Genomic DNA, 288,358 nt, shown 5'->3' with positions numbered 1-288,358 from the left:
GTGAGTGTGTGTGTGAATGGGTGAATGAGACACAGTGTAAAGCGCTTTGGATAAAAGCGCTATAGAAGTACGCCATTTACCATTTACCTGCTGATCTGAAGGCGACTCTACTGCTCCAGTTGCTGATACACCTCTCACATACACATACTCTCTTCACTTGTGTCCCTGGGTCCAACATATACACGGACTGGACACAATGTTGGTGTTACTTTTTCTTGTTAATATGTTCCTATGTTCTATGTTTATGCCCAGAGTATTGGCTGATGGTAATGATTTTGTTAGTGAACAAGGATGGATTGACCCTAATAGTGACCATTTTTCAAATTCTGTACCTATCACACTTAATGCTGATGACTCTGATGCTCCTGACGATCTGCATATTGAACATTTTAACCAGAATGCGTACTACAAATATTCGCTTCTTACTGTAAAACAAATGGAATTGACACAACCCTGTTTTACCTGCGCCCTTATGCCACATAGCACGACCACAACTTTCACCTTCTTCCCTGTTCGGGAGATATATCAGCATGCATGGTGTTCTGTAGCTGCAGGTCTCAGAACCCATCGATACGATGATATTGCTCCACAGCGTTGCCGAGTGTTTTTTACTGATATTCCTTTTAATGTAACCGCAAGTTATAACAAACCATTGCTTGGAGTCAATCCACCTGGCACTCATGGGGTCACCTCCTATTGTAAAGATTTTCCATATGTGTTACGGGACGAGACTGGAGCGGATGCAAGTGCAGGTCAAAGTCTTTATTAATACGCAGATAAACAAACAAACACAGGGAGCGCGGTCTCTACTGATTATGCAAACTCTGGTCCTCTAGCTACGACCGCTAGCATGCTACACATTAGCACATACCGTTATACTTCCTTCACTTGACGAACATAAACCAACTATAATACTGCACGATGTGCGCAGTCATCCGGGGGGTTTAAATAACAAACTTAATTAAACCAAAACATTAAAACCTGGGGCAAATCAGACTTAGATTAATGTCCAAGCAGGAAGTAAGCGAAAACAAAAGAGTCACGTGACCAGTCAGCGGCCGTACCGCAGTGCCCTCTGCTGGCCGTGGCGTAACAGAACCCCCCTCCAAAGGGTGCTCCTCCCGGAGCACCAAGAACCCCCCTCCAATGGGGGGGCCCGGGCCCCTGTGCAAACTGTATCTCGCTGCAACAGAAAGCGAAGCAGCCTCCGTCGGGCAGCAGAGGAGCAGAGCAGCATCCCCACCGGGGTTGAAAGTCAGAGCACCGCCCCCAGCAGCGCTGGAACACTGGGCACCACCCCTGGGATGGTGGGCACCACCCCTGGCGGCTCTGGGACGCTGGGCACCACCCTCGGCGGCACTGGAGGGCTGGGCGGCCTCCTCAGCCATGCAGGGCAGCGGGACGGCCTCCTCGGCTGGGCTGGGCAGCGGGACAGCTACCTCGGCCGTGCAGGGCAGCGGGACGGCCTCCTCGGCTGGGCTGGGCAGCGGGACAGCTTCCTCGGCCGTGCAGGGCAGCGGGACGGCCTCCTCGGCTGGGCTGGGCAGCGGGACAGCTTCCTCGGCCGTGCAGGGCAGCGGGACGGCCTCCTCGGCTGGGCTGGGCAGCGGGACAGCTTCCTCGGCCGTGCAGGGCAGCGGGACGGCCTCCTCGGCTGGGCTGGGCAGCGGGACAGCTTCCTCGGCCGTGCAGGGCAGCGGGACGGCCTCCTCGGCTGGGCTGGGCAGCGGGACAGCTTCCTCGGCCGTGCAGGGCAGCGGGACGGCCTCCTCGGCTGGGCTGGGCAGCGGGACAGCTTCCTCGGCCGTGCAGGGCAGCGGGACGGCCTCCTCGGCTGGGCTGGGCAGCGGGACAGCTTCCTCGGCCGTGCAGGGCAGCGGGACGGCCTCCTGGGCTGGGCTGGGCAGCGGGACAGCTTCCTCGGCCGTGCAGGGCAGCGGGACGGCCTCCTCGGCTGGGCTGGGCAGCGGGACAGCTTCCTCGGCCGTGCAGGGCAGCGGGACGGCCTCCTCGGCTGGGCTGGGCAGCGGGACAGCTTCCTCGGCCGTGCAGGGCAGCAGGACGGCCTCCTCTGCCTGTCCCTCTGAGGTCGCCATGTTAACCTCAGGTGGGAGCTCCACAGCTGAGACCTCCCCATAGGCCTCAGGCTGGAGCTCTGCTGTCCTCATTGCCCCCCCCAAAAAAATTTCTGGGCCAGCCTTCACCTCTGGACTGCGCAGCAAGGTGTACCTCCCCTGCAGTGGAAAGCCCCAGATGCTCAGGTTACTTTGCTGGCTGTGTTGCATGGCGTCGCTCCTTGGGGCGGGGACGGGGTATATGGCGCGATGGACGACGCAGCGCGCAGCTCGGCTTTGCACTGAGAAATGTCCTCCACGAGCTGTTTGCTCAACTCCAGGGACGAACGGAGAAGCGCCCAAATCCTGGCCTCTTTGGCGGCGCTCATAACGACCTGCTGCTTCCGCATTTTTGGCGCAGTATTCTGTTACGGGACGAGACTGGAGCGGATGCAAGTGCAGGTCAAAGTCTTTATTAATACACAGATAAACAAACAAACACAGGGAGCGCGGTCTCTACTGATTATGCAAACTCTGGTCCTCTAGCTACGACCGCTAGCATGCTACACATTAGCACATACCGTTATACTTCCTTCACTTGACGAACGTAAACCAACTATAATACTGCACGATGTGCGCAGTCACCCGGGGGGTTTAAATAACAGACTTAATTAAACCAAAACATTAAAACCTGGGGCAAATCAGACTTAGATTAATGTCCAAGCAGGAAGTAAGTGAAAACAAAAGAGTCACGTGACCAGTCAGCGGCCGTACCGCAGTGCCCTCTGCTGGCCATGGCGTAACAATATGACATCGCTTTACATAACACCAACTGGCCATCTACTTGTCTTGACCCTCTTTACTCATGCCAGGAAGAGGGCAAGTTTAAAATAACCAGGGTCCCATTGGACTTCCATCAATCTGTTCGTAATACTAAGGACATGGTCTTCCCGGTGTGTTTTACTAGATAATATCTCAACATTATGGCTCCCTTTCTTTCAACATTGAAACAGGGGTTAAAAACTCATGTTTACATGGGTTCTATTTCTGAGTATCATTGTAATCATCTGGTCACTGGCCCAAGGTTGAATGTGCCCTGTGCTAAGGTTAATTTCACTGGTGGCTGGGACACGGCTGATTGGACTTGTGAGGGTGATCCTAGCTGCTCGATGGGGTTTCCTGTTTTCGGTGCCAACACTGTGGAAGATCATTATTGGATCTGTGGGTTTAGGGCATACACATCCTTACCTCACGGTTGGTATGGCATATGTTCTTTTGCTCGCTTGACTGATGGCATGTATGTGGTTACCACAGAAGATGTGGTGCATCACATACCTATTAAAACCGTTCATGCCACTGTTAAGCTCCAATCTATTCATGTTCCTAATCGACACAAGAGGGCAGTAGTCCCCAACAAACAAAGCATGCGCTCTATTAAACTTACAGCACTAGATTTATTTGAGGTACCTAGTGTACATCAAGTATCTACAAAGGCTAAACGCTTTTGGACCTCGTTGTTCCCAGTCTTTGGTGTGGCTGAAATGTGGAACTTCGCTGAGGCCACTCATTATCGTCTCGCTATGTTTGTTAACGTGACTACTGACGCCATAACCGCCATTAAAGACGAATAAACTGCTTTACGATTAATGACGACACAAAACCGTCTAGCATTGGACATAATGCTTGCCAAGGAAGGGGGTGTGTGTGCTATGGTTGGTGAACATTGTTGTACTTATATTCCCGCACACGACGCTCCAGGAGGTAATATTTCTGTCGCTCTCACTAAAATGCATAAAGTCACAGAGGACTTGCGACGTGATGAGGAGGGCAAGAATACATGGGGTATTTGGTGGGACCTGTTTGGGCGGTTCTCTCCCTATACCTCTTTCTTGGTTCCCCTGGGTATTGCCGTGATCCTGATCTGTTTGTTCTGCCCATGTATTTGTGCGTGTATCTGCAGAAGAATCTCCTCCATCCAGGACTCTGTCACCACCGCGCTATTCAGTTCCGCACCTGTTTGCAAAATGAACCTTATTTATTATCCGGATACTCCGCATTTCTCTCCTATTTGACATACATAGTCATATTCATGAACCTAATTTGGCCGCTGTGTTCAAGGTGCTCTCCAGGAGTATCAGACTTAGAGTTATTTTCTTTTTATATTGTCCTGCGTTTCACTAGTACAAAAGAGGGCAATGTGGGAAACTCTTTATTCTCTATTCCCTCAGATATGTATAAGTATGTTTAGGTTATAGTTTAATCTCTGTCTTATGAACTTTCCAGACCTGTCTGTGATGTGTACGTGCCAGTAAACATGTCATCATATGAACTTCCTATCATATCGACCTCTGTATATGTATATAAACCTCTGTTATTCTACAATAAATCAGAAGTCTCTCTGAACTGCTCTGGTTGCCAGTGTGTTCATTCAGACTCTCTCCGGGCCCGTATACGCTCTGAGGCAAACCACATCCACGCGGTAAACACTCCACTCTTAACAAAGAATGGCTGAAGGCTGACGACGGAAAGGTGAAGATAAAGATGTTATTTGCTTTATCCTAACAGTTACACTCTGCAAACATACAGTATGCAGCCGCTCACCTTCACTAACTCTAATTCACTTCATTTAAACTCACAGTTGCCAGATATCTCAGAAAAGTCAACTCCAGTTTCCATGTTTTGATTTAATCCACCCAAAACACAATATTATCAGCAGACATGGACACTGTACTGGGGGAACTGATCTAAAACTGATAAACAAACAAAAATAAAACTACTAAAATGAAAATACACAAAATGTGCTTAGTTATAAAAAAAAATCATTTAATTAAAAAAAATAGATATTATAAAAACTTCATTAAATATAAATAAAATGAGAAATGAAATAATGTTTAATTACTATGGGTTGCATTTAATATCAATTTGACATTAAGCTTAGTAAGCTATTTCCTTAGAAAACTATTAGCCTTTTTCCTAATATGGATCATTTTTGTGTTAGTCTACTTTTACTACTACTAAAGCGCTTTGCATCTGACAGGTAAATGAACTTACCCAATCACATCCTATATGAGATTACTCAGATATATACACAATATACACAGAGTGGATCAAGAACTGACTCCAACCCAGAACCATGACAGCGGAAAATGTCTAATAGTGTAGCTTTAAATATATTTAAGAGGAGCAGACTTCAAACACTGAAAATTGATGTTTATTGTATTTGTTTAAAAGGTGGAACAGGTTAACGGTTGTTTTTTGCATACAGTCTGTAAAATTAACTGAAAATATAAAATTTTGTTTATCAGAATGTAAATTAATTTGTCAAGGCTCACACTATGTTCCTATGTTCCGGCCGTTATCTTCTAATCTGCCTTTCTGTCCTAAATAATTACAGATATCATATTGTGCCTGTAGAGGGTGCACATTAATTATTTCCCCCATTCTTTCTTTTCTTTTCTAAATCCGTGTGTAACATTTTAAACCAACTGTGAATTAGCCAGTAACCACTTGCAAAAAATAAGTTTGCCAGCTTTTGCCTGTTTTTAATGCAGTGCCGTCTGAGGGCCCAAAGATCACGGGCATGCAATATTGATTTTCGCCCTTGTCCCATGCGCACAGTGATTTCTCCAGATTCTCAGAATCTTTTGATGATATTATGTACTGTAGATGATGACATATTCATAGTCTTCCAATTTTACATTGAGGAACATTATTCTGAAATTGTTCCACAAATTGTAGATGCATTTTTTTTGCAGATTGGTGAACCTCTGCCCAGCTTTACTTCTGAAAGACTCTGCCTCGCTAAGATACTCTTTTATTACCCAATTACTCTTTCTCTTTCAGATGCATTCCAGTTTATCAAAGGGCCACCATACAGATTCTTGCACAATTCAGTGCCCAGTCAGTCCAGGGACAACTTACCTACATGCTTGGATCACCCGACTGGTTTGTAGATGTAACAGACCTGGTTCATGATTGCCTGAAGATAGAGAACTCTTGTGTCACAGCTCTTCATGAGCAAAATTAAGTATTTGGATTAGAGCCTGGATTTACTTCACTAAATGTTAGTATCTACAAATATAAGTCTAAAAACTGACCATAAAACATACAACAATCTTATGAAATTATTATTACATTTTGTGTAAATTCATTATACTAATTTTACAGAATTATATAAAACTTTCTCCTTCTTTCTCAGCTGATATCTATTCAGTGGGATGGGGTGCTTGGTACTGCTGATGTCATTGTGACCTCTGAATCTGTGGCCCCTGGTGACCTTTCTGTACATTTAGTGGGTAGTCTTGGTCTGTCGGTCAAATCAAGCTCTTCAAATCCTTCTGCATCATAGCAACTGTGACATCTTATAACACACTCTATAACCACGGACAAGTAAGTACTCATAGTTTCAGTTGTTACACTTGTACAAGCAGATTTAAAATATCTAGTAGTAAGTGACGTTTACAAGACTGAACTTGTGTCATAATCTTCAAGTTCAAGTGGTTTTACTGTCATTTGAGCCATATACAGTTGGTACAGTACACAGTGAAACGAATCAACGTTCCTCTAGAACCATGGTGCTACATAAAACAACACACTAGAACTAATTTATCTAACCTTAAATAAAATAAACATTCTTACAATCAGAGTCATGGAGTATGAAATGTACTGATATCTGTAAATAATAATAAATATATTAACATAGTTTTATAATAGCTGTAAAAAAAAATCAATAAAGTATTTTTTTTTTTCGTTTACCACTCATTTCTCAAGTGTCTTTCTTACAACACACTATAAGCATTTCTCATGTGTTTCACATATACTTACAATGTATACTTACAAAGTTTTCTGCACACAAGCAAATACACTCTAGCCAACAGTCTGAACCTGTTAAGTCAGTATAATTAATAATCTTGTTGTTTTAATGCCAAATAATCTGATAAAAGTTGAATCTCAGGGTGCAATTTTGCTGTTAAGATTTCAAAGTTAATTATTACAAGTGATTGCAGAAAGTTGGCCAATTTATTTCATTTACAGGTTAAACTTACAAACTAAAACACCATGAGGACGAAACTGAGTTCAGAGGGGTCTAGATAACCAGTTTCCATTTCCTTTCTACAGCACTTCCTAATTTACCTAAATCTTTGAGAGATTTTGAGAGAGACATATTTTTGGTGTAAAATTAAGATTTTTTACATTAACAAATTAACACTGGTTGCTTTTAATATATTACCATTAAATATGTGATATTACTGTGCATGATCATTTTACAGTGTATTTTATGTTAAATGCTGGCAGCTGTGGTATTGCCGTACCCTATATATCTATCTATATCTCTATCTATATCTCTCTATCTCTCTCTATCTATATCTCTCTATCTCTCTCTCTCTCTATCTCTCTATCTCTCTCTATCTATCTCTCTATCTATATCTCTCTATCTATCTATCTATATCTCTATCTCTCTCTATCTATCTATATCTCTCTATCTATCTCTCTCTATCTATCTCTCTATCTCCCTCTCTATCACTCTCTATCAATCTATCTATCTCTCTATCTCTCTATCTATCTATCTATCTGTATCTCTCTAACACACTCTCTCTCTCTCTCTCTCTCTGGTGCATGCTGGGAGTTTGTGAGCGAGCGTGGCGTGTGAGCGTGGTGTGAGAGCGAATGAACTTTTTTTCTATCTTTATATAGATATATTTATTTATTTACAATCTGGAATTTCAGAGCACAGTCACTGGGTGAGTGTGTGATAGTATTATCAAGGAAGCGGTGTTATTAGTTGTTGTTTTTTTTGCTGCGGGGAGTGTTTGATCTCGTGGCGGGGTGTAGGGATGGCGGCTCACCTGAGCGGTGGAGCCCGGCCTCTCTCACTCCATCACGGGGTGCGGTGTGAGGTGAGCTCCGAGGTCTCGGTGGAGCAGGTGCTAATGGCGGTAGGGGAGCTTATTAAATGTGAAAACATTGTGGCGGCATCGAGAATGAACAAGGCCGTGGTGGTGTTCGTGAAGGAGAGGGAACTCGTGCACCAGCTGACTGAAAACGGAATAAAGGTAAGTGGAGAGCTTTATTCCGTCACTCCGCTGGGGGCTACAAAAATTAAAGTCACGGTTTCGAATATTCCGCCGTTCATCCCTAATGAGGATATCGAGCGGGAGCTGTCTCGCTTCGGTAAAATAGTGAGTGGTGTGAGAACGGTTCCGTTAAACTGTAAATACCCCGCGCTGAAGCACGTCACCTCTTTCAGGTGCACAGTGCTCATGTTTCTGAATGAACCCACGCTGGATATTTCATTCAGAGTATGGCATGAGGGAAAATCATACATGCTGTACGCCAACACTGGGAGCATGAGGTGCTTCGAATGCGGGGACATTGGGCACAAAAAATTTGCGTGTCCACATAAAAAACGTGTGTTTGTGTGTGTTTCTCGCTGGCCTGGGCGGCTGTTTCCGTGGTGTTTTGGGAAACATGGCTGAACCAGGTACCGGGAAATATGATTCCCTCACGCGGCGGCATGCTATTAAAGTAGCCATTACCGCCAGCGTTGAGGAGGTGTGTCTGGCCGTGGGGGAGAGTGTAGGATACGACAACGTTCTGTCTGCGGCCCGGATGAATAGTGCTGTTGTGCTGTTTCTGAAAACGGTGGAGTTGGCAAACGAAATGGTGGACAGTGGAGTTGTGCTTGATGATGTGTTCCACTTAGTGCTTCCTTTGTCAACCCCGTCAAAAAAAATAATCCTGTCGAATGTTCCTCCTTTTATTAAGGATGAGGTTCTGTCCCAAACTCTATCCCGCTATGGTAAACTGGTCTCCCAGATCAAGAGGATCGCAATTACAAGCAAATCCCCTCGTGTAAAACATATCGTGTCTTTTAGACGATTTGTTTACATGGTCCTGAAGGACAATAATGAGCTGGATCTGACGCTCAATGTAAAGGTGGAGGATTTTAATTATGTAATTTATGCCACTACTACTACAATGAAGTGTTTTGGGTGCGGTTTATCTGGTCATCTGGTGAGGGCCTGTCCAGAAAAACGGGTAAATCCCGAAAATAGTGATAATGCTAACGTAGCCGCTGGTAACGAAATTACTGTTGGAGAGGGTGTTGGGGTGGATGGGGCCCACACACCGGGAGAGGGAACAGCAGTACCCTCTCAGGTGGAGGCACCTGAAGCTGGCCCCTCTCACCAGGGTATCAGTGTTCAACCAGGTGAAGAAGAGAAGGCTGAGAATGAGCCAGATTTAGGTGATAAGGGTACACAGGATAGTACGGTGTCACTAGATAGTGTGGATCCGTCCCTTGGTGATGAAGTTGCGGATGATAGCTCTCATATGGAGACGGAAGAAAATGTGTTCAAGGTGCCCCAGAGAAAGAGACGGAGAAATCGTCCTCATGCACAGGCTAAGAGGAAAGATGGCGCAGAGGAGCTGAATTCTGGGGAGGTAGAGAGTGAGAGTGAAGCCTCCGACTGCAGTATAACATGTAGTGTAAATCTAAGTGGCTTTTCGAGCCATGAATATAGCGTGGACGACATCAAGGTTTTTCTGAGAAAGACTAAGCATGCTAGGAATGTGAGGATAGACGAGTTTTTCCCAGATGTGGAACAGTTCATTAGAAAAACACGTGGGTTTATGTCAGAAGGGGGTTTCACCGATCAGGAGGGATACCGTCTAAAAAAAATCCTTACAAAAGTCAATGTAATGTTAGACAGTAATGTTAGACAATAATGATAGTGATAGTCAATCCTAGACATCATGTATGTAAATCTATTAGTTTTCATCATTTTTATGAGTGAGTTTCGAGTTGCTTCGTTGAATTTAAATGGAGCAAGGGAAAGAAATAAAAGATTTTTGTTGTTTGAAACGGTGAAGCAAAAGAAAATTGACGTAATCTTTGCTCAGGAAACCCACACAGACGCTAATAATGCTGCGGACTGGGCCAGGGAGTTTAAAGGGTTATCCGTTTTAAGTCATAAGACATCTACCAGTGGGGGAGTAGCTATTTTATTTTCCAATAATTTTATCCCCTGTTCTTATCAAGTTGATGAAATCATAAAGGGTCGACTGTTAAAGGTTAGAGCTCAATATGAGAATAGGTGGGTCGTTTTTGTTTGTGTTTATGCCCCGACCACGGCCATTGACAGAATGGTATTTTTACGAAACCTAGATAATGTCCTAAAAAATTGTGACTCTGATGATTTTTTGATTCTAGGGGGGGATTTTAACTGTACAGAGCTGGATATGGACAGGAATCATGTAGAGCCCCATATGCCATCACGTAGAAGGTTAGTCGAATTAATGAATTCCTGTGACCTTGTGGACATTTGGAGAAATTTCCACCACATGCAGAAACAATATACCTGGGTGCACTCCTATAATAATATGCTCTCTATGGCCAGATTGGATAAATTTTATGGTTTTAAACACCAGTTAAGTGCTTTTAGAAGTTGTGTAATTATACCGGTAGGATTTACGGACCATTGTATGGTTCGGTCTACTGTGTATTTAAGTAAACTCAAGCATAAGAGTGCGTATTGGCATTTTAACACCAGTTTATTGCAAGACGGTCATTTTAAAGATGTGTTTAAGTATTTTTGGAGTGATTTTAGAACAACAAAGCGTTCTTTTAAATCGGTGCAAGAGTGGTGGGATTTTGCCAAAACGCAAATTAAACAGCTGTGTCAACAGTATACCTCCAGTGTCACAAGAGACACAACTCTACATATGAAATCCTTGGAAGATGAAATAATGGCGCTAATGGAGCCAATGAAAAACACAGGACGGCAGGTATGCATAGAAAATTTAAGAATTTATTGACCAAATTGCTAGACGTTACCGCACAAGGAGCTCTGGTCAGGTCGCGATTTCAGACTGTAGAGTGTATGGATGCACCGTCAAAATTCTTTTTTAATTTGGAAAAAAAGAATGGTCAAAATAAGATGATACATGGCCTGTTTTCTGATGATGGGACACTTTTAGTGGACCATAGAGAAATTAGAAAGAGAGCAGTCGGGTTCTACAAGGAACTGTACATGAGTGAAATCTCCGTTGAGCAGGCCCATGATAATGTCTTCTTGGAAGATCTCCCTCAGGTGTCAGAGGAAGCACATGCAGACCTCGGAGGGGCGTTGACCCTAGAGGAACTGCTACGAGCCCTCCAGGGTATGGAGAGTGGCAAGGCACCAGGGATCGATGGTCTACCGGCTGAATTTTATAAGTCCTTTTGGCCTGAAATGGGCGCAGACCTAATGGAAGTACTGGGTGACAGTTTAGTCACGGGGCGGCTGCCACTCAGTTGTCGCAGAGCAGTATTGACTCTGTTGCCCAAGAAAGGAGATCTACACGACATAAAATCATGGAGACCTGTCTCAGTTCTCTGTGTAGAATACCGACTGCTCTCCAAGGTATTGGCAAACCGACTTAGTAAAGTCATGGAAGAGGTGATCCATCCGGACCAGATCTACTGTGTGCCGGGTCGATTTATTCACGATAACATTTCGTTCATTAGGGATGTTGTAGAGGTCGGAAGGATTTTTAATTTGGAATGTGGTTTGATTTTAATTGACCAGGAAAAGGCTTTCGACAGGGTTGAGCATACCTACTTATGGAACGTTTTGTCTGCTTTTGGTTTTAATTCGGATTTTATCGAAAAAATAAGAGTTCTGTACCGTGACAGTGAAAGCATACTGAAGGTTAATGGTGACTTGTGTGCTCCTTTTAAAGTTCATAGGGGAATAAGACAAGGATGCCCGTTATCAGGCATGTTGTATTCCCTGGCAATTGAACCTCTTTTAGCAAAACTGAGAACAGAACTGCAAGGTATAACAATTCCAAAGTGTGAGGGTGTTTTTAAACTATCAGCATACGCTGACGATCTGGCGATACTTGTTGGCAGCCAGAGGGATGTTGATACGATGCGGAAGATCACTGACGATTTTAGAACTGTTTCTTCTGCCAAGGTAAACTGGGAGAAAAGCGTGGCGTTTTTAATCGGGGGATGGTTAGGCGGCGTCCCAAACCTCCCAGACCGCTTACTATGGTGTAGAGGTGGTTTTAAGTATTTGGGGGTGTTTTTAGGAGATGAAGGGTTTATGGGGAAAAACTTTGAAGGAACTGTCGAGAAGGTAAAGGGTCGGTTGGAGAGGTGGAATTTTTTAGTTAAAAAAGTGTCCTTTAGGGGGCGTGTACTTATAATTAACAACCTGGTAGCATCATCCCTCTGGCATAGGCTTGCGTGCATCGATCCTCCAATACATGTTTTATCTAAAATCCAGTCAATTTTAGTTAATTTTTTCTGGGACAATCTACACTGGGTTCCACAGAGTGTTCTGTTTCTCCCCAAGGATGAAGGGGGACATGGACTGGTACACCTGCAGAGCAGGACTGCAGCCTTTCGGTTACGTTTTGTGCAAAGGCTGCTACATGGACCTGTAAATGCAAACTGGAAGGGTGTAGCATGTGCCATTTTACGGACACTTGAAGGGCTGGATTTACATAAACCTCTTTTCTGGATGGACCCGAAAAAGATGGACATCAGGAAACTTCCTGTTTTTTACCGAAATGTTTTTAAAGTGTGGGGACTTTTAACAGTGCAGAGAGTACAATGCTCAAGTTCTCTCTACTGGCTGCTGCAGGAGCCGATTATAAAGGGTTCCATTTTTGATGTCTCTCAGAGGAAGCCGTTTCCTGCGCTCACGGAGGGGTTCCGCAGGGCTGGAGTCGTCACTCTGGGTGACCTACTGACCATAGCAGGACCGGGTTTTGGGAACGCGGTGGCAGTTGCTGGGCACATAAAGATGAGGTCAGTTCGTGTAGTCACGCAGTTCCTTGTGGAATGGAGGTCCCTGTTGACTGAAGAGGTCTTGAAAATGCTGGAGGAATATTCCGGAGGGCTAATTAGTCCCAATGACCAAGATCCCTTACCAGATTTTAGTGTCTCGGTGAATGTATATGAGTGCTCAGGTGTGTTTTTTAAATCTGAAAAACTAAGTTTTGTGGGTCCCAAGGTACCATCTGGGAAAGAACTGTATAAAATGTGCGTACTATCCCTAAATAAAAAGTTTCTGGACAAAAGAGTCGACACACCTTGGCGGTCTGTTCTACAAATAAAGGAACATGTAAAGCCACAATGGAGGGCCTTGTACAAGTCACCATTAACAAAAAAGTGTGGGGATTTACAGTGGAGGATTTTACACGGTGCAGTGGCTGTTAATTCTTTTATCTGTGTTTTAAACCCTGATGTGAGTTATGAATGTCCTTTCTGTGCCGTGAGAGAATCTGTTTTTCACATGTTTATGCACTGTGTGAGATTGAAGCCTCTTTTTACTGTTTTACAGAGACTGCTTGGCCATTTTAATGAGAGTTTTACAATCGAAACTTTTATTTTTGGTTTTAAATACTCTCAAAAAAAAAGGTTTAAGTGTCAGTTGATAAATTTTATCATAGGGCAGGCAAAGATGGCCATATATGTCAGCAGGAGAAACAGAATTGAATCAAATTCAGGGGACAGCGTTTTAGTGGTTTTTGCGATTCTCTTAAAATCTAGGATACTAATCGATTTTAAGTTTCACCAAGAGATGAAAGACCTTGTAGCATTTGAAAATATCTGGTGTCTGGAAGGGGCATTATGTGTGGTTTTAGAAGAAAAAGTGAGATTTCATCAACTTTTAGAAGACTGTATACATACTGGTTGATACTTGGTTGCTTATTTTATATTCTTCACTCCTTTGGGGGTTTTGAAGGCAACTGGAAGGAGAAGTATTTTAATTATCTATTTATTTATCTTTTTATATATATATTTATATGTATATAAACTTATTTTACTTTTTTTTCTTTTAAGGTCATCTGCAATGACTCTGAGGGACCGAAATAGGTCAATGTAGCTTTTAAAAGCTTGTAAATAAAAGGCCTTTGAAATTCAAATTCTCAAAATTCTCTCTCTCTATCTAATATATATATATCTCTATATCTAATCTCTCTCTCTCTCTCTCTCTCTCTATATATATATATATATATATATATATATATTATATATATATAATATCTCTCTCTCTCTATCTCTCTCTATCTAATATATATATATATATATATATATATATATATATATATATATATATGTGTATATATATATATATATATATATGTGTATATATATATATGTGTGTATATATATATATATATATATATATATATATATATATATATATATATTAGATAGAAAGCGAGTAAGTGTGTGTGTGTCGCGGTGGAGGAGCATGGCGGCTCCAAACACGCGGCTGTGTGAGAGTTTGACTCGCCGGCACGGTGTGAGGCTGGCGCGCAGGGCGAGTGTGGAGGAGTGTGTGTTAGCGGTAGGAGAAGTGGTGGGACATGAGAACATTGTCTCTGCCTCCCGCATGAACAGTGCAATTGTAGTCTTTGTGAATGACGTTGATAGGGCAAACAAGCTAGTCCAGAAAGGAATTGTACTTAATAATGAGCTTATGATGGTCTCTTCCCTAAGTTCCCCATCCAAAAAGGTTATACTGTCTAATGTCCCTCCCTTCATCTCCGATGAGATAATATCCAAAGAACTGTCTAGATACGGGCGGTTGGTCTCCCCATAAAGAAAATCCCCCTTGGCTGTAAGTCCCCACTAGTTAAGCACTTGGTGTCTTTTAGAAGAATGGTTTTTATGATTCTGAAAGATGGTGTAGAGGAATTGAACCTAGTGTTTAAATTCAGTGTAGAAGGCTATGGCTACAGCATTTTTGTATCTACAGACACAGACATAAAATGTTTTAAATGTGGCAAAATAGGACATCTTGTCCAGGCCTGTCCTGAGAGACAGAGTGACCCTGGTGTTTCTGAGCGACCGGGGCAGGAAGTAGCTGGGCCTTCTGGAGCCGTCCCCCCTGCAGCTGCAGCTCAGCCCGCTGCTGAAAGCCCCGGAGTTGCTACTGCACCAGAGCCTAGTGAGAGCGAACCTCAATCTCAGCCTGTAGCCCAGGAACCCGCGAAGGATATACCAACCCCAGAGAAGCCCTGCTTGACTGAAGTGGCTCCAGAGAAGTCCTGCTTGCCTGAACTAGAGAATCCTTGTTTGACCGATAAAGACGCAGTGGATTCTGGTGCAGAGCTGGAGATACCTGCGCTGGCAGAGGCAGGTACAGGGGTGCAGAGCAGTCGCTCAGAAGCACCAGTCACTACGCCGGGGGATGGGGGAGACGTGGAGATGGAGGACGAACCCATGTTTAAAGTACCAAACAAGCGGAAAAAACGAGGTAAGGGACAAGGGAGCAAACAGGCCAAAAGAGACACTAAAATGGACGAAAAAGAAACAGACAGCGATGATTACATGTCAGATTCTGTTTTCAACTTTGGCTCTCAGGAAGAAAAGCGTGAAGTTGTATACCGTGCTGAGAACATTAAGGAGTTCTTACGGAATACTAAATGGCAAAAGAACGTTTTAGTAGAAGAGCACTTCCCAGATCTGAAGCAGTTTATCCATGATGTCAAACATTTTAGAAGAGAAGGAGATTTTATTGACACTGAGATCTATCGTCTGAAGAAATTAATTACTAAAGTCAGCAAAGAAACTTCTGATGATGACTAGTAGAGTGTTTGGTGTGTTTTATATTAAAATGTGTTTTATCATCTGCTTGTTTTATCTACACCTTGTTCTTATGACTGGGATTCGTATTGCAAGTGTAAACGTTAAGAGAACACAAAAAACGTGTAAAACTATATGAGTTACTAAAGCAGAAGCGTATCGATGTAGCGATGTTGCAAGAAACACATAGTAATGTTAACAATGCTACTAGCTGGATGAAGGAGTGGGGTGGGCTGGCAATTTTAAGTCACAATACATCAATTAGTGGTGGGGTTGCCCTACTGTTTGCTCGCAATTTTATTCCCAGTTCTTATACAGTAGTTGAGGTTTTAAATGGGAGGCTTTTAAAAGTAAGAGCTATCTATGAGAATGAGAGCTTTGTTTTTATTTGTGTGTACACTCCCACCAGTGCAGTGGAGAGAATGGTTTTCTTAGATAAACTAGACAATGTCATTGCTGACTGCAACACTGCCGATATTTTAATTCTGGGTGGGGATTTTAACTGCACAACAGATAACTTGGACAGGAACCACACAGAACCTCATGTAGCCTCCCGCAAGCGCCTGTGGGAGATGATGGAGGCTCACGAACTGATTGATATTTGGAGAAATTTAAATAGAAACCAGAGGCAGTACACGTGGGCCCACTCCATAGACAACACACTCTCCCTGGCAAGACTAGATCGCTTTTATGGTTTTAAACATCAGCTGACACTTTTTACTAAATGTTTTATTGTTCCAGTAGGCCTCTCTGATCACAGTATGGTGCAATGTATTGTCAGTAAAGAAAATGTAAAACCAAAAAGTGCTTACTGGCATTTTAATACTGCACTTTTAGAGGACACTCATTTTAGAGAATCTTTTATTTATTTCTGGAATGTTTTTAAATATGAAAAGATGGCTTTTAGTTCTATACAACAGTGGTGGGATGTGGCCAAAGCTCAAATTAAAGCATTTTGTCAACAGTACACTCTTAATGTCACAAGAGACATTGTCAAATCTCTGAAGGCTCTGGAGACTGGAATAGTGGAACTCCAGTGTTTGGAGACCACAGGAGATCGAGGGCAGATTGAAGCCCTCAAATGTAAAAAAAAGCTATAATGAATGACATGTTGGGCATCACAGCACAGGGGGCGCTGGTCCGCTCACGCTTTAAAAGCATGAATGAGATGGATGCTCCATCTAAGTTCTTTTTTGGTCTAGAGCAGAAGAATGGACAGAAAAGATTCATACATGCTGTGCGAACAGAATCAGGAGATCTTCTGTCAGATCCCGCTGAAATTCGCAAGCAGACAGTTAGCTTCTACTCGAAGCTGTACAGCAGTGAGCAGTCAGGGGCACAGACAGTAGAAGAGAGCTTCCTTAAAGACCTGCCAAAACTCCCAGAGCATGTGGCCAGCGATCTGGACATAGAGCTAACTCTAGCAGAGCTCTATGAAGCTCTCCAAGGGATGGAGAATGGAAGGGCGCCAGGCATAGACGGTCTCCCTGTAGAATTCTACAAAGCCTTCTGGACAGTTATAGGGCAGGATGTGCTAGAAGTGTTGCTAGGCAGTGTGAAGGGAGGTGAGCTCCCATTGAGCTGCAGGAGAGCCGTCCTGACCCTCCTGCCCAAAAAGGGAGACCTGACGCATTTGAAGAACTGGCGCCCGGTCTCACTGTTGTGCACTGACTACAAACTGCTCTCAAAAGCGCTAGCTTCAAGATTGACTAAGGTAATAGAGCAAATCACTCACCTTGACCAGACGTACTGTGTACCTGGCAGGTCTATACTTGATAATATACATTTAATTTGTGATATTTTGGACGTCTCCAGGCTATTGGGATTAAAGACTGGCCTTATTTTTCTAGACCAGGAAAAGGCTTTTGACCGGGTTGAACATGATTACTTGTGGAAGGTGCTGGAAACCTTTGGTTTCAACCCAGGTTTCATAGCCATGATCAAGACCTTGTACAGTGAAATTGAGAGTGTACTGAAGGTTAATGGTGGTTTGTGTGCCCCTTTTAGAGTCTACAGAGGTATTAGACAAGGCTGTTCTCTGTCAGGCATGCTGTATACCCTAGCATTTGAACCTCTTTTATGTGGTCTTTTCTACCAGGCTTTTTGATCAATTTTTATAGATTTTTTCTATTGTCTATTGTCTGTTTTTATTTGGTCTAATTCTGTTTCTATTTTACTTTCTGTACTCTGTTCAGCACTTTGGTCAGCATTGCTGTGTGAAACATGCTATACAAATAAATTTTACTTACTTACTTACTCTAAATAGAGGCACTAGCCCAATGTGTCAGCTAACATCAAAGTTAGGTGGACTCACTGATGAGGATGGCCCTGGAGTAGGCTACGGACTGGAGTGCTCTGCATCAACGGAATACAGGGAGGATGCTCTCAGGGAGTTAAGATTCCATGGCAGCAGCACCAGCCTCTGCTGCTTAGCTGCCAGGTCAAGCCATCTCCCTTCAGTGTCCAGCTCTCGCTCCCAAACTCACAGTAGCTGCGTCTGGTACTCTTGCCGCTTGATCTCCAACTCAAGCTCTTTTAGCACTAGTTGCCAACCGGGATCCACTACGCCAACCTCAGGCTGTTTACGACCTGCAACAACCTTATCTTCCAGTTCAGTCACGGCCTCTGCCCTCCCAGTAACCAGAAGAGGCTGGATAGGCTGCACAACGACACCCAGAAGTGCTTCGCACTCAGGAAGGACCTGTTGAGTCACGAGTGCCTCATACAACACCACTTTAACCACCTTTTTGCTAGCCATACAGGGAAGTGGCACATGAAAAAAGTCTGCAATAAGGAGCAGATCATCCTTCCTACACCAAAGTCCTCTAATGAAGGACAACATAAACACAATCAAATCAAAAGCCATAATTACAAAAGGCACAATACACCAACCAAGATGATCTCAAGATGATCTCGAAAATCAAGTTGAGAACTTACACAGGAGAGTGGGTATGGCAGATGTTCATGTAAAATACCAGCAGCAGGTAAGGAAAATGCCACTTGTCATAGTGAAAGGAACAGGACCATGCGTACTAGGCAGAGCCTGACTGGAAGAAATCCAACTGCAATGGAGTGAGAGATGATGACGTTGGAACAGGTGCTATCCAAGCATTAGGAAGTGTTAAAAGTGGAGCTTGGGACGTTAAGGAGAACTACTGCTACTCTTCATGCCACACCAAGGTTTTTTAGATCTGTGCCATATGCCCTGAAAACAAAGGTGGGGGAAGAGATTAATCGACTGCTGCAGGACAAAATCATCTCACCTGTTAAGTATTCAGGGTGGGCAGCTGTTGTTGTTCCTATCTTGAAACCAGACAGCAGTATAAGATTTTGCGGTGACTACAAACTCACGGTCAACATTGGAACAGTATCCAATACCAAGAGTGGAAGATCTTTTTGCTCTATTGGATGGAGGAAAGCAGTTCACAAACTGGACATGAATCATGCATACCAACAAATCATCATGGATGAGAATTCCAAGAAATACTTCACGTAGAATACTCAGAAAGGGTTATTCACATGTAATCGTCTGCCCTTCGGAGTTGCTTCAGCTCCTGAAATCTTCTGGAGAACAATGGAGGGATTGTTGCAGGGTATTCCTGGGGTAGTTGTTTATCTGTATACTGTCTGAAGTGTTACTGAGATTGAAAGAAGCTGGTTTGCAGCTGAAACGGGGGAAATGTGTGTTCATGGCAAATCAGGTGGAATATTTAGGCCACAGAGTAGATGCACAGGGTCTACATCCTATGGGAAATAAAGTGAAGGCCATTGAAGAAGCACCTGAACCAAGGAATGTCACAGAGCTTAAAGTGCACCTGGCGTTGCTGAACTATTATAATAAATTCCTTCCTAATCTGGCAACGCTGCTATTCCCCTACATCTGCTGCTGAGAAAAGATGTTCAGTGGATTTGGAAAGAGCCACAACAAGAAGCTTTTAGGGAATCTAAAGCCTTACTAAGATCGATGTGTGTGCTAGTACATTATTCATCAGATTCAGAACTGGTTCTGGCTTGTGACGGCTCACCCTATGAGGTTGGTGAAATGCTCTCACAGCGCAGGAAGGGAGATAGTGTGGGTTCTGTATTAAACTACCCACCATTAAACTAATGTGATGTGGAATCTATACCTGAACCCTCATATATATCTCCAAAGCTAACCAGGTCAGGAAGAGAGTATTAAGACTATTGTATAAATATGTAAATATGTGCAAAACTGTTTAAGCCAGAACTGGAACCACAAACCAAAGCAACAAGGAAGGAGAAGAAGAAACAGAGGAAGGGGAGGAAGAGGCAACCTCCAAGACCCTCAATTCCGACTTTGAGCCAAGACTCAGAGCCAAAGACCATGGCTGACTTCACTAACATGTGCAGAGCCATATGAGCAACCAACCCAGCAGAAACCAGACCCACTCCAATCTCACGGAATGTGGATGTGTAAGAAAACTCCGCAGGATCTGGCAGGACCTTACTTCTACAGAGAATTGACTGAAGCAAGAATGCACCCGAAAGAGTGTAAAGACACTGAATTTCAACTTTTTAGAATGAGAAAAGACGTAAGCTTTGTGGTTTGCAAGCTAGAGGTAGAGAAAGCTCGCAGAGGGCCTAAGAAGAATGAGCTGACTGACCAAGAAACACAAACAGAAGTCACTAGACATCTGTGTGATCCAGCTGGGACCATGGAAGAATGTGTATGGAACCAGGGTAAGAACTTAGGAAAAATAGAAAGGCTCATGGGGAAAGTAAAGTTAACTGAACATTGTCACGTTTCGTGACGCAACGGAGATAAGGTAGGATGCAAGCGCAGGTTGAACAACAGTTTTATTCAAAGAGAGACAGACAGACAAATCCAAAACGTGATCCAAAAACGTAATCCAGTAACATGCAAGGTTCAGGCCATCGACAAACAGGCATAAACGAGGCAAGGCAGGAATCAAAGTCGTGGTCACGGGATACAGGGTCGATATACCAAACATGAAACATAAACAGCAGCGAGGGACTGGTAGCAGAGAAACCAGCGTGAACTTAACAAACGAAACTAAACATGACATGAACTATGAACTAAGACTAAGACTAAGAAACGAAACATGAAACTATGGACTGTGACTGTGGTTATCTATCATAAGGACTCTAAACTAATCGACTATCTAACTCCTTCAACATTCCGCGCCGTGTGCTGGGAGGCACGCGGTAAATAGTGAGCCTCGTAATGGCTGACGGCTGAGGACGATTCAGGCACACGTGAAACTACAACCAATGACAGAACAGGGAGGAGACATAACAGAAACATAAACAAATGCACGTGTAGAAATGTCTCGATTGTCCACAAGGGAAAAGCAGGTGCTCGCGCACCTGCTCGTGCACTCACGCTCACATGCTCCACAGCGCGCTGCTTAAAGGGGAACTCGTGACAGAACCCCCCACCAAGGACACTCCTCCCGGAGTGCCATGAAACATCCATCTCAATTGGCGGCCCCGGCCCCTTGGGCAGAATGTCCCAAGCAGAGCCTGGAGACCACACGGCGTTCTTGGCGAAACAAAAAAGCAGAGCAACGTACACGGCAGAGCAGGAAAGCAGAGCGACGTCCTCGGCAGAGCATGGAAGCAGAGCGACGTCCTCGGCGGAGCAGGAAAGCAGAGCGACATCCTCGGCTGAACAGGGAAACAGAGCGCTGTACTCAGCGGAGCAGGGAAGCAGGGCGACATCCTCGTCGGAGCATGAAAGCAGAGCGACGTCCCCGGCTGAACTGGAAGGCAGAGCGACGTCCCCGGCTGAACTGGAAGGCAGAGCGACGTCCCCGGCTGAACTGGAAGGCAGAGCGACGTCCCCGGCTGAACTGGAAGGCAGAGCGACGTCCCCGGCTGAACTGGAAGGCAGAGCGACGTCCCCGGCTGAACTGGAAGGCAGAGCGACGTCCCCGGCTGAACTGGAAGGCAGAGCGACGTCCCCTGTGAGGCCAAGGAAGGGAATGTGTGTCTTCGTGCGGCCAGGGAGAGGAGCGTGGGTCTCCGTGCGGGCAGGGAGAGGAGCGTGGGTCTCCGTGCGGCCAGGGAGAGGAGCGTAGCTCTCCTCGAAGCAGGAGGGGGGAACGATGTTCGCCATGGAGCAGGAAGGCTGAGCGACGTCCACGGCTGAACAGGGAGGCTGAGCGACGACCTCAGCTGAACAAGGAGGCTGAGCGATGACCTCGGCTGAACAGGGAGGCTGAGCGATGACTTCGGCTTACCAGGGAAGCTGAGCGACGTCCACGTCTGACCAGGGAGGCTGAGCGACGTCCACGTCTGACCAGGGAGGCTGAGCGACTACCTCAGCTGAACAGGGAGGCTGAGCGATGTCCACAGCTGAACAGGGAGGCTGAGCGAGAACAGGGAGGCTGAGGCTCTGAGGTCACCAGGTGAACCTTGGGCATGGGCGGAGCTTGGGTGGCCGTGTCGGTAGACTCGGGCGTGAGCAGAACTTGGCTGTGCGTGTCAGCAGACTGGGGCGTGAACAGAACTTGGCTGTGCGTGTCAGCAGACTTGGGCGTGAGCAGAACTTGGCTGTGCGTGTCAGCAGACTCGGGCGTGAGCAGAACTTGGCTGTGCGTGTCAGCAGACTCGGGCGTGAGCAGAACTTGGCTGTGCGTGTCAACAGACTCGGGCGTGAGCAGAACTTGGGCAGTCGGGTTGGTAGTCTTGGGTGTGGGCTGAACTTGGGCGACCGGGTCGGTAGACTTGGGCGTGAGCAGAACTTGGTCGGCTGTATCAGTAGACTTGGGTGTGACATCAGGAACTTGAGACTTGACTTGGACATCAGGGACTTGGTTGTCCATGTTAACATCAACTTGGTGGTTCATCCACTCATAATGCATGTGGAATGGAAGATCAGCACTGTTCGCTACATTAACTCCCTTCAACAGCTCATCCAAGTTGTAGCTCTGCCCTGGTTCTCCAAACTCCCTCAGAAACAGGTCCGAGAACTGCCTACTGTCTTCCAGTACCCAGGGTCTCATGGCTGCTACTCGCTGTGCCCACTTGCGAGCTGGGCCAAAAAATCGGGACATCATGAACTTAATCCATTGTTTCTCCCTTGGCTTCGGGTCAAACAGGCTGGAGACGTAACTCTGGCAGTCTATCATAAAATAGTCCAGATAACCAAAGAAGCCATCATACCTATCGGGAAGGTCCATGAAAGTCCATTGCGAAAACTGCATAGAATCCAAGGCAGGGATGATTGGCGTGGACCTCTGGGTTCTGCGTTCTCTCCGTTCTTGTGCTGCATCCATGATGGGCGGAATGTTCTGTCACGTTTCGTGACGCAACAGAGATAAGGTAGGATTCAAGCGCAGGTTGAACAACAGTTTTATTTAAAGAGAGACAGGCAGACAAATCCAAAACGTGATCCAAAAACGTAATCCAGTAACATGCAAGGTTCAGGTGACCGGCAAACAGGCATAAATGAGACAAGGCAGGAATCAAAGTCGTGGTCACGGGATACAGGGTTGATCTACCAAACATGAAACATAAACAGCAGCGTGGGACTGGTAGCGGAGAAACCAGCGTGAACTTAACAAACGAAACTAAACATGACATGAACTAAGACTAAGACTAAGACTATGAAACGAAACATGAAACTATGGACTGTGGTTATCTATCGTAAGGACTCTAAACTAATCGACTATCTAACTCATTCAACATTCTGCGCCGTGTGCTGGGAGGCGCGCGGTATATATTCGGAGATAATCAGCCTAATAATGGCTGATGGCTGAGGACGATTCAGGCACACGTGAAACTACAACCAATGACAGAACGGGGAGGAGACATAACAGAAACATAAACAAATGCACGTGTAGAAATGTCACGATTGTCCACAAGGGAAAAGCAGGTGCTCGTGCACCTGCTCGTGCACGCGCGCTCACATGTTCCACAGCGCACTGCTTAAAGGGGAACTCGTGACAAACATGTCCAAAAAAGGGCATTCGCTTCTGTCAATGAGGAGGAAGCTAGTTAGTGGTTCTCAGTGCGAGGAGTCTACCACGAGAAGTTAAACCACAAGGACAAATCCAATGGTCTTAGCTGAATGAAGCATGACCACAAGGAGAAATCCTGTGGTCTTAGCAGAATGAAGTTAGACCACAAAAAAAATCCTGTGGTCTTTTGCTGAATGATGCATGATCACAAGGACAAATCCTGTGGTCTTAGCTGAATGAAGCATGACCACAAAACTTAGAGCATAGAGTATAAAAGCACCAGAGAAAGAGCATTCAGTCTTCAGAGGTGAAGACATGCGTTCTTTAAGCTGTAATGAAAGCATTGATTTTCTAGAGATGTATAACAATCTTTTGTTGTATTATGGGTAAAGTATAGATTATGATTATACTACTGTAATTGTTTGAGTACGATTAATTGTAAGAACTATTGGAAAACTGGTAACCCTCATGTCCAGAAGTTGTCAATCATTTGTTATTCCTTATTCTGAGTTAATAAACTGAAGCCTGGAAACAGACGATTCGTAAAAACTCAAAGACTTGCAGTCTTCTGAAAATTCTTACTCTTTAGATTAGTAGATATCTACTGGATAGTCATACCTATAAAAATAGTACCTAGTATCTTGGGTAGGTGTGAACCAAACTGCAGTTCACATCAAGAACACTAATTCCTGCGGAGAAGCGTTATACACAGTTGGACAAAGAAGGCTTAGCTAAAACATTTCATAAGTACTTATATGGTCGTGCATTTACAATTTACAGTGATCATAAGCCCTTGATCAATTTGTACAATGAAACGAAGGCAGTTCCTCAAATGGGATCACCCAGAGTGCAAAGGTGGGTTGTGATGTTTCAAGCATATCAGTACAACATTGTGTACAAGCCAGGAAAATACCACCAAAGTGCTGATGCGCTGAGTAGACTCCCAGTGCCAGGTGAGGGAGATCCTGATGACACTAATGATCAAGTGCTACCAATGGAGTTAATGGGTGTCTCAGCTGTAAGTGCAGCACAAATTCAGAAGCGGACATTGCATGACATAACACTTTCCAATGTACATGAGTATATAATAAAGGGTTGGCCTGAGAAAGTAGAGCCACAACTGGAACCGTACTATCACAGGAGAGATGCTCTGAGTGTCAAAGATGGATGTGTGACTTGGGGAGCGAGAATCATCATACCATCACAAGGCTGAGCTGCTGTATGGAAACAGTTACATCAGACCCATTCCGGCATGTCAAGAATGAAGGGATTGGCCCGATCATATATGTGGTGGCCTGGTATGGATCAGGATGTTGAGAGAGTGGTTCAGAAATCTGAGGTGTTTCAAAAAGATTCTTATTTAATTATAGAATCACTCCTCATGCAACAACTGGGTTGTCACCTGCTCAGATGTTAATGTCATGGAAGTTGAGATCCACATATGACTTACTCCTTCCTGATGTGAAGACCAAAGGTGTGAAAAAACAGCAGAAACAAAAAGAAGGCCATGACAAAAGTTGCAAACTCAGAAGTTTTGAAGTTGGAAATTCAGTGTACGTGAGGAACTACAGTGGTGGACCCCAATGTATACCTGCAGTAGTGGAAAGTTGTACAGGACCTCTTTCATACAACACTGCTCTATGGCATGGACAAACTGTGTAAAGTCATGTGGACCAAATAAGAACTCGCAGTACAGACAGGATGCTCGAGACTGTACTGCCCACAGAGAAGGAACAGGATGGTGACACTTCTATATTGCTGAGTATGGATGTTGTCAATGCACCAGCAGAGAAGGAAATGTCTGCCCTTGAGAAAGGACAATCACTAGAATTGACTGTTGTTGAAAAAGAGATGAACCAACCTACAAACCTGAGAAGGTCTGCAAGAGAGAGACGTTCTTCAGCTCACTTGAAAGACTATGTTGCATAAGTCAAGTCAGTAAGAGACCATCAGTGTGATATAATTGATATAGGTGTTGAAGAGTTCTTTCTAAAAAAAAAAAAAAAAATGCTACTCAATAAGACATTAATAATGGGATGTTCATATACAGTGTCATATTCCGTAAGTAATTTTATTGTTATTTGTGTGATTTTTGTTAAGTAATAATAATTTTAAACATAGTAAAGGAAAAGTAAAGAATTAAAGCTGCAAGTAACGATAAACGGGCCCTTGCACCTGGGTGGACGTTGGGACTGCTCTGCCAGGGGAACGCCATTCCATTTATTAGACTTTATATAGTTGTTTTTGATGTACTTTCCTGTTGGTGCTATAACTATAACTGAATATTGGCACATATATGTCCTCAGGTCAGGATTCGAATAAATCATGTGAAGTTTGGTGCAGCTTGAACTAGGGATGTCACGATACCAAAAATCTAGTAGTCGGTACTGATACTAGCAAAAATACACGATAGTCGATACCAAAGTCGATACCATGGTGTGCAAAATAAATAAATAAATAAATAATACTTAACATTAATTCCTTTATTTAAACATTTGAGCATTATAAAAAACAACAATAGTGGCAACAGTCACATAATAAAAAAGCAATTACAAAATAGATATATAATAAATATTTAAACATTTGAACATTTTAAAAACACAACAGTGGCATGTAGCTTTCAAATAAAAAATAAAATGAAACTATTACACAATAGATCAATTGCATGTTCACAAATAATTACAAAAAACATCAACTTTCAACAAAAGTTTAACTTTTTTTAAGCTACAACTTTACCATTCAATACCAGATTCAAACAAAAATGGCATCACTTTTCATGGCTTCTTGAACTTTTCTTGACCAGTTTAAGGTTTCTGGAAAGGAACACCAACATATCTGTTATATTGGGTCAGTCTTGAATGCCTTGGACTGACTATAATCCCTGAAGTACTGAATAGTCTCTCAGAAGCACAGCTTGACACAGCAATTCAGAGATACCTTCTGGCAAACTCCGATAGCAGGGGTAATGTGCTCCCATTGGTTTTCCACCAGGTGAGGGGATCCTCCTCAGCATTATACATTTTGCTGTATACCAGAAACTCTCCATTTAAACGGTCACTTGTGGAAAGCCCCAGATTTGCTGTGGCTTCACTGCCTTTAATTTCTCCTTGGATACTCGAAAGGAGATGTTTCAAATCAGTCTTCGACTTTTTAGATGGCCTGTCTTGGCTTGAAGCCTCTGCTCCTCTTGGCACATGGGCTCCACCTCCGTCATCGGCATCATCCTTTATTTGGTCCAGAAGCATTTGTTTCACATCAGCCTCAAGTGCAACAAAGCTATCTTTAAGCCTAGGGTCCAGGTAGGTGGCAGTGTTCAAAAGTAGCTGTAACTCCTCATCATAACGCTGCTTGAGATTTTCTTTGATTGCACCTTTCATTTCCCTAGCAAGTACAGACTCACTGTCTTCATCATCAAGACAAGACAGTATCTCCCACCTCAGTGGTAAGACAGATGAGAGGGTTGTGTGTTTCTCACCACAGAGTGCATTTGTAAAAGGACTCAGTGGTCCAAGGACTTCTCTTAAAGTCTCTAAAATTGTAATGTCCATATCTTTAGGCATCAGGTGCCATTTCTTTCGGTTCTCTGTCAGCACGGCACATAGTTTGCTGCTGCCCCAAAAACCTTCGACCATATCATACGATGAATTCCAGCTGGTGGGTTCGTCATGTATGAGTTTGTTCTGGGAGTGAGAGGTCTGTCTGTTTTTTGGTGAGTTGGTATGAGAACTTTGGTGATCTAGTAAATGCAGATACTGTTTTGCGAAGCCTTGACAGTGCTGCAGCTACCCTGTCAATGGCAACTGCTTTATTTACAGCAGGGTGTAAATTGTGACTGAAACATGGGCTGCATGTGTAATCATCTTTGAAGGCCTTTTGGTTATTCGATGCATTGTCTGTTGTGATGCCTGCTATTATAGAAATGTTCCATTCTTCAATTTCCATTCTTCCTGTATTTTCTCCTCAAAGGCCTCCTTCAAACTTTCCCCTGTGTGCTCAGTGTTCAGACCACTACAGCCCAAGCACCAGGAGTACATCTCCCAGGACTTGGTTATGTACTGCATGGTAATGGAAATGAATGTGTCTGCAGCTCTGTTTGTCCACAGATCCATTGTGCAGGCTTAAAATGTTTTTTCTTTGAGATGCTCTGAAATGAGGTCTCTGGTTTCGGTGTATAGTTTTGTAATCTCTGTGTACATGAAGTAATTTCCGCTTGATAACTGGTACAGTGCATCCGGAAAGTATTCAGAGCGCTTAACTTTTTCCACATTTTGTTATGTTACAGCCTTATTCCAAAATGGATTAAATTCATCATTTTCCTCAAAATTCTACAAACAATACCCCATAAAGACAACATGAAAAAAGTTTGTTTGAAATCTTTGCAAATTTATTAAAAATAAAAAAGCACATGTACATAAGTATTCACAGCCTTTGCTCAATACTTTGTTGAAGCACCTTTGTGTCATGTCTCGAGATGTAAGGGAGATTAGGACAGATGCAAATGCAGTTTAATAGTTTTATTTAAGAGACACAGGCAGATAAATCCAAATGGTAATCCAAAAACGTAATCCAAAAACATGCAAAGGTCAGGCGATTGGCAAACAGGCATAAACGGGGCAAAGCAGGAATCAAGGTCGTGGTCACGGAAAACAGGGTCAAGATACAAAACAAGAAACATAGAACTGGGAGCGGAAAAACCAGCGTGGACTAAATCTAAAGTTTAACATAACTAACTCTAACAAGGAACCTAACATGGATTATAACTAAGACTATGACTATGACTATCTTTCGTACTGAATCTAAACTAATACTCCGCGCCATGTGCTGGGAGGCGAGCGGTATATAAGCAGACATAATCAGCCCATTAAGTGCTGACGGCTGACACCAATCTAGACACACGCTCAAACAACAGCCAATGACAGAACAGGGAGAAGATATAAAAGAAACATAACAAATGCACGTGTCCATAGTAAACAATGTCACGGTTGTCAACATTTGCAGAGCAGGCGCTCGCGCACCTTGCTCGTGCGCGTGCACCCTCATGCTTTCCAGCACGCTGCCTACAGGGGAAACCGTGACACTGTGGCACCAATTACAGCCTCAAGTCTTTTTGAGTAAGATACTACAAGCTTGGCACACCTATTTCTGGGCAGTTTCTCCAATTCTTCTTTGCAGGACCTAATAAGCTGCATCAGGTTGGATGGGGAGTGTCGGTGCACATCACATGCCTCCACCATGCTTCACTGTAGGGATTGTATTGGCCAGGTGATGAGTGGTGCCTGGTTTCCTACAGACATGACGCTTGCCATTCAGGCCAAAGAGTTCAATCTTTGTTTCATCATGGTCTTAGAGTCCTTCAGGTGCCTTTTGGCAAACTACATGTGGGCTGTCATGTGCATTTTACTGAGGAGTGGCTTCCATCTGGCCACTTTACCATACAGGCCTGATTGGTGGAGTGCTGCAGAGATGGTTGGTCTTCTGGAAGTTTCTCCTCTCTCCACAGAGACATGCTGGAGCTCTGTCAGAGTGACCATCTGGTTTTTGCTCACCTCCCGATCGGTCAGTTTGACCGGGCAGCCAGCTCTAGGAAGAGTCCTGCTGGTTCCAAACTTCTTCCATTTACGGATGATGGAGGCCACTGTGCTCATTGGGACCTTCAATGGTGCAGAAATGTTTCTGTGCCCTTCCCCAGATTTGTGCCTCGATACAATCCTGTCTCGGAGGTCTACAGACAGTTCCTTGGACTTCATGTCTTGATTTGTGCTCTGACATGCATTGTTAACTGTGGGACCTTATATAGACAGGTGTGTGCCTTTTCAAATCATGTCCAATCAACTGAATTTACCACAGGTGGACTCCAATCAAGTTGTAGAAACATCTCAAGGATGATCAGTGAAAACAGGATGCACCTGAGCTCAATTTTGAGTGTCATGGCAAAGGCTGTGAATACTTATGTACATGTTCTTTTTTGTTTTTTATTTTTAATAAATTTGCCACGATTTCAAACAAACTTCTTTCACGTTGTCATTATGGGGTATTTTTTGTTGAATTTTGAGGAGAATAATGAATTTAATCCATATTGGATAAGGCTGTAACATAACATAATGTGGAAAAAATGAAGCGCTGTGAATACTTTCCGGATGCACTGTATCTGGCGTTGAACTGGTGAAGCATTTGCTGGAATTCATGCTTTTGTTCAGTGTAGACAGGAAATTGATCCATGCATATGAATTCAGCAACTGCCCTATCCAATTTCCTTGCTTTGTTTGAGTTTTTGTCATATTTTCTGTACCTTTGAAGAGCTTCTGTTAAGGTTGGCTGTGTTAATGTCTCCTGACTCTCTTGGTGGACATCCTCCTCTGGCTGATACTGGCAAGAGAGAGAGAGAGATGGAGATTTTAGTTATCAAACATACTGTCTGACAATGACTAAAACAGTGGAGTCTACAGGTGCTAAGGTGCACTCATAAACACGTGTACACACATGCACGCACACACACCTTATATTCTGAATGCAAGCATTACTTTAAATTTACTGACAGTCTCAGTCCAAAAAGATTTATTAAAACCATTAACATTAAAATAATTATTTAATCTAGTTACTTTAGGCTACATTTTGCTGACAGGACAGAGGCTGAATGGCGATGCATGGTGGCCCGTTAGGAGGTAGTATATAACGTTGCAATGCGATTGTATTGTTAACAAATAACTGGCTATCACAAACATTACATGGAGCATAAAATTAGCTGGTTTCAACGCAACAATACCAGCTGCCTCAAACAAACATAATATATGGCCTGTGTTTCAGGATAAGGATTAGAAGTTTTTCAGTTTGTATGATGTTAATATGACTTGAAACTCATTCACCTTGAATTCTTTGAAGAGATCAGGGTGTCTGTCTTTCAGGTGCTTTGCCAAATTCGAGGTGTTTCCTCCCTTTGTTTGAAGTGAACGATGGCATCGTTTGCACACCGGCTTCACAGCATCAATTATATGTCCATTGTCATCCACCTCGAATGCGAAGTATTTCCATATTCAACTCTTATCACCTTTCTTCTCAACAGGTCGGGGCAGAGCTAAACTTGTTGCCATTTTCTGTAGTTTTTCCTAGTGTTCTTGTAAGCGTTGTGACGGAAATTATTAATTTTTACTTTGTAATAGTTTTGTTCTTGGTCGGTTAATTCTCATCACAGGATAATGCCTAAGAAGGCCATATCATGTCACTTGGATCAGTACAGAATGTTTATCTGCTTAGTTTCGTCTGTACATCTTCTAAGACCCTGAAACAAAGCTTGTTGGAACTGCATCAAACTGCTTCTTATCAGTACACAAAAGTGTGTCATATTCTGCGTTTCATATATATAGTAGTGGTTCAGCACAAGCGCTTCAGAGCACTCTCATTATTCTATCCTGCTTTATTCTATCCTGTATTAACCATCTTTCTGTTATAAACGGTTTTTTATCTCAGAGGATGAGTCTGAAAGTTTTGTCTAATTTCCATGCCATTTGGCATCCTTGGGTGGGCTGCGTGACTCTTTCAGCTTTTCTGGACAACAAGCAAACTGGAGGATGCTTATGGAAAAGTTTCACTCCGAAGTCCGGGTTGACACGCAGGCGGTTTGTCCTTTATTTCGCAGCGCGAAAGACCGATGCAACTTTACCACTGACTGGTAGGAATCATCAAGAAACAGCCTTAAGGTAAATTAGAAAGTCATTGTCTATTGCTGTTTGTATGGAAGGGAGTCAATGCTATAAGAAATGCGTGTACATTGAACGATTTCTTATAAGAATTTCCAGGAACTTTGCCTCTGCGACTGCAGAGATATTGGTGTTTCTTAGATCACAGTTTCAAAACTAAAATATATACCGACGGGTACATATATATAGATAGAGAGAGAGATAATAAAGGTAAAGATATTCGCTAACGGAAAGAGTCCGTTTCGAGCAATGAATAACTAATTGAATAACTGCACGAGCTTCATAAATAACCTCGCAGAAACATCAATTAGATTTGGATCACCATCAGATCCCATAGAACTTGATCAGACGACTGAAAGCTTGGAGTCAACACTTCGCTACACGCTAGATAGAGTGGCTCCACTCAAACGAAAAATAATTAGAGAGAAAAAATTAGCACCCTGGTATAACGATCAAACACGAACCTTAAAACAGACATCTCGACAATTAGAATGTAAATGGCGTCAAACCAAACTGGTGATATTTCAAACAGCATGGAAGGAGAGCATACTGAAATATAGGAAATCTCTTGGCGATGCTAGAAAAAACTATTTCTCCACCTTAATAGGAGATAACAAAAACAATTCTAGATTCCTTTTCAACATGGTAGCAAAATTAACTAGAAATAAAAACCACTACAGAGAGAAACACTCAATCATTACATAGCAGTGAAGATTTCATGAAATTTTTCATTGATAAGGTTGAAAATATTAGACATGATATACAGGCCATTAAATTAAAACCGGACAGTACTGTAACAAACCCATTACATGACAATGTAGCAATATCAGATCAATGTTTAGAGTGTTTTGCTCCGCTTAGCGAGACCGAACTAGCTACATTAATCTCTTCAGCCAATTCATCAACTTCCATACTAGATCCCGTACCTGCATGTTTGTTTAAACAGATTTGTCCAGGAGTAATTGAACCACTTTTAAATATAATCAATTCTTCCCTAAGCACTGGCTATGTACCTAAATCAGTTAAATTAGCAGTTATTAAACCCTTGATTAAAAAACCTGACCTTGACCCGTCTCAGTTGTCCAGCTATAGACCAATATCAAATCTCCCCTTCATCTCTAAGATTTTAGAAAAGGTTGTAGCAAAGCAGTTATGCTCGTACTTAGATAGGAATAACATTCATGAAATGTATCAGTCAGGATTTAGACCTCATCATAGCACAGAGACAGCGTTAGTTAAAGTAATAAATTACCTTCTACTGACCTCTGACCAGGGTTGTGTCTCGCTGCTTGTGTTACTCGACCTTAGTGCAGCTTTTGATACTATAGATCACACTATTCTCCTTGATAGTTTAGTAAATGTTTTTAAGGGAATCATTAAGGGAACAGTCCTCTCCTGGCTCAGGTCTTACCTGACCGATCGTTATCAGTTCGTAGATGTAAATGGTGATTTCTCCATGCGTACTGAGGTTACTTTTGGAGTTCCACAGGGTTCTGTTTTAGGCCCACTGCTCTTTACTTTATATATGCTACCCCTAGGTCAATTTATTCGTAAACATGGAATTAGCTTCCACTGTTATGCTGATGATACACAGTTGTATGTTTCAGCAAAGCCAGAGGACAGACAGAAGCTTAGTAAAGTTGAGGATTGTGTAAAGGACATTAGACGTTGGATGTTAACTAACTTCCTTTTACTTAATTCTGATAAAACAGAAATACTTTTATTAGGCCCATGTGTAGCTAGAAGTAATCTTTCTGATCACATGGTTATTCTGGATGGTCTTTCTGTTTCATCATGTACAGCAGTTAAAGACCTTGGAGTGATTATTGACTCCAGCCTATCATTTGATGCTCATGTAGATAATATTACTAGGATAGCTTTCTTTCATCTCAGAAATATTTCTAAGATAAGAAACATATTGTCACTACATGATGCGGAAATACTAGTTCATGCATTCGTCACCTCTAGATTAGATTACTGTAATGCCTTACTGTCTGGATGTTCCAGTAGGAATATAAATAAGCTCCAGTTAGTCCAGAATGCAGCTGCTAGAGTCCTAACTAGAACTAGAAGATACGACCATATCACACCAATATTATCAATACTGCATTGGCTCCCAGTAAAATCTCGCATTAACTATAAAATACTTTTATTAACCTATAAAGCACTAAACGGTCTCGCACCACAATATCTAAGTGACCTTTGGTTTTATATGATCCGCTACGCCTACTTAGATCAAAAGATGCAGGCTATTTGACGGTACCTCGAATAGTGAAGGCTACAGCAGGGGGAAGAGCCTTCGCTTATAGAGCCCCACAGTTATGGAACAGTCTTCCTATTAGTGTTCGGGACTCAGACACAGTCTCAGTGTTTGAGTCTAGGCTTAAAACATATTTGTTTACTCAAGCCTACCCTGACTAGATTCTATTTTACTACTTCGCAGTCATAATAATCTTTTTTCTCCCTCTCTCCTTTTGCCGAGCCCCACACGAGTATTTATGGAGATACTAGAGATCCAGATCCTTTCTGGCTCTGGATGGAGCTCAGATCTTCTCTAATTCCAGACTACTGGGACTACGGCTGCTCCTAAGGCCATACAGACTTCATATAAATCCATAATGAACTTTTTCACACTATCTGTTGTTACCCAGATGAGGATGGGTTCCCTTCTGAGTCGGGTTCCTCTCAAAGTTTTTTTCTCTTAAAACACCTTAGGGAGTTTTTCCTTGCCACCATCGCCACTCAGTGGCTTGCTCAGTTGGGATAAATTCACACCTTTAATATCTGTATACCATGTTGATATTTCTGTAAAGTTGCTTTGGGACAATGTCTATTGTAAAAAGCGCTATACAAATACAATTGAATTGAATTGAATTGAATCATATCAACGGTACATGATACGTTTTGCAAATTTAATGCACAAGTAAATTTTACTGAGAAAAAAAAAGAAGGGAAGGGAAAACTGTAAGTACTACCAAATTGCTGTATGTGGACCCTCACAGGTAAACTCTTTTACATTCTTAAGGTTTGTTCTATTGGACCTATAGGTTATACGATTAATTGAATGTCTAGAGATTTGACACACATTTTGAACATTTTCTGTCTGTGCACGAGAATACATATTCACTTGGTTTTCATAACACGTTAAATTGATTAAAACTTTGAAAGTTACAGAAGTTGTAAAAGAAAAAAAATATGTGAAAAACATGTAGCAAAGCACATCCTGTGACAGGGTGCTCATATGTTGGTAATAATATCACATTTATGTGTGTGAATTATGGGGAAGGATGTTTGAACCAATATGATGTATGGGTTAAAGAATGTGCTTTCCCAGAAAAGGGTAGTTTTAGTCTCAGACAGAACAACAGAAATTTAATTTGGAGACAAAGGAGAGAGAGACCCCTAAAACAAAGAGCAAAGTGCAGTTTTTGGCTGACTGGAAGGCATTTGCTGAATGGCAGAGCGAGGCACATAAAAGAGAGAAAAAAAGTCAGGTAGGGCCCTCATCTGTTTCTCAGTGTGCTAAAGTGCAGAAAGCCAATCTCGACCACAACGCCCACAGCCAGTAAGGAGGGAGGAACCTGCAGTTTCAGAGGCACCTCCTTATGATGAAGCGGCTCAGCCTATGCCACTCTATGCGCACCTGTCAGAACTGAGCCACAAACCCTCACCGAACTATCCGCCAGCTGTCCTCTCTTCACTGGTGGCATTACATACGATATCCCAAGTGAAGGGACCGACAACATTGCTGCCTGAGGGCATCAGACCAACAAAATCGGAGACAATGCATGCCGTGGTAAATGCCCCAATGCTAGAAGTGGCCGGAGAAGGAGGCCGGAGAAGAATGCTAGTTCATAGACTCTGGACATTGGAGGACATCAAGAGCAGCATGACGCATCTGCCAGCGCTCCGCGAAGTAGAAGGACAAAAGTTTGGGGATGAACTTCAGATATTCTGCAGAGAATTCAGATCCACCACTCATGAACTACCAAGGTTTCACGTGAATTCCCAGGGGGTGATGTCCACCTGATCAACCCGAAGTGGGATGATGGAGTCAACACAAGGTACAGAGCACAAATAACGACGCTCCAGCAGAGGCTGACAAACACTATCCCTGTGCGAATGGACATGACAAAAACAAAAAGACTGTATCACACTACCCATCCAGGCTCACTGAGATCCATGACACAAACTCAGGCTTGGAGAAACCTGACGCTCTGACAGATGGGCAGGCGGCTGTCACGGCATGGGAGGCACATCTCAGAAACAGCTTTATGAATGGCATGAAACCATAAATTGTTGCTATAGTCAAACAACAATGTATCGCCTAGGACACCGGAAACCTCACACAAGAGAAGAGGTATGCGATCCATGCGGAGAAGCTCTTATGAGACGTAAAGGACAGAAAGACAGAGAAGAGGGGAAAAGACCACCACACAGCCAGACTAACCATATTACAAGCTGTTAGCGTGCAGCCTCAGCGGATACAACAACCGGGGGGCAGAGGAAGAGGAGTGGCATGGAGAGGAAAACCAAAAGGACGCGGACGAGGAAGGCGAAGTGGCAACCCCCATAGATACAACTTCACATTTTTTATCTACGGAAAATTTGGACATTTTGCAAGAGACTGTCCAGAGCAGAAGCCAACTGACAGGCAGAGGAAGGGAAGGGTGTGGCACCTGGGAACAGAAGAGGTGACATCAGACACCCAAACTATCAGTTAGCTCACAAAGAACAGGAACATATGCACACACCCACATCCAACATTACTGTTGACTGACAATTCACAAATGTCTGAACCAGTCATGGCCCTTAACCTTGTTAAAATACAGCACCTCTCCTTTTACACAGTTACCATGTATATCTCTTGTAATTAATGGGCAAAGTGTCACATTTTTGGTAGATTCAGGAGCAACGTATTCAGTAATAAAACACTGTGAATTAAAAGAATCCGCAAAGATGAGTTCATGGTCACTGCGCTCCATTGGCATAACAGGCCATTCAGTATTAGAACATTTCTCTGAACCGCTAGTTCATGAATGTGAAAATGGGAAAAGAGTAACCCACCAATTCCTAATTTCGTCTTCATGTCCAGTCAATCTACTGGGCAGAGACTTAATGTGTGTTTTACACTTAAATTTGATCTCCTCACCTCAAGGAGTAACAATAATTGATGACTCATCTTTGGGAACTCCATTTGTTAGAGAAACAGAGCTCTGTGTTTATCAATGGTCCAAGCATAACAAGCCTAACGCCTGTGCTCACCTGATGGCGTCAGCACATAATAAGATGAAGGACAACTGTGTTGATTTTATGCCGCAATCTACACTCCATTGCACAGCACAAGTGCATGAAGGAAGAGACTTTAATTTTGAGAAAGAATGGTTTATGGATATCCCAGAAAGCAAAGAGCTGTACCTAAAGGCACTATATTGTTGTGACAAATTTTGTGCATGTTCAGTCAAATTGAGTGACATGCAGTTGCATGTATTTTTTGTCCCAGAATCAGTGCCTCACATCTCATTAGCCAAAATAAAGAATAAACAGTGGAAAGATGTGGGACCGTGGGTTAGATAATGTAAGAGTGGGAAAATTACAGATTAGGAACAGAAACCCACCTCCAACATATGGTACAGCCTGACACTGGGAGTTTATAAAAATTCTTTCAGGAAATGTGCAAGGTTAACTGGGATGTCATTTGTTATGACAAGGGAATGTTTCTGAACCTTGGGACAAGCCCCACACCCCTAGAGATACACCCACAATTGAAGAAGGTGCCTCTCGGGCTGTGTGCCCAAGGGAAACATGACGTAGGCTTGATTAGAAGTGCAACACAAGTCGTGATCACGCCCAAATCTGACTTTAGACCCAGACGATCTCAATACCCTCTTAAACCAAAAGCTATTGAGGGAATTAGGCCAGTATTTAATTCACTACCAAAAGCCAGGGTCATTGTTCCCTGTCATGATTCGTCAGTGCGACCTCCAATATTTCCAGTGAGAGAAGCAAAGAAACCCCATGCAACCTGATGAATGGAGATTTGTACAAGATTTGCAAGTAGTTAATGCAGCAGTCAAACAGAGAGCTCCAGACATGCCAAATTCTTACACTACATTAAGCCAGGTTCCAGCAAATAGCGAATGGTTTTCAGTTGTAGATTTAGCTAATGCATTTTTCAGTATACCTCTTGATAAAGACAGTTTTGGTTTGCATACATATTTGACGGACATCCTTACACTTTCTCTTGCTTGTGTTAAGGGTATTGTGAGTCACGAACGATTTACAACCAAATGCTAAAGGACAGCATAGCACCTCTAAAACTTTCTCCAGGGCACAGTGTGAAACTGACACTGTTAAATTGTTGCTGCATCTTGCCTAAGAAGGCCACAAAGCCAGGCTTTCAAAATTACAGTATGTACAACAAGAAGTAAGATTTCTAGGGCATGACATTACTGCAAAGGGGAAGAAACTCTCTGCTGAAAGAGTATCTGCAATCCAGAAGATTCCCAAGTCTCTGACAAAGAAACAAGTACTCTCTTTCCTAGGTATGTGTTTGTATCGCAGAACTTTCATTCTAAACTATTCTAGTCTAGAAGCACCACTCAGAGGGATGGCATATGCAACAGGTTGGACAGCTCATTCTCAGGTAAGTTGGATCCAGTCGCTGTAGAGTTTCTCATGTGTACATGCAGTAGCAGCAGCTGAGAAAGCTGTGGTGGCATCCAGAGACCTGGTGGGTTACTCAGAATTGAACCTCCTGGTTCCACATGAGGTGTTGTTACTCCTACTTGAACAGAAAACCTCACATCTGGCCATCCAGCGGTGGCTGCACCAAAACACTATGCTACTAGATATGCCAAATGTCACTATAAAACGATGTACTGTCCTTAACCCTGATACTCTTCTTCCAACAGAGAGAGACGGGGAACCACATGATTGTGTTGTACTGACTAACGAACTCTGCTCCCCTAGAGTCGACCTGAAGGATGTTCCATTGGAAAACACAGATTTTATCCTTTTTGTGGCCGGGTCTGTGTCACATGTCCTAGAGACAGGTAAACATTGAGTGGGCTATGCAGTAGTGACCGCACATGAGACGGTCGGTCAGGAAGTCTCCCCTCAAATCTTTTAGCACAAGCAGCTGAACTATATGCTCTCATAGAGGCATGAAGACATGCTGAGGGACAGTTACTAAATGTCTACACAGACAGTAGATATGCCTTTGGGGTAGTACATAATTTTGGAACAATTTGGAAATACAGGAACTACCTGACGAGTTCAGGAAAACACATAGCCCACCACAAACTAGTCTCTGAGTTGCTGGACACAGTCCTACTCCTTAAAGCTATTGCAATATGCAAATGTGATGCACACACTAACAAATTAGACCCTGTTTTCCTAGGAAATGCTCCAGCGGACAGTGCAGCAAAGCAAGCAGCTGCATCTATGGTCCCAAATAATCAAAAGAAAATAATCATCCCTTTTTTTTTTTTTTACAGCTTTTAGACCTCCAAACACGAGCTACAGTGGACGAAAAAGCTGTGTGGCGCAAAGCAGGCTGCACGGTTATTGATGGAGTTTGGCGGTGCCCCCAGGGCTGTCCTTGTCTTCAAAGTTGATGCACGGCAGGGACCATGCATCAAAAGGGAGAATGATAGCTGTGAAAAAGCATTGGTTTCTCTAATTACTCTAAAATAGAAAAAAATTGTTTACAATATTTGCACAACTCATAACATGGGTTTGAAGGTAGAGAAGGCCACGTCCCTACATACAAAGAGGACTCAGACACGGTAGCAAAGGCATTGCTTAGAGAAGTAATTCCTAGATGGGGAACTCCCACATAAAATCTCCAGTGAAAATAGCACACCTTTTGTGAGCCATTCCCTTAAGTAGGTGGGTGAATATTTGGGTATTGACTTAAAGCAGCACTGTGCATATCATCCAGATAGTGCTGGGGTGGTAGAGAGAGAAAATGGGACACTAAAAAACAGACTGAACAAATTCTGTTCTGAAACAGGCTTAGGATGGGCTTAGCCCTTTTGGGATACTGTTTGGGAGACCTCCACACACAGGAATTGGACCTGTGACGGCCCCTTTTCCCGACACTGCAGCATGTGATGATACAATGTTAAATTACTGTGGAACCACGTTCTCTACTCTGCACTCTATCCACAAGCAGGTAAAGACAGCACTTCCAGCTCCAGCCACAGGCTTGCTGCATGATCTGAATCCCAGAGAGTGGATCGTGATCAAGGACTTCCGCAGGACCAGGTAGAACAAGCCACGGTGGTCGGTGCCATTCTAGATCCTTTTTGTCTCTCGCTCCGTGGTAAAGGTCAACCAGAGAGCCATGTGGATGCACGCCAGCCACTGTAAGAGACTGCCAGAGCCGAGCAATGAAGACGGGACTTTGAGAAGACGAGACTTCGACAGGGGGATTAGAAATTGATTCTCTATCAAGAGGCCTCTAGGAGGCCCGACGTTCACAAGTGACGATCTGCATATACACACCCACACATGACACACTGCACTCAAACACACATTCTCACAGTAGTTCCTTGTGGTTGCCCAACACAAAACACCAAGTGGTATCTAGTAGCTTGTGAAATCACGTACATGTAGTTTTTGGAGAAAATGTTGATGACATGGAAACTGAACTCTTAGGAGGATTGAACTTCATATAGCCATGTGACCAGGACAGAGGTTAGATGACATGACTTTGCTACCTTATCTCTTACACCCCAAAGCTCCCTGACCACAGACTACTGTTGCAGACTAGACATAAATCATTAGATGTTGACCTACACATCCACTCTACATACAAACCTATTCCTAATTGTGCACACTTCTCCTGGTATTTGTGGTATCGGTTAGTAAGCCCTTTCATAGAAATAAACTCACAAATACCTGGGACCGTTCCTGACAACACTGGGGGTCCAGTGGGGTAGACCCTTAAGCTGGAAAGATAAACCAAATCGCGATATTGAAGTTTATTGAGTGGAAGACTTAATGATCAATCATGCCAATCACATAGTTGCAGCAGAAAGAGTGCATGACACACACACTTTTACCAAAATTTGGTATGTAGCTGATTGTGGTGACGGGACTAAGTGCCTAAGGCGATGTGATTTCTATAGGTCCCACATAAGCCCGCTAATTTCTTTTAGAAGACTATTTACTGCAGATTGGACGACAATTAGTAGTTAAAAGCCCCTATGCCAAGATATTGGCCGCCTCTGTAAACTGTTCTGTATCACCTTTGGTCATAAGAATCACTGCCAACAGTGCTACCCACACAACATAACACGTCCCCTCGTCACGCAGACACATAATGGTTATTCTATCATTGAACACATGCGGTCTGCGATACGCTACCCTCTGCAGACTAGCAAGATGGGATTTGATTGGCTGAACTCAGTACTTGGGGGAGGGGGCTCGAGAATATTAACCGTCTGTCTACCAATACAGTGATTTTCAAAGTGGGGACCCCCTTGGGGGCCGCCAGGGGGCACCTGGGGGGCCTCAACAATTTGGTGTGAAGAATAAATTCTCACTCTCAGACAACCACACACACACACACAATCAATTCCTAATGTAATGTAATGTAAAGATGTAAGATGTAATTATTAATAAAAAAAGGGGGATATATTCAGAAGTCTGTATTTTTAATGTGTTTTAAAGACAACTTGCAAAAGGGGGGCCTCGGGTCAAATGTTAATGCCATTTGGGGGGCCTTGCCCTGGAAAAGTTTGGGAACCCCTGTACCAATAGGTGCATTGATTCTTCTTGTCTTGCTCATTTTGCCTTGAATTGTTTCTCTCGTTCGGAGCAGTCTTTCACGCTCATTGAAATCACTAATGACCAAACACTGATGTTGACAAAGACTGATTACAATCCCTATGATGACCAACCTGACTTGTGTCCTAAACCTGACTGGGTATCAGATTCTCCCAGCGACACTGACGATGACGACCCATTGATATCCATTTCACGTCTATTGTAAATATGCATTTGACCATGACGATTCTCATTTCACTCTAAAATGAGATTGCTTGACTACAGGATACTTTATCCACAAAAACAGCCTTAGCACCTTCATTATGTGTTTTATGTTGAATTCAGTTGAACCGTAAAAGGATTCGGAAGTTCTGATGTATTCACAGCATAGTAATTTCTCTGTTAATTTTAGTTATCATATTTTGTAATGATAAAATGGGGGAAATGTGAGGAAAATTCTTCATTTTTTACTTTGTAATAGTTTTGTTCTTGTTCTGTTCATTCTCATGAGAGGATAACGCCTAAGAAGACCATGTCACGTCACTTAGATCAGTATAGAATGTTATCTGCTTACAGAGACACAAACATGTTCTTCTGTTCAAGGTTCGTTTACACATCATCTAAGACCCTGAAACAAAGCCTGTTTGAACTGCCTCAAACTGCTTATCGGTACACAGAAGTGTATCATGCTCTGCGTTTCATATATATAGTAGTAGTTCAACACAAGCACTCCAGAGCGCTCTCATAATTCTATCCTGCTTTCTTCTATCCTGTATTAACCATCTTTCTGTAATAAACCTTTTTTACCTCAGAGGACGAGTCTGTGAGTGTTGTCTAATTTCCACGACAGCATTCTTCTTTTTCTTTAACACTTGTGGACCTACTAAAACACTTATGCGTATATGCTGCCCCCATCAGTTCTGGAAGAATCGCAACCTCTGTACTTTCGTTACCGACTTGGTACTGAAGTATCAGTTCTCGTGACATCCATAGATTGAACATTGTATGCCTGAGTTATTGTAAAACATGTTGCCAGCAGGTGGCGCTATGAATGTTACTAAATATTGGCATGCAGATGTCCTCAGGCAAGGATTCATATTAAATATGTGAAGTTTGGTGCAGATTGAACATTGTATGTCTGAATTAGTGTAAGACATGACAGTTCATGTTGCCAGTAGGTGGCGCTATGAATGTAACCGAACATTGGCACGTAAATAGCCTCAGACCTGGATTCGTATCAAATATGAGAAGTTTGGTGCAGATTGAACATTTTATGTTTGAGTTATAACATTTTCCTGTTTCATTACATTAATGAATTAAGCATTAATAGCATGCTTGAGCACTTGAGCTAATTGTTGCTAGCATGGTGTAACATGTTTCTAGCATGTTGCTAGCATATTTACCACTTGCTGGCATATTTTAATATGTTAATAGGAGTGCATCACAGTGTAAAACATGTCACTTCCTCTTGCCAGCAGGTGACAATATGACTATAACTTAATATTGGCATGTAGATGTGCTCAGGCCAGGATTTCTATCAAACATGAAGTTTTGGGAGGATTAGGCATAATATGCTTGAGTTATAACAACATTTTGTGTAATAGCAGTAATAACATGGTTTAGCACTTAGCTGTGTTGCTAGCATGTTTTAACATGTCCAGCTTGTTGCTAGCCTGTTTAGAATTTGTTGGCATATTTTTATATGTTGCTAGGAATAGATCAGTGTAAAACATGTCACTTCCTATTGGCAGCAGGTGGCGCTATGACTACAATTGAATATTGGCATGTAGATATCCTCAGGCCAGAATTCGTATCAAACATGTGAAGTTTAGTACAGATTGAACATTGTATGTTTGAGTTATAACAACTTCCTGTTTCATGGCGAAACATTGAAATTTGTGAGAGCGCCACGCCCATGCCGTGCAGTGAAAACTCAAACACTTCGCAATTTAGCATCATCAGTGCCTTTAGATGAGACTGACCAAATATGATGTCGATCCAATGAAATCTCTATAAGGACTTCGTTAAAGTACGAGACCTGGAAATGGCAAAATCTGAAAACGGAGCAGATCCAATAGGACCTTGCACCAGCGATGCTTGAGCCCTAATAATAAAAAAGAGGGATTATAAAAATTGCATTTTGTTTGTTTATTTACTATTGCAGTGAATAAAGTATTTCATATAACAGATGTTTACATATAGTCCACAAGACACAATAATAACTGAGTCTACACAAATGAACCTGTTCAAACATTTACATACTGTATGCTTGACTCTTAATACTGTGTGTCGTTACCTGAATGATCAACGACTGTTTTCATATTTTTGATAGTTGTTCATGAGTCCCTTGTTGAGCACAACTGCCCACTCTTCTTCAAAAAAATCCACCAGGTCCTGCAAATTATTTGGCATCTTCTGCATATTTGACCCTGTTCCAACAGTGACTGTATGATTTTGAAATCCATATTTTTACACTTAGGACAATGGAGGGACTCGTACACAACTATTCCAAAAGGTGCAAACATTCATTGATTCTCAAGAAGGCAACACAATACATTAAGAGCCAGGGGAAAAGTGTAAACTTTTGAACAGGATGATCAGTGTAAATTGTTATTATTTTTCTTCTGGGCAAACGTGTAAATATCTTATGTAGCTTCTGAAGGGTGGTTCTAGATGGGAAAAAATTGTGATCTTTAAACAAAATAATAAGAATTTACACCAATGTTGTGACATCACATTGTTTTTAGTTAAAAGCTTTAAAAGTTAAAATGCAGTGTAGGCAGGGGCATTGTCGCGGTGCAAGATCCGGTTTTGGGTACACAACTTCTCTGGACTTGTGTTTGCAGATGCTTTCCTCTGGACTAGTCCTTTAAAGTAATAAAATGCGATCATCATTCCTTTGATGTGTGATTTGCCCTGACATGCTTTTTTTTTTTTGGACCATAGTAAAAATGACACAAATACCAAAGCCAAAAGATGTACCAAAGATGGTACAGTACTGTGCAAAATTTCAGGCATGTGCAAAGAAATGCTGTAGAGCGAAGATGCCTTCAAAATAATTCAATTAAATGTTTCTATATTTACAGAACATTACTAGTAACAGTAGTAAATGAAACAAAGATGATAGTTGGTGTGACAAAAAATGTAATTAAAAATAAAAATAGTAGTCTCAGGTATGATTAGTGCAGTTTTATAAGGAAATGAGCTGTAAATTTTATTGAGCATGATCCAGAACCAGCCACAGTTTTTCTGGAGACTTCTTCTGACTGTCACACTTGCTCCTTATTTTTGTAGCAAAACCCAGCATTGTGAATTTTGAGTGAAAAGTGGTCTCTTAACGTAATATGCTGCTTTCTTTAATGACATACAAACATTTTCCTGTAACATTTCATTTTGTGCTAGAAAACTAATGTTTGGGAATCTAAAATGCTTTTGTACTGACTTGATAATGTAGAAGTCATAAGATAAAAAAAAAAATCTATAGCAAACTTTGTTCTAAATGAAATAGGGCACCTAAAACTTTTGCACAGTACTGTAGATCCAGATACATACAGAAGGCATGACTCCACTTGGGAGACTAACTCACCAGAATGTAAGCATATACTACCTACTGGAAAAACCTGCAACTGCTTTGAGTGTCTGTGCCACATTTGAATTCCAGACTTTTTTGGGTCCTCCTTCATATGTACTGACCAAGTTTCATGTCAGTAGGACCTTTGGTTTGGCCACACACCTAGATTTGGTGAGTTGCACATTCACAAATGTGCTACAATTGTTGCCTAAGCAATGAAAGGAAAGCAGATTCAACAGTCATGTAGTAGATTGTAGTTTCTCTCATGATTTGTATGGTTTGACAACAGACAGGTCTAAATGAACAAATGGGTAGCAGTGTGGTCTTGCTGCTACTCCTGCTGTGACTTGTGGTGTTGTCTTTTGCTACTTTGACTTGTGGCTGTGATTGCTACTGCTCTGACCTGATTTTTTTTTTCTTCTTACAATTTAAAAACATCTAAGGTATATGTTTTTCTCATCAGTCTGGGCCTTTCCCCCCACTTTTTGCAAGTATCTGCTTTCTGCTTTGAGACCAACCTTATGTCCGTCTTATACTGTATTTTTATTTATTTATTTAAAATTGCTCAATAAAAATATTAATTAATATTAACCCTATCAGTCATGTGTTTTATGTGTAATAGCACATCGAATGGCTAGAATGGCAGTAGACAGTTGTTTAGACAGATCTCAAGATGATGTGAGCTAATTTGATCAAGATTGGATAAAGATTGGAGGAGAAGTAGCAAAAAAGGCAGTTAAATGGAAGCATTTTCAAGATGTACCCGTGACCCTGAAAAGGATAAGCGGTATAGAAGATGGATGGACGGATTTTCAGGATGTTGTTGTAACTTCTACGATTCTAGCCATTCAGTGGTGCGGTAATAAAATCTGTTGCATAGCCTCAGGGCTTGGTCCTGAGAATGCCTACCAAGATTTGTGTCAGTGTGAAAGGTCACTTTCTGGTTGGTGGCTTCGCCATCAGGTTTGTTGGCACATTATGGGCAAACTCTTTGGAATATCAACAGTGGTATGTTGATATTGTAGATGAAATGATGTATGACAAATATGGTATTGATTGGACATAATTTGTAGGAGGAGTAACAAAAAACAGTTTTTGACAAAATCCAAGATGGTTGACAGGAAGTACACTTGAATTACGATGTTGGTGTGGGTTCACATCAGCATACTCCAGGGAATTATAGGAAAAAATTCTTTAAATGATATAAGGAAAAAAATTCAAGTTGTTATACTTCTTGACAACAAGGTGACGCAGTCACAAAACTTCCTGGGTACATTCAGGGTGTGATCCTGAAGATACATAGCATGTTTCTTGATAAGTAGATGCATTACTGAGATACACCTTCACATCCTGTATCTATCAGCATGTTACAGAAGAATGGTTTTGAATATCAAAATTCCTTTGATAACTTTTATTCAGACAGGTCTCAAGATGATGTGAGCCAAATGTAGTGAAGATTGGACAAAATTTGAGGAGGAGCAGCAAAAATGGCAGTTACATGAAAGCATTTTTAGCATGTTATTGTAACCAGTAGATGGTGCTGGTATGAAATTTGTAGCATAGGCTCAGGTCATGGTCCTGAAGTTATCTACCAAGTTTTTTTTGTGAGTGCACAAAGTTGTTGCTGAGATACAGCCTCACATCCTGTTTGGGGGCTATAATAACAATAACCTTCGGTGTTTGGCCCCCTATTAATAATAATAATAAAAATAATAATAGTAATAACAATAAAAAGAAGAATAGAAAATATAAAGAAAAACCCCTACCAATTGCAATGGGGATTTTTTCTAATCTTTTGCAGTATCACCATCAGTAAAATACACATCATGCTAAAGTTAATTTGTGTTTGTGCCTCCTTTATCCATTTTATTCTAAAGGTGAACAGCCTTCATGCCAAAAGCTGTTTAGAATTAAATTTTGACCTGTATATAAAGACTTATAAAGACTTTCATCAAAGCTGTATTCTCGACAAGAAATTGAGCCAAAAGCAGATTTAATGGAACCACAAGTCAAGGAATTAAAACTCAAAGTGTGAAATACTGTAAAATATATGTGTATTTATGCTGGATTTTGAACACAACTCCTATAGCTGCCATCTAAATATAAACAGAAACAAAAACAAAAAAACTGGGCCAGCAACTTATCTTTTTGATTTGGTGCAGTGAATAATGCTTGCTTCTTTAATTTATTGTAAAGTTACTACACTGTTCACTGCACTGTGGATTGCCAGTGTATTGAATAAAAACTAAAAGTAAAATCCACCTTAAACTAATCTTGTGTCCAAATTAACTTAGAAGGAAAATGTTTAGTAAACTTTCTTCCTTTAGCACATTTGCAGTCTCCTCTGAAAGTTTTGGAAGGGCATGGGCAATTCTTTTGTTTCTGCTATACACTGAAGACATTTGGGCTTCATTTTTATGCTGTTTGCTTAGGTTTTTGCTGCCCTCATATAACGCAGTCACAACAGAGAGCACAATTAATCTTTAGAATGTAAGAAAATTATTATAGGTCAATTATTATAATGTATCTCAAAACTGAGGTGATTTACTCATTTATAAAAATTGGTGAATTAGTTAGGGGAAAGAAATGCAATATTGAAAACCATTTAATCTCACTTTTGCCAAAATGAACATGAGGTGACAGAGACAAATGAAGGGAGAGGAGTCCAGAGAGAAGGATAAGAAATTCTGGAGTGACACAGATCTCTTCTTTGGAGAGTATTTATCTGAAAACTGTGATTAGAAGAAGATGCTTCCTCTCATTCCTTGTAAATGTGGCTGAGATGTTCTATAAGTCCCTCCAGCTCTGGGTTCCCCCCTAATTCTGCAATCAGCCTGTATGCCTCTTTCTCTAGCTCATGCAGCTTCTGCCTGGTATACGCAAAGGAGCCCACCTTCTCCAAATAATCCACACAGTAACGCTTAACATCTTCATCTTCAGTGCGCTGACGTAGGATGTTCTGCACCTGTGTGCTATGGAGCTGTGTACGGATGGCGTGAATGGTGGGAAAGGAGAATTTGCCCTCTGTCAGGTCTTCACAGAAGCTCTTGTTTGCACCATATTCACGTGAGCAGAGATTGGCATAGTCGTCACGTATCTGGAACAAGAGCCCGAGTGTGTCTAGTAGAGGCTTCAGGTCACAGCGCCATTCTGAGAAGAGCTGCATGAGGCCCACTGCTAGGCCGAATAATCCGCCAGTCTTACGCAGTACCATTCCACAGTACTCTGCTTCACTTGGGCAAGTGTAGGTGTCACGCCAATGGATATCCAGGCCCTGCCCACGGTGCAGCTCCAGGAGCTGGCAAGTGAACACGTGCACAGCCTCAGGGTGTTCCAGTGTCAGCACCTTCTCTAGGCCCAGGAAGTAGACATAGTTTGCAGAGTTTATAACGGATGGCACGCCATAGATGCTGTGAGCTACAGGGAAACCACGCCGCAACTTGGAGCTGTCCTCGATGTCATCGATTAAGAGACTGGCATTGTGCAACATTTCTGTTACCTCAATGATTACCTGCAAGAGAAGAGAGACATAAACTAGGACTTAGGTTCATCAATCTGACATCTTTGATTACTTTGATTTAAACAGAAGTACATGTGTATATTTTTTTTTAACACTACTTTTGCAAATACCCAATAATAAACAACAGAGAGAGACCAGTATATCAAAGGGAAAACATAATAGAATAAAATAAAATAAAATATAAGAATATAGAAAGTGGAAATTTAGCTCAGAGAACAAAGGATAGTGGCCACCTTGGCATGTTCAACAGATTGGGTGGGGGGGGGGGACACATGGATGCCTGCATGTTAATCTTTTCTTAGCAAGAAGCTAGCCACCTAGTTGTGATGAGTGGTGTATAATTTCCTCCTCAAACAGGGAACTGTATAGTTAGTGTTCAAGTGAATATGCATATACTGATTGATCTAAACACTTGCATATGCACTCACTGGTCACTTTAACAGAAACACCTACACCACCTACTCATTTATGCAATTATCCAATCAGCCAGTCATGTAGCAGCAGCCCAATGAATAAAATCATGCAGATACAGGTCAAGAGCTTCAGTTAATGTTCACATCAAACATGAGAATGGGAAAAAATGTGATCTCTGTGACTTCAGCCGTGGTATGGTTGTTGGCAACAGATGGGCTTGTTTGAGCATTTAAGAAACTGCTGATCTCCTGGGATTTTCACATACAGCCGTCTCTGGAAGTTTACACAGAATGGTGCAAAAAACAAAAACAAAAAATCCTGTGAGCAGAGGATCTGCATGCTGAAACAACTTGTTGAGAGAGATCAGAGGAGAATGACCAGACTGGTTTGAGCTGACAGGAAGTCTATACTAACTCAAATAAGCACTCTTCACAACTGTTACAACTGATGCAGAAAAGTATCTCAGAATGCACAACACAGCAAACCTTGATGTGGATGGGCTACAGCAGCAGAAGACCACATCAGGTTTCACTCCTGTCAGCCAAAAACAAGAATCTAAGGCTATCATGGGCACAGACTCATTGATTTTTTTTTCTTCTTCTAATCTTCAAGTACCCAGTTTTGATGAGCCTGTGCCCATGATGGCCTCAGATTCTTGTTCTTGGCTGACAGAAGTGAAACCTGATGTGGTCTTCTGCTATTGTGGACATCCACACCTCAAGGTTCAATGTTATGTGCATGCTGAGATGCTTTTCTGCTCACCATGGTGGGAAAGAGTGATTATATGAGTTACTGTATCCTTCCTGGCAGTTCAAACCAATCTGGCCATTTTCCTCTGACTTCTTTTAGCAACAAGGTGTTTCCACCCACAGAACTATCACTCACTCAATGTCTTTTGTTTTTATGCACCATTCTGTGTAAACTCTAGTGACTGTTCTGCATGAAAATCCCAGGAGCTCAGCAGTTTTTGAAATACTAAAACCAGCCAGCACATCTGGTACTAACATCCATGCCACTATCAAAATCACAGATCACACTTTTTCTTCATTCTGATGTTTGATGTGAACATGAAGTTCTTGACTTGTATCTGCATGATTTTTTGCATTGTGCTGCTGCCATATGATTGGCTGATTAGATAACTCCATGAATATTCAAGTGTATAACATGACTCATTTAAAAGGTAAGAAGTGTTAATTTGTATAATGCTGATGATTTGAGCAGCCATATTGATCTGATGTCCTTCCATAAACGGGCAAGAGCTAGTAGTCGAGAAGATCTCAACCTCAAATTGACCATACAATTTAATGTTCAGGGGGTGTTTTCTTTGGGTTTTACTGGTTGGAGGTTGTAAGTTGCAACCTAGAGTCTAATCATTTGAGGTGATGTCGCAACTTCCAATTCCCTGCTTACAAATGTTTTAAAAACAAACAAGCAAACAAAAAACCCCAAAAACACCCCCTCAACTTGAAATTATAACATCAACTTGAGGCAGTTATTACAAGTTGCAAAGGACCTCTTACAAGGCTCCACAAATGCAGCATTCGTTTAGTTAGCAGATTTGCAGAGCACACATTCAGCAGAGGCACTACAATATGACTATATATATCCATATATCTTCATCTAACGAGTTAAATGCAAATTAAGTAACGTACTAATCAGTGTGAAAATTGGCTGTTTGAATTACATGTTATGTGAAAGGCTTCATATTTGCTATTCATAGATTAGCAGCACAAGCTAGCTATAAACAAACTAGCTATAAACAATCCACCACGGATCTCTACTACTTCCGTATTTTTCTTGGTAATGTCTATAATGTAAGGTTGTATGACAGAATAAGAAAAAAAATATAGTTATAAATGTTTTCTTCCATTTTTTGAGTCAAAGAGTGCATAGGACCCAATTGCACGTAAGAACTAAAGTTTGGAGAAGGGGAATGAAAAACTGTTGCATCACGTGTTATATGATTGGCCCAAGTAATCATTTGAGTCTGTTTGAGTTTTCGCTTTAGTGTGTTATATATAATTTGAATAAAATTGAGAGAATCTCAACTTGTATCTCTTGTTGTGGGCCGCTATTTTTTAAATCATGGCTCCCTATTGAACATGAACATAGAAAATGAATAGCTGTCTGTCTGTCGCTACTGTGAATGCAGGCTCATTCACATTCATCTCTCAGTGGTTCTTAACCAGGGGGGCATGGAGAGCTTGGAAGGGGGTTGTGAAGTTTTTCAAGAAAAAAACAGACAGGGCATCATCTGTATACTCTGTGTATTTTATTGCTTTTCAAATAAAATGTGCATAAATTAAAAATCCCATGTTTCCTCTCCCTCTGTATTTTCTTTTTGCTGGGGAGAGGCGGCGCTTAGCATGTCTGTTATCTAGCTGTCAGGGCAGACCAGTGTTGCCAACTTAGTGACTTTTCAGACCCCTTTAGCGACTTTAAAAACAAACAAACAAACAAACAAACAAACAAACAAAAAAAACAACCCAAAGGTGCCTAGCTACAAATCTAACGACTTTTTGGACAAACCTTAGCAACTTTCCAAATGTCGCCAGTACTGTCCTGCAAGTGCGAGGTTTTGCTTTCCCGCTGCACTCTCACCTCTCTCTGTGTCTGCTCTGTTCAGTGAGTGGCTAAGAGCCGGAACAGCACACCCCATTGATTGCATGGCAACTGACAGACGTGAATGTAAAAAGAAGCAAGCACAGGTGTCCCACTGATTGATTTAACAATGTCATGGATAACGAGACGCGTCCTTCGTCCCAATTTACATTATTCTTATGCAAATGTTTTCAGAATGCAGGACGAATGGAATGCAACATGTTTTACAATGTATTTCATTAACTTGCTGCATATACCAAACAATGAAATCAGCGTCTGAGACGAATAAACATTTAGCAACGATTTTACCATAAACTACAGATGCTGAATCCACTGATTCCACCATGTTTTCTTATTGACATACCTTGAAAACGTGAAAACAGGGATCTCAAAGAAAATCCAGAGTTTCCCATTCATAATTACGACTTTATGGTGGCATTCACATACATTCAACTCGTAAATATGATCTTTCCGACATGATTTGAATGCATCAAAAGACCAGGTGATTTTTTTTTCTAGTCTTCAACTGTCCAGTTTGAGTGGACATCTGCTCATGATAACCTCAGACTCCCATTCTTGGCTTAGAGTGGAACCCAATGTGTTCTGCTGCTGTAGTCCATCCACCTCAAGGTTCGATGTGTTGTGCATACTGAGATGCTTTTCTGCTCACCACAGTTGCAGATAGTCATTATACAGTGCATCCGGAAAGTATTCACAGCGCTTCACTTTTTTCACATTTTGTTATGTTACAGCCTTATTCCAAAATTGATTAAATTAATTATTTTCCTCAAAATTCTACAAACAATACCCCATAATGACAACATGAAAGAAATTTGTTGAAATCTTTGCAAAAAAAACAAAAAAAGGAGCTGCAGCACGGCGGCCAAGACCATACAGCGGTTTAACAGGACAGGTTCCACTCAGAACAGGCCTCGCCATGTTCAACCAAAGAAGTTGAGTGCACGTGATCAGCGCCATATCCAGAGGCTGTCTTTGGGAAATAGACGCATGAGTGCTGCCAATATTGCTGCAGAGGTTGAAGGGGTGGGGGGTCAGCCTGTCAGTGCTCAGACCATGAGCTGCACACTGCATCAAATTGGTCTGCATGGCTGTCGTCCCAGAAGGAAGCCTCTTCTAAAGATGATGCACAAGAAAGCCCGCAAACAGTTTGCTGAAGACAAGCAGACTAAGGACATGGATTACTGGAACCATGTCCTGTGGTCTGATGAGATCAAGATAAACTTATTTGGTTCAGATGGTGTCAAGCGTATGTGGTGGCAACCAGGTGAGGAGTACAAAGACAATTGTGTCTTGCCTACAGTCAAGCATGGTGGTGGGAGTGTCATGGTCTGGGGCTGCACGAGTGCTACCGGCACCGGGGAGCTACAGTTCATTGAGGGAACCATGAATGCCAACATGTACTGTGACATACTGAAGCAGAGCATGATCCCCTCCCTTCGGAGACTGGGCAGCAGGGCAGTATTCCAGCATGATAACGACCCCAAACACACCTCCAAGACGACCACTGCCTTGCTAAAGAAGCTGAGGGTGAAAGTGATGGACTAAACCCTATTGAGCATCTGTGGGGCATCCTCAAATGGAAGGTGGAGGAGCACAAGCTCTCTAACATCCACCAGCTCCGTGACGTCGTCATGGAGGAGTGGAAGAGGACTCCAGTGGCAACCTGTGAAGCTTTGGTGAACTCCATGCCCAAGAGGGTTAAGGCAGTGCTGGAAAATAATGGTGATCACACAAAATATTGACAATTTGGGCCCAATTTGGACATTTTCACTTAGGGGTGTACTCACTTTTGTTGCTAGCGGTTTAGACATTAATGGCTGTGTGTTGAGTTATTTTGAGGGGACAGCAAATTTACACTGTTACACAAGCTGTACACTCACTACTTTACATTGTAGCAAAGTATCATTTCTTCAGTGTTGTCACATGAAATGATATAATCAAATATTTACAAAAATGTGAGGGGTGTACTCACTTTTCTGAGATACTGTACATCCTGGTAGGTCAGATATCTGGCCATTTTTCTTTGACTGCTCTTATCAACAAGTCATTTCACTCAATGCTCACTCAAGTTTTAATTTTTTGTGAACTCTAGAGCCTGCTGTGTGTGAAAATCCCAAGACATCAGCACTCACTGAAATACTCATACCAGCGCTTCTGGCACCAACAACCATGCCAAAGTCACAGATCACACATTTTCTTCATTCTGATGTTTCAAACTCTGTGCGGTAAGGCTCGTGGACGTGGCTTGTGTGTTTACATCAGCAATGAATAGTGCAAGTACTCGTTGCTAGTCTCTAGTTACTATTCATCGCTGATGGAGTTTGTGACTGTTAGATGCAGACCATTTTATTTACCACGGGAATTCTCCGCTGTTCTTATAACCGGAATATACATTCCCCCACAGCGCTAATGCTAAGGAGGCGCTCTGTGAATTGTATGGGGCTATTAGCAAACTGCAAAACAGACACCCTGATGGACTTGTTATCATCACCAGAGATTTCAACCATGCAAATCTCAAATAAGAGCTCCTTAAATTCCACCAACGTGTGGAATTTTCAACGAGAGGGGCAAAGACGCTGGATCTTGTTTACACAAACATCCCCGGTGTGTACTGGGCAGAACCCCGTCCCCATGTCTGCTACTCAGACCATATCCCTTTATGCTAATCCCAACATACAGACCGCTTGTCAGATGCGCCAAACAGTTTTGAAGCAGGTGGAAAACCTGGCCATCTCTGCTCTTCAAGACTGTTTTGAGCACATGGGAGGCTGCAACCAACAGCGACTCCACCAACTTGGAGGAATACATGGCATCAGTGACCAGCTGCATCAGCAAGTGCATTGATGATGTCACTGTCTCCAAGACCATCACCACACGCTCCAACCAGAAGCCGTGGATGACTGAGGAAGTGTGTGCACTGCTGAGTACCCGAGACTCCGCCTTCAGGGCAGGTGACAAGGCGGCCCTAATGAACAGCGAGAGCCAAACTGTCCCAAGCCATCTGAGAAGCAAAGCATGCACACGCCCAGAAAATCCAGTCACTGCACAGATAGCAGTGACATGTGGCTCATGTGGCAGGGCATTCAGGCCATCAGCAACTACAGGACAACACCAACCGCCTGTGACAGTGATGCCTCCCTTCAAGATGCACTGACCAGGTGCTGTGTCTAACCACGGCTGATGTAAATCATTATTTTAACCTTACCGTTGCGAATCGGGGTAAGGTATGGTAACAGTTTTGAACACTGATTTTTTTATGTACTTGCTCAATAATTGATCTTCGTTCATTTTTAACTAAAAATGTGCGATACTGCAGCTTAAACTTAATAAAAAAAAAAAAAATTAAAGATTAATTAAGTTGCAAGTTGTTCTAAGCTGACCTCAAGTAAGAAGTACAAATAGTAGATCATCACAGACACATAACTGAAGACATATTTACCAAGCACTTTATTAGGAACACCTGTACACCTGCTCATTCATGTAATGATCTAATTAGCCAATCGTGTGGCAGCAGTGCAATGCTATAAGTAGTGATCTCCTGGGATTTTCATGCACAACAAGAATTTTTTTATACGTAGTCCATTGTGGGGACGAATGGGAGTGCATGGGTTCTGCATGGGGAAAAAAAACCCTCAACGTTTATTTGACAATGCATTAGGCTTGCTGCGATAGGTGTTCCCGGTGTTATATGGTGTTCCGCTGCATCACCTGAACACTGCGTCACCGCCCCCACTGTCTTTTTGCTTTTTTATAGTAGTAAAATTCATTTAGTTCAGTTAGAGAACGGACACTACAATTAAAAACTTAACACATCTGCTCAATTCAGCATAAGCCGAATGAGTCAGAATCACAGCACAGATCAGATTTAATTTATTATGCAACAAGAGTGAGGTGAGCTGACTGACAAGACGATGGCAAAAAAATTTATTTCAAAAGTTCTATGTTTAATATAAGTAAGTTGGTCATTGTACTGTTTTGTTGTTGTTGTGTTTTTCATTAAGAATAATAATAAATCACCATTCAAGCAATTGCTGCCCCGTGAATTGCAAAATTAAAATGGGCAGTCATTCATAAACGATTTAAAAGCAAGGGGGAAAAGAGGGAAAGTTCTGTTTAATTATTTGTGTTCATTTCTGTTGTTTAGTTGTTTATAAGTCTACTGACTGCAAGCTAGCAGTCACTATTTTCTTCAGCTAGAAGCTTAGCTGCATTTTAGTACAACATGGCCAACACTGCTAATGTTGTCGACCTTATTTTAAGTCTTTTGACAGTCATACCTCTGAAAAGCGACTGAAAATGAAAAAAGACAGAAGACCAATGCCAAAGATTTTACTTCAAAAGTTGTGTAGTTCTTGTGATAATTATCTTTATGTAATTCCCCTTGTTTGTTTTATGGTGCTGGTGCCATAGTCTAAATGTTGCACCCTTTTTGGTGTGTGTTAGTTCAGGGTGAGAATCTTAAGGAGCTACATGTGCTTTGAAACTGCTGTGAATCAGACCGCTACAGTTTAATTAAGAGGCATTAGCCTCTTTTTAGCAAAATTTTTTTTTGGTTATGTGGCCCCTGACATGCACATGACCACTCCTGGACACTCAACACCACCTACCTAGCCAAGAAGGCCAGCAGCACCTTCATTTCCTATGGAGTCTGAAGAGACCCAACCTCCCCCTCCTATCCTCACTTCCTTCTACAGATAGAGAGCATCCAGACTAGCCCTCCCACCCTTCACAGAGACTCTTCATGCTCCTGCCATCTGGCAGAAGGTACAGGAGTATCCATGCTACCACCACCAGGCACAGTTTCTTCCCTGAAGCAGTCAGATTACTCAACACTTTGCTGCCTCTCAACATTCACCTGGGCTAGTCAAAGCCCTAAGCCAGTATGACTCAATACTACTGCCCACCACACTTTACAATGATGCATTAGACACTTTCTTTTTATGACACTCTTTTTTGCTGTTAACACTGCTGCCAGTATTGCTGATAGATTCATTGTGGCCCATTCTTGCATTAGGTTTCCCACAGAACATGTTATGTGTAATTATTGTCTTGCACCCACCTCACACAGTTGTGTATTTGCACTTTATGTAGACTTGTGTACTGTACTACTATACTGTTATGAGTTGCACCATGGTCCTACAGAAATGACATTTGTATACTAGCTATATTTCTATTTAGAAGCGAATAAAATAACTATAGAAGAGGAAATGTCTGATTTATTAGAAATGAGCATAAACTGAAACAGTATCAAGCTGATGTCATTAGTTTGCAGGTTCAGTGAAAGCAATTGTGGTCAGCTTTCATATACCTGTAATTAATCATGATATTGCAGTTCAAAATGATCAGATGGAAGTAGACAAAACAACAACAAAAAATGCGCCTCAAATCCTAAAATAGTCTACACCCAATACCAGAATAAGTTTTTTACTACTCCAGTCTTCAGATTCTCCCAAGGTTTTCTTATTATGTATTAGAAGTTTTTCCTTGTTGTATTTTCCTTTGAAAAGGACAGTGTTTTAATTAATCAGAGAGCACTGCAATATACATCATAATAAATATCAGATCATAACATCACACACAAAGATGGAGAACACTAGAAAATGTTACTTAAATAAAATAACACCTTTTTTTCTGCTTTTTCAAATTCATATACTAATATCTCTAAAGACACAGCATTATTATTATTTTAAGATACACATGCTCTTACCTGAAGTTTATCCTCAGGTACATTGAGCCAGTGATTGAAAGCTTGGGACAGTTTAGTTCGGACTTGTTTCCCTGGGAATTTAGTAAGAACAAATTACATTAATGAAAGTAACATACAATTTCCATGTGTTATCCATTGTGAAAACAGTGCCCTTTCAGTTTGGTATTGGCTATGTAACAACTTGTGCAGCAAACAAATGGAATTGGTGGCTGAACAGCTGATCTTTGACTGTGCCATTGTGCTTCAGATCCAGTTTAATTTATGTACTTACAATAATGTCCTTAAATTTTGAGCAAGTCTGCCATCTTCAAGTTAGTCCAACTCCCTAACTGTGTTTGGCAATTCTTTGACTTAAGCCTTGAATATGGGGCTGAAATTTCCTTATCACACTATTTGATCACACTCTATCCTATTATGTAGGACAGAACACCAACAAGCCCCAGGCATTTCACCAGCCCATATACTGTACTGTATATTATAAAGGCATTAGGGATGGGACATTTGGTAACACCCCAAGTCACGTTCTTTCTCAACTCAAACATCAAGATTTAACACACACACAAAGATGGAGAATCCTGGGAAAAGACACTATAATAAAATAAAACAAAGTTTCTGCCAAATAAACAGACAGAACCAATTTCTCTAGGTATTTAATTAGTCATAAGCATAAACCAAAATCAATATTTCCTTTTCAATATTGGTAATCCGTTCTAGCTGATATAATACTGAAATTTTTATCTTGTTTGATTGTTTTGAGCTTGTATATGTATAGCGTTGAATTATCACTTTTCCTCTGCTACATTACACTGTGGTGCAGTACCCCAACAATACTATAAGCTTCCTTTTAGTTAAATTTCCACTGCCACGTGTCTGTTACAGTAACTAGGATTATCAGAATACCAAACTTTGATACCAATACTAGGTGTAGTATTGCTGTTCTCAAAACAATATTATTTGACTAAAAATAAATAAATCAGAATGGTGAAAAACACATAGAGACTGAAGTCTCAAATTTAGGTTGTTGGTGCTAAATTATAATGATGAATACAAAGTTTTATATAATGCTATGAAATCACCCATTACTACTGAGGAGCAGTGACTAGCAGTGACAGCGGGACTTGTGGGGTAAGTTGCTGTCATAAGTTCTCTTCAAAAACCATGTTAACACAAACATAATCCCCTCTGAAAGTGCTGGAACAGCAAGGCCAATATCTTTGTTTTTGCTATACACAGCAGACATTTGGGTTTGAGATCAAAAGATAAATATATATCACATCACAATTTCAGTTTTCACTTATTGATATTTACTTACTGATGTTTAATGTGAAATGCGAAATGCTTCCAATAACTGGAGATCAGTCCTTCACTTACTTCTAGGACTAGGACTTACTCCTATGCTTTGGATCATTGTCTTGCTGCATAACCCAGTTGCACTTGAGTTTCAACTTACGGACTGAAGACCGGATATTTTCTTTTAGGATTTTCTGGTATGGAGCAGAATTCATGTTTCCCTCAATTATTGGAAGTTGCCCTGACCCTGAAGCAGCAAAGCATCCCCACACCATCACACTTTCACCACCATGCTTGACCGTAGGTATGATGTTCTTTTTGTGGAATTCGGTGTTTGGTTTACACCAGATGTAACGGGACCACTGTCTTCCAAACAGTTCCATTTTCGACTCATCAATCCACAGAACATTCTCCCAAATGGTTTGAGGATCATCAAGGTGTGTTTTGGCAAAATTCTGACAAGCCTTAATGTTCTTCTGGGTTAGCAGTGGTTTTCACCTCATCATTATTCCATGGATGCCATTTTTGCCCAGTGTCTTTCTGATAGTGAAGTCATGAACAGTGACCTTTATTGAAGCAAGAGAGTCATTTGATGTTGTCCATGGCTCTTTTGTGATTATCTGGATGAGTATTAGCTGTGCTCTTGGAGGAATTTTGGAAGGTCAGTCACTACTTCACGACTGTGCTGAGTTATTTCCATTTGGAGCTAATAGCTCTCACTGTGGTTCTTTGGAGTCCCAGAGCCTTTTAAAAAGCTTTGGAACCCTTCCCAGACTGATGTATTTCAATCACCTTCTTCCTCAAAAGTTCTGGAATTTCTTTCAATTTTGTCATAATATTTTACTGGGTAAGACCTTTTAATCAACTTCATGCTGTTGAAAAAGTTCTATATGAGTGTTGATTTGATTCAGCAGAGTTTGCAGTAATCAGACCTGGTTGTATCTAGTCCAGCTGAACCCTATTATGAATGCAGTTTCATATATTTGGGGAAATAGTAACTTCAAGGTCAAATACATTTTCACACAGACCCAGTTGGCACATAATTCTGAGATTGGAGAAGTCATTATAAGATGCATTTTCAGTTCAATTTGGGGAAACCAATTGAAGCATTCTTTGTGTTGAACTATTTCAACTGCTTTTGTTTGATTTGTTCATTGCAAACAGCTGAAAGTCTGTACATTTTGACAATAGCCTGATTTGCAATGGGAGTTGAGTAACTTTGATGTATGTATACACACACACACACACACACACACACACACAGTTAACATTTACGAAACATATAATAATAACTTTAATTATTTAGACATTCAGGATACATGTTTTTTCATGTTAATTCTAAATATTCTTATTAAAATTTTTACCATAAAACATTAAGAATGAAACACTCTATAGGGGGAATTATATTCTGCACATACACATGCACAGAGATAGCAAATAGTGCAGACAATTGATTAGTCAAATGCATTTGCCATTTTGAAAAAGCAATGGGTAGCTAGAAAGGCAGCACAGTTATCTTAAGTTGCAGTACTGGCATGCTTGTTTGCACTGTGAATTTCAAGGAGTAAATTACTAATGGATTAGATGCTTAAATGAGTAATAAATAGATTAGCTGACTACTGGTTACCAACCCCTGAGGTCTATTGTATTGTTCAATATCATGCTGTCTGATAGAAAAAGTGTAAAAATGGTTTACCTGGCAGCTGCAGCAGGTAATTGTATGGTTCTAGTAGAATCCTTTCAGTAGCTTTTCCCTCAAGATTGTCCATCCCTTGCAACTTCTACAATAATTAAAATCTGCAATGGAAACAAAACTAGGTATAAACAGCAGAACAAACACTATTCATCTGGCAGAAGTTAATCTGTTACAATTAAAATTTTCCTTTACATCTACAGACTGACAAACTTTAAGGACACAACCTGACAAGCAGCATATGTTAGATGCCTTTTCAATACAGGAGCAAACTATTAAAATGCATCAATGCGGTACGATGACGCAGATCACCATACTGTATAAAATGCAGTATTACTGATATTTGGGAGATACAAGTAAGATGGTGGTTTGAGGATCAGGGTAAATGGCTGTTAATCTGGATTATATACGATGTCTACACACATCTGTTAAAATGGCAGGTGTTACAATCCGCTAATCTTTGGGATGGGAAGTTGGGTCTTCATTTGTGTGTATTGTTTTGTGTGCAGAACTCCCTCCCAGTTTCCATCCTGCCCTAGACTGCCTTGCTCCTGCTTCCGACGATGACATCACTAAAAGGTGACCATATTTAAAGAGGAAGAGGAAAAGAGAGGGAGAAGCGGAGAAAAAAAGAAAGGATGTTGGAAGTGGTTCCGTGCGATTTGGTGTCAGGAGATTGTGTTTGGTTCATCTTGCTTGCCCTTGTGATTATAGTATTCTTGGTTCTGACTGCTGCTCTGGTTGTGACTTTTGCCCGTTTATGACCGAGTTTGGTTATCCCTGTACACTGTATATATGTTTCACTCGGTTTACTGACAGTAGTGGTGTGGCTGATATTTCTTTTGGGAGTGGGGTTCTTTTTGTCTCTGTTTTTTGATGAGAGATAGGGAAGTACATTTGTATTTTTTTTGTTGGTTTTCCTTTAGGTAAAAAAGCTCTCTTTTGTTTATTATTTTGGCCTTGGCCCACCCTGAAGATACGCCTGGTGTTCTAGTACAGTTGTATATATACTTGCCAATTTGTACAATATACCAAAACTTAATTGAATTCTGTTTGTGTCTGTTGTTCCTGGCTTCCCTTATTTAGAGGTCTTTCCCTTTGAACCGTGAGCTGATTACTCTGTGTGGCTCAACCTGGACTAGGTCGTAACACAGGTTTTTGGGATGTAAAAAAATTAAACCAAGATTAATAATATCAGAACTTTTCCCACCCTCAATGTGAAATTACAATGTATAAATATTAAGTGAAAAACAATCTGAAACCTTTTAAGGAAAAATAGGTTTTTTTTTTTTTTTTTTTGTTTTTTTTTTTTTTTTACAACAATCTGGTTGCATAAGGGTGCATACCCTTTTATATAATTGGGGATATGGCTGTGTTTAGAATGAACCAATCACATTCAATCTCATTTTCAAAAATAATTATCATATAGCTGTCAACAATGAAATTATTCTGATTAACGCCAAAGAAAGCTCAGCTGTGTGTATAGAATTCTCTTCACATCTACTTCGATTCATCCAACTGCTGACGCCATGGTCTGCAAAGAGAGTACAAAGTGTGCATGATATTTCACTTGTTGAAAGGTATTGATCAGGAGATGTGTGTGATAACAATCTCTCATATTGTACACATCTGGGCTATGGGATAGGATGGATAGATGGAAGCCCTTTCGCACAAAAAAAACCCAAACATCCAAGCTCGACTATATCACCCAAACCATTTGGCAAAATATGGTCTGATGAGACCAATTCCAAAAGGTATAAAAATTACATAATTAAAAAAGGCATGCGTCTTACAAAAAAACAACATACCAACGGTGCAGCATGGTGGGTGTTGTAAAAGAGAAATCGACATGAGCATGTCAGATTAGCAATGTGAAAGGAAAATTGTCAGTTGACTGTCCATGATTATCCCAAGGTTGTGTGCAATAACCGAAGGTGGGATCAGAGAGTTGTCCAGCGAGATCACAAGATCCTGAAATGAACGGTAGTTCAATTTTACAGGGATGAAGCTTCAGCTGATGAGCTGCCATCCATGATGAGATGTCTGCCAGACATGCTGAGATCTGAGCAGAAACAAGAGGTCTCACAGAGGCAGTGATCCTTACAAAAATTACAACTACAACAAATGCCTTAAATGAAATTGATTTAAATGATACATGAAAGTATGCCATAGAGAATAATTGTAAAAACAGAAGAAAAGAAAAAAAAACCCATGCAGATTGCAGCATGTAAACCTTAGGGTAAGTAAAGTAAATACAAATAACAGAGGTGCACAAGTTCAAATTATATCCAATTTCTACCATCTTGAAGTCAGTTCATCTGCAGTAGCTTTCCATGACTCAAGAGTTGAAGCTCTGGCCATATTTATTCTGGCTGTTGTAAGTTCTAGCATTTTTATGTCACGAAACTGAAGTAACCAGTGTCGCACAGATAGAATATGAGAAGGAAGCTATCTTTACGCGATTATCTTTTGGCAGATGTTAGACCTGCTAGCGAAATCTTCCTTTGTCTCTCTGTTAAACCTAAACTTGAATAGTCATTAATAAATAGAGCAGCTGGTAGCATTGGGAGTTGTTTTCCTATCATATCAGACAATGTAGATGAAAACCTTCTCACATTCCCACACCATATGCATAAATATTCCCACTTCTTAATATGGACAAACACAGTGGGGAGTTGGATATAGTTCAATGCGAAAATGCTTCTTTGGTGTCCAGTATAACATGTGGCAGAACTTAAAATGAATTCATTGGTGTTTTTTAATGCACAGAAAATATTACTCCAAACCCTCTCTCAATCAATTTGACCTACAGATATCTCCCTTTTCCAGATTGTACACAGTGGTAGTCACTTTTGTTTAACTTCAAGAAGGTAAGGATATACAGCTGACACTATCTGTTGTGAAGGATTAAAGAACCAGCTGTAGACTGGGTGCACTTCGAGAGCTGTTCCCCATTGTCACGATTTCCCCTTGCGTAAAGAGGTGGACCTTGCAGCGCGTTCTGAAACCCGAAGTGCGAGTGCACACTTCCAGGTTTTTCAGCGCGCGCTGTGAGCTGCAGTGCTTTGCGCGAGGGGAAATAGTGACACCTATGGGACTCCATATGCTCTGAGGGCTGAGCGCAACTGCAGGAACAAAAAGAAGGATGACACAGGCACATTCTAAGTTGCAACAATATTTTGCAAACAGAGCATACCATTATCATCCCACATATCAGCAAGAGACCTTATTCCCCACTTTGACCACTGTTCTGATGTGAATGGTCCAGAACCACATTTAATATTCCTGTTGCCCATAAAGGAGTCTGTAGGTGCCATTTGCTGTTGTAACCTAACAGTTTCTCCACTGCTCTGAAAGTGCTGATGGTGTATGTCACAATAGGACCAAAGATTATTCACAATGTACAGAAAGTACATGAAAAAAGTATAGCCTGAACTCTAATTGGTCTGACAATTGCTTCTTCTATTTCTTTACAAGGTGAAACCAAAGACTCAAACCATGTCTTGGCTGTACGTAGTTGAAATGCTTCGTGTTATAACTCAAAATTAGGAAGGGAGAGACCTCCCTCCATTTTAGTGCGTTGCAGCACGGCCAATTTTAACATGGGTTGTTTTCCATTCCAAAGGAAGGTGCAGATTAAAGAATCGGGTCTTTTCCACCATTTTGAGAGGGGTGGCAATGGGATCATGGCACTGAGAAAATTTACCCGAGGTAATATATTGATTTTCATAGTCGAGACTCTGGATTTTAGCGAAGCAGGAAGTGTCCTCCATCCATCAATGTCTTTTTTTAACTTTTGAAAGATTTTCTCATAGTTTATATATACACAATACCTTTTAGAGAAGATTGTAAATCAATCCCCAGGTAGGTTATTTGATTTGTACAAGAGATGATTTGGACCAATTGACCTGTAGCCAGATAATACAATAAAATACAATAAAATGTTATCTGCATAAAGAGATATTGCATTTTGGGTACCCTTTTTGAAATGGAACAAATCTGTTCCTGTCTTATTTTTTGTGCTAAAGGTTCGAGGGAGGGTGCAAATAACATTGGTGAAAGGGGGCATCCTTGCCTTGTTCCTCTCAGAATATAAAAAGTTTGTGAGTGTAAGCCATTTGTTGCTATGATTGCTAATGGATTATCATAAATAATTCTAACCATTTTAATGAATTTCTCATCAAACCCAAATTTTTCTAGCATCCACCATAAATAATCCCAATTTAATCTGTCAAAGGCTTTGTCTGCATCTAAGGATAAAACTGCACAAGGAATATTTTTATCTTTGCATTCGCTGATTACATGTAACAAATGGAGTACATTGTCTGCAGCTAACGATGTGGAATAAAGCCAGATTGGTCACTATGAATTAAATTACAGATATGTTTTTCAAGATGTAGGGCTAAAACCTTGGCATAAATCTGAATTTATCAATGAAATTGGTCTAAAATTTGAGCATATTGTATGGTCCTTGTCTTTTCTGGTATTAAAGAAATTAGAGTCGTATACATTTGTTTTTCAAGTTTTCCCTTTACAATTGCTGTGTTTATCACGGTGTGCATAATTGGTCCTAGTATGTCCCATGCAGAATTAATTAAATGTGGGATTAATTCTGGTGGGATCCCATCTGGCCCATCTACTTTACCCTTCTTTACAGTTTATAATGCTGTATACAGTTCTTCGAGTGTTATAGGTCGGTTCATTTACTCTGATTCACTTAGCGTTAATTGTGGTAGATCTATGTCATGTAAAAATTTATGACACTCAACCATGTCCATGCTGTCCTTTGGCTTATAAAGATCCTTAAAAAGATCTGCAAAGGGCTTATTAATTTCTCTAGGATTGGTTACTAGGAGAATGAACGATGTCGATAAGAGCCCTGGATTCGCCCCGTCTAAGTTGTAATGCCAGTAACTTGCTAGGTCTTGGACTTTCATGGTAATAATTCTGTCGAACTCTATGCATAGTAAATTCAGCTTTTCTTCTAAGCAGATAATTTATCTTGGATCTGGAGATCTTCAATACATTTTCAACAGATCCTGAGTATTTCTTTTCCAACACTATCTCTTGGGAGAGACTAATTTGTTCTAGTTCCTCAATTTATGACTTCCTTATTTTATTTAAAGAGGATGAAAAAGAGACAACGAAATCTCGAATATAGCCTTTTATAACAATCCAAAACATCATGTGATAGTCCACACTATTAAGGTTTATATTTAGAAAATCTTTCAAATTGCTTCTAAAGTCTGTTAAAAACCTGGTATCTTCTAAAAGAGATATATTAAATTGCCATCTGGGAGATCTTTCATGTCAGTAGTAAGTAAACTTTGTCAACAGCGGGTTATGATCAGATAGTACAGCAGGAAGTGTTTTGATGCTCTCAAAACATATCCCAAGCTCACTAGAACATAGGATGTAATTTATTCTAGAATGTGTCTGGTGTCTGATGTCTAAAAGAGTAGAAAGTATAGTCTCTAACTGATGGGATTTGAACTCGCCATATATCTATAGTGGGGGAAATAATTATTGAACACGGAAAAATTGTTTATCAGTGAATATATTTTCAGTGAGGTTATTCACATGACATTTTCACCAGACATCAGTATTAACTCAAGAAATTCGTAAATATAAACAATTCACAACATAAAAGTCCATAAATAACGTTGTGTGTAATAAAGTGGAATGACAAAGGAAAAAAGTATTGAACACGCTAAGAAGAAGCAGTTCTCCAAGGCATGGTAAGGCAAGGAACCAGCTGATATATGTAAGTAGTTAGAAAGTAATTATACCTCCTGTCTGTGCAAATTAGCCCCTTTCGCCCCGACACTAGTGTTCATTCCGCCGGCGGAATGGAAAACGACTTATCGGACATTTTCAATTAGTATAAACAAATGAATTACTGTATTGCTGAAGTTCTGGTACAAGATTAGTAGGGACACTTGTAGCTTTCTGTGTGTGCAGTTTTATGTCTGTGTGCTTAACTGCTGGTGAGCAGGGGGATAGGAAACAGGCGGAGTTGAGCTCCCTGCTGGGCAAACAATTCACACCTCTCCACAAAAACATTGAGACAGAGATAAATCGGAGAGTACGACTGAAGCATTTTTGATAGTAAAACACCGTATACAACTGCCACAATAAATTTATAACATTTAAACCAAAGATTGGACTTGTATTAACATTTAATACCTTGCATTACCTACATAGACGAAAATCCAGTTCGCTTGCGGTTTTGTAAATCATGCACATTTCCATCGGTATAAAGTTCATCAGCTTTATCAGCCAACCCACCTCCTAAATTATACTCGGGCATCTAACCTGATTGACACCCACTTGGACCAATTGTAGATACTTCTAGCTTTCAAACAAGCCCAAACTCGACATGATTGACCACTCAGAGGCTGAGAAAATCAAACACGTAATCAGCACAACCAAACGTTTACGCGTGCGTCTTGAGATGTGTGTCAGCAGGTACAGGCCAATCAGAACAGCGCTATAGGGCCGTGCAGAGAAACTATCAGGAAATGGCAGCTCCGATCTAGCGGTCTTCCTGCAAAACTTTATACAGCAGTTTTTTCATGTTTGGCAGTTTTTTCTGATCACTAGTTTTCTACTGGTTGTCGCTCAGTGTGCGATTTATTGGCGTCTTATAGCGGCGGCGTGTTCCCGAAAAAACCTGAATGCATCACAGATTCTGGAGCAGTTATTACCAAGTGGCTCCTTTTTTTTTTTTTTTTTTTTTTTTTTTTGTTGGAGGAAGACTATGGATTGAGTTGAAGGGCTCTATCTACCCAGAGAATTCAGAGGAGAGGGGTCACTCGTGTGTCTATCATTTCAGCCATTAGGAGAGCAAGTGCTCATTCACCTGGGGCTCTGGCACAATTTTTAATAAACATTTTGTTTTATAAGTATGTTTCAGACTTTTTTGTGTGTGAACTGTCATGCTACTGCCATTTGTTTTCATTTTGTGCCATTTGGAGAGGTTTGGTGCCTTTTGGAGAGGTTATTTTGTGCCTTTTCTTAAAAAAATGTTTGCAATTTCTAGAAGTCTGCAATTTTTAAAGGCTTTGTGCCATTTGTATAAGCTTTGTGCCATTTAGAGAGGTTTTGTGCCGTTTTGGAGAGGTTTTTTTTTTTTTTTTTACCTGTGTTTGGATAACCTTACACACAATTTTAGTGGTTAGAGATAACTTCCTCATATTTTGGGTGTTCATGGACAAGTACTTGGGGCATCTTTGAGACCAGGAATGGGGTTAATATCAACATTTGCTGTGAAGATATAACATTTGTGTTAAAAGTAAATAATTTATTATTTAAAAAAAATAAATAAATAAAAATAAATTCTGAATATATTGCCCTAGGTAGGCTAGGTCAAAGAAGAAATATTTGAAATAACTGCTAATTCTTAAAGTCTTAAGTGTCTACTTTCATATGAGCCATCAACCACTACTGTGGTGTGTGATATCACAAAACAAAATCAATGCTGAACACAGGTACCCCCAAAACAAACAAAAATACCATTTTTTGGCTACCGGTAAAAGAGGTTAATATCAGCTGGGTTAGCACATAAAAAGGCTTTTCATTACTAAGGTGTCACACAAGAAACATCTCCTGATGGGTAAAAGCAAAGAGTTCTCCCAAGACCTTCGCGACCTTACTGTTGAGAAACATATGGATGGAATTGGATACAGACGTATTTCAAAACTTCTGAATCTTAAAGTAAGCACCATTGGGGCCATTATCCGCAAGTGGAAGTAACATAACTCTGTCATCAAACAGCCACGCATGCAAGCTCCTCACAAAATTTATGACCAAGGAGTCAGAAGAGTAGCCCAAGTGCCAAGGACCACTCAGAAAGAGCTCCTCAAACACTTGGAGGCAGCAAGTACCATAGTCACAGAGAAAATAATAGGCAATGTACTCCACTGCTCACGCTCACCCCGCAAAACTACATTAGTAAAGAAAAGGCATGTCGAAGCTCATTTAAAGTTTGCCTATGCAGAAAAGGCAATAACAGTGTTTACAGGAGGAGAGACACAGCCAAATCACCCAATTGAGTGGTGCAGGCATGACATCATTTTGTACAGGAACCCGGAAGTTAGCATCACACTGGTTCCCTTGACAAAAACCCAATAGGATTTTCACATAGGCTTTTGGATTATTGCAAAAAATAAGCTCTGTGACCAACAAAAGTTTACAATACTAACACGTTTTGTCCATCAAGATAATTTCCACAAATGAACACAACTTTTATGAAGTTTGAATCCTAAATACAATCGCCAGAAATAAACAGCTAACCGTATGCTATAAACAAACTACATCACGGCTGCTCGACTTCAACGTCACCATCACCAAGCTTCCGACAACTTTTCCAAACTTGATTAAAAAACATTTTCCATAATACAGATTTACTCTGTGGATGATTCTTCATCCACATTTTTTTGGGGAATTGTGAACAGCATACCTGAACCAGTTTATCTGCAAAGACTTTTCCTGTTCGGCGTTATGACGTTTAATGTCCCCGACAATGAGTGTAGTGCCATTATGCAACATGTTAGTGCCATGATTTCCTCTCGTGTAAGCGCTAGAGCGTGCTCTTAAGGGCTAAAATGCTAACCTATTTTGGCATACAAAATGACGTCATCCTTGCACCACTCTATGATGATTGGCTGTAAGTTTAGGAAGCGCTTGACTTGATATGCAGCGGAGTTTTCTATGAGCAGAGGATGAACTTTAAACATCAGTATCGCAGTCAATCATGTTCATGTAATCGTGGGCAGTCAAAATCGTAATCGCGATCGAAATTTGATTAATTAATTAAACTTCCTACAATGGACCAGTCTTTACATCTCAGACACCAAATCAACCCCTGATTTGCCCCCATTCCCCCTTGCCAAGCACTCCTGATCACAACCCCCCAACTCCAACCTCCACAAGCATGAGCAACCTTCCCCGCATGACTGTGACAATCTGTCAGATTAGGAGACAGTTGGAGAAACTTCACCCTGATCGTATCAGTCCCACTCCATTCGGCCTCAATGACTTTAGACCAGTTGCCCTAATGTCACATGTCATGAAGGTACTGGAGAGACTGGTTCTGGCCCACCTTGGACCACAGGTCAGCCTCATGTGGGAGTGGATGATGCAGTCATCTATCTGTTGCACACCCTCACGGTCATTTGGATGGTAGGGATGGCACTGTGAGAATCATGATTTTTTATTTTTCCAGTGCCTTTGATACAATCCCTACCACTTCTACTGAGTGAGAAGCTGCTCAGGGTGGGTGCATGTTTACTGTCTCCTGGATCGCTGACTATCTGTCAGACAGGCCCCAGTTTGTGCGTCTGGGGAGCTCCCTGTCTAATGTGGTGGTTAGTAACTACTCCAAAATTTCAGTAGACAGTACTAATACCAGTATAATTCCACGGTACTCTGTACCAATTTCTGTACCAAAGCAAAACACAAAAACATGCTAATTTAACAACACACTATTTTATTAATAAAGTTAAATATCAATATAAAATATATTTTAGAAAATGCCATGCTGTATACTTCAAGTATATCATTATTAAAGCTACTAGAGTTATCCAGACAACAGTAGAAATGTTTTTTTGACTGACTGACTGATATTAAAGACATAAACAGTGCTAGTCACACATCTACTATTTTCTAACAAATAAATTTCAGATATATCACTCATCAAAAAGCCTCTGGTGTGTAAAATTAATAAACCCCATCATGCCCTCCCATGTATTTTACCCCAATAAAAGTTAAACCATTAAATGGTTAATAAGGACTCCTGAACGTATTATCGTTAAACTCACATATGCTAACATTAACCCTCTTACCCCCAAGTTCCCACAGTATTATGTCCCATAACCCTATATTCCCCAGAGAAACAGCACGCCAACCCTGAGTTCCTGGGCCAAAATCAACATTTTAATTTTAACATTTTTAGGCCTTGAAACAACTTATAATAATGTATTTGTGTAATCTTACTTTGAAAATGAACCAGTTCAGTGTTTTTACTAAACTTAGAGCACAATGCTTAACTAGAGAAATTACGAAAAATGCTCGCTAAAATCCTTATACCCATTTAGAAGTACCATTCGAGCATCAGCGTCGTCAATGCCTTTGAATAAATTCAAGTAAATAATAAATAAATAAGTGCATTTTAGTGCCAAAAGTCAAGTTTCTGGTGATAATCAGACCAGCAGGTAGTGCTTTCACGAATGCACAGAGATGGTCAGGTTATGACTCCAAACCCCTGCAGTGTCAGTCGCACTGGTTGATGCTGAAGATGAAGATGGATCAGGGTCTGAATCAGGAGCGTTTGGGTCACTATCAGTTTCGGTTTCAACATCGCCTGAACTTTCACTGCCGTCACTATCTAGAATCCTTGCTCTCGCCTGTGTAACTGTGTATGTTTACTTTTTTTTCACTGTTTTAGATGTACCTGTGTGCACTGTAGGTGTAACTTTAGCTGGAACACGATTAGCTTTTCGCTTTGGCATTTTTAGTTCACTTCTATTATTACACCAATATTCAAGCTTGGATAAGCTTCATCGTAATGCCGGCGTAATAACGTAATCACGTCGTGACGTCATCAACCTTCCGGGTCAAAAAATAATAATTAAATAAGTAAGGAATCATAACAGAGTAATGCTGGTATACCAGCCTTACGGGGATAACGTTTACACTGTAAAGCCGCTATATCAGCCTTATGGGGACTTAGCATAGACGACTAAGCCAGTATTTCGTCCTTACGAGAATAGATCAAAGACAGGCAAGCCGGTTTTTCGGCCATACGAGGTAAGAGGGTTAAGTAAGCAAAAACAAGGATTTTTTTTGCAATAATACACTCGAATTAAACTATTCGACAACATTTTATAATCTAACTACTACCATAATTTGAAACTCACCTGCTTGAACTGCTTGAATAAATACTGTGTTTAAGCAGCCGCTCTTCCTGAAAGCACGGTTAAAGTAGCCACACATAATTTTTGCACACTTAGTCGTAACAGCACTGAAAGCGGAAAACGAGCGTCTGCGAGCTCCTACACAATAAAAGCACATTAACAATGATCATTTAAGATAAATAAGTAACAAAACAAAACACTGACATAAATCTGGGTATCAGTCTTTAAGGTGTTTTCTTAGGTTAGATGTGTTTCCTTCTTTCGTCACAAAACTTTGGTTATACTGTTTGCAAATTGGTTTTCAGTTATTGATGGTGTTCTCTTTGTGATCTGCTCCGCAGGTTACCATGGCTGCGTCTCAAACCACATGTATTTTGGCTACTATATAGTAGGTAAGTATGCAGTTTCGGATGCAGACAACATCTTCTTGTTACACGGTGCACCCATGAAAAGTTTCCGACTGACTACCTGTGTCAGTACTCGGTATTACCGGTACTTATGAAAATCTGGTACAGTCAACTTTTTTCTTTTTAGTGCCGACTTGGTACCGAAACTTTTGACAACCATATTAGTAACACAGGAGCACCACAGGGGACTATCCTGTCTACATTCTGTTCACTCTGTACACCTCAGATTTCCATCATGCCACCTGGTGAAGTTCTTTGATGACTTTGTGGTGGTGGGGTACATTAGATATGGGCAGGAGTCAGAGTATAGGGAACTGGTGGATAACTTTGTGGAGTGGTGCAGCAGGAATCATCTGCTCCTAAATGTAAACAAGACCAAGGAGATGGGGGTGGATTTTAGGATGAGAACTGCAACCAAGCCCATAAACATCATGGGTGAGGAGGTTGTAACTGTCGAGCACTACTTGGGTGTCCACTTGAACAGCAGACTGGACTGGAGGACCAACAGTGATGCTGTACATAAGGGATGAGCAGACTCTATTTTCTGAAGAAGCTCAGATCTTTCAATGTATGCACCAAGATGCTGGAGATCTACCAGTCTGTGGTCGAAAGCGCAATCTATTATGCTGTGATCCGCTGGAGGAGCAGCAGCAGTGTCAGAGATGCCAGCAGGATTAATCAACTCATTTGCAAGGCTGAAAATATCATTGGACAAAATCTGGAAATGTTTGAGTCGGTGAGGAGTAGGAGGCCACTGAACAAACTGTTCTCCATCATGGACAATCCATCCCACCCACTTCATGACACACTACAAAGGCAGCAAAGCTCAGTTCCCAACAGACTCATTCAGCTCCACTGCCATAAAGAACGTTTTAGGAAATCATTTTCAATATTTTTTTTTCAAAACTCCAGTATCTCAAAATATTAGAATAAAGTATTTATAATATAGAAATGTCAATCTGAGAAGAGCTCTAATCAGCTAACTAACTCAAAACACCTGCAAAGGTTTCCTGATCGCTTAATCGCTCAGTCTGGTTCAGTACACACAACCACAATCATGGGGAAGATGAAAGTACATTTTCCATTTTATTTGTAAAAAAAAAAAGGTCCCAGAGTCTGGAGGAAGAGTGGAGAGGCACAGAATCCAAGTTGCTTGAAGTCCAGTGTGAAGTTTTAACAGTCAGTGATGATTTGGGGTGCCATGTCATTTGCTGGTGTTGGTCCACTGTGTTTTCTCAAGTTGAGAGTCGATGCAGTGTCTATCAGGAGATTTTAGAGCACTTCACGCTTCTATCTGCTGACAAGCTTTATGGAGATGCTGATTTCCTTTTCCAGCAGGACTCTGCACCTGCCCATAGTGCCAAAACTGCTAGTAACTGGTTTTCTGACCATGGTATTACTGTGCTTGATTGGCCAGCCAACTCGCCTGACCTGAACCCCATAGAGAATCTATGAGAGACACCAGACCCAACAATACAGACAAGCTGAAGGCTGCTATCAAAGCAACCTGGGCTTCCATAACACCTCAGCAGTGCCACAGGTGCCTCCATGCCACACTGCACTGATGCAGTAATTCGTGCAAAAGGAGCCCCACCCAAGTATCGAGTACATAAATTGACATACTTTTCAGGAGATCGACATTTCTGTATTATAAATTCTGTATTGTAATCTTTTGAGATACTGGATTTTTGATTTCCATAAGATGTAAGCCACAATCATCAAGATTAAAACAAAAAAATCCTTGAAATATTTCACTTTATGTGTAATGAATCTAGAATATGTAAAAGTTCCACTTTTTGAATGAAATTACAGAAAATTTTTTTACTTTTCCACAATATTCTAATTTTTTGGGCTGCACCTGTATATATTTGTTTAGGAAGGGGAATGGTCCAGCACCAGTTTTTTGAATGGAGAGGGGAGCTGAGTGATAAGGATTGTACACCTGCAGCAAATTCTGCTAATGAGTCTGTTTGTGTTTCAGCGAAGAGAATAAAGAGGGGCGACACGAGCGTAGAGAGAGAGAGAGCGTGCGAGCAATAAAGAAAAAAAAAAGAGTGAGCCAAGTGCAGAAACCCAGGAGAAATCGAAGAGGATGCCGCCATGGAGTCATCGCCGCTGACCGAACTGGTTAAGTCACTCGCCGGCCTCCACCAGACCTGGCACAAGGCACTAAAGGAGCAGTGCCTGGAAGCGCTCAAGCAGGCTCAAGCAGAGTACAGGCAGATCATCAAGAGCATGGTCTGAGCAACAGGTATCCCAGAGCATGATGGCACCACCTTAATACAAATGGGGCCCCAGGATGATCCCGATGAATCCCTAGAGCTGTTTGAGTGCTATATGTTCCAAATAACAGTGGGTGACCTGTTTGCTACACCTCCTTGAAGCCATAGAGAGAGTCGGTGTCTGTGACTTTGGCAACGGTCATTCCAGAAAGAGAGGATCTGGGACCAGAGGTGAATCTAAAGTCAGAGAACCAATCTACCCTAGTCCCTCTTGGAGACCACCTCTCACTGCCCCAAATCACCGATGTTGCCAAGTTGCAAAAGAGGTTTTCAACTGTGTTCTAACCTCTCCCCAGTCGCAATAACCTCATAGAGCACCACACAGAGATGCCCCCAGGGGTGTTAGTACATAGCTATCATCGTCGGCGGCAGGCAGAACAGCTACCTGGCCTGAGTCAAACGGTGGGGGTATGTAGAGGCAGGTGCATGGTCCAGCGCCAGTTTGGTGAATAGAGGGCTTCCGGAAGCTGAGTGGTAAGAATTGCGCACCTGCACCGAATTCTGTTAATGAGTCTGTTTACGTTTCAGCGATGAGCGCCAAGAGAGAGCAGATAGCTATGTGTGTGTATTTAGTGTGCTTAAAACTGGAAAGTAAAAGTTTTACTTGAGGTTATGTGTGTCTGAGCCTGTTTCCCACGTCCTAATTTCCCCACCACAGAGATCACTTCACAATATTATTCACTGCCATTTTGCATATCTGTTTTTATTGGCCCTTTATCACATATTTTTATTTAATATTCACTGTTTTTTTTTTGTAGATCTGCCATTTTGCTTTAAAATGTATTGTTGTTCTTTGTCACTGTAACATAATTTCCCATCAATAAAGTCTATCTATCTATCTATCTATCTATAATGAATTTAACTACAGACTGGAGTACAATACACGACGTCTCAAAGGACCATTATCAACATGTGAGACATGGCTGACCCCATTTAAAACCATTTTATAACAATACAATCTCCCGAAATGATACGTTGTGGCAGAGGTTAATAAAACTATCAACAGTGACGCCATGTTTATGGAACTGCAAAACTATGTAAATATACGCGCTCATTTCTCAGGTGTTATGAGGTAAACAAACGCGCCACCCACCTTCCAACGGTGGAATTTAAGATCCAGTTGCTTCCGCTGACGATATTTTTTTAAGTTAAACAAGCTAACATTGGTAAGCTCACCAAAGTCAAGAGTATGTTTTAATTGTATTCACGAACTATTGATTACTTGATCACAATAATTAAACCAATCACTTAAATCTGTGTATCCATAACAGAAAACTAAGCTTCAAACTGCAATGATGGTGGGTAATTCACTCGACACTACCCAGCTGCCAGAACCGCTGCGTGTTCTTCCCGTAACTCCAGCGTCCGCATACGCCATGGCGCATAGTGCTAGAGAGGGCGGAGACTGACGCGTCATCGACACAGAATTGTGGGAAATGTATTTTATGTCATCTGTATACCCTTTCAAGTTAGGCAATTCGGAAACGTAAATCCTTCGTTTGAACTACATCTCCCAGATACACTCTACCCTCCTTCCCATGGACCACAAAGCCATTTCCCTCATCAGGTCTCGTGGTCCAATGATATCGAGAGGGCGGACATTTATACAGACAGTAACTAATAAGAGGGTGGAATGGCCATGGAGGCGGGTTTGTATACCCGTCAGTCAATTTTAGAAGGGTGATGATCGCCGAAGAGAAAAGGAGAGGGGACTGGAGAGACATTTCGACGGATTTGCTTAACGACGTGGATATACCCGTTTAGGGTAACATTTCAACGTTAATGCTCGAGCCTGAAGTTTTCCCAACTGGATTAATGCTAATGCTGTATATAAAAATCGGGCAGTCGTGTTTAAGTGTATTTATTAGGTAAGACGAATTCTTTTTTTTTCTTTTTAGATAAAGATCATGGGTAGTGCTAGCTCGGTCATCAATATGAGTGAGGTTGAACCGTGTGTATATAAAGCGGTTAATGGCGATGTTGCTTCAGCCACGCGCTTAAATCAACAGCTCCTATAGTGCTTACTTATACAGTGGTGGATCAGAGAGCAAAACAGCTTTAACGTACTTGGGCAAGGGCAGGCTTAATAGCATCGAAATAGTGCGCCGCTTTATGGCTTGTTAATTCGCTATATCCGTTTGCAAATGTAAAACTTGAGTGATTTTTGGCCTCTCTTATTCAGATTGGTTAAATGGCTTTATGCTGCTTCACGGCATCAAAAGCAAGTGATCGGGGAAAAACACTGCCTCGTTGGAAAGCCCTTACGTAAGGGCTTCTACATGCAGGACAGCGATTTAACAAAGCCCGTTCTGACCGAAAACGTGTGCAGCCTGTTTGTGTTTGCAGGTTGCTGGATTGGATCGAAGGGAAATCGCTGGGTTGCGGGCAGTGATCGGATAATGTTGTTATATGAGTAACGAGCTTGTTTGCTAGGGCGAGGGTGACGTCTTTTCTTCACCTCTACATTAATTTCTGGACGGATGCGTTATTTTTGTGCCTCGGGGTATGTCTTTTTTCTGTCCTTCGCCATCGTTTCCCAGCAAAATCTTGTCGTTGGAGCAGAAATGCTGGGCTATAACTGTTTTTGCAAGCTTTTCATATCCACCGTCGAGTCGCCAAGCCACAGTGATATCCACAGTGGTGGGATAATAGTGTACTGTTTTTATAAGCAGCCTTATTTGTTAGGGTTTCTCATTCACTTACCCGAACCCAAACGAAGACTAAAAAAAACGAGTTATTGTGTGAAGTGACATTGTTGCCGTCAGCCTGTTAGACATGTGTATTGTGTGATTAGGTCAGCACCAAGAAATAAGAAGCCACAAAATGCTTTTTTTGGTTAAGTTTTAATGAGTTTGTTTTTCGACCTTGCTCTAAGAAGCTTTTTATGGTGTCATCAGCCCCGTGTGTGTGTGTGTGTGTGAGTGTGTGAGAGAGAGAGAGAGAGAGAGAGAGCGCTAGCTAGCTGCACAACCGATGTTGTGTTGGACTCAGTTTCTTCGTCGGGATCTGTTTCCCCCCGGCCCCGGCCTCGTCTAAACGGCGAAGGAAACGTGAACTAAGGTGAAAAAGAGAGAAACATGATCAATATGTCCAGGTATCGTGTCTTTTGAGGAAGGTCGCGTATTTAGCCTAGAAAATCAGTTCTGTGAATGAACACGCATTTCTTCCAAAATTCTACAAACTGAAAACCCTATCACAAATATAACATTATTTACTGCTAGAAATATCAGCAGGTGGTTGTGTTAATAGTCATAAAAACGCAACAAACATCGGTTGTTACCCCATTTTGAAAATATAACCGGGGAAACGCATCCCGACGAGGAAACCGAATCCGACACAATACCAGCAGCCTGGAACCCAGCTGCTTTTCGCCTCTATTTACACACCAAAAGTCGCCTTTCTGTGACCTCTCTGTGTTTATACGTTATCAAACGCGCTAGAAATTGTCCTTTTTTGTCATTGTATTTTTTCAGGCAATTAACCCACTTACTCAAGCTAAGCCTTTTCCTGTAATCCTGGACTGGGTTTCGGGGAAACTGGTTATTGTAGCTAACTGTAGACAGCTCGAATATGGCTCGATGGCAGATGTTGTTGTTGTTGTTGTTGTTGTTGTTGTCGTCGTTGTACCCCAAGAGTGCTCAGTGCTGCTGCCGATATGGTCCGATTTTTGTTAGAAATATGACGGTGTCAGAGTGATTGTTGATTGTCTCGAGTGTGTCTCCATTTCTCCGTGTTCCCAGCTGGACCTGCTGTACGGACTGTTGTGTGCCACAGAAATGGCGTCACCGGCTGCAGCTCAGACATTAGGCGAACTCGCGCACTAACCCGGGGTCTGCTGTGTAGCTATCTCGCTACAAACACGCAGTATGAGTAAAGGTTTTAGAGTCGCATAGTCATCAGCCTGACAATACTGTAAAATGTTTAGTCATCGAATTTTAATGTCCGCCTTCGGTCAGGCTGTGCATGTTGACCCAGCGCTTGCTGGTGGAAAAGAAAAGATTGTGTTTCAGTACCATATGATATGGACGACTGTAACATAGGCTAATATCCCCATAGTTCCTCACACACTGCTACAGCAAGCCTCATACTTTTATCATCAAACAAAAGCAAAAATAACTTGGAAAAAGGTCTACAGTAGTCAGTCAGTGCGTTTACATGGACAACAATAATCCATTATTAACCTGATTAAGATAATACCCTGATTAAGAAACTACCATGTAAACAGCAATTTTTAATTACCTTAATCCGGTTAAGGTCATACTCGAAGAAAACACAAATTGAATTAAGACGTGGAGTACTCCTTTTTTTTTAAAAAAATTTTTATTATTTTTTTTTTAAGTCGCATTATCAATATGTACTACAGACATGTAAACATCTTAATCACACTATTAACGTCATGTGGGAGTTTTCACTGCATTTTGCGACAGGACACGATCACACATGGCAGTGCTAAACTGTTTTACGGCAAAAAAGAGCGCACGGCTGCGTCCCAAACCTCATACTTGCCTACTATAGGCCTGTAGTAGGAGAAATACATGTATCTCGGCTACTATATAGATGGTAAGTATGCGGTTTGGGACACAGCCCACGGCTTCAAGCAGTCATCTATTTGCACGTACAGTGTGACAAATAATGAACCACACTTGAAGCATTCGTAAAAAAAGTAATAAAAACACCCAAAACTATATACAGTACCAAAACGAAGAGGAACTGTATGTTGATGCGTGAAATTCTGGATGGACCGTCGGACGGCGTGGTGCAGTGATGTAATGACGTGTGACGTTAATCAAACTATGTTCTATTACATGTAAAACGGGTAGGAGTGTTCTAAAAGCGACTCAAGTAAACACCTTAATCACAATATTGTCTTACTCAGATTAGATTACTGCTGTCAATGTAAACATAGTCAGTGACAGTGAGTAATCTAATTATTGACCTTATTCTTAGTAAGACAATATTCTGATTTAAGGTGTTTTACATGAGTCGCTTTTAGAATACTCCTTTCGTGTTATCGTTTTACGTGTTATAGATCATAGAGCAATTAACAGCACACGTCATTACTTCACCGCGTGACGTTAACTCCAGAATTTCACGCATCAACATACAGTTCGTCTTCGTTATGGGACCGTATACAGTTTTGGGTGTTTCTATTTTAAATTTTTACGAACGCTTCTAGTGCGGTTAATTATTTGTCATGCTGTACGTGTAAACAGATGACTGCTTGAAGCCGTGGGCTGTGTCCCAAACTGCGTACTTACCTACTATATAGTAGCCGAGATACATGTATTTCGTCTACTATAGGCCTATAGTAGGTAAGTACGCGGTTTCAGACGCAGCCGTGCTCTCTTGTTTGTCATAAAACAGTTTGAGCACTGCCATGTGTGATCATGTCCTGTCGCAAAATGCAGTGAAAACTCACACGACGTTAATAATGTGATTAAGTTGTTTACATGTCTGTAATATATGTCGATAATGCGACTAAAACAGGAATACTCCACATCTTAATTTGATTTGTGTTTACTTTGAGTATGACTTTAATCGTATTAATGTAATAAAAAATTGCTGTTTACATGGTAGTTTCTTGATCAGAATATTGTCTTAATTGGGTTAATATTGGATTATTGTTGTCTATGTAAACGTACTGAGTGACTACGTTTACATGAACTGCAATAATCTAATTATTGACCTTACTCTGAATAAGCCAATATTGTGATTTAAGGTGTTTACATGAGTCACTTTTAGCATATTCCTTTGATGTTCCCATTTTACATGTTATAAAGATAGAGTGATTAACGGCACGCGTCATTACGTCCCCACGCATCATTACATCCCCACGCCATGCCGTCTGACGTTTACTCCAGAATTTCACTTATCGACATACAGTTCTTCTTCGTTGTGGTACCATAAACTGTTTTGGACGTTTCATTTTTTTATTTTACGAAGGCTTCAAGTGCAGTTAATTATTTGTCATGCTATGTGTGCTAATCCGCATACTTAACTACTCTGTAGTAGCTGAAATGCATGTATTTCGTCTACTATATAGTAGGTAAGTACACGGTTTTGGACGCAGCGGTGCTCTCTTGTTTGCCATGAAATGGCTGAGCACGTGTGTGTGTGTGTGTGTGTGTGTGTGTGTGTGTGTGTGTGTGTGTGTGTGTGTGTGTGTGTGTGTGTGTGTGTGTGTGTGTGTATGTGTAATGTTGCAAAATGCGGTAAAAACTCACACAGAACGTTAATAGTGTGATTGAGGTGTTTACATGTCGATAATTGAATATAAAATAAGAATACTCCACACATTTTAATTTGTTTGTGTTTACTTCGAGTATGACTTTAATCTGATTAGTGTAATAAAAAATTGCTGTTTACATGGTAGTTTCTTGTCAGAGTATTGTCTTAATCGGGCTAATATTGGATTAGTGTTGTTCATGTAAACGTACTGACTGACTCTCAGCCTCATGTAAGTCTCAAAACATGTAACACAACAGTAAAGCAGCAGCAGTTACAACAAGCTCACTCATGTACATGTATGCATGGTTAAATAATCTCTTATTTCTTTGTCATATAGTAATTTTGTTCTCCTTTTTAGCTGAAGAAATAGCACAGCAGTTGTGGACAGAAATGAAGGTAAGCTAATGGATGCTAAAACTTTCTCAAATCTAGAATCAGGGTCCAGCATAAATGCAGATGTTTCAAATAATGACTGATAAGACTTATTTCTCTATATTACTTATTAACATTTTTACTATGACTCATACAGCCTAGATAGCCTAAGGTAATAGTAGGACAGATGTTTTCCTGCCACATGTCAGTTAAATAATGTTAACAGTACAGTGTATCTACATGTTCCATGCATAACACACGCAAAAAAACCCCTCTTGTCTTGCAAACTGGTTGTTTTGACTTTTTATTATAGCTGCTTTTTATAGGGCATGTGTAGTCATTCAGCTTGCATGGTGACTGCTAAGTGCTAAGAGACTCTTGTGTATGTAAGCTATACTTGTGCTAGGAACACAGTAGCTTACCTAAAATTGCTAGAAGCATCAATTGTTAGTTTTTGATCATTGTCTGTATTGTATTGTTCAGTGTTTTTAAAGCCCTCCCCGCCCTCTTTCGGACGACTTCTATTTATAAATGAACAAGGGCAGGAATGCTTGGGACTGTAAATAAACTTAAGGTACAGTGTCCTCCACTAATATTAGCACTCTTGTTAAATATGAGCAAAGAAGGCTGTGAAAAATATTGTCTATTCTTTAATTGTTTAACCTTTTGATCTTTTGTTAAAAAAATGCACAAAAATAATCTGCTCTCATGTATATCAAACAATTGCAAACAAAATACAGATTTATCAAAACATATATCTTTGTAGAAATACATGTTACAATTATTGGAATCATTTTAGTCAATAATTTGTGCTACCTCCATTTGTAAAAATAACAGGACTGAGTCTTCTCCTATAATGCCTGATGAGCTTGGAGAATACATGGCAAGGGATCTGAGACCATTTCCCCATACAGAATCTCTCCAGATCCTTCAAAATTCTAGGTCCATTCTAGTGGACTCTCCTCTTCGGTTCACTCCAGGTTTTCTATTCTTATCAAATCAGGGGACTGGGATGGCCATGGCAGGACCTTGATTTTGTAGTCAGTAAACCATTTTTGTGTTTATTTTGATGTATGTTTTGGATCATTGTCCTGCTAGAAGATCCAACTATGGCCCATTTTAAGCTTTCTTGGAGAGACAGTGAGGTTTTCATTTAATATCAGTTCATATTTTATATTCCATGATACCACGTATCCTAACAAAATGTCCAGGTCGTCTGGCAGAAAACAGCCCCAAAACATTAAAGAGCCACCACCATATTTAACTGTAGACAGGAGGTACTTTTCCATATGGCTACCTCTCTGTGTGAGCGAAAACCATATCTAGTGTTTATTACCAAAAACCTCTATTTTGGTTTCATCTGACCATAGAACCTGGTCCCATTTGAATTTCCAGTAGTGTCTGGCAAACTGAAGACACTTGACTTTGTTTTTGGATGAGAGTAGATGCTTTTTTTTTTCTTGAAACTCTTCCAAATAAATTCTGTTGATGAAGGTGATGTAGGTGGTTCGGATTGTAGTTTTGGAGACTTTCTGACATCAAGATGCATCTAACATCTGCAATTCTTCAGCTGTGATCCTTGGAGATTTTTTTGGCTACTCGAATCATCCATCCTTTTTACAATGCATTGAGACAGTGTAGACACATGTCCAATTCCAGGTTTATTCATAACATTCACAGTTTCCTGGAACTTTTTCATTATTGCCCTGAAGGTGGAAATGGGCATTTTCAATGCTTGTGCTATTTTCTTATAACCACTTCCCATTTATAAATGGGAATATACTACAAATATAGTTTTCTTATGAATTCATATGGGTGCCAGTAATTGTTGCACACCTATATTTAACAGATTTTCTTTTGGATAAACCTGTTTTGTGTTTGCAATTGTTTGATATCCATGAGATCAGAGTATTTTTCTGGTTTATCTTTTGAACACAAGATCAAAAGGTTAAACAATAAAGACAAATTTTCCCAGCCTTCTTTGCTCCACTAAAATTTCATGCCAATATTAGTGGAGGGCACTGTATTAGCTGTAATTATACTCATTGTAAAATTTAAATCATATAATTTGTAGATGCATGTGTTCTCTGTTGAGCAGCAGTGGAGATATTTATTGAATTGTTGTATAATGAGCCCCCGCTCATGTTTTGGAAGCAAAAACATTTTATGCCTAGCTAGCTAGGCTAGCACATCTTACTGTTTATGAAGCACAGACATGGGAGTCAGACACATCAGAGAAAGATGTTTTGTTGCCCTGTGTAAAGTCAGACAACACAGGCTGGTTCATATAGGTCTACAAAATATTCTAAAAGAAACCCATATAACAAGAGACAGCACAATTTATTTTAGTCATTCTTAAAGCTGAAGACACTACATTTTTCAGACATATGAATTGTCCTACCTCATAGCCATCATGTAGGATGCAATCTACTGGAGTTTCCAGGTACTATTGTCAATCATCCCAAGCCAAGGGGTTACAACACCATCTAGGACTGCTTGATTTAAAACTGAAGATGTACAACTATGAAGACTTTATAAAAAAAAAAAAATATATATATATATATATATATATATATATATATATATATATATATATATATATATATAATATATTTTTTTTTGGTGCTACTATTTTGAAATGTTACAGGTAATAGTGTAAAAAACATACAAAAATCAACACCTACATTTAAACATGGAGCATATGTGCTTTTTTAGTCTTTCTTGCTATCCTGACATGCTTCACTAGCTTATTGATTCAGATCTAAAAATGGACAAATTTCTCTGTCCATCTACTTTTTCCTTGACAACACTGAGTGACCCATACTCAGTGGAACAGTAGAAGTCAAATAAATAGAAAATTCAGCAAAATATCTATTAGGGGTCAAGCCCGTTGTTGTTGTTGTTGTTAGGGGACAAGCCAAGGATGGCCCTTCTTCGTCGCCGTCTTCTTCTTCTTCACTTTTTTAGATGTTGCGGCCATCCAATTCAAAATTACCTTATTTATTTTTATTAAAATTATGCATTTACTCAATTTAAACTAGGGATGAAATGGTTACTGGTTTCACGATAAATTTCCTTGATTTAGTATTACTGTGTCATAATGACATTATCATTAATACTGTGCACAATTATCGTGATTTGTAACACTCACGGTAAATGCTGTCCACACACACCCAGCATGGGTCTGACATGCAACATTATTTTTTGAGCATGAAAATTAAAAACTGAACGCATCTGCTCAATTCAACATGAGCCGAATGAGTCATTTCATTTATCATGTGAGGCAAGCTGACTGACAAGATAAGCGATTAATATAAGCGATTTTGTCATTGTATTGTTTTATTGTTGTGTTTTTCATTAAGAATAATAATGAACCCACCATTAAAGCAATTGCCGCCCCTGAATTGCTGCTAATTCGATAGTGAAATGCGCATGGCTGCACGAGCATTCATACTTGATTTAAAAGTGATGGTGGAAAGACTGGCATAAAGTTGGCTTGATGTTGGACGTTCAATATTCGCAAATTAAGGGATCGCCTCTAAAGTTACATATGACATTGGTACACACATTTCTAACTCCAATAGCATTTGAAGAGAATGACTTTGTCATAAAACCAACTGAAATTGTTCAGCTATAATGTGTAGGTGACTGCTATAACGCACACTTTTTATTTTTTTTTATTTATTTTTTTTATATTCAATAAAATAAACGATCAGATATATGTAATAAATTGTGATGTTTTTATACTGTATGAATTCGTACATAAAATGTACCATATTTTAAAGCTCAACAGCATTTGAAGAGAATGACTTCGTTACAAAACCACTTTGGAGGTTGGAAATTCTCCTGAGCGCTCTAACAGCCTTCCACCTTGTTCACTAACTGAACTAAATGATTATTACTATAAAAACGCAAAACGACAGTGGGGGGCGGTGCTGCGGTGGGCAAGTGAGGTAATCGGTGTGCAGCCGAACACAGACACTGATTATCGCAGCAAGCCTAGTGACAACCATCTATCACTTTATAGTCAAATATAAAACCTGTTTAAATGACTTCAATGTGTATATCAGTGCTTTTTATACATTTTCAGCATATTTTAACAATACCGTAATACTGATAACTGTGATAGTTTTGGTCACGATAATGTGCTATGAAATTTTCATACCATTACATCTCTAGTTTAAACATTTGATATGTTTTCTGTGTTCTATTGTGAGTAACGTGAGGTTTGATATTTGCAAATCATTGCATCCTGTATTTATTTACATTTTACACAGCATCCCAACTTTTTTAGTATTGGGCTTGTGTTAAATACCACAAAGAGGATTGTAACCTGCAGACTTTACAAAGTGGAGCTTGAGTAGCAAAGAAACATGACACTGATGCACGAGCACAAACTTGTTTATATCTAAAATGCTCCACGGTGTGCAAGGGGTTGGGCATATTGGTGTGAGTTGCTTAAGTTTTAGTTTAATTCAAGTTTATTGTCATTATATGCTGTATTTGCATGCTTGCAGTGTAAATTCTGTTGTTGATTATAACAGGAGTGATCTATTTGTAACAAGGCTGAGTTGCTCACCCCTTGCAAAGTAGACGCGGTGATAAAACAGTGGTAGCACAAGTACGATCTGTAATATCAAAGTAAACATAAGGCAGAGTTTTTATTATTCAGTTTGGATTGTAGTTAAATTCAGTGTTTTTTAATTTTTTTTGGTGCATTCATTTAAAAAAAAAAAAAAAAAAATTTATAAATAAATACTTATACCCCCATGGGGACCTGGGATAGAATAGGTCCCCAGCACCCCCTTGCTGATCGTAAGAGGCGACAAATGGGGCAACTTGTTTGCTGTGAGTTGCAACCCGTTACTGTGGAGGAAGAGGTCCTGTGGCCACACCAGGTCCAACACAGTGGACCTTTGGCTCAGACTTCACCAAGATGGGCGGTTGGACAGGCCCGGTATAATCGATGGGCTAGTCAAGTCTTGTCCTGGAGGGTGTTGGCGTAGGGTCAATCGGGTAATATGACCTTATAGTTCTCTGTTCGAGTATATCCCCCTGTATCCTTGGTACATCCCCTTGTTTGGCTCCAAGGCGGTTGGGTGAGCTACACAGAAGCACATAAAATGGTTGACAAATCACCACCCTTTAATTCAAGGAAATCATATGCATTTGTGGTAAACCCACCATGAGCACCACCGAGAATCAGACAGATTTACCTTGAGTGAATAACGAAAAACCACAACAAATAATAATAATAAAAAATAATAATAAAAAAAGCTCTACTCCATCTAAAAAGAAGATTCAAAGCACCCAATGACAAATGATTGCAAAACAGTTTCAAGCTACTGAAGATCAGAGTACATCAGCTGAACATAATCAAAGCTCAAGAGGGAAGAAGACACAACATAGTGCAAAAACTATCAAATATAAATCAAGAAAAGAGACCTCAAAAGACGTAACAACCAAAGGATTTTTAATAACAGAAAACACAATTTCTCATAGTTGTAGCCTATCTCCAAAATGCATAAGCAAAGGGCATGTACTACTTCTACCTACCTGATTATGAGCTACAGTACATTCGGAAAGTATTCACAGCTCTTCACTTTTTCCACATTTTGATATGTTACTGCTTTATTCCAAAACGGATTAAATTCATTATTTTCCTCAAAATACTACAAAACAATACCCCATAATGACAACATGAAAGAAGATTGTTTGAAATCTTTGCAAATTTTTTTTTTTTTTTTTATAAATGTTCAGAAGTATTCACTCAAAACTGAGCCTTTGCTCAAAACTTTGTTGAAGCAGCTTTGGCAACAATTACAGCCCGAAGTCTTTTTGAGTAAGATGCTACAAGCTTGGCACACCTATTTCTGGGAAGTTTCTCCCATTCTTCTTTGCAGGACCTCTCAAGCTCCATCAGGGTGGATGGGGAGCGTTGGTGCACAGCCATTTTCGGATCTCTCCAGAGATGTTCAATCGGGTTCAAGTCTGGGCTCTGGCTGGGCACTCAAGGACATTCACAGAGTAGGGATGATATTTGCCAGGTGATGAGTGGTGCCTGGTTTCCTCCAGACATGACTCTTGCCATTCAGGCCAAAGAGTTCAATCTTTGTTTCATCATGGTCTGAGAGTCCTTCAGGTGCCTTTTGGCAAACTCCAGATGGGCTGTCATGTGCCTTTTACTGAGGAGTGGCTTCCGTCTGGCCACTCAACCATACAGGCCTGATTGGTGGAGTGCTGCAGAGATAGTTGTTCTTCTGGAAGGTTCTCCTCTCTCCACAGAGACATGCTTGAGCTCTGTCAGAGTGACCATCTGGTTTTTGGTCACCTCCCTGACTAAGGCCCTTTTCCCCCGATCGCTCAGTTTGGCCGGGCGGCCAGCTCTAGGAAGAGTCCTGGTGGTTCCAAACTTCTTCCATTTATGGATGATGGAGGCCACTGTGCTCATTGGGACCTTCAATGGCGCAGAAATGTTTCTGTACCCTTCCACAGATTTGTGCCTTCATCCAACCCTGTCTCGCAGGTCTACAGGCAATTCCTTGGACTTCATGGCTTGGTTTGTGCTCTGACATGCATTGTTAACTGTGGGACCTTGTATAGACAGTGTGCACCTTTCCAAATCATGTCAAATCAACTGAATTTACCACAGGTGGACTCCAATCAAGTTGTAGAAACATCTCAAGGATGATCCGTGAAAACCGGATGCACTTGAGCTCAATTTTGAATGTCATGGCAAAGGCTGTGAATACTTATGTACATGTGCTTTTTTTTTTTGTTTGTTTGTTTTTTATTTTTAATACATTTTGCAAAGATTTCAAACAAACTTCTTTCACTTTGTCATTATGGGGTATTGTTTGTAGAATTTTTAGAAAAATAATTAATTTAATCCATACTAGGAAAAGGCTATAATGTACCAAAATGTGGAAAAAGTGAAGCGCTGTGAATACTTTACGGTTGCACTGTACATCATCCAGTGGAGCTGTCTTGGGATAGAAGTAATTCTGCAAAAATAACAGCACTTAACAGCTGTCTTAACCCTACTGCCTTTTGTCTTCAAGAGACTCATCTGGCTCAATAGCCGTTTCTTTTTAAAAAAAAAAAAAAAAGGCTACATAACATTTAATGTGCCTGGCCGAAATGTACAACGCCCACCAGGTGGATGAGCCATTTTGGTAAGGAGTGACAAAGTTATATCCCAATAGGTACAAATCTGCAAGCTGTTGCCCTCCATAAAGCTTATTACCTTGTGCTCAATTTACATACTCCCTGATGCTTCTGTAGCATAATGTGACCTGGACAATCTGGCTAACCAGTTGTCACTCCCATACCTGCTCATGGGCGATTTTAACAGTCACAGTTCTTTGTGGGGAGGCAGCCATACAAATTGAAAGGGGAAACAAATCGAGGCATTCATTTATAATAATGATTTGTGCTTACTAAATGATTGCTTCTACACTACACCCAGGACATGGAATTTATTCTGCTATAGATCTTACTATGTGAGCCTGAATACTACTTGATTTCTATTGGAAAGTATGAGATGACCTATGTGTGAGTGACCACTTCCCTGTGATAGTAAAGTTTACTGAAGTGGAATTACAACAAAGAACCCCAAGATGGCTATTAATTAAAGCTAATTGGTACTCCTTTCAGTCACTCTGCCATAAGAAGTTCAGTATTCAAGCCCGAGGAATTCAAGAACCTATCAAGAGTTTCACTGACGTTCTCACTGGTCTAGCGGAAGAATCAGTTCTAAAAACATCAGCAAAGCCAAATTGTAGAACTAACCCATGGTTTGATGAAAATTGCAAAAAAAGCTATTGGAGATGGGGGGGGATACAGAAAGGACTTTTAACAAAGATCCCACAATGGAAAATCTAATCAGATTGAAAATCAGCAGAGCAAAAGCACAAAAAATTATTAATGAAGCAAAGAGACAGAGCTGGAAAAGATATGTTTTAAGTCTAACCTCACAAACGCCAACAAAGAAAATATGGGACATGATCCGAAAGATGGAGGGCAAGGAAGGCAGAACCCAAATACAACTCCTCAAGAATCGAGGCTCTCTACTAACCACAAAAAAGAAATAGCTGACAAGTTAGCAGAGACACATGAGAGAAATTCTTCAGTGGAGAACTGCCGTCCTGAGTTCCAAATGATACGGACACAACCTCCTTTCAGTTAACATGAAACCATATAACCAGCCTTTTACAGTGGAGGAACTCTTAAAAGCCGTAATCTGCCCTAACGATACTGCTGATACTACAAAATTCATTACCAGGATTTAAAACAATTACCCCCAAAGCATTCTATCAGTCCTCTTGGACAGCTTTAACACTATCTGGAAGTCAGGAGATGTACCATCCTACTATAAAGAGGCAATAAATCATACCTAGGTCTGGAATAATGCGTCGACGTAATTGATTACATTGACTATGTAAATTCGTCTATTCGCCGGGAGTGCGTCCATGTGTCACGCTGTTTGCATTCATTCCTAATGTTGGCAGCTTCAGCTCCGGGCATGCTGATAATCAGGCATTATGCCAAACATGCAGAACTCTATCAAAAGTGTGGGGGTTTTTAAAAGAGAGACTGAATAAAATGGTGCTCTGCACACTGTGTAAAACTGAAATGGCATTCCACAGTAGCACAATGGCTATACATGAACATCTCAAAAGAAAACATCCTGGGGCTCTAAGATCTCAAAATGACGAGACAACAACGTAAGTATCTGAACTATTACAGTAAGTTTTCACACAACATTAGAACACAGGCTGTATTTTGTGCTTTATATGTCTGCGTTCATACAGCATTTCATTTTTTATAAGCTGCTGTGTAGTGTACGAAACTAACTTCTCTTTTGTGGATATGTGCACAAATATGTCAGATGACTGTCTTGTCAGGAATTCTTGCCATGCATTTCTTTAAATCACAGCAGCATAATGAACCTGCTGTGGTCTGTTTATTAAATAACAGAGGAAAGCAAGATAATCATTCACTGCCCTAACTTTAGCTTTAATAAGAATCATTGTATATTTAAGTAATATACTTTAAAATAGTGTTTTACTGTTTACCTTTTGATTACGTAATTTTTTTTTGGATTTCTAGTTAAATTTTTGTTGTATTGTTTCCTACCTGAAAAACATTGTTTTTCATTTAATCTTTGAAACATTCTCTATGGTTATAATACTGTTGCGACTTCAAGCATGTGTTCAAGCAGCTAGTTTAATCTGCTGAATGGACAAAACATTTCAGGACTCGCACCTGTAAGCAATTGCTGTTGTCAGTCTCAAACAGTAATTGTGAACGCAGCCGTAGTAAACACCTTTCCTAATGAGGCCTGCACTGCATGAATCTTAACTTTTGTGATAATAGTCATCATTGGTTAAAAGTTCATACAAAGATTTCATGTTGAAATATGTCACTGATATTTTATGTTTTGTCTCTCAGGAAGAGGCAAAGCTGTGTCAGATTTTGTTCATAAAAAGGAATCCACTGTATGCGCCCTCCACATGGCCGCTGGGCTTACTGATGGCATTCTCAACATGACTGTCAAGGAAAGACTCCTTTCTACTGTGGACGGTCAGGGCTTCAGTGAGCCCTGGATGAGGCTTTATTTTTTTATGTTGGAAATTTTTATTTGTATATTTGTTTAATTGAGAGAATATTTGAATAAAATGTTGACATATTAATGGCAGAAGTCAATATTTTTTTTTATTGGTAAATTAACCAAAGGATTAATTGACTACCCAAAAAGTAACTACCATAAAAATAAAAAAGTGTAATCGGAAAAATAATCGTTAGATTAATCGACTAATGGGGGGGGAGATGCATATATAAGATTAGTAACTGGGCAATATAAAACGGATTTAAATTCACTCAAACAAAGACCGTACGTACTATATGCACTTCCGTCTTCTGCAATCTCTGTACTTGGACCCAGAACTCTTTATGGAAGGACTCTTTATGACCTATTAAGGTCATAAAAAAAAAAAAAAAGTTTTTAGGGCCCACTTTCGACAGCAAACTATCTTTCATCCCACACATGAAATCATTAAGAAAGAGATGCCTTAAAACAATCGATATTACAAGATTATTGTTTAAATTAGATGGGGTGCAAACCGTACTTTTTTGCATCTCTACTAGAGCTGCAACAACTAATTGATAAAATCGATTATGAAAATCATTGTCAACGAATCTCATTAGTGAATAGTTGGTCTGCGCGCGGCACGGGGTGCATTTACTCACTACGTTATTTCTATTCCGAAAACATTCTTCAGTGAGTAAATATTAAAGTTGTGTCCCAAATGACGTACTATACACATAGTATGCATAGTGTTCTCTACCGTCTAGTGTATGAATTTTAGAAAGGTAATATCATCTCAAATAGAACCCTAGCAGTTTTTTTTACTAACCAGTATAAATTGGTGGTGCATGACATCATACGCACATACTCTGACGCCGCTAGCTTTAGCAGATTCACCGACAGTGACCCTTCAGTTTATTGTTTGTCAACGTTACCTTTTATTTCCAACATGACCTCAGTCACCATCAGACGGAGGAGTAATCGTCACGTGACTGAGGAAGAAAGTCCTCTAAGGCAGGGGTGCATTTTGTATTAAACACAGCGGAGATCAGTGATGTACGAGCACAAATGTGTTTATATCCAAAATGCTCCACTGTGTGCAAAGTCTTGGGGAAACTGGTGCAAGTTGCTTAAAAGGTTTAATTTAATTTAAGGTTATTGTCATATGTTGTGTTTGCACGCTTGCATTAAATTCTGTCGTCTATTATAACGAAAATGCGGTGATACACAGTGGGAGCGCGAGTAAGATCTGTTATGTCTAATTAAAACACTACGATCAAAAGTAAACAAGTAAAACAACATGCCTAAAGGCAGTGAGTAACAGAAACCACAAGGTGCAGTGAAAGTGAGTTTTTATTGTTAATTTAGGACTGTAGTTTAATTCGCTGCTGTTTGTGCATCCATAAAAAATAATGAATAAATACTAACATATATATATATATATATATATATATATATATATATATATATATATATATATATATATATATATATATATGTATGTATGTATGTATGTATATATATATATATATATATATGTATGTATGTATGTATGTATGTATATATGTATGTATATATATATGTGTATATGTATATAATGTGTGTGTGTGTGTGTGTGTATATGTATATGTGTGTGTGTGTGTGTGTGTGTGTATGTATATATATATATATATATATATATATATATATATATATATATATATATATGTATGTATGTATGTATGTATGTATGTATATGTGTGTGTGTGTGTTAGTATTTATGCATTTTTTTAAAAAAAATTTAAATTTTTTTTTTTTTAATGGATGCACAAAAATCACCGAATTAAACTACAGTCCTAAATTAATAATATATATTTTGTTGTGTGTATTGGGTTTTCAGACTTATAAACTTCAGACTAAAACTTTACCCAACTGTTTGTCCAATTATATATTTGTAACACTCAGTCTGTGGATTTGTTCTTAAATAAACAAAAAAGGTACTGAAAGTCTGCCCCTCTCCCCATCTGATCAATCGAAATAAATAAATAATAGGCCAATGAATCCAACTAATAAACAGTTATGAGAATAATAGTTAGTTGCAGCCCTAGTCTCTACAGAATGCTGGCCCGATCCAGATGGACTATGGAAGTGTAGTGTACGGTGTTGCCAAGAAATACTAAATCAAAACATTGGATACAGTACACCACCTAGGATTAAAACTTTCCCTTGGAGCTTTCAGGACCAGTTCAAAGCTTCATCGAAGCAAGGGAACCATCGCTTCAAAATAAACGCTTGAAACTGGCCCTGCACTATGCAGTCAAGCTAAAGGCAGTCCAAAATAATCCAGCTCATTCTACAGTTTTCCACTTTCAATATCTACAACTGTATGAAGCCAGACCTACGTACATTAGTCCGTTTGGAATCCACATAAAACCCTATCTAGAGAACAGTGATATTAACTTGGACATCCTAGCACAGACACTTACATGCCCTATACCACCCTGGAACATACACCATAATGGATCTGACCAAACATGACAAGACGGTGACCCACCCAAATGAATATAAGCAGCAGTTCTTATAAGATGATGTTTCCCACTTCATAAACCCGTATATACAGACGGAACTAGGAGGGACAATTGTGTGTCTGCAGCAGTAGCGTTTGGGAAAACAGTGATTCGTATTCTTGGACAAAGTTAAATTTTTCCTGTGCTTTGCTCCTAGCCTTAGAGCAGATTGAGACCATAGAAAAAAAGGCACTTTTTAATCTGTACAGAATCGAAATCTTCCTTCCAAGCACTCAAATCCTTAAAGACCGAGCATTGCATAATGGCCAGCATCCTAACTAAAGTGGATTCTTTACAGAGACAAAATTTTAACATCCTTTTTGGCTGGATACCAGGCCATATGGGGCTGTCTGGCAACAACAAGCGGTCATTGCTCCTAAGGATGCCCTCTAATTGAGAATTACAGAATTTCAAATTCCACCATCAGATCTTAAACCAATAATAAACTCGTACATCTCATAAAAGTGCCAAATGGAATGGGACTAGTGCATTCATAACAAACTACATGAAATCAACCCTGTTATAAATGAAAGACAATTCTTTAAAGAAGACCTATTATAAATCTTTTTACAAAATGTAATATAAGCCTCAGGTGTCCACAGACTGTGTCCGTGAAGTTTCAGCTCAGAAAACCCCACAGATAAGAAACGATGGCACCGAGCATGGCAGCCGTGTTGCGACCACCGAACAAACACTGCAGTTTTTGTTTGTTTTGTCACTTATTCTTGTGTTTTTCATTCTGGACATTGTCTGCCTCATTGTCTACAACAGACAAACACTTTTTGATATTGGTTGCTATATCGCTCATTGGAAACCAGACTTCCTCCACACTGATAACCTGTTTACTGGGATAACATCGGAAACCTTTGTTTGCACTGCCTGGCCATGACCTCGGAAGTGAAAAAGGGGAACGACAGCCCGTGTCCTCGTCAGATTACGATGCCATACTAACTGACCCCTGCTCCCCATCATTTTACTAGCGAACATCCAGTCTCTGGACAACAAACTTTGTGAACCAAGGGTGTGACTGTCCTTCCAACCGGAGTCATAGGACTGCTGCATTATGTGTCTCACAGAAACTTGGATGTCTGTTGAGGTTTCAGACTCTGCTACCGAGCCAGAAGGGTTCTCTGTGCATAGCGGGGACAGAGCTAAAGCTCTTTCAGGGAAAAGTAAGAGGAGGAGATGTATGCTTTACGATTAACAACACATGGTGTGATCAGAGAAACATTCACTTTATGGCGTCTTCTTGCTCCCCCGATCTGGAATACCTCACGCTGCTCTGTCGATCATTCTGGCTACCAAGGGAATTCGCATTTGTTATCATAACAGCTGTGTACATTCCCCCACAAGCCAATATAGGCCTGGCACTCAAGGAACTGTACGGAAACATAAGCAGGCTGGAGACCGTGTATCCTGAGGCTGCGTTAATTGGATTTTAACAAAGCCAACTTAAGGACCTTAACACCCAGATACTTTCAGCATTTTACATGCAACACGTGAAGAGAACAGTTTTGGACAATTGCTACTCTCCATTCTGAAATGGTTACAAATCCCTCCCCCAACCACCTTTCAGAAAATCTGTTTACTCATCTATTCTACTTCTGCCTGCTTACAGGCAGAAACTGAAACAGGAAGCACCCACCCTCAGAACGATCCAGTGCTGGTCGGACCAATCGGATTCTGTACTTCAAGACTGTTTTGATCATGTCGGCTGGGAGATATTCTGGTCCTCCTCTGATGATATCTGTAGAGTGTGAGTGTGAGTGTGTGTTAATATTACTAAAATAATTGCTCCATGCATACTTGTAGTATGTATTGGTATATCACTGCACGTTTTATATATCATGTATACAGTATCACTTGCATCTGTCTGTGTTGTGTAATGTGTACTGTGCTATGTTACTGCACATTTATATATTCTACTTTGTATATTCAGACCATTATTCTGTACATTATGTGAATTGTATTCTGTAATTCTATAGTTTGCTATATATTATAAAGTCCTGTATTTAATGTTGTATTATGTGTGCTGTGTACTCTGTTATCATGTTGAGTGTTCTTACTGTGTTGCATGTAGAGCTGCAATGCCTGGAACTTGCACCCAAGCTGTTCACACTTCATTTCACTATGAAATGTTGTAGTGACAATAAAAGTGAGTTCAGTGGAGTTAGGATCGTTTATTATACCATGCTGTAAATGCCCCTTTTTGGGTGGAAGCAAAAACATGCTGTTTTGCTTTGTCTCTTTAATGCAAATGAGCTGCTGCTCCCTGCCCCCTTTCCGGAAGAGGGCTCTACCTTTACAGCTCCTGCTTCAGAAAATACAGTGGATGTGCCTTTACAGTTCGTGCTTTGTGCTTCTGATACTAAACTGATTCACACAAAACGTACACAGTTTTCAAAATATATAATAAAGATAGTAAATAAAAATATATAAATTCATTCTAAATAAATCTGTAATAAAATGCATAATAAAGGGGTGGTTATGAATTATATAGACAGTAAGTGTTTTCGGGTAAAAAAAAAAAAAATTTAAACTATGACATAGCTCTGGTTTCCTTGAATACAATCAGAGACAATGGTAACTATAGCCGCATTACATGTGGAATCTGCTAACAGTCTCTTTCATATAGGTGATTTGCAAACATTCACAAAATATGAAGTGTGATACTTGTGTCTTCTGGATATAAAGTTGGATCAGGACTGATCCATCCTTGAGAATCAAATTTTTAGCAAATCCTGCTTTGTATTGCTTTGACCCTGGTTCACAAAGCAGTCTGGTGTAAAATGATTCGCACAAGCATACACAAATTTAACTATTTTTTGGGCACATTTCCATGAAGACGCTCATAAAAATATACATATAAAAATATTTTATTTTTAGAGCCAAAACCGAACACAAAGCTGAGACATTCTTCTAATCACTTTAGCTGCTCCAACACACAGAACATGGCAGACTGTGTGCAGTTCACTCAGTGGAGGATCTATGCTAATAGGGCAGAGTCCATCACCAGTCATGGGCGGAGCCTGTTCTAATGTGAAGGCACATTAGAGAGAAAACGAAAGTGACTCAGTGCCTACACACATTTGTGTTCAAACACCATGTAAAAATACATTTTGCGTAATAGGTCTCCTTTAATTTCCCTTTTGAATCCAGACAAAATCAGACCATATACACAAGATTCCGTATTGGACATTCAAGACTTACACATGCTTTGCAGTGGTGAAGAACCTCCAACATGTGATGTAAAACAAGAGTGACTATATACTAATGGATAAATATATACTAATGGACTGTCCTGCTCTTAACAATACTAGACATTGCTTTTACTCAGAAAATATGTATTTTATGTCTTCCAAAATATCTTTTCAATATTCTTATTGAATATTAAAGTGAAGACCCTTGTATAGCTGATGCTGTTGACAATGCTGAAATGTGAGATTTTATTGTTGTAATGCTTTATGAATGACTGGAAAGCTCCGCATTACCTACCTTGATCTTGCCATGAAAATTACCACTGATGCTGGCATAGCATTAAAGGGACAATAAACAAATAAATACTTAAGATTATATATATATATATATATATATATATATATATATATATATATATATATATATATATATATATATATATATATATATTTATATTTATATATATATATATATATATATATATGTATATGTATATATATATTATATCTGAGTGTGTGTATTTATATATATTTTATATATATGTTTCATTTTATATTTATTTATTTATTTATTAGAGATGCACCGATGTATCGGCCAGTAATCGGTATCGGCCAATAGTCTAAAAACATCCGATGATCAGGGCCAAATATATCCTGTCAATCAAAAGAGGACAGGAAAGCACATCAAATTCGTGCTGTGTGTAAAGATGATGTCTCTTATGTGGATGACGTCTCTTGTGTCACCCAATTACTTTGAATTGGGTGACAATGATTACAAAACTGCAGTTTTGTAAGCTCTGCACTACTAAAATTTTACACCGCATGCTGCAGCAGAGCAGAAATACTGCGTATTTTTTTCGGCGTGCATGTTAACGAATGAGTGCTTTTACACCGGACGCTGCAGCAGTGAAGCAGGAGTTTCGGCGTCTACACTAATTTTTTTTTGCCGAGCTGGTCGAGCTGAATTAATGCGCCAGTACACTGATTAAAGATTTAAATGAATTTGAGTTGGAAAAAAGTATATATCGCACAGAAAAAGTATATTTGTAGAGTAGTATATTTCATATCTAGTTAATGTTAATATATAAAAAAGTTTATTATATTTTACCAGTTTGATGTCAGTGATGAAGTAGAAATGCTTTTGTTTGTGGTTTTTAAGAATTCAGTCAATGTTAATATAAATTGATAACATCCAATAAGTTAAGAAATCTTACTTTAATCTTCAGAATTTAGTTAATGTGTTAATGTAAATTATAGTAATGTGTTTTCTGTTTATGAGACCAATTACTGTGAAACAGTAAAGTTTTTATTTGCATTTCTTTCAGAATTGTGGAATTAATTATTATTAATTTAAAAGAAGGCATAAAAGGCAGAAACACCAAACTATCGGTATCTGTATCGGCCGATATCACTCTGAATAATAGGTTATCGGTATCAGCTGAGAAAGTTAGCATCGGTGTATCTCTTTTATATGTGTGTGTGTGTGTGTATTTATATATATATATATATATATATATATATATATATATATATATATATATATATATATATATATATATATATATATATATATATAAAATATATATATATATATATATATATATATATATATATATATATAAAATATATATATATATATATATATATATATATATATATATATATATAATATATATTTGTAACACTCAGTTTGTGGATTTTATTTTAAATAAAACAAAAAAATGGTATTGAAAGTGTTTTCATTAATCGATAAAATAATGGCTGATTAATTGATTAGGAAAATAATCCTTAGTTGCAGCCCTACCCAAGATACAATTTGTGACACCTTTCACTAATTTTAATGAAACCACTCACTAATACTGTACTGCATGCTCAGGTCTGCCACCCTTAAAGATACTGTTTAAATGCCATAACATCTTAAACAGAAAACTCAAGGAGTTCATTGCTAGCAACACACACACACACAAGCAACCAACATAACAGAGCTAAATAAAATGTTCAATTAAATTTTATTTGTATAACGCTTTTAACAATGGACATTGTCACAAAGCAGCTTTACAGAAATATAGAAATTACAGATATAAATTTAAAATCTATAAATTTGTCTCTATGTTCCCTATGTCCCGTGATGTCCCTGATTGCTTAATCTATTATAAAGCTGGGACACTGTAGTTGCAAGTTAAACTGGGGTCCTTTAAGCGGCATTTCATTATGTTTCATTATTAAAGCTGCCATTAGCCACTAGTAGCCACAGTTGTCTGTTTGAACAGTTTCACACAAAGATTCACAAGGATCATTCCCTGGATCGTGAATCATGTTGACGTTATTCATATTTTTACACACAAAATTTGATATGTGGATTCCTCACAGTGGAGCTGTTTTAATGTCTTATTTTAATCTGTATTATATTATTACAATATTTATTATATTTATTGTTATCTTTTTAACCCTAGACTATAGAGGAACCTGCATACCTGACTGTTGGCACTGATGTGAGTGCCAAGTACCGAGGGGCTTTCTGTGAGGCCAAGATCAAGACTGCCAAGAAACTTGTCAAGGCCAAGGTAAGCCATTACTTTGAAAAACATGGCTGAAATATATGAGGGGTGAAAGTTACAAAAATTAGTTTTTATCAAAGTTGATTTAATAAAAATGCACATGAAGTCATATAAGCAACAAACAGCAGCTTAAATTCAAAGATAATTTGATGAAAATAGTGATTTTATCAGCATTTATCATTCACACCATAAACCTACCATCACACAACTACATTCAGGTGATTTAAGAGATGTTTGTTTATAAACCTACATCCATACATATAAAGGTTTCCTTAGGTTAACTTACCTGCTGTTACGTAACCCATGTAGTTTTTCCGCTCTTTCGAGCACTGATGTTAGATCTGCTTAGATCTTAGATCTTTGATTCAGATGCTTTAAAACCTTTATCTCACTAACATTAATAAATAATTTGTCAATTGCCTCACTCTGTCTTTTTTTTCTCTTTCTCTCCTTTACCCACATATTCCCATGCAGTGTCCATTCCTTTTCCTTTCTATTTACATATTTCTTATCTTTCCCAATCCTTCACTTTTATAAGGGTTAATGGAATTGTGGGAATGGAAATTTCAGCCTTATAATGTCACGATCTCGCCGGCAGATGGCTCTGCGGCGCTCACGTGCACGGTCAGCTGGAGAGCGCGTCCACGTGCTTGAAGTGTGCATGGATGATAAGACTTTGTTTACAATGGACATGTGCACTTGTTTTGGTTTCTATTCTGTCCCTGCCCTGTTATTGGCAGAGGTGCGAGGGTGTGTTTTGAAGTGTTACCAACTGTCAGCAATTAAGTTAATTGTGACTGGTTATTTAAACCCCTCGCGTTGCTGCGCACGTTGCTCGGTATTAGAGACTAATAGAGACTGAAAGGTGTAATGACGCCACGCGGTAAACTTTCCATGTCTTGTCTAGTTTCTTGTTCCTAGTTTCATGCCATAGTTAAATGCGAGTTTCATGTCATAGTTAAGTGCGAGTTTCATGTCATAGTTAAATGCGAGTTTCATGTTATAGGTAAATGAGAGTTTCATGTCATAGTTATTCGAGAGTTGCATGTTATTCTTAAACGAGAGTTTCATGTCATAGTTAAATGCGAGTTTCATGTCATAGTTAAATGCGAGTTTCATGTCATAGTTAAATGCGAGTTTCATGTCATAGTTAAACGCAAGTTTCATGTCATTGTAAAACGAGAGTTTCATGACATAGTTAAACGTGAGTGTCATGTCTTTGTTAAACGATGGTTTCAGGCTGTAGTTAAACGAGAGTTTCTTGTCATAGTCTTGTTCTAAGTTTTGTGTTTCCTGCCTCATTTCAAGGTAATTGATAGATGTTTAAGTTAGTTAAATGTGGTAGTGTTTCCACACCCTGTTTAAGTTCATGTTTCTTGTTTCAGCTCTAGTTTTATGTTTAGACCTTGTTTCCTGCCTCATAGTATCTTGACTTTAGTGTATAAATAAAGACTTTACTCCTGCGCTTATTTCCTGTCCAAGTCTTGTATCGTAACATATAATGGAAAAATGTTTGCCTTATAGCATGTTACGCATTTGTTGTAGTCAGAGTATGGACAAGCTGTGTCCTTACCAACACTATTAAAATTTTAAAATGTTTTTATCATACAATAAAAAACTAATTTAGTAATATTGCTGTTCTAAATTTAGATATAAAACAACATGCCTTTTTTTATTTTTATTTTTTTACAGGTGACCTTCAAACCAGACTTGTCCACTGCTGAAGTGCATGATGAGCACATTAGAGGAAATCTAAAGGTAAGAAATTATGTTAGAAAGTCTGAAAGATACCATATTTTTAGTGCAGTAATGATATGTAGTAGTAGTAGTAGTAATAATAATACATCTATTTATTTATTATTAGTGAATGGTCTTTAGAAACACTACAAACATGACATGGGGAGCTAGGATTCAAGACTACTAACAGAACGCTAGGAACATTATTTGAAGACCGTTAGACCTGGGAAACCTAGTGCAGAGCTGTGATATATTACATGCAGGAATTCACAAAGCAAACAGGGAAAAAAGCACACTAACTAATGTAATTATAATGAGGAAGACTCTGGGGCAAGGTTAGGATCCATGTGCAGGAGCTTTATTGCAAATATCCACAATCCAAAATGGAGTTGAAATGTCCTGGGCTGACATGACCAAGCACTGATTCCAGGCTGGTGGACAGGAAACAAAAAAAGAGTTCAATAACAGGCCTCTGTGATAAACAGGCTGATTTTCCTTTGTCTGCCTTTCTCTCAGTCCTATAGAAACCCTAAGTGGCCATGCCTTATTATTTTCTTTATTTTCTTTTCTTTTCTTGTGATCTCAACATATCACAAGACATAAAAGTGGTTTTCTCCTGATCATGACTTAATTTTTCTGTGTACTTGAAATAACATTTTTATTGTCCTGGAGGCAGGAAAAACTTGGCGCAATCCCATAGCATCATGGATGAACAGATTATGTTTTTTACTTTGATCAGGGACTCAAGCTGAAATACCTCTGTGTCTGTCAATGATCGACAACGTCCACATTAGTGTCCGACACTTGAGAAGGGGACACCCCTCTCTGCTAATGCAGAAATAAAGTCCATCTCTACAGCTTGCAATTACAAAATTTATGATGGGGAAGAAGCCAGCATGCATGCAACACCAGTCCCATTCACGAGGCACGATATTTGCTCTTTGATGCTGAAAATTTTAATTGGCAGGCAGAGGTATGTTTTATTTATTTTATTTTACTGCCTTTTAAAAACTGTAGTTCTTGAACAATTATACTTCTCTCCAAAAGCATTTTCTGGATGGCAATCTGGAAAATATTGTGTGATGGGTGACGGAGGTGATTTTGTGAGCTTTACTCAGGTACTGTGACTGGTAGATATCCTGTAGGGCTTGGAATGTGCTGCTAATGATGGGTTCTGCTGTTCTCACCACTATCTGGAGAGCTTAGAGGTTATGGGTGGAGCAGCTGCCATACCATATAGTTATGCACCCAGTCAAGCTCTCTGTGGTACAGTGGCAGAAACTGGTGAGGATTTTACAGTTCAGTCTAAAGTTCTTCAGCTTATGCAGGAAATATTCTCTTGTGAGCAGACCATATCATCTCTCTGAGAATGGGCTATGTGGGGTCATAAGTGAGGTGGAAGTTCTTTCCACAGAAGCTCTGCTGATCCTAAATTCCGAGAGGTTGTTGTCATGCCACCATTGTGACACACCTCTGATCTCTATGTAGGCTGTCTCTTCTCTGTTTGTGATGAGGCCCAGGATGATTGTGTCAACAGCAAACTTGAAAATGATATTAGAGCTGTGTTTGGCAGAGCAGTCATACGTGAACAAGAAATACAAGAGGGTACTATGGTACATAGGGTACAACATCCCTATCTGGCACCTGTGTCCAGTCAGGGTGGAGGAGATCAAGTTACTGATTCTCACCACTTGGGGTCTGCCCATCAGTAAGTTAATAGAGAAAGCACTTTGAACTTGTATTCATTATTTAATTTCAACATTAGTATACTATGGTATGGACATCTAAAATAACAATAACTTTGTCACTGTCCAAATATTTTTGGGTCTATGTATCCATCCATCCATCCATCCACTATACAACCCCTGGCAAAAATAATGGAATCACCGCACTTAAAGGGTGCTCATCCGGATTTTTTACTTTGGAGCAAATTAACAAATCACAGATATGACATAAAAAATTTTTTTTGTTTAATAGCTGAAAATTCTGTCTTCATGAAACATGCCTCAAACAAATTAAATTAAATAGTTTTTATTAATGGGATATTTTCTTCCAGATAAAGTAGAGGAAAAAAATTATGGAATCACTCAGTGTTGAGGAAAAAATCATGGAATCAGCAATAAAAAAATAACTATTAGTACTTTGTTGCTCCTTCTCGGGCCTTTATGACAGCCTGAATTCTTTGAGGTATGGACTTTACTAATGAAAAGCAATATTCTCCACCAAGCTGGTTCCAACTTTCTCAAATAGAGGTTGACAGATCAGCTATGCAGGATGGAGTCTTGTCATGGACCAATTTTTTAATTTCCACCATAAATTTTCAGTCGGATTGAGATCTGGACTGTTTGTTGGACATGTCACTGAGATGATATGTCTTTCCTGAAGAAAAGCTTAACACTTTTTGCTCTGTGGCAAGATGCATTATCTTCCTGAAAAATGAATTCATCATCATCAACCCTATTTTCTATCGATGGAATGAGAAATTTCCAAAAATGTCAGTGTACACCTGTGCATTAATTGTTGAGGTCTCCCTGGTCCTTTATCTAACATGCAACCTCATATCATAAATGAGTGGTTAAATTTTATTGTTTTCTTCAGGCATTCATCTATATATGTTTCATTAGAATGACACCAGACAAAATTTCCAGCATTATCTCCTTGGCCAATGCAGATTTGTGATTCACCACTGAATATCACTTTCATCCAATCATCTACATTCCATGATTGCTTCTCTTTAGCCCACTGTAACCTTATTTTCTTCTGTTTAGGTGTTAGTGCTGGTTTTCGTTTGGATTTTCTATACGTAATTCCCATTTCATTCAGCTGATTTCTTACAGTTCTGTTACAAACATTGACTCCTGTTTCCACCCATTTGTTTTTCATTTGTTTTGTTGTGCATTTTCTATTTTCAAGGCATACTGCTTTGCGTTTTTTATCCTGCCGTTTGCCGTCTTCCTTGATAGACCTGTATGTTTACATTTTATAACCTTCTCAATTTGTTTATACTGGCACCAAATTTTAGACGCAACTGACTGGGAACAACCAACATCTTTTGCCTCACTCTGTGTTGGATTTCCTTCTTGAAGGAGTTTAGTAATCTTTTTCATTGTTTCAATTGACAACTCTCTTATTGGGGCCATTTTTCCTTTCAAAAAGTTCAAGGTTAAGGTCTGTAAGCACTCTTTTAAGGTCTGTAAACTCTGTCTTTTAACTGCAGACTAATTTGCATTTTTAGACTTATGCTGGTATTTGTTTTAGAGATGCAAATTACAAAGAGATTCCATAATTGTTTCCTTACCATTTAGTGATTTCATATTTTTTCCTCTACTTGGTCTGGAAAAAATGTGCCATTAATTAAACTAATTTCATTTAACTTGTTTGAGGTATGTTTCACAAAGCCAGAATGTTCAGCTATTAAATAAAACTTGTTTTGTGTCATATCTTTGATTTGTTTATTTGCTACAACGTATAAAAAACCCGGGTGAGCATCCTCTAAGTGTGTTGATTCGATAATTTTTGCCAGGGGTTACATGGCCATAAGTAGGTTGGATAACTGACCATGAAATCCATATGTGGACCGTCCCACATTGTTGCAACAAAGTTGGAAGCACAGTTGTCTAGAATGTCTTGGTATGCTGTAGCATCAAGAATTCTGCTTTACTGGAACTTGGGCCTAACCCAAACGTATACCAGCATGACCCTGCCCCTGTGCAAAAATGTCCATACAGACATGGTTTGCCAAGGGTGATGTGGAGGAACTTGAGTGGCATACACACTGAGTCCCCATTGAACACTTATGGGATGAATTGGAATGTTGACAGAAGAACAACCTCACTAATGCTCTTGTGGCTGAATGGGCACACATCACCATAACCAAGATCTAAATTTTAAGATCTAGTGGAAAGACTTACCAGAATAGTGGACTAAAATTGTAGTAGGATATTCAACAACACATATGGGTGTGATTGTTCAGATGTCCCCATACTTTTGTAATTATAGCCATGTGTACGTGCATGGACTCCGTAAGACTTCTGAAGGTGTGCTGTGCTATTTGGCACTGCTAATTTCTTGGTTGATGCTGTATTTTCATGATTCTTAGCAGCTGTGTGCCGCACTGACATCTTAGGGGGAAATTATTAGCTTTGTTACAATTAGTGGTCGACCGATCTGGGTTTTGTAATGGCTGATGCTGATATCTAGAAAGCATTGAGGCCGATATGAGGCCAGTTATAACACAAATGTACATTTATGGCATTCGGCAGACGCCCTTATCCAGAGCGACTTAGTTAATTCATTTATACAACTGAGCAATGTATGTTTAAGGGCCTTGCTCAAGGACCCAGCAGTGGAAGCTTGGTAGTGCTGGTTTGAAATCACAACCTTCTGATCAGTAGTCCAACATCTTAACCACTATTTCTGGAGAACTTTAAAAATATTCACTTAGGCAGACAAATCCAAATCGTGAATCAAAATCAGTAAACAGAGCATAGACAAAGGTCAGGCGATCAGTTAATAGCAAAAGCAATGATAATCCAAAATATACAAACGAGAAAACGGAACTAGATCAACACAAGCTGCATGTTGAGAGCTTCTGCATGCAGAACCAGGCATGAGGGGGAGATTCCTGACACATCAATATTTTAGCGATTTCTGTCCTCTCATCTACTCTAGGGCTGTTAAATTAAAATCTGAACTTTGGATATTCATAGAATTTAAGATAAAAATGCACATTTGAATGCAATTTTTTTTTAAATTTTATTTTACGGATTTAAGGTGCATAGCAAGTACTAGCACCAATTTTAATTTAAAAAATTACCCAAGATATTAAAGTGTACCTATTATGTTTCAGATATTACCTTTCATGTAGTGTGTTATAGAGCTGTTTGTGAATGTAAAAAAGTCTGCAAAGTTTCAAAAATCAAAGCGCACGACAAACAGTTATTGACTCCCAAATGAAGGAACCACTTCTGAACACCTTAAACGAGTTGCTAGTAATTCCAGACTTACTTCCTGCACAAACCTATGTAGGTTTGTAACAAAAAACCCACATCTCGTCTTCATTGGCTGCTTACTGACAGCGGTAGACCAATCACAACAGACTGGGACATCTGACCAGTCAGAGCAGAATATGCTCTCTGAAAGGAGGAGTTTAGAATGAATCCTTTGGAACGGATCATTTAACGAGTCATTTTTGAGACTGGGGAAAAAAGACAATGCTGCAGTTTAAATTATGAGAACATTAAAGTGTTTTTGACCTTGGATACATGTAAATCTATTGTATGCGACCTTTAAAACAAAATTAGACACGTTTGAAAACCATAATAGGTGTGCTTTAACAATGCACTAACAGTGTTTTTTGAAGAAAATCTAGAAATAGTAGTTCTAGTGTTTCAAATAATCCAGTTATAATTAATGTGTACACTAAATGAACACCAGTAAGCTGAAGCGCTTTACTAGTGGGTTAATTAACTAATCCAAATGCATCCTATACTCATGTGTGATTAATTAGACATATACACAACATAAACATCATAAACATATATTTCAAATTGCTTATGCACAAAATGATGCGAATACACAAGTGAACTTGAACTTAAGTAAGGCGCTAGGTAGAATGGCAAGTCACGTTTCTTTCCGTACCAATGCACTAAAACACGGACAATGAATAACTAAAGCATAAAGAATTCACAATATTGTAGTAGAATAGTACTATATTACATTATAATATTATTATGTTATAATATTATATTAATATATAAATACAAATGTGTGAATATTTGGTTTAATTTTCTCATTTTATTTCTCATATTTTTAAGAAACAACGCTCAAACAGGAAGTAAGCGCAGGAGTAAAGTCTTTATTTACACACTAAAGTGACTAGTACAGGAAACGGGAAAACGGGGACAAAACAGAAACAAGATTTGAGGCATGAAACACAAAACTTAGAACAAGACTATGAAACTATACAGCGTAGCACAATGATCCATCAACCCGTTTTACACCTATTCTCATCTAACGCTTAGCTATGGCATGAAACAAGAAACAAGATCTGTAAATCATTTAACAAAGACTATGGCATAGAACAAGAAACCAGAACTAATCATGGGAACGCTACCTTTTAGCACATTTACTCAGATATACATTAACTAGAACCGAGGCGTGATGCATGAAAACAAACATGACACCTCTATACTCGTTTAACTAAGACATGCAACTATTGTTTAACTATGACATGAAACTCTCGTTTAACTATGGCATGAAACTCTCATTTAACTATGGCATGAAACTATCGTTTAACTATGGCATGAAACTCTCATTTATCTATGACATGAAACTATCGTTTAACTATGGCATGAAACTCTCGTTTAACTATGACTTGAAACTATCGTTTAACTATGGCATGAAACAAGGAACAAGAAACTAGACAGGACATAGAAACTTTATCGCGTGGCACCATTACACCTATCAGTCACTAATACCGTACCACGTGCGCAGCAACGCGAGGGGTTGAAATAACCAGTCACAATTACCTTAACTGCTGGCAGTTGGTAACACTTGAAAACACACCCTCGCACCTCCGCCAATAACTGAACAGGGAGGGGACAGAACAGAAACCAAAACAAGTGCACATGTCCGTTGTAAACAAAGTCCTATCGTCCATGCGCACTTCAAGCACGTGCACGCGTGCTCTCCAACTGTCCGTGCACGTCGGTGCCGCACCGCCATCTGCCGGAGAGATCGTGACACATATGATGTATTTCTCATATTTTATTTCCTCTTTTGGAAGTTGCTTTGAATAAAAGCGTCTGCTAAATGAATAAATGTAAATGTAAATTTTTGCATTTTCTCGTCAACTAAAATGCTGTTATCTAATATTCGATGCCATTTTAGTCAGAGTAAAATTGACTAAATAAATATGACATGGGATATTGACTAAATTTAAAGGTTTTTTTTTGTCAGAAGACAAAAACTATGTTATTATATTATCATTATCAGTGCCATAAAATGGTCTTAAAATGACAATATCCTTTATTGCGATTATTTCTGGGACAATATATCGGCCAACAAAAGTAGTTATCATGACAGGCCTACGTGCAACAAAGTCTTATTCAGACAGTACCGTGAGAAGTCAGATCCGCAGCCCAGCGGTAACAAATAAGCTCATTGTGAACTCCTATGGGGGACACAGATACACAATAAACAAATTCACACAAAACTGAACACATTTTACCTCACAATCAATCACACATCCTGTGACTGGTTCTTCCTCAGACACATACATTGTCTTTGGTAACTTAAAGTGCATTTGCATCCATCTCTACTTGCCGAAGATGACATATGAACATAGTGACATTCATTCTTATGTATAATGTATAATCTTATGGGCATAATCGAGGTCAGCAAAAATGACCATGCTCATATATCATATGATGTCAATGAAGTAATTATCATGACAGGCCTAGTTGCACAGTGTGTTTTGTGTAACATTATGTAATGTCACGCTAAAAAGCGAACAATGATTGGTCATCTTACTGTCTGTCAGATGTTCGCATCAAGTTGGAGTGTGCATGTTTTAGCCAGAATAAGCAAGAATGCGCTATATGGTGTCAAAAGTCTGGCTTGTCACATATCGGCCGAATAGGATGATTTATCGGCCGATACTGAAAATAAAAAATGCCAGATATCGGCCATTTAATAAAAAATACCATATGTTGGCTTTGCCAATATGTTGGTTGACCACTACAATGGTGTTTACACAGTACAAAGTTTTCTATACATCTGCATAAATATGACCTAAATCATCATCAGATTTTTAAGTCCTAAAAGTAGACAAAGAGAACCCAATTAAATGAGACAAAAAATTTTAAGCAGTGACTGGCCCAAGCACTACGGTACCATCGCCACCTGGTGGGTGTATGAAAACAATGCATAGTGAAGCGAGTGCTGTAGAGTAAAACACCCAAATATACAAAGAAAAGTATATTAGTTTGATGCGTTATCACGGCAAAACTATTTAAGATATCACTTTTAATATCAATTTTACATCAGCCGTGTCTCAACAATAATCTGACCAAGTTGGAAGTAATTTGGGTAAATATAAGAGGAATATTTGAAAGCCTGTTTTAATTGACAGACTTCTTGCTGCCAGTTGGTGGTGGTATGACCATGACTCAGAATAGTCACATCCCTGTGCTCAGCCCCGTGACCAAACATACAGCCTATGTTTAATCTAAATCACTCAATGCATGCAGAACATATGAGACACTTCCTGTTTCCTGTTTATCACCATAAATTTATTGTCTTGCCATAGTGAAACTGTGTTCAAGATATCGAAAATCCCTTTGCAATTTAGCATCTTAAATGGCTTGGCATAATTTTGTTCACGTTTTATGATAATCACATGAATCCCCAAGGAGGAGTATTTAAAAATGCAGAGCCTGCAGTAAGCTACAAGCATAGCTATTGACGGTCATTTTGAAAGTTGTCAGGCTTGATGACAGCAATAAATGTATCGAGTTTGGTTACTGTAAGTAAAACTGGCCCCACCACTTTAGTCAAAAGGGGTCGCTACAGAGCCCCTCCTCCACGCCTAATTTCCGACAACGCTGGTGGGTCTGTTCACTTTCATGAAATTTTAAGCATGCTGAAGGCCTCAAAAACACCAGAAATGAGTATTAATTTTGATTACCATGGCGACACTATTTAAGATATCAAAAATCCTTTAACAGTTTTACCTCAGCCCTGTCTTGACATTATTCTGACCACTGTGTTAGATCTTGTTGGGAAACCAAATGTTACATCTGCGATCTGGGAACATTTTGGAATTGTGCCTAACGAGAGTCAATAAATTTGGATGAAGCCATATGTCGGCTTTGTGGGGGGAAAAAAATAAGTGTTAAATGGACAAACACTACAAATCTCAGGAGCCATCTCCTTGACACTTGAGACACTGTGACAAACGGGTCAAAATTTATGGCCATTTTTCTAAACATGCTCACTATAGCGTCATCCTCCTGGCCTACAAGAGTCAGTACAAAGCAGTAAAGCAGGTCTTCTGGTGTGAAAGGACGACACCAAAGAAGAATCACAACAACACGAAAAACAATGCTTGGGCAATCTCTCGCCATGATTAGCACTCATATACAAATACTTATACTCGTTAAGGCTAGATTTATACAAATGTGGGTACTTTCTAACCTCCGTCTCTTCCATTTATTCTGTTTTTTTTTTCTTTGACTACCTTGAGAATCAACAGCCCTTGGTCACTGCTGCCACCTTGTGGTTAGAAAAATCTGGCGGCGCGCGTACAGTATGCGCATACTCGGCTGATGACGAAATTTGCATTACGCATACTGTATGCTGTTCCTAGCATACACGTAAAAAGTGAAGTATACTTTGGGCTTAAGATCCAGTCACAATGTGGCAAACTTTCCTCCACCCTGGTAGTTAGAGAGGGGCTCTGTTAAAAACCGGGCCCTGGAATGCCATCTTAGTGTTGTTTCACATGCACAGAGTAATCAGTACTTGTCAGATATTCCTGCAGATCCTTCAATGTTGCTATAGGTCTCTTGGCAGCCTCCTTGGTAAGATTTTTTCTTTTCCTTTTGTAAATTTTGAAGGGATGTCCTGTTCTTGGTAATGTCACTGTGGTGCTCCACTTTCTTCACTTATTGATGATGGGTTTCACAGTGTTCCATGGTAGGTTTAAATGGTACGTTGGAAATTCTTTGATAGCCCTTTCCTGATCGATTCCTTTCGACAGTGAGATACCATGCATGCTTTGGAAGTCGTAGTTTTAGCAGTTAGATGAAACCAAGAAGATGTGAAGAAAATCCTACAGATACGGCTAATCTTTATTTGGTGTTAATTATTATTAAGAATAATTTAACTGATGACAGCTGTATGATAATTACTTTTGAACATGAGATTGAATGTGATTGGTTCATTCTGAACCACGGTTATTATAGTTTTAAAACATATCGCTAATTTTTTTTTGGGTTTTTTGTTTTGTATTTTCGTTTCATCTAGTTTTAATGGTGCATAAGTAGTTTTGATTTAGTTTTTATCTTTGAAAAATCATTACTTTTAGTTTGTGTTTAGCTTTAGTATTTTTTAATATTGTGGTAATCATACTGAAAAAAATCCCAAACTGAGTTCTGTCTCATGAGTGTAGATTTGGTTTGAATGTTGGGGGCATTGAATTGAAGTGTGAATAGGTATGCTTCCAGATATTTATTTTTTAAAATAAATAAATATATTGGGGGATCAGCTTTGTTAGAATTGCAGTATCATTATATAATTTCCATCTGCTTATCTATCTACTCATTCATCCATCCATCCATCCATCCATCCATCTACAAGCATTTATGATCAAATGATTGTTTCATTAAAACAGTTTCCACATAGCATAATAACAGTCCAAATGAATGCACACTGTAACTGACTAAAACTTACATAATTTACTGTGATATTGTAACGTGCCACTGTAGTGCACAGTGAACTATAGTCCAGTGTTAGCACCCTTGTTGTAGATAATGGGAAGTATTTAGAGATGCACCGATGTATCGGCCAATAATCGGTATTGGCCGATACATTGGTCCATCTCTAAATATTTCTAAAAGGCAGTAGCTCATGCTATCAGCCATCGGCGGATAGTTTAAAAACATCCGATGATCAGGGCCGATTACATCCTGTCAATCAAAAAGCGGGCGGGAAAACATTGATTTCGTATTGTCTGTAAAGATGTCTCTTGTGTGGAATGACGACAAAACTGCAGTTTGTAAGCTTAGTTTATGTGATTTATTATTACAAACTAAAAATTGATTTGGAACACCAATAGTGTTACAAAATAAATTATTAATTATTCAGTTGATCATGGTATAAATATTGGGGGGTTTAATAGCTAGTTCTGATTATTTGGGGGTTATCTCCCACCATCTCTCAAATTTTTATTTTTATTTCAGTTGACAATAATGTTTTTTCACTGATCATTTTAGTTTTTGGGTTAGTTGTTAACGATAATAACCTTGTTCTGAACACAGCCACATCCCTAATTATAAAAGTGTGCACACATATGCAACCAGGTTCTTTTTCCTATTTTTCCATAAAATATTTCTGGTTGTTTTTGTTGTTTCTCATTGTTTCTTAATTTTATACACTGTAATTTCATATTTCGGATGGAAAAAGTTCCGACATGATTTATCTTAGTTAAAATTTTGCCATCATAAAAGCTTGCCATTTTAAGAGGGGTGTGTAGACTTTTTCTATCCAATGTATGCTTGGTCATTTATTTATTGAGGAAAATGATCCAGTATTACCTATCTTTGACAACAGTATGTAAAACTCTAGGATTAGCAGATAATTTGATGGTGAGTTAGGTGTTTTCAGTCTATAGGATGACAATCAGATGTGAGTCAGCATACAGTTTTATTTAAAGAACAGAGAGCTATCAAAGTCTGATCTTCACAACACATGTTTGTGGGAGTGCATCATGACACAAACAAAGGAGATTTCTGAGGACCTCAGAAAAAGAGTTGTTGATGCTCATCAGGCAGGATTTTTTTAAAAAACAACTCTAAAGAGTTTGGACTCCACCAATCCACAGTCAGACAGATTTTGTACAAATGGAGGAAATTCAAGACCATTGTTACCCTCCCCAGGGAGTGGTCAACCAACAAAGATCACTCCGAGAGCAAGACATGTAATAGTCTGCGAGGTCACAAAGGAACCTCTAAGCAACTAAAGGCCTCTCTCATATTGACTAATGTTAATGTTCATGAGTCCACCAGCAGGAGAACACTGAACAACAATGGAGTGCATGGCAGGGTTGCAAGGAGAAAGCCACTGCTCTCCAAAAAGAACATTAGATAATATGGACAAGCAAGAAGGTGATTGGAAAAATATTTTGTGGAAGGATCATACCAAAGCAGATTTTTTTTTAAAAATTTAAATGAGAAGCGTTATATTTGGAGAAAGGGAAACACTGCATTCCAGCATAAGAACCTTATCCCATCTGTGAAACATGGTGGTGGTAGTATCATGGTTTGGGTCTGTTTCGCTGCATGGTGGCCATGACAACTTGCTATCATTGACGGAACAATGAATTTTGAATTATACCAGCAAATTCTAAAGGAAAATGTCAGGACATGTGTCTGTGAGCTGATCTCAAGAGAAAGTGGGTCATGCAGCAAGAAAATGACCCTAAGCACACAAGTCATTCTACCAAAAATGTTTAAAAATAAAATAAAATTAAAAAGTTAATGTTTTGGAATGGCCAAGACAAAGTCCTGACTTTGAATCCAATAGAAATGTTCTGGAAGGACCTGAGGCAAGCAGTTCATTTGAGGAAACCCACCAGCGACCCAGAGTTGAAGCTGAGGAATAGGCTAAAAGTCCACACTCACAGATATGTAATATTGGATAATTTTCCTCCAAAAAGTATAATAGTTTTTGTGTCATTTGTTTAATTGGGTTCACTGTATCTACTTTAAGGATGTGTGAAAATCGGATTATGTTTTAGGTAATATTTATGCAGAAAAATAGAAAATGCACAAACTTTCAAGCACCACTCTAGTGGTGGTTAATAGGCTTATGGATAAAATTTCCAACAATTTCAAATTTAAGTGATAATGGGTGAGGCTTTTGCTAGGAAAAGCACAAGAGCCTCTTTTCTCATTCATTATTTTCCTATAATGTTTGATGTCAAATTAAAAAGAAATACAACGTAGAAATGGTGGAGACAACAAACTTTGGACTCAAAGTTCCACAATGCAATACAGCTATATGACACTGTACAGAGGCTCAGCTATTCTGGTTACTGATCTTTCAGATTACACTCACAGTGTCTTTGATGGCTGTATGGTTATAGCATGAAATGTTAGGCCTTTGGAGCCTTTTTTGTTTGAGCAGAGTGTATAGATCAGGAGGTGAGAGAGCTGAACAGATTAAAGGATTAATGTACTGCTGCATCACTCTCTTTAGAGATGAATACCCATTCACCACTATTAGCAGGCATCCATTAACCTTCAAGTAAAAATAGACCACCTTGTCAATGAAAATTTGACAATTTAAGCTAAAATGGGTGACTCTGAATTAAAATAAATGTGTATATTCATATTATTCAGGGAGGACTTTTTCATTAAACACATCGCACAGAAAACCCAATTTCCATGTAAATAGTACAGAAAAATTAAAGCTCTGCAGATGTGTTTGGCTTTTAGGTGGGTGCTGTGGTTGAAGTCAAAAACCAAGATGGAATCTACCAGGAAGCTACCATCACAAAGCTCACAGATGCTAGTCTGTACACAGTCGGTAAGTGGGTGGGTGGGTGGGGGTGGGGATTACATAGTGATTTGGCTTTGTATGTACTGAGATGTACCTGTCTAAATTCAACTAGAGCTTTCTGTGTTGTAGCAGTTCTAAAGAAAGACTTATACTTGGCTCAGAAATTAGTGAAAAGGAACTGTTTTTTATGTTGTAACAATGAAAGCGGTTTTAGTGAGTTTATTTGAAATAGCATAAGAAGAGAGTCCTAAACATGGTTCGTACAAGTTGCTTCAGGCGCTTGAATTTATTTATTTATTTTTTTAATTTAATAATTTAAAAACCTTGATAATTGCCTTTTTTAATCTAGTGGTGCTTAAAAAGTGATTGAATTAAAAAGTCAATAAATCTGAAATCGCTTAATAACTTTTTATTTATTATTATACTATTTTCAATAGACCATGAATACAATCCTTAAAATATGACTCCCCACTGCAGCAACTCCCTCTCCTCCCGCTATTCACTCACTCTTGTCCACGTTTCAGACTCCATTAGCAACTTTTATTTCCTCAAAAAAGCACTTAGTGATAAAACTAATGACATTTTGGACAAACCTTAGCTACTTTCCGTTGAAGAGAGTGGCCAGTACTGCCCTGTGAGCACGAGGTCCTGCTTTCCCACTACAGACACACCTCTTTGTGGCTACTCTGTTCACTGAGTGGCAGAGTGGAGTAGCACATTCATTCACTTCTAACTTTCTCTTTGAGTGATCATTTTAGATATAGCCGAAATCACAGCACATTAGTTGTCTTTAACTTGTGTGTATGGTGATTTTGTCAGAGGGTGTCATCATTATAAATCAGGAGCTTGTAATTGGCTTGGAAGTGACCACTGGTTAACATGTAGTCTTAATGGGCTGCGTTTCAGTCACTATTTCATACTCGTTCTGTTGTCTGACAACAGAAGCAAAAAAATATGTAAATGAGAACAGCATTATTGGGAATTCGGCTGTATTACTATATACCATATGTGAGCACAGAGATTAGGAAAGAAGCAAACAGTTGTAAAGGGCTGACACTAGGCAGAATGTAAACACGACACAATGACTTAATGAGTATTCTAATTAGCGCAAGACGTCTAGCGACATTTAGCAACTTTCCATTGAAAGTTGTTAAAAACGTGCTCCTGTCACTCACCTTGACATTATGGTGAAGAAGAAGCAATGGAAATGTAAATTTTGAAAAGGCACCCCATTGGTTGTGTTTTATTATTATTTATTTATTTATTCTTTTTAAATTCCAAAAAAAATAAAAATAAAATAAAAATATAATATGTTTGAATGACATCTCTTATAGCCCTTGAAAACAAAAAATAGTGCTTGAAAGTCCTGGAATTTCATTATGAAGCATCTGTACTAACCCTGCCTGTCTGGTCTTGAATGTGTGTATGGATCTTACAGAAGCTTGTTTGTATGAGATGGTGTAAGTCCTTCACCTTATCCCTGTTCCTTATTCTCTGCAGTTTTTGATGATGGTGATGAGAAAACCCTGAGGCGTTCATCCCTGTGCCTTAAAGGAGCACGTCACTTTGCTGAGAGTGAGGTAAATTTATTTACAGATCACTTTGCTATGACATTTCAGTTTCTTTTTTTGTTTTATTTTTTGTTACATTTTTTTAAAATAAAATGACGAACACAGATTTGCAGGCATCTGAACAGTTGTTAGTTAACAGTTAATGTTAATACCGATGTACAATGATTATAAATTTGAGGGGGGGATATGAGCTAAAATTCCTCCAAGCTGATGTGCAGGACTGATCAACAGTTATATGAAATATTTATTTCAAGTTTTTGCTGCACAAGGGGGTGACACCAGATACTGAAAGCAGAGTTTCACTTACTTTTACCACTCACAGATATGTAATATTGGATCATTTTCCTCAATAAATAAATTACCAATTATAATATTTTTTGTCTCATTTGTTTAATATACATTATGTATAGTAATGGGGAAAAAATATGTACACCCCATGGAAATTGTTGGGTGTTTTTTCATTTTTATTTTTTACATATTAAACAAGCAAATATTTGATCCTCTTTGAAACAGTGCCAATTAATAAAGGTGCTCTATCAAATGACACATAACATTGACATTTTGTAGTCATTTTCACAATTTAAATGAGCAAAAAACAGATCAGTCACATGGAAAAGGTAAGTACACATTAATACACCTTCAAATCCATAAAATTAGACTCAAGATGGTGTTCAAGATTGTGTACCTGTGATTAGAATCTGCTTAGGGAGTGCAGGTGAAACCTATCTTATTCATACAGGGCTCTAAAATGCGACCATTTCACTCGCATTTGCAACTGAAAAGTTATTTGTGCGACTGTGAAAAAATATTTTTTCGCACCGGTGCGAGTGACCTGTTCGTAGTTGTATAATACAATCGGAATAAAGGGCTAAAACTCCAGAATGCAGCTACACCGTTCAACAGTTACTTTCCCCCTGCTTTTCATCACCTCAGTCAACCGAACAAGTGTGTAAATACTGCATAGGAGCCATTATGATTACGAGAGTAACTGTACATCATCTGCTTCTCTCAGCTTCCCAATCTCACAACCGCCATCTTTTATTAATCACCCAAAATGACCTGCACCTGCGACCTGCTCGTGTAGAGACATCAGTAAATTAATAATAATGCTAACGCTACAAGGTGGGTTTTAATTCTAACTTCTTTATTAAATAATTCCTCACGAATCATAATCAAGAGTAGCAACTGTTCAGTCTGTACACATACAGTACACTGCCGCTCTCCTTCACTCTCTTCACCAACTCGTCCCGGCTTACACGCACAGTGCAATCACTTCATTTAAACTCAGGGTTGCCAGATATCACTGGAAAAGTCAACTGCAGTTACCATGTTTTGATTTAAACCCCCAAAATAACTCAATATTATCAGCAGACGTGGCAACACTGTACTGCGGGAACCGATCTAAAAGGAACAACTGATAAACAAGCAAACAAAAAAATAATTAAATGTAAAGATAGGAAATGTGCTTAGTTATAAATAAATAATTAAATATAAAAAATATATATTATAATAACTTCATAAAATATAAATAAAATGATAAATTAAATGTTTAATTATTGTGGGTTGCACTTAACTCTCTTACCCTGTATGGCCGAAAAACCGGCTTGCCCGTCTTTGATCTATTCCCATAAGGACGATATACCGGCTTGGTCGTCTATGCCAAATCCCCGTAAGGCCGATATAGAGGATTTACAGTGTAAACGTTTTCCCTGTAAGGCCGGTGTACCGGCATTACTCTGCTATGATTCCTTACTTATTTAATTACTATTTTTTGACCCGGAGGGTTGATGACGTCACGACGTGATTACGTTATTACGCCGGCATTACAATGAAGCTGTGTCCTTAGAGACATAGTAAGCTATGTCCTTAGAAGGCTATTAGCCTTTTTCCTAATATGGATCATGCTTGTGTTAGTCTACTTTTAATTAGGACTCTTTATTGTTTAAAATATTTAAAAATAAATTATTTATGCTTGTTTATTTATGAATTAACCAACAGTATTTCTCATTGCTATTATTTTAATTCAGTTAACAGTGACCATGAGCAGGGAGCTTACATTTAACTGTTTATGACAGACCTCCTGATTAAAGCTTTTTTAAAAAAAAAAGATCTGGATCGGTATCGGTTGTAAAAAATCTTGATCGGTGCATCCCTACTGAACACCATTAAACTAAAGCGCTTTGAATCTGGCGGATAAATGAACTCACCCAATCACATCCTATATGAGATTATTCAGATATATACACAATATACGCAGACTGGTTCGAGAACTGACTCCAGCCCAGAACCATGACAGTGGAAAATGTCTAATAGTGTAGCTTTAAATATATTTAAGAGGAGCAGAATTCAAAGACTGAACATTGAGGTTTTTTGTATTTGTTTACAAGGTGGAACAGGTTAACGGTTGTTGTTTTTTTGCATACAGCCTGTAAAATTAACAGAAAATTTTAAATTTAGCTTATCAGAAGGAAAATTATTTTGTCATGGATCAGATTATGTTCCTAAATTTTGTCATAATTGACAAGCTCAAGTTTTCTCATGCCTACTTGTGTGTTATATTGTGGCACATTAACGTTACCATCTCTTAAAAAAAATAATAATAAAAAACAACTAAACTTCAACTGTGTTTCTAAATTTTTGACTCTGCTCCTAAATTTATGTAATTAGGAGCACAAGTGCTCTTAAAAGAAATTGTTACCGTAGAGCCCTGTTATACCCCTCTCATGTATAGTGTCTGGTGTTCCTTTGTTATTGAGGTGTGTGATGTCATCATGCCAAGATCTAAAGAGTTCTCTATGGCCTTGAGAAAAAAGGTTGTGGATGTCTATGAGTCTGTCAAGGGATTTAAAAAGATCTCCAAATTATTTGAAATACATCATGTCAGTTTGTCCAGGACTAGCCTTCACAGCAAATTCAGCCTAAGTCTGATACAACAAGATGTCTCCAAGAGCCCCAAAATTCTGCTAGTAAGTCTCACAACTGTTTGTGTCAAAGTGCATGCTTCTACAATCAGAAAGGGACTGCACAAATTTTCCTGCATGGGAGGCATGCCAGGAAAAAGCCTTTGCTGTCTAAAAAGAACATTAGGGCAAGACTACAGTTTGCCAATGAGCATATAGGTAAAGACTAGGCCTTTTGGAATAATGTGTTCTTTTAGTGAGCTTTTCAGGAGAAGCACCTCATACCAACTGTGAAGTACAGGTGGAAATGTTATGGTTTGTGGTTGCTTCATTGTCTCAAGGACTAGACAGCTTGCATTCATTGATTCAACTATGAACTCTGCATCATATCAAAGAGAGCTTTAAGATAAAGTGAGACCATCTGTCCAAAAGTTGATGTTGAACCGAAAGTGGACCTTTCAACAGGATAATGATCCAAACACACTAGCAAATCCACCAAGGAATGGCTCAAAAAGAAGAAATGGAGCGTTATGGAATGGCCTAGTCAAGAGCCCAGATTTGAATCCCATTGAAATGTTGTGAGGGGATTTGAAATGGGCAGTATGTACAAGAAAACCCTCAAACATCTTTCAACTGAAAGAATATTGCATGGAAGAGTGGTCAAAAATTCCAGTAAGCCGATGTCAGAGACTGGTGGACAATTATGCAAAATGTCTACAAGAAGTTATTTCTTCTAAAGGGGGCAATACTAGTTTCTGAGGCCAAGGGTACTTACTTTTTTCGACAGAAGAATATCACATCTCTTGATATTTCTGTTGAATAAATGATTGAAAAAGCTATTTGTCCTTGTGGTTTTGTTCAAGTATATCAACTTTATTAATAGGCACTGTTTCAAAGATGATCAAATGTTTGCTTGTCCAAATATATCAAAAAAAGCCAACGATTTCCATGGAGTGTGCTTATTTTTTCACATGCAAAAATATTTTCACATGGTCTTGTGAAGTCCATGCCTTGATGGGTCCGAGCTCTTTTAGTGGCACGAGGGGGACCTAACACAAAATTAGGCAGGTGGTTTTAATGTTATGGCTTAAGTCTAATTTATCAGCTGATGTTTTGTATTAATGTTATGGTTGCAGACACTTGACAGGCTTCCCTTGACCAATCCTGAGCATTTTGGCACTCCTGTCATTGGGAAAAAAGGCAATCGCGGGCGTCGCTCTAATGCCATGTAAGTGTGCCTAAGAAGTTTCCTATTTTTGGATGAATTCATTTCCAAAGCAGACTAAATATTTGATATTTGCCTAAAAGATGGTACTACCAATAGCCCTGTGCACATAATTGTACCTGGGGTTTTCAGTTCAAAATCATGATTCTTTAGCATTGCCATGCATGTTAGGAACTTAGTTTTGAAAAAATACGCACAAACAATGAATGCAATAACAAATGAATGAATGAGCTGGTTTGATGAATCACGTAAGGGTCTAATGGAGATCTTCCATCAGTTGGATACCCCCATGTTTGCAAGGGGTGGTGGTGGGGTTTAAATCCACAATCATGAAATGATGCATTCTTAGATATTATTAGTTCCAGTGGTTCACATTATCTAAATGATGCCTTTATTGGGAGTCCATTAGAAGAGAAAAAAGTTCCTGATCCTGCAAGATTACATTGGTCATTAGAATGAGCCTACAGCAAGTATGAAGCCTCACACTTTATATTCACACATGCCACAATAACATGATTTTAGTTTTCTGTAAATAATTCCATTATTAATAATGTGATCATAATGCCATGTGTGAAGTAAGCATGAAAAGCAGGGAAACTTGGTTGTGTTGTTCATTTATAACTGTCTGATGCAGGACTTTCATAATAGATTAAACATTTTATTAAGAAAAAAGTCTGATAAACTAACAGCATGATTAAGTCAGAACTGAATTTGATTAAAACTGAGGGAAGAAATAACTAACCATGAAAATATATCTACATAATATATCTAATCACAATATTTTGGATGTGCATACACCTCTCCGTCAATCAATCAGCACAACAGATACGTACTACACATAGTTAGCTTTCAATGTATTTCTATGTATCAGGCTTACCCATAATCCCACTCTCTACATCATGACACAAATATGTGTTAATACAGAAGTATAAACCAGACCTAAAAATAGATTTTATAAACTTTCTGGCCCAGGTAGGTTCTCAATTTCAGTATTTTCCTATCTCCTCTTGTGTTTTTCGGTCTCCTTTTTTCCTATCACATTTTGATGTGGAGAGACTACTATTTATTTGGATGAAAAACCTTTTGTTTTTATTAGTGTGGATTAGGGTTGGCAAAAGTACCGGTACTTCGACACCAAGTCGGTACTAAAAAGAAAAAAGTTCCAGATTTTCATTAGTACCGAGTACCGGGTCAGCCCGGTACTGACGCGCTGTCTGACAGGTAGTTAGTTGGGAACTTTTCATGGGTGCACCGTGCAACAAGAAGTCATGGGCTGCGTCTGAAACCGCATACTTACCTACATACATACATGTATTTCGACTACTATATAGTAGGTACAGTATCTCACAAAAGTGAGTACACCCCTCACATTTTTGTAAATATTTGATTATAACTTTTCATGTGACAACACTGAAGAAATGACACTTTGCTACAATGTAAAGTAGTGAGTGTACAACTTGTATAACAGTGTAAATTTGCTGTCCCCTCAAAATAAATCAACACACAGCCATTAATGTCTAAACCGCTGGCAACAAAAGTGAGTACACCCCTAAGTGAAAATGTCCAAATTGGGCCCAAATTGTCAATATTTTGTTTGGCCACCATTATTTTCCAGCACTGCCTTAACCCTCTTAGGCATGGAGTTCACCAGCGCTTCACAGGTTGCCACTGGAGTTCTCTTCCACTCCTCCACGATGACATCACGGAGCTGGTGGATGTTAGAGACCTTGTGCATCTCCACCTTCCGTTTGAGGATGCCCCACTGATGCTCAATAGGGTTTAGGTCTGGAGACATGCTTGGCCAGTCCATCAACTTCACCCTCAGCTTCTTTAGCAAGGCAGTGGTCGTCTTGGAGGTGTGTTTGGGGTCGTTATCATGCTGGAATAATGCATACTAATCATGCTCTGCTTCAGTATGTCACAGTACATGTTGGCATTCATGGTTCCCTCAATGAACTGTAGCTCCCCAGTGCTGGCAGCACTCGTGCAGCCCCAGATCATGACACTTCCACCACCATGCTTGACTGTAGGCAAGACACACTTGTCTTTGTACTCCTCACTTGGTTGCCACCAAACACGCTTGACACCATCTGAACCAAATAAGTTTATCTTGGTCTCACAATCCATGTCGTTAGTCTGCTTGTCTTCAGAAAACTGTTTGCGGGCTTTCTTGTGCATCATCTTTAGAAGAGACTTCCTTCTGGGATGACAGCCATGCAGACCAATTTGACGCAGTGTGCGGCGTATGGTCTGAGCACTGACAGGCTGACCCCCCACCTCTTCAACCTCTACAGCAATGCTGGCAGCACTCATACGTCTATTCTTTGAGGGAACCATAAATGCCAACATGTACTGTGACATATTGAAGCAGAGCATGATAAGTATACAGTATTCCAGCATGATAGCGACCCCAAACACACCTCCAAGACGACCAGTGCCTTGCTAAAGAAGCTGAGGGTGAAGCTGATGGACTGGCCAAGCATGTCTCCAGACCTAAACCCTATTGAGCATCTGTGGGGCATCCTCAAACGGAAGGTGGAGGAGCACTAGGTCTCTAATAACCACCAGCTCCGTGATGTTGTAATGGAGTAGTGGAAGAGGACTCCAGTGGCAACCTGTGAAGATCTGGTGGACTCTATACCCAAGAGGGTTAAGGCAGTGTTTGAAAATAATGGTGGCCACACAAAATATTGACACTTTGGGCCCAATTTGGACATTTTCACTTAGGGGTGTACTCACTTTTGTTGCCAGCGGTTTAGACATTAATGGCTGTGCGTTGAGTTATTTTGAGGGGACAGCAAATTTACACTGTTACACAAGCTGTACACTCACTACATTACATTGTAGCAAAGTGTCATTTCTTCAGTGTTGTCACATAAAAAGTTATAATAAAATATTTACAAAAATGTGAGGGGTGTACTCACTTTTGTGAGATACTGTAAGTATGCGGTTTCAGACGCAGCCATGGCAACTGGTGGAGCTGCTGCGGCTCAAAATCCACAAAAGCTTGTGGACAAGAAAGGTCCAAAGAGCAACATCTGGAAATAGTTTGGATTTGAGGCAGATCACAAAGGGAACATCATCAGTAACCAACAACATATAAATAACAAAAATAATTTTTGCCATGGATTTGCCACCATAAGCATGCCCCCAGACCCCCTAGAAGATCAGAAGTCCACCCACCACAGTCTCACAAACTCCTGTGGGAAAAACTGACCCCTAATTATTTGCAATATTTAAATTGAGTCGCAGTTACAATAGTGACCTTATGCTAATTGTGAGCTTGTTTTACTGATATATTCCTTTTCAGGATGATGTCTTCCATGTTTACATACACAAAGTGAATTTAAAGCTTTTCTTGTGCTGTTGCTTGTGAGGTGTCTTTTTAAATTTTAAATTGCTATGGTTTGTCAGTAAATGATGTTTGTTAGGGAAAATGTTTGTACACTTGCACGTGTATGACAGTATGTTTTTGCATGGTTTATAATGAGACATTGTAAATGTTTCCCATGAACCATAGACAAGAGGAAGAATCCTCTTCCTCATCCAGTGAAGAAGAAGATGGTGACCCACAACAGAATGAGGAACTTTATGGCAAAGTGGTGGGTGTGGAAGGTGTTGTTACAGGGGATAAAAAGAAGACATTGTGGTTTCCTGCCCTGGTGAGTATTTTTCATGAAATCTGACCAATACAGTAAACTTTAAAAGCAACCAAAATAGAGAATTCACTAACTTAGGAATCGGTGTCCAATTGATCCAGGCTTTCGCTTTAGATTTCGTTAAGAAAACAGTTATATATATTGAGCCATGTACAGATGCATCTAAAAAAAAATGAATATTGTGGAAAAGTTATTTTTTCCCCGTAATTTAATTAACAAAGTAGAACTTTCAGATATTCTAGATTCATTACACTTAAAGTGAAATATTTCAAGCCTTTTTTTTATTTTAATCTTGATGATTACGGCTTACAGCTCATGGAAATAAAAAATCTAGTATCTCAAAATATTAGAATAAAGAATTTATAATACAGAAACTTCAACCTTCTGAAGAGTATGGTAATTTAGCCACTCAACACTTCGGGGCTCTTTTTGCACAAATTGCTGCATCAATGTGACGTGGCATGGAAGCAAACTGTTGTGGCACTGATGAGGTGTTATGGAAGCCCAGGTTACTTTCATAGCGGCCTTCAGCTCGTCTGTATTGTTGTGTCTGGTGTCTCTCAGAGTCTCCATGGGGTTCAGGCAAGTTGGCTGGAAAATCGAGCACAGTAATATCATGGTCACAAAACCAGTTACTAGTAGTTTTGGCACTGTGGGCAGGTGCCAAGTCCTGCTGGAAAATAAAATCAGCATCTCCATAAAGTTTGTCAGCAGATGGAAGCATGAAGCACTCTAAAATCTCCTGGTAGACGCTGCATTGACTCTCTGCTTGAGAAAACACAGTGGACCAACACCAGCGGATGACATGGCACCCTAAATCATCACTGACTGTGGAAAGTTCACACTGGACTTCAAGCAACTTGGATTCTGTGCGTCTCCTCTCTTCCTCCAGACTCTGGGACCTTGATTTCCAAATTAAATGCAAAATTTGCTTTCATCTTCCCCATGATTGTGGTTGTGTGTACTAAACTAGACTGAGAGATTAAAGGCTCAGGAAACTTTTGCAGCTTTGAGTTAATGAGCTGTAAGCCGTAATCATCGAGATTTAAAAAAAAAAGGCTTGAAATATTTCACTTTATGTGTAATGAATAAAGAATATATGTAATTTCTACTTTATGAATAAAATTTCTGAAAGAAATGTACTTTTCCACGATATTCAAATTTTCTGAGATGCAACTGCATATGTATCTGTATTTTTGTTTCAGTTAGAGTATTAGTAATATAATAAATATTACCCTACACAATTGACAGACCATTTGACACACTTCATGAAGGAAAGAGTTGGTATATTTTTTAGATTTTGGAATTTTTTTCTTAATTTTACTGTGTTATTTCACCTGAAAATAAAACTTTAATATGAAAATATGATTAATAAAATAATTTTTTTTTAGACCCATGGGTCATTGGGCACAACCATCATCAGATTTTACGCAGTAATCTTTTACATTTACAACATTTAACAGATGCCCTTATCCAGAGCAACTTACTTTGTAATCTTTATCAAACATTTACCCTCATGCTAGTTCACTAGGTCAAGGGACTAAGAGTACCAACAGCCCTGAATTTCTATTGGGGAGGTTAGTACGGTATAAAAAGAAAAAACAAGTCAAGGATGATATGTATACAGTATATACAATTATGTGAAAAAATAACTGTATATACAAATGTGTTGGCTTTTTTGACATATTTGGACAAGCAATCATTTGATCCTCTTTGAAACAGTGCCTATTAATAAAGTTGACATTCTATCAAATGACACAGAACTGACATTTTGTAGTAATTTTCACAATTTAAATGAACAAAAAACATGAGTCACATGGAAAAAGTAAGTAAACCCCTACATTTATCACACCTTCAAATCCATAAAATTAGACTCAGGTGTTCAAGATTGGGTGCCAGTGGTTAGAACCTGTCATATTTATACCTAGTGTCTCATATCTAGTGTCTGGTGTCTCCCTTTGCTATTGAGGTAAGTTGTGTCATGGCAAGAGCGAGAGTTCTGCAAGGCCTTCACTAAAAAAGGTTGTGGATGCCTATGAGTCTGGCAAGGGATTTAAAAAGATCTTCAAATTATTTTAAATACATCATTCCACTGTAAGGAAATTTATCTACAAATGGCATAGATTTCAAATGACTGCCAATTTGGACTGGCCTTCCCAGCAAATTGAGCCCAAGAGCAGACTGTCTGAGGCAAAAAGAAGTCTCCAAGAACCCCAAAATTTCATCACATGATCTGCTAGTAAATATTGCAACTGTTGGTGTCAAAGTGAATGCTTCTACAATAGGGATGAAACGGTTACCAGTTTCAAGATAAACCACGATAAAATTCCCAGACGGTTAGTATTAGCATGTAATTATCATTAAAACCATGCGCGATTATCGTGATTTATAAAACTTGCGTTAAATGCTGTCCACACACACCCAGTATGAGTCTGACACAAATATAAGTGTCATATTTTGGATTTTATAAAAATGCTGAGGGAAATGTAATAAAAGATGGTAACCCTGTATGCAGAGCTTGTCAGAAGAAAGCTCAATGGTAGCTCAGTGGTTAAGACGTTGGACTACTGGTTAGAAGGACGTAAATTCAAATCCCAGCACTGCCTAGCTTCCACTGCTGGGCCCTTGAGCAAGGCCCTTAACCCTCAACTGCTCAGTTGTATAAATGAGAAAAGTGTAAGTCGCTCTGGATAAGGGCAGTGGTGGAAATGTTATGGTTTCGGGTTGCTTCATTCCTCAGGGACTGGACAGCTTAAGTTCATTGATTCAACTATGAATTCTGCATCATATCAAAGAGTGCTTGAAGATAAAGTGAGGCCATCTGTAAAAAGGGTAAATTAACTGAAAGTGGACCTTTCAACAGGAAAATGATCCTAAGCACACTAGCAAATCCACCAAGTAATGGCTCAAAAAGAAGAAATGGAGGGTTATGGGATGGCCTAGTAAAAGCCTGAATTTGAATCCCATTGAAACGTTGTGAGGGGATTTGAAACAGTCAGTACATGCATGAAAACTTTCAAACATTGTGCAACTAAAGGACTATTGCATGAAAGAGTGGTCAAAAATTCCAGCAAGCCTGGTGGACAATTATGCAAAACATCTAAAAGAAGTTATACTTAAAAGAAATATACTAGCTTCCGAGGCCAAGGGTGTACTTACTTTTTCCACAGAAGAATATCACATCTATTGGGTTTTCTGTTGAATTTTCTGAACAGAAAGAACAGTTTTCTGAACTTGTTCAAGTAAATCAACTTCAATAATAGGCACTGTTTCAAACATGATTAAATGTTTGCTTGTTCAAATATGTGAAAAAGCCAACAATTTTCATGGGGTGTACATATTTTTTCACATGACTGTAGATGATGCACTACTTTCTGAAAGTATTGATATGGCAAGGCCAATTCTTTTGTTTTTGCTATACACTGAAGACAACAAGGTGGCTCCAAGAGCCTGTGGCAGGGACTAAGAACAGTAAGGGACACCGTAAAACACCGTCCTCCAGAATGGTGAATGTGGACGATTCTCTGGCAGATGAGACGAACACTTTTTTTTTGGTGCAGCTAACAGCACCAAAGACGCTAGCGGCACTAATATTGCTTATGGCGTGAACGGTGCTAACATTGCTAAGAGCACTAATGGCAGCATGCATGTGGAGAGTGTTAGCAGGAAACTTTCATAATTTCTGAGCACGACGTGAGGAGAGTTTTGTGGGGCGGCTGTGGCTCAGGTGGTAGAGCGAGTTGTCCAGTAATCGCACGGTTGGTGGTTCGATCCTTGGCCCACATGCTTCCACATGCCGAATTGTCCTTGGGCAAGACACTAAAGCCCACGTTGCTCCCAGTGGCAGGCTAGCACCTTGCATGGCAGCAGAGCTGAGCAGAGATGCGTGTGAGAATGGGTGTGAGAATGAGAAACAGTGTAAAGTGTTGCGTGTGAGAATGAGAAACAGTGTAAAGTGATTGTAGAACCGCTAAGGTTAAAAGGGTCTATATAAGTGCAGACCATTTACCATTTACTTTGTGGAGAGTCAACACCAGGAAGACAGCAGGACCAGGTCCTTAGAGGATGCACTGACCAGCTAGCGCCGGTGTTCAAATTCTACCTGGCACAGTCGGTAATCTACACATATTTCAAGGAATCCATTGTCGTTCATGTTCCAAAGAAACCCCAGCCTGCCTGCCTGCCTCAATAAATATCATGCACTAGCCCAGACCTCAGCTGTGATGAAGTTCTTTGAAAGACTGGTCACTTCTTTACCTGATTCCCTGGACTCATTACAGTTTGCATACCATCCCACTCGCTCTAGTGAGTGCCATCACATACCTACACACAACCCTGAGCCATCTAGACACCAGGTAGGGCAATTATTGTAAATGCTGCTTGTTGACTACAGTTCAGCATTTAACACTATAATTCCCTCCAAACTCACCACCAAGTTGGAGCACCTGGTACTTAGCCTATCCCTGTATCAGTGGAACCTCCTTACTGACAGACCTCAAGCAGAATGGGTGAGTGGGCATGTCTCACCCTCCCTCACGCTCACCACTGGAGCACCCCACTTGTGTCATGAGCCCCCTGCTGTACTCATTGTACACTTATGACTGTGTGGCCACTTCCAACTCTACCACCATTGTCAAGTTTGCTGATGACACTGTTGTGGTGGGCCTGTTTTCTGATCATGACAATTAGGCCTACCTGGAGGGGATTAAAAGCGTGTAGAACTGGTGCCAGGAGAATAACCTCCTTTGAACGTCAGCAAGGCAAAGGAGTTGATGGTGGACTTCAGCACAAAGTAGGAGCCCCTTTTGATCACCAGGACCCTAGTGTAGAGAGTGAAAAGTTTTACTTGATGTTCACGTCAGGCAGGACCTATCATGGTCTTGTCACATCAACACCCTGGTGAAGAAGGCCTGTTAGCGATCTTAGACACTTAAGAGACTTTTAAACTATGCTCTAAGATGCTAAAGAATTTTTTCACTTTTGCACTCTTGACGGGAAACATCCCAGCCTGGTTTGGAAACAACACTGAGCAGGATAGGTGGGCTCTCCAGAGGGTGGTGCACCATCTGCACTGAGCTCCCTGACCTGCAGTCCATCTACAGCAAGCGGTGCTGGACCAAGGGCAGGAAGATAGTGAAGTACTTCAGCCATCCGAATAATGGACTCTTCTCTCTGCTGCGGACAGGGTTGCTTTTCTGCTCTCTGAAGGCCAACACAAAGAAGATGAGGAGTTTCTTTCTGCAGGCCATTCGGGCCCATAACCAGGATAGCACCAAGGACTAGAGACTGGATTTGCCACACAGCAGCCACAGCACCTACATTCCTTCAATACATCATTATTCTATTCATCTTTAGTATAAACTTTAGTCTGTATTTATGTCCTGAATTTATATATATATATATATATATATATATATATATATATATATATATATATATATATATATATATATATATATATTGTTGTGTGTGTTTGTGTGTGTGTGTATATATGTATGTATGTATATATATATGTGTTTATATATATTTGAAGACAACTATCTTTTGCCTTTTTCTGACTGTATACAAGTACATTTTGGTCTACGTAAATTCTATTTTATATCATGGACAGTCATAAACAGCATTTCACTTCACATAGTCCTGTGTATTGTTATGTGTGTGTGACAAATAAAATTTTCCAGGCTTGTACTCTAGCTTACTTCAGTCTCCTCTTCAGGAAGTGAAACGCGTATTCAATTGGGTTAAGGTCTGGTGATTGACTTAGGCAGTCTAAAATCATACCCCCCCATGAAGTCCTTTGTTGTGTTGGCAGTGTGTTTTAGCTCATTGTTTTGCAGTATGTTGAAGCTGTGTGTGGGTGTGTGTCTGCATATGTGCAATCAAAAAGTTTGTGAACCCTTACCCAATATATCCCTATATCAGAGTTTCTATTAGCCGTTAAATACCGGTTTTTGACCATTAAAATTCAAAATGTCCCAATAAAATAAATAATTGTCAGCCCCAATGTCTGGTAGAAATATTAACACGAGGCAGACTTACATTAGACATAATACGTTTGCAATTGCACACCTAAATAAGGTCTCTGTATGAGCAGATACTTTTTTTTTTCAAATGCTTCTCCTGTAATGTGTACATGATTGTTTGCTGTAATTATTAACGCTGTAACCCATCTGGGTTGGGTCAAGAGTGAGAAGGCAAGAGGCAGGCTGATTACAACTCAAAAGGTCTTCTTATGCTCTCTATTTTTACTTTTGCTCTTCAGCGGACTCATTCAACCCCCCCCACACACACACGTCTTTGTGCTGATTGTCTCTCTCTCTCGCTCTCTTGTTATGGGAGACACTGAAAGCACAGACGCACACCCACAAGTAAGCTCAATATAACACAGATTAGAATCACGCGTTACCTGGTGATTTGACCTGCCTACTCTTCGTCCATAGCTGATGGACGACCACACCCCCGCTCCCACAATCGCATATACTATACATAGTCCGAAATGTTACATTGTAAAATAAACACTGAAATGAGATGACCAGATATTTTCCAGTTTCTCCAGTAAATAGAATTGTAACCCTTCCCAGAGGGATGTATTTCAATCAACTTCTTCCTCATCATTTCTGGAATTTCCTTCAAATTTGGCATAGTGTGTTACTGGGTAAGACCTTTTAACCAACTTCATGCTGTTGAAAAGTTCTATTTAAGTGTTGATTTGATTGAACAGGTCTGGCAGTAATCAGGTCTGGTTGTGTCTAGTCCAGCTGAACCCCATTATGGATGCAGTTTATAAGAATTGGGGAAATATTTACTATGGGGGCAAATATACTTTCATAAAGGCCCAGTTGGTATTGGATAATAAATTTTGCTTCAAAAAATAACATTATTATTTAAAAACTGTATTTTGTGTTTACTCAGGTCACCTTTGTTTTATCTTATATTTTGTTTTAATTTCTGAAACAATTTAGTATGAAATGTATATAAAAACAGAAGAAATCATTATGGGGCAAATACTTTTTTGTGTGTGTGTGTGTGCAGTGCATCCGGAAAGTATTCACAGCGCTTCACTTTTCCCACATTTTGCTATGTTACAGCCTTATTCCAAAATGGATTAAATTCATTATTTTCCTCAAATTTCTACAAGTAATACCCCATAATGACAACATGAAATAAGTTTGTTTGAAATCTTTTTTCAAATTAAAAAAAAAAAAAAGCACATGTACATAAGTATTCACAGCATTTGCTCAATACTTTGAGCACCAATTACAGCCTCAAGTCTTTTTTAGAATGATGCTACAAGCTTGGCACACCTATTTTTGGGCAGTTTCTCCCATTCTTCTTTGCAGAACCTCTCAAGCGCCATCAGGTTGGATGGGGAGCGTCGGTTCACAGCCATTTTCAGATCTCTCCAGAGATGTTCAATCGGGTTCAAGTCTGGGCTCTGGCTGGGCCACTCAAAGACATTCACAGAGTAGTCCTGTAGCCACTCCTTTGTTATCTTGGCTGTGTGCTTTGGGTCGTTGTCCTGTTGGAAGATGAACCTTTGCCCCAGTCTGAGGTCCAGAGCACTCTGGAACAGGTTTTCATCAAGGATGTGTCTGTACATTGCTGCATTCATCTTTTCTTCGATCCTGACTAGTTCCGAGTTCCTGCCGCTGAAAAACATCCCCACAGCATGATGCTGCCACCACCATGCTTCACTGTAGGGATTTTATTGGCCAAGTGATGAGTGGTGCCTGGTTTTCTCCAGACATGATGCTTGCCATTCAGGCCAAAGAGTTCAATGTTTGTTCAATCTTTGATCTGAGAGTCCTTCAGGTGCCTTTTGGCAAACTACAGGTGGGCTGTCATGTGCCTTTTACTGAGGAGTGGCTTCCATCTCGCCACTCTACCATTCAGGCCTGATTGATGGAGTTCTGCAGAGATGGTTGTTTTTCTGGAAGGTTCTCCTCTCTCCACAGAGACACGCTGGAGCTCTGTCAGAGTGACCATAGGGTTTTTGGTCACCTCCCTGACTAAGGCCCTTCTCCCCCGATCGCTCAGTTTGGCCGGGCGGCCAGCTCTAGGAAGAGTCCTGTTGGTTCCAGACCTTCTATTTACAGACGATGGAGGCCACTGTGCTCATTGGGACCTTCAATGCTGCAGAAATGTTTCTGTACCCTTCCTCAGATCTGTGCCTCGATACAATTCTGTCTCGGAGGTCTCCAGACAATTCCTTGGACTTCATGGCTTGGTTTGTGCTCTGACATGCATCGTTAACTGTGGGACTTTATATAGACCGGTGTGTGCCTTTCCAAATCATGTCCATTCAACTGAATTTACCACTGGTGGACTCCAATCAAGTTGTAGAAACATCTCAAGGATGATCAGTGGGAACAGGATGCACCTGAGCTCAATTTTGAGTGTCATGGCAAAGGCATTTACTTATGTAAATGTGCTTTTTTTGTTTTTTATTTTTAATAAATTTGAAAAGATTTCAAACAAACTTATTTCATGTTGTCATTATGGGTTATTGTATGTAGAATTTTGAGGAAAATAATGTATGTAATCCATTTTGGAATAAGGCTGGAACAAAACAAAATGTGGGAAAAGTGAAGCGCTGTGAATACTTTCCGGATGCACTGTATATATATATATATATATATATATATATATATATATATATATATATATATATATATATATATATATATATTAGAGGTGCACTGATACAAAATTTCTCAGCCGATACAATAACCGATTATTCAGAGTGATATATACCGATAGTTCTGCCTTTTATGCATTCTTTTAAATTAATAATAATTAATTCTACAATTCTGAAGAAAATGCAAATAAATAGTTGTTTCACACTAACTGGTCTAATAAACAAAAAACACATTACTCAAATTAGCATTAACACATTAACTAAATTCTGAAGATTAAAGTAAGATTTCTTAACTTATTGAATGTTATTAAATTATATTAACAGAATTAATTGACTGAATTATTGAACATCAAACTGGTAATATATAGGCCTAATATAAACCATTTTTTTAAACGTTATTAACTCCTATTAACATTAACTTCATATGAAATATACTACTATAACACTACAAATATTTGTCTGTGCAATATATACCTTTTTTGTCACTCATTTGAATCTTTTAATGATGTACTGGCCCTTTAATTCAGTGCTAGCAGAGCGGGTGGTGGGGGGGGTGGAGAACATCTGGGTTAGGGAAGGGAACGAGATGCTGTGTTTAGCATAATACTATGGGAGCGCCTCTCACGTGCGACCGGCATCTGAAGCTTGTGTAAAATCATGCCTATTTAGAGGCCTGCCATCATCAGGTGACGTGGCAATTAAGCGCGTCCCGTGATATAAATATGGCACCTGTGAACCGCGCCATCAGCCTCTATTATGTGAAGTGAAGACGCAATTCACAGGCCTGCAATGGTATGACAAAGCTACGCAACATCTTGTTCCCTTCTCAGGAAACAGGGTTACATGCATAACCCAGACGTTCCCTTTCAAAGGGAACTTCGACGTGTTTAGCATAACACTATGGGAACAAGAATACCCACTCTGTCATACCGAGGGTACGGCCTGTTCAAAAAGACCCAAGCCCGAGGGTCACTGCAAGACACTCGAGTCCAGGGTGGAATGAATATCCAGGCTGTAATAATGAATGAATGTGTGTGGTATAGACCACCCTGCAGCAGCACACACATCTTGTAAGGATACCACTTTGGACAAAGCCTTCGCAGAGGCGACTGCCCTTATGAGCCCTTATGCCCAGAGGAGTAGTGAGACCACACGCCTCATAAGCAATAGAGATTGCCTCCACTATCCAATTAGCGATGCGCTGCTTTGACACAGCATCACCTCTACTGTCACCGCCAAAGCAGACCAGCAGATGCTCCAACTTACGCCACTGGCCAGAGCGGTGGACGTAAGTACAGAGAGCCCTTACTGGACACAGCAGGTGCATTCTCTCTTGTTCTGGTGTGGGGAATGGAGGAGGGCATAAAGCCTGCAACACCACAGGGTGGGCAGCCGATGTAGGCACCTTAGGAATATAATTCGGCATAGGATACAGGAATTCCTTGGCCAATCCAGGGGCAAAGTCAAGGCAGGAAGGGGCAACAGAAAGAGCTTGTAGATCTCCTACTTGCTTGAGAGATGTCAGGGCCAACAGAAGAGTTACCTTCAGAGTCAGAAGCTTCTCAGAGACTGACTCTAAGGGCTTAAATGGGGCCCCTGACAGACCTTCCAGGACCACAGAAAGGTCTCAGGAAGATATGCGTGGCCAGCAGATCGGCCTCAGCTGCCGGCCAGCAGATCGGCCTCAGCCGCCTGACACCACGCATGAACCTCGACGTTAGAGGATGTTGCCCCACAGAGGCTCCATCAGCAGGGGCATGGCTGGACGAAATGACGGCCACGTAAACCCTGATTGTAGAAGGAGCCAACCCCGCTGAGAAACATTCTTGTAAGAACTCCAGGACTGTAGCTATTGCACAGTTCACTGGGTCTAGCTGACGTTCCTCACACCACAAGACAAAAAGCTGACATTTGAGTGCCTACAATTTTCCTGTGGATGGTGCTCTAGCATTTAACATGGTCTCTACAACCTCAGTTGTGAGACCAGAATCTATGAGCTGGTGCCCCTCAGGGGCCAGACCCACAGTTTCCATAGTTCTGGCCGAGAGTGATAAATCAGCCCTCCGGCTTGAGGCAGTAGATCCACTCTAAGGGCTCAAATGGGGCACCTGACAGACCTTCCAGGACCACAGAAAGGTCCCACTAAAGTATGTGCGGCCTGCAAATGGGCCTCAGCCGCCTGACACCAAGCATAAACCTTGAAGTTAGAGGATGTTGCCCCACAGAGGCTCCATCAACAGGGGCGTGGCTGGCCGAAATGGCAGCCACGTAAACTCTGATTGTAGAAGGAGCCCACCCTGCTGAGAAATGTTCTTGTAAGAACTCCAGGACTGTAGCTTTTGTGCCGTTCACTGGGTCTACAGTGGATCCCTGTGGATGGGAACCTCCCAAGGAGTGCCATCTAGCAGGGCTAGAACTTATGGGAGCAGAGTGTTGGGGGGGAGGCGTACAGATGTGACCTCGGCCACATGTGCACCATGGCGTCCGGCCCTAATTGTGCGGGAGGAGTGAAGGTGAACCACAGCGGGCCGTGTGTTGTCTCCTCTGAGGCGAACATATGCAGTCCCACTTGGCCAAACCTCGCCATATGGACTCCACCACTTGTGGATGGAGCCACCAATTCCCCTGCCTCAACAGGATGTCTGCCCCCATATTCCCAGAGTGTACATTGCACTCACTGACAAACTTTCCTTCTGCCCAGAAAAGAATTAGTTGCACCTGCCTGAACAAGGGGCATGGACATAATCCTTCCTGGTGGTCAATATATGAGACCACTGGTGTGTTGTCAGTAAACATATGGTGACCTCTCAATTGAGGAAGAAGGTATGGTATTTCAGTGCTAGAAATATGGCCTACACTTCTAGGTAATTTATATGCCGCTCCAGATGAGGGCCGCACCAGAGACCGTTGTCTAAGACTGCACTCCAGCCCATGAGGGAGGTGTCTGTCATTACCATCTTGCGCTAAGGAGACACCCCTAGAGTGTGACCCATGGCTAGAAACCGGGGACACTCAAATTCTCAGAGCACGTAGGCATCGCCGCGTGACACTGTTTATTCTCAGAGGTTTTGTCCTTGGAGGAAACCCCAACTTCTCAGCCACCACTGAACGGTCTTCTGTGCAATAGCCCCATAAGCGCCAATAGTCTCCCAAGATCCAGCTTTATCTTGCTCAGTGTTGATAGGATTGACTCTGCGCATGTTGGGGATAGAAACGCCCTCATCGTAGTAGAATCCTTATAACCCCTAGAAAAGTTGTCCACTGCACTTGGGAAAGCATACTTTTCTGAGGTTCAACCTGAGCCCCAAGCTCTAAATGTGGGCGAGAACAACATCTCGATGTTGAACCACCAGTTCCCTGGATCGTGCTAGAATTAACCAGTCGTCCAGGTAGTTTAGTGCATGGATGCCCTGGAGTCATAATGGAGCCAGAATGACATCCATGCACTTTGTGAAGGTGCGAGGGTATAAAGCTAGCGATATTTCTATGTGGAAATATGCACCTTTTAGATCTATCGTCACAAACCAGTCCTTAAACTGAGTCTGTGGAACGATAAGTTTGGGCGTCAGCATCTTGAACCTGTATGTCCGAAGAGTACAGCAGATCTAGATTACGCAGATCTAAAATTGGCTGCATACTCCTATTTTTTGCAGACCAGGAAATAACGGCTGTAAAAACCTCCATCCCTCAGGGAACGGGGTACATGTTCTATGGCCCCTTTGTCCAAGAAGGATCTTACTTCCTGCACTAACGTTGGGCTCTGGTCTGTGCTGACTACTGTGGTGAGCACACCTCTGAACCGGGGGGTCGAGCTATAAACTGGACCCGGTAACCCTGGACTACGGTAGACAGAACCCATAGAGACACATTTGGCAGTAGTTTCCACGCTGCCAGATGGTCTTTAGTGATGTTAACTATTCCACATTCTATTGGAGCGAAAGCATCAGATTTTCATTGCCCTGTGACAGCTCGCTGACCAGAGAACACTGAAAACTTGGGACACTGAAAACTTCCCTCCACGGCCCCTCAGGACCGCTCTTCTTTGCCTGCTTGGCATTTATGACCATTCTCAGATGAGGCCTAATAGCAGGCTGCGAGTGTGGCCGCCCGGTTCCCCTGGATGTCCGTGGGGGTTGGCGGGCTGCCATACTTGCCTTCTGGGTCTCCCTCACACTAGTGCTGGCCCGGGCTCCACTTGTGGATGCCCGGGTGAACTTGAGACAACAGGGAAGAAACTGGCTGAATGCCGTTATATGTCGAGCTCACTCAGCAGGTCTGCTTGGTAGGTCCGCAACACTGTCATTGTCTGCACTGAGCCACAAGCAAGACTACTATTGCTTAGGCCTTGCCCACCAATGCCACGGTTGCCTTACACGGTGGCTTGGATGGCAAAGCCGGACCCCTAATTACCTTCTGTCGATGGAGAGAGGTAGCTCGCAAGCGCCTCCTCCACCTTCAGCATAGCTAAATAGCCATAACGGTCATTCCCCACAATGGCCGAATGATCCAACATCGTGGGGTTATAAATACGGCTTATGCATGGTTTTCCCCCAGAAGCCTGATATTTTGTCATGCACTTCTGGAAGAAAGGGGAGTTTCTGCAGTGTGAGGGATTTACTTTCACTGAGGAGAAAAAGGCTCATCCAGCCTTAGTAATCACTTCAAGCAGCTCTTTATATGCTGTTCTCAGTTTTTAGTACACCCTTCTGGCTCCTCTGAGTCAGAGAGGAATTATTACTATTACTATTATTTTTGTGTGTGTGTGTGTTTTTTTTCCCTTTTAGCTTTCCATAGCAGAAGGAGGAGTCGCGTCGTGAGCTCCAAAATCCCGCAGAGAGCCGAACCCGGAAGACAGAGCAAGAGATAGAGCAGCGCTCATCTCTGGCTCCTTTTCCGGATCCATGAGAGATCCCCCGAACCTGAGACGGCTAGCTGCCTTGGCAGCGGCCGGCCCAGATCCTCGAGGCTCTGAAACCCAACTCGCTTCGGCTTCCGAGAAGAGCGCGAGTCACGAGCCGAGCTGCTTAATGTAGGCATTACCATGTACAGCCTCTCGAGGCTGCCATCGCATGCTATATCCCTAGACACTTCACCCAGAAAGTGTGCACTACTCCCCGTGATGAAACGGGAGCAAGCCGTAACACACTTCCTGAATTCTCTCACTCATTTTTTCTGTCTCGCTTATACCTTTTTTTCTTCTTTTTTTTTTAAAGGGATAGAAAAGTTCTGAGATTTTGAGAAAAGATAGCGAGGAAATGAAGTGTCTTTTTGTTTCTTTACACAAACAGCTGACATGCAGTCTTTCACTGAAGATAATAAAGGCTGATGGCGTGGTTCACAGGTGCCATATTTATATCACGTGACGCGCTTAGTTGCCACGTCACCTGATCATGGCAGGCCTATAAATAGGCATGATTTTACACAAGCTTCAGATGCCGGTCAAGCACGAGAGGCCCTCCGATAGTGTTATGCTAAATGCAACTCCCGATTCCCATTTCCCGTAAAATTATAGCAGCTCAGAGATTACAGAGCTTACAAACTGTATTTTTGTCGTCATTCCACATGAGACATCTTCTTTAAACACAACGCAAAATCAATGTGTGTTCCCGCCCTCTTTTTATTGATAGGATATAATCGGCCCTGATCACTGGATGTTTTTAAACTATCGGCCGATAGCGAGAAAAATAGCCTTTATCGGCCGATACCGATTATTGACCGATACATCGGTGCATCTCTTATATATATATATATAATGTATACACACACACACACAAACGGACATATATTTATAATGTACACACACATACAGTTGTGCTTGAAAGTTGTGAGCCCGTTTGAATTTTCTATATTTCTGCATAAATGACAAACATTGCCCTCCACTAATATTGGCATCCTTTGTAAATATAAGCAAAGAAGGCTGTGGAAAAATTGTCTCTATTGTTTAACCTTTTGATCTTTTGTTAAAAATAAAAAATAAAAAACTCACAAAAAATACTCTGCTCTCATGGATATCAAACAATTGCAAACACAACACACGTTTATCCAAAAAAAATCTTTGTGAATTATATGTGTGGCACAATTATTGCCTCCCCTATGAAATCATATGAGAAAAATACATTTGAAGTATATTCCCATTGATATTTTACATTTAGTTTAACATTTTTTCTGTCTCATTCCACTTTATTATACATAAATTTATATATGGACTTTAATGTTGTGAATTCTTCATATTGTTAGATTTCTTGAGTTAATACTGATGTCTGGTGAAAATTTCATGTGAATATTTCATTTTAAATATATTTACTGAAAAATATCGTTCTTGTTGCATACTGGAAGGGACTTCTTGATGTAATCCATTATTCTCTTTATTGCATACTACAGTTGCTGTGGACTGTTGCTTTTGAAGTGATCCTGTACCTGTTGTGTGTATGTAGTTTAACTTGATCCCAGCTGTGCATAGTGCTGTGTTTTCTCCTGTCTTGAACATCTTGTTGCATGCTTTCAGGAAAGCGCGCACTTCAGTATTAAGTATTGGTTCTGGTTGGGTTCAGAGTTTACAGTGCTGGTGACTGTGACATCATCCTCACACTTACTTATAAATCTCATGTCTGATTGCGTATTCATTTAAGTCCATATAGTCTTCATGAGTTGTGGCTTCCTTAAACATGTTCCAATCAGTGCATTCAGATCAGTCCTGCAAAGCTGCTACTGATCCATTCGGACATATCGTGACGGTATTGATCACGGTTTTACTTTGTTTCAGGAGCGGTTTGTATGTTGGAGTGATTGAGGTGTGGGCAATGTTGAGTCTTATATGTATCTTTTGTATTTGTATTGACATGGTCAAAAGTGGTCTTGCCTCTGGTTGGTATGGAAACATGCTGATGGAATTTTTGTAGAGCCTTTTTGAGATTGAGGTGGTTAAAATCTCCAATTACAATGAAGAGACTGTCAGAGTGCTTGTTTTGTAGTGAGCTGATTGCATCATTGAGCAGCTCTAGTGTGTTCTTAGCAACCGGGCTCTGGGATATATACAGTTGTTATATAAATTGTGCTGAATTCTCTCAGCAGATAGAATGGCCATCACTTAATCACCAGGTATTCAGCTGCTGCTTAGCAGTGACTGCCGATGATTATGGAGTTTGAACACCAGTCCTTATTGTTGTGTGTACATGGCCCTCCACCTCTCTTCTTACCAGGCGATTATGTTCTGTCTGCTTGATAGCACGATAGCTGCACCGCTAAGTCAGGAGTTTGTCAGAAAGCCATGTCTCTGTTAAAAATTAGTGTGTAGCAATTCTGCATCTCCCAGTGAGCCAACAGTCTGAGTCTAAGCAGGTCCATTTTTATTTTCCAATGAGCGAATTTTAGCCAGAAAAATTGAGGAACTGCCACTGTAGTAGAATAGGCTTTTAGCCTAGCCTTAATCCTTGTACACTTACTGGCCTTCCATCTCTGCTCACACTGTCTGTGATACTCCGTCATTCAGAAAGGTCACCTACGCAAGGTTGTGGATGGCGAGCCTGGTACACGGAGAAGCCTGAGGCTACTTAGTTTGTTCACTAATTCCTCCGGTAGCACCCATTCAAGTGAGCTGTCACTGTATGTTTCCTTTATGTCCAACAGTTTTTGAATTGCGATTGTATGAATTCCTGTGTGTGTTATCTGAAGTTTTATCAACTAGTGTTCTAGTGGCGATACAGATAAACAAAAAGCACCCATGTTGGGACCTGGAGTAGCCCGGTGTGACAGTGCACACCAACATTATGTGCATGTGAAGGGTCTGCAAGCTGAAACACCTTGTTGATGAGAGAGGTCAGTGGAGAATGACCAGACTGGTCTTAGTTGACAGGAAGACTATAGTTACTCAAATAAGCACTCTTTACAACTGTGGTGAGCAGAAAAGCATCTCAGAATGCACAGCAACCCTTGAGGTGGATGGGCTACAACAGCAGAACTTCAGCTGTCCAGTTTGAGTGAGCCTGTGCCCATGATAGCCTAAGATTCTTGCTCTTGGCCTGGCAGGAGTGCTGCGATGCTTTTCTGTTCACCATGGTTTTAGTGATTATAATAAGTTACTACATCTGTACTGGCTTCATACCCAGCAAACTAAACAATTAATAAATCTTCACACCAGGAATCATCGTTCAGGGACTTTACTGAGCAAAATGTGTAAAACTGCTAAATAAGATACAAGCCTTGTATAAATAAACCATCCCCATTGTATAAACACATCGTTTTCTTATCAATGTATATAAAATAATTACTGCTTTTCTGCAATCCTTTTTAAACATACAAAAAAGACCCCCAAACATCAGTTTTAAGCAAACAGTCTTTACTTACAGACAGAGCCTCATTAAGTGCTGTTAAAAAGCAGGATTGGCATGGAGAGAAACGTGCAAAACTTTGCTGTAGCCAGACCAATATTCTTCCTGGCAGCTCGAGCCAATCTGGCCATTTACCTTTGACCTCTCCTATCAACAAGGCATTTCCAACCACAGAAGTCACTCACTCAGTGTTTTTCGTTTTTGTGTATGTGTATAGACACTATTTGCGCCATTCATTGTTTATAGATCAGCAGTCTCTGAAATAACCAGCCCATCTGACACCAACAACCATGCTACAGTTAACGGTACACAGATCACACTTTTTCCACCATTCTGTTGTTTGACGTGAAAATTCACTTATGCTTTTAACCTGTATCTGCATGATGCTATGCATTGTGCTGCCGCCACATAATTGGCTGATTGGATAGCTTCATAAATGAGCAGGTGTACAGGTATTTCTATTAAAGCGGCTGGTGAGTGTATGTATAAAATCGGGGTTTCGGTTAGCCAGTAAATATCGGCATGTGACTGGCAAATTCAGATCCTGTCGGACACTGTGTTCCTGTAAAAAATATTCACTTAAAGGACATGCTAATTTCAAATTAAATAAAGTAAATATATAGTTTTAAAAGTAAGTATAAGTAAAGATCCTTTACAGTGGTCGTGTTCAAAAAGACTGGAATTAAAATGGGATACATGTAATTTGCAAAATGGTTCCTAATTCTCTTTAATATCTATTTTATCTCACAAAATTAGACTGCTACATATCTAAATATTGCTGACACTGCTGGTCACTGGGATTTGTTTGAGGGAAGGAGTCTCTGGTCGGCAGAACTTTCTGCACAGAAGATCCAGATACATCAGTTCACCTCCGAACGTCCTGTGACAAGAGTGCGCACACACACACACACACACACACACACACACACATAGATAGTTACACAGCTTCCTCAAGGTTGGATTTGGTTGATCTATAGGTCTGACCAGGAAGCTTTCCCAAAACATACTGATTAGATATACTTTCTCTAAGTAAGAGAACAATGACATTATTCGTCATTATTCTGTAATGATTGAAGATGTAAAATAAAATAAATGTTCTAACTAAGAATAGTTTAACCAAGCTTGAAGAAGCCATTCAAATCATTTGATATTTTGAAAGATAAATGTTGATTAATAACTAACTCATTACAAATCATTCAACAAATATATAGTATCTCACAAAAGTGAGTACACCCCTCACATTTTTGTAAATAATTGATTATATCTTTTCATGTGACAACACTGAAGAAATGACACTTTGCTACAATGTAAAGTAGTGAGTGTACAGCTTGTATAACAGTGTAAATTTGCTTTCCACTCAAAATAACTCAACACACAGCCATTAATGTCTAAACCGCTGGCAACAAAAGTGAGTACACCCCTAAGTGAAAATGTCCAAATTGGGCCCAATTAGCCATTTTCCCTCCCCGGTGTCATGTGACTTGTTAGTGTTACAAAGTCTCGGGTGTGAATGGGGAGCAGGTGTGTTAAATTTGGCGTCATCGCTCTCACACTCCCTCATACATATTTGTTGCCAGCAGTTTAGACATTAATGGCTGTGTCTTGAATTATTTTGAGTGGACAGCAAATTTACACTGTTATACAAGCTGTACACTCACTACTTTACATTGTAGCAAAGTGTCATTTCTTCAGTGTTGTCACATGAAAAGATCTAATCAAATATTTACAAAAATGTGAGGGGTGTACTCACTTTTGTGAGATACTGTATGTATGTGTGTGTGTATATATATATATATATATATATATATATATATATATATAGGAGAGGCACGTGATTCCAGAATCCACCCTTCATAACTATTAAGTATATATTTCATTTATTTATTTATACTTTTATAGTTTTAAGGAAAGGTTTTCTGGAACAGTCAAACATTTGCCAGTACACCATGATGAGGGAAGTAAATATAAATTCACAGTTTCGGAATTGCATAGTTTATTGATTATTGGGGTAGTTTAAAAATTAAATACCTACTACTTAAAAAAAAAACAAAAAAACAAGCACCTGAACCTTCAAGCATCACTGTAGCTTCAACAGTCAGGGTGTTTTATATTTAGATGAAGACTGTCAGCAAGAAGGCCAATGCCAAAAAGACCATCGGCATGTTTGTCAAAAAAGGGACTTCATACAAATAAAAGCCATACCCATACCTAGTGGTATGCAGGGATCACTCCTGAACTTAATGAGTTTGATGGAGGGCTTTTTTTAAGAATGTGTGTGTCTTAATAATGATGCATTGTGATTATGTGATATCTGAAGCATTCAGTTTTGTTAAGCAACAGGATAGAATACAAACAAATGGTATCAAAATTGAGATACAGGCCAGTTCTATATTTTTCGTTATACATTAAAGACATTTGGGTTTGAGATCCAAACATGAATATGAGATGATAGATCAGAATTCCAGCTTTCGTGTCCTCATTTACATCTAGATATTGCCGATAGATGTTTAGTGCTGCCCAGGTGTGCCTTGTTAAATTGATTGTTTAGCTCTGAACATTTTAGCCTTCAGTTTCACCTGTGAAGACTGCATTTGTTGTTAAAAAGGATAAGCCACCATGAAAAAGCAAGCCATTTTTAATCTGAGAAAAGAGGGAAAATCTATTTCAGCTTTCATGTCCTCATATTTACATCTAGATGTTGCTGGTAGAAGTTTCGTGCTGCCCAGGTGTGCCCTGTTAAATTGATTGTTTAAACATTAAATAGCTCAGAACATTTTAGCCTTCAGTTTCACCTGTGAAGACTGCATTTGTTATTAAAAAGGATAAGCTACCATGAAAATCAGAGAACTGTATGGGAGAAAAGCAAGCCATTTTGAATCTGAGAAAAGAGGGGAAAATCTATCACTACCATTGCACAAGCATTGAGCATAGCCAATATAACAGTTTGGATTATTATAAGAAGTAAAGACTCTGGCAGCCGTATTCTGGACTAACTGGAGGTTGTTTATGCACCTCCAGGAACATCCAGACAGTAAGGCATAACAGTAATCCAGCCTAGAAGTGATGAAAGCATGAACTAATTTTTCTGCACATTATATTTCTTATCTTAGCAATATTTCTGAGATGAAAGAAGGCTATCCTAGTAATATTATCTACAAGAGCGTCAAATGAAAGACTGGAGTAATAATCACACCAAGGTCTTTTACTGCTACACATGATGAAACAGAAAGTCCGTCCAGAGTTACTATGTAATCAGTAAGTTTAGTTCTAGCTGCACATGGTCCTAGTAGAAGTACTTCTGTCTTGTCAGAATTTACTAAAAGGAAGTCAATACGCATCTAATGTCTAATGTCCTTTACACATTTCTCAACTTTATTAAGCTGGTATCTGTCATCTGGCTTTGCTGAAACATACAGCTGTGTATCATAACAATGGAAGCTATTCCATGTTTACGAATAATTTGATCCAGAGATAGCATATATAATGTAAAAGGCAGTGGGCCTAACACAGAACCTTGTGGAACACCAAACCTTACCTCAGTATGCACAGAGAAGTCTCCATTTACATCTACGAACTGATAGCGATCAGTCAAATAAGACCTGAGCCAGGATAGGGCTGTTCCTTAATGCCAACAACATTTTCTAGTCTATCAAGGAGAATAGTATGATCAATGGTATCAAAACTGCACTAAGGTCAACAACACAAGCAAGGAGACACAACCCTAATCAGAGGCTGGTAGTAGGGCATTTACCACTTTAACCAGTGCTGTCTCTTTCGTATGATGAGGCCTAAATCCTGATTGATACATTTCATGAATGTTATTCCTATGTAGGTACGAGCATAGCTGCTGTGCTACAACCTTCTCTAATATCTTGGAGATAAAGGGGAGATTTGATATTGGCCTATAGCTGGACAATTGAGAGGGATAAAGGTCAGGTTTTTTTTAATCAGGGGTTTGATAACTGCTAGTTTAAATGATTTAGGTACATAGCCAGTGTTAAGGGAAGAATTTATTATTTTTAGAAGGGGTTTGTTTACTTCTGGAATAATATGTTTGAAGGAACATGTAGGTAAGGGATCTAGTATACAAGTTGATTTTGATGAAGAAATTAGTGAAATTAGTTTGGTCTCTCTAAGGGGAATAAAACATTCTAATTGTTGATCTGATAGTTATAAGACTGTCTGGTTTTAAATTAATAATCTTAATTTTTTATCTAATATTTTCAATTTTGCTGAGACTATGTGCTATGCTGCAAGAAATGAGAGCAGCACCTTCCAGAGTGGGATGATACCATCCAGCCCTAACAGGCCTGCCTTGCCCTCAAAACTACTGCAATTATCTATAAAGCAAACATTGTTTTTGGAGAACCACCTGGACATCCAGCAGTTTAGCAACCATAACCTGCTGTAAGCTACATCGCCATGCCACATTGGGATGGGGCCAGAGCATATTACTGCATCGGATATCGCATTCCTTAATTTACACACCTCTACAAAGTAACTCTTAGTAACTTCTGACTGATGAATGCATATATCGTTAGCTCCTACATGAATAACTATCTTTGAAAACCTATGTTTTCCTAAGACCCTAAGATTACCTTCTATGTCCGGTGCCCTGGCTCTACCTAACTAAGCTGCTGGACCTCCTAAAGGCCTAGATAATGTCACGTTCCTTAAGATAGAGTCTCCTATAACCAGAGCTCTTTCAGGTTCCTCAGTGGGTGCTTCACCGAGGAGAGCAAACCTGTTGGACAAGTGAAGTGGAGAGAAGCGGTGCTCCTGTGGGTGAGCCTTAGCGTTAGCTTTGGCTTTGCGATTATGCCGCAGAGTTATCACCCACTTGCCCTGCTATGAGGGCTCTAATGCCAGAGATTGGGGATTGCTATCTCTGCCTGAGGCATCCAGACTTTCCCCTACAGATACTACACTGCTCTCACTCTCATTATCCTTCTCTAGGGTCTGGATACGCATTTCTAATGCTGTATTCTTCTCTGTCAAAGAGCTAACTAATACACTTAGGACAAATAAAGCTATTACTAACGACGAAGGAAGAATGACTAAACATCCTGCACTCAACATAGTGAACAAGCTGAATGTTTCCCAGTTCGGGTGTTTTATGTACCTTAGTCAAAGATAAGTTGATATTATTTAGACCAGTGGTTCCCAAACTTTTCCAGGGCAAGGCCCCCCAAATGGCATTAACATTTGACCGAGGCCCCCCTTTTGCAAGATGTCTTTAAACACATTAAAAATACACACTTCTGAATATATCCCCCTTTTTTTTTTTATTAATAATTACATATTTACATTACATTAGGAATTGATTCTGTGTGTGTGTGGTTGTCTGAGAGTGCGAAAGTGAAAACATACTGGAGGGAGGGATGGGCTTGGTGGCTCCAACACAGTTTGTCAAGCCTGGGCTTTATTTCTTCAGTGCCATACGCATGTCATTGTCCACATGTAGACGTGCTCTGTGTTTTGTTTTAAGTATTTTTAACGTGGAAAAACCAGACTCACACAAGTAAGTTGTTGCAAAAGGGAGAAGGTGTTTCAGAGCCCTCTCAGCCAGGGCAGGATGGTCTTTTCTCACATGCAGCCAGTAGTTAGAAAGGGAAACAGACTCAAATTTCATTTTTAAATCACATGAATTTGTCATGTCAATCAGTTCCTCCTGTGCCATTAAATCGAGACTTGCACCTACACCAGAAGCAAAGGGGTTCTTAACCCAGTTTAGATGTGTGTTTTCAAGATCAGGGAAATAGTCTGTAAAATATCCCTGTAGGTGGGACTGGATCAGTGGAGAGATGGTGCCCAACTCATAAGATGATAGGAGCTCTTGGTGAAGTAATGGAAACATTTCTGTAATTCCCTCTTGGAGCTTGTTTGACCATAGCATCTTCTTCGAAAAAGCACGCACTTTGTCTTGCACATGCAATATGTAGGTGTCACGCCTTTGCATGCTTTGATTCAGTACATTTAGATGGTGGAAAATATCTGACATGTATGCAAGTTTACGGGTCCAGGCTGCATTTGTAAAACGGTCTGCCAGCTGATGCTTTTCACATGAGAGGAACTCCGCAATCTCCCCCCTAAGTTCATATACACAGTTCAAAACCGCCCCCCATGATAACCAACGCATGTTGGAATGAAGCAGCAATCCATCAAAACAGGCGCCCATCTCGTTGCAAAGCAGAGTGAACAGTCTGTGTTTCATGGGACGGGCTTTGATGTAATTCACAACTTGTATAACGTCTTGTAATACCTGGTTAAGCTTGTCGTCAATCCTCTTCGTGACAAGAGCCTCACGGTGTAGCATACAGTGTGTGGCAACTGCATTCGGGGCTTTCAGTTTGATACGAACGGTCCCGAACACACCCCCACACAACGAGACCGGTCAAGTCCATTAGATTCTATGTACTCATCCAAAACTTGAAAAATATCTCTCCTAGTGGTTCTACCTTCAGTGGCTTTGCAAAATAGTATTTCTTCAACAAAACATTCCTGGGAAATGAACCTGATGTACACAAGCAGTTGAGCAGCATTAGATACATCCGTGCTCTCATCCAGCTGAAGAACTAAATATTCGCTGGTTCTCACCTGCTCCAAAAGTTGAGCGGACACATCTTCAGCCATTTCACCAATCCGTCGGCTTACGGAATTATCCGGAAGTGGTACTGCATCGATTTTCCGAGCAGCATCATCACCAAGCAGTTCTCTTACAATGTCTTTGGTAGCTGGTAAAATCAGATCTTCTCCAATTGTGTGTGGCTTCTTGGCACGAGCTATGTGGTATGTATAACGCCAAAAACGATGCCTTCAATGCCCTTTCGGGGACAGTAGCTTGCTGCAGGAATATGGTCGACTGTCTAGCCAAATTCTCTTCTTTTCGTTGAAAAAGTCTACTGTCTTTTCGGCCTCTGTTGGGTGCTTTTGTTCCAAATGACGCTGAAGTTTAGAAGGCTTTAAACATTCGTTAAAGAGAATGTCCAGGCAGAGAACGCATTTCGGGCACTCACTGCCATTCTTATGTGCTACAGTAAATACATACTTTATGTATGCAGCCTCACACTTGTGAGTTTTATTTGGCCATGATTTCACACCAAATTGTTGAGGCCCCCAAGCCACTGATTTAGACAGATCTGACGGGGATGGAGTCTACTTGCTACCTTTAGTCTGAAAAACAAAAAACAAAAGCGTTCTTCGAAAAAACTTAAATATGGCAGAAGGGAAAGTGAAACTACAAGAAATGAGAACGCAAAATTGACATGGAACAGGTTGGCCAAAAACAACAGTTTTGGGATTGATGATGTAACTCATGATGGTAGCAGTAGAATAAATTCAGAAGTGTACACAAACAATCTGTCTTCCAATTTACAGAGAAATGCATCCAGTCTTATTGGGAGGAACTTCATCTTGCAGCAAGACAATGACCCAAAAAGCACTGTCAACACAACAAAAGACTTCATCAAGGGGAAAAAGTGGAATGATTTAGACTGGCCAAGTCAATCAATAGACCTTAACCCAGTTGAGCATACATTCCACCCCCTGAAGAGAAGACTGAAGGGAGAAACCTCCCAAAACAAACAACAACTGAAAGAAGCTGCAGTACAAGCCTGTACAAGTTTGGTGATGTCAGTGGATCACCGGCTTGATGCAGTTATTGCGAGCAAGGTATATGCAACTAAATATTAAGTGTTATTTACTTTAATTTATTTTAAGACTATCTGTTCCTATACTTTTGTTCACCTAAAAATTTGGTGGTCTACCACCAACGGTGCCAAGTTGTTTAACACATCTATTTATAAATAACAGGAAATGAAAGCTGAAGTTCTGATCTGTTGTTGCATATTCTTGTCTCATCTTTTGATCTGAAACGCAAATGTCTTCAATGTATAGCAAAAGCAATAGAATTGGTCTTGCTGTTCAAGTACTTTCAGAGGGGACTGTATTCATTCATTTTACTGATTCAAGTAAAGGCTTTTATGTAAAGTTCAGAAACTGACCTTTTGAAATTTTGGATTATTTCTGAGATGCTCACAAAAGTGAAGATGGAAATATAGATTATTAAAATTTTAGCGAATTTTGAATTCTTCTTTTTTATTGCTTTCCTCATTGTTTCTTTCTGTTCTTTTTATCATTAAAGGTTATCTCTCCAGATTGTCATGAGGATGTCGTGATGAAAAAAGACAGCGTGTTTGTCCGCTCCTTCAAGGATGGGAAGTTGTGAGTAGCATTAAGTGTTTGTTTTTTTTTATATAGTATTTCATCACCTTTAGAAATTAAAGAAAGTTCAAACATAAATGCAGTCATGTGTTGGTGTCCTTTGGATGCTCTCTAGACAATGGAACTGTTGCTGCTTTCAAGTTTTTGTAGGTTTGTGCATATGAGTTTGAGGTGGTAATTATGATGTGTGTGTTCAAGTGGTTTTGGTTGGGGAAAAATGGACAGTGTGTTATAATGTTTCCAATAAGACTTAAAGGCAGCATGTGAGCAACGTTGGCATATCTTAATCAAATTGAAATTATTGGAACACAATTCATTTGGGAATGCTGAAAATGATAATAAGTTGTATCTTGCTCTGTTGGCATGTTTTATTAGCTCAAATATTTGGTTCTCGATGTTTGGTGGGTTTGCTGTGGTGAAAGGAGAAAAAAGACATTTTGATCTAAAGCTACAGTGTAGAGTTTGGTCAAAAAAAATAAAAACAAACAAAAACTTGATTATTGAGTCAGATGATGATGTTCCTGAGATGCTGGGAGTCACCTTGACAATCTTGGTAATAGAAATTCACAGTTAAGAGTATTGGGTTGGAATTGGCAGGAGCTTTATACGTATACGACGTACCCCAGCTCAGACACTTCAAATGTCATCACAGCTCAACTTTAAGCATGAAGGATGTCTGACATGTTGACATGTTGCCTGTTAGGAGAGAGAGAATGAGGTTGTGTTCACACTTGTGGTGGTGTTTTTTTTTCTGGAGTTGGTCTGTGTGAGCCCAAATTTTGGTCCAGTTCGTGAAGTGGGAACGCTGTTTTTGAGCCCTGGAGAAGTTCAAAGAACCAATATATGGTTCTCTTGAAAATGGTTGTCGGAGGTTTGCTTACACCGAAGCATAATGCAATCTACCTTCGGGTGTGATCGCTATCCACGTCTGACAGTGAATAACGTAAATGGCTCAACTCATTATGTAACTTCAACTTTCTTGTTGGTGGGGAAAGGGTATTATGGTTATTCGTATATAAAACCAGACTTTATAGGACTGGAGCACCATGAGTACCGTGAGGACTGGATCCTGACTTGTGCTGACCTGCATGGCTCAAATTACTCTCAATTGTTTACAGTCAGGCTTATAAATATTTGGAAATTGACCAATTTATTGTTATTTTAGCTGTCTACCACAGTATGTTGCAGGTGAAATTAAATAATGCATGTGCCCTCTGAGTTCTGACTTTCAGCTTCAATTTGAGGGTGAATTACATCCAGATTGGTGAATGGTGTAGGAATTAGAGCACTTTTTACATACCAAAAGTTAAGTAGGTAACACTAGTCCTACCATGCTTCACAGATTAGGTGATATGCTTCGGATCATGAGTAGTTCCTTCCCTTCTCTATACTCTTCTCTACCCATCATTCTAGTACAAGTTGATCTTTGTTTCATCTGTCCATAGAATGTTTTTCCAGAACTGTATGGGTTGTTTTTTTTGTTTTGTTTTGTTTGTTTTTTAAGATGTATTTCGGCAAAGTTTAGTCTTAGCAGTTACCAGCTTACCAGTGGGTTACATCCTGTGGTAAGCCATCTGGTGATGCCTTCTCTTGATTGTTGACTTGTTTATACAGGTACACCTACCTCCCAGAAGGTGTTTTGATCTGGGCAAATCTTGTAAAGGGGATTTTCATCACCAGGGCAAAATGTTAGGGCTCTAAAATAGTAATCCCAAGAGGCTGAATGTTGCTTTTCCAGGCTTGACTAGATCACTTTATTCATCCCAGAGGGAAATTCAACTATTACCGCTGCATAAAGAGTTAGAAGTATAATAAAAGTGATTTAATATTATACAAATGAAACTAATAAATAAGAAAATGTGTGTGTGTCTATAATATATGTGTGTGTGTGTATATATATATATATATATATATATATATATATATATATATATATATATGTGTGTGTGTGTGTGTATATATACATACACACACACACACACACACACATATGTGTATATGTGTGTGTATATATATATATATATATATATATATATATATATATATATATATATATATATATATATCCAGGGCAACAAAAGGCTTGAAAAGTAAGTGTTACAAAAAAGAAACAGCTGGAAGAACATCTTGCAAATAATTAGGTTAATTGGCAACAGGTCAGTAACATGACTGGCTACAAAAAGTGTATCTTAGAGAGGCAGAGTCTCTCAGAAGTAAAGATGGGATGGAATCTGGATGGAAGCATATGTTGCTCTAAAACCTATACAGTGGGGGAAATAAGTATTGAACGTGTCAACATTTTTTTCAGTAAATATATTTCCAATGAGATTACTCACATGAAAGTTTGACCAGACATCATTATTAACTCAAGAAACATTTAAGTCCATAAATAAAGTTGTGTGTAATAAAGTGGAATGACACAGGAAAAAGTATTGAACACGCTAAGAAAAAGCAGGCTTGCTGGAAATTTTGACCATGTTATTTGAGGGTTTTCTTGCACGTACTGCCTATTTCAAATCCCCACACAACGTTTCATTGGGATTCAAATCTGGGCTTTGACTTGGCCATTCCATAACCCTCCATATCTTCTTTTTGAACCATTCCTTGGTGGATTTTCTTAGGATCATTATCCTGTTGAAAGGTCCACTTTCATCTCAACTTCAATTTTCGGACAGATGGCCTCACATTATCTTCAGGCACTCTTCATGATGCAGAATTCATTGTTGAATCAATTAATTTAAGCTGTCCAGTCCCTAAGACAGCGAAGCAATCCCAAACCATAACATTTCCACCACCGTGCTTCACAGTTGGTATGACGTGCTTCTCCTGAAAAGCTGTCTTTGGTCTGCGCCAAACATGTCTTCTGTTACTGTGGCCAAACAACTCTATCTGTGATTCATCTGTCCAGATCACATTATTCCAAAAGGCCTGGCCTTTGCCTATATGTACATTGGCAAAATGTGGTCTTGCAAAGGATTTTTCCTGGCACGCCTCCCATGCATGTCAAATCTATTTCTGGTTGTAGAAGCATGCACTTTGACACCAACAGTTGCAAGACTTACTAGCAGATCTTGTGAGAATTGGAGACTTCTTTTTGCATCAGACGGTCTGCTCTTGGGCTGAATTTGCTGGGATGGCCAGTCCTGGACAAATTGGCAGTTTTTTCAAATCTGTGCCATTTGTAGATTACAGTGGAATGATGTATTTCAAATAATTTGGAGATCTTTTTAAATCCCTTGCCAGACTCATAGTCATCCACAACCTTTTTTTCTGAAGGCCTTACAGAACTCTTTAGATCTTGGCATGATGACACCACACACCTCAATAGCAAAGGGAACACCAGACACTTGATGTGTGAGGTTCAAATAAGACAGGTTCCTCCTGCATTCCCTAAGTATGTTCTAATCACAGGCACCCAATCTTGAACACCTGATTCTAATTTTATGGATTTGAAGGTGTGATAAGTGTAGAGGCATACTTACTTTTTCAGTGTGAATGATTTTTTTTTTCATTTAAAATGTGACAATTACTACAAAATGTCCATTTTACATGCTCAAAGAGGATCAAATGTTTGCTTGTCCAAATATGTCAAAAACAAATATAAGCCAACAATTTCCATGGGGTGTACTTATTTTTTCACATGATTGTATACAGTGCCCTCCACAATTATTGGCACCCTTGGTAAATTTGAACAAAGAAGGCGGTGAAAGTTGTTCTTTATTGTTTCAACTTTTGATCCTTTGTTCAAAAAATTCACAAACATACTCTGCTCTCATTGATATAAAACAATTGCAGACAAAACACAGGTGTATAAAAAAAATCTGTTAAATATAGGTGTGCAACAATTATTGGCACCCCTATAAATTCATACAAGAAAAATATATTTGAAGTATATTCCCACTGATATTTTACATTTTTTGAGGTAACACAGACCAAATTCCCTTAGTCATTCATAACAATGGGTAAGACTAAGCAATATCGCTGACATGTGCAGTAAAAGGTTGTTGAGCTTCACAAAATGGGAAGTGGCTATAAGAAAATAGTGCAAGCATTGAAAATGCCCATTTCCACCATTAGGGCAATAATTAAGACTTTCCAGTCTACTGGAAATGTTATGAATCAACCTGGAATTCGACGCATGTCTATATTGGCTGAATGCACTATGAAGAGGATGGTTTGAGTAGCCAAAAATCTTCAAGGATCATAGCTGGAGAATTGCAGACGTTAGTTGCGTCTTGGGGTCAGAAAATCTCCAAAACTACAATCCGAATTCACCTACATCAGCACAAGTTGTTTGGAAGGGTTTCAAGAAAAAAAGCCTCTACTCTCATCCAAAAATAAACTCAAGCATCTTCAGTTTGCCAGACACCACTGGAACTTGAAATGTGCTTGATTTCTATGGTCAGATGATACCAGGTGGTTTTGGCGCACACAGAGAGATAGCTATATGGAAAAGTACTGAAAAGGGTGCCAATAATTGTTGCACACCTATATTTAACAAAGATATTTTTGGGGATAAACCTGTGTTTTGCAGTTGTTTGATATCCATGAGAGCAAAGTATTTTTGTGAATTTTAAAATAAACCAATTACATAAAAGAATTTTAAAAAACAGTAAAAATCCAAACACCAGGCCTTTGCCAAAATGGAAACATTGCAGATATACTTTTCTTCTGTGAAAGTGTAGATATTGTTTAAATAGTGCAACTGTGCTGGAACACATCACACAATAATAATTCAAATCAATTACAAGTTTGAAATGTAAATACAGATTCTGTATTTATTCATACTCTCATGGTGCAGTGAGTGGCAAAAATAGTGCAAACAGCAAAAGTAACAATCCCAACCATGTCTTCAGTTAGGTTACAAAATTACAAAAGTAAAATACGTATGTGGGTAGTGTAAGTTATCACACACTCTTGTCTCATGGAGCAAATTGTAAAAGTAGTGCAAACAGTGCATCAAAAAGTAACAATCGTCAGTTACATCTTCAGTTAGGTTACAAAATAGTGATACAATAGTGATATCATACACATGATAAATTAAAAACAAATTAACAATTTAAATTTAAATAACAATTTAAATAAAATTTCAGTTAAAATGTAAACATTGATATGCTCTTAAATTTAAACAAAATGTGGAAATGATGCTGACATGAAATGTTGGGTAGTGCAGGTTATAACACATACTAGTGAAGCATGTGATTCAGGAAGAAGTAGCTTTCAAAAAGAGTACAGTGCTCATACCTTAAGATTTTTGGTCAAGAAGACTAACATATTCACTGTAGCTGGTTTCAGAAGAGACCTTTGGCATGTTACTACATTTCCACCAGCATTGAATACCCTCCCTGAGGGTATACTTGTGGTGGGGATGCACAAGTACTTTTTTGCTAAACGACTGATGTTAGGGAAATTCACCTCGTGTACCTTCCAAAATGTGAGGGGATTGCTCTCACCATCTGCAAGTGGACAATGCAAGTAGTTGCTTAATTCAGCCTCGATTTTCTCTGTGTCAGAAAGACTGGTCAGATCAGCAGCAGACTCTTCCTCTGCTTCTTTGATGCTTCTTTTGTAGATTCAGCTGATGTTTCAGTGGTAGCAGAGCCAGTGTCACTGGGCGTGACAGAAAGGGATACCACCTCTCTGACAATTCTGGCTTTAATGACCAGGATCGCTTCTTGACTCATATACTGAATGCGGAAGTGTGGATAAAGAATTGTTGCCATGTTAATCAGTTCCTGAACCTGTGGGTCACTGTATTTGGTGTTCATGTAGTCCAGTATTGAACTTTTAATTATCTTGGTGAGATCTGTGTCTTCATCTTTCCCCTGCAGCAGCTCACTGTTGAATAGGTGAAAAGTAGGTTTCAATCATGACACTGTGACAGAGTTTTCAGAAGAGAGGGAGTCTGTGAAATCAAGAAAAGGCCCAAGTGCCTTACTGACTGAGTCCAGGATATCAATATCCTGCCATGTAAACACCAGATGCCTGGTTGACCTGTCAACAGCCAGTACTTGTGTGATGGCCTTCTCTTGCTCAAGCAGCCACTGAATCATCTTCTGCCTTGATCCCCATCGTTTTGGTGATTCAGTCACGAGTTTGTGCAGAGGAAGACCAAGATCTGCTTGAGCATCTTGGAGTGCTTGCTGCTTTTTCCAGCTGTGTGAGAATGCACTGATGTCCTTCTTACAAACTCCCACAGCTCTGTCAATCTTGGTATCCCTCATGCTTCTCTCTGCAAAACAGCAACCAAAAATATGAGAGTTCAGTACTACTTGTATTGTTCTCCACTTGATATATCTCTTGATATACTTCCTCATTTGTAAGTCGCTTTGGATAAAAGCATCTGCTAAATCAATAAATGTAATGTAAATAAATGTAATGTATGTAAGAGACCACTATTCGGACAAAACACATAATGAAGGCTGCTGGGTTTTGTTGCAAAAAAAAGAAGAAAGTGCGAAAGTCAAAGTCTCCAGAAGAAATGTGGCAGGTTCTGCAAGATGCTCAATAAAATTTACCAGCTCATTTCCTTATAAAACTGCACCAACTGTACCTGAGACTACTAAATTATTTTTTGAAGGTATCTCTGCTGTTCAGCATTTCTTTGCATGTGCCTAAGACTGTTGCACAGTACTGTATGTATATGCACACACATTCATAATCTCATGAATCTTGGAATGCGTGACATGGCATGGTAGTAATTCTCACCTGGAGTTGAGTGTCATCCACATAGCAGTGTTACTGTATGAAAACCCATTTGAGGACCTTTACCTCACCAAGAGATCAGGTACAGAAGAGGATGTACCTCTTCTGTTAAATAAATGCCTGGAAACCCCTGGCCTAAGGTTTACATGAGGACACATGATTATACACTTTTGCTTTAGTAAATCTGTTCATTATTAAAATCATCAATAATTGTTACTGTTTACGTTCAAGTATCAGTGATTGTGTAATAGTAGCACAGTGTTTGTGGCTTTACAGAGATAGCAACTTTCAGAGCTGTCACTCTGAGGAGCTAGCAGGACCAGAAAAATTTCAGAATGGAGCTCTATTTGTAGAGCTATCTATCTGTAGGAGATAAAAAATAATTTTGTTATTGTGTTAAAATATAGTGTTTTTGTTTTTCAGTCACATGGTTCTGCGAAAAGACATTAAGGAACTTGATGGTGAAATGGATCCAAAAGCAGAAGCCAGCCTCAAGCCAGGTGAGCATCTACATTGGTCACATAGTTACCCTTTCCACTGACACAGTGCTAGTGTGTGAATTCAGGGAACCAGTGGATGTTTTTCACAGTTGGATTCTAATTTCCACTGTTGTGAGAGGAGAACTGGGGGTTTTCTGAGGCATGGAACAACACCTGTTGCTTTTTGCTGTTTATTTCAAATAATGAGCTGCTCATGCTAATAATGCAACAATTTATATTAGTGATGTAGGTCCTATCAATGTGTGCACATATCACGGTGTATAGCTACTTATTTCAGAGCATGATAAATATGTCCAAAATGGCACCAGCACTGACTCACTGAAAAAGGGCTATGTACTGCCTCTGTGAGCTGGCATTGTTTTCAAAGGTTTGACAAAAAATGACATTTGGAAGATAAATGTGTGGTGGGCTGAGAAAACCCATTGCATGGTGAATTTTTATTTATTTATATATATATATATATATATATATATATATATATATATATTACATTTTCTACTATGTAGAGACTAGAAACTTTAGTTACCTTCCTTAAACTATGAACCACATCAACCACATTATTTAACTAAAATATTCATACAGTCATGGGAAAAGGAAAGTACACCCTCTTTCAATTCTTTTTTTAAACTTTTTGTTTGTTTGTTTTTATTGATCAGGGCCTAAATAACAATTTTGTGGTCCTCACCAACTTCTGTAAACAAACTACTAACCTCCAGTGAAGACAAAAACAAAACATATTTCAAGATGTAGTAAATTATTCGCCCCAAAAGGTAAACCAACATTCAGAAACCAGGTGGGGAAATATAAATACAAATATAATTCAGTAACATATAGAACCATTTTTAGCAATAATAACATGAAGTCTGTTTATCAGTCTCTCACATCAAGACATTTTGTCCCACTCTTCTTTACAACATTGCTTCAGTTCATTGATATTTATGCACAGCTCTCTTAAGATCCCACCAAAGCATCTCAGTGGGTTGAGTTCTGTGTAATTATATTTTTCCTAGGACTTTATATTCATGTATCAGCTACTATGAATTTAGATTCACTAGGGCCTAATTATCTCATTCTCATGGCTTGTAGATTTACATCTCCAGGGGAACAACTACAGCCCTTCCCTTTTGTCTTGACATATCAGGTCATGTGTTCATAATTTTGTAAGGCCTTCTTTTTGAAACTGATGAAATGAGTAGTATCATACAGTAGTTCCTTTCAGACAGGAAAGACTGAATTTCTCCAAACCAAACTGCTATAAATATTTAATGGTGCTAACCAATATTTAAAGAAATTATAGATCTAGGTTGCAATCTGTTAGTCAGGTCATTCGTAATGTGTTCAATGCTGAAATATTTCTTTATTTTGTTCATTATGGTATTGCTGATATGGACAGTTTCTGAAATAGTGTGACTTAACTTGGTGGTGTTCACTGATCCTGTAATCTTGTACATGTGTGTGCATTGGTTTAATCAGTGCTGAATGCAGCATGGGATTTCCAGTGCAATGGTACTGTGCCTAGTGCATGGAGGACTGAGATAAAGGATGAAAGTTCCAGCAGTGATGAAAACGATGAGGAAGAAGAAGAGGTGCAGGAAGATGGTGGCAGCAGTGAGGAAGAAGAGGTAAGAACATTCAAATAACCGAGGACATCCGGTGTAGTTTTATACCGTATCCATAATAGTACACACACACACACACACACACACACACACACACACACACACACACACAGAGATATATATACTGCTCTAAAAAAGTATTTGCCCCATCCTGATTTCTTCTGTTTTTGTGTATATCCCATACAAAATAGTTTTAGATCTTCAAATGAAATAAATTACAAAATTCCTCCAGTAGCAGAATGACTACTCAGTCATTGTGCTCCTGGAGGAATTTTCGAAGGTTGGCTACTTCTGGGAAGGCTCACTACTGTGCCGAATTTTTCCATTTGGAGATAACCGCTAAGGCTTGTATCTAAGGCTTGTAGGTCCTTAGATGTTGTCCTTGGCACTTTTGGGACTTCCTGGATGAGTATCCAGGAATTCCCAAAAGTGCCAAGGACAACATCTAAGGACCTACAGGCCTCTCTTGCAATAAAAGTCACTGTTCATGACTCCACTATCAGAAAGACATTCGGCAAAAATGGCATCCATGAAAGAGTGGTGAAGAGAAAACCACTGCTAACCCAGAAAAACATTAAGGCTTGTCTGAATTTTGCCAAAACACACCTTGATGATCCTCAAACCTTTTGGGAGAATGTTCTGATCTCCAGTTAATGGAAGTGTTTGGTTGCTGTTATTGCTGCTAAAGGTGGCACAACCAGATTTTACGTTGTGGCACCTTTTAAATTAGTTTTTCACATGGTGATAGGTGGGTTTTTTTTTTTTCTTCAATAAAAAATAAATAAAAACTGTATTGTGTGTTTACTCTCAGGTTGCCTTTGTTTTATGTTCTATTTTATAAATATACATGAATACATTTTATGAGTAGTCATTGTGTTCCTGGAGGAATTTTGTAAGGTCGGCCACTTCTGGGAAGGTTCACTACTGTGCGGAATTTGCCCATTTGGAGATAACAGCTCTTACTTTAAAGTTCAGTATCCCATCACCAGTCTTTGAAAGTTTAAGATTGCACCAATACCACTAGCCCCCCTCTTTTCCTCTTACCACTCACCCCATGTTGAATGACGTTTCATAGATTTGGGGAATTAGTAACTATGGGGTAACTACTACATTTTCACACAGGCCCAGTTGGTATTGGCTAACTTTTTGGCTTCAATAAATAACTCTATCATTTAAAATCTGTACTTTTTTATTTATTATTATTTTATTTTTTTATTTCGGCTCAAACTAACAATCTCCAGTTTCATTTCTGCTGAACATTTCTGCTGAACATTTCTGCTGAACATTTCTGCTGAACATTTCCACTGAACATTTCCACTGAACATTTCCGATGAACATTTCTGCTGATCATTTTTGCTGAACATTTCTGCTGAACATTTCCGCGGAATATTTCCGCTTAACATTTCCACTGAACATTTCTACTGATCATTTCTACTGAACATTTCTAGTGAACATTTCCGCTGAACATTTCTAGTGAACATTTCCGCTGAACATTTCTACTGAACATTTCCGCTGAACATTTCTGCTGAACATTTCCGCTGAACATTTCTGCTGAACATTTCCGCTGAACATTTCTGCTGAACATTTCCGCTGAACATTTCTACTGAACATTTCTAGTGAGCATTTCTAGTGAACATTTCTACTGAACATTTCCGATGAACATTTCTGCTGAACATTTCCGATGAACATTTCTGCTGAACATTTCCGCTGAACATTTCCGCTGAACATTTCTAGTGAACATTTCCGCTGAACATTTCTTCTGGACATTTCCGCTGAACATTTCTTCTGGACATTTCCGCTGAACATTTCTTCTGGACATTTCCGCTGAACATTTCTTCTGGACATTTCCGCTGAACATTTCTTCTGGACATTTCTGCTGAACATTTCTTCTGGACATTTCTGCTGAACATTTCTTCTGGACATTTCTGCTGAACATTTCTGCTGAACATTTCTTCTGGACATTTCTGCTGAACATTTCTTCTGGACATTTCTGCTAAACATTTCTGATGAACATTTCTACTGATCATTTCTGATGAACATTTCCACTGATCATTTCTAGTGAACATTTCCGCTGAACATTTCTAGTGAGCATTTCTGATGAACATTTCTACTGAACATTTCTAGTGAACATTTCCGCTGACATTTCTACTGAACATTTCTACTGAACATTTCTGATGAACATTTCTAGTGAACATTTCCGATGAACATTTCCGCCGAACATTTCTAGTGAACATTTCCGCCGAACATTTCTAGTGAACATTTCTGCTGATCATTTTTACTGAACATTTCTAGTGAACATTTCTGCTGAACATTTCTAGTGAACATTTCTGCTGAACATTTCTTCTGGACATTTCTGCTGAACATTTCTACTGAACATGTCTGCTGAACATTTCTAGTGAACATTTCCGCTGAACATTTCTAGTGAACATTTCCGCTTAACATTTCCGCTTAACATTTCCGCTTAACATTTCCGCCGATCATTTCCGCCGATCATTTCCGCTGAACATTTCAGCAGAACATTTCTACTGATCATTTCTACTGAACATTTCCGCTGAACATTTCTAGTGAGCATTTCTAATGAACATTTCTGATGAACATTTCTGCTGAACATTTCTGCTGAACATTTCTAGTGAACATTTCTGCTGATCATTTCTGCTGAACATTTCTGCTGAACATTTCTGCTGATCATTTCCGCTGAACATTTCTGCTGATCATTTTTACTGGACATTTCTAGTGAACATTTCTAGTGAACATTTCTGCTGAACATTTCTAGTGAACATTTCTGCTGAACATTTCTAGTGAACATTTCCGCTGAACATTTCTAGTGAACATTTCCGCTTAACATTTCCGCTTAACATTTCCGCCGATCATTTCCGCCGATCATTTCCGCTGAACATTTCCGCCGAACATTTCTACTGATCATTTCTACTGAACATTTCCGCTGAACATTTCTAGTGAGCATTTCTAATGAACATTTCTGATGAACATTTCTGCTGAACATTTCTGCTGAACATTTCTAGTGAACATTTCTAGTGAACATTTCTGCTGATCATTTTTACTGAACATTTCTAGTGAACATTTCTGCTGAACATTTCCGCTGAACATTTCTGCTGATCATTTTTACTGGACATTTCTAGTGAACATTTCTAGTGAACATTTCTGCTGAACATTTCTAGTGAACATTTCTGCTGAACATTTCTTCTGGACATTTCTGCTGAACATTTCTTCTGGACATGTCTGCTGAACATTTCTAGTGAACATTTCCACTGAACATTTCTAGTGAGCATTTCTGATGAACATTTCTAGTGAACATTTCTGCTGAACATTTCTGATGAACGTTTCTGCTCATCATTTTTACTGAACATTTCTGCTGAACATTTCTAGTGAACATTTCTACTGAACACTTCTGCTGATCATTTCTGCTGAACATTTCTGCTGATCATTTTTACTGAACATTTCTAGTGAACATTTCTAGTGAACATTTCTGCTGATCATTTTTACTGAACATTTCTAGTGAACATTTCTGCTGAACATTTCTAGTGAACATTTCTTCTGGACATGTCTGCTGAACATTTCTAGTGAACATTTCTGATGAACATTTCTGATGAACATTTCTGATGAACATTTCTAGTGAACATTTCTGATGAACATTTCTAGTGAACATTTCTGCTGAACATTTCTAGTGAACATTTCTGATGAACATTTCTACTGAACATTTCTAGTGAACATTTCCGCTGAACATTTCTAGTGAGCATTTCTGATGAACATTTCTACTGATCATTTCTAGTGAACATTTCTGATGAACATTTCTAGTGAACATTTCTGATGAACATTTCTAGTGAACATTTCTGATGAACATTTCCGCCGAACATTTCTAGTGAACATTTCTAGTGAACATTTCTACTGAACATTTCTGATGAACATTTCCGCCGAACATTTCTAGTGAACATTTCTAGTGAACATTTCTACTGAACATTTCTGATGAACATTTCCGCCGAACATTTCTAGTGAACATTTCTAGTGAACATTTCTACTGAACATTTCTACTGAACATTTCTGCTGATCATTTCTACTGAACATTTCTGATGAACATTTCTGATGAACATTTCCGCCGAACATTTCTAGTGAACATTTCTAGTGAACATTTCTAGTGAACATTTCTACTGAACATTTCTGCTGATCATTTTTACTGATCATTTCTGCTGAACATTTCCGCTGAACATTTCTAGTGAGCATTTCTGATGAACATTTCTGATGAACATTTCTAGTGAACATTTCTGCTGAACATTTCTAGTGAACATTTCCGCTGAACATTTCTTCTGGACATTTCTGCTGAACATTTCTACTGAACATGTCTGCTGAACATTTCCGCTGAACATTTCTAGTGAGCATTTCTAATGAACATTTCTGATGAACATTTCTGCTGAACATTTCTAGTGAACATTTCTGCTGATCATTTCTGCTGAACATTTCTGCTGAACATTTCTGCTGATCATTTCCGCTGAACATTTCTGCTGATCATTTTTACTGGACATTTCTAGTGAACATTTCTAGTGAACATTTCTGCTGAACATTTCTAGTGAACATTTCTGCTGAACATTTCTAGTGAACATTTCCGCTGAACATTTCTAGTGAACATTTCCGCTTAACATTTCCGCTTAACATTTCCGCCGATCATTTCCGCCGATCATTTCCGCTGAACATTTCCGCCGAACATTTCTACTGATCATTTCTACTGAACATTTCCGCTGAACATTTCTAGTGAGCATTTCTAATGAACATTTCTGATGAACATTTCTGCTGAACATTTCTGCTGAACATTTCTAGTGAACATTTCTAGTGAACATTTCTGCTGATCATTTTTACTGAACATTTCTAGTGAACATTTCTGCTGAACATTTCCGCTGAACATTTCTGCTGATCATTTTTACTGGACATTTCTAGTGAACATTTCTAGTGAACATTTCTGCTGAACATTTCTAGTGAACATTTCTGCTGAACATTTCTTCTGGACATTTCTGCTGAACATTTCTTCTGGACATGTCTGCTGAACATTTCTAGTGAACATTTCCACTGAACATTTCTAGTGAGCATTTCTGATGAACATTTCTAGTGAACATTTCTGCTGAACATTTCTGATGAACGTTTCTGCTCATCATTTTTACTGAACATTTCTGCTGAACATTTCTAGTGAACATTTCTACTGAACACTTCTGCTGATCATTTCTGCTGAACATTTCTGCTGATCATTTTTACTGAACATTTCTAGTGAACATTTCTAGTGAACATTTCTGCTGATCATTTTTACTGAACATTTCTAGTGAACATTTCTGCTGAACATTTCTAGTGAACATTTCTGCTGAACATTTCTTCTGGACATGTCTGCTGAACATTTCTAGTGAACATTTCTGATGAACATTTCTGATGAACATTTCTGATGAACATTTCTAGTGAACATTTCTGATGAACATTTCTAGTGAACATTTCTGCTGAACATTTCTAGTGAACATTTCTGATGAACATTTCTACTGAACATTTCTAGTGAACATTTCCGCTGAACATTTCTAGTGAGCATTTCTGATGAACATTTCTACTGATCATTTCTAGTGAACATTTCTGATGAACATTTCTAGTGAACATTTCTGATGAACATTTCTAGTGAACATTTCTGATGAACATTTCCGCCGAACATTTCTAGTGAACATTTCTAGTGAACATTTCTACTGAACATTTCTGATGAACATTTCCGCCGAACATTTCTAGTGAACATTTCTAGTGAACATTTCTAGTGAACATTTCTACTGAACATTTCTGATGAACATTTCCGCCGAACATTTCTAGTGAACATTTCTAGTGAACATTTCTACTGAACATTTCTACTGAACATTTCTGCTGATCATTTCTACTGAACATTTCTGATGAACATTTCTGATGAACATTTCCGCCGAACATTTCTAGTGAACATTTCTAGTGAACATTTCTAGTGAACATTTCTACTGAACATTTCTGCTGATCATTTTTACTGATCATTTCTGCTGAACATTTCCGCTGAACATTTCTAGTGAGCATTTCTGATGAACATTTCTGATGAACATTTCTAGTGAACATTTCTGCTGAACATTTCTAGTGAACATTTCTGCTGAACATTTCTTCTGGACATTTCTGCTGAACATTTCTACTGAACATGTCTGCTGAACATTTCTAGTGAACATTTCTGCTGAACATTTCTAGTGAACATTTCCGCTTAACATTTCCGCTTAACATTTCCGCTGATCATTTCCACTGAACATTTCCGCTGAACATTTCTTCTGGACATTTCTGCTGAACATTTCTTCTGGACATTTCTGCTGAACATTTCTGCTGAACATTTCTACTGAACATTTCCGCTGAACATTTCCACTGAACATTTCCGATGAACATTTCTGCTGATCATTTTTGCTGAACATTTCTGCTGAACATTTCCGCGGAATATTTCCGCTTAACATTTCCACTGAACATTTCTAGTGAACATTTCTAGTGAACATTTCTACTGAACATTTCTGCTGATCATTTTTACTGATCATTTCTGCTGAACATTTCCGCTGAACATTTCTAGTGAGCATTTCTGATGAACATTTCTGATGAACATTTCTAGTGAACATTTCTGCTGAACATTTCTAGTGAACATTTCTGCTGAACATTTCTTCTGGACATTTCTGCTGAACATTTCTACTGAACATGTCTGCTGAACATTTCTAGTGAACATTTCTGCTGAACATTTCTAGTGAACATTTCCGCTTAACATTTCCGCTTAACATTTCCGCTGATCATTTCCACTGAACATTTCCGCTGAACATTTCTTCTGGACATTTCTGCTGAACATTTCTTCTGGACATTTCTGCTGAACATTTCTGCTGAACATTTCTACTGAACATTTCCGCTGAACATTTCCACTGAACATTTCCGATGAACATTTCTGCTGATCATTTTTGCTGAACATTTCTGCTGAACATTTCCGCGGAATATTTCCGCTTAACATTTCCACTGAACATTTCTAGTGAACATTTCCGCTGAACATTTCTAGTGAACATTTCCGCTGAACATTTCCGCTGAACATTTCCGCTGAACATTTCCGCTGAACATTTCCGCTGAACATTTCCGCTGAACATTTCCGCTGAACATTTCTGCTGAACATTTCCGCTGAACATTTCTACTGAACATTTCTAGTGAGCATTTCTAGTGAACATTTCTACTGAACATTTCCGATGAACATTTCTGCTGAACATTTCCGATGAACATTTCTGCTGAACATTTCCGCTGAACATTTCTAGTGAACATTTCCGCTGAACATTTCTTCTGGACATTTCCGCTGAACATTTCTTCTGGACATTTCTGCTGAACATTTCTTCTGGACATTTCTGCTGAACATTTCTTCTGGACATTTCTGCTGAACATTTCTTCTGGACATTTCTGCTGAACATTTCTTCTGGACATTTCTGCTGAACATTTCTTCTGGACATTTCTGCTGAACATTTCTTCTGGACATTTCTGCTGAACATTTCTTCTGGACATTTCTGCTGAACATTTCTGCTGAACATTTCTTCTGGACATTTCTGCTGAACATTTCTTCTGGACATTTCTGCTAAACATTTCTGATGAACATTTCTACTGATCATTTCTGATGAACATTTCCACTGATCATTTCTAGTGAACATTTCCGCTGAACATTTCTAGTGAGCATTTCTGATGAACATTTCTACTGAACATTTCTAGTGAACATTTCCGCTGACATTTCTACTGAACATTTCTACTGAACATTTCTGATGAACATTTCTAGTGAACATTTCTGATGAACATTTCCGCCGAACATTTCTAGTGAACATTTCCGCCGAACATTTCTAGTGAACATTTCTAGTGAACATTTCTACTGAACATTTCTGCTGATCATTTTTACTGAACATTTCTAGTGAACATTTCTAGTGAACATTTCTGCTGAACATTTCTTCTGGACATTTCTGCTGAACATTTCTACTGAACATGTCTGCTGAACATTTCTAGTGAACATTTCCGCTGAACATTTCTAGTGAACATTTCCGCTTAACATTTCCGCTTAACATTTCCGCTTAACATTTCCGCCGATCATTTCCGCCGATCATTTCCGCCGAACATTTCCGCCGAACATTTCTGCTGATCATTTCTACTGAACATTTCCGCTGAACATTTCTAGTGAGCATTTCTAATGAACATTTCTGATGAACATTTCTGCTGAACATTTCTGCTGAACATTTCTGCTGAACATTTCTACTGAACATTTCTGCTGATCATTTCTGCTGAACATTTCTGCTGATCATTTTTACTGAACATTTCTAGTGAACATTTCTAGTGAACATTTCTGCTGATCATTTTTACTGAACATTTCTAGTGAACATTTCTGCTGAACATTTCCGCTGATCATTTTTACTGGACATTTCTAGTGAACATTTCTAGTGAACATTTCTGCTGAACATTTCTAGTGAACATTTCTGCTGAACATTTCTTCTGGACATTTCTGCTGAACATTTCTTCTGGACATGTCTGCTGAACATTTCTAGTGAGCATTTCTGATGAACATTTCTAGTGAACATTTCTGCTGAACATTTCTGATGAACGTTTCTACTGAACATTTCTAGTGAACATTTCCGCTGAACATTTCTAGTGAACATTTCTAGTGAGCATTTCTGATGAACATTTCTACTGATCATTTCTACTGAAAATTTCTACTGATCATTTCTAGTGAACATTTCTGATGAACATTTCTAATGAACATTTCTGCTGAACATTTTTACTGAACATTTCTGCTGAACATTTCTAGTGAACATTTCTACTGAACACTTCTGCTGATCATTTCTACTGAACATTTCTGCTGAACATTTCTGCTGATCATTTTTACTGAACATTTCTAGTGAACATTTCTAGTGAACATTTCTGCTGATCATTTTTACTGAACATTTCTAGTGAACATTTCTGCTGAACATTTCTAGTGAACATTTCTGCTGAACATTTCTTCTGGACATGTCTGCTGAACATTTCTAGTGAACATTTCTGATGAACATTTCTGGTGAACATTTCTGATGAACATTTCTAGTGAACATTTCTGATGAACATTTCTAGTGAACATTTCTGCTGAACATTTCTAGTGAACATTTCTGATGAACATTTCTACTGAACATTTCTAGTGAACATTTCCGCTGAACATTTCTAGTGAGCATTTCTGATGAACATTTCTACTGATCATTTCTAGTGAACATTTCTGATGAACATTTCTAGTGAACATTTCTGATGAACATTTCTAGTGAACATTTCTGATGAACATTTCTGATGAACATTTCTGATGAACATTTCCGCCGAACATTTCTAGTGAACATTTCTAGTGAACATTTCTACTGAACATTTCTGCTGATCATTTCTACTGAACATTTCTACTGAACATTTCCGCTGAACATTTCTAGTGAGCATTTCTGATGAACATTTCTGATGAACATTTCTAGTGAACATTTCTGCTGAACATTTCTAGTGAACATTTCTGCTGAACATTTCTTCTGGACATTTCTGCTGAACATTTCTACTGAACATGTCTGCTGAACATTTCTAGTGAACATTTCTGCTGAACATTTCTAGTGAACATTTCCGCTTAACATTTCCGCTTAACGTTTCCGCTGATCATTTCCACTGAACATTTCCGCTTAACATTTCCGCCGAACATTTCCGCTGATCATTTCTACTGAACATTTCCGCTGAACATTTCTAGTGAGCATTTCTACTGAACATTTCTGCTGATCATTTCTGCTGAACATTTCTGCTGATCATTTTTACTGAACATTTCTAGTGAACATTTCTGCTGATCATTTTTACTGAACATTTCTAGTGAACATTTCTAGTGAACATTTCCGCTGAACATTTCTGCTGATCATTTTTACTGAACATTTCTAGTGAACATTTCTGCTGAACATTTCTAGTGAACATTTCTGCTGAACATTTCTTCTGGACATTTCTGCTGAACATTTCTTCTGGACATTTCTGCTGAACATTTCTTCTGGACATTTCTGCTGAACATTTCTTCTGGACATTTCTGCTGAACATTTCTTCTGGACATGTCTGCTGAACATTTCTAGTGAACATTTCCACTGAACATTTCTAGTGAGCATTTCTGATGAACATTTCTAGTGAACATTTCTGCTGAACATTTCTAGTGAACATTTCTGATGAACGTTTCTGCTGAACATTTCTAGTGAACATTTCCGCTGAACATTTCTAGTGAGCATTTCTACTGAAAATTTCTACTGATCATTTCTAGTGAACATTTCTGATGAACATTTCTAATGAACATTTCTGCTGATCATTTTTACTGAACATTTCTGCTGAACATTTCTAGTGAACATTTCTACTGAACATTTCTGCTGATCATTTTTACTGAACATTTCTGCTGAACATTTCTGCTGATCATTTTTACTGAACATTTCTAGTGAACATTTCTAGTGAACATTTCTAGTGAACATTTCTGCTGATCATTTTTACTGAACATTTCTAGTGAACATTTCTGCTGAACATTTCTAGTGAACATTTCTGCTGAACATTTCTTCTGGACATTTCTGCTGAACATTTCTTCTGGACATGTCTGCTGAACATTTCTAGTGAACATTTCTGATGAACATTTCTAGTGAACATTTCTGATGAACATTTCTAGTGAACATTTCTACTGATCATTTCTAGTGAACATTTCTACTGATCATTTCTAGTGAACATTTCTGATGAACATTTCTAGTGAACATTTCCGCTGAACATTTCTACTGAACATTTCTGCTGATCATTTTTACTGAACATTTCTGCTGAACATTTCTGCTGAACATTTGTACTGAACATTTCTGCTGATCATTTTTACTGAACATTTCTAGTGAACATTTCTGCTGAACATTTTTACTGAATATTTCTAGTGAACATTTCTGGTGAACATTTCTGCTGAACATTTCTTCTGGACATGTCTGCTGAACATTTCTTCTGGACATGTCTGCTGAACATTTCTAGTGAACATTTCTGATGAACATTTCTACTGATCATTTCTACTGAACATTTCCACTGAACATTTCTAGTGAACATTTCCGCTGAACATTTCTAGTCAGCATTTCTGATGAACATTTCTAGTGAACATTTCTACTGATCATTTCTAGTGAACATTTCTGATGAACATTTCTAGTGAACATTTCTAGTGAACATTTCCGCTGAACATTTCTACTGAACATTTCTGCTGATCATTTTTACTGAACATTTCTGCTGAACATTTCTAGTGAACATTTCTGCTGAACATTTGTACTGAACATTTCTAGTGAACATTTCTGCTGACCATTTCTGCTGAACATTTCTAGTGAACATTTCTGCTGAACATTTCTAGTGAACATTTCCGCTGAACATTTCTGCCGAACATTTCTACTGATCATTTCTGCTGAACATTTCCGCTGAACATTTCTAGTGAACATTTCCGCTGAACATTTCTAGTGAGCATTTCTGCTGAACATTTCTGCTGAACATTTCTAGTGAACATTTCTACTGAACATTTCTGCTGATCATTTTTACTAAACATTTCTGCTGAACATTTCTGCTGAACATTTCTGCTGATCATTTTTACTGAACATTTCTAGTGAACATTTCTGCTGAACATTTCCGCTGAACATTTCTACTGAACATTTCTGCTGATCATTTTTACTGAACATTTCTAGTGAAAATTTCTGCTGAACATTTCTAGTGAACATTTCTGCTGAACATTTCTTCTGGACATTTCTGCTGAACATTTCTTCTGGTCATGTCTGTTGAACATTTCTAGTGGACATTTCTAGTGAACATTTCCACTGAACATTTCTAGTGAGCATTTCTGATGAACATTTCTAGTGAACATTTCTGCTGAACATTTCTTCTGGACATTTCTGCTGAACATTTCTTCTGGACATGTCTGCTGAACATTTCTAGTGAACATTTCTAGTGAACATTTCTGCTGAACATTTCTAGTGAACATTTCTGATGAACGTTTCTACTGAACATTTCTAGTGAACATTTCCGCTGAACATTTCTAGTGAACATTTCTAGTGAGCATTTCTGATGAACATTTCTACTGATCATTTCTACTGAAAATTTCTACTGATCATTTCTAGTGAACATTTCTGATGAACATTTCTAATGAACATTTCTGCTGATCATTTTTACTGAACATTTCTGCTGAACATTTCTAGTGAACATTTCTACTGAACATTTCTGCTGATCATTTTTACTGAACATTTCTGCTGAACATTTCTGCTGATCATTTTTACTGAACATTTCTAGTGAACATTTCTGCTGATCATTTTTACTGAACATTTCTAGTGAACATTTCTGCTGAACATTTCTAGTGAACATTTCTGCTGATCATTTTTACTGAACATTTCTAGTGAACATTTCTGCTGAACATTTCTGCTGATCATTTTTACTGAACATTTCTAGTGAACATTTCTAGTGAACATTTCTAGTGAACATTTCTGCTGAACATTTCCGCTGAACATTTCTACTGAACATTTTTACTGAACATTTCTAGTGAACATTTCTAGTGAACATTTCTAGTGAACATTTCTGCTGAACATTTCTTCTGGACATTTCTGCTGAACATTTCTTCTGGACATGTCTGCTGAAAATTTCTAGTGAACATTTCTGATGAACATTTCTGATGAACATTTCTAGTGAACATTTCTAGTGAACATTTCTGCTGAACATTTCTAGTGAACATTTCTGATGAACATTTCTAGTGAGCATTTCTGATGAACATTTCTACTGATCATTTCTGATGAACATTTTTACTGAACATTTCTAGTGAACATTTCTGCTGAACATTTCTAGTGAACATTTCCGCTGAACATTTCTACTGAACATTTCCGCTGATCATTTTTACTGAACATTTCTAGTGAACATTTCTGCTGAACATTTCTTCTGGACATGTCTGCTGAACATTTCTTCTGGACATGTCTGCTGAACATTTCTAGTGAACATTTCTGAGGAACATTTCTACTGATCATTTCTACTGAACATTTCCGCTGAACATTTCTAGTGAACATTTCCACTGAACATTTCTAGTGAACATTTCTACTGATCATTTCCACTGAACATTTCCGCTGAACATTTCTGCCGAACATTTCTACTGATCATTTCTGCTGAACATTTCCGCTGAACATTTCTAGTGAACATTTCCGCTGAACATGTCTGCTGAACATTTCTAGTGAACATTTCCGCTTAACATTTCCGCTTAACGTTTCCGCTGATCATTTCCACTGAACATTTCCGCTTAACATTTCCGCCGAACATTTCCGCTGATCATTTCTACTGAACATTTCCGCTGAACATTTCTAGTGAGCATTTCTACTGAACATTTCTGCTGATCATTTCTGCTGAACATTTCTGCTGATCATTTTTACTGAACATTTCTAGTGAACATTTCTGCTGATCATTTTTACTGAACATTTCTAGTGAACATTTCTAGTGAACATTTCCGCTGAACATTTCTGCTGATCATTTTTACTGAACATTTCTAGTGAACATTTCTGCTGAACATTTCTAGTGAACATTTCTGCTGAACATTTCTTCTGGACATTTCTGCTGAACATTTCTTCTGGACATTTCTGCTGAACATTTCTTCTGGACATTTCTGCTGAACATTTCTTCTGGACATTTCTGCTGAACATTTCTTCTGGACATGTCTGCTGAACATTTCTAGTGAACATTTCCACTGAACATTTCTAGTGAGCATTTCTGATGAACATTTCTAGTGAACATTTCTGCTGAACATTTCTAGTGAACATTTCTGATGAACGTTTCTGCTGAACATTTCTAGTGAACATTTCCGCTGAACATTTCTAGTGAGCATTTCTACTGAAAATTTCTACTGATCATTTCTAGTGAACATTTCTGATGAACATTTCTAATGAACATTTCTGCTGATCATTTTTACTGAACATTTCTGCTGAACATTTCTAGTGAACATTTCTACTGAACATTTCTGCTGATCATTTTTACTGAACATTTCTGCTGAACATTTCTGCTGATCATTTTTACTGAACATTTCTAGTGAACATTTCTAGTGAACATTTCTAGTGAACATTTCTGCTGATCATTTTTACTGAACATTTCTAGTGAACATTTCTGCTGAACATTTCTAGTGAACATTTCTGCTGAACATTTCTTCTGGACATTTCTGCTGAACATTTCTTCTGGACATGTCTGCTGAACATTTCTAGTGAACATTTCTGATGAACATTTCTAGTGAACATTTCTGATGAACATTTCTAGTGAACATTTCTACTGATCATTTCTAGTGAACATTTCTACTGATCATTTCTAGTGAACATTTCTGATGAACATTTCTAGTGAACATTTCCGCTGAACATTTCTACTGAACATTTCTGCTGATCATTTTTACTGAACATTTCTGCTGAACATTTCTGCTGAACATTTGTACTGAACATTTCTGCTGATCATTTTTACTGAACATTTCTAGTGAACATTTCTGCTGAACATTTTTACTGAATATTTCTAGTGAACATTTCTGGTGAACATTTCTGCTGAACATTTCTTCTGGACATGTCTGCTGAACATTTCTTCTGGACATGTCTGCTGAACATTTCTAGTGAACATTTCTGATGAACATTTCTACTGATCATTTCTACTGAACATTTCCACTGAACATTTCTAGTGAACATTTCCGCTGAACATTTCTAGTCAGCATTTCTGATGAACATTTCTAGTGAACATTTCTACTGATCATTTCTAGTGAACATTTCTGATGAACATTTCTAGTGAACATTTCTAGTGAACATTTCCGCTGAACATTTCTACTGAACATTTCTGCTGATCATTTTTACTGAACATTTCTGCTGAACATTTCTAGTGAACATTTCTGCTGAACATTTGTACTGAACATTTCTAGTGAACATTTCTGCTGACCATTTCTGCTGAACATTTCTAGTGAACATTTCTGCTGAACATTTCTAGTGAACATTTCCGCTGAACATTTCTGCCGAACATTTCTACTGATCATTTCTGCTGAACATTTCCGCTGAACATTTCTAGTGAACATTTCCGCTGAACATTTCTAGTGAGCATTTCTGCTGAACATTTCTGCTGAACATTTCTAGTGAACATTTCTACTGAACATTTCTGCTGATCATTTTTACTAAACATTTCTGCTGAACATTTCTGCTGAACATTTCTGCTGATCATTTTTACTGAACATTTCTAGTGAACATTTCTGCTGAACATTTCCGCTGAACATTTCTACTGAACATTTCTGCTGATCATTTTTACTGAACATTTCTAGTGAAAATTTCTGCTGAACATTTCTAGTGAACATTTCTGCTGAACATTTCTTCTGGACATTTCTGCTGAACATTTCTTCTGGTCATGTCTGTTGAACATTTCTAGTGGACATTTCTAGTGAACATTTCCACTGAACATTTCTAGTGAGCATTTCTGATGAACATTTCTAGTGAACATTTCTGCTGAACATTTCTTCTGGACATTTCTGCTGAACATTTCTTCTGGACATGTCTGCTGAACATTTCTAGTGAACATTTCTAGTGAACATTTCTGCTGAACATTTCTAGTGAACATTTCTGATGAACGTTTCTACTGAACATTTCTAGTGAACATTTCCGCTGAACATTTCTAGTGAACATTTCTAGTGAGCATTTCTGATGAACATTTCTACTGATCATTTCTACTGAAAATTTCTACTGATCATTTCTAGTGAACATTTCTGATGAACATTTCTAATGAACATTTCTGCTGATCATTTTTACTGAACATTTCTGCTGAACATTTCTAGTGAACATTTCTACTGAACATTTCTGCTGATCATTTTTACTGAACATTTCTGCTGAACATTTCTGCTGATCATTTTTACTGAACATTTCTAGTGAACATTTCTGCTGATCATTTTTACTGAACATTTCTAGTGAACATTTCTGCTGAACATTTCTAGTGAACATTTCTGCTGATCATTTTTACTGAACATTTCTAGTGAACATTTCTGCTGAACATTTCTGCTGATCATTTTTACTGAACATTTCTAGTGAACATTTCTAGTGAACATTTCTAGTGAACATTTCTGCTGAACATTTCCGCTGAACATTTCTACTGAACATTTTTACTGAACATTTCTAGTGAACATTTCTAGTGAACATTTCTAGTGAACATTTCTGCTGAACATTTCTTCTGGACATTTCTGCTGAACATTTCTTCTGGACATGTCTGCTGAAAATTTCTAGTGAACATTTCTGATGAACATTTCTGATGAACATTTCTAGTGAACATTTCTAGTGAACATTTCTGCTGAACATTTCTAGTGAACATTTCTGATGAACATTTCTAGTGAGCATTTCTGATGAACATTTCTACTGATCATTTCTGATGAACATTTTTACTGAACATTTCTAGTGAACATTTCTGCTGAACATTTCTAGTGAACATTTCCGCTGAACATTTCTACTGAACATTTCCGCTGATCATTTTTACTGAACATTTCTAGTGAACATTTCTGCTGAACATTTCTTCTGGACATGTCTGCTGAACATTTCTTCTGGACATGTCTGCTGAACATTTCTAGTGAACATTTCTGAGGAACATTTCTACTGATCATTTCTACTGAACATTTCCGCTGAACATTTCTAGTGAACATTTCCACTGAACATTTCTAGTGAACATTTCTACTGATCATTTCCACTGAACATTTCCGCTGAACATTTCTGCCGAACATTTCTACTGATCATTTCTGCTGAACATTTCCGCTGAACATTTCTAGTGAACATTTCCGCTGAACATGTCTGCTGAACATTTCTAGTGAACATTTCTGCTGAACATTTCTAGTGAACATTTCTGCTGAACATTTCTAGTGAACATTTCCGCTTAACATTTCCACTGAACATTTCAACTGATCATTTCCGCTGAACATTTCTGCCGAACATTTCTACTGATCATTTCTGCTGAACATTTCCGCTGAACATTTCTAGTAAACATTTCTGCTGAACATTTCTTCTGGACATTTCTGCTGAACAGTTCTTCTGGACATGTCTGTTGAACATTTCTAGTGAACATTTCTAGTGAACATTTCCACTGAACATTTCTAGTGAGCATTTCTGCTGAACATTTCTAGTGAACATTTCTAGTGAACATTTCCGCTGAACATTTCTAGTGAACATTTCTAGTGAGCATTTCTGATGAACATTTCTACTGATCATTTCTACTGAACATTTCTAGTGAACATTTCCGCTGAACATTTTTACTGAACATTTCTAGTGAACATTTCTACTGAACATTTCTACTGAACATTTCTGCTGATCATTTTTACTGAACATTTCTAGTGAACATTTCTGCTGAACATTTCTGCTGAACATTTCTAGTCAACATTTCTGCTGATCATTTTTACTGAACATTTCTGCTGAACATTTCTAGTGAACATTTCTGCTGAACATTTCTTCTGGGCATTTCTGTTGAACATTTCTACTGAACATGTCTGCTGAACATTTCTAGTGAACATTTCCGCTTAACATTTCTGCTGATCATTTCCACCGAACATTTCCGCTGACCATTTCTGTCGAACATTTCCACTGATCATTTCTACTGAACATTTCCGCTGAACATTTCTAGTGAACATTTCCGCTGAACATTTCTAGTGAGCATTTCTAGTGAACATTTCTGCTGAACATTTCTAGTGAACATTTCTACTGAACATTTCTGCTGATCATTTTTACTGAACATTTCTGCTGAACATTTCTGCTGATCATTTTTACTGAACGTTTCTAGTGAACATTTCTGCTGATCATTTTTACTGAACATTTCTAGTGAACATTTCTAGTGAACATTTCTGCTGATCATTTTTACTGAACATTTCTAGTGAACATTTCTGCTGAACATTTCTAGTGAACATTTCTGCTGAACATTTCTTCTGGACATTTCTGCCGAACATTTCTACTGAACATGTCTGCTGAACATTTCTAGTGAACATTTCTGCTGAACATCCCCCCCCCCCCCCCAAATATTTTATTGAGAAGAAAAACAAACCGACTAACACACAGCAACAGTCATTCACAGTTTTTTTCTTTTTATGCTAACAAAGGAAACAAAATTAAAACTAGTTATATAGATATTGTAAAACCCAACAACAGGCACAAAAATTTAAGTGAGTAGTGTCTGTAACTCCATAAAATATGCAATAAAGGGTTGCCATTCATAAAAAAAAAATAATAATAAAAAAAATAAAAAAAACTTGTCAGTACAACCCCTCATCGTATACCTTATTTTCTCGAGTTTAAAAAAAAACACCACGTCCTTTAGCCACTGGGAGATAGATGGATATTTAGCAGACTTCCAATGCACCAGTAGGGAACGTCTTGCTATAAGGGATGTGAAAGCGATAACATCCTTTTGTATCGAGCTCAATGGAACTGAGTCATCAGGAATCCCAAATACAGCAATCAATGGGCAAGGTTTGAAATCTACCCTGAGAATAGTGGACAGGATGGTAAAAAAAAAACCAGACCAAAAACCATGGCGATCAGGGCAGAAGAAAAACATCGCATTAAGATCTTCTCCCTTGTTTAAAGGAATAGTTCGATACGGTGTAGAATACAAATTGTCGCTATATGCTGATGATTTGTTATTGTATGTAACCGATCCTATTGCATCTATGCCTGCTGTCTTGGGTGTTCTGGAGACCTTCTGTGTTGTCTCTGGTTATAAATTAAATTTGGACAAAAGCGACTGTTTTCCCATCAATACTGCAGCATTTTCTCTTCAACAGTCAGATCTACCTTTTCTATTTAGTCAGTCAGGCTTTAAATACCTAGGTATCAACGTGACACGTTCTTTATCTAATCTTTTATCAGCTAATTTCACTCCCCTTATCTCAAAGGTTAAATCCAACATTCAGAGTTGTGGTAACCTCCCCCTTTCTCTAATTGGCAGGAGCAATGTCGTCAAAATGAATATATTACCAAAGTTTCTTTTCTTGTTCCAGCAAGTTCCTCTTTTTCTACCAAAATCATTCATTGGATAAGATAATTAGTACTTTTATTTGGGGTGGGAAGCCACCAAGGGTTCGTAAATCTTTACTGCAGAGATGTAGGTTTAATTGCATTACCCAATTTTCAATTCTATTACTGGGCTGCGCACATCCATAAACTTTGCTACTGGGTTAAATCTCCTGGATCTTCTTGGTGTAAATTGGAACTATCTTCTTGTAGGGAATCCTCTTTACCTGCTTTACTTTATTCCTCTCTACCTACAAAACTCTCCCTATATATTGATAATCATGTTGTCCTCAACACACTTAAGGCTTGGTATCAATTTAGATGGCGCTTTAAATTTGTAGGTGCATCCTCTTTGGGTCCTTTAGTCAACAACCATCTATTTCCTCCATCGTGTTTGGACTCCACATTTTCAGTATGGTATGACAAGGGTATTAAACAAGTTAGAAATCTGTATGCCGATGGTGTCTTTGATAGCTTTGCCAATCTGTCATCTACTTATGACCTCCCTGTGACGCATTTCTTTCGTTATTTTCAAATTCGGAATTTCGTTTCTAGATGTTTTCCTGATTTCCCCTCTGCATCTCCTGAACAGGCTTGGGAAAGCTCATTTTCAAACAATCCACATCAGAGAGGAATGATTTCTAGGCTTTATGATTTTATTCTGGCGCTAGGTAGTGAGGCGAGCACCAAAATTAGGAATGCGTGGGAAACGGAGTTAGGAGTACAGATAAGTGAGGAGTGTTGGGAACATGCTATAATGAGGGTACAGTCTACCACTTCTTGTGCTTGTCTTGGACTTATCCAGTTCAAAGTCCATCTGTCCCAGTCGAGACTTTCTGTAATATATCCGGACGTAGAGGACAAGTGTAATAAATGCCATGGCTTTCCCTGTCATCTTGGCCATAAAAACTGTATTTTGTGTTTACTTAGGTTGCCTTTGTTTGATCTTATATTTTGGTTTAAGTTGTGAAACAAGTTAGTATGAGATGTACTCAAAAACCAGAAGAAATCAGGATGTAGCAAATACTTATCTTAGTGTGTGTGTGTGTGTGTGTGTATACACACACCGATCAGCCACAACATTAAAACCACTGACAGGTGATTTGAATAACATTGATTATCTTACAATGGCAGCTTTCCAGGGGAAGCTACTTTGAAACTGTAGTTTTTCAAGTTACTCATAGTTTGAAGTAGTTACGCTACAGTAATCTACCCTTTTAAAAAAGTAGTTAGCTACACTACAAGTTACTGACAAAAAGTAGCTAACTACATTGAAACTACTTAAATGGGCAACATTTTTAGTGTGTCATGATTGTAATTCAGTTTATGAATGACTGTGTAAATTAAACACAATTTAAGAATAATTCAGAATAATTATGAATTTATAATGTGCACACTATGCTACTTATCAATTTATATTATTGGACAAAAAATTTAACAATTGGTTGCACTACATATCGCTATTGGTTTGAAAAAGTAACACTATTTTTAAAGTAATTAAATTAATTAGTAATTAAAGTAAACTAATATTTTGAGATACTGGATTTTTGATTTCCATGAGCTGTAAGCCATAATCATCAAGATTAAAACAAAAAAAGGCTTGAAATAGTTCACTTTATGTGTAGTGAATCTAGAATATATGAAAGTTCCACTTTTTAAATTAAATTACTGAAAAAAATGAACTTTTCCACAATATTCAAATTTTTTTAGATGCACCTGTAAAAGTAGAGACGTTACTAACTTAGCTACATTTTTCAGTAGCATGACCATAGCTCCGCTACTTTAAATGGTGCCCAAGGCTCATTGATGTTCATGGGGTACGAATTCTGTAGCACAAATTGCTGAAAAAGTTAAGACTGGCTTTGATAGAATGGTCTCAGAACACACAGTACATTGCAGCTTCACCTTCAGAGGTTTTGTGGAGTCCATGCCTTGATGGGTCAGAGCTGTTTTGGTGGCACAAGGGGGACCTACACAATATTAGGCAAGTGGTATATATGTGTGACTTGATGTTGTTGGGATGTCTTGGCTGACACGTCTTTTCAACATTACGTGGAGGTTGGGAACAGTACCTCTGGATTGGCAGACTGGGGTGGTGGCCCCTATTTTTAAAAAGGGGGACTGGAGGGTGTGTTCCAACTTTAGGGGGATTACAGTCCTCACCATGCCTGGGGAAAGTCTACGCCAAGGTACTGGAGAGGAGGGGCCAGACATTAGTCGGATTTTGGATTCAGGAGGAGCTATGCGGATTCTGTCCTGGCCATGGAACCATGGACCACCTCTTTACACGCAAAAGGATCATGGAGGGTTCATGGGAGTTTACCCAACCAGTCTACATGTGTTTTGTGGACTTAGAGAAGGCATATGACCGTGTCCCTCTGAGGATCCTGCTGCAGGTGCTCGATGTGGTCATGATGTGGTCATGTTGGCTTCATTGAGCAGTGACCTCCAGCATGCTCTGGGTCAGTTTGTAGCTCAGTGTGAAGCAGCCGAGATAAGGGTGAGCACTTCCAAGTCTGAGGCCATGGTTCTCAGCTGGAAACGGGTGGGTTGTTACTTTCAGGTCAGAAATGAAATACTGCCTCAAGCAGAGGTGTTTAAATATCTCGGGTCTTGTTCACAAGTGAGGGTAGAGTGGAACAGGAAATTAATAGATGGATTGGTGCAGGGTCAGCATTTATGTGGAGATATGTTGTGGTGAAGAGAGCTGAGCCGAAACACAGATTTACCAGCCAATCTACGTCCCAACCCTCACCTATGGTCACGGGCTTTGGGTAGTGACCCGAAAGGATGAGGTCACCGATATAAGCGGCGGAAATGAGCTTCCTTTGCAGGGTGGCTGGGCTCAGTCTTTGAGGTCCAGTAAGGAGCTCAGACATTCGGAGGGAAGTCCAAAGTAGAGTCCCTGCTCCTCTGCATTGAAAGGAGCCAGTTGAGGTGGTTCAGGCATCTGGCTAGGATACCACCTGGATGCCTCCCTGTGGAGGTGTTTTGTCCATGTCCAATGGGAGAAGACCCCGGGACAGACCAAGGACTAGATGGAGAGATTATATCTCTCGCCTGGCCTGGGAAGCCAGTGGAGGAGGTGGCTAGGGAGAGGGAGATCTGGACATCTCTGTTTAGACTGTTGCCCCTGCAACCTGGACCGGGTAAGTGGAGGAAGATGGAGATATATCAGAGTTTCTGGTAGCCGGTAAATATTGGTTTTGACTGTTAGAAATCCTAAATGTCCGAAAAAGTATGTTTCCAATTGTACACACCTAAATAAAGCAATTTCTTTTTCACATGCTTCTCCTGTAAAGTGTACTCTGATTGGCTCACATTAAAAGAGCCTAGCGTAGCTGCCGTCAGGAGGAGAAGGTCACCAGGCTAGACCGGACACATTTGATTTTACTTTGGCAGCACAGCGCTTCTTTGCCATGAACAATTGCAGAAGACTGTCATAAAAATAATGAGAAACAACTTAGCATGGGAAATTATAGGCCTAAGATTTTCATTATTATATTTCTTTTGAAACTATAAATGTGTAAAATATATGTGCCAAACTGCAGTTTAACGTTTTGCTGTGTCTTGTTTTTGTTTTGAATGTTTGTTTTATTAGACTCTAATTCCATGATTGCCATTTGTTATTTTATTATTAATAGTGTGGAAAAGAAATGTAATAAATAAACGTTTTATCTTTCATTTGACGTGATTGTGTTGTGTTATTATTATATCACTGTAACACTTCTGGGTTGGGTTGGGAATGAGGATGTGGGAGGCAGTCTGAGGACAAGGCAAAAGGTCTTTTTATTCCCTCTATTTTTACCTAAGCTTTTCAGCACATCTGTGTGCTGGTCCAGCTCTCTCTCACTCTCTCATTACGGGAGGCACTGAAAGCACAAACAGTAAACTTGGGCTAATCCAACACAGGTTCGACCCACCTCCTCTCCGTCCACAGCATACACTTGACCACCCCCCCTGCCGCCACAATTGCATGTACTATGCATAGTCCAAAATAATAGAATGCAAAATAAACACCTCAATGAGATGACCGGACTTTTGTGTGTCTGTTATTTATATTTTTATATATATATATTTATATATATATATATATATATATATATATATATATTTTTGTGTGTGCGTGTGTGCGTGTGCGTGTGTGTGTGTTTCAGTTGGCAATAATTATTTTAACCCTAACTGATGCTGACATGTAGCTTCTCATTTCTTAAACAACCATATCGGAAGATGTATCCCATGGTTGTGGAAAAGATGTTACTGTGTTTCAGAAGGGGTAAATTATTTATTATAACAAAACAACTAATGAGATTGCTGAAATCTCTGGAATTGGGTTAAGAACTGTCCAATCTATTATTAAAACCTGGAAAAAACTGTGAACTGTCAAATTTGAGTGAGAAATGTTGTCAGAAAATGTTTAAAATCCTGAATGATCGTGATCGGAGATAACGCTTAAAACGCTTGGTGAAGGCACATTGTAAAACATTGAAAGTAGAACTTATGGCTATGTTTAATAGTGAAAGTAAGACCATATCCACAAGCACAATTGGAAGAGATCGAACAGGATTGGGATTAAACAACAGTATAGTCTAATCAGTGTGAGGCTAATCAGATAAAAACAACTTTAATTTGCTTGGGAGCATAAAGCTTGGACTGTGGAGCAATGGGAAAAGTATATGTTTTCTGATGAGTCCAGATTTACCCTATTCCAAAGCGATGAGTGCATCAGGGTAAGAAGGGAAGCACATGAAGCGATGCACCGATCATGCATAGTGCCTACTGTACAAGCCTCTGGAGGCAGTGTTATGATCTGGGGTTGCTTCAGTTGGTCAGGTCTAGGCTCAGCAACATTATGAAATGAATAGTGACAATAAAATGAAGTCAGCTGAAGTCACCTGAAATGTACTGAATGACCAGGTTATCCCAGCAATAGATTTTTTTTTTTCTTCCCTGATGGCACAGACATGTTCCAGGATGACAATACCAAGATTCATTGGGCTCAAATTGTGAAAGAGTGGTTAAGGGAGCATGAGGAATAATTTTCACACATGAACTGGCCACCACAGTGTCCTGACCTTAACCCCACTGAAAGTCTTTGGGATGTGCTGGAGAAAACATTATGGAGTGGTTCAACTCTCCTGTCCTCAATACAAGATCTCATCGAAAAATGAATGCAGCTCTCGATGGAAATAAATTTTGCCAGGTTGCAAGGTTGTTGAAACAATGTCATGATGAATGTGCGCTGTAATCAAAGCTAAAGATCGTGCAATGAAATTTTAGAGTGCAAATTTTGTTTTTATTGTGGTTTTAATGGTATGGCTGATCACTGTGCATATATACACATTCATTCTTTAAGTAAAGTTAATTCATTCGTGTTAAATCCCAAGACCACACATTCTGACATTTAAACACATATCATTTTTAAATGGTTTACTTCTCAAAGATTTGTACATCTGTATTTTAATCACAGTTTGCATATATGCAGTATCTCACAAAAGTGAGTACACCCCTCATATTTTTGTGAATATTTGATTATATCTTTTCATGTGTCAACACTGAAGAAATGACACTTTGCTACAATGTAAAGTAGTGAGTGTACAGCTTGTGTAACAGTGTAAATTTGCTGTCCCCTCAAAATAGCTCAACACACAGCCAGTAATGTCTAAACCGCTGGCAACAAAAGTGAGTACACCCCTAAGTGAAAATGTCCAAATTGGGCCCAATTAGCCATTTTCTCTCCCCGGTGTCATGTGACTGGTTAGTGTTACAAGGTCCCAGGTGTGAATGGGGAGCAGGTGTGTTAAATTTGGTGTCATCACTCTCACACTCCCTCATACTGGTCACTGGAAGTTCATATGGCACCTCATGGCAAAGAACTCTCTGAGGATCTGAAAAAAAATTGTTGCTCTACATTTAGATGGCCTAGGCTATAAGAAGATTGCCAAGACCCTGACAGTGAGCTGCAGCACTGTGGCCAAGACCATACATCAGTTTAACAGGACAGGTTCCACTCAGAACAGGCCTCGCCATGGTCAACCAAAGAAGTTGAGTGCACGTGCTCAGTGTCATATCCAGAGGTTTAGGAAATAGACGTATGAGTGCTGCCAGCATTGCTGCAGAGGTTGGGGGGGTCAGCCTGTCAGTGCTCAGACCATACGCCGTATACTGCATCAAATTGATCTGCATGGCTGTTACCCCAGAAGGGAGCCTCTTCTAAAGATGTTGCACAAGAAAGCCCACAAAGAGTTTGCCAAAGACAAGCAGACTAAGGACATAAATTACTGGAACCACGTCCTGTGGTCTGATGAAACCAAGATAAACTTATTTGGTTCAGATGGTGTCAAGCGTGTGTGGCGGCAACCACGTGAGGAGTACAAAGACAAGTGTGTTTTGCCTACAGTCAAGCATGGTGGTGGGAGTGTCATGGTCTGGGGCTGCATGAGTACTGCCAGCACTTGGGAGCTACAGTTCATTGAGGGAACCATGAATGCCAACATGTACTGTGACATACTGAAGCGGAGCATGATCCCCTCCCTTCGGAGACTGGGCCGCAGGGCAGTATTCCAGCATGATAACAACCCCAACCAACCCCCCCCCCAAGACGACTACTGCCTTGCTAAAGAAGCTGAGGGTGAAGGTGATGGACTGGCCAAGCATGTCTCCAGACCTAAATCCTATTGAGTATCTGTGGGGCATCCTCAAACGGAAGATGGAGGAGCACAAAGTCTCTAACATCCACCAGCTCCATGATGTCAACATGGAGGAGTGGAAGAGGACTCCAGTGGCATGCCTGTGAAGCTCTGGTGAACTCCATGCCCAAGAGGGTTAAGACAATGGTGGAAAATAATGGTGGCCACACAAAATATTGACACTTTGGTCAAAATTTGGACATTTTCACTTAGGGGTGCACTCACTTTTGTTGCCAGCGGTTTAGACATTAATGGCTGTGTGTTGAGTTATTTTGAGGGCACAGCAAATTTACACTGTTATACAAGCTGTACACTCACTACTTTACATTGTAGCAAAGTGTCATTTCTTCAGTGTTGTCACATGAAAAGATATAATCAAATATTTACAAAAATGTGAGGGGTGTACTCACTTTTGTGAGATACTGTAAGTTTCTTATTATTTCCTTAAAAACAGAAGTCTGAACCTCCTGGCAGCAGCAACCAGGTTTTGGCTATCAGGTGCTTTTGCTTTTATGCCATCCCCTTTTTTATCAAACATGTTGATGGTGTGCATAATCAAAAAGTTTGATCATCTGACCACAAAACACAATGCCAGTTGCGGTTCTAATTATGTTTGATGAAGTTCAGTTTCAATATTTTTGTGAGATACTCTCAGGTGGGGCTTTTTATTATGAAGGCAGCATTTAACAGTTTATTTTGAAACTTGGCAACCACAAGAATCTACTAAACTCTTTTATTTTAAAACAGGACATTTGTGCTCTTTTCTTTTCAGCATCCTTATTATTGTGTGTGGGAACAGCGTTCATGAGTCCTTTTTTTTTTTTTAATTTCCACCTCATTGTGTTGTGGCCCTGATTGTGCTTAATGGTATTTTTAACTTCTCATGTATTTCTATATCCATTACCTTTATTTGTGCAGGTCAATAAATACCTTTTGTGTTGAAATGTCCTTGTTTGTTCCCTTTGGTAATTTAAGACCAATTTTACATGTGTACAACCTCATGTTTTACCCCACAGAAATGGTATATGGTAACAGTTTCATGGAGACTGAGCGCAAATAAAAAATGTATAAATTTTTCAACTGTGAGATTTTACATATATTTACTTAAACAATTCCCTAGGTGTATCAATACTTTTGGCATATGTACAGTAACTCACAAAAGTGAGTACACCCCTCACATTTTTGTAAATATTTGATTATATCTTTTAATGTGACAACACTGAAGAAATGACACTTTGCTACAATCTAAAGTAGTGAGTGTACAGCTTGTGTAACAGTGTAAATTTGCTGTCCCCTCAAAATAACTCAACACACAGCCATTAATGTCTAAACCGCTGGCAACAAAAGTGAGTACACCCCTAAGTGAAAATGTCCAAATTGGGCCCAAAGTGTCAATATTTTGTGTGGCCACCATTATTTTCCAGCACTGCCTTAACCCTCTTGGGGTTGGAGTTCACCAGAGCTTCACAGGTTGCCACTGGAGTCCTCTTCCACTCCTCCATGATGACATCACAGAGCTGGTGGATGTTAGAGACCTTGTGCATCTCCACCTTCCGTTTGAGGATGCCCCACAGATGCTCAATAGGGTTTAGTCCATCACCTTCACCCTCAGCTTCTTTAGCAAGGCAGTGGTCGTCTTGGAGGTGTGTTTGGGGTGAAGGTGATGGAAGCTGAGGGTGAAGGTGATGGACTGGCCAAGCATGTCTCTAGACCTAAACCCTATTAAGCATCTGTGGTGCATCCTCAAATGGAAGGTGGAGGAGCACAAGCTCTCTAACATCCACCAACTCCGTGATGTCGTCATGGAGGAGTGGAAGAGGACTCCAGTTTTTACTCCAGTTTCTCCAATGTTTACAAAAATGTGAGGGGTGTACTCACTTTTGTGAGATACTGTATATATTTTTAGATTTTTTAGATCTATTAGATTTTTATTAGAACAAGATAATAGCTGCTACTATTGTGGAGTGGCACATTTGAATTATTATATGTAATGTTTATTTTATACATTTTTTATGTCATCTTTACCTTCAGTACGGGTGAACAGCAAAATTCTACACACCGCTATCAAAATGGCAGGTTTTTGTGATGTAAAATTAAACCAAGATGAATCATGACAGAACTTTTTCTACCACAATGTGAAATTACAGTGTATAAAAGTTAAGTGAAAACAGTCATATATTTTAGGGAAAAAAATGGGAAAATAAAAAACTTACAATAACCTGGTTGCATAAGTGTACACACACACTTTTATAATTGGGGAGGTGGCTGTGTTCCAAATGAACCAATCCTATTCAATCTCTTGTTCAAATGTAATTCTCATACAGCTGTCAGCAATTAAAATATTTTGATTAAACCCAAATAAAGACCAGCTGTTTCTGTAGGATTTGCTTGACATCTCCTTGTTTTTATCTGACTGCTGAAGCCATGGCCCACAAAGAATTTACAAAGCATGCACAGTATCTCGCTTGTTGAAAGATATCGATCCCTCCATTAACAAAAGGACAAGGCAAAAAATTACAAGGGAGGCTGCCAATAGACCTATGGCAACATTAAAGGAGCTGCAGGAATATCTGACAAGTACTGATTACTCTCTGCATGTGACAGCAATCTCTTGTATTCTTCACATGTCTGAGGTATGGCGTAGGGTGGCTAGACAGGAGCCCTCTCACACACAAAAAAAAAAATCCAAGCTCAACATAATCACCCCAACCAATGTGGCAAAATGTTTTATGGTCTGATGAGACCCATTCCAAAAGGTATAATAATTGCATATTCCAAAAGGTTGTTTGGTGCAACAAAAGCACATCACCAAAAGAACATACCCATGGTGCAGCATGATGGTGGCAGCATCTTGGTTTAGGGCTGCTTTTCTTTAGATGGTGTTCTTTCGGTGATAAACTGTCTTATTTTTGCATCAAACATCTCATAATTTTGCCGAAAATATTCTACTTTATGGCAAAATGTATTATGGTCTGATGTGACCATAGTTTGGGGTGATGGGAAGGGTGATTTTGACCATGAGATCCCATACATGCTTTGTAAGCTTTTTTGCAGACCATGGCTTCAGCAGTCGGAACTAAAGGAAGATGTCAAGAACATAGTACAGAAAGAGCTGATTTTTATTTGGTGTAAATCAGCATGACTTTATTGATAACACATGTATGATTGTTCATATGTTTGAATTCTGAGCTCAATCACATGCCTTGTTGTAAAAGTGTGTGCACACTTGTGTAACCAGGTTATTGAATTTTTTTTTTCTTTTTTTTTTTCCCTATAAAATGTTTCTATTTGTTTTTCACTTGAATTATGTTGGTTGCTATATCACAGTAAAAGATGGGGAAAAAAATCTGACATGAATTATCTTGGTTTTATTTATCTATTTACATCACAAGAACCTCCCATTTTAATAAGGGTTTGTAGAATTTTTATATCCACTGTATCTGTGCCCTAGAAAGTGTGCCTCTCTGGTGTGCATCCCCAATTCATAGAACCGTTAGATTTCCTGTAGAGTAATGAAGACATGCTTATAAAATTTACAATAGCCCTAGATATGACATATCATTAATGATGTGTCTTTTATTCAAAATCAAATCTGACTGGAGAAAATTGTGAAATACCGCACAATACCAGGCAGATAATGGCTCTTTGTGTATCCTGGTAGTTTTGCCCTTCTGAAAACTCTTATCTCAGGTGGGACATACACTGATTCAAAAAGTCTGTTCTACTTTTTCTCCCAAGTCACTCACTTTTTAAATTAACTTTAAAATCAATTATTTTCCACTGTCCAGGAGGAGGTGGAGCCCTTTCCAGAGGAGAGGGAGAATTTCCTCCAACAGCTTTACAAATTCATGGAGGATAGAGGTAAACACTATCGATGACTACTGTCTTAATAAAAGGTGTATTACAGTCTACTCCAAAAGTAGTGGAACAGCAAGGCCAATTCTTTTGTTTTTTGCTGTACACTGATGACGTTTGGGTTTAAGAACTAAATATGAATATGAGATGATGGATCAGAATTTCAGCTTTCATTTCTTGATATTTACATCTGGATGTGTTAAACAACTGAGAACAAGGCACCTTTGGTGTCAGACCACCACACCAAATTTTTAGGGGAGGAAAGTATAGGAACAGATAGTGTTAAAGGAAATGAAAGTAAGTAACATTTAATGTTTGGTTGTATATCCCTTGTTTGCATCAACTACATCAAGCTGGCAACCAGGTGACATCACCAAACTGTAGCATTGTTCTTTTTTGATGCTTTTCCAGGCTTGTACCAGACCTTCATTCAGGTGTTGTTTGTTTTCAGGTGAAATGCATGCTCAGTTGGCATAAGGTCTGATGATTGACTTGACCAGTCTAAAACCTTCTGAATTTTTCCCCTGATGAAGTCCTGTTGGCAGTGTGTTGTGAGTCATTGTCATACTGCATAATGTTCCTCCCAATTAGATTGGATGCATTTACATCATTAATAAAGAATAGTTTGCCTGTTCCAGAAGCAGCCTTGCCAACTCTAGCCATGACACTTCCTCCACCGTGCTTTACCAGTGAGCTTGTATGTTTTGGATCATGAGATCCTTTCTTTCTCCACACATTAATCAAGAGGATAATCTTGGTTCGAGAACTGTTGTGGGTCATATCTGTATTCTTTGTGAATTCTGGCCTTCTGATTCTTACTGCTGCTGAGTGATTAGCATCTTACGGTATGGCCTCTTTATTTCTGCTATCAAAGTCTTCTTCATATAGTGGATTGTGATACCTTTAACCTTTATCCCTTTCTTTTTTTTGTTCCACGTCTGGCTCTTAGTACACCAGTAGTTTCTTTGTTTTTCAGGACATTCCAAATTGTTGTATTGTCTGTTCCCAATGCTTGTGCGATGGTTCTGACAGATTTTCCTAATTTTCTTAACTTTGAATTGGCTTGCTTTCTTCAGGACTTTGACTCAGTCAGGAGTTTGACTAGGTCACTCCAAACAGTTAATTTTAAGTCACTCAGAGGTGGACTTACTCCTGTGCTTTGGATCATTGTCTTGCTGCATGATCCAGTTGTGATTGAGTTTCAAATTATGGACTGAAGACCGGACATTCAATTCATGTTTCCCTCAATTATTACAAGTTGCCAAGGCCCTGAAGCAGCAAAGCATCCCCACACCATCACACTCCCACCATGATTCTTGACCTAGGTAGGATGTTCTTTTTGTGGAAGTTGGTGTTTGGTTTACGCCAGATGCAACGGGACCCCTGTCTTCCAAACAGTTTCACTTTCGACTCATCAGTCCACAGAATTCAGACAATCTTTAATGTTCTTCTAGGTTAGCAGTGGTTTTCGCCTTGTCATTCTTTCATGGATGCCATTTTTGCCTCGTGTCTTTTTGATATTGGAGTCATGAACAGTGACCTTTATTGATGCAAGAGAGGCCTGTAGTTCCTTTGATGTTGTCCATAGCTCATTTGTGACTTCCTGGATGAGTCGTTTCTGTGCTCTTGGAGGAATTTTGGAAGGTCGGCTACCTCTGGGATGGTTCACTACTGTGCATAGTTGTTTCTATTTGGAAATAATGGCTCTCACTGTGGCTTTCTAGAGTCCCAGAGCCTTTGAAATAGCTTTGTAACCCTTCCCAGACTGATGTATTTCAATCATCATTTCTGGAATTTCTTTCAACTTTGACATAGTATGTTACTAGGTAAGACCTTTTAATCAACTTTTTGCTGTTGAAAAAGTTATATTTAACTGTTGTTTGATTGAAAAGGGCTGGTAGTAATCAGGCCTGGTTGCTTATTTCAGCTGAACCCCATTAATGCAGTTTCATAGATTTGGGGAATTAGTAACTACAGGAGCAAATACATTTTCACACAGACCCAATTGGTATTGGATAACTTTTTTGCTTCAATAAATAATATTATAATTTAAAAACTGTATTTTGTTTACCAGGTTGCCTTTGTTTTATCTTAGATGTTTTAATTTCTGAAACAATTTAGTATTACATACACAGAAACAGAAGAAATTAGGATGGGGAAAATACTTTTTCACAGCACTATTAGTTGTTTAACACCTCTAGATACAAAGATCAAAAAATGAAAGCTGAAATTCTGCTGTCATCTTCTATTCATCAAACCCAAACGTTTTCAGTGTACCGCAGAAACAAAGGAATTTGCCTTGCCATTCTAATAGTTTTAGAAGGGACTGTATGTCTTGGCATGTTGTTTTGCTAGTTTTCCATTTGTAAAGAAATCTGAGTTTTTAGATGTTTTGCATTATGAATTTTATATGGACACTATGGAGAAAAGAATTTTACTGTGCTGTAATGTATACGTGATCAATAAAGACTCATTATCATTATATGGACTACTATGATACTGTAACAGGGAGGTCACCTCATGCAGGTTTTGAACGAAGGCCAAAGGTTTAAAAGTCTGGGCCTAAACTAGAGAATAATATATTTTTATTATTATTATTATTATTATTATTATTATTATAATATGGTAGCCCATAGAACCGCTTGCAGGAAAGTTATGAAATTTGGCACACAGATAGAGGACAGTCTGAACTGTTAATACAGCAAACTTGCAGTCTCTAACTGCAACCCTCTAGCTCCACCAACTGTCATCAATATTAGGCCCTGAGTTTAGCTGCTGTCCCATACTAGTCAGGACACAGCAAAAACTGATTTTTTTTTTTTTTGGATTAGAACTTGAACACTATAGCTGAAAATCACGAAAATTGTCTCTTTAGGTCAAATGTTAGATACTGAGTCGAACGATATCACATTTTCCTGTTGGCCATTTTGAAAATTATAATGTTATTTTTTTCAATTCTAATAGCTATTGATTCCTTTTGCCTACTGTCATGATACTGGTCTTGATAGAGTCCATAGTTCATGCCGAGAACAATGATGCCAACATGACAACATCAATCTAATGATTGAGCAAACTTCCTGTCCGCCATGTTTAAATGTTTTGAAAACAAGCATATTTTTACTTATTATATCTGACCAGTTTGCCATAAAATCATGATCATTCTAAAACAACACTTGCTTATCTCCTCACTTAGCCTCGGTCAGTCTTGGCCCCGGAAATTGCTGTTTGCGGCTATATTTGTCATTGTTTTTTTCCTTTATTTATTATTATTATTATTATTATTATTATTATTATTATTTAAATAATATGTTTCATTTATTATTGTTGTTATTATTATTGTTATTATATACAGCAGGTACATAAATATTTGGACATTGACAAAGTTATTGTTATTTTAGCTGTCTATAACAACATATTGGAGTTCAAATTAAATGTCTAGCAAAAACATTAGGTGTGGCCAAATCAACTTTTCGGTACATTCTTAAAAAGAAAGAATGCACTGGTTTCTCAGGAAATCTCAGGAACACCAAAAAGCCTGGAACACCATTCTTTCCCTGGTGGGGAAAAAAACATTCACAGGAATTGGCTAGATTACCTCCAGGAGGTTGGTGTATCTGTTTCAAAGTAACCAATCAAGAGAAGACCAGAGTAAGTACATAGACTTTACCACAAGATGTAAACCACTAGTTATCCTCAAGTTTTTTCCAAACATCTTTTTTTTTAAAAACAAACAAAAAACACAGCTTTGGAACATCATCCTATGGTCGGACAAAACAAAATGATAAGAGAATAGTATGGAGAAACTGGTCCTGTTCATGATCCAAAGTGTACCATCGCATCTCACAGCATGGACATGTGTGGCTGCCAGTCGAACTGATTCCTTTGTATTTACTGATGCTGTGACTGCTGACAAAAGGATGAATTATGACTTATATAGGGCTATGCTATCTGCTCAGATTCAGCCAGATGCTTAAAAGCCAGGTGCATTGGATGGCGGTTCACAATGCAGATGGACTATGACCCATGTTTCTCAGTCACCCATTCACACACACCAACCACAGGAGAGCTGCCATGCAAAGTGCTTGCCTGCCATCGAGAGCAACTTGGGGAGTGTCTTGAGCAAGGACACTTCAGCATGTGGGCCAGGAATCGAACTGCCAACCCTACGATTAGTGGACAACCTGGTTTGCCACCTGATTAGGAACTGAAGGCAGCTGCAGTAAAGGCCATCACAAGGGAAGAAACCCAGTAAAAGTCTGAAAGTGCCATTTTAATAACAATCATTTAATTTCAACTCCAATATACGATGGTATACAGTGGAAATAAGTATATTTGGCGATCTCCAAATATTTATTGACATGACTGTGTAAAACCTGGGTGTACTGTATTGCAGGTTTTTGTGATGTAAAGACTTAAACCAGATGAATCATGCCATATTTTACCTTTAATATGACAATTAATAAAATTCAAGTAAAAAAATAATAATTTTAGGTAAGAAAAAACTTGGTTGCACAAGTGTTCAGGTGGGACATGACTGCTCAGAATTAACCAATGACATTCAGACTCACGTTCAAACAAAATTATCATAAATAACAATTGTGTGGTCCTCACTAACTTTCATAAAAAACAAATAACCTCAAGTGACATCAACAACAACAAAACAGATTTTAATATGTAGTCATTTTTTCCCAAAAAGTAAACCGACATTAAGTACACCCTTCCATCTTTCACAAATTCAGTCCAAGGACAAACCATTTATTGCTTATTGCTCAGAGATAATTAAAAAAAAACAAAAAAAAAAAAGCCCTCTGTAAGCACATTAAATGTTCATGGTCATGACCACACAATCAGAAAAAGACAAATATGGCTTTCCTAGAAATAACTACACCTTCTCTACAAAAAGAATATGGCAGCACAACTTATGTTTGCAAAATTGCATCTGAACAAACCACAAAAGTTCTGAAACAATATCCTTTGGACTGATGAGATCAAGGTGGTAATGTTTAGTCATCATGCACAGCAGCATATTTGGCAAAAAACAAATACAAACACAAACATCTCATACTAACTGTCAAGCATGGTTTGGGCTTGTCTTGCAGCCACAGGACCTCAGAAACTTTCATTAAGACAACGATGTCATTAAGACAACGATGAAAATGTGAGGCCATCTGTTCAGAAGCTTAAACTGAGTTGAAATTGGGTCTTGCAACAGGACAATAATCCTAAGCACACCAGCAAATCAACTGAGGTTATTTGCCTGTTTATGCAATTTGGTGAGGACTACACCAACTTCCTGGCCCAGATTTAAAAAATAAATAAATAAAAAGAATTTAGTGAATATACAGTCCCCTCTCAAAGTATTGGAACAGCAAAGCCAATTCTGTTGTTGTTGTTATACATTCAAGACATTTGGGTTTGAGATCAAAATTGAATTCAGTTAAATTTAATTTGTATAGTGCTTATAACAATGGACATTGTCACTTCAAGCAGAAATATATAAATGCAAGAGATATACATTTTAAATTTATAAGTTTATCCCTAATGAGCAAGCCAAAGTCAACAGTGGCAAGGAAAAACTCAATGAGAATATGAGGAAGAAATCAAGAGAGGAACCAGACTCCAAAGGGATCCCATCCTCATTTGGGTGACAAATGTACAGGAATGTGCAAAAAAAGAGATATACAAAATAAGCAGGGATTGTGCAAAAAATGGAAGTACAAAATATGCAGTATATTATTACATATAGTAATAATGCAAAGTGCAGCGTGTCAGTGGAGTGCAGAGTGACAGAAAAGTCCTTATGGAGCCCTGAGGGATCTGTATGGTGGATATCTCTGTGTTGAGCAGTCTGATGGCCTGAGGGAAAAAGCTCCTCACAAGCCTCTCAGTTTTAGCCATCAGACTACTGAAGCACTTGCCTGATTGCAGTAGGCTGAACAGACGGTTACCGGGGTGCTTGGAGTCCCTGATGATTTTAGCAGTTCTTGTACTGCATCGCCTGGTAGAGGAGATGTGCAGAGAGGCGAGAGCAGACCCGAAGATGCACTCCGCTAAGGGAATCACTCTCTGCATGGCTTTGTGTTCCTGGATTGAGCAGTTTCTGTACCACACTGAGATGCACTAAGTTAGTAAACTTCCTATGGCCCCAGGATAGAAATAAGGTTTGACCAAACAAATGTTTTAAACACTGAGATTGTGTCAGAATCCCGAACACTAATTGGAAGGCTGTTCAGTAACTGTGGGGCTTTTTAAGAGAAAGATTTGCCCCCCGCTGTAGCCTTCACAATTCGATGTACCAACAAATAGCCTGCACCTTTTGATGTGAGGAGGCATAGCTGATCATAAAACATCAAAAGTTCACTCAGGTATTGCATCGCGAGACCATTCAGTGACCATTATAGGTAATTCACTGACCATTATAGGTCATGAGTAGTATTTTAAAATATTGAAATTTGGTTGGGAGCCAATTCAGTGTGGATAAGATAGGGGTGATGTGGTCATATCTTCAGGTTCTAATAAGGTCTCTTGCTGCTGCATTCTGGACTAACTGAGCTTGTTTATGCTCCTACTCCAACATCTAGACAGTAAGGCATTAAAATGTTCCAACCTAGAGGTAAAAGCATGAACTAGTTTTTCTGCATTGTGTATTGACATATCTCTTAACTTAGCAATATTTCTGAGATGAAAGAAGGCTATCCTAGTAATATTATCTACATGAGCTTCAAATGAAAGACTGGAGTCAATAATTACACCAAGGTCTTTTACTGCTACACATGATGAAACAGAAAGGCCATACAGAGATGCTATGTATTCAGAAAGCGTACTTCTAGCTGCATGTGGTCCTAGTACAAGTACTTCTGTCTTGTCAGAATTAAGTAGAAGGAAGTTGATAAGCATCCAGTGTCTAATGTCCTTTACACATTGCTCAACTTTATTAAGCTGGTGTCTGTCATCTGGCTTTTCTATGTGTACAACTGTGTGTAATCAGCATAACAGTGGAAGGTAAAACCATGTTTACAAATAATTTCACCCAGTGGTTGCATATATAAAGTAAAAAAAACAATGGGCCTAAAACAGAACCTTGTGAAACACTAAACTTTACCTTAGTATTCTCAGATAAGTCATATTTTACATCTACAAACTGATAATGATCAGTCAAATAAGACCTGAGTCAGGAGAGGGCTGTTGCCTTAATTCCAGCGCCCTTTTATTAACTATCAAGGAGAATAGTATGATCAATGGTATTAAAAGTTGCACTAAGGTCAAGCAACACAAGCAAGGAGACACAACCCTGATCAGAGGCCAGTAGTAGCTTATTTACCACTTTAACCAGCGCTGTCTCTGTGCTATGATAAGGCCTTAATCTTACATTTCATGAATGTTATTCCTATGTAGGTATGAGCATAACTGCTTTGCTACAACCTTTTCTAGGATCTTGGAAATAAAGTGAAGTTTTGATATTGGCCTGTAGTACAATCGACAGGGGTGAAGGTCAGTTTTTTTTTTTTTATTCAGGGGTTTGATAACTACTAGTTTAAAATATTTAGGTATATAGTCAGTGCTAAGGTAAAAATTTATCATTTTGGAAGAGGCTCAACTGCTTCTGGAATGATCTGTTTGAAGAAACAGGGATCTTGTACCCAAGTTGATTTTGATGAGGAAATTAGTGAAACATTCTAATCAGTGATCTGATATGGTTATATTATTATCTACAGGGTTAGTGTTAAAATTGTCTGTTTTAAAATGTGGTCTGAATTTTTTTCCTGATATTTTCAATTTTGCCATAATTCATGAAATCATTGCTGCTACCTATTGATGGTGTGCATGTTTCTGTGGTGGTCTTATGGCTACAGTATTAAATAAGAAGCTAGGATTATTTTTGTTATCTTCTATGGAAGCACGGAAGGAGAGCGTCCTGAACTATAGAAAATCTCTTAGTACTGCTAGGTCAAGGTATATTCTCTATCCTAATAGAAGATAACAAAAAATAATCCTAGCTTCTTATTTAATACTGTACTGTTTGAAATACAACCAATTTAGTTTGATGGCATTTACATTCTGATTTTCAAGTGGTGCTAGTTTTTTCTATTTTTCTTTTAAGTGGAGCTACATTATCTAGCAAGTAACGGAACATTGACTGTAAGCATTGAGTAGCCTGATCAATTTCTGTGGAATCAGATGGTGATCCAATCACTGTTGATAAAACTGTGCAGTAGCTGATGTGAATCATGTGTACGTTTGACATGGTAGCATGGTGAGGTGCATATATTATGACGTAATGTAAATACATATATATATATTAAGACTCAATTTAAATGAAATAATGATCTGAGATAGCTTAAGACTTGGAAATATGACTATATTTTCTATATTTAATCTGAATGTTAGTAGTATATCGAGTGTGACCACCATTATGAGTGGGTCCTATTATGTCCCCTACTGAATCTAGAATGGATGAATGGACACAACCTTTGTTCTGGGTTATCAAAATTAATATTAAAGTCTAAATCATTTAAAGCTTTGTCTAATGAAACAACTAGGTTAAAGATGAAATCTGCAAATTCACAAAGGATTTCAGAATATGGCCCTGGGGGTCTGTAAATAATAATTAGCAGAATCGACTGGGTGGATGTATTTATTGTGGCTACGTATGTTATGTAGGTATGAAGTATGAACTTCAAACATGTTGAATTTATGACTAGGGTTTTGTGTGACACCTAGATTATCGTTATACATAACTGTGACACCTCCTATGCCAGTTAGATGAATGAGATGATAGATCAGAACTTCAGCTTTCATTTCCTCATATTTACATCTAGATGTGTTAAACAACATAGAACATGACACCTTGTTTGAACCCACCCACTTTTTAATGATCAAAAATATTGGAACAAGTGACTGATAGGTGTTTCTTTCTGCCCAGGTGTGCCCTGTTAAATTGATTGTTTAAAGACTTAATTGCTTTGAATGTCCACACTTGGTTTGAGCCTAAGTTTTACATGTGAAGACTTCATTTGTTGTTAAAAAGGATAAACCAACATGAAGACCAGAGAGCTGTCTATGGGAGAAAAGCAAGACATTTTGAAGCAGGGTAAAGAAGGAAAATCTGTCAGAGCCATTGCACAAGCATTGGGCATAGCAAATACAACAATTTGGAAAGTCACGAAAAAGAAAGAAACCACTGGCATACAATCACACATGGAACAGGTTGACCAAGGAAAACAACAGTAGTTGATGACGAACATTGTGAGAGCTGTGAAGAAAACCCAAAAACAACAGTTAGTGACATCAACAACCTTCACAGGGCAGGAGTGAAGGTATTACAATACATCATTTGAAGAAGACTTCAAGTGCAGAAATATAGAGACCATACCACACAATGGAAACCACTCATGAGGAGTAAGAATCAGAAAGCCAGATTAGAATTTGCAAAGAAATACAGAGATGAGCAACAAAAGTAGAGAAAAGTGTATAGAATGAATGGCTCTGCTCGTGATTAAAAATATAGAAGCTCATCAGTCAAGCATGTTGGAGGTAGTGTCATGGCTTGGGCTTACATGGCTGCATCTGGAATGGGCACACTAATCTATATTGATGATGTAACTCATGATAGTAGCAGCAGAATTAATTCAGAAGTCGACAGAAACAATATTCCAATTCACAGAGAAATGCATCCAGTCTAATTGCGAGGAACTTCATCATGCAAGATAATGACCAAAAAAGCACTGAACCCTAATTAACTGACTTCAGGGCTCTCTGTTCCTATACTTTTGCTCACCTAAAAATACCCAAATGGTCTGCCACCAAATGTGCCACATTCCAAGTTGTTTAACATCTTCTAGATGTAAATATGAAAGCTGAAATTCTGATTTATCATCTCATGTTTATCATCTGATCTCAAACCCAAATGTCTTAAATGTACAGCAAAAACAAAAGAATTGGTCTTGCTGTTCCAATACTTTTGGGGGGAACTGTATATACACCAATCAGCCATAACATTACACTTCACTAACAGGTGAAATTAAGTGAATAACATTGATTATCTTGTATAGAATATATAGTCGACAGCAAGTGAACAGTCAGTTCTCGAAGTTGATAAATAAAAGGAAAAATAGGCAAGCGTAAGAATCTGAGTGACTTTGACAAGGGCCAAAATGTGATGGCTAATCAATTGGGCCTATGCTGACCCCTGTCCACCACCAAAAGTGTACAATGATCATCAGAGCTGGACCATGCACCAATTGAAGAAGATCTGGTCTGATGAATCACTCTTCTTTTACATCATGTGTACGGCCGGGTGCGTGTGCATCACTTACCTGGGGGAAGAAGGCAAGTCAGCAGAGGCAGTGTGATGCCATGGGCAATGTTCTGCTGGGAATCCTTAGGTCCTGGCATCTCTCTTGTGCCGCCAAAACAGCTCTGACCTGTCAATGTCTTTCTGAATGTGTGCTATGGTATCTGGCACCATGGTGTTAGCAGCAAATCCTTCAAGTTCTGTAAGTTGTGAAGGGGGGCAACATGGATTGGACTTGTTTGTCCAGCACATCCCACAGATGCTTGGTCGGATTACGATCTGTGGAATTTGGAAGCCAAGTCAACACATTGATCTCTTTGTCATGTTCCTCAAACCATTCCAGAACAAGAAGAAAACATGATTCATCAGACCAGACCACTTTCTTCCACTGCTCCATGCTCCAGTTCTGAATCTCACGTGTTCATTGTAGGCACTAGCAGCGGTGGACAAGGGTCAGCATGGAGACTCTGACCGGTCTGTGGCTACGCAGCCCCATACGTAGCAAGCTACAATGCTCTGTGTATTCTGACACCTTTTTATCATAGCCAGCGTTAACTTTTTCAGTAATTTGTGGTATAGTAGCTCTTTTGTGGTATTGTACCAGATGGGCTAGCCTTCACTCTCCACACGCATCAATGAGCCTTGGGCACCCATGGCCCTGTTGCCAGTTTACCAGTTGTCCATCCTTGGACCACTTTTGGTAGACACTTAGCACTGTATACCACGAAAACCCCACAAGACTTGCAATTTTGGACACGCTCTGACCCTGTCATCTATCCGTCCAACCATCCATCTTCTATACCGCTTATCCTTTTCAGGGTCACGTGGAACCTGGAGCCTATCCCAGGGAGCATCGGGCACAAGGCAGGGTACACCCTGGACAGGGTGCCAAGCCATCGCAGGGCACACAATCATATACACACTCACACACCCATTCATACACTACGGACACTTTAGACATGCCAATCAGCCTGCCATGCACGTCTTTGGACTGGGGGAGGAAAACCCCCGCAGCACGGGGAGAACATGCAAACTCCGCACACACAGAGCCATGGTGGAAATATAGCCCCCGACCCTGGAGGTGTGAGGCGAACGTGCTAACCACTAAGCCACCGTGCGCCCGCCCCCCATCTAACCATCATAATTTCACCCTGGTCAAAGATGTTCAGATCCTTACGCTTGCTCATATTTCCTGCTTCTAACACATCAACTGCAAGAACTGACTGTTCACTGGCTGCCTAGTTTATCCCACCCCTTGACAGGTTCAACAAGATCACTAATCGTTATTGATGATGTACAAAGATTAACCTCTACCAAAGTGATGGAAAGGCCAAATTGTGGAGAATGAATGAATCTGGTCATGATCCAAAAAATAGATGCTCATCAGTCAAGCATGGTGGAGGTAGCGTCATGGCTTGGTCTTGCATGGCTGCTTCTGGAATGGACTCAAATTTTTCTTAATGATGTGTAACTCATGATGGTAGCCATAAAGTCTATGGAAACATTCTGTCTGCAAATTTATGGAGAAATGCATAAAAATTAATTGGGGGGGGGGACATCATGCCAACATAAAGGATTTCATCAGGGGGGAAAATTAGAAGGTTTTAGACTGCCCAAGTCAATTACCAGATCATAATCCAGTTGAGCATGCATTTCATCTCCTGAAGCAGAGACTGAAGTGAGAAACCTCCCAAAACAAAGAAGAACTCTGGAAAAGCATCCCAAAAGTAGAATGCAGCAGTTTGGCAATGTCATTGGGTTGCCCGCTTGATGGTAGTTATTGTAAACTACAAAAAGTTAACACATTAGATGTAAATATCAGGAAATTAAATCTGAATTTTTTATCTATATTCTCATATTTATCTTTTGATCTCAAACCAATATATCTTTACTGTACACCCAAAAATTTTTTATAATAATTGGCTGTTTCAGTCTGTTCTGAGAATTGACCACCATGGCAAGACTGCCATAAGACTGAGCACTGAGTTGTGATCTCTCCTTAAATAGATCCAGACACAGGTGGAGCTGATTGCCACTGATTATAATGAAGACAATCCTTCTGGTGACAGAAGCTGGTTTATCAATTTTTCTGGCTGCTCTGTGCCTCCCTCTTGTGATGGCTCAAGGCAGAGCCAGCTGTTGCCTTAAACGATATACTAAAAAAGATAATAAAGCTTCTTTTTTTTAACGAAGTAAAAGAAAGCTTTTCAGTGTAAAATTTGGAAGACTTGGTCTCTTTTATATTGTCTTAGAAGGTCTGCATTTCTGGATGGTTTAATTGTATACTCAATCATGTTTTACACAGTTTACTAATAGTCTCTATCCCATTCTTTGTCAAGGCACACCCATCAACAAAAGACCAGTGCTGGGCTACAGAAACCTGAACCTCTTTAAACTCTACAGGCTGGTGCACAAACTTGGAGGATTTGACAGTGTGAGTACTCGGTTACTGATTTTCAGTCTGAAGCATCATTCCAACTAGAGACAGGCCTTAGCTCAGATATTACAAAAGAATAAATGTCACAGGCCTCCCCTATTTACTTTAGACCAAAGATAAAAGTCCTAATCTATTTAAACTGAGGAAATGTACCATTTTAAGGAAAAAATAAGTTAATTTTGAATTTGATGACCACAATACATCTCAAAAAAAGTTGGGATGGGGCAACGAAAGGCTGGAAAAGAAACACTAACACATACAATAATAATACGAAAGAAAATTAATATTTTACACGTTTTTCTAATTGTATGCCCATGCATTTTACCAAAATCACCTCAACAGGCTACTACTCTTGTTTTTCTCATAATTTTGGGCACTAATGAAAGGTGACACTAAGAACTATCATATCCCATATCCACCAATCTACAAAATGTGTATTCATAATTTGAACTAAAGATTATTTGTCTGAATATACAGTTTTTATTATATTGTATTATATGTACAGTTTTTATAATAAATGTTGGTATGTTGTTTTCCTCGTCCGTTTCACCATAATTCACCTTCCAAAAGTCAGTCATAGTCACAAAACTACACTTTTCACCCTTTGTGCACTTTTATGCGCAGAAAGCCGAAAAAGTTGCCACAGGTTACACAGCTTTTCACACTGACTTTTAAATTTAAGTGTTGAAACTCACCCCTAAAGCAGGATATCATTTTTTTCAGAATTTCATTGGCTGCATGCTGTGCCAGTCAACCACACTGTTGGTTGCAATAGGATTGAGCTTTTCATGAAGGAAAATGGGAAGGCACTTCCCTTCAGCACAGACTCTCATTGGCTGTTGAAGGCTATGGAAAGGACATGGAAGCTCCTATTGGTTCAAATGAGGTGGCAAGCCAATGGTCAGAGTCCAGCGGCCATTTTGAAGTCAAGAGATAAGGAATATTCACACGCGAACCGAAGTTATAACGGAGAATATGTGAAAGATTAGGCACATCTGCCAGTAATTTGAAATGACACAATTCATGGGTATTTCCTGATGTAATAATGTGTTTTGGACTAAATATTTTTACATGATTGGCAAAGGTCCAAATGATCCAATGTAACAAGACCTCAGTTTTGTAAGTGTTTGGTTGTATGTTGGTGGTCTAACAGAAGTTGATTGTAGCTTCTGTTGTGCTTGTATCTTGAAATGATTTATATAATCGAATCACAAGACTCTTGCCTTTCCAAAGATGTATGGCATGATTACCTATGTACACAGAGAAGCTGTGTACATAACAGTTTTATACTTAACAACCAGACTTTTAACAGGTTAAATAAGAATCTAGGATTATTTTTTTCAATTAGATAGACTGATCTAGCAGCACTAAGAGATTTTCTATAGATCAGGAGGCTCTCCTTCCATGCTGTTTGAAATACTACCAATTTGATTTGATGCCATTTATGTTCTAATTTTCGAGTGGTCTGTTTTAAGGTGCATGGGTGATCGTTATACCAGGCTGCTAGCTTTTCTCACTATTGTTTTTTTAAGGTAGTGGAGCTACCTTATCTAGTGTGTAGTGGAATGTTGACTCTAAGCATTCAGTCGCCTGATCAATTTCTTTGGGATCGGATGGTGATCCAATCATAGTTGATATGGGAGGTTATTAACAAAACTGCAGTTGCTGATGTGAATGTACGTTTGACGCGGTAGCGTGGCAGGATGCATATATTAATATCAATACACAATTTCAACGAGATCTGAGATAGCTTCAGACTGTGGAAATGTGACTATATTTTCTATATTGAATCCGTATGTTAGTATAAAGTCAAAAATGTGACCACCATTATGACAATAATTAATTCTTTGTCTAAAGAAAAAACCTAGTTTGAGATGAAATCTACAAAGTCATTCAGAATATGGCCCTGAGGGTCTGTAAATAATAATTAGCAGAATCGACTCTGTAGATTTATTTTTTGTGGCTACATATATTATACTAGTGTAAAGAACTTCAAAAGAGTTGAATTCATGACTAGGTTTTTGTCTCACGCCTAGATTATCATTATAAATGAGTGCAACACCTGTTTTTCTAAGGGTATGTCCATGCGTTTTACCAAAATCACCTTTTGGAGACGCCAAAGGACCCTTGGTAACCATGGACACATACCTAGGATAAAAGAGGAAGAAAATGTTTGCTTGTCTAAATATATCAAAAAAGCCAACAAGTTTCTTTTTTTTTTTCCACATAACTGTATGGATGTGTGCGTGTGTGTGTATAATATATATATATATATATATATATATATATATATATATATATATATATATACACATACACACACACACACACACATACATACATACATACACACATGTACATTCATGGGAAAAAATAAGTACACCACATGGATACACTATCAAATGACATAAAATTGACATTTTGTAATAATTTTCACAATTTAAATGAACAAAAAATAGATTAGTTACATGGAAAAAGTACGCACGCCCCTACATTTATCACACCTTCATATCCATAAAAATTAGACTCAGGTGTTCAAGATTGGGTGCCAGTGATTAGAAACTGCTTAGGGAGTGAAGTTGGAACCGGTCTTATTTATGCCCCTCTCATATCTAGTGTCTGGTGTTCCCTTTGCTATTGAGGTGTATGGTGTCATCAGAAAAGGGTTGAGTTTCTATACATCTGGCAAGGGATTTAAAAAGATCTCCAAATTATTTGAAATACATCATTCCACTGTAAAGAAAAAAAATTACAAGTGCAGCAGATTTCAAATGACTGTCAATTTGTCCAGGACTGGCCAGCCCAGCAAAGTGCAGACCATCTAGTGCAAAAAGAAGGGGGTGGTGAAATTATTCAAAGGAAATGTAAAAATATTTTTTCAATTTTACACAGTGTTTTTGACCATTATCCTTGCCATATTTGTGAAAGAATATCATGTTATCATACTTGTAAATCAAATATCATGTTTAAGATTTAATGAAAATATATGTGGTTTACCTTAACTTGAACATATAGGAAGAATAAACATGTTGAAATACATAGGTAATTATTTTGAAAATGCAACCAAAGGACATAAATGAGAGACAAAGAATTTCTTGATTTATTTCTACTGCAAATAAACACTTCACTTTCCTAGCTTTGATGGCCCTGTATAATCCTCTTTTGAATCTTTGTAGTCCAATGCCTTTTTTGAAATGGTCAGCACTTTTATATAATAACTGCATGGAGTAGACCATTTTTCATATATGCCCCGAGCTTAAATTGGGACACACTCAACTGCATTTTGGAACTGTTTTGTTGTTGTTGTTTAGATGAAAAAACACTCCGACCCAGAAATATCTTTGTTTTGCATAATTGTCCACCAGGCAATTATGTTGAAAGTTCAAATTGTTGAACTTTTTAACCACTCTTCCATGCAATATTCTTTCAGTTGCAAGATGTTTAAGGGTTTTCTTGCATGTACTGCCTGTTTCAAATCTTCCTACAACATTTGAATCAATGGGATTCAAATTCAAGCTTTGACTAGGCCATTCCATAACCCTCCATTTCTTCTTTTTGAGCCATTCCTTGGTGGATTTTCTAGTGTGCTTAAGATCATTATCCTGTTGAAAGGTCCACTTTCAGTTCAGCTTCAACTTTTGGACAGATGGCCTCACATTATCTTCAAGCTCTCCATATGACACAGAGTTCATAGTTGAATCAATGAATGCAAGGAGCTGTCCAGTCCCTGAGGCAGTGAAGCAACCCCAAACCATAACATTTCCACCACCGTGCTTCACAGTTGGTATGATGTGCTTCTTCTGAAATGCTGTCTTTGGTCTGCGCCAAACATGTCTGCTGTTACTGTGGCCAAACAACTCTATCTTTGATTCATGTGCCCAGAGCACATTATTATAAAAGGCCTGGTTTTTGCCTATATGCTCATTGGCAAAATGTGGTCTTGCAAAGGATTTTTCCTGGCACGCCTCCCATGCATGTCAAATTTGTGATTGTAGAAGCATGCATTTTGACACCAACAGTTGTAAGACTTACTAGCAGATCCTGTGAGGGTTCTTGGAGACTTCTTGGGCTGAATTTGAAATCTGTGCCATTTGCAGATTATTTTCCTTACAGTGGAATGATTTATTTCAAATAATTTACATCTTATAATAAATAAATATAAAACAATCTTTTTAAAACAAATTTTAAGTTGTGTGTATGTTGTGCCTTGTCTTTATATAACACTCTAATGTCCCCTTGAGATCAGTAAAGACTTGACTTAAAGTTCTGCCTATATGAACACAGAGAGTCCGTCCCTCAAACAAACTTCCATGACCAGTGGTGTTATTCTTATTTAGCTAAGATGTACACTGTGATAGTTGTCAATTTTAGCAGATTAAATTATTGAATTATCAGATTTTATTTTTTGAACATGACCACTGTAGCTATGATTTGCTATAAAACAACAGTGGCTAATATGCATTAGAGGCTAAAAGTGCCTTTTTTCCTTCAGCATGTCATTTCCTTTAATCTTTATTCATTTAAAATTACATACATTATTGAATTAAAGAAGATATAGAAAACAACTTAAATTATAAGTATTTTATATACTTAGAAATTTCCTTTAAGTGAATACTTTAACTGGACACTGGGGGGCAGTAGTGGCTTAGCGGTTAAGGCTCTGGGTTACTGATCGGAAGGTCAGGGTTTCAAGCCCCAGCACTGCTGCCACTGTTGCCACTGTTGGGCCCTTGAGCAAGGCCCTTAACTCTCTCTGCTCCAGGGGCACTGTATCATGGCTGACCCTGCACTCTGACCCCAACTTCCTAACATGCTGGGGTATGTGAAGAAAAGAATTTCACTGTGCTGTAATGTATATGTGACCAATAAACACAAAAGCATGATCTGAATTTGCTGGTCATGCAGAGTTTTTTCCAGTCAAGTACCTTTTTTGTTGTTTTCTGGTTCCAGTATCACATTTTGAGCCACTGTTTCTCTCTTCCTCTTCTGCTTCTCTCTTCCTTCTTCTGCTTTCTTTTGTCATTCTTTTCATGGCAGATTGAGAGTGGATCTATTTGGAAACAAGTGTATCAAGATCTGGGAATCCCTGTGTTGAACTCTGCTGCAGGTTACAATGTCAAATGCGCCTACAGAAAGTATGTAGTCCATGCCAACTGTTATCATTCAATGAAAAAGCAACTACTGTATACTGAATGTCTCTCAGTTTCATAATTTTTTATTAATAAATAATTTATTTTATAATTTATTAATAAATAATTTATTAATTTCGTTTAGTTTACAAACTGTTCTTTGCTTTTCGCGTTAGACTTGTGCATGTTCCACAGGTATCTTTATGGTTTTGAGGACTACTGCACCTCAACAGGGATCACATTCCGCATGGACCTGCCATTTAAAGCATTGGAGAGTTCTCACACCGATAACAGTGTTGAAGGACCAGCAGAGAGAACAATCATTGTTGACCCAAAATCTGATCCAGAGATATCACTAAGCACAAAAAATATTATCAAGGTATCAACACCACATCTCACTGCCTTTCAGCTACTGTACAACACAAAACACTTTAATGTTTGTAACCAGGAAAAAAGCCTGGGCAACCTGGTTGCAAAAAGCCTTAAGTAGCCTTGCAACCTGACACTATTTGCTTATCTGATTGAAGATTCTTTCAAGAATTTTATTTAGGAATTGGATTGACATTAGCTAAACTAATCCACTTATTACTATGTATTACCACTAAAAGACAGGGAGTGCTCTTTGGCTAAACTAACACTTTCAAATGGTGCGGCTCTAGAAGATCCTTATAGGTTGGTTTCCTGTCACTGGCTAATGATCCTGAGTGGTGGAGAGCCTGCAATGCCTGGACATACAGTATCTCACAAAAGTGAGTACACCCCTCACATTTTTGTAAATATTTGATTATAACTTTTCTTCAGTGTTGTCACATGAAATGACACTTTGCTACAATGTAAAGTAGTGAGTGTACAGCTTATGTAACAGTGTAAATTTACTGTCCCCTCAAAATAACTCAACACACAGCCATTAATGTGTAAACCACTGGCAACAAAAGTGAGTACACCCCTAAGTGAAAATGTCCAAATTGGGCCCAAAGTGTCAATATTTTGTGTGGCCACCATTATTTTCCAGCACTGCCTTAACCCTCTTGGGCATGGAGTTCACCAGAGCTTCACAGGTTGCCACTGGAGTCCTCTTCCACTCCTCCATGACGACATCACGGAGCTGGTGGATGTTAGAGAGCTTGTGCTCCTCCACCTTCCATTTGAGGATGCCCCACAGATGCTCAATAGGGTTTAGGTCTGGAGACATGCTTGGCCAGTCCATCACCTTCACCCTCAGCTTCTTTAGCAAGGCAGTGGTCATCTTGGAGGTGTGTTTGGGGTCGTCATCATGCTGGAATACTGCATACGGATCATGGTCTGCTTCAGTATGTCACAGTACATGTTGGGATTCATGGATCCCTCAATGAATAGCCGTATGAGTGCTGCCAGCATCGCTGCAGAGGTTGAAGGGGTGGGGGGGGTCAGCCTGTCAGTGCTCAGACCATACGCCGCACACTGCATCAAATTGGTCTGCATGGCTGTCGTCCCAGAAGGAAGCCTCTTCTAAAGATGATGCACAAGAAAGCTGGCATACAGTTTGCTGAAGACAAGTAGACTAAGGACATGGATTATGAGAACAAGATAAACTTATTTGGTTCAGATGGTGTCAAGCGTGTTTGGCAGCAACCAGGTGAGGAGTACAAAGACAAGTGTGTCTTGCCTACAGTCAAGCATGGTGATGGGAGTGTCATGGTCTGGGGCTGCATGAGTGCTGCCGGCACTGGAGAGCTACAGTTCATTGAGGGAACCATGAATGCCAACATGTACTGTGACATAATGAAGCCTTCGGCAACTTGGCCACAGGCCAGTATTCCAGCATGATAACAACCCCAAACACACCTCCAAGACGACCACTGCCTTGCAAAAGAAGCTGAGGGTGAAGGTGATGTTCTAAACCCTATTGAGCATCTGTGGGGCATTCTCAAATGGAAGGTGGAGGAGCACAATGTCTCTAACATCCACCAGCTCTGTGATGTCGTCATGGAGGAGTGGAAGAGGACTCCAGTGGCAACCTGTGAAGCTCTGGTGAACTCCATGCCCAAGAGGGTTAAGGCAGTGCTGGAAAATAATGGTGGCCACACAAAATATTGACACTTTGGGCCCAATTTGGACATTTTCACTTAGGGGTGTACTCACTTTTGTTGCCAGTGGTTTAGACATTAATGGCTGTCTGTTGAGTTATTTTGAGGGGACAGCAAATTTACACTGTTATACAAGCTGTACACTCACTACTTTACGTTGTAGCAAAGTGTCATTTCTTCAGTGTTGTCACATTAAAAGATATAATCAAATATTTACAAAAATCTGAGGGGTGTACTCACTTTTGTGAGATACTGTATGCATATCTAATAGAAGCTATGGGTGTTTATACTAGTGAGAAATTGAAGGCAGACAAGACTCTTGATGTTTGTGGGCATGTTCAAGATGGAATGTTTTACAATTACAACATCTAGGATGTCATGAGACAGAAGGCAGTGGTGCTGCCCAGCCAGATACCATATTCCAGATACCATATTCGTTGAGCTAACTCATTTGTTAGCTCAACAAATTTAGCTAGCTAATTGTCTCCATTATAGGCAATTACTCAGTAAAAATGTGATCTAGCTATCTAGAATTAGCTAGCAAGTTTCTCGATGTAGACAAGCTATGTAGGTTTGTTAAAGAATTATAAATTTGTCATGTTTGCAAACAAGCAAGCTAAGTCTGTTAAAATCTTAGTTATCACACCAACTTCCCTGATATGATGGTTAGCTACTTGGCTGAGATGAAATGGGCACTGCAAAAACTGAGCTCCTTGGACCAATTATAACTCCTAATTGCCTGCAACCACAACTGTAGTCTGTTTGCTTGAAAAGGTGTCTGATAGTCTCTGTACAATTAAATTGCAAAGTGCAAGACGCTCAAGCATTTTGGGTGGATTCAGACAGTAGTTGAAGCGATGGGGGCACAAATCTTTTATTTAATCATTCCAGGCATGATCTACCATCATCCGATTTTGCCTTGTTAATAATGTTGCAGTAAAATACTTTTATGACTGATCTACCAGATCCACCCTTGTTTTCTAAATATGGAAAAAAGCTAATGATGCAGTCTAATAACAGTTATGCTATGATTGCTTAGGACTACAATTGCCATGAACAGTTTTGCACTCAAGTCTTCATCAGTGAACAGTGGATAAGTTCAACAAAGCAGACTTCATGTGAAAACTGTAATGAATTTCCTTGGTACACAATTGCAGTATGTGACCATGTAGTACACAGTTATAGAAGGAATTTATTTGTGCAATAATTGCATTCTCTGTTGTCACTTAGATGAGGATGGGTTCCCTTTTGAGTCTGGTTCCTCTCAAGACTTCTTCCTCATATTATCTCAAGGATTTTTTCCTTGCCACCATCGCCTCTGGCTTGCTGATTAGGAATAAATTCATACATTTACAATTTATATCCTTAATTTATATATTTCTGTAAAGCTGCTTTAGGACACTATGCATTGTTAAAAGCGCTATACAAATAAAACTCAATTGAATTGAATGATGACACTTTTTTTACCTTTTATAAACAGTATAATTGTGCAGGTTCAGGCTATTTGTGTTAATTGATAGAAAAATCATATGTTCAACAGTGAATAAAAGGCTCACAAAAATGCAGATGTTGCCTGAGTTTAACACCACTGAATTAAAAGCATAATATGTCAAGTGGAATTTTGAAAATATTTGTTTGTAAAATTACTTTTAGGAGGAGAAATCAGAAGAAGCAGGACTTTTAAAGACCAAAGTGAACATCACAAGCCTGAAGGAAGAAGACAGGATCTGTAGTGATGAGGAAGACAATGGTATTGATAAAGAGCCCCACAAACTCAAAGCTGAAGAAGCTGCACCAACAGAAGGTCCAAGCACAGAGAACATGAAGGTGGAACCATGTAAGGACCAGAACAAGGAGCTGTTACGGTAGGTGTAACTTGCAACACCAGGCTACACTGTGATTTTCAGCACTTTGGATTGAATTACAAATGCAAAGAGGAGACACAGGTTTAAAAATGTTACAACTTGAAAAGAGTGAACAAAAGTAAAAGGGACTATACTGTTGAAGTATGCTACTATATGGGTGGCTGTGGCTCAGGTAGTAGAGCAGGTTGTCCACTAATCGTAGGGTTGGCGGTTCGATTCCCGGCCCACATGACTCTACATGCCGAAGTGTCCTTGGGCAAGACACGGAACCCCAAGTTGCTCCCGATGGCTAGTTGGCGCCTTGCAAGACAGCTCTGCTACCATTGGTGTGTGAGTGTGTGTGTGTGAGAATAGGTGAGTGAGACACAATGTAAAGTGCATTGAATAAAAGCGCTATATAAGTGCAGACCATTTACCATTTAGTCTTGCCAAAACCAGAGAAATTGCATAGGTCATTATTCAGTGAAAATAAGTTAAAGAAAGCAAGTGAGTAAGATGTTTAAAGATGCTCTAGTTGTTAATTAAAATACATTAAAGCACAGTCACCTCCTTTTTATGTAACAATTTACAGTCACACACTCTTTTGAAGTCTGAAACAATGTAGCTGTCTTGAGTGTACATGTTTGAATTGACTTGACTTAAGGCCTGTTCACAAGTGGGATGTTTTTTTTCAGTGCGTTAAACAGTCCATTTAACACTTCGTGTCTAAATCAATGGCTGTCAACAGGAGTGCTCACACCCACATGTTTAATGCGTGCCGTCAAAGCGTAAAACTTTAACAACGAGGGGTTAATTTTTTTTAGGTGCCATGTTAAAAACTGGCCAACAAATGAGATTCACAATTTTGGTCACATGCCTGGAGCTGCTGAAGTTGCATAAAACTACATCTTGATGGCACTCGTGCACAAAACCAATTTGCCGAGAGAAAGTGAGTTTAAAAAAAAAAATAAATAAAAGTCTGATACAGTATGATGATGCTATCTTTTACGTATGAACAACGTAATGAAGAATGCCACACCGACTACAAAAAAGGAGGAGGAGTTGTTCAATTAAAACATCTTTACTAGCATCCACCATTTTTGTAAGAGAGTGAATAAATGACATACCCGAAATAAAATGTGCACTGCTCATGAATCCTTCTGGCTACACACATAAACAAGGAATCTCTGAAAGATGATACAGAGTTCAAGACACGGAATTTCCCAGACTACTTACGTGTGTGTGTGTGTGAGATATATATACACACACGACATTTCACCAGACTTTGGTATTAACTCAAGAAATCCACACATTAAGAAATCCAAACATTAAAGTCCATAAATGAAGTTATGTGTAATAAAGTGGAATGACACAGGAAAAAATGTATTGAACACGCTAACTGAAATTTATTTAATACTTAGTGGAGAAGTCTTTGTTTGTAATGACAGCTTCAAGACGCTTCCTGTATGAAGAAATTAATCGGCCACAGTATTCAGGTGTGATTTTGACCCATTCTTCTAAACATATTGTCTTTAAATCTTGTTCAATTAGATTCAAGTCAGGTGATTTACTGGGCCATTCTAATGCCTTGATTTTTTTTTCTTCTCTGAAACCAATTGAGAGTTTCCTTTGCTGTATGTTTTGGATTGTTGTCCTGCTGGAAGGTCCACCTATGTCTCATCTTCATCATCCTCGTGGATGGCAGTAGATTCTTCTCAAGAGTCTCCCGGTAAAGGGCTCCATTCATCATTCCTTCAATTATATGAAGTCTGCCAGTACCATGTGATGAAAAACAGCCCCACACCATGAAGTGTTTTTAGGGTGATGTGAAGTGCCATTTCTTGTCCAAACATGGTGTGTAGTATGGACAGCCAAAAAGTTCAATTTTGCTCTTGTCTGACCAGACTACACTCTCCCAGTATTTCATAGGCTTGACCAAATGAGTTGTAGCAAACCTTAAATGAGCTTCAATATGCCTTTTCTTTAGTAATGGAGACTTGTGGGGTGAGTGTGAGCAGTGGAGTGCATTGCCTATTGTTTTCTCTGTGACGATGATACCTGCTGCCTCCAAGTGTTTCTGTAGCTCTTTCTGAGTGGTCCTTGGCTCTTGGGCTACTCTTCTGACTCCCTGGTCAGATATCTTGTGAGGAGCTCGTGTGCGTGGCTGGTCGATGACGGAGTGATGTTGCTTCCATTTGCGGATAATGGCCCCACTGGTGCTTACTGGAAGATTCAGAAGTTTTGAAATACGTCTGTATACAATTCCATCAATATGTTTTGCAACAATAAGGTCGCGAAGCTCTTGGGAGAGCTCTTTGCTTTTACCCATCATGAGATGCTTGTGTGACACCTTGGTAATGAAAAGCCTTTTTATAGACCATCAATTTACTAACCCAGCCAATATTAATTTGCACAGATTGGAGGTATAATTACTTACAGATTTCAGCTGGTTCCTTGCCTTACCTTGCCTTAGAGAACTGCTTTTTCTTAGCGTGTTCAATACTTTTTCCTGTGTCATTCCACTTTATTACACATAACTTTATTTATAGACTTTAATGTTGTGAATTCTTTATATTTGCAGATTTCTTGAGTTAATACTGATATCTGGTCAAAATTTCATGTGAATAACTGCATTGAAAAATATTTACTAAAAAAAAATATCTATTTCCTGCACTGTACATATAATATGTGCGAGTAATCTATTTCATTCTTTCAGTGTTGTTTTATATACTAAATGGCATAATATATTTCCTTTTGTCTCTTTCCTGAAATATTTCACACCGCTGCTCAACGATAATCCGCTGATTGATTGCTTGATTGTTTATTGTATTTTACATTACCTGGCATAGGTGTAAAATACTCTCAATATAGTAGGTGTGTGTGTGTGTGTGTGTGTGTGTGTGCATACATATACCTCTTGTTTGAAGGGCTGCAAATATTGTCTGAATTCTGAATCTCACACAAGCATATAGGCTACTGATGCTATTTCTATCGATCATATAAACATATAGCAGAAATAGTAAGAGTTGCATGATATTTTTTGTATGCTTTTTCTTCCTTCTTCTCATTGACAAGCAGCTGTCAAAAATGGGAAGATGTGCAGCTTCACAGCTTGTGTACCAGGTTATTTCTGTTTGTCAATAAGCACTGTCAGCGAGTGCATGTGCACTTTCATTCAGTGCGTCGCCAGCGTTTAACACATGGGTGTGAACACAAAAAAAAACGCTTTGAAAAATGGACCGTTTAGAAAACAAACATCCCGGTGTGAACCAGGCTTTAGGCATGTGTACAGGCATGAATTGAGGATTTACATTTGGCATATTCGAGTTTATTCGTGCTGAAATTAATGATGTTTGTTTGGAGCTGCTAGTATTGTTGTCCCCCTTTGGTTCCCTGCTTTGGTATAGTTGAAAATTCCATTTTAAGCACCATAAGAAGGTCTTTTTAAATCAACCAACTTTTTATTTGATTTTGAAAACTCTGAAACCAGGGTCCTGCCTAACACCTTCTAACCCATTGTTGCTAGGGTGTGGAACTACTAGGAATTGGGGGGTTGTTTTGATGGGGGAGTGGGTGTGTTTTTTGATGGGGTATTGGGTATGTTGGTGTGTGTGGCAGCAGTTAGTACAGGGACATTGCACTGCAGTACTGTCTGCCTTGGCTTTTCTTTTGCATTTTGATTTTGAAATGCCATATTTTTCCTTCACTTTGCTAAGGCTATACAGATGTGGCCTTAAAAAAGATGTGCATTTTTTCATTAAGGATCAGGAAGCCTACCACACAGAATTCCGCAGGTCTAGTCAGACCAGTTTCTTAGAATTAAATACATTTGTTATGCTTCCCAGAATATCCACCAGGTGGCGCATGGACTCAAGTGCTCCTGCATTTGGACCTCAGTGCCCAACTGAATTTTACATTAGGAGTGCTCCCACTCTTATGTGGCTGTAATTAATTATCAGAAATATCATGTTTTTATTGTAAACCTAAAATGTTATTGTTTATTTCTGCTAATTCCACAGTTTATTTTACAAATATTTTCTGCATTAGTCAAAAGAAAAAATGTTCATTTAATGCAGATAAAGTTCAATCTTTTTTTAAAGTAAACTACCAGTCAAAAATGTTTAAATACTTGTTCATTCATTATCATCAAATAATAGCTAAACAAAGCTATGAAATAATCTATTCAGAAAAGCCTGCACCCAAATTAAATTTGTCTCAATATTTTGCTGTCCATTACTGTCACGTACCGTGGTTGAAGACGGAAGCAGATGCGGGTGACAGAATCAGGCAGAATAATCCAAAGGAAATAGACAAAGTTCGTGGTCGTGAAACAGGCAGTGGTCAGGCGATCAGGAAAACAAACAAAACAGGGCAAGGCAGAAATCGAGGTCGGGGACGTAAACACTGGTCAAAGTCACTTTGTCAAAACACGAGAATAAGGCTTGGATAATGGCAGAGAACAAGTCAACTGAACGTTTACTTCACAAAGTCTGTTTGCATCCAAAGTCTCTTAAGTGCTGTGGTGAGAGTGTGTGTGTGATTGGATGCAGGTGTGTGTGATTAGAACTCCGGGGAAGGTGAGCACATGCGTGTGTGGGAAGTGTAGTCCTCAGCGTCCATGTTTGTAGTTAGCGGTGTTTCCCGGGAAACCGAGTGCGGCTGAGCTGAGATATGACAATTACATGTTAGTTTAGGTGTCATTGTAAAGATGTAAAATAATTGGTTTGATTACACTAATTCAGCCAAAAATAAGCTTATATAAAATTCCCATGAGATTCGAACTTGTGGGTCAATAATTTTTCACGGTGATGATGAACTGCATTATCAAGTGGAGCTCTTTGAGCTATGTGACATTGACACTTACTGGATGGATCTTGTTTGTTGAAATGGAAAAACAAGGGGGCTGAAGGGTCTAGCTACGCCTACAAGACTGTGCACTTAAGACCACGTCTTCAATGTGGAATTACATTTTCATGTATTTACATACATTTTCCTGAAACATTGTGAATGACATCATCCAGTGATTCTCAACCAGGAGAGATCATACGGGGGTGCGAATTGTTTTCAAGAAAAAAAAAACACGGACAGGGCATCATTTGGGTACTCTGTATATTTTATTGCTTTTCAAATAGATTGTGGATAAATGGAAAAACCCTGCATTCCCTCTCCCTCTGTATTTTCTTTTTGCTAGGGAGAGGCAGGGCTTAGCTGCCTTTTATCTAGCTTTTATCTACTTTTTTTTTTTTGAAAAATAAAGGGCCTAGCGACTTTTTGGACAAACTTTAGCAACTTTCCAAATGTCGTCAGTACTGTCCTGCAAGAGCAAGGTCTTGCTTTCCCGCTGTACTCTCAACTCTCTCTGCATCTGCTCTGTTCAGTGAGTGGCTGAGAGCCGGAGATTTAACAATGTCATGGCTAATGAGACACACCCTTCATCCCAATTTTCATAATTCACATACAAATGTTTTTTTAGAATGCAAGACGAATGTAATGCAACATGTTAAATAGTATATGTTATTACAGCCTAGTTCTCTTGTTCAAAGTAGTCATAGTGTTCAGAAATGTTTTATATCATTCATGTTCCATACTTGTCTATTATATTGTTTTATAAAAGTTATTTAAAGAATCATAAATTATCAAAAGTAATTAAAAAAGTTTAAAAAAAAAACACAAAAGCAAAAAAAATCTATCTATCAAAAACAGATTATAGAATAGGTATAGATAGATAGATAGATAGATAGATTTTATATAGAATAGATAATCATTATATCTGGTCTCCTCCAATATGGGTGTGGGGGCATGCCACATGATAGGGGAGGCTTAGGGGGCTTTAGTTACAAAAGGTTGACAACCTCTGACGTGCAAAGTAAATAAAATAAAAATAAAATCTGTGCAGAAATATAAAACTACTGTTATTTAGTGGTCATTGGTTATAAATATAGAAACAATACAGTTTGTTTATTGCAAAATATTAAGGTATATACAAACATTTAAGTAGTTATAGAGTGTAAGGACACCAACTTGATTACGTCATTCTCAGTGCTTCTTGGGAGTGAGCATTTGCTGCAGAATTCCACGATTTTTACTTCCAGAACCTGTAGTAGTGAAAGATTTCATCCATTTGTTTATTTAATTAAAATTAAAGGGTTTTTTTTACACAAATTTCTGCATTGTTCAAAAGAAAAAGTTTATTTAATAAAGGTACACTGTCTGTCAAAAGTTTTGAAACACTTGCTTATTCTACTTTTTTTTTTCTTCACATTTTAGAATAATATTAACTCCAGCAAAGCAACTGTATGAAATAACAAAAATGGATTAAGTCTGTGTACTTAATCTTTAACGTAGAAATGAACTACAATCCCATGAAGCGTTGCAAATGACAGTGAAATGAAAAACTATGCATAAATATAATAAAAGGCTTTATAACATTATTTTACAATGACAAATCACTGTGTATTCTAAATGCAGTAAGATTTTTTTCATCTTTAGAGCATTAATTATTGTTAGCACTTAGCATGAATATTGTTAGCATAAATTGTTAGCATAAATGTTAGCACGAATGTTGTTAATTTTTTTTGAAAAGTAAGTGAAAATATCACTAACTTTTTAAAAACTTTTTCTTTTTAGAAAAGGAAATCCTGAAAGCCTGAATAGCTTATGAGTAGTTAAATTGGAGTGGGTGTAGCTAAATGGTCCAAAAGGATTTTTTTTATATGTTCAGCCAAAGGATTACAAGAAAAATTTAATTTCAATATTAACCTTTTCCAGAGATGTAGTTGTTTTTGTGTGGAAAAACTAAGAACACCACTCCTCAGTGGCTAGTTTGAGTAATTTGCATGGCTTACTAGTACTGTACATGCCTTTCAAGTTTTGTATGAAACCATGCAAGCAAACATGAGTTAGAGCTGTATGTGTAAATTAGTCTCCACCTCCTTAGAATTAATTGAGATATGGTGGTCATATTGTTTAGAAATGTCATGTTTTGATCATTATTGTGGTTCACACACACACCTGAGTATTTTTTCATCAGGTTTGTGAAACTTGGCTAAAAATCCTAGGACCATTTTGCAAAGGTAGTTTAGGATATTATGCAATCACAAATTATCACAAATTTCCATAGACAGAGCTAAATTGAACAAAAGGCAATTGTTTTTATATTTTGAGCAAAAATAACAAACTAATTTGCATAAGATTGCATCAGATAGTCGTGGTTCCCAACCCGAAACTACCATTCAAGTTTCATGACAATAGGTCAGTGTTAAACCTATTAAATGCTTGTTGAAAGCTAATTGGCCATTGGTGGCCTTTTTTTTTTAAATAATAGGGTCATCATCAAAGGTCCACTTACAGGTTAGCCCACATATGCACTCTATGATATTTCAGCTCAAAGATGTAACAACAGTGTTGTCTGAGCACATGCTTCAATAGAGGAGATTAGGCTTAAGGAAAATCTGTACAAAGAGGTTAACATGGTCAATACCCTTTGCCATACTGCACAAAAGTGTGTAGTATGGTGTCTGTCAAGATTTCAATTTAAACTTTTGTATCCAGTCCCTGTTATTTACAACATAATGCTGACACTGCTGATGATACACAGACATCACTACAGCCAGATTCAGCAGTACAACTATGCAAAATGTAAAATACACAATACATAAAAGCTTGGATGAATATAAATGTCCTTATAAATTAGGCTCTCAAGAATCTCCCTTAATGCTAATAAACTCATAATGGTTTGATAAAATTACAACCCCTGGTAAAAATTACAGAATCATTACACTTAGAGGATATTAACCAGCTTTTTTACTTCGTAGCAAATAAACAAATTTGTGGACAAATTTGTTGGTACCCTTACAGCCAATTGAAACAATGCTTTAGTCTTCCTGAAAAGTTATGAAATTAAAATCAATTGTCTCATTTATACCTGCATGCCTTTGGTATGTCATAGAGTAGTGGTCACCAACCCTCTTCCTCGATATCTTCCTTCCTGCAGGTTTCCGCTCCAACCCAAATCTAATACACCTGTTTTAGTTGATCAAGGACTTCTTAAGGCAATGATTAGATGGCCAGGTGGGCACGGTTATGGTTGGAGCTAAAGTCTTCAGGAAGGTAGATCTTCAGGAACAGGGTTGGTGACCACTGTCATAGAGTAAAACAAAGGATGTGTGAAAAGAGATAAATTATTGCTTATTCTACAAATATATTCTAAAATGACATGGACATATTTGTTGGTACCCCTAGAAAAGATTATAAATAATTGGATAATAGTGATATTTCAAACTAACTGTTTTCTTTAATTAGTGTCCTCAATCTTGTAATCGGTCATTCGGCGTGTTTAAAAGGAGAAAAGTCGTCACTCTGCTGTTTGGTATCATTGTGTGCACCACACTAAACTTGGACCAGAGAAAGCAAAGGACCGTTGAGGAGATCAGAAAGAAAATTTATAGAGAATCATGTTAAAGGTAAAGGCTATGGGACCATCTCCAAGCAGCTTGATGCATGGAGGAGGCTTGGTTATGTTGTTTAGTGGAATCAAGATGGTGCTGTTGTGTGTGGCTTACCATTTGCTGCCTGGCTTGTTTTATGTCTTTTACAATTCAAAATGTCTTGCTGCTTCTGGTATATGATCCTCAAACACTCCTGAACATTTAAATTACTTCTGATGAGTTGTTTACGCAAGTTTAGAGAGGTCTACATTACGCTCCCCCTCCTCTACTGGTGTCCATACCTGCATATCTATGCCACCTGCCATGTTTCCTACCTGGGATGAAGCACCAAAAACAAGAGGAAAATGAGGAGACTTTGCCGTTAAGCTTAAGCTTCTCTTGGCATCTAAGTTGGCGTTCCAGCCTTGTTCCAGCCAGCCATGAAACTGACTGCAAACGATTTTCCGTTTGACATTCGCTAGAACCAGTGCATTTTTGGAATAGACCTTTTTTTCAGTCTTTTCAGATGAACTACCTCTGCATCACTCGAGGTGATGGTGTAGGTGATGGCGATGGTGTTTGGCGAAGTGTAGTGTGTTTGCTCCCGTGTAGGGTGACTCCTGCATGACGGTCCCAAGCCTTGGAATGGGGAGGGTTGGGCGAAGACCTGGTGACCTACCCTGGAAAATCTTGGAAAAATCATGAAATTCTCTCACATACTTCAAATCTAGTACCCAATGGTGGGCCCCCCAGGCCAGTAAGTACCCAAAAAGTGACTGGGGAAGAGCAAAGATCACTTGTGAGTAATCTGGGAATTTATGAAATTTTTTGGGAAGCCCAGCTGCTGATGCTGCCTGCGTTAAAGAAAGGATCTACACTGCATGAAAACGCAAAAGATCGCATGTGAATGAGTCAAGGGAAATTGGACATCAAGCGAGAAAGTACTCAACATGTATTTGCTTGAAATCAGTGAATTACATTGGAAATATAACAGCCACTTCCAATCGGATGACTTTTCAGTGTATTATTCTGGTCAAGAACTTAAAAGGAACGTAGTGGCCTTTATAGCACACAAGAACATCGCCCGTGCAGTTGACCGCTACACCAATATCATGGTCTTACATGTGCTCTGTGCTCCAAGGACAGATGCTACAGAAGATGAAATCAAACACTTTTATGGCAAAATCGAGGAAGCACTGGAACAGGTGCCAAAAAAGAATATAATTTATATCATGGGTGACTTCAACACGAAGGTCGGCAGTCAGGAAGAGGTGAACATCATAGGCTAGTTTGGACTGGGTGACAGGAACGATGCTAGTGATCATTGGGTCCAATTCTGTCATGAAAACCATTTCAGCGTCTCAAATACATGGTTCATGCAACTGAAATGCCATCTGTCAACCTGGACAGCCCCAGTGGACAGCATCGCAATCAAATGCAGTACAACCTTTGCAGTACACTACAACCTTTGCAGTCAATGCTGGAAAAGTTCGGTCCTTGCCATCAAAACATTTCCTGGTGCTGACAGCTGTTCTGACCACGAGCTGCTTATAGCCACCATCAAGGTGAAATTCTGAAACATCAAAAAGAATGCTCCAAAAAAAAGTGATTAGATGTCTCCAAGTTTCCTGTTTCATACGCAATTGAAGTGAAGAACAGATTCTAACTTCTTGGCATGCAGACAAACAGCCAGATGAATTGTGGAAGGAAATCCAATCCACGATTATTGAAACAGTGCAGAAACGCATACCATACAAAAAACCAGAGAAAAGGAGAAAATGTCTGTCGGCAGAAACCATCAAAATTACAGCTAGAAAAGAAGAGCAGCCAAAACTGCCAGGGACTAAGATAAAGCTAGGAGGCTAAACGCGAGGTTTTAATGTGCAGCAAGGAAGGACAAAGAAGCATACCGGGATCAGTTATGCAAGCAAATGGAGCACTGTCGAAAAGGTCTCTTCACACAGGTTAAGAAAATTCAAACTCCCTTTACTGCTCACAAAGGAACAAATCAAAGAAAAGAGCAGTAAGGTCCTGGCTGACCAACAAGGCATCAGAATCAGATGGCGAGAATACACAGAAGAGCTGTATGCAAGCACCAGAGACCCTGAGCCACCCCATGACGACCCAGTGGAATTGGAGCCAGCCATCCTGGATGAGGAAGTTGTATGGGCACTGAAGCAATTACCAAAGAACAAGGCAACTGGTATTGATTGCATCCCAGCAGAAATGCTGAGGGCTATTCCACCAGTGGCTATCACAGCGATCTGCCAGAAGATCTGGGAAACCAGTAGGAGGCCAAAGGATTAGAAGAGATCAGCATTCATCCCACTATCTAAGAAAGGTAATGCAAGGGACTGTTGCAACTATTGTGCAATAGCACTGATTCAGTAAAGTCTTTCTGAAGATCATACAGCAGGGTCTGCATCCAGTCATCGAAGTAGAACTACCTGACTCACAAGCTGGGTTCCAACGAGGTCGTGGTACCTGTGATCATATCGCAAATCTGATTATTGAGAAATGTCACAAGTATCAGAAAAACATCTACATGTGCTTCATCAAATACAGCAAGGCGTTCAACTGCATCGAACATGATAAGCTATGAAAGGCCCTGCAAGAACTGGGAGCGTCAGCACACTTGATCCATCTGTTAAGATCCCTTTATGCAGACCAAGAAGCAACTGTCCGAAGACAACACAGACACTAAGTGGTTCAAGATTGAGAAAGGCATGTGACAAGGTTGTATCCTGTCTCCTTTTCTTTTCAATCTTTACACAGAAATAATCATGAGGAAATTAGATCTGGAATAATTGGTGTCAAGATTGGCGGCAGAAATATCAACAATCTCCGCTATTCCTATGATACAACATTACTCCCAGAAACGGAAGAAGATCTGAAACACCTCATACTAAGAATCAAAAAGGAATGCGAAATGATGGGCCACCACCTCGACATCAAAATGACGAAGATCATGACAACAGTTGGAAAGGGAGCATTCAAAATAACCATCAATAGTGAAGAGATTGAATGTGTCAAGGATTTCTGCTTCCTGGGATCCATGATGCATCGAATTGGAGATTGCGGCCCTGAAATCAAGCCACGAATTGCATTAGGCCGTAGTATGATGCTGAGCATGCACCAAATCTGGAGGAGCTAAATCAGTCAGCCTTACAAACAAATGCAAACTGGTCCATGCTACTGTGTTCCCCATATCAGTGTATGGGTGTGAAAGATGAACCCTGAAAAAAGCTGACCAAAGGAGGATTAATGCTTTTGCGCAATGATGCTGGAGAAGACTTTTACGAATAGCATGGACAGCGAGGGTTACCAACAAAGAAGTTCTGGAGCATCAAGCCAGAAATGTCACTTGAGGGAAAGATCACCAGACTCTGGCTCACTTACTTTGGCCACGTGATGCAATTAGGTTTATCAGAGAAAGCAACGATGCTGAGAATGGTCAGTGGAACAAGAACACGAAGCCGCCAAAAATGCGCTAGCTTGACACCAGCAAAACGGACACTGGCCTAGGTGCAGAACAGCTAAAAGGGGAAGACCGAGAGTCAGACTCAACTAAACGGATAATCAGTGTCTTTGAACCATTTCCATTTGCTGTCTCGGGCATCACAGCCAATTAAGGATTCACTGCAGCTAAGGATGGCTTTGATAAACACCAGATTGATGGTAAACAAGAGCTTTATTCTTAATAACTTTTCTTTTTTTTTTTATCTCATGCGGATTGGACTTTTTATTTGTCACCGAAACTTTGTTTACTTCTGGGGATTTAAGCCTGTTTTCTGAACTGGTACCGTTTGACTGTAAATATTTCAGTTCTCCTCGTACCTCAGGTCAGGGTGGAGGTCTGGCTTCTATATTTAAACAAAATCTTTGCTGCTGGACTTTAACGACTGATGACTACTATAGTTATGAACTTCAACTGCTTGTACTGGAAATAGACCACAGTGATATATCACCCACCTAAATATCACAAAGATTGTAAAAATGAATTTTCTCTAATTGTGGTAGACTTTTAATTCTTGGGGATTTTAATATCCATGTCTGATGTCCATCAAATTTTTTAGCTAAAGAATTTATGCACCTTAGTGACACATTTGATTTGGTTCAACTGGTGAAAGCTCACACTCACATACACTTGATTTTGTTATCCCCATGGCTGTCTGTGACATTGAAATATGTGACTATAGTATCTCTGGCCGTAAGACTATTTTGTTTACTATCCATCAACTGTTTCATATCGTCAAATCTTATAAACATGTTTGTTGGTCTCATCTGATCACATCAACTACCAGTGGTGATTTTTCAGCAGCCTTTAATGAAGTGTCTGTCTCTTAATCTCTCTCTCTCTCTCCATGACTTGAGTTCCGAATAGCACCTTAGTTTGTTTTATTTTATCTGCACTTACATTTTAGACTTTGTGGCTCTATTGAAGGCTAAACATCATAAACCTAAATCTGAACCCTGGCTAAATGACACTACTTGTGGTCTCAGACAGGTCTGTAGATGAGCTGAAACTCGTTTGAAGTCTTTTATGAAATCTTAAGGGACACCATAACTCAATTCCAGAGAAATGTGAGAGTTACTAAGTCTAAGTATTTTTCTGACCTCATTGAAAAAAACTGTCACAAACCTAAAATACTTTTCACTACTCTAAATGCTGTTGTAAATCCTTCTGTTTGTGTACCCAGCTGAGTCCTTATTTATTTGTATTTTGTGTCTATTATTTTTTTGTTGACAAGATTAGGGATATTAGTCTGAATATTGTCCTATCTGCATGGGATCCTTCAATTCCCCCTGCTTGTTTTGGTGTTTTAAACCAATTTTAACCTGTTTCTCTTTCTCTCTCACAAGAAATTGTGGGTCAGCTAAGCCTACTGGCTCTCCCCTTGAAGTTATTCTTCCACGTTTTTTAAACAAATTTTTGATGTGGTTGGATTTAGTCTTCTAATAATTATTAATAAATGCCTTGAAACTGGTATTGTTCCAGATTATCTGAAGCAAAAGGTCCATCCCCAAATGTAGACCCTGCAGTTTTGTCTAATTTTAGACCTACAGTACATTTATTAATTTAGAAGATGCTTTTATCCAAACCTTTTTCCAAAATCTTTTATATTTAAAAAAAAAAAAAAAAAAAAAAAAAAAAAAAAAAAAAAGAGAGAAAAGTCATTCGACAACTACAGAGTTTCTTCAATGAAAATCTTTGAAGTATTTCAGTCAGGTTTTAGAAAATATCACTCTACTGAGACTGCAGTGGTAAAAGTTTTAAATGATGTGTTATTGACTGTAGAATCTGGTGATTTTGCTGTGCCAGTGCTTTTAGATTTGAACACTGCATTTGACACAGGTGACCATGCTGTTCTATTTCTCATTTAAAGCAATGTGCAGGCATTCAAGGGAATACTCTTAACTGGTTTCAATCATATTTTAAAAACAGAGGGTGTTCAGTTAATATTGGTAATTTCTTTTCTGGTGCTGCTCATCTTACTTGGGATGTTCCCCAAGGCTCTATTCTTGCCCCTACTCTGTTTCCCTTGTACAATCATGTGAAGAAATAAGTACACCCCATGGAAATTGTTGGTTTCTTTGACATATTTGGAGATGCAAACATTTGATCCTCTTTGAAACAGTGCATATTAATGGAGGTGATACATTCTATCAAATGACACATAAAATTGACATTTTGTAGTCATTTTCACAATTTAAATGACCAAAAAACAGATCAGTCACATGGAAAATGTAAGTAGACCCCTACATTTATCACACCTTCAGATCCATAACATTAGAATCAGTTATTCAAGATTAAGTGCCAGTGATTAGAACCTGCTTAGGGAGTGCAGGTGGAACCTGTCATATTTAAACCTCTCACATCTGTTGTCTGGTGTTCCCTTTGCTATTGAGGTGTGTGGTGTCATCATGCCAAGATCTAAAGAGGCCTTCGGAAAAAAGGTTGTGGATGCTCATGAGTCTGGCAAGGGATTTAAAAAGATCTCCAAATTATTTGAAATACATCATTCCACTTTAAGGAAAATAACAGCAGAGAAGTTTGGCACAGACCAGATACAGCTTTATATGAGAAGCACTTCATACACCTGAAATGTTATGGTTTGGGGTTGCTTTGCTACCTCAGGAACTGGGACAGCTTGCATTCATTAAACTATGAATTCTGAATCATATAAAAGAGTTCTTGAAGATAATGTGAGGCCATCTGTCCGAAAGTTGAAGTTGAACTGAAAGTGGACCTTTCAACAGGATAAGGATCCTAAGCACACTAGCAAATCCAAGTAATGGCTCAAAAAGAAGAAATGGAGGCTTATGGAATGGCCTAGTCAAAGCACGGATTTGAATCACATTGAAATGTTGTGGGGGGATTTTAAACGGGCATTACGTGCAAGAAAACCCTCAAACATTTTGCAACTGAAAGAATATTGCATGAAAGAGTGGTCAAAAATTCCAGCATGCCTGGTGGACAATTATGTAAAACGCCTGAAAGAAGTTAGTTCTGCTAAAGGGGGCAATACTAGCTTCTGAGAATAAGGGTGTACTTACTTTTTCCACAGAATAATATTACATCTATTGGTCTGTTGAGTAAATGATTGAAAAAGCTCATTTTGTATGAAGTGTATCAACTTCATTAGCACTGTAGGCACTGTTTCAAAGATGATCAAATGTTTGTTTGTCCAGATATGTCAAAAAAAAAAAAAACAACAAAAACATGGGGTGTACTTTTATTTATTCACATGACTGTATATGCTTCCTTCAGTTTCAATTTTTAAGAAACACGGTATGTCTTTTTATTGTTATGCAGATGATATCCAAATCTGTCTGCCCCTCAGACACAATAGGAATGATTTAGATCATCTCTTGATCCGTCTCTCGGACGTAAAGGCCTGGCTGTCTTTCACTTTCTTGCACCTGAATGAGAGTAAAACTGAGATAACTGTGTTTGAGTCCTCTGAAGATCCTATAATTTCAACTTTAAAATTTGGTGACTTGATTTATTAAACCGTAGAAAAATGTAGGTGTCTTATTTATCTGTAACAAACTTCACAAGGGCAAGGAGGTGGTAGGAACCGGCTGAACATAAAGTTTAATCAGAAATAAAACTCAAACATAAAAGAAACACAAACGGAACGTAAAGCGCACGTGCGTCTCTCTTCGCCTATGGCGCTTCCAGTCACTCCTTTATTGTACTCTCCCACTGATCAGATAACTTGGTGCTAGACGTGCATCCTCACAGCCTGGTCCTTCCCTCATCCTTGTCACACTCCAACGCGGCCAGACTCAGGCCTCCGGCCTGACGTTCACCCGTTCAGCACTAGAGTAATGAACGTCACAATGGGGAAGGAGGAGGAGGGAACCAGCTGAACGTAAAGATATAGTTTAATCAGGAACAGAACAAAGTATTCTGGCTTTGTGAAACATACCTAAATCAAATTAAATTAAAATATTTTACAACCCTAATTCCAAAAAAGTTGGGACGCTGTGTGAAATGTCAATAAAAACAGAATGCAATGATTTGCAAATCTCATAAACCCATATGTTATTCACAATAGAACATAGAAAATATTTAAACTGAGTTCAATTCAATTCAATTTTTATTTGTATAGCGCTTTTTACAATAGACATTGTCTCAAAGCAGCTTTACAGAAATATCAACATGGTATACAGATATTAAAGGTGTGAATTTATCCCAACTGAGCAAGCCACTGAGTGGCGACGGTGGCAAGGAAAAACTCCCTAAGATGTTTTAAGAGGAAGAAACCTTGAGAGGAACCCGACTCAGAAGGGAACCCATCCTTATCTGGGTAACAACAGATAGTGTGAAAAAGTTAATTATGGATTTATATAAAGTCTGTATGGCCTTAGGAGCAGCCGTAGTCCCAGCAGTATGGAATTAGAGAAGATTTGAGCTCCATCCAGAGGCAGAAAGGATCTGGATCTCTAGTATCTCCATAAATTCATGTGGGGCTTGGCAAAAGGAGAAAGGGGGAAGAAAAAAAGATTATTATGACTGCGAAGTAGTAAAATAGAATCTAGTCAGGGTAGGCTTGAGTAAACAAATACGTTTTAAGCCTAGACTTAAACACTGAGACTGTGTCTGAGTCCCGAACACTAATAGGAAGACTGTTCCATAACTGTGGGGCTCTATAAGCTCTTCCCCCTGCTGTAGCCTTCACTATTCGAGGTACCGTCAAAAAGCCTGCATCTTTTGATCTAAGTAGGCGTGGCGTATCATATAAAACCAAAAGGTCGCTTAGATATTGTGGTGCGAGACCGTTTAGTGCTTTATAGGTTAATAAAAGTATTTTATAGTTAATGCGAGATTTTACTGGGAGCCAATGCAGTATTGATAATATTGGTGTGATATGGTCGTATCTTCTAGTTCTAGTTAGGACTCTAGCAGCTGCATTCTGGACTAACTGGAGCTTATTTATATTCCTACTGGAACATCCAGACAGTAAGGCATTACAGTAATCTAATCTAGAGGTGACGAATGCATGAACTAGTATTTCCGCATCATGTAGTGACAATATGTTTCTTATCTTAGAAATATTTCTGAGATGAAAGAAAGCTATCCTAGTAATATTATCTACATGAGCATCAAATGATAGGCTGGAGTCAATAATCACTCCAAGGTCTTTAACTGCTGTACATGATGAAACAGAAAGACCATCCAGAGTAACCATGTGATCAGAAAGATTACTTCTAGCTACACGTAGGCCTAATAAAAGTATTTATGTTTTATCAGAATTAAGTAAAAGGAAGTTAGTTAACATCCAACATCTGAGTAAATGTACCATTTTAAAATAAAATAAGGGAATTTTCAATTTACATTTTACACTGTGTCACAACTTTTTTCAGAATTGGGGTTGTAATTAATGGCATATTTTTGCCATTGTTGCCAAAAATTATGGAATCACCTTGTAATTTGCATTTCTAAAACAAATACAAGCACAAACCTAAAAATGCAACTAGTCTGCAGTTAAAAGAGAGTGCTTACTGACCTTAATGAGCTGTTGGACTGGGCTAATTGAAAGGAAGCATGGCACCAAGAGAGTTGTCAATTGAAACAATGAAATCCAACACTGAGTGTAGCAAAAGATGTTGGTTGTTCATAAAATTTGGTGCAGGTAGAAAGAAATTGGGAAGGTTATAAAAGGAAAACATAGGGGTAGACCAAGGAAGATGTCAAAGCATCAGGATAGAAACTCAAAGCAGTATGCCTTGAAAATAGAAAATGCACAATAAAACAAGTGAACAACAAATGGGCAGAAGCAGGTGTCACTGTTTGTGACAGAACTGTAAGAAATCGGCTGATTGAAATGGGATTTACATATCAAAAACCAGCACTAACACCTAAACAGAAGAAAATAAGGTTACAGCGGGCTAAAGGAAGCAATCATGGAGTGTGGATGATTGGATGAAAATGGGATTCAGTGATTAATAATGATTCTGCATTGGCCAAGGAGATGATGCTGGAACTTTTATTTCGTGTGTTCTAATGAAAAATATAAAGATGACTGCCTGAAGAAAACAATAAAATTTCCCCACTTATTTATGATATGGGGTTGCATGTCAGGTAAAGGACCAGTCGAGATGGAGACTGAAATTTTGTACACTTTTCTCACTATGTCGATAGAAAATAGATTTGGTGATGAAGTAATTTTTCAGGATGGTAATGCGTCTTGCCACAGAGTAAAGAGTGTTAAAGCTTTTCTTCAGGAAAGGCATATCCGTGCAACAACATCACCAGTAAATTTATGGTTTAAATTTTTAAAAATTGGTTCATGACAAGGCTCCATCCTGCATAGCTGATCTGTCAACTGCTATTTGAGAAAGTTGGAACCAGTTTGATGTAGAATATTGTTTTTCATTAGTGAGGTCCATGCCTCAAAGAATTCAGGCCGTCATAAAAGCCTGAAGAGGAGCAGCAAAGTGCTAATTGTAACTTTTTGTTGTTGTTGTTGATTCCATAATATTTTCCTCAACATTGAGTGATTCCTTTTTTTTTTTTTTCCTCTACTTGATCTGGAAAAAAATATGCAATCAATTTATAATTTAATTTGTTTATTTCTTACAAAGTGAAAAAGCTGGGTGAACAACCTCTAAGTGTGGTGATTCCATAAATTATGCCAGGGCTGTTGCATCACAAGGAGCCTGTTTATTAAGCTATCATGTTCCGTAATGTTTAGCTAGTGCTCTACTATTCTGTACTTTATAAGGCCATACTTTGCGATTGAAGGCATAGCATAAGACAACCACTGCAGCACTACAGCTAGGATAGACTTTGTTGTTGAACCTACTGTGGCTTCAGTCTTGGGATATCGGTGTGTCCTGATAAAGCACCCATGGAATAAATGATATGTTATAAATAGTTAATTCAAATTAGAAAAAAATTACCAAGTACATGCTGAAGTTTAAGACCTTCTCATTAAGCCAGCTTTGAAAATTAGATTATGTAAACTATGATAAGGACAGTGAGGCAGTAGAGGAAACAAGAAGGGCTAATTCAGTATCTGCAATAATATCCATGTAGAACATCCTAGTGCACCAGTAAAAAATATCTTTCCAGCTGCTGGATACCTTTGAACACAGCCAGAATGTATGAGCTAAGGTTCTCTCAGCACCTATGCATCAGTCACAGACTGGAGAAACCAATGGGTACATTGAAAGTTTCACCTTTTGAATAATGCAACCTGTGTATAACTTTGAGCTGTAGAAGCAGAAGCCTGGCATTACGAGAGCATTAATGAATTTGCAGCCCATTTGCTGTGTAATAATCAGGAAAGTGCTGTTTGATATAATGACAAAAATAACAAAAATAAATGTAACTGCTGATCAAAGTAACTGATTAATAGTGATGATCAACATATAAATCCTTAGTTTACCCTTACTTCTTCAAATTGAGAATCAAGAGACGCAGGCAAGCAAAAAACATTAATGTTGTTGTTGTTGTTGTTGTTGTTGTTGTTGTTATTATTATTATTATTATTATTATTATTATTATTATTATTATTATTATAGACAACAAATACCTTCAGGGCTGTAGAATTTTCGTATTCAACTAAGTGATGGCACTATAGAAGCTGATGACTCAGGTTTTTTATGAGGGTGGAGATGGGTTCTTGTCTATATTCTGGGGCAGGCTTAGGGAAAGGAAGTGCTGAACTGTCTTTCTTACAGGGATGACAGCAGTCAGGAGTGGGAGGAAGGGGAGGAGTTTGAGTGTTACCCCCCTGGGATGAAGGTGCAGGTGAGGTATGGGCGAGGTCGCAATCAGAAGACGTACGAAGCCACTGTGAAAGAGTCAGACCTGGAGGGGGGAGAGGTGCTCTACCTGGTACACTACTGTGGCTGGAATGTCAGGTAAGGCAGGACCCTGGGAATTCCTTATGTATTTAAAAAAAAAAAAAAAAAAAAAAGTGGTCGCTTCTTCTGAGAAAAGGATCCAATTTCTAGTTAAACCCTGATGTCACTGTGTCAGCTTTTTCTAGCCCAATCTCAAAGCATCTATAGCTTTTCAGTGTGGCCATCTAGTAGTTGATGAACTCAGATGTGTTTCTCTGACATTTAATTAAACGGAGTACTGGCATTATGATTATCCATAGGTTGAACTTGTCTGGAAAACAAATGGTCTGAGATGATTTGGAGTTATGGAAATAGTGAATCCCCAGCATGACTTTGGTGTCTGTTTCGGATGGATTAGGATCTCTTAGTAATATGTGTTAGTGTTGGGGAAAACTGCTTCCATTATATAACGTGGGCAGGTGGACTAGGTTTTTGCACTGAATTGACGGAACACTGTGACAGGGTCACTCATTTTATTGGCAATATTTACACAAAGCATTAGGATTTTACAGATTTAGATCAAGTTTATTTGTGCAATATGTTTGACTGAATACACTTAACATTTAAGGAATAGTCTAATCATAATCATCATTTCCTCTTTCAGGACAGAACTCTACTTAAACCTTCATATATGTGTTAATCAAGCTGTCATATTTTTATTCATGTTGAAAAAACATCATGAACATTTTCAGCACAATTGTACTGCCAACCTCATCTTAACCATGAAGATAATGGTGTATTTTGAGAACTGTGTGATGTTTCAGTGTTAATGTTATTAAGTTAACAGTTGTAACAAGGGATGCATCGATACAGGTATATGGTACATAATACCATGCTCATTTACTTGTACTCGGAAAATATGTGCCAATACCAACAGTGATGCTAGGTGATGTAACATGAAATGCCAACGATCTGCACATATTACACGAGTAATGATGCAGTCAAAGCAAAAAACTGTGCTCTGTGAAAATATCAAGTGGAACTTTGCATCTTTGTCTGATAAAAGTAACCTGATAAAACATAATATATAAATATAAAATAAATATAAATATAAAACTCAACCCAAGGAGTACATTGCTAACAGCATACACTAGATGAGAAAATGTTTACAAACAAGCCTGAAGAGTGAAAATAACAGTGCTTACTCAGTATGTTGTTCTTGATGATCTTGCCATTATTTGTCATTGGTATTGTGGGATTTCTTCGCAGTGATGACAAAAATGAACTTTACCACAAGTGTACAGAATTGATTTTTTGAGCTAAATGACATTTTCGTGACACACATCCATAACAAAACTGATTGATTAATGCTTTAGGCCAATTTCTAGAGGAGGTGGCGCCTTTGTTGTACATTTCAGGTTTGTTTTTCCACATTAGTGAAGAGTAAACTCAATGGAGACCCACTGAGATCTTAAAATTACACTTTCTATGCACTCTGCACGTTATTTAAAATCATAATCTACAAAGATGTCATGACTGTGCAACCTGTAGTTGCAGAACAAAGTACACCCCATGGAAATTGTCGCCTTTTTTGACATATTTGGACAAGCAAAACTTTTATCATCTTTGAAACAGTCCCTATTAATGAAGTTGATATACTTGAACAAAACCACAAGGAAAATTAGCTTTTTCAATAGATGTGATATTCTTCTGTGGAAAAAGTAAGTACACCCTTGGTCTCAGAAGCTAGTATTGCCCCCTTTAGCAGAAATACCCTCTTGTAGGTGTTTTGGATAATTGTCCACCAGGCTTGGTGGAATTTTTGACCGCTCTTCCATGCAATATTCTTTCAGTTGCAAGATGTTTGAGGGTTTTCTTGCATGTACTGCCCGTTTCAAACCTTCCCACAACATTTCAATGGGATTCAAATCTGAGCTTTGACTAGACAATTCCATAGGCCTCCATTTCTTCTTTTTGAGCCATTACTTGGATTTGCTAGTGTGCTTAGGATCATTATCCTGTTGAAAGGTCCACTTTCCACAGTTCAACTTTAACTTTCGGACAGATGGCCTCACATTATCTTCAAGAATTCTTTGATATGATTCAGAATTCATAGGGGAATCAATGAATGCAAGCTATCCAGTTCCCGAGGAAGTGAAGCGACCCCAAACCATAACATTTCCACCACCATCCTTCACAGTTGGTATGACGTGCTTCTCCTGAAAAGCTGTCTTTGGTCTGTGCTAAATATCTCTGCTGTTACTATGGCCAAACAACTATCTTTGATTTGACTACACATTGTTCCAAAAGGCATAGTCTTTGCCTGTATGCTGTTTGGCAAACTGTAGTAGGAAAAAAAAGCTTTTTCCTGACACGCATCTCATACGAGTCAAATTTGTGCAATCTCTTTCTGACTGTAGAAGCATTGGTGTTCTTGGTGATTACTTGTTGCATCAGACAGTCTGCTCTTGGGCTGAATTTGCTGGGACGGCCAGTCATGGACAAATTAGTCATTTGTTGATTATTTTCCTTACAGTGGAATGATGTATTTCAAATAATTTGGAGATCTTTTTAAATCCCTTGGTATGATGACACCACTCAATAGCAAAGGGAACCCCAGACACTAAGCAGGTTCTAATCACTGGCACCCAATCTTGAACACCTGATTCTAATTTTATGGATTTAAAGGTGTGATAAATGTAGGGATGTACTTACTTTTTCCATGTGACTAATCTGTTTTTTGTTCGTGTTAATTGTGAAAATTACTACAAAATTTCAATTTTATGCCGTTTGATAGTGTATCAACTTTATTAATAGGCACAGTTTTAAAGAGGATTAAATGTTTGCTTGTCCAAATATGTAAATAAATAAATGAATGAATTCATATGGGGGTACTTATTTTTTCACATGACTGTACACTTTCTGTACACTGTTTTAGGTCATGTTCTTAGGTAAACAATTTTTGTTATTGCAGCCAGCAGCAGATAACTATACACAAAATAGGCTTAGTAGTAAATCCTTTTGAGCAAAGGAGACTTAGCAATGTGAATTGGACTTCTTTTAGTTTCTTGGTGCTTTACATCCATAATTAGCACCTGATTCATGACAGTTGGGCAAAAAACATTCAATTACTTAAGATAAATGGTAAACAGGAGACTTAGCTTGGCTTGGCTGAGAGGGGGGGCATGGTTGTCGGCGGAGATTCTCTTGAACTAGGCTTATCCCATTAATTATTAAATATTAAACAGTTAGTGTATCTCTCAAAACAAACAAACAAAAAACCCAATCAACAAAATGTAAATTCACCTACTCTTAATGGATAATAACGATTGATTGAACAGGAGTTGCCAAAACAGATTAAAAGCGAAGTACGCTGTTTCTCTTTCTCCTGCCAGTAGTCCTTGTAGAAATGCAGCTGATATGTATAGGGTGTGGACTGAGTGAGGTCTTGACATGACTCCTATAAGTAGGTTACTCATTTAGGTATCTGAAAGTATCAAAAACATGTTCTCATTCTCAGTCTGAAAAAAATTGTATCGATACATCTCTAGTTGTTACAGGTTGAGTGTGTATTTGTTCTGTCATGTCTTTTAGACTAGCTGAACTTTAGTGCAGACTATTCACATAACTACTTCTTTCTCAAAAGGTACGATGAGTGGATTAAAGCCGACAAGATTGTCCAACCAGCTAATAAGAATGTTCCCAAAATTAAGCATAGGAAAAAAATAAAGGTAAAAAAATGCTTACCCGTTTGCACCTTAAAATATTTTTTTTCCAAAATGAAATGATTGGGACAAAATGTTCTTTTCTTCTTTTTGTTTAGAACAAAAATGAAAGAGACCGAATAGAAAATTTAAATGACAGAGAAGACCTTCCTCCTACAAACAGATCGTCAAAACCTGTCTCTGGCAATGATGATTTTCCCAAAATGGAAGAATTTATAGATGCAGATGTCCAGAAGAGTCCTGTTAAATCCCTTAAGATCACCTCCAATCTCAATGGCCTTCAAGGTAAGTTCTGAGATGCTGGTCATCATTTGCACTGCATGCTTTATTTAACCTTTAACTGTTTTAGTCCCCTACATTTGTTTGTAACATCACGGGCTATAAACAGGAATAAACATATCTTGGCAAGGAAGTCAGTTTACTTGAATGTAAAAGGACAGTAGGTGTGACAAACGAGTTTGTTTCTGGTAGTCCTTAGTTTTGCTTTGTGCCATCGAGAATTATTGGCATGCTTCATGAAAATAAGGATAAATAAGTAAAGCACATTTAAGTACAGATATTTTTGACATTGTATAGTTTTATTTTATTTTTTAATTGTGCATTTTATTTGCATTTTATTATATTTCTAAGCTATCATGCTTGCCCTAGAGAAAATAACATTGTTCAATTCAACACTGAGTCTCTTCCTATACTAACAAAGTTGAAGACGCATGTACATGGAACTTCTTTTAAACATAAGCATGGCGTATGCTAAATCTTCAGTCAGCTGCATATTTTATTAATAGCATATAGCTATGTACAGACCAGCCTGCTCTATGTTTATACTGTGGCATTTCTTTTGTCATAATGACTAGTTTTATTTGTCTTAATTTATGAAGAAAATTTTCTCAGTAGTATCCTTAATCCCTCACCTAGTGAACTACAATGATGACATCTTATTGATAGAGACTAGAAAGCACTTCTGTAAGTCACTCTGGATGAAGGCATCTGCTAATTGCTGTAAATGTCAGTAAATAAGCAATTTAAGCTTGACGGTATAATCCATAGATAAAAGTTTGTAATCCCTGAAAATTATTTGATTTGAAGTCGATCAATTGACGTTTACATTAGTTAGTCTTCTTATGCATAAATTTAAACACATGCACACAAACAGATTTCCATGAATACCAAATTAAATGTAAAATTTCATGCAATCAATTTAGCTAATTTTTATGAATGGCAATAATTCTGGAGGGCACTATATATATATATATATATATATATATATAGATAGATGTATTTTAAGGCTTTGAATTTGCAAGCCTTGGAAGCATAGGCCAACAGAAAATAAGAGGGTGCACAATTATTTTTTTTATTTTTTATTTTTTCATACTGTAAAACAAAAATTAATTGGAAGAACTGCGTATTCATTAAAGTAGTGCACTGACCTGGCTCCTAGGCACAACACTTTTGCCTACTCAATATTTTCCATATTGTTGATTGTAGCTCACAGTTGCTAAAAACATCCTAGTTGATATAATCAGGGTCTCATTTATCAAAGCGTGTGTAGTACAAGTTCTAAATTTGTGCGTAAGAAAAATTGGTACATCACACACACGTATGCACAGCTGTATGCGATGGCCATTTGATAAATCCCCACACATTCTAAATTGATGTGCTCATGCACATCCACATTTAATTGCATAAAGAAATGCTCCCAAATTATGTGGTAAATTACTGAACTATTTCCCTTTAAAAAGCACAGTAGCCTGTTACGGACGACATGAAGCATGTCAAAAGATCTATAAACTTCACTATGAACTTCACTGACAATAAAGTAAAGATACTGTGGCATGAACAATGCTTTATTTGGCACTTTTCTGAGTTGTTTGTCTAATATCTAAATACAATAGAAAAATTTGCATATTCATTCAATTTCTGAATAACAAATTTGAGAACTCTCCAATGGCAAGATAATGTCATTTCTGCTCATTTCTACTGCCAGTTTGTAACAGAGGTGGAGTTCTAACTCTCAGCACAGAGTTTCCATTGTTGCCTAAAAACACATTCCCTCTGCAAAGCTGCATTAGCCAAATTTTCAAATAAGGCATAATACCAATCTGTCTTTTAATGTGCCTTACATACAATTGTCATCTGTCCACATCTTGTGAGCAACAAAATCAGTAATTACTCTCAATTATACTGATATGATTAACAATAAGTGGAATAGTCAGTTTACCTGCAATTACTCTTCTAAAACTAGTTCCTGCATACGCATGATCAGGAGCGTGTCGAAGTATACTTACATCCTCACACATAAGCAAAATTTTTAATAAATCCCATTCAATACATAGAAGCATGCGTACGCACGGTTTACGCACAAGAGTATGTGTATACGCGGTTGATAAATGAAGCCCTTGGTTCCCTTCAATATCACTTCATAACAGAGCCACCACTGTTGCTTCATCCTGATTAAGGCAAAAGCCTGCTTTGACAGTTACTTGAGTATTTTGTGTGTATGTGTGTGTGTATGTTTGTAATAGCACCTGAGAGCTCCATAGATCACAGCATACATGAGCAGGATGAGAAAGGTGACCATAATAATGACTGCCCAGTAGGCCAGCTAAGCCCTCAGAGAAGAGCTCCTCCAGAACTCCATTATACAGCCCTACAATGGGAAAGTGAGCCATCCACTGAGGGACACAAAGCATCAGTGAGTATGGGCACTGCAGAGGTATCGTCCAGCCAATACAGTCCAGAAACAAATAAACAGTTAGTAACAGAGGGGGAGGCCTCAAGCATCAGGAGAAGAAAAGCTGATGTAACTACTGAGCATACACATAAAATCCAGTTCAAAGGCAAAACCAGGGGCAGCAAGTTGAGTGATTGGCTGTCAGAGAGTTCACTTAAGAAGCTGGAAGAGAGAAACATTGGTCCCCGGGATGGAGGCATGCAGTCCAGCAGCAGTTCTGAGGATGAGGGTGGTCCTCTAATGGAATCCCAGGCCAAAGAAGAGCTACTAATGCACCACAAAGCCAAGGGTGTGCCCTCAAAGAAGTACAATGGCCTGAAGGAAAAGGCCAAGGGTGGCCGGTCTTCAACATTCTGGGAAATCCCTGACAAGCGAGCTAAAATTACCTCTGGAATGGACGACAGGACACCTGGCTGCCGTACCAAAGGCCAGAAGGATGTATGGTCCAGTATTCAGGCTCAGTGGCCTAAGAAAACCCTCAAAGAGCTGTTTTCTGATTCAGACACTGAAGCTGCAAATTCTCCTCCTCCAGTGGTACCTGGCCTGAGTGATCCTGAGCCAGAGCGCGAGCAGAAAAGTGAAAAACCTGACGAGCCACAGGAGAGCCAAGAGAACAACCAGGAGTATCCCAGCAGTGGAAGCAATTCCATCCTCAACACACCACCCACCACGCCAGAGTCTGCTGAGGTCTTGCATGAAATGCACTCATCCTCACCACCCCCTCAGAGTTCTGTCCTGGCATCCTGCTCTCCAGCCACATCCTCACCAGCTGGGCCTTTGATTGAGGAGTGTGTTGGTGGGCGCAGTGAGTCTGACACTAGTACGGTAGAGATGGATACTGTGAGCTGTGAGTTTCACATGCTTCCTCAGGAAGAGCAGTCAGGATCCTCCTCCAAAGCTTTTGACGCAAACCTGTCCAGCAACAGCAGCTGTAGCCTGAGTTTGAGCAGCAGCAGTCAGCAGGAGAGTGAGCAGAAAGCCAAAGGTAGGCAGTAAATTAAAATTTTTTATTTTTTTTATTTTTTTTTTTTACACATTTTTATTTTCGTAGCATTGCTGCCTCACAGCTTCAGGGTCCTGGGTTTGATTCTGAGCTCAGGTTACTGACTGTGCAGAGTTTAAGTTCTCCAATGTTTACATTGGTTTCCTTCAGGTTCTCTTGTTTCCTCCCACTGTCCAAATACATTGCAGTAGGTGGATTGGCAATGCCAATGTAGATTGTGTGTGTGTGTGTGTGTGTGTGTGTGTGCATGTCCCACCTTGTGCCTAGTGTTGCCGATATTGGCTCTGGAATTGCCATGTCCCTGACCAGCACAATGCGGTTAATGCATGAATGAATGAATGAATGAAAAAAGTAATAAACATATTTTGCTGATCAGTATTATACAGTAGGTTTGGTTTCAAGTACTCAGTAAGCTACTTCAATAAACCCTCCATCAATTCTTAAAAAGATTGAGCATGTAACCTTATTGTTGCTTCTCTCTTGCTTGCTGGTTCATTACCTAGTCTCATCATCTAATCAGAAGCGGCATAAAGACTCCCAGGGAGGTGGAGCATCAAAGAAACACAAACAAAGTCACAAGACCTTGAACTTGCATCCCAAAACGAACCACAAAACAGGTAACATCAATAACACAATTAACTGTTTAAATTTGTTGCAAATTTTGGTGTAAATATTGATTAACAGGACATTTTTTTGTTGTTGTTTCTATAATCCTCTGCATGCACAACAGAGAGAGAATAATAATAATAATAATAATAATAATAATAACAATTCACTGTGAAAGATTACACATTGGGATAATGAACAGTTCAGGCATTTAAGCTATGTAAAAACTAATTTTACATCAGGCCCAATCAGGTGTAAGAAGCACTTCTTACTCTCTAGCCAACAGCAGTGACAGTGAGGACCAATGTCTCAGTGTGAGCGCTGCCAAATCATTTATCTCCAAGAGCAGCACACAGGACATGAAGGCCATAACTCTACCTAAGGGCTCTGCTCGGACACCATCATCCCATAAATACCACAAACATGGGGACGCTGAGCATCTGCATCCCAAAGAACAGCATAGCAGCAGCCGGGGTTCCCGCACTTACAAGTGGAGTTTTCAAATGTGTGAGTAATTTACGCAGTTCAACGTAATCACTTTAAGGACTTCAATGAAATCCCCCTATTAGCTTAGTGAATTCTGTCATCAGATTGTTGATGTTAAATGCATTCATATATTTGGCCTTATTTCTCTTTCAAACCTGCTTTTGTAGCTGATTTAGAAAAGATGAGTAGTCTAGAGAAGATAGCATTCCTTCAGGAGAAATTGCAAGACATCAGGAATCACTATCTCTTGCTCAAATCCGAAGTGGCCTCCATTGACAGAAGACGGAAACGTATGAAGAAAAAGGAAAGAGAAAGTAAGTTTTCAGTAAAGAATATTTTTGGCTTTAAAAACTCAGTAGTAGTTGTAGTAGAATGAGTCTGTACATTTTCCTGATTTCCAGAGTTTTGAGGATTAAGGTAGAAAAGTTAAAATGCTTCTCTCTAAAATGCTTATGCGATATACATCATTAGGTAAGTAGGCTTATATTGTTGTTCCTCTCATAACAAAGAGATATAAAGTTAGGATCAAATTACAGTCATCTCTGAAACTATTGGAACGGCAAGGCCAATTCAGTTGATTTTGCTGTTAAAAAGTGAAGACATTTGGATTTGAGTTTTTAAAAAAAAAAAAAAACGTGAATAAGAGAAGAAAGTTTATGCATTGGTGGGAGGTGCATGGGAGTTGTGGATGGTCTGAACAACTGCTGGATCACACAGCCTTAGTAATGGTTCTGGGCCTTCAGAGGCCAGACCCAAAGTTGCAGACGGGATGGGTTTGGGTGCCAGATTTGACCCTCCAGCTGTGAGAGGAGATACCTCCTCACAGGGAGGCACCAAGGCTTCTTGTACAATAATCTGTGTAATATTGGAAACCACACCCTCCATGGCCATTTGGGGGCTACTAGTAGCACCTTGTGATTGCCCCTGAGGATCCTGTCTAGGGAGGGCAGTATCAGCGGTAGTGGAGGGAAAGCACACAGCAGTCAATTTGGCCACACATGGGCCAGCGCCTGGTGGCCCAAGGGGCTTGTTGGTTCTCCCAGTGAAAACCAAGGGGGACAGTGTGTCGTTAGCAGTGAGGTGAGAAGGTCCACCTCTGCCCTGTCATGTCTGTGCCAGATTGCTTGCACTTCTTTGATGTGTATCTTCCATTCGCCAGGGTGGAGGCTGTGCCAGCCTAAGGGAACCCCCTGGGTAAAATATGCTCTTCTCCTCCATGGGTGTAGGCACCCTAGGCCACTGGCAGTGATTCTGACCAGCTTGTGCCTGTGTTGTGTGGGATGCAAGCCGAGGTCATTCAGCCAGATCTGGAGATTCCGTAATGACAGAAGGCCCAAAAGGACCCCCGATGAGGCTGCTGTGAGAATTCCTGGCAGTCTCAGAAATGCTTTGAGGACCAGAGCCCTGCCTCTTCTGAAGTGACTGATGAGCTGGAGGATGTTGTTGACTCGATGTTGAGAGCGGGTAGCCATCATCAACTGTGAGTCCAACTGGGCATCAGTGAGCTCCTTCCATAATTCACTGTAAGCCCTAGCTTGGTAACATGGGAGTCCAGCAGTGCTGATTCTCTGAGGGCATCTACCCTTGACTGGGAATAGATCAACCAGTCATCCCGGTACGGGAAAATTCGAATCCCCCTGGCCTGTAATGGAGACAATGCTACTGTTACACACCTGGTGAAGACCCTCGGTGCCAGTGAAATCTTGAACGGGAGCACACAAAACTGGTAAGCCCTTCCCTTGAGGGCGAAACGGAGAAATTGCCTGTGCTGGGGCGCGATTGGAGCGTGAAAATACCGATGATTGAAACCAAGCGTACTGCCTGATGCCATGCAGCACGTCCACTGTACGTAGCATGTGGAACTTGAAACGCTCGGTTTCTGTTCAGAGGTCTTAAATCCAGAATGTGGCGAAATCTTTCTTTGCGATAATAAAATAAGTGGAATAGAATCCACTGTTCTGTAAAGCACTGTCTAATTGCTCGATGGCACCCTTCTTCAGGAGAGCCCAGACCTCCTGGCGTAGGGCCAGAGCCTTGTTTGGGTCCTTGACTAAGATCACTTTGACTCCCTGTAACCTCTGTGGTCGACGTCTCAATTGAATGTTGTAGCCCTGTGACAAGGTTGATACAACCCAGGGGTCTGATGCAAGTGCTTCCCAGCATCTGAACTACTGGTTGGTGAAGCACCCAACCACGGGACAGTCATTGTCTACCCCTTCGCCTTATAATTTCTGGAGGGGTGACGGCGCAAAGTCTAGCCTCGCTGTGCCAAGCGAGGGGGCTGGGGGGGGGTTGGCTGACAAAATCTTTCTGGGCATTGTGTTCTCGGCTGGGTATTTGGCTGTGGTATGTACTGAGCTGTATTTGTTGCCTCAGGGGGCCTCTGTCCAGCGGGGTGTTCATGATGCAGACTAGCAAACTGTTGTCTGGCCTGTGTAACCTGTAGGCTGCGCTCCAGGGCTTGCTGTGCAGCCAGGCCAAACAGTTCCCCAGGAATAGCAGGGAGAGAGCGGAGGGCTCTCCTGCAGGGTTCCAAAGGTGGAGACTGGGCCAGCCATATTTGGCGTCGGGCGAGGGTTAACGAAGACATTAGCCTCCCCAACTCCTTGGTCATATAGGCGAATGCCTGCAAAGAGGTGTCACTCAGACTCTGGGCAGAAGGGTCAACCTCCGAAGCCTGCAATGTCTGGGACAGGGCCAGCATAGGGTGTGACATGGAATTCCCAATACGTCCCATACGTGCTGCTCTGTCATAGATTCTCACAATGAAGTCATCTGACAACTGGCACTGTGGCCGGGGGTAGCATGCATCGGGCCGAAGTGCTTCATCAGGTGATAGCACAAGGGTGGCAACATATATATTGTGCATGCGGTCAAGGCCATGGTCGGATGCATCCTGCATATTAATTAGTGCTCTACAGTCTGTTGGTAGATGAGAGAAACATCTGGGGTCTGCCAGCACCTCTGCAGCTCCTCAGTATATGGAGCTGAGGGTGGGACACGGAGCTGCGGACTGAGAGGTCTTCCTGAAAAAAGTGCTCTGAGGAGTCACCCAGACAGGTGCTGCATCTAATTCCAGATGTGCCAAGGCCAGTTATACCACAGGCCTGACTGATGTCTGACTGGTCTCCAAGCCCTTCAGTGTACTGTGGCTTGTCCCCTGGGAATTGGGATGAGATGAATTGGAGCACTCACCTGCCCCCTCCTCGTCATAACCTCCCCCGATAACTACTCTCTCCGAAGCCCTAGTGAAGAGTGCATCCTCCTCCTGGGTCTCAAAGGCTGGTGACAGTATTGAGGCAGCACCCTGGGAGGAGACTGCTGTGCAGCTGCAGCAGGACCACTAGCAGGCTGTGCACTGGGTGGCTGCAGATTAGGGAGCAGAGCCTTAATCTCTGCAAATTCAGAAGCCAAGGTGTCTACCTTCTGGGCTAGGGGATCTACCTTTCTGAGTTTCCCCTTCCCCCTGTGAATCGGTCTTACGGCACTTATGAGAGCTGGGAGACATGTTCTGTGTAGGATATGGTTGAGTGCCCAACCTGCCCTCTAGCTGGGACAGCCTGGCTGCCCATGCTGCTAAGCTCATGGAGCTGCAGTTCATGCATGGCATCTCCGTCAATCCCTCTCTTATGTGGTCAACCCCCAGGCAAGAGGGACATCTCTCATCGCCATCCTCTAGTTCCAGAGGGGCCAGTAATTACTATCCACATGGTTTTTAGCATGTGACCACTTTGCCAGGTGGTAATTGAGCACAAAGAGAGAAATATATAAACTTTGCCGTATCTCTGCAAAAAATTAAAGAAATCCACAAACTAAATCACGGGGACCAAAAGCAATCCTCCATTTTGATCACCCCCTTCAGTGTGCGTTGTGTAGCCTCTTCTACCACAACCAGTCAATTATGTGAATTAAACAATAACAATATTGGGGAATAATCCCTCTATGATAACTATGCACTATGATGCAGTATGGTGCAGTTAAGAGCGAACATGCTCACAATATAGCCAATAATTAAGTAAACTGACAAACTAAATCACGGGGATGAAACACAATTCAATGAATCCCAGTCGGGGTTCGTTGCTTACCAACAGTGTGCTTTCAAAAATGAAACAACCAAAATCGTGGGGAATAACTCCACATTACATATAAACAGAAAATTACGGGAGGGGATTCCAACCCGATCTCAAGTATTTAGCATTGTATTAGCGTTAAAGCAAGAAACACCAAACTGAAAATGAACTGTAAACTGCTGATTGCCGAATTAGAGTGTGCCCACTCCTAAACGGTGTTGATAGCAGAGTCACTTTCCTCTTGCTGGATAGCATATATCTGAAGTTAAATAATCACAAAAACACTAACCACAGTCTTTCGAGAACGACAGTTTGTAGCTCCAATCCTACTTTGGGTTACAAGACTACCAGCGGTGCGTGCGCTCCTGAAACCTGCTTACCAATGCGAGAAGATAACAAGAGGTCATTTCCAGGCCCTTTAGTACCGGGGCCAAAGGGACACGTCACCCAGGTCACAGGTGACTTTGTTGATATAAACACTCGACCTGCACGTACACGTGATGGACATCCAGGTGCTGAAAAAGCACCACCCCTGGCGGTCAGTAGAAATGAAATAGAGCCTTTTGTATCAGACTACCCAATTTGTAGGTGAGCAAAAATATGGAAATATGTTACTGACCAGTGTTTCTTTTTACCAAGGTGTCCTTTTAGAATTATTTTTTTAAAACAATAAATAGCTCAGAACATCTACTCTTGGTTTTATCCTTCAGTTTCACCCGTGAAGACTGCATTTATTGTTAAAAAGAATAAGCCAATATGAAGATCAGAGAGCTGTATATGGTAGAAAAGCAAGCCATTTTGAAGCTGAGAAAAGAGAGAAAATCAATCAGAGGCATAGCACAAACATTGGGCATAGCCAGTACTACAATTTGGAATGTCCTGAAAAAGCAAGATGACATAAACATTGTGAAAGCTGTGAAGAAAAAGCCAAAAACAACAGTCATTTACATCACTAACAACCTCCACGGGACAGGGGTGAAGGTATCACAATCCACCATTTGAAGAAGATTTGAGAGCAGAAATATAGAGGCCATACCACAAGATGCAAACCACTCATCAGCAGTAAGAATCAGAACCAACATTAACTTCTGCCAAAGTGATGGAAAGGCCAAAATGTGGAGTAAGAAAGGATCTACTCATGATCCAAAACATACAGGCTCATATGTGAAACATGGTGGAGGTAGTATCATGGCTTGGCCCTGCATGGCTGCTTCTGGAACAGGCTCATTAATCTTTATTGATGATGTAACTCATGAAGCTAGCAACAGAATGAATTCACATTTTGTCTGCCAATTTGACAGCAACAGAATGAATTCACATTTTGTCTGCCAGAGAAATGCATCCAAGTTAATTAGGAGGAACTTTATCATTCAACACAACAATGATCCAAAACACACTGCCAATTCAACAAAGTATTTATCGGGGGAAAAAGTGGAAAGTTTTATCCTAGCCAATTCAATCACAAGACATTAACCCGGTTGAGCATGCATTTCACCTCTTGAACAGGAAACTGAAGAGAGAAGGCCCCCCCCCAAAAAAAAAACCAAAAAAAAACAAAACAAACAAACAACAACTGAAAGAGGCTTCCGTAAAATCCTGGAAAAGCATCACAAAGAAGAAACCAACAATTTGGTGGTATAAATGAGTCGCAGGCTTTATGCAGTTATTGCAAGCAAGGGATATGCAACCAAATAGAATGTGTGTTATTTAATGTACTTAAAGACATTAATGTACTTTTTAAAATACTTTTGCCTACCTAAAAAATGGGTGTTCTGATACAAATATTTCTATGTTTTATGTCATCTAAATAAAAAGCTGGAAATAAAAGCTCGTCTCATGTCCATCTTTTGATTTCAAACCCAAATGTCTTTGGTGTATAGCACAAAGAATTAATTGGCCTTGCCATTCCAATAGTTTTGGAAGGGACTGTAAATATAGTTTCCCGAGAATCATGGTGCAACAATTAACATGGGACAGCATGACAAGTCAGAGAAGAGGATAAGTAACACAGAGACAGTCTACATGTCAACAAATATAATAAATACAGACTAAAGTATACAGTAGAGTCTAAATTGTACAATAGACAACAAACTACAGTCCCCTCCAAAAATATTGGCATGACAAGGTCAGTTAATTATTTTTTGTTATATACTGAACACATTTGAGTTTGAGATCAAAAAGATGAGCGTGAAACAATAGATCAGAATTTCAGCTTTCATTTCCTGATACGTTCCAGACATGTCATTTATGTGAGCATTAGTATTGGAACAGATCGTCTTAAAATAAATAACACTTATTATTTGGCTGCATATATATTGCTTGCAATAACTACATCAAGACAGAGACACATTGACATCGCCAAACTGTTGCATTCTTCTTTTGTGATGCTTTTCTGGCTTACCACAACTTCTTTCAGTTGTTGTTTGTTTTGGGGGGCTTCTCCCTTCAGTCCCTTCTGTAGGAGGTAAAATGCATGCTCAGTTCAGTTTTGGTCTGAGTAATCTTTTATTCCAGAAATTTTGTAGTGCATCTTTCTTTGTATTTGCAAAATCCAGCCTGGCCTTCTGATTCTTACTGCACATGAGTGGTTTGCATCTTGTAGTACGGCCTCTATATTTCTGCTCTCAAAGTCTTCTTCAAATGGTGGATTACAAATCCTTCCCTGCTCTGTGGAGCTTGTCAGTGATGTTACTGACTGTTGTCTTGAGGTATTTCTTCCCAGCTCTCAAACAGTTTGTCATCAGCTACTGTTGTTTTCCTTGGTTGACCTCTTCGATGTTTGGTTGTTGGTACACCAGGGGTTTCCTCCTTTTTGAGGACATTTCAAATTGTTGTATTGACTATGCCTAAGGCTTGTGCAATAGCTCTGAACAATTTTCCCTCTTCCCTCTTTTCTCAGCTTCATAATGGCTTGCTTTTCTCCCATATACAGCACTCATGTGTTCGTGTTGGTTTATCCTCTTTAACAAGGGAAGATATTCAGAGCTATTAATTGTTTAAACAATCAATCGAACACTTTTGAGTCACATTTTCCAATATTTTTCATCACTTGAATAATAGGTGGGTTCAAACAGAAGTTGTCTTGTTCTAAGTTAGATATAGATGTAAATATCAGAAAATAAAAGCTGAAATTTTGACCTATCATCTCATATTCATCTTATTTAATTTCAAACCAAAATGTCTTCAATTAATAGCAAAATCAAAAGAATTGGCCTTGCTGTTACAATACTTTCAGAAAGGACTGTATATTGTTAAGGTTGTATTTTAGCTTTCACTGTAGGCTATAATGAACATTTCCTTAATGCATGAAATAAAACAATAAGTGCAATAATTTAATTTCTATATGTTGCTCTCTATAATCGAAATTCCTCACCAGAAATCCTAAAACAGATCTCCATTTAAGCATATAAAAATATGCAAGAGTTGATGAGTATGCTTTTCAGGGCAGAATATAGATCCAGAAAAGTAACAGGAACAGTTACACCACTGATACCAGGGCATAAAAAAAATCCAGTCAGGATTAATAATTAGGCCTAGGCCACCAATTGTATTTACTGGAACACAAAGGAAAAGTAGTCATTAGGGTGTCCTAGAACTACAGGGTGGTTAATAAAAATGTAGCTGTTGGCTGAACAATTATTTTTGAAAAATCCTACTTCATCTCTACGTTTTAATCATCCGCAGATTTTGCAAGCGGTAATTTAGGGTGGAGCTATGCACACAGGTGAGAGTATGAACTCCTCTTAAAGAGACAGTTCAGTACATTTTGTGGCTTCATGCACTAATGCAATTGAATTAACCTGGAATTAGTATTAACCATTTTAGAACACTGAAAAGTTCTGTTAATATACCTATAATCTTTATTTATTTGTTCAACACGTCAACTTTAATATACGTTCTCCATAATTAACATAGGATACAAACACGTTGCCCCAGCCTCTCACTGCTGAAGTTGCACTGCTAGAGAACAGTGGAGAGTAAACTAAGGATAACCAGGCCCAGGGCTATGATATGGCAATGGTAGCATCAGCAACTAAGTTCCCACATAACTGGACCAGACAGATTAGAAAGAAGAAAAAAAACATTGGCTATAGGCTCAGTAATTTTCAATATTTTTTTTTTTTTTTTTTTTTTTTTTTTTTTTAAATGTACTATGTGAATTTTCGAAAGCTAAACATAATCACTCGTCAAAATGGATGGAAACATCAGTAGATGCTATCTAACTGTTGTTGGGACCAGAGAAGGGGAAACAACTGTGATTCTTGTAGGTTTTTAGCAAGTGGGGGAGTAGGCCACTGCTTTTGAGCTACATGAAAAAACACTTTGAATAACAAAGTATCTTTGCATTCTTTGCAGGCAGACTAGCTTATGTCCTCCTTTTTTCCTCTGAATGGTATTGCCTGTTATTACAGAGGTTGAGTATATTCACATCGTAAGCTGTGACCAATGCCAGCAACTGGAGTTAAGGAGGATGTGTCTGCTCTGTCTCACACATCCCTGATAGCTGCTCCACCAGTTCATCCCAGGTGGCACCAGATTCCTCTAGGTTTCTTTCTAACTATCTGTTGGGTAACTCGGCAGACTTGGAGAGTAGAGGGTCCTCCTCGTTCCACTATTGCTTGTCTGAGCATTATTCTAACAAACATCACACGTATTTCAAAAGTTGACTGTTTGAGCTCATGGCAAAATTCATGTGCATCAGGTGGCATCTGAGCTTTCCTTGGCTATTCCAAAGTAGGGCAGGCATTGTAATGTTCTTTCTTATGTAGAGAAAATCCACAGCACCGAGGACGGGAGCAAATGCCTATTTTATTAAAGCCAAGATTTGGCTAGACCACAAGCTCCATTAGTTTAGAGACTCATAAGCTAGTTTAGAGACCTGCCACAGCAGGATAGAAAGTTGACGGAAACTCTGAAAAGCAGTGCCCCTGTGGACTCACCAAATAAAAGATGTTTGTTGTTATAACACAATGGAGCAAGTAGCTGATTGAAAATTTTTAATGTATCAAAAGCTTTTGCGAACTAGCTAGGCAAGCTAGAACACATTGAACAAATGTGGGACAGCAAAAGGAATAAGCATTGGGCTGCACCTCACGGTGGTCTTTGCTTGATGAAGAGCAAAAGTTATGTTATAGGTTATATAGCTGGTACAACCCTTTACATCACCAGGTGTCATATGCATGTCCTACGAGATCATACAGCCACAACTGAGCAGAAAATTGTCCAGTTTCTTAAGGTTTCCTAAAAAAGGGGAATCGTCTATAAAAATGATGCAATTCCTACGTTTCACCCAGTACAGATATCAATAACCTCAAATTAAAGTTGAAATTCTGCACAAAACTGACCTATTGTCACTGTGCAAGTACTTATTTGGTGATTTTGTATCTCTTAAATGTGTTATTTTCCATCTCCAATAACATTGCTTTGAAAGTGCAGCAAATTTTAAACTTGAGTACTTTCACTTAAGCAGGTGCAGCAGCAGTGTTGTACTCCTCTTCTTCCTCACCATCATCCAGCTCACTGACAGCAGCTGTTATGTTGACACTTGCCGAGCCCACAGTCTCCGGCTCCTCACAGAACTCTGGGGTCTCGCTGGAGTGCAGGTGATGGGAAAAATCGTCTTGCAGCAAATGGCACTTAACCAGCATCCAGCTAAGCCTGTGGCATTCCCCCATGCTATGGGACAAAACTAACGCTGATGAATAGAGTCACCTGACCTGAGGCACAAAAAACTGAGCGGATTCAAAATGGAGCCAGACAACAGGAAGCACTATTTTCTATTGACAACTGTTTCCTCTGCAAGCTAAATACACTCAAGTGTACTTTTTTCCTGATAAATTGGGTGGAATAGGGTGTCAGAATGCATGCAACAGTCTTTTTACATGTTTTAAGTTCTGAGCAATAAACATGCACATGTAGAATATATCCTTTCTGTGAAGTGTCAACAATACTGCATTTATAGACTGGAATAACAGTGAATTAGTTCTTTGTGTCTGTCTATCTCCTATTAAGACAAGAATGACTTAAAGTCCTGCATTCATAAATTAAATAAATTGTGGTGCTCTGTAAAAATGTCTCTCACTCTTATGCAACGCGCTTTACCTTTATGTTTCCTTGAAAATGTTACTACTCAATTAGTTGGTTTGGTCTGCTATTCCCTGACCAGGAAAAAGCTTACCATGATGTAGATCTTTATTCATAATGAAAAAAATGTATGTGCAAAATACTGAAGTTGCCTCCAGTGTTTCCCCATTGTTCTATAACTTGCAGATCTATACTGGATGGCTACAAGTATGGAATCATATGCCTTTGTAATACATTTGTATATTGAGAGGTGTGTTTTGAGGTGACCTATTTACTATCTTGCACTGGTTATAATATTCTACTTTTTTTGTACAGTTTATACTTTTAACTGTATTGTCTGTGTATGATGGTGGTAAAACCATTTTTCTTTTCTTTTTTTATTATATGGCTTTTTGTGGCACACTTAAGTTTCAGATTTAGTTTTTATATTGTTGCACATGCTTTTTCTTTCCTGTTTTGTCTGTATCTCCTTTTAGTTCTCGTGCTTAGCTTTTTAATGTGCTTTTAAAGTATTTTTCAATCTGTACATGGACTGTAAAGTTTGAGACCATGTATAACAGTGCAAATGTGACAAATTAAGTTGTATTTATCAAGTACATCAGATGATGGAAATTGTGTAATTTATTGTACAAATGTAAGCAGAAAAACACCAGTTTTAAATAAATGCCAATAGTTTGTGAGTTCTAATTGTAATTTTGTTATATATTAAAATTTGCATATGCATATTTGCATATTTTATACACTGCCCTGCAATGGACTGGGATCCCATCCAGGGTGTATTACTGCCTCAAAAACAGTGCTCCTGAGATAGCCTCCAGATCAATGTCACCCTGAGCATTAGTCACTCACACACTCTCACTCACACACAGAGAGAGAGAAAGAGAGAGGGTGAGAAGGTCTACAATTCACATTGTCTTTTAGTCTAGGCGTGCCTGCTCATACTACTCTGTCCACTGTAAAACAATCTTAGGTGTTGTCTCAGTAACTCGATAGTTTCAACAGCTAACTTTTGCCTACAACTTGGTGGCTTAGTGGTTAGCATGTTCACCTCACACCTCCAGGGTCGGGGGTTTGATTCCTACCGTGACCCTGTGTGTGCGGAGTTTGCATGTTCTCCCCATTCTGCGGGGGTTTCCTCCCCCAGTCCAAAGACATGCATGGTAGGCTGATTGGCATGTCCAAAGTGTCCGTAGTGTATGAATGGGTGTGTGAATGTGGATGTGTTTGTGTGCCCTGTGATGGATTGGCACCCTGTCCAGGGTGTACCCTGCCTTGTGCCCGATGCTCCCTGGGATAGCCTCCAGGTCTCCCTGTGACCCTGAAAAGGATAAAGTGGTATAGAAGATGGATGAATGGATGGATGTTTTCGTGAAAACCCCGCAGTTTTGCTTTATTATTAGTCCATATTCTCCTGTGTTAAGTGTGTTATCTACAGTGACATAAAACCCAGCTATTGCAGGCAAATCCTCAGATATATTTAAATGGAAGGAATAAGTAGAATGCATTTTAATTGAACATTTTTAAAACCTTTTTTTAAAAAGAAATCTTCAAAAAATCTTTTTGCCTTTTTACCTTTCAGACACCTTTAAATGTGAACTCAACCTACCCAGCAAACACAAACGCGCTTTCGACGAAGTCAAGCGAACCCCCGGCGTTTAAATGAAAGCTACAGTTAGTCGAAAAGAGGCTTGATCATGACGAAAAAAAATCACCGATGTCGAATATACGTAGAACAGAAGCTTGAACAATGTTAACATTCTTGAAACGCTATAATACTTTGAAATTATGCGGGGGGGAAAATGATTAATGAAGTTACTGCTGTGCAATTTCAAAGAAATATATCTAGATGTGATTGTTCATTGTTCACTAAGATTTATTTTTATTTATTTTTTATGGGAATACGACATCTCTTGCGTACGAAACTGCACATACGAAATAGAAAAACATACGAAACTAAGAACGCGCATGCCCAGATATTTTCCCTAAACCACGTTGGATTTCATTGTACATATAAGCTATATCTTGAACTGGTATGTTTGTGTTATATATGAATGGATTGTTAAGTAGATCATACTCTAGGTATTTCCATGACGTGTAAAAATGCTGTTTATTTTATATACCTGAATAAAAGATTCTGAAGTCGCAATCCCTTCGTTGCTAATATGTGGTCAAAATCGCGTTTAATAAATACGTAAGTTGATCTGATAGTGGTCGAGATCACACTTGAATGTGAGCGATAATAGAGACACAGAGATCATGCCTGAAACTTACCCCTTAAGTGTCAGAAGAATTCAGATCAATAGTTCAAGAAATAATAATCATAATATCATATTTAAAAAAATAAATAAATAAAAGTCGTATCAAAACCAGCATCAGATTTAGGTATTAACTTTAATAATATAGATAAATATGTGAAGTGATAGGTGAGGAGCTGAGAGAGAGTTGCCCCTCCCCCACAGGGAAAACAACATTTTTTTCCTGCTGAAGTTCATTCTCTCACACAGCTTCATCTGAGTGGAGGAACAGCAGTTCACAGCTGGACACCAACTCAAGGCAAGTAATGTTTTTTCTCCTTATCTTTACACATAGTTCTAAATCTGTTATGTAGTTTAATTAAATTAAATCGTTAAACAGCACTTCAGCTATACAGTTTAAAGAGAAGACAGTTAACTAGCGGTTAGCCCTAAGATTAAATCTACCGAAAATTATTAAAAATGTGAAGTAGAGAGTAGATACTTCTTTTGAGTAAAATTTAACATGTTAAAGTTCAAGGCTCAAGGTTTACTTGTTCCTGTGGACCTTTTTGTTTTTATTTTTAAGCCCATTTCCCCACCAAAATCTTAGCTTTCTAGCTAACATGCTACTGAACAGATTAGTTTAGCACAGCATGAATTTTAGCTAACATGAGCTTAAATGGACATTTCGTCTTTAAATCACAGCATTTTGTCTGAAGTTGTAAATAGCTGATTTTTTTTTTTTTTTTTTTTTTTTTTTTTTTTTTTTTGATGCTTTTTAAAGTTCTCAGTGAACATATTAACACTAGCTTGCTGCTAGCTTAAGTTCAGTGAGTTAGTTACACAAGATGGCGCTGTCTGTCTTACCTCAGGGGCTAAGAGCGCGCGATACTGCTGCCCCTTTCTGACTGAGGTGTTTTATGTGACTTGTTAAGAAGTTGTTTGTCATCAGAATGAGCGTTTTAACCATTTAACAGAGAAGATTTTCTTACCAAAGACATTAAATCAGCTCTTCACTTTATTGTTGTGTGCCTCAGTGTGTTAATTCTGAGGGGTATAATTTAGAAAAACAATTTTTCATGTGTTTCCAGTACTACACATGTACTAAACAGGTGAATATAATAAAAAATACCAAAAATACATTTCCATAGTCTTTATGAGCTCTTGTTTGAATATTAATCACTGAGATTGAAAGTTTACTGTTTTCTGATATGTATGACTTTAATGAATGAGGTGGGCATTCACCCTACTCCACAGGATAACCGGACATTCAATGGCCTAGATGGTGGTGGAGTTTTCACAGAGATGGACTTGTTCCTGGTGTCCACCCCTGTGCGTTCTGTGTGAGTACTTTGTGCTATTTTTGTGAATATTCATAGGTCAGATGCATGACAATTTGTCACATAAATATGTATTCTGTTTTTCATAAATAGTTTGTTCATATTGCAGCTCAATGTTTGTTAATATTGCAGCTCTTACCACGGCCTCTCAAAACTCTCAGGGAGTTAGGGGATCTGAATGTGTCGCATGTCTGAATTTGGTGCCGCAGGAAGTGTTGCAGGAAGCAGTGTCCCTCGAGCTGACGCTATTTTCTTCTAATCTCTATACTTTAAAATGATACTTTTTTATCTTAACAACGTTTACAAATATCACTTATACTATAGATAAAATAATCGTAACCTTGCGCTGTCGCTAAGTTTTATTGGATCTTACAAACATCCGCGACTAGCATCACCTTCCGCGCTAGCATCACCTTACCATTAGCCTTGTTTACATTTCACATTTATCTCATTTACCGCTGTTTTTTAAAGCACATATGTCGGTTGTTTCTCCGCTTTTGAGTGCAGATGAGGACTCGCTCGAGCTGGACATGGTGCTGCTGGAACTGGAGGATGTGGAGAAACAGATCCGTGATCTACTCAACAAGCAGGCCCAGCTGCTGGAGCGAAGAACCGCGCTGGAAACATCTTGTGCTTCTGCCTACTCATCCAAGGTAAGCACGCAGTGTGGTATTACCACTCCCAGCCCCTCTATGCCGTGTGTTTCTCTGTGCAGGGACCGTGCACCCAAGACTTTTCCAGCCGAGGTCTCCGTCACACCGGGGCCGACACACCACGGATCTTGGGTGCACCAGCAGCAAAAGGCGAGAACCATACCCTGGTCGAGGACCTCTCCATCTATGTATTCGAGATCCCAACCAGGAACCGCTTTGCCCCTCTCTGTCAGACCAGACCAAACACTGTGATCTTCGGGGACTCCATTGTGCAAAACGTCGCTTCAACAATGGGTAAGGTGCACACACATTGTTTTTCTGGCGCTCGTGTCCTTGATGTCGCTGCGCAGGTACCTGGGATCCTGAAGAAGGACGAGCGCATTGGAGCGGTCGTGCTGAACATGGGGGCAAATAACATCAGGCTGCGGCAGACGGAGGTTCTGAAGAGGGACTTCGCCAGCTTGATAGAGACGATACGAGGCAGATCACCCACCACGAACATCTCCTCTGGACCTCTTCCCTCATACAGACGTGTAGCTGAAAAGTTCAGTAGACTTCTTGCTTTGAATGACTGGTTAGTTTCTTGATGTAATGAACAGAATCTGCTGTTTGTTAATAACTGAAATCTGTTCTGGGAGCATCCTAGGTTGTTTCGTCCTGATGGCCTGTACCCCAGCAGCCAAGTCACTACACACCAATTGACTGCCTACCATAAGTACATCTTCCTACAATAACAATGTTAATCATATGCAATGTTCAATTAATAGTTCAACACTTGTAGTACATACTATAGAGACTGTGTCTGTTCCCCGAGCTATAAAAATACATAGAAAATTTCGGAATGTTTGTTTTAGTAACCTAATTAACATTAAATTAGATCATACTGAATGCACATCCAGCACCTTTAATCTGAAGCTAGGACTATTAAATATTAGATCTCTTGCGTCTAAGGCTCCTATTGTTAATGAAATCATTACTGATCGGGAATGTAATTTAATGTGTTTAACGGAAACTTGGATTAAACCAAACAAGTACATAGCATTAAATGAAGCCAGTCCTCCTGGATACAGTTATGTACATCAGCCTCGTTCAACTGGTAGAGGAGGAGGTGTTGGTCTCATCCATAGTAAAAATCTAGTCGTCACACAAAAACCTAAGCATAAATTTAATTCTTTTGAAATTCTTTAAACCAGTATAAGTTATGTAGCTACAAAAAAGAAGTCAATTCCTCTAATTACTTTGGAAACCCCCTGGGCCATATATTGAATTTCTTAGTGAATTTGCAGACTTTATCTCAAACCTGGTTGTTTCTGTAGATAAAGCATTAATCGTCGGTGATTTTAATATTCACTTTGATAACCCAGAAGACCCTCTGAGCACAGCGGTTATGTCCATCTTAGATTCAGTAGGGGTCAATCAGAACGTAATCGGACCTACTCATAATGGTGGTTACACTCTTGACCTCATACTAACATACAGATTAAATATAGAAAATATTGTAATTTTTCCACAGTCTGAAGTTGTCTCAGACCATTATTTTATCTCGATCATAATATTTCCACCTCGCCTCACTACCACGTAAGACGTACTTTCACATCAGCTACTGCACCGAGCTTCATAAACAACCTCCTAGAGACATCACTTAGATTTGGATCACCATCTGATCTGAAAGAACTCAATCAGGCGACTGAATGCTTAGAGTCAACACTCCGCTACTCGCTAGATAGAGTGGCTCCATTCAAAAGAAAATTAGAGAGAGAAAAACTAGCACCCTGGTATAACGATAAAACAGACCACTCGACAATTAGAACGTAAATGACGTCAATCCAAACTGGTAATATTTCAAACAGCATGGAAGGAGTGTCTACTCAACTAAAGTCTCTCTCTCCACCTTAATAGGAGATAACAAAAACAATTCTAGATTTCTATTCAACACAGTAGCAAAATTAACTAGGAATAAAATCACTACAGAAAGAAACACACAGTCATTACATCGCAGTAAAGATTTCATGGATTTTTTTCATTCGTAACGTTGAAAATATTAGATGTGAAATTCATGCTATTAAATTAAAACCAGACAGTATAGTAACTAACCCTATAGATGATAATATAGCAATATCAGATCAACGTTTAGAATGTTTTACTCCCTTTAGAGAAACTGAACTAACTACATTAATTTCTTCAGCAAATTCATCAGCTTGCATACTCGATCCTTTACCTACATGTTTCTTTATACAGATTTGTCCTGGAGTAATTGAACCGCTTTTAAATATAATCATTTCTACCCTTAGCAATGGCTATGTACCAGTTATGCTTATACTTGCATAGGAATAACGTTCATGAAATGTATCAGTCAGGATTTAGACCTCATCATAGCACAGAGACAGCGTTAGTTAAAGTAGTAAATGACCTACTACTGGCCTCTGATCAGGGTTGTGTCTCGCTTCTTGTGTTACTTGACCTTTAGTGCAGCTTTTGATACTATAGATCATACTATTCTCCCTGACAGATTAGAAAATGTTGTTGGCATTAAGTGAACAGTCCTCCTGGCTCAGGTCTTATTTGACTGATCGTTATCAGTTCGTAGCTGTAAATGGAGACTTCTCCACGCATACCGAGGTTAAATTTGGTGTTCCACAAGGTTCTGTTTTGGTCCCACTGCTTTTTACTGTATATATGCTACCTCTAGGTCAAATTATTCATAAACATGGAATTAGCTTCCACTGTTATGCTGATGATACACAGTTGTATGTTTGCAACTGAACAATAAACAACAACTGAAGAATAGCGAAAAACTTTGCAACTCTTTTGTAAGTCAACCTTTTTACTGTTCACCCAGAGTTTGAAATTTCAGAATATTAAATCTATATGTTTACATGAACTGATGTTTTTGATCGTAATATCAAAATTATGTCATACAATCCTATGTGACTAAATGACTGAATCGTATCTTATGTTGGGCCATGTTGACCAAGATTTTTTATTTGAATTTCTTGTAGCGTGCTTACTTAAAGACAATGGGGGGAGCAGCATCCAAGAGACAGTTCGCTCCATTCACCAAAGAATCGGGGAGAACAGCGTGTGGTGTCTGTTTTTGTTGAAAGGGTCAAAAGGTGGGAAGCTGGCTTTGACTGACCATGATGAAGTGTATTGCTTTGTACACTGTGAGTATGAAGGATAAAAAATTTATATTTGACATATATATATATATATATATATATATATATATATATATATATATATATATATATATATATATATATATATATATATATATATATATATTTATATATATGCCTCCTTTTGTAAACTCTTGAAAAGAAAGTTTTGCCTTCAGAAATTGGACATTTTCTGTTATTGCATTCCAAGGCTGAATGTTTTTGTTGATATTTACAGATATTGCCGAACGAGCCCATGGACGTGAATATACTGTTGCCAGTTGCAGAGAGGCCATAGGCAGCTACCTAAAAAATGCCCCAGCCAGGAAAGGTGGCAAGAAACATAATGTGAGTGTTTATGATTAAGTTTAGAATTTAAATCTACAACTTCTGTGATTCTTTTTCTTTTCTTATTCATACAAATGTGCCATTGTGTAACATTGTTGTCTGATTCATTAGTTTTTATATCCATTTGAAAAGCAAAAACCTTTCCACTATGCATATGACTGAAAGTGCATACATGCTCCAAACCTTATGTGAATATTGATCATTTGATTTGGAGTTTTCAAATTATGAGTGCATTGTGGTTCACTTTCCTTCGTTCAGGAATGTGTAGCTAATGTCTGTAGTGTACTGTTTCCAAAATTGTTGGTTCAGACTGCATCATATAGTACATGTACAGTATCTCACAAAAGTGAGTACACCCCTCACATTTTTGTAACTTTTTGATTATATCTTTTCATGTGACAACACTGAAGAAATGACACTTTGCTACAATGTAAAGTAGTGAGTGTACAGCTTGTATAATAGTGTAAATTTGCTGTCCCCTCAAAACAACTCAACACACAGCCATTAATGTCTAAACCGCTGGCAACAAAAGTGAGTACACCCCTAAGTGAAAATGTCCAAATTGGGCCCAAAGTGTCAATATTTTGTGTGGCCACCATTATTTTCCAGCACTGTCTTAACCCTCTTGGGCATGGAGTTCACCAGAGCTTCACAGGTTGCCACTGGAGTCCTCTTCCACTCCTCCATGACATCACGAAGCTGGTGGATGTTAGAGACCTTGTGCTCCTCCACCTTCCGTTTGAGGATGCCCCACAGATGCTCAATAGGGTTTAGTCCATCACCTTTACCCTCAGCTACTTTAGCAAGGCAGTGATCGTCTTGGAGGTGTGTTTGGGGTCGTAATCATGCTGGAATACTGCCCTGCGGCCCAGTCTCCGAAGGGAGGGGATCATGCTCTGCTTCAGTTTGTCACAATACATGTTGGTATTCATGGTTCCCTCAATGAACTGTAGCTCCCCTGTGCCGGCAGTACTAATGCAGCCCCAGACCATGACACTCCCACAACCATGCTTGATTGTAGGCAAGACACACTTGTCTTTGTACTCCTCACCTGGTTGCAGCCAAACAGCTTGACACCATCTGAACCAAATAAGTTTATCTTGGTCTCATCAGACCACAGGACATGGTTCCAGTAATCCATGTCCTTAGTCTGCTTGTCTTCAGCAAACTGTTTGCGGGTATTCTTGTGCATCATCTTTAGAAGAGTCCTCCTTCTGGGATGACAGCCATGCAGACCAATTTGATGCAGTGTGCGGCATATGGTCTAAGCACTGACAGGCTGACCCCCACCCCTTCAACCTCTGCAGCAATGCTGGCAGCACTCATACATCTATTTCCCAAAGACAGCCTCTGGATATGACGCTGAGCACGTGCACTCAACTTCCATGGTCGACCATGGGGAGGCCTGTTCTGAGTGGAACCTGTCCTGTTAAACCACTGTATGGTCTTGGCCACCGTGCTGCAGCTCAGTGTCAGGGTCTTGGCAATCTTCTTATAGCCGAGGCCATCTTTATGTAGAGCAACAATACTTTTTTTCAGATCCTCAGAGAGTTCTTTGCCATGAGGTGCCATGTTGAACTTCCAGTGACCAGTATGAGGGAGTGTGAGAGCAACGACACCAAATTTAACACACCTGCTCCCCATTCACACCTGAGACCTTGTAACACTAACAAGTCACATGACACCGGGGAGGGAAAATGGCTAATTGTGTGCAATTTGGACATTTTCACTTAGAGGTGTACTCACTTTTGTTGCCAGCGGTTTAGACATTAACGGTTGTGTGTTGAGTTATTTTGAGGGGACAGCAAATTTACACTGTTATACAAGCTGTACACTCACTACTTTACATTGTAGCAAAGTGTCATTTCTTCAGTGTTGTCACATGAAAAGATATAATCGAATATTTACAAAAATGTGAGGGGTGTACTCACTTTTGTGAGATACTGTATATACAAATGAAATGTCATATATTCAGATATATATCCACTGTCTCTTCACAGCAGAGCAACGTGGGATCTCCAGTGCATCCTACGAGAATAGGGCGTGAGTCCAATTCAGATCCAATTTTGGAATCTCATTCCTCTCCCTTGCGTGACAGCCTCCAAACTGTACAACTCTAATGAGCTTGTATATACTGAGAATTCCATTGGGATTTATTTGATGTCTGATTAATAAATTGTTTTCATTGATTAGCAATACATAGTTATATCTGGCTGTTTTGTGTGTTGCAGTATTGAACGTCATTTTTCAGCTATTCACTTTGTCTGCATTTACTAAAATTCATGCTTGTTTATTAAAAATATTCAAGGAGTTTGTTAAACTATATCATTGTTGTCTGTCATTCATAAGATTTGTCATGGGAATTCCATAGACCAGAATCTAACATCCACATTATTGAAGCATTGTTTAATTACGGATTTTTTAAAGCATGTGGTATTTTATATGCTTTAAATGTATCTTGCCACATAATGGAAAATGAGGACTTGTGTACTTTTAAAGAAATTATAGGTACAAAAAGGATTACACATCTGATTAGAAAAAATAGCAGTGTAATGTGTGTAACTTTGTGTATAAATATTTGTGTAGTGTATTTACACCACATTATGAGGTATATACAGCCAATTACAAAATACTATATGCATGTGTATCATTGAGCATATATTTGTATATGAATTATTACAAAATTTGATTAATATCTTGCAACGCTGGAATCAAAAACTGGAACTTCATGTATATGTTGCAGTTATCCTCATGTAGTGATTGTCCCCCTGCAACATTATTGTCAACCGTCTAATTTTTTTGTTCCAAATTTTAAATATAATTTTTGCAAATATTAATTAATTCTTAGCTCTTGGGAAGATTTCCCTGTGTAATGAATGACTTCAAATATATTTAAATATACTAGTCTGATCCCAGCAAACAATTCGACGTAGAATATCCGCTTAGAGCCATTACATTTAGAGGCTCGGATTCGACGTGTAATATCCTCTTAGAGCCGTTATATTTAGAGGCTTGGTTTCGACGATAAAATGTGTATAAAAGTGTCCCCATTTTACAGCTTGAAAGCGGCTTGATTATACGTCATATCGACGGTAATCTTTGCGACTGTTCGCCGACTATTCTACGCCGAATTGTTTGCTGGGTATACACTCTTTCTTCTATATTTAGTAGAGGACCACAGGAAAGATACTTATATATTCATCAGATGCAAGGGAAGCTCAAAATTTTTAGGAATCAGAATCTGCAAAATAGTCTGATAGTTACAGATCTACTGTGGTCATCATCCTCTACTGGTGTGATCTCTTTGGCAACTTCAACAGTTCTACACTTTAATTTGCTTACATTCCATTTGTAACCTCAAGGCATCCATTTCCATTGAACGCATCTGAGAAGTCTGTTTTGAGGTCGTCCATAATACTCTGGACATTTTTTAATGTCTTCTCCAGTTGTTAGATGTAACCCATGGGAAATCATACATTTTAACTAAGAAGCATTGAAGGCTACAGCGATGCAGGAGTGAAAAGAATGCACATTACGTTCTCACTCTTGCATTGTGTAGCTTGAATTCTAATCTACCTTAACGTGTTCATAAAAAGTTCTCTATCCAACCTAAGATATTAAAATATGTATAGATATGTGGACAAATAGTATTAAACTCAAATATTTCTAATAAAAATAAATATTAAACAAGAGATAAGCCTGGGTCTTTAAACTCTCCAGATGTTTTAACACCAGATTTATCATGGTTGAAGCAGCATACTACAAATACAGTCATGTACAGTATGCAAATTGGTCTAAATAGTCCTTAACTTCCCCAAGAATATAATCCCTGGTTAATCTATCAAGGAGATTTTCAACTATGGGTCCATATTTTAAACTGTTCTCTTTTTTTAGCTAGAGATATGGGTGGTACTGTTTTTTTTTAAATCCCACATGTGCACTTTATTATTTTGTTTTTGTACCTGTCCACAGTATTTTAATGAATTTAGTTTATCTAATAAATGTAATTGGATCTATTATCTAAAGCAACAGTCTGGCTATAATTAGGATATGGTGCAGATATGTGCAATTATTTGTGCAGTATAATGTTGTACAATATTAAGCTGAGGTAGTTGTGTTGAAATTGCTCACATATATGATAAATATTTATAAATATAGGGTAATACAGGATAAAGTGGTTACTGAAGATGATTGAGTAGAAGATGTATTAAAGGAATGTAGGTGGTGTCTCTGTTGTGTAAGCTATAGTCCTTGGTGCTGTTCTAGTTGATGGCCCAAATGGCCTGTAGGAAGAAGCTCCAACTCTGTGTTGGCCTTCAGGGAGCGGTAGCACTTCCCTGAACATAACAGAGAGAAGAGTTCATTGTTTGGACAAGGCTAAGGTCCTTCACTATTTTCTTGGCCTTGGTCCAGTACTGCTTGCTCTAGATAGACTGCACGTCAGGGAGCTCAGTGTGGATGGTGTGCTCAGCTGATCATACCACCCTCTAGAGAGCAAATTTCTGCTGCTGCTGGTGTTGTGGGCCAGTGTGGACCATGTTCTTGGTGAGTCTCCTCCAGACATTGTGCTACATTAGGGTATATGAGCTACCAGTGTCAATGATTGCTCTCATTTCTTCCCCAGCAACCTTTAGAGGTACCTGGAGCAGGGAGGGTGTAAGGAGCTTAATGTTGTGAGGCGGTGTGATTGTCATCCCCACAAGCTCTTGGGACTTTGGACCATTTCTCCTTGGGGTTCAACTTCCCAACCTTTTAAGCAGAGAGCACAGTAATCATATGCGAAATCTCGTAACCTCTGCCCCGGCTGCTGTACCATCACCCTGAGCTTGTCCTCAACCTCTGCCAGGTAGTCCACTGTAAGGAAAGCTGTCCTGAAGGAATCCTTGAACATCCTCCAATCATGGACTTTGGTTCTCTCTGCCTTCCACCAGCTCAGTGCAGGTCCTCCCAACACTGTGCTCAGGGTTCCCATGAGCTCTGCGTTTGGTAAGGGCTGAATGTCAAAGTTCTCACATTGTTCTATGAAGTTGAGGACATCAGCTGTCTCTGCGGAGTCACCGAAGGAAGGGAGGTCTAGACGTATAAGAGGTCTCGCACCTAATAAGGAACCAAAAGACAAGACGTGAGAAGGTACTGTTGTGGGTGTGTGGGTATGTACAGGTTGGCTTACGGTGTATATATTGCTCATGATGGTGGAAGGTGGAACAGGATGGGGAGTTAACATGTTGGGAGCTGAGATGGTGTTTAGAGGGAATATGTGGGGTAGCTGGGGTAAAAGTATGCAATTTAGCAAGGGCAGGTGTGCAAGTTTCTTTATTTGACTATCCCATTTAGTATCCCTCCGAAGGAAACAATCTACAACCGCCTTCTCGAATTTTTCCAACGACTGCTAGAATTATTGCCACCCTTAAAGCAGCTTCCCTATTGAATGTGCTGTTAATTGCCTGTCTATGATCTGCATCTAGAGTTTCAACTTGTGTTTTTAGGGACAATACATCACTTTTTATTTGTTCAAACTCTGTCTGCATTGATTGCATATTACACACATCAGTAACAATTACGTCAGCATTAAAATCATTATCCGAGCTGTACAAAGAATTAAGCATGAATGTAATTTCGGCCACTGGCTTGCGCCTATTCACAACCTGACAAAGAACCCCCCTTCGGGCCACCACTATGTTACAACCCACTGGTTACAAATACGACCTGGGCTCTAACAGTGTATAACAAAATGCACACAAAAAAAGACCAGTAGTGGCTTATTTTTTCAATTACAAGTGACCTTGCGTCTAGTTTCTTATGCAGAAATGCACTGAACATTTGGCTGGCAGAGAGTGAAGACTTTGTGTCTTTGAAACGTGTCAGTTTGGATGTGTAAAGAGGTTCGATACCATGTTTTGTTCTGATTATGAGTCTGGGGGGGGGGGGGGGGATTTTTAGGATGTTAGGCTGGATTGTTAGGCTGTTTTGGAATTGTTTCTTTAAGATTATTCATAGGTTTAAGCTTTTGAAGGCCCTTTTTCTTTCTTTCCCCTTTTTTCTGTTTTTTTTTTATACACACAAATCATGTCTTCATTATCATTATACATTGTGAATAATCAATAACACTAAGTCTATCAACGGCGTAGGTTTGGTCTCAATATTGGTAGGGACACCCACCCACCCACCCCGGGGAAAAAAAAGGACTGTTTAATGTTGACAACCAACTGCTTTATTAAAATATACCATCTATATTTACATTTAAATACAAATTATACAGATCAAAGACTAAAAGAAAGTAAACTATGAAATTACTTGTTAACAGAAAAGAGAAAAAACAAAAAAAAATGTTTTGCATGCAACATCAACATTCTTCATGATAGTCATTGGTGTCTATTTAAAAAATACAAACAGATGCCTACATCAGTCATTGACAGATACAAACTGTTGGCAAATATCTTTAAGATCTACTTGGTCAAGGGCCTCTTGATGTACATGGCATACAGCTACATTATTAAGGCTCTGCTGAGACATGGTATATCTTAGCCAAGTTTTCAGTCTTTTGAGTCCAGTAAAGCTTCATTCTGCTCCAGCTGATGCCACAGGGACGACTAACAACACTCTAACAAGCTTCTCAACCTCAATGAATAAGCTCTTACCTCACTTGGCATTCCTCTTAGGGTATCTGTAGCTTCGTTACTTGACCTGTAGGTATTCTTTGAGAGAAACATTGGCAGCTGAACTTTCAAGCTATCTCTATCTCTGGATACTGTTCAATGACATCATCAATTTGCCCAGTAAGGAGATTATTCTCAACTTTTTTCAAGATCTGCAAGTCTGGTTGTTTTTTTTTGTTTGTTTGTTTGTTTGTTTGTTTTTTGTCTAGTTTCATTTTTATTGAACATTTCTGCTGTACATTTCTGCTGAACTGGACATTTCTGCTGAACTAAACATTTCTGCTGAACATTTCTGCTAAACATTTCTGTTGAACATTTCTGCTGAACTAAACATTTCTGCTGAACATTTCTGCTGGACATTTCTGCTGAACACGTCTACCAAACATGTCTGCTGAACATCACCTTTTTTTCTTCTCTCCTCCCCTCCCTTTCCCAAATATTCCATTTAGAAGAAAAAACAAAAACAAATTGAGCAACACACAGCAGTAAACATTCACAGGTTTTTTTTTTATTTTTATACTAACAAAGGAAAACAAAATTAAAAGTAACACCCCCCCGGCTCATCATGGCTACCCAATAACTATCGCTGGTTACATAGATATTGTAAGACCCAACAACAGGCACAAAAATTTAAGTGGGAAGTGTCTGTAACTCCATAAAGTATATGATAAAGGGATGCCATTTATTTAAAAAAAAAAAAAAAAAAAAACTTGTCCATACAACCCTTCATCGTATACCTTATTTTCTCGAGTTTTAGAAAAAACATCACATCCACTGGGAGATAGATGTGTATTTTGCAGACTTCCAATGCAACAGTAGGGAATGTCTTGCTATAAGGGATGTGAAAGCAATAACATCCTTTTGTATCGAGCTCAATGGAACTGAGTCATCAGGAATCCCAAATACAGCAATCAATGGGCAAGGTTTTAAATCTACCCTGAGAATAGTGGACATGATGGTAAAGAAACCAGACCAAAAACCATGGAGATCAGGGCAGAAGAAAAACATATGGCCAAGATGGCAGGGAGAGCCATGGCATTTATCACACTTGTCCTCTACGTCCGGATACATCACAGAAAGTCTCGACTTGGACAGATGGACTCTGTTTAAAACTTTGAACTGTATAAGTCCAAGATGAGCACAAGAAGTGGTAGACTGTACCCTCCGTATAGCACGTTCCCAACACTCCTCACTTATCTGTACTCCTAACTCCGTTTCCCACGCATTCCTAATTTTGTTACTCGACTCACTACCTAGCACCAGAATAAAATCATAAATCCTAGAAATCATTCCTCTCTGATGTGGATTGTTTGAAAACAAGCTTTCCCAAGCCTGTTCAGGAGGCGCAGAGGGGAAATCAGGAAAACATCTAGAAACGAAATTCTGAATTTGAAAATACCGAAAAAAATGCGTCACAGGGATGCCAGATTGACAAAGCTATCAAACACACCATCGGCATACAAATCTCTAACTTGTTTAATATCCTTGTCATACCATACTGAAAATGTGGAGTCCAAACACGATGGAGGAACCCTATCAAATGCTTTTTCAGCATCTAATGAAATCACAAACTCAGGGAGCACAGACGAATGCTTTGAATAAATTATATTATTACAAAGACCCACATTCCAAAGATTTGTTGAACATAGCCAAAAGCAATGGAGCTAGTTTTCCAATAAACGTTTTAAAAAATTCATAGTTTTAACTGAAATTAAAATTTCTTCAAGAGAGAGTGGGGAGTCTAGTTGCATAGCAGTATTCGAATCAATAACAGGGTTACAAAGATTTTGAAGAAATGCATTCACGTTAGTATTGTCTGTTGGAAATTCAGACTTATAAAGCGAAGAGTAAAACGATTTAAAAGTAGCATTGATTTCCATGGGATCTGTAGTGACAATGTTATAAGTGTTTTTTATACTAGGTATGAGACAGGAAGTAGCCTGTCGCCGTAGCTGATGTGCCAGTAAACGACTCAGCTTGTCGCCATGTTCATAATATGAACCACGAGTACGTAACAACAAGCGTTCCGCCTCTTTAGTCGAAATAAGATTAAATTCTGCCTGCCTGCAAGTCAAGACGCTGTTTAAGAAGTTCTGGAGAGGGGTTCAATGCACATATTTGATCGAGGTTACTGATCGCAGATGTAAGTTCATTAACCCTAGCAGTGCGTTTTTTATTACAGCGAGCATAATAAGAAATAATCTGCCCTCTGATATAGGATTTAAGTGTCTCCCATAACAATGAATAAGAGGTGGAGTCATTCTGATTGAAGAAAAGAAAGTCATCAATAGAAGTGGAAATTAACTCACAGAATTCACTGTCTGCTAAAAGAAGAGAATTAAATCTCCAAGGCGGTGGGCTACGTTTATAAATAAAATGATGAATATCTAATTGTAGAGGCGCATGGTCAGAAATTACAATACCCAAATAGTCAGAAGAAACTACACAAGAATCAAGAGTGCTGTCTATAAAAAATAATCAGTCCTCGAATGGGAATGATGCACCTGGGAAAAGAAAGAAAACTTTTTAAGAAAGGGGTTATGGGATCTCCAGGGATCAATGAGACCATTCTGACACATAAAATCTGAAAATGTTTTAGACATTGCAGATTGATTCAGAGTACGGGGATTAGACCGATCTAAGTTTGGGTCAATTACACAGTTTAAATCTCCACCGAAAATCAACAGGTGAGTATTTAAGAAAGGGAGATTGCTCAACAATCTATTAGCAAATTCCACATCATCAAAGTTTGGAGCGTATACATTTACCAACAACACCTGTCTTTGCAATAGAGTACCAGCAACTATAATATATCTAACGTTCGCATCAGCAATAACGTTAGTGGACGAAAACTGTAACCTTTTGTCAATTAAAATAGTGACCCCTCTTGCTTTTGAATTAAAGTTCAAGTGGAAGACTTGACTCACCCAAGGGCAGTGTAACCTTTGATGATCTTTAATACGTAGGTGTGTCTCCTGTAAAAATACTATATTGGAGTTTAAACGTTTCAAATGTGTAAAAACCTTAGATCTCTTGACAGGATTACCCATACCTCTGATCTTCGAAGTAATAAATCTTAAAGGCGTGCCTGTCCCAGGTATGCTGGGATCCATATTACTACTAACCATTTAAATAAAGTAAACCATAGGAATATAAATAGCCAATTAGAGCCGAAGTGGGACCTCCCCCCAACCACCAACCACCACCCCCCCCCCCCCCCCCCCCCCCCTTCTGAAACACTTCTTCAAACTTTTCCTCATTCCTCTTTTTTTGAAGAGTTGAGCTAACATACTCAACAGCAGCCTGCATGCCCTCAGTTGTTTGGGACTGCTTTTGCAATGACTTGTTTAGGCACTCAAGCTCTCCCAACACCTCTGATGCTACCAGCAGTCTAAGAACAGTCTTGCCCTTCGCGAAAAGAACTAGGAGACCATTGGCCGTTGTGCCAGAGTTGGAACCAACTGAGGCCATTTCCTCCAAACTGGACAACGCAGCCTCATACTGACCATGAACTGTATCAACAGCTTGTCTGACAATTGTGTTACCAAGCAAGGTTAAGTATTCATTTTGGCACTGTGGACTGACATAATCAAGGCAATGGGTGAGCCAAGAGGAAAGAACAGGGTCATCATTTGCAAGTAACTTCACAAGGTGGTACAAATTCCCTTAATTTGCCTCATGTCCAGATTTGCCTACTCCCTGCCTAGCAAGATATCTTATGCACCCTTTATTTTCTCCAGACAGTGCCTCGCCTCTTCCTGTGTTTTAGCCCATGCACTTAATATTTGTGTGTGAACTGGAGTTTGCTCCTGGTCATTTATTATAACTGCATGGTGGTGTGCTTTGCTTCCTTGGTGGTGACTAAAGCTACCTGTGGCATTCTTCAAATTATTGAAACCCTTTGTGCAGAAGGCAGGGTCATTCTTTTTTCCCAAAGTGGTCTTTTTTATGATGTATGCTTTGACACACTCAAAACAAAGAACCTTTTTCAGTGTTGGACTGTAGTGAAGCCACGAATACTGACTGTACCAGTTCGCTTGAAACCGGAAAATCTTGTTTGGAAGTTGGTGTACTTCAAAGAATTTTGGATCAGGCTGGTATGGCTTACTCCCCATGTCCATGACACTTCTACACTTAATTGCTTCAGGAACATCCTCACTCACACTGACTGTCTCCTAAAGAGAAACCTAAACTTAACCTGGTCTGTATCAACATTTGCAAATTATTCTTTTGCATCCTGTGTTATAATAACTTGCAACTAAGTTAACATTAAAATAGGTAGACTATGGTACTTACAATACATGTAAATTGGTCATTTACAATTAATCCATAATAGCATATGAAGAGTTCATTTGCAAAAACAGATATCTACCATTTTAATTCATTTTCATAAATCATTTTTTTAAAATTGTGCATTCCAGGTTATACAAATCAAGCTGCAATTGGGTTGTTTTGATTACATTTATTTTCACTTAATTAAAACAACCCAACTGCAGTATGATTGATAGTACTTGGAATGCGCAATAAAAAACACATGATTTTTAAATATTCATAAGAATGGAAATATCTGTTTTTGCAAATGTAGGCCTATGTTTAATCGCAGTCTCATTATAAGACCTCACCTGAAGCCCTGAAGGTCCAGCTAATTCTCCCTCAACCTGCCTTACAGCATCTTTAGGCCTACTTGATTAATGAGTTTCCTATGTGTAATAAAATTATGCATTGATGAAGACACATAAACATATAGTTAAACTTTGGATCCAATTTATTTTTGAGGGAAAAATATCTGTCTGATGTTAATATTGAGTGAATAGGATTCTTCTACAAAAAAAATACTTTTTCTAAATCAGCGAATGTCATACTTAATTACTCATCTCAACAGTTTTTCAGATCCTTGGAGATTTAAGAACCACCAATGTAAAGCCTTTTCATATTTTTCCCCATGTTCACCACCCTTTTTATAGAATCACTTTTTTTTTTTAACTGGACAATAAATGACTGTGTAACATTGTAAATTGTACATATCCCCTGGTCGTCTCTGATCATGCCCCAGTTTCTGATGATTTAAGTTTTCCTTCCTGCAATCATGTGTTTATTACTTGGATATTTCCTATATTGTTAAATCAATCAGTGGGAAACATGCGCTTGTTCTTTTTACATTCACGTCTATCAGTACGTTTACATGGACAACAATAATCCAATATTAACCGATTAAGACAATACTCTGATAAACTACCATGTAAACAGCAGTTTTTAATTACCTTAATCCGATTAAAGTCATACTCGAAGTAAACACAAATTGAATTAATACGTGTAGAGTATTCCTGTTTTAGTCACATTATCGATGTGTATTAAAGACACACATTAATCACACTATTAAATGCAGAGAGAGGTGAGTGTGCAGCAGGAAAGCAAGACCTTGTGCTTGCAGGACAGTATTGGCGACATTTGGAAAGTTTCTAAGGTTTGTCCAAAAAAGTTGCTAGATTTGTCACTAGGCACTGTTTTGGGGGCACAAAAAAAAAAAAAAAAAAAAGTCACTAAGTTGGCAACACTGGTCTGCACTGACAGCTAGATAAAAAGCTGGCTAGATAGAAGCTCCACATCTCCCCAGCAAAAAGAAAATATAGTGGGAGAGGGAATGCACAGTTTTTCATTTATACACATTCTATTTGAAAAGCAATAAAATAGACAGAGTACATGATGCTCTGTCTGTTTTTTTTTTTTTTTCCTTCTTGAAAACAATTTGCACCCCCCCCTTTTAAGCTCCATGCCCCCCTGGGGTTGAGAACCGCTACTTTAAACTGTCGGATGAATCATTAATAGATTTTGTTAAGTCTCAAATTGGCTCAACTCAACCCCCGAGATTAGTTCAAATACTTTGTGGGAGGCCTTAAAAACCTTTATTCAACGGTAAATAATATCTCACACCATATTTAAGGAAGTTGGATAGGTCTAAGCTGGCTAGCTTGGTACACGAGTTGCATAATTTAGACACAATTTGATGCTTCCTTGCCTACTCCCGCTTTATATACTAAATGAACAATTACTGCTGGAACATAATCTACTAATGACAGCTGTGAGTACTAGACAGCTTTTACAAACTACACAGCATTTCTTTGAGCACCGTGATAAAGCTGGGAAACTTGGCGCATGTAGTGAGTTTAGCCAGCAGTGGGTGGAGCACAGACAGACATGAGACCGTTTAAGTGTCAAATGAAGTGAGTTTATTTACATTTACAATAATTCATTTAGCAGACACTTATCCAAAGTGACTTACAAAGTAGAAAATACAAGCAAAGCAATATCAGAGAACAATACAAGTAGTACTACCATACAAGATCTGTTAATTGAGTTCCAGAAGAAGAAAAGTGCACAGAGTAGAGGTGTAGGTGCCAGAGTAATTTTTTTAATTATGTTTTTAATGGGTTGGTTAGGTGTTCACAGAAGAGGTGGGTCTTTAGCTGTTTTTTTGAAGATGGTGAGAGATTCTGAGGTCCAGACTGAGGTTGCAAGTTCATGCCACCACTGAGGAACAGTTAGTTTGAATGTTCTCAAAAGGGACCTTGAGCCACACTAAATAGGTACTACTAAGCGTCGGTCGTTGATTGCAGATTGTGTGAGGGAATGTAAGCCTTCAGGAGAGCGTTGAGGTAGGAGGGTGCTGTTCCAGACAAGGTCTTGAGAATCAAGGCCTTGAATTTGATGCAGGCAGCTACAGGAAGCCAGTGGAGGGAGATGAAGAGGGGTGTGACATGGGTTCTTTTGGGCTGGTTGAAGACGAGGCATGCTGCTGCATTCCGAATCATTTGAAGGAGTTTGATGGAGCTGGCCAGGAGGCCTGAGAGTAGTGAGTTGCAGAAGACCAGTTTTGAGATAACAAGAGCCTGAATTAGTATCTGTGTAGCCTGTTCAGTGAGGTAGGGTCTGAATTTCTTGAGGTTGTACAGGATGAACCTACAGGACTGTGCAGTTAAGTGGTCTGTAAAGGTGAAGCTGTCATCAAGAATCACCCCAAGGTTCCTGGCCATCCTGGTTGGCTTGAGTGTGGTTGAGCCAAGCTGTACAGTGAGGTTGTTGATTGAGGGACAGGCTAGGATGACGAGAAGCTCAGATTTTGCCAGGTTGAGCTTAAGGTAGTGTTCCCTCATCCTGACCGAGATGTCCGACAGGCAAGGAGAGATGCGTGCAGAGACAGATGGCTCGTCAGGCTGGAAGGACAAAGAGCTGGGTGTCATCAGCATAGCAATGATATAAGAAGCCATGAGACTCAATCATCTGTCCTAGAGATGTAGTGTAGATAGAAGAGCAGTGGACCCAGAACTGACCCCTGTGGAATGCCAGTTTTGAGTTGCCGAATGTCAGAAATACCTCCCCTCCATGATACCTTGAAGGATCTGTCTGAGAGAAATGATTCCACCCAGCGCAGAACTGTTCCGGTGATGCCCAGGCTGGAGAGATGACAGGAGGATCTGATGGTTCAGTGTCAAAAGCAGAGAGGTAGAGTAGGATGAGGACAGATGATCTAGAGGTTGCTCTTGCTAGTCATAAGGCTTCAATGACAAAGCAGAGCAGTCTCCTTGGAGTGATTGCTCTTGAAGCCAGATTGCTTGGTGTCCAGGAGGTTATTCTGTGTGAGAAATTGGAGAGTTGATTAAAAACGGCTCTTTCAAGAATTTTGGAAAGAAAAGGGAGGAGGGAAACAGGTCTGTAGTTGTCAACCACAGCAGGGTTAAGTGATGGTTTTAACCAGTGGGGTAACCTGGGCCTGCTTAAATGAGGTAAGGTATGTGCCAGTAGAGAGGGATGTGTTAAAGATGTGAGTGCAGGTAATAGTGTGGGAGAGAGGGACTGAAGGTGAAAAGGGATAGGGTCAAGAGGACAGGTTGTGGGATGGCTAGAGAGGAGGAGTTAGAGACAGTCTGAGAGGGGAGAGAAGGAAGTCAGTTGGGAGTTACATGGAGATGGAGCCTGTCTATGCATGTCTGGGGTTGAGAACTGGTTCCTGATTTAACCTTGTTGGAAAAGAAAGTGGCAATGTCATCTGCATTGAGAGAGGTAGGGGAAGAGGGAGGAGAGGGATAGAAGAGAAGAAAAGGTTTTGAAGAGAGTGTGGGTGGTGGGAGAACTGCCAATCTTCTCTTGGTAGTATGTGGCTTTAGCAATGGAGATGCTACTGGAAAAAAGAGGAGAGAAGTGTCCGGTAATTGGTTAGGTCATTTCGATTGTTAGAGTTATGCCATTTCCTTTCAGATGCCCTTAGTTTGGCCCAGTTGTTACGCAGCACTTCTGAGAGCCAAGGGCTAGAGGGTGATGTGCAAGCAGGTCTGGAGGTTAGGGGCAGATTCTGTCAGGAGAAGATGTTAAGGGGGGAAACATAGCATGTCAATTGCAGTGTTTAAGTCAAGTGAGGAGAGGTGGTGATCAAAGGGAAGTAAGGTTATGACAATGGAGGAGAAATGTGAGGGGGAAAGGGAGTGAAGATTGTGACAAAAAAAAAAAGAAAAAAAAAAAGGGTGGAGACAGTGAAGGGGGTGAGGGGAGAGAAATGGAGAACCTGATAAAGAAATGGTCAGAGGTAATAAACTTTATAAAGTGCCTTTAAAGCAGCTTCTCAAAGCACTGTACATAAAATCAGTCCACAGAAAAACAAAAAGTTAATAAGAACAAAAAACATTAATAAAAATTATAAAACAATCTAAAGAGACATCAGCAGTCAAATGCAAGTTTAAAAAGTGCGTCTTAAGAGCTTTAAAAATGCCAAAAGTCTGGGCTTCCCTGAGTTCAGGAGGAAGGGAGTTCCAAAGTGAAGGAGCATAGACAGAAAAAGCCCCGTCACCCATAGATTTTAGGTGTTTGTGGAACAGTTAACAGGATTACACTGAGGAGCACAGTCTGCGATTTGGGGTGTAAAGGATTAATAAACCAGATAAGTATTGCAGAGCCAATCCATGTAACACCTTGTATGTCAACATGATCTTGAAATTGACACAGAACCTGACCGGGAGCCAGTGTAAGGACTTCAAAACAGGAGTAATATGGTCACATTTCCTGGTTCCCGTCAGGATCCGGGCGGCAGAGTTCTGAACATAGTGCAGTTTGTTTGTGGTTTTAGAAACTCGGCTAAAACGGCATTACAGTAATCTAGCCATGTGACAAATGAATTAATCAACTTTTCAGCGACAGATAAGTTTAGCATTGGGCGTAGTCTGGTATATTTCTGAGATGAAAAAAGGATGTCTTCAGTGACCTAAAAAAAAAAAAAAAAAAAAATTTTAAAAAGTGAGGCTGGGGTCAAAAATTACACCAAGGTTCATCATACTTTGGCTCTCAAACAGAGCCATCAACAGACAGTGGAGCCACTTTGAATTTGATGACAGGAACCTATAAGCATAACCTCAGTTTTCCCACTGTTCAGGCACAGAAAGTTATTGTTCATCCACGTTTTTATCTCAGAAATAGTCAGAAAGATAACAAGCATCAATGTTTTCACCAGATTTAGAGTGAATTTAGATTTGGGTATCGTCAGCATAAGTGATAATGGAGGCCAAGCGATCGCAGCAGATGCCCAAGTGGAGATAGATAAATATTGAAGAGTAGAGGGCCTAGAACTTAACCCTGAGGAACACCAGTGGGCACCGAGCAAGTGTCAGACCTAAAGCCACACACAGAAATAAACTGGGAACAGTCAGTAAAATAGGATTTAAGCCAGTTTAAAACTGTCCCGGACACACCAAAAAACACTTTCAAGGCGGGCAAGTAAAAGACCATGATCCACAATATCGAAGGCAGCTCTAAAGTCAAGAAGAATAAGTGAGGTAGCTCCAGAATCAGAGTCCATCAAGAGGTCATTGGTGACTTTGACCAACACCATTTCAGTGCTGTGAAATTTACAAAAACCTGACTGAAGGGGTTCAAGGAGGTTATTGGTTGTAAGATAAGTACAGAGTTGAGAGGCAACACACAAGTATTTTTGCCAAAAATGGAAGATTTGAGATGGGACAAAAATTGTTAAAGTCATCCACAGAAACATTTTCTCTTTGGTACAGGTGTAACAGCAGCAGTCTTTAGTACTGCTGGAACAACCCCAGTCTCCAGTGATTCATTTATAATGCTGAGGATAGTAGGACACCACACAACAAAGCACAATTTGAATAAATTCATAGGAACTGGATCCAGCAAGCAGTAGATTTCATGCTGGATACCTCCCTTGAGAGCCACAGAATTAAGCAGTGAGAAATGAGTGAAAGAAGCACCAGTGAACCCAGATGGACAAAGGAGAGAAGTGGCACAGTCAGGGTTAACAGTAATTTCTTTACAAACATTAACAATCTTAGAATTAAAAACTCTTTAAAAAAAAAAAAGAATCACAGAGCTGCTGAGAAACAGGCAAAGTGGTAGTAGCATTAACTTTAAGCAATCCGTTTATGGTTTGGAACAAGTGTCTGGGATTATTTTGATTTACAATAGCCTGAGAGAAGTAAGAGGATCTTTTAGTCTCCAGTAGTGCACAATAATCCCCCAGAAGATCCTTCCATGCTTGATAGTAGACATTCAGTCCAGTAAGGTGCCGTTTTCGCTCCATTTTCTGACATACAGCCTTTCTAGAGCGCAGATTGTCATTATACCAGGGAGCAGAGTGGGTGAATGTGACCTTACATGACCTTAGAGGCGCAAGTGTCAAGATTAGCAGCAAGAGTGGAATTTAGCTGCAGAACTTTCTCCTCCAGTGATTAGGAATGAAGATCACTTAGGATGGAAACCACAGAATTGGAGAAAGCTGTGTGATCAATAGACTTCCACTTCCAGAAGGTTACTGTTCGCATGGTAGGCTCACTTGAATGATGCAGTTTGAGGTTAAAAAAAGACAGCTGAATGAGCAGACAGTCCAATGTCAATAGATGACAACTGCGATACAAATGAGCCATTAGCAATCACAAGATCCAGCGTATGACCCTTGTTATGAGTCGGTCAGTTACAAACTGTGAAGTTAAAACAATCAATTAGTGACAAATTCCTTAGCCGCCAGAGTCACTACAGTCCACATGAATGTTGAAGCTTCCCACAATTAAAATGGTCAAACTTCATACTCAACATCGATAGGAAGTCCGCAAATTCGGACATAAAAGCTGCATGTGTCTTAGCCTTAGGTGGTTTATAGACTGTAGCAATGATGGTGGATACAGGAGCGGAAATACTCAAGACCAGGCATTCAAATGATGAAAACTGGGGAACGGACACAGCGCTTGTGTTGAACTTCAGGTTGTAAACCACAATAATGCCTCCGCCTCTGCCGGATATCCTCGGGAGATCTAAAACTCCAAAGCCCGCTGGAGTGATCTGGTTAAACAGGAGCCCATCATTTTCTTTATGCCAGGTTTCAGTTAAAAACAACAAGTCCAGCTCTTTATCCGTAATAAAATCCGACAAAAGCAGCGCTGTTATTCACAGACCGCGCATTGAATAATGAGACATAAGCCAGGCTCTGAAGCGGAGACGACGGTGGTTTAATCTCCACGCGGGGAACCGATATTAAATTGCTGTGATCAACAACGGTATGGAGCAGTTTGTTGGTCTTACGGCGACAGATAGGGACAAAGATGTTAGGAGAGGACGAGACAGCAAGACTGCGCCTCAAGCCCCGATGGATATATCGCTTAGGACGTAGCAGACCAGCATCTCGACAGAGATTGTAAGGGTCTTTGGCTAGGCAATAACAGTTCTGTTTTAGATTCAATAGCTGGCGTGTAGTGTACCTTAGTGTCATGGTCGGTGAGTGCACACTTGCAAGGCCAGAGCGAGTGAAACTCCGGAGCACAAAGTCGTACAACCCTCACACACAATCCACACACGCAGCCGAGCCGAGGCGTTGATTCAAAGTTACACGCTGCAGGTTATTCCAGGTGAAGCACAGAATTAAAAAACTACAGTCCAAAATATATAAAATGGCACCACCACATCGCAATCGTAACGGCACTAAAGACAATGTAACATAAAAAAAAACTCGCAGTTCTTTAAAAAATAAATATGGCTTAAAATGACAAACGAAAACAAACCAAACGGTAACAGGAGCGGCAGCAAAACACGCCAGCGTACCCTGTCACCGGAAATGAGGTGTGGAGAGGAGTAATGAGAAAATGGAATTCAAAGGAAGTGTAGGAGCAAGAGGGAGAAAGACAGGTAAATTTCCATGTTTGAGAGAAGCAAACCGTGAGGTATGGGAGAAGTTGAAGTTGGAGGCTAAGGCAGCGGGTGTGGTAGTGTTCTCAGCATGGAGCCAGCACACTGAGGTTGGAGTGGGTTGGAAAGGCAGGAATGCTTGGGTCGATTTCGTACTTCACTGCAAAAACCCACAACACACATTAGTCAGCGCGTCGGGAGGCTCCTCTCTCCTTTTATACTCTCCCTTCGTGTCCTGAATGGTGGAGAGCAGCCGTGTGTATTTCGGTGGCTCCGCCCCGCCGCCACGCGCTCGCCGACTGTCCAAAACATTAGGCGTGCTGAAGAGACAGCTCCGCTTTAGCACCCCTGAGCGGCAGTCGCGGGAGGAGTGCTCTTTCTTTTTTGTGACAGCCGCCGGTCTGTCGTCACACGCATCAAGTGCGCACTTAAAGCTCTCCAACTGGGGAACTAATGCTCGATCAAGTGGATATTAACACTGATTATTATGCTGACCGTTATGCATCAGGGAACCGTTTTGATACTCATGCAAATTTTGATCTTCTCAGCAAACTGGATTTCCCCATTCTTGAGGCAAGTCTCGCTGAGAATCTACAGTAGGTTGCCACATTACTAATTAGAAATATTGGATGCGATTGGAATATGCAATCTACAAATCTCCAGGTCCAGCCAGCTTTACAACAGAATTTTACAAAGCGTTTAAATCCTCCCTATCTCCTATATTAGTAGCTGTATACAATGATTCCTTTAGAGTTGTCCATCTTCCACCCACTCTTACTGAAGCTTCCATTTCCCTTATTCTTAAAAAAGACAAAGACCCTATGCTATGTGGAAGTTACCGGACAATTCCCCTGTTAAATGTCGACTTAAAAATCCTATACAAAATTCTGAGCATCCACATTCAGAAGGTTTTACAATCCCTAATTTTGCAAGGCCAAACAGGTTTCTGTCCAGGACGATGGGTCTAATTTTATTTCTTGGTTATGGCTTCTTTATACCTCACCGGTTGCTTCGGTGTGTACAAATGAGATGTAATCTTCCTCCTTTCCTCTACACAGGAGGACATGATAAGGGTTCCCCCTTTTCCCCTCTGCTCTTTAATTTAGCCAGAGAACCACTAGCAATTTGGCTTCACAATCTTGAGGCCTTTGAAGGTATCTCCCATTTAGGATTAATGCATAAACTCTCCCTTAATGTTGACAATATATTACTTTTTGTCTTGAACCCATTGTACTCTATTCCTCTGATTCTTGAAATCTTAGATCATTTTGGTCATCTGTCAGGCTATGAAATTAATTTGCAGAAAAGTGAACTATTTCCTCTCAAACCTGCAGCTAGGGAACTTTCGTTCTACCAGTTTCCCTTTAAACTGTCCTTAGAAAGTTTTAAGTATTTTAGGGTATTCTTCACAAGCTCGTATGCTTAACTATTTAGTTATAAATTCCTTCCTTTCATGGAGCGAACTAAAGAGGGCTTTGCAAGATGGTCCAAACTTACTTTGTCCCTCTCTGGACGTGCTAATCGCTAATCTTGATCGCTCTGCCTAAATTACTTTATCTCTTTCAGCACGTTCCAATTTACATCACTAGGTCTTTCTTTAAAATCTAGATGGTATGATATGGCCCTTCCTTTAGGATAACAAGACCTCGCAGCTTAAGAAATCTATCCTTCAACTTCCTAAGTCAAAAGGTGGCCTTGCCTTTCTGAATTTTTACCTCTAAGCGTGTAACATTAGTAAGATTCTATATTGGAATTTTTTTTTTTCTTTTCAGATGAGACATTTCATACTGTTCCTTCTTTTCCCAAATTGCTCCCTGAATATGCTTTAGACAAATTCTTACATCTTAAACCTGATGACAAACATCTTATCTCAGTCGTCTATCAACTTAATCAATACTTTGAATCCTGATTTGTCAGAACATTTGAAGGAAGCATGGGAAAAAGATCTTTCTACACCCATTTCAGATGATAATTGGTCTCATATCTTAAACCAGGTGCACTCTTCATCAATTTGTGCAAGGCATGGTCTGATTCTATATGAGGTGCTTTACAGAGCCAATCTGACAAATGCCCAAATTTTTCTCAGACAAGAGTAATTCCTGTAATCGATGTGCACCAGCTCAGACAAATCATGTTCACCTGTTTTGGTCTTGCCCTTAATTGCTAACCTTTTGGTCTGGCATTTTTGATACAATTGAAAAGCACTTAAATCTTGAACTCGGCCTCAATCCATTGATGAGTTTTTTGGGCATTTTACCATTTTTACCACTCTAATAGCCAGAAGGAATATCCCTTTTAAATGGATGTGTACTACTGCCCTTATACACAATAGATTTATCCTAGACATATTTTTCTACATACAATTAGAGAAATTAAGGTTTATGCTTCAAGGTTCTCTTAAAACCTTCAGTAGTACCTTTCTTGAATTTTATTAAAGGTTTGCTCTGCACCCCCTGATCCTGACTCTGATAGTATTTAATATGGAATGTCATTTAGTAGATGATAATTTGTACATCTGTGTTAAATCTTTATTCAACACCCCCACCCCCACCCCCCCAATGGGAAATGGGGGTTGCATGAGGGTGGCAAGGGTATTTCTTTGTCTTTTTATCATTTCACTGTAAGCAATAATGTATGCTGTTCTGATAAAAAGCCAATAAAAAAAAGGATAAAGAAAAAAGAAAATGCAGTAGCTAAAAACTCACCTGGATTACCAGGAGGCCAATAAACATTCATAAAAGCAATTTCTTCCCATACAATATCCCTTTCATGATTAAATAAAGCCCTCTTATGTCCTTAAAAACTTCAGAAAATTTAAATGACAAGTTTTTCTTAAGTGAAATAGCCACTGCTCCTCGAGGTAAAGGATGAAGAAAAGATTTGCCCAAACCCCTTGTTGCAACTTTGAATGTTTTTGATGGTTTAGCTGGGTTTCCTGAATTAAGGCAAAATGAACCTCCTCCCTTTTGAGTTAAGTCAAAACCTTTCTCCACTTAACAGGTGTGGGGATACCATTGACAATCCATGTACATATATACAACCTTGTCAATGCCATTATTTACAAGGAACAGTATATATGCAATGCCTACAACTATTATACAAATACCAGAAAGATCTACAGTGCTGTGAAAAAGTATACTGATTTCTTCTGTTTTTGTGTATACCTCATACTAAATTGTTTCACAAATCTAAGATAAAACAAAGGCAACGTGAGTAAACACAAAATACAATTTTTAAATTATGTTATTTATTGAAGCAAAAAAGTTATTCAATACCAACTGGGCTTGTGTGAAAATACATTTGCCTCTATAGTTATAAATTCCCCAAATCTATGAAACTACATTCATGACGGGGTTCAGTTGGACTGGACTAGACGCAACCAGGCCTGATTACTGCAAACCCTGTTCAATTAAATCAACACTTAAACAGGACTTTTTCTACAGCAGGATGTTGATTAAATGGCACACTAAGAAATTATTTGTTTAAAAGAAATTCCAGAAATGATGAGGAAGAAGGTGGGGGAAAAAAGAGTAATTTGAAAATTCAATTCACCCTGTACTATATTGAAAACACATTATTTGATGTTTTACATTGTGAATTTAATTTATTTTTGAAAATATACACTCATTTCAAATCTGATGACTGTAACACACTCCAAAAAGGTGGGACAGTTGACTGTTCACCACTGTGTAACATCACTGAACCCTGGACATTATTCTTTTAATAACACTTAAGAGTTTGTGTACTGAAGATACTAATTGGTTAAGTTTAGCAAGCGGAATTTTCCCCCATTCATCCATTATGCATTTCTTCAGCTGTGCAACTGTACAGGACCTTCGTTGCCTTATTTTGCGCTTCATAATGCGCCACACATTCTCATTCGGAGACAGGTCAGGACTGCAGGCAGGCCATGCTAGCACCCGCACTCTCTGCGAAGCCAGAGGACAGACAGAAGCTTAGTAAAGTTGAGGATTGTGTAAAGGACATTAGACATTGGATGTTAACTAATTTCCTTCTACTTAATTCTGATAAAACAGAAATACTTTTATTAGGCCCACGTGTAGCTAGAAGTAATCTTTCTGATCACATGGTTACTCTGGATGGTCTTTCTGTTTCATCATTTACAGCAGTTAAAGACCTTGGAGTGATTATTGACTCCAGCCTATCATTTGATGCTCATGTATTATCATGTATTATGTATTGTCATAATATTACTAGGATAGCTTTCTTTCATCTCAGAAATATTTCTAAAATAAGAAACATATTGTCACTACATGATGCGGAAATACTAGTTCATGCATTCGTCACCTCTAGACTAGATTACTGTAATGCCTTACTGTCTGGATGTTCCAGTAGGAATATAAATAAGCTCCAGTTAGTCCAGAATGCAGCCGCTAGAGTCCTAACTAGAACTAGAAGATACGACCATATCACACCGATATTATCAATACTGCACTGGCTCCCAGTAAAATCTCGCATTAACTATAAAATACTTTTATTAACCTATAAAGCACTAAATGGTCTTGCGGCTAAATATCTAAGCGACCTTTTGGTTTTATATGATCCGCCACGCCTACTTAGATCAAAAGATGCAGGCTATTTGACGGTACCTCGAATAGTAAAGGCTACAGCAGGGGGGAGAGCTTTCGCTTATAGAGCCCCACAGTTATGGAACAGTCTTCCTATTAGTGTTCGGGACTCAGACACAGTCTCAGTGTTTAAGTCTAAGCTTAAAACGTATTTGTTTAGTCAAGCCTACCCTGACTAGATTCTGTTCTACTACTTCACAGTCATAATAATCTTTTTTTTCCCTCTCTCCTTTCGCCGAGCCCCACACGAATTTATGGAGATACTAGAGATCCAGATCCTTTCTGCCTCTGGATGGAGCTCAAATCTTCTCTAATTCCAGACTGCTGGGACTACGGCTGCTCCTAAGGCCGCTCCTAAGGCCATACAGACTTCATTTAAATTCATAATGAACTTTTTTTCACATTATCTGTTGTTACCCAGATGAGGATGGGTTCCCTTCTGAGTCGGGTTCCTCTCAAGGTTTCTTCCTCTTAAAACATCTTAGGGAGTTTTTCCTTGCCACCGTCGCCACTCAGTGGCTTGCTCAGTTGGGATAAATTGTTTTCAAGGTCAGGGAAATAGTCTGTGAAATATCCCTGTAGGTGCTGAAGGTGGGACTGGATCAGTCGAGAGATGGTGCCCAACTCACCAGATGATAGGAGCTCTTGGTGAACTAATGGAAACATTTCTGTAATTCCCTCTTGGAGCTTGTTTGACCATAGCACTATCTTCTTCGAAAAAGCACGCACTTTGTCTTGCACATGCAATAAGTAGGTGTCACGCCCTTGCATGCTTTGATTCAGTACATTTAGATGGTGGAAAATATCTGACATGTATGCAAGTTTACGAGTCCAGGCTGCATTTGTAAAACGGTCTGCCAGCTGATGCTTTTCACATGAGAGGAACTCTGCAATCTCCCCCCTAAGTTCATATACGTGGTTCAAAACTGCCCCTGTGATAACCAATGCATGTTGGAATGAAGCAGCAATCCGTCAAAACAGGCGCCCATCTCGTTGCAAAGCAGAGTGAACAGTCTATGTTTCATGGGGCAGGCTTTGATGTAATTCACAACTTGTATAACATCTTATAATACCTGGTTAAGCTTGTCGTCAATCCTCTTTGTGACGAGAGCCTCACGGTGTAGCATACAGTGTGTGGCAACTGCATTCAGGGCTTTCAGTTTGATACGAGCGGTTGCTTCACTACTCTTCCCAGTCATGGCTGTGGCCCTGTCCGAACACACCCCTACACAACGAGACCAGTCAAGTCATTAGATTCTATGTACTCATCCAAAACTTGAAAAATATCTCTCCCAGTGGTTCTACCTTCAATGGCTTTGCAAAATAGTATTTCTTCAACAAAACATTCCTGGGAAATGAACCTGAGGTACACAAGCAGTTGAGCAGTATTAGATACATCCGTGCTCTCATCCAGCTGAAGAGTGCTGGTTCTCACCTGCTCCAAAAGTCGAGCGGACACATCTTCAGCCATTTCACCAATCCGTCAGCTTACGGAATTATCATAAAGTGGTACTGCATTGATTTTCCAAGCAGCATCATCACCAAGCAGTTCTCTTACAATGTCTTTGGTAGCTGGAAAAATCAGATCTTCTCCAAGTGTGTGTGGCTTCTTGGCATGAGCTATGTGATATGACGCCAAAAACGATACCTTTAATGCCCTTTCGGGGACAGTAGCTTGCTGCACGAATATGGTGGTCTGTCTAGCCAAATTCTGTTCTTTTTGTTTAAAAAAGTCCACTGTCTTTTCGGCCTCTGTTGGGTGCTTTTGTTTCAAGTTTAGAAGGCTTTAAACATTTGTTGGAGAGAATCTCCAGGCAGAGAACGCATTTCGGGCACTCATTGCCATTCTTATGTGCTACAGTAAATCCTATAGGTCTTCCTTTTTTGTGCAGCTGAGCTTGGGTCAGCTGGGCTGTTTTTCTTGTTGTCAGGGCTTTTTCTTTTTAAAAACCTGTCCATTTCTATTGAGGTAGCTGGTAGCAGTTGCTGGTAGAGTGTATATATATATATATATATATATATATATATATATATATATATATATATATATATATATATATATATATATATATGAACAAATCATGTATTTATTTATTTTTCACACCAAATTGTTGAGACCCCCCAGGGGACCCCCAGGGCCCCCACTTTGAAAACCACTGCTATACATTATTTAGGTTAACGTTAGATTAGTTCACTTTGTCCACGCTGATGTTTTCCGCTTCCAGTTCATAGTCATAGTTCATGTTTCTTGTTTTGTGTTTTGACCCTGTTTTCTGTGACCGTGACTTCGATTTATGCCTGTTTGCCGATTGCCCGACCCACTGCCTGTTTTTGACTACGCATCTGTTTCATGTTTTGGATTTGTCTGCCTGCCTCCCTTAATAAAAGCTCTTAACTGCAATTGTTTCTGTATCTTACTCCCTTATGTCTCGTGATGTGACAGTTAAATATGTTTAAATGTGTCTTAAATGTGTTTTTTGTAAAAACAGTATATCTGGTTTGAAATGCTTAAGATGGGGGGGGGAATTGCTCTTTTAACAGGGCCATTTAGCCCCCTGAGATTCCATGACAACAACATCACAGGATGACCTTTATCTTCATTGTCTATACTGGCTATGTAAAGTAGTAATTAAAGGCATTCAGGGCTTTCAGTCTGAAATTGTTTGTAGCCGTGAGTAAGGAAATCCGACAGAATCCAAAACTAAACAAATGTGTAACAACTAGAAGCTGCAAACCCTCCCTCCAAGTCCCCCAACAATACATGAAAAAGATCAGAATAATTCCTAGATCTAATTCCTAGATCTAATTCCCCAACTGAGGATGATCGTAGATCATAGATAACAAAAAACATCCAAGTATATGTATTAACTAAAATTGAAGTCCTATAAAAATTTAGGTATAGCTCCCTTCTATAGGAAGTTTAAAAATAAATTGTATCACATGTGCATTATCTGGCTGATGATTAAGTCCAACTCAGTCTCGAACTTTGTACATATGAATTAGATGACAGAGTTATGTCTTACCCGAAAGGGTTAAAAACAAATGCCACCTGCCTGGCGCAGATCATTATTGGTACATTTCTTATTTAATAGATCAATTCCTTCCAAGAGTAAAGGATATTGAGTTGTAACTGACCCCCTTGGGCTATATATAGCATGATTTTTAACAAGGTGAATTAACCCAAGTGAAATTGCTTTAATTACTTTATTAAACTCTACTGGGGGACTTGGGAAACTGTGGTAAGTTGTAAATTGCTCGCTCATAAGTCAATATATTTCCTGAGTCATCAAATAAGGAAAGGATACAATTAATATTATTTTGGAACAATCTGGGGAAAAATAAGGATTTGTTTCTGATTGAAATGTCACAATTATTCCATAGGAATGTTCTGTGGGGTGAGAAACTATGGACATAACACAGCTTCCAAGTAAGGAGAGACTGTTTATTAAATTTGGACAGTTTTGATTAAATTTGGACAGAAGGTTAATAGTTACAGTTGCAGTCGGAAGTTTACATACACTCATCCATCCATCCATCCTCTATACCGCTTATCCTTTTCAGGGTCACGGGGAACCTGGAGCCTATCCCAGGGAGCATCGGGCACACGGCGGGGTACACCCTGGACAGGGTGCCAATCCATCGCAGGGCACAATCACATACACACACCCATTCATACAATACGGACACTTTGGACATGTCAGTCAGCTTACCATGCATGTCTTTGGACTGGGGGAGGAAACCGGAGTACCCGGAGGAAACCCCCGCAGCACGGGGAGAACATGCAAACTCTGCACACACAGGGCCATGGTGGGAATCGAACCCTCGACCCTAGAGGTGTGAAGCGAACATGCTAACCACTAAGGAACTGTGCGCCCACATACACTTGCTATGGACATCAATGTCATGGCAATATTGGGCTTTCAATAATTTCTTTGAACTTTTCCTTTTCTGGGGTAGAATGATTGTATAACATACATCTTTAATAAAAATGTAAAAAAAAACAACAAGAATTTGGATCACGTTTTAATTTATTTGGGGTTTTCTGTAATCAACATAGGACCAAAATTATACATACAGGGTCAAAAATATACATACAAACACTATTATTACAATTATTAATTCAGTGGTGCTGAAAGTTCAAAAATGTCCTTTGAAAAGGCCTCTTAATCTCCTGTTAGTGATCATGACTGACTACAGCTGGCAGATTCTCTGTGCCAACATAAAAAGGGTTTGTTTGACAGCACTCATTGGATTGACCAACACAGAGTACTATGGGAAAGTCCAAGGAGCACAGTGCAGATCTGAAAACGAGGATGATGGATTTACACAAGTCAGGAATGTCTCTTGGAGCCATTTCTAAACAATTGCAGATTCCAAGATAATCAATTCAAACTGTACGTAAGTAAAAGTTATTGGGAAGTGTAGCCACTTTGCCGAGGTCTGGAAGAAGACCCAAACTGTCACCCTAGGCTGAGAGGAAATTAGTTCGGATGGTCAGGAAATACCCAGGTACCACCCAGGTACAGGCCTACCATGAACTGGAAGCTGATGGAACATCAGTGTAACTGTCTACAGTCAAGCAAGTTTTACACTGCCATAGACTGAAAGGCTGCCATCCAAGAAAGAAGCCCCTGCTCGAAAATCAACACCTTCAAGCCTGTTTACATTTTGCAGCTGACCATGTGAACAAAGAAAAAGCCTTCTAGAGGAAAGTTTTATGGTCAGATAAGAGAAAGATTGAGTTGTTTAGCCACAATGACCAGAAATATGTTTGGAGGAGTAAAGATGAGGCACTCAACCCCAAGAACACTGTACCAAATGTAAAACATTATGGTGGTAGCATTATGCTCTGGGGCTGTTTTGCTGCCACTGGAACTGGTGCATTGCACATAGTGGATGGAATAATGAAGAAGGAGGACTACCTTTGAATTATTCAGCACAATCTCAAACCATCAGCCAGACGGTTGAAACTTGGACACAATTGGGTGTTCCAACAGTACAATGACCCCAAGCACATGTCAGAGCTGGTTGTGGAATGGATCAAGCAGGCTAACATTAAGCTTTTGGAATGGCCTTCCCAAAGTCCTGAAAATTTGTGGACTATGCTTAAAAGTTGAGTCAGGGCCAGGAAACAAACAAATGTCACTGAACATTACCAATTCTACCAAGAAGAGTTGTTAAATATCCAACCAGAATTCTGCCAGAAGCTGGTTGATGGCTATCAAAAGCATCTGCTCGAGGTGAAACTTGCTAAGGGACATTCAGCTAAATATTAGGTGTGTTGTATGTATATATTATGTATAATTTTAACCTTGTGTTGACTACAGAAAACCCCAAATAAATTATAACTTGTGAACCAAAATCTTTTTTTTTTTTTTTTTTAATTTATTTATTAAAGATGTATGTTGTACAATCATTCTGCCCCAGAAAAAGAACAGTTCAAAGAAATTACTGAAAGCCCAATATTGCCATGACATTCACGTTCATGATGAGTTTATGTAAGCTTCTGACCAGGACTGTAAAAAGAGAGGCTACCAATTTTATCAAAAACTATAGTTGGTTACAAAATACCAAATGAACGGTTTTCCAAGATAATTTTTGAGCCAATTAATTTAAAAGTATTTATTGTGTCAGAGAGATCTAAAAGAAAATCAATACCTCCATCCGCTCTGCTATTAGATAGCACTTCTTTTTTTTAACTTGTGAGATTTCTTTTTCCAAATAAAATCTAAAAAAAATCTTAGCAATCTTTTTCTCAACAAATAAAGATAGGAAAGGATATATAAAATGAGAAAGATGTTCAGCCTTTGATAGGAGGACTCTACCATATAATGAAAGGTCTCGTTAGAGCCAGTTATAAAGAATGTTTTTAGATTTAACAATCCTAGTTGAAAAGTTTAAGTGCTGTCTCGGCAAAGGATTTTTTTTATATATAAATGCCTAGGTATTCAACTGAGGATTTTACCGGAATATTTTCTATCAAGTTGACATTCACATCATGGTCAGGCAAAACTGATTAATTAAATCTAAAGCATTTGACGCATGACTTCCATCTTTTTAAAACAATGTACTGTCGTCAGCCAATTGTGAAATCTTAAAATAAAAATTGAGAAATTGGGCAGCCTTGCCTAACACCACACCTTATATCAAATCTCTGAGAAATTAAAAAATTAATAACAACTGAACTGTTAATTCCTTCATGAAACACAGAAATAGAATCAACAAAAGAATTCCCAAAACCAAACAACTTAAAAGATTTTAAAAGAAAATGGTGTTCAATCTTGTCAAAGGCTTTGTAAAAATCAAGAAAAAAGAATAAGCCCTTGAAAATGCTCCGAATTAGCATAATCCAGTAAATCTAGGACTAATGTTATATTGTTAGATATATGTTGTTCCTTTAAAAAAACAGATTGTGTTTCAGATATTAATGGAGCCAAGATTCATTTTTAATCTATTGGCATAAACCAATGCCAAAATTTTTTAATCTACTATTAAGAGTGTAATGGGGCGCCAATTGTCAATCTCCAGTTATTGGGCTTAGGAATGAGAGAAATAATCCCCTGTTTCCTGGTTACTGTCAACTCTCTTTGAGTGATGCATTCTTTGTACATGTTGAATAAAGGGAATTTAATAATTTCCCCAAAATTTGTGTAAAATTCTATGGTAAGGCCATCGATGCCAGCAGATTTCCCTTTCTTCACTGAATGAAGTGCTTTCCTAACTTCTTCACATTCTAAATATGACTTATCTACATCATTAACTGCAGGAATACAATACTTTATCACTTTACCAATAAAGCTTTCACAACTATTAATATCAAGTTTGGAAGCATAAAGATTGTTATAAAATTTTGTAATAAATTTAGAAATTTTAATCGGATTTTTACAAATTACTCCATCAATATCAAGGGCAGTAAGAGCTTTTCTCTTTCCATTTCTTTTTTTGAGCACAAAGAAAATAGCTAGAGTTCCTTTCACCTTCTTCTAGCCATAGAGTTGTGCAGGGATGCCATAATTTTTGTACCGGAACCAGGAAATTAGCATCACCCTGGTTCCCTCACAAAAAGCCAATAGGATTTTCCCATTGGCTTTTGGATTATTACAGAAAATAAGCTCTGTGATCAACTAAAGTTTATGATTCTTACATGTTTCATTCACTAAGATAATCTTCAGAAATGAACACAACTTTTACGAATTTTGAAGCCTAAATACAATCACCAGAAGTGAAAAGCTTATGTTAGGCTAAAAAACAAACTACACCATGGTCGCATGACTTCAACATTACCACCACTAAGCTTCCAACAACTCTTTCAATCTTTATGTAAAAAACACTACAACTGGAAAATATTATAAACTGATAAATATTCAAGTTGGAAAGTTTGAGTTGGAATAGTTTGCAAGAGCGAGAGTATAAATACAACGAGGCTGTAGTAGATGAGTTTTTCTGTTCAGCGTGATGACGTTTAAGGTCCTCGACAACCTCTGTAGTCCCATTTAGCCACTTGTTAGCAACCGTTTTGTTCAAGACTGTGGCGACAGGCCAGCGGCTGGCGCACAAGAAACAAAGATCGCTCCTCCCGCGACTGCCACGGTGGTGCTGAAGTCTCTGCTGTGTGTTTACAGATGATTTTGACAAGTGCATGTCTGCTAAATCTGTGTTGCGTGTTTTTCAGACGTTTCCAACGTGAGCGAAGACTCAGCTCCCTGGCTGCACCAACGGCGTTGCCTGACGGCAGAACGGGATCCCGTCCAACAATCCTGCCAAAAAAGATCAGCAGGAATGGGACCATCACCTTAACTTGCGTCCATGGGGATGCCTGGGAAGTCCCCACTGCTGAGTTCCAAATACAGGGTAAAACAGGCACCTAGCCACTCCTAGTCTGCATCACCCCTGACCTCCCTGTACCGCTGCTTCTGGGAAGAGACTGGCCAGGGTTCCTGGCCAGCCCAGCTCTCAAATCCAGGAAGGTGCCCCAGCGAGCAATGGAGACCCGAGCCTGGCAGGCCTGCTTGGCGCAAGATGAGGGGGACGCCACAGCAGAAGGTGAGCCGCACACACACGCTAACCCGATCTTGTCTGTGTTCTGGCAGGGGAACTTCAGGTGGGAGCAGAAGGAGGATGACCGCCTGAAACATTGCTAGGCCCAGGTGCATCAGATAGAAGGGGTCGACCAGAGTCCGAACCAGAGACTACCCTCCTCCTACTTCCTTGTCAGGGGAGGCCTCCTGTATCAATGGGCCAGCCACAGAGGGGAAATCATGGACCTCCTGGACGTCCCCAAGACCAAGAAGCAGATGCTGATGCACCTGGCCCACGCCCACCCGCTCGGGGGCCATCTGGGGGCACAAAACACCATGGAAAAGCTAAAGGACCGCTTTGTCTGGCCGGGGATGGATGCAGAGATCCGGGGCTTCTGCCAACAGTGGCCCCAGTGCCAGGGCACCGCCCAACGGAGGCCCCCGCCAGCTCCCCTTATCCCTCTTCCCATCATAGGCGTCCCCTTCGAGAGGGTTGGCATGGACCTCACGGGGCCGCTCCCCAAATCTGCCCGGGGCCACGAGTACATACCCGTCATCCTGGACTATGCCACCCGATACTCCGAGGTGGTGCCGCTATGCAAAGCCACCTCCCGTAACATCGCGAGAGAACTGGTGCTCCTGTTCAGTCATGTGGGAATACCGAAGGACATCTTGACAGACCAAGGTATGCCTTTTGTCTCCAAACTAATGTCTGCTCTGTGTCGGCTGTTTCAGGTAAAACACCTGAAGGCATCTGTCTACCACCCACAGACCGACGGGCTCGTCGAGAGGTTCAACCAAACCTTGAAGCAGATGCTATGGCAGGTGGTACACGATGATCGAAGAAATTGGGACCTCCTCCTTCCTTACATCCTCTTCGCCATCCGGGAGTGCCCCCAAGGCTCCACGGGCTTCACCACCTTCAAACTCCTCTTCGGATGGCAACCTCGAGGACTGCTGGATGTGGCCTGGGAAGCCTGGGAGGAACAGCCCTCCCCGTTCTGCTCAGTCATCGATTACATGCAGAAGATGCAGGGGAGGATTGACCGAGTGGCCCCGATCGTCCAGGTACATAGGAGAGCTGCCCAGGAGGAGCAGAAACGAGTGTACAACCGCCCGGTGCAACCCCGGGAGTTCCAGCCTGACGCTCCGGTGCTCCTACTAGTGCCGAACAGCTCCTGCAAGTTTCTAGCCTGGTGGCAAGGGCCATACACAGTCCTCGAATGGAAGGGGGCTGTGAATTATCGCCTGAAACAGCCCGATAAGCGAGCGGAGGCACAAACATACCATGTGAACCTGCTGAAAAAAGGGGTAGAGCTGGCGCCAGTAGTGTCTGCGTTTGCGGCCCGGGACACGGGTCATAACGAGGGTACCTTGGTCCAGCTGGTTGAAGACCTCACTCCCACACAAAGACTGGAGCTATCAGAGTTGGTGGATCAATTCACTGATGTGTTCTCTACCTCCCCAGGAATGACACAGCTGGTCCACCATGAGATCAAGACCCAGCCAGGAGTGGTGGTGCGGCAGCGGGCCTATGATGTCCCAGAGGCCCGCCGCAAGGCTATTGAGGAGGAGGTCGGCCGAATGCTGTGGGACAACATCATTGAGGAATCCAACAGCCCCTGGTCCAGCCCCATTGTAGTCATGCTGAAGCCTGACGGAAGTATGTGCCTATGCAATGACTTCCCGGTAGCTGAACCAGGTTTCGGAGTTCGATAGCTATCCCCTCCCCCCGAGTAGATGACCTAGTAGAGCGATTGGGGAGGGCCTGGTTCATATCCACCCTAGACCTAACCAAAAGCTATTGGCAAGTGGCACTGGTCCCAGAGGCGAGACCGAAGACGGCCTTCAGCACGGCGAATGGCCACTGGCAATACCGGGTTCTCCTCTTCGGGCTCCATGCAGCACCCGCAACGTTCTAGCGGCTGATGAACATTGTCCTGCGACCCCATCGTGCCTTCGCAGCCGCCTATCTGGACAATGTGGTCATCCACTCCTCCATTTGGTCGGATCACCTGTTCCACCTGGGGGAGGTCCGGAAGGAGCTCCGGAAGGCCAGCTGACAGCCAACCCCAAAAAGTGCCACCTGGGGCTGACTGAGGCACAGTACCTAGGGTACCGTATTGGCCGGGGCCTTCTGAAGCGACAGATGAAGAAAATTGAGGCAATGAAAGACTATCCCCGGCCTACATAAAAAAAAAACAGTTATGTGCCTCCTTGGGGTTGGCGGGGTACTACTGCAGATTTGTGCCTAACTTCTCCTCTGTAGCCTCCCCCCTCTCAGCTCACACGAAGAAGGGCCAGTCGGACCGGGTGAAATGGTCTGAAGAAGCAGAGCAGATGTTCCAAGCCCTGAAAGAAGCCCTCACCAGCGCCCCGGTGCTACACAACCCAGGCTTCACCCTTCCATTCACCGTGCACACAGATGCATCCGAGACTGGGCTGGGCACTGTTCTCTCGCAGACCTTCGGCGGAGAGGAACACCCGGTCCTCTACATCAGCCAAAAGTTGTCCCCAGCTGAGAGGAAGTATGAGGCCGTGGAAAGAGAAGCCCTGGCGATAAAGTGGGCCATTGAGGAGTTGCGATATTACCTGGCTGGTCAGCACTTCGTCCTGGTGACAGACCACGCCCCTCTGCAGTAGATGGCCAAAACCAAGGACGCTAACGCCAGGGTAACCCGATGGTTCCTCTCGTTGCAGGATTTCTCTTTCCAGGTCTAGGGACCCACCATGGGAATGCAGATGGCCTCTTGTGATGGGATATACTGTGGGCCTGACACATGACGGCAGTAGGTTCGGAGCTGGGGGGGGGGGGGGTACTGTTGCTCCTTCCACGACTGCCACGGTGGTGCTGAAGAGACAGCTCCGCTTCAGCACCACCAATGTTTTGGACGGCTGGAGAGCGCGTGGCTGCGGGGCAGGACTGCCGACACACACGCAGCTGGTGAATGGTGCGTGGCACGGAAAAATTCCACCATCCAGCAGCCGAGGAGAGAATATAAAAGGGTGATATTCCACTTGT

General features: G+C 39.5%; 2 protein-coding genes and 1 long non-coding RNA gene across 11 annotated transcripts; 2 read left to right on the top strand and 1 right to left on the bottom strand.

Moving 5' to 3' along the window:
* Window positions 1–47,220: 47,220 nt before the first annotated feature.
* Window positions 47,221–74,874, bottom strand: ggps1 (geranylgeranyl diphosphate synthase 1). Of its 3 annotated transcripts, XM_017463426.3 has the most exons (4): window positions 74,578–74,874; window positions 59,883–59,983; window positions 56,897–56,967; window positions 47,221–48,144 (listed from the first exon to the last, which is right to left on the bottom strand). In XM_017463426.3, the coding sequence occupies exons 2-4, from the start codon at window positions 59,953–59,955 to the stop codon at window positions 47,392–47,394; spliced, it is 897 nt and encodes a 298-aa protein (XP_017318915.1). In that variant the 5' UTR covers window positions 59,956–59,983; window positions 74,578–74,874; the 3' UTR covers window positions 47,221–47,391. The 3 variants fall into 3 exon arrangements, with proteins under 3 accessions (XP_017318915.1, XP_053535537.1, XP_053535538.1); XM_053679562.1 differs by lacking the exon at window positions 56,897–56,967; XM_053679563.1 differs by lacking the exons at window positions 56,897–56,967; window positions 74,578–74,874 and adding an exon at window positions 61,688–61,937.
* Window positions 74,875–75,127: 253 nt separating this feature from the next.
* On the top strand, window positions 75,128–246,840 carry arid4b (AT-rich interaction domain 4B). 7 transcript variants are annotated; one of them, XM_053679557.1, is made up of 26 exons: window positions 75,128–75,352; window positions 80,071–80,108; window positions 97,870–97,980; window positions 99,667–99,732; window positions 112,932–113,022; window positions 114,496–114,575; window positions 118,603–118,694; window positions 122,212–122,353; window positions 146,693–146,986; window positions 147,459–147,538; window positions 154,667–154,743; window positions 156,217–156,365; window positions 185,892–185,964; window positions 198,592–198,686; window positions 203,727–203,824; window positions 204,014–204,197; window positions 207,538–207,749; window positions 227,351–227,533; window positions 231,102–231,186; window positions 231,279–231,465; window positions 233,703–234,896; window positions 235,418–235,531; window positions 235,800–236,027; window positions 236,174–236,320; window positions 243,761–243,800; window positions 245,547–246,840. In XM_053679557.1, exons 2-26 carry the CDS (start codon window positions 80,103–80,105, stop codon window positions 245,767–245,769), a joined length of 4,251 nt encoding a protein of 1,416 aa, XP_053535532.1. In that variant the 5' UTR covers window positions 75,128–75,352; window positions 80,071–80,102; the 3' UTR covers window positions 245,770–246,840. The 7 variants fall into 7 exon arrangements, with proteins under 7 accessions (XP_053535532.1, XP_053535535.1, XP_053535534.1 ...); XM_053679560.1 differs by lacking the exon at window positions 227,351–227,533; XM_053679559.1 differs by lacking the exon at window positions 243,761–243,800.
* Window positions 82,726–89,779, top strand: LOC124627717 (uncharacterized). The gene is made up of 2 exons (XR_006982233.2): window positions 82,726–88,810; window positions 89,538–89,779. It is a non-coding gene; the product is annotated as an uncharacterized LOC124627717 (long non-coding RNA).
* Window positions 246,841–288,358: the final 41,518 nt, after the last annotated feature.

Source organism: Ictalurus punctatus, chromosome 3, assembly GCF_001660625.3.
Source record: "Ictalurus punctatus breed USDA103 chromosome 3, Coco_2.0, whole genome shotgun sequence".
Classification (NCBI taxonomy): Eukaryota; Metazoa; Chordata; class Actinopteri; order Siluriformes; family Ictaluridae; genus Ictalurus; species Ictalurus punctatus.
The sequence above is the reverse complement of the archived record's forward strand: the minus strand, read 5'-3'. Positions and strand labels throughout refer to the sequence as shown.

Coding starts and splice junctions, on each gene's coding strand:
- ggps1 (XM_017463426.3), bottom strand. CDS start 59,955: ATGGACAATCTTGAGGGAAAAGCTACTGAAAGGATTCTACTAGAACCA. Junction 56,968..59,882: donor TTACCTGCTGCAGCTGCCAG/GTAAACCATTTT, acceptor CTAAATTCCCAG/GGAAACAAGTCCGAACTAAA. Junction 48,145..56,896: donor TACCTGAGGATAAACTTCAG/GTAAGAGCATGT, acceptor CTTCTCTTGCAG/GTAATCATTGAGGTAACAGA.
- arid4b (XM_053679557.1), top strand. Junction 204,198..207,537: donor GCACAAAAAATATTATCAAG/GTATCAACACCA, acceptor AATTACTTTTAG/GAGGAGAAATCAGAAGAAGC. Junction 227,534..231,101: donor TACTGTGGCTGGAATGTCAG/GTAAGGCAGGAC, acceptor CTTTCTCAAAAG/GTACGATGAGTGGATTAAAG.